Source organism: Mesocricetus auratus, unplaced genomic scaffold (assembly GCF_017639785.1).
Source record: "Mesocricetus auratus isolate SY011 unplaced genomic scaffold, BCM_Maur_2.0 Super-Scaffold_100008, whole genome shotgun sequence".
NCBI lineage: Eukaryota > Metazoa > Chordata > Mammalia > Rodentia > Cricetidae > Mesocricetus > Mesocricetus auratus.
The window spans coordinates 39,162,478-39,450,835 of NW_024429192.1; positions in this window are offsets into that span (position 1 = coordinate 39,162,478).

Genomic DNA, 288,358 nt, shown 5'->3' on the forward strand with positions numbered 1-288,358 from the left:
ATGACCCTGGTGATACCCTAAGGGAGTGAGGTTTAAAGAGGGAAATGTCAGAGCACTGTCCAAAGAGTACTAATTTGTTGTGGTGTCTGGAAGCATACTGCTATGCATACTGCTCAATGAAGAAAAAAGAGAAAACTAATACTACAGCAAAATAGCACCATTGCAAAATAAAATCAAGTAATAAAAAATAGAGAAGTGAATAACCCACCAAATTATATTTAGCTAATTTGTTTAAGAACAATAATGAAAATTATTAAGGATGTCAATTAACTGACATAGCATTCTGTGAGAGCAGTATTTGTCAAGTTGTCTATTGGATATTCTTGCTATATTCTTCTAATTGTTAAGTTTCTACTACATCAACCATTTGCCTCCAGTGAAAGACAAATAACTTGGGAAGCAATGAAGATTATTTCCATTCTGAATTCTCTTTCTCTAGACCTGGGAAGCTGCTGAGAACATCAAAGGCTCTGTAGGGAGAAGCCTGGTTTTCATATCAGTTATCTCATGAGATTTTTGATGAATAATATCCAAATGTGAAGTATGAAGACTTGCTAAGCTTTAGAGGAGGTATTAACCAGTGTAAAAAGTTGTTTCTTTATTTCCAACTGAGGTGCAGAGAAACAGAAACCTAAGTTGTGATCAATCAGCTCTTTATACCCACTCAGAGAAAATGCCATGATATTCAATACATGTAGTTGCAAAATATAATGCCCTGTATGGAGTTAAGAAATACATTAAGTGCATGATACCTGAAAAAATTAGGTGTAATAAAGGAAATTTGGGAAACATCACCATCCCTGACTTCAGATCTGTAGTAATGAAAACATCTTGGTATTGGCACAAAAAGCAGACAGGTGGACCAATGTAATGGAATTGAAGACCCTGATATTAATCCAAACACCTATGAACATCTAATTTTTGAGAAAGGAGCTAAAATTATACAATGAAAAATGGAAAGCATCTTCTTAAATGGTACTGGCATAACTGGATGCTGACATGTAGAAGATTGTAAATAGATCTTGCTGAGGTTCTTTTCAGGTTGGTTCAGCAACCACCTCTACCCTAAATAAAAGCGTGGATGCTGTTAGCTTGTGTCTTGGGCTTCTTATTGGATAGTTCTGTCTTAATTATTAACCCATTTCTATTAATCTCTGTGTTTCCACATGATCTTGGCTTACCAGAGAACACTTGGTGTGTCCTCCCTTCCCAGACTCTATAAATTGACTCCTGTGGTGGGCCCTCTCTGCCTACCTTTCCCAGACTACTCCTTGTCTTCTAATCCCACCTATCTTCCTGCCTCATTGGCCTACCACTGTCTTATTCATTAACCAATAAGAGAAGCATCAACCAATAAGACAATCACTATCAGATAGATCCATATCTATCTCCATGCACAAAACTTAAGTATGAATGTATGAAAGATTTCCACATAAGTTCAGCCACATTGAACCTCTTAGAAGACAAAGTGAGAAGTAGCCTTAAGCGAATTGACACAGAAGACCACTTCCTGAACATAACACTAGTAGCAAAGATAATACTATGAGATGAACTATTAATAAATATGACCTCCTGAAATTAAGAAGTTTCTGTAAAGCAAAGGACACAGTCAACAAAACAAAGGGGTAGCCACAGAATGGGAAAAGATCTTCACCAAACCCACATCTGACACAGGACTCATTTCCAAGATATACAAAGAACTCAAGAAGCTTGTCACCAAAAGACCAAATACTCTTATTAAAAAAGTAAGTGCAGATTTAAGAGAATTATCAATACAGTGATCTCAAATGGCTGAAAGACATCTATGAAATGGCTCAACATCCTTAGCCATCAGGGAAATGCAAATCAAAACAACTCTGAGATACCATCCTGTCAGAATGGCTAAAATAAAAACCACCAATGACAGTTTCTGCTGGAGAGAATGTGGAGAAAGTAGAACACTCCTCCACTGCTGGTGGAAGTGCAAGCTAGTGCAGTCATTTTGCTAATTAATATGGTAGTATCTCAGAAAAATTTGAGTCAGTCTACCTCAAGATCCAACAATTCCACTCTTAGGCATATACCCAAATAATGCACATTCATACCACAATAACATCTGTTCAACTACATACTTAGCATCATGATTTATAATATCCAGAACCTGGAAGCAACCTAGATGCCTCTCAAATGAAGAATGAATACACAAAATGTGGTACAGTTACAGAATGGAGTACTACTCAGTGGCAAAAAAGAACATCTTGAAATTCACAGGCAAATGTATTGAACTAGAAGAAACCAACCTGAGTGAGTTAACCTAGACACTGAGAGAAAAACATGATACATGCTCACTCATATGTAGATATTAGACATGGAGCAAGGGATAACCAAGGTACAGTCCACAACCCCTGGGAACCTAGAAAACAAGGAAGACCCTAGGAGAGACATACACAGACCTCCGACAAAGGAAAAGGGACAAGATCTCCTGAGTAAATTGGGAGACTGTGGGATGGGAAAGAAGGTGGGAGAAATACAAGGGAAAAAAGGGGAGTGGGGAGAAGAACATGTGGGATCAGAGGAGTCAAGTGCAGGAGGAATGGAGAGGAACTGCAAAGAAAAAGATACCTTAATAGAGAACCGTTATGGGCAGCGTGAGAAATCTGGTGCTAGGGAAATCTTCAGGGATCCACAAGGATGACCTCATCTATGAATCTGAGCAAAGATGGAGATGATACCTTTAAATGCCCTTTCCCTAATATGGGATTAATGTCTTCCTTGAATGCCATCTTTAGAGGCTTCATCCAGTGGTTGATGGAGGTGGAGGTGGAAGCAGAGATTCACACCTAAGTACTGAGCTGAACTGCTGGAATCCAGCTGTGGAGGGGTCAGGACCATGCTGACGAAACCCATGGAGATAGCTGAGTTGAGCAAGTTGGAGCTCAAGGACACCAGACTGACAGCTGGGGAACCAGCATAAGACTGAACCAGGCCTGGTCAGTCTGTGGGGTCTCTAACAGTGGAACCAGTATTTGTCCCAAGTACAAGAATGGGCTTTGCCAGCTCATTCCCTATAGGAGGATAGGCTCTCAGCCTAAATACATGGAGGAGGGCCTAGGTCCTGCCCCAAACTGTGACATATTTTGGTTATCACTGTGGAGAAGATGGGGAATGGGATGGGGATTGGTGGGGGGAAGAGGAAGGACAGGAGGGAGAGGCAATCTGGATTGGAATGTAAAATAAGATTTTTTAATTTAAATAAAAATCGATATGAAAAAGAAATACATTAATTTAAGGTATCTCTATATCTCTAAGTCAACTAGGGTAAAAGAATGAGAGAATGACAACTTTAAAAATATTAAAGAAAAGGAATGGAAATGATATGAAAATCAAATTGCTAAAAATAAAAGCATTCTAATGGGTGAATATTAAATGACAAAAAATTCAAGGAAGATGGATAAATATAAATTAATATTTCTTTTTGGAATAACTATAACTGCCTAGTTTCTCCTATGGATATTTGTCAGTTCAGTTTTTTTTTGGATATCACAGTGCAGAGGTGATAACAACATTTGACCAAGAATACGTTCAGCAAAATCCATGTATTTCATAAGAGGGACCCTTGTGACATAATCATCCAAAATTACTGCAATACAAGGTCAAAGAAAGTCCATGTAGAACATCCTGTTCAATTAACTGTTTCTGAATGATTAACATGTAAAATTTGCATGATGACATTAATTTCTTCCAATTGTACTCCTTTTACATTCTACTTCAGCATAGGCTTCAAATTTCTAACAAATGTTAGAAAAGCTAAATATATCAGACTATGATTTTTAAAATTACATTCTTATTGCTGCTAAGTAAAATATGATCTGAGCAATGTTCTACAATCTCCTCTAAGCATGTCTCAAAGAATCAGAATATTGTATATATTTTACTTTGTAAAATTTTCTCTTTTTTTGAGATTCATGAAATTGCTATTGAAATCAAATTCCCTCAGTAGCTGAAGATATCTTTGAACTTCTAATCACCAGATCTCTACCTACAGGCTTATATCTAAATTCCAGGTTTTGCCTAGCTTCTGTCCTGTTGGCAAATCAAACACAGGGTACTTGAGTGCTACATAAGTAGGATTGATTTTTGCTACATTTAATTATATGCATCTGTACTTTAGTGCAGGTGAATGTGATAGTCAGTGATATTGGAATCCCCAGAGGTGGAAGTGTAGACATATTAAATTTGAAATATGGCTTTCCTAAAAAGGAATGCATTTTTAGCGATTGAGCCATCTTTAAAGTCCTTATTCTGTACTTTCTAAAGAAAAAAACCATTGTAATATTATTATTTTATAACTTTTAGAATCTTATTTTATTGTTTTTATTTATATTATAAACAAGCTAGCTTCACATATCAATCCAAGCTCCCTATCACTACCCTCCTCTTCTGTCCCCCAAAACTCCTAACCCTACCCTAGTTTTAATAGCCTTGTAGAAAAGATACCAATACCCTTTTAACTATGGCCACAAACTTCTCCCTATCAGGAAGTATTCCTAGAGCAATCATGGTCTTAGATTAATCAGATAACAATTCCATCAATGTCATGGTTCTTTTCACTACTGTAAAGAGGAGACAGGCAAGAAGTTATTGTCCCTCCCCAGGGAGTGTGAGACAGCCATGGGGATCTCCAAAGTCTGTTATATCATCAAGGGCAGGGTCTAGGCCATCCTCCATGTGTCCAGGCTAAGAGAGCATCCCTCTATGTGGAATGGGCTCCCAAAGTCCATTCGTATGCCAGGAATAAATACTGATCTACTACCAGAGTCCCCATAGATTGTGAGTTCTCACTGACACCCATGTTCATACTGGCCTCTCAGCCATCAGTCTGGGGTCCAAGAGGTCCTCCTTGTTCAGGTCAGCTGTCTCTGTGTGTTTTACCAGCTCAGTCTTAACCCCTTTTCTCATCACTCCTCCCTCTCTGCAACTGTGTTCCAGGAGTCCAGTTCAGTGTTTAGCTGTGGGAGTCTGCTTCTGCTTCCATCAGCAACTGGATTAAGCCTCTAAGAATACTGGCAAAACAACTACTAGATGGAAGCTGTATCTGCAGAAATAGATTGCCTCACTAGAAATGCAGTGATAAGAAGAGATGGGAATGTTGCAGAACCAGAAGCTAATTACATGTCATGAACTAGCTTTACGACCCCTGTATTAACATACTACAACAAATTTGTTTATAATATGTTAATTTAGCAGACAATGACCTTTTACCAATCAAAAGCTACAAAAGTTATCAGAAGGCATTTGAGCCCTAGAATCAATATTCCCAGTCATCTAGACCCACTTCGTTCATGTACCCACCAATAATCTTAAACTTGCCTTGTTTTGTGATTTCTTTTGTTCTGTAAAACTATAAATTTTATGAAACGGCCTCTACATTAGTGTGGGGATCACAGACTCTGGCTGGAAACCCACCCCTCCATCAGCCTGGGAGCAGGCAGCTGCAAGATAATGTTTACTGAAAACAATTCAGTGCCATAAAGCTCTTGATAGAGCTCCAATAAGGGCTGGCTCACTGAAACACCATGACTTTGATCCCCCCTATGGCTAGATGCTTCTCCCTGCTCCCTGCTGTTTCTCCCCAATTCTGGTACCCAGAGATTTTAACGACCAGTCAGGAGGGTGAGAAGTCTGGGAGAGCTCTGAGAGGTGTGTAAGAGCTCGGTTGGAGAATTGTGTGTGTATGGATGGCAGAAGTCTTTTAAAAGGGAAGCGATTTTTCTTGGGGAGTTCTCCTAAGCTGACTTGGGGAGCATAAAGTCTTCTTAAAGCAACTGACCCGTCTCTGTGTCATCTATCCCGACCACCTCGCTACATTCTCAGATGCAGGCTGCTCAGAGGTTGCCACGCATTAGTACTTGGGTAGCAGATTCTCTGAATTGCCCATGGGCCAGGTTAATACAAGATTAGCTCTAGAATGAAGGGTTTTATTTGTTTTAATGGGAGGGCTGTTTTCTTTTAAAATCTTTTCTTCTTTAATTCTTTCTTTTATTAAGTTATTTATTTGTCTTTTGTATCAACAATGTCAAATTTATGACTTGTTTTTATTTCCTCCACTTACTCAATTACCCTCAAAGGAAAATAATAGAAGACATGTAACTTACAACATTCTTTATGAAAATCTGCAGCCACTTCTCCATAATTGCCAACATTTATGGTCAGCATACACTGTGCTCTGACCTGATGTAGGCAGATCCCTTTGTTTTTATTCTAGAGATCCCATCTACTGTGACTTAAGTGTCAAAACACACTTTTAAAGAAAAATAAGCAAGAGCTAAAACATTCTTAAGAAAAAAGGGTCAAGATTACACTGACATTGATAAGTGGATAATTACGTTAATGTTCTGTATCCTTCAAATCCAAATTATAATTTCAATGAAACATTCAATTTAACAATATTTATGTGGTACCTGTTCTATGCTAAAAATGTTTAACATGCTGTGGTGGATAAAAAGATAATCAAGAAATATTTTTTGCTGACCTGATTCAGGTGAAAATGACTATTTAGAAATCCTGAATTATGTTCATGTCTCAAACACTTTTTTTTATTATTCAGCTTTGAAATTATTAACATATTTTTTAGTTAGTAGTTGGAATGAAATGCTTGTGATAATTCCTTGTGGTCCAAGGTCTCTCACTCTTTTCCCATTATTTGGCTGTAGGTTTCTGTATTTATTCCCATTTGATTAAGGAAGGAACTTCCCTGCTGATGACTGAGAAAGACATCAATCTATTAATATAGAAGAAAGTCACTATAAGTCATTGTATGTACAACAGTAGCATTTGGTTAATTGACCAGTAAGGCATAGTCCATGCATATCTGATTTTAGGTTCTTGGCCACCAAAACAGAGTCAGGAATAGGTTCCATGTGACATAGTAGGACATAAATCCAATCAGATATTCGTTAGTTGGTTCTACCAAATTTGTGCCACTATTGCACTAGTGCAACTTTTAGGTAGGTCATCATTGTACATTGAGGAGTTTGTAGTTGAGTTGATGCTTGCTTTTCCTCTTTGACAGCATGGAGAGTATCCTCAAGTATCATGGACACACAAAGGTCATTTGTATGCCAGGGATAAATACTGATCTACTGACCAGGGCCCCATAGGTTGCCCAGGCGCCCTCACTGACTCTCACACTCACAGGGTCTGGATCAGTCACATGTTGGCCTCCCAGCTGTTGGTCTGGGATCCAAGAGCTCCTCCTTGTTCAGATCACCTGTCTCTGCTTGTTTTGCCATCCCATTCATTGCCCATTTGCTCATTGCTCCTCTCTTTCTGTCACTCAGTGACATGGGTTCAGTTCAGTGTTTATCTGAGGGTGTTTGTCTCTGTTTCTATCAGTCACTGGATAAAGGTTCTGGGATGGCATATAAGATAGACGTCAAGTTCATTGTCAGGAATGGGCATTTAAGTTAATCTCTCCACTATTGCTTAGCTTGCTAGTTGGTGTCATCCTTTTAGATCACTAGAGGTCTCACTGGTGCAAGATCTCTCTTCAAACCTATGACTCCCTCTATTATGGTATTTCTCATCCTGTTCTCCCCTAATTCTACCCCCAACTAATCCTTCCTGTTCCCCCATGACCGATTCTCTCCTCCTCTTCTCCCCCTCTCTTCTTCCCAGCTCCTACACCCCCCCAAACACCTCCTACCATGATCAGGAGATCTTGCTTCATTCCTCTTCTCTGGGGTTACCATGCATATTTCTGTTAGGTTCTTTCCTGTTTCCCAGACTCTCTGTCAGTGGAATTGCAGACTGGATCTATCCTGATCCATGTATAAAATCCATATATAAGTGAGTACATACCATGTTTGTCTTTTTGTGACTGGGTTACCTCACTCAGGATAGTTTCTTGTAGTGTCATCCATTTGCCTGCAAATTTCAAGATTCCATTGTTTTTTTCTGGTGAGTTGTACTCCATTGTGTAAGTGTATCATAGTTTCTCTATCCACTCTTCAGTTGAGGGGCATCTAGGTTTCTTCCAGGTTCTGGCTATTACAAATAATGCTGCTATGAATATAGTGGAACAGATGTCCTTGTTGTATGAATTTGCATCTTTTGGATATATGCCTAAGAGTGGAATTGCTAGGTCTTGTGGTAGATTGTTTTCCATTTTCCTGAGGAATCTCCATACTGATTTCCAAAGTGGATGTATCAGTTGGCACTCCCACCAGCAGTGGAGGAGTGTTCCCCTCTCTCCACATGCTCTCCAGCATAAATTGTGTTTGATTTTAGCCATTCTGACAGGAGTAAGATGGTATCTCAGAGTTGTTTTGAGTTGCATTTCCCTGATGGCACTTTCTTAAGTGTCTCTTGGCCATTTTAGCTTCCTCTATTGAGAATTCTCTATTTAGTTCTGTACCCCACCTTTTAATTGGATCCTTTGGTGTTTTGAAGATGTGTTCTTTGATTTCTTTGAAAATTTTGGAGACCAGCCTTCTGTCAGTGGTGGGGTTAGTGAAGATCTTTTCCCATTCTGTGGGCTGCCTGTTTGTCTTGTTGACTGTGTCCTTTGCCTCACAGAAGCTTCTTAGTTTCAGGAGGTCAGATTTGTTAATTGTCTATCTCACTGTCTGTGCTACTGGTGTTATGTTCAGGAATCAGTCTCCTGTACCAATTGGTTGAAGAGTATCTCCCACTTTCTCTTCTAAGAGTTTCAGTGTGGTTGGATTTATGTAGAGGTCTTTGATCCATTTGGACTTACGTTTTGTGCAAGGCGACACACTTGGATCTATCTGCAGTCTTCAGCATAGGGAAATCCTAGAGCTAAAAAACACCTTCAGCAAAGTGGCAGGATACAAGGTTAACTCAAAAAAATCAGTAGCCCTATTATAAACAGATGATAAAGTGGCTTAGAAAGAAATCAGAGAAACATCACCCTTTACAATAGCCATAAACAGCAACAAATATCTGGGGATAATGTTAACCAAAGAAGTGAAAGATCTGTATATCAAGAACTTAGAGCCTCTAAAGAAAGAAATCAAAGAGGATACCAGAAAATTGAAAGATCTCCTATTCTCTTGTATTGGTAGGATCAACATAATAAAAATGGCAATCTTGCCAAAAGCAATCTACAGTTTCATTGCAATCCCTATCAAAATTGCAGCACAACTTTTCACAGACCTTGAAAGAACAATAATCAACTTTGTATGGAAAAACAAAAGTCCCAGGTTAGCCAAAACAACCCTATACAATAAAGAAACTTCAGGAGGCATCACCCTACTTGACTTCAAGCTTTATTACAGAGCTATAGTCCTGAAAACATCTTGGTATTGGCACAAAAATAGACAGGTAGACTAATGGAATTGAATTGAAAACCTTGATTTTAACCCACATACCAATGAACATTTTAATTTTGACAAAGAAGCTAAAATTACACAAAGGAAAAGAAGAAAGCTTCTTCAACAAATGGTGCCGGCATAACTGGATATTGGCATATTAGGCTTTTTATAGTTGTGAAGAGACATGACCACAGCAGCTTGTAACAAGAAAATATTTAACTGGGGTGGCATGCTTATGATTTCAGAGATTCAGTCCATTATCATCATGACTGAGAGCATGGCAATCTGCAGTTAGAGGAAATGTTGGAGCAGCTGAGAGTCACATATCTTGCAGGAAAAAAGAAGTCCACTGAGAGTATAGGCAGGATCCTGAGCAAAGGAAACCTCAAAGTCCACCCATCAGATATCCACTTCCCCCGAAAAGGCCATATACACTGCAACAAAGCCACACCCCTAAGAGTGCCACTCTCTATGGGATTATGGGGGCCAATAAAACTACCACAGGATGGCATAGTCAGATCTTTTGTTGAAAGATAAAATTGTAGATTGGATGATGAATTAATAAATTTTATAAATGCCATAACCAAATCTATAAAATTAAGGAAGAAAAGAACAGATAGTACCAGTTTTCCTATAGAAAACCATCAGTTTTTTTTGTTCTGTGGCAATTTGTACAAGACTCCATCATACCCTGGCCTATTTAAATTGTAGTGTTTAATGACAATTTCCATTTTTTACTTTGTCTTGGAATATTTCATGGCAACTAAAGTTCTGATATTACAAATAAAATTAAACACAAATTCTCCTGATAATATACCATCATATAGTATTTCCAATTCAATGAAATTTGAAAAATATAAGTGGATCTGTCTGTTCCAAGTTCAGGCATATTTAAGTCCATGGTTGGAACTTTCATCAAGACTGTCAGATCTCCGGTAATGACATGGAGACTAATTGTACAGATTTGTTTCTAACTAGGTCTTGTAAGTTAAATTAACCCATTTCTATTAATTTACCTCATCCTCATAGTGTTCATACTGCTTGCTCTGTTTCTCATAGCATTTCCTCATGACCCCACCATTCTTCTTCCCAGTGTTCTCGCTCTCTTGAAAATTCTTCCTAGTAATTGGTCATTTAGTTTTTTTTGTTAAACCAATCACATAAGCATATCTTCCCACATTGTAAAGGAATATTCCACACCAAAATCTTGCCTGATCAATCTATGGATTGCTATAGTCAATCTATAAATATAATTATATTTGGTTTAGCTATAGATGGATTGCATAGAAACACAATATTAAAGAGGTTATCTGAAAACATGAAATACAATTGATATTACAAAATTTTCACCAGCTTCAAACTCCTATGCATAAAATGCTAATTTTATGATCATTTTCTCCCTAACCAACAGTATGTTGGGATTCTCAGACAAATATTTTATATAAGAAATTTGTTTTTTCTGTTTCAGGCTTAGTAATTTTACTGTATAGTATTATTAATTTATGCTATCCTAAGTAATGGGAAATATGCTCCAAACAATTTTATAACCAGTAAATTCTAAAACAAAAGAAGGCAAGATGTTCTGTTTCATGTAGCAATACAAGCAAAGAAGGATGTTTAATGTGGGAAGTATACTGACAGATATGAGGATATTTCAAAAGACATTTGTGTTCCCCACTATGGTAACAAGCTATTGAAACAATGAAGCTGAAGAAATTACAATTCAGTAATCTCCTATAAGAGAAGTGCAAACCTATCCAGCTAAAGGAGGAGCTTGGCCCCAGGAAAGAAGTTTATAGCTTGTCAGACTCCTTTGAAAATGAGAGAAAGATGAGATATGATGGCTCAATGGTGTTTGGGTTTTACCTAAAGTGGGAATGTTAGCTGTGTACAACACTGGCCAATTATTTAAAGCTACTTATTATCCTAGGGTACCCAGATAGGCTGTGGCCAAGTCACTGAATCTCTTTGTTTCACTTTCCAATATGGTTACATTGAATAAATATTATACTGCTCTGAAATGTTATTTTTTCTACTTTAACAGACTTAACTGTTGGTGACATATCCTGTTTTGTTAGGGCTGCCAAAGGTCTGACCTTTATGACTCCAGTAAAATGTTAAAAAGAATAAAATATGGCCCATGAATATATGTTTATTATTCTGGAGCTCCTCATGCTACTGGTGAAACCAAGATAATATAAATTCTCCCTCACCAAATTGTAATGGTGAAATATACAATGTTCTAAAATAACAATCAATAAATCAATGAGAAAAGGAGCCATACACTTGTGAATGAACATTCTGTTTACACTTCTTAGAATCTTGAAAAACCTAAGTACAGTAAATTATAGGTTTTTGTCCTACCAACTTGAAACATAAATGTACACACACAATGGAGATTTCATTAAAGTACATATACCCTCTTATAAAAAATTTGATAATACCTTTTGAATTTATAATGCACTTAAATATACCATTTAATTTAGAGGGACTACCTATTCTTCAACTGAGAACCAGAAGGGTTACTGCATAGTTCTTTGCTACACTACGTACTTGGCAAACATCCACGTGTCTATTGTAAAATTAACCTCAGTTTTAGTTCGATCATACTAAGTAAATAGGTCATTGATGCACTCACCTTTGTGGGTGTTCATTTAGAAGTTTCCATATGGTTGAATATAGAGACAAGACTTGCATTGAATGTGGCTGCTACCATCCAGTAAGTCAGGATCAGTACAGAATAAAAGGATGAAAGAAAGACTCCCAGAGAACATAAATATCCTATCGCTTTGCTTCCAAATTGCCACCATGTGCCCTGTTCTTTAACTTGTTGAGCAGAAAATCATTAAAATCATGAGCTAAATTTAATCTATTGCCCCCTTAAACATTTTATTGCAGATATTCACCACAACAATGAAAACATGGAAACCACCTATCAATACTCAGTGACAAAGGCCTGAATATCACAGTTATGAAGCAATTGTAAGGGCTAATACTAAAAGAATGTCATTTTTATGTAATTTTTGACACAAGTACCAAATTTCTGTATCAGTTCTGTTCTTGTAAGAGAAATGAAAGTGGGCTTATATATGTTTGTGTGTAAGCAGAATATTTATTAATTACATTCATGAAACTATATAAACAGGAAATGTGTACTAGAAAATTGGTTTTGGGAGAAACAATGAAGGACTTTAGTATTTATGGTTTAAAATCATGCTCATTGGGATTTTGTGTTTTGTGTCTGAATTTCTTTTTCTAAACACATGTTACATCATAATGTTTATGAAAACACCAAAGAATAATAAGCACTGTCTCTTTGACTTCCTTATAAATGGAATTGCTACAATAAAATGGTCTGTAATTGTCATCAGATTCTCAAAGAATGTTTTAGAAACATTACTCTTCATTGTCTTCAAACATTATGGATGCCTTGAATTACATCTGTATCTGAAAATTCAAGAGTTTTTCTTTTGTTTTAAATTGCCAGCCATAGACAAGTTTTTACATCTAGTATGGTGAATACCCAATACATACTTCCTTTGCTGAAAAGTAGGCACAGGGATTCCCTTCCTGTGTAAAACTTAATGTCTGAATGGCACTCAGTTCAATCTATGGCAAATAGTACATCTTTGATAAATTCAAAAGTTGTGCATAGTGTAGTCAAGAATTTCTGAAACAAGAGTGTTTTATAATGTAAATAATAACTATACTATCACTATTTCCCTAACCATTTGTTTTCTTAGAATTCTCAGAGATCTACAGAAAGAAATGGAGATCAGCAGAAAGTAAATAACAATTCAATTAAAATTGACTTGCAGTATTATTTGCTATTTTTAAATAAAATTGTATTTAAATTAAATAAATCTTACTTTAAATACCAATCCCAGTTGCTTCTCACTCCAATGGCCCCCCACTAGCCCCCATCCCACTCACCATCCACTTCCCAGGGAAGTTGAGGCTTGCCATGAGGTATCATGAAAGTCTGACACATCATTTGGGGCAGTACCTAGACCATCCCTGAGGTATCTAGGCTGATAGAGTATCTCTCTGCAGAGAATGGGCTCCCAAAGCCCATTTGTGTACTAGGAATAAATACTGATTCCACTGCAAGAGATCTTATAGACTGTCTAGGTCTCCCAACTGATACCTGCCTTTAGGGGTCCTTGTTCGGTCCTATACTGGGTCCCCAGCTGTTAGACTGTGGTCTATGAACTTACTCTGACTCAGGCCAGCTGCTTCTGTGAGTTTACTCAGCATTATCTTGACCACTTTGCTCATCACTCCTCCCTCTCTACAACTGAATTCCAAGACTTCAGCTCAGTGCTTAGCTGTGAATCTCTGCTTCTACTTCCATCAACTACTGGACAAAGGCTTATGATGACATTTAAGGTATTTATCAATCTCATTACAGGGGAAGGGAATTTAAGGTAACCTCTCCACTGTTGTTTAGATTCTGAGTTGGGGTCATCGTTGTAGATCCCTGGGCATTTTCCTAGTGCCAGATTTCTCTATAAACCTATAATGGCTCCCTCTATTAATGTATCTCTTTTCTTTCTCTCTTTCTTTATTCTTCCCAGTTTCTCTTGGGGAGATTTTAGGTCAGTTATTCTTTGCTCTATGTCTAATACCCACTTATATTCCAGTTCTTTTTTAATTCAATACTATGCTTCCGTTGTATCATACAATATTTGTTTATTTAGAAAGGTGCACAATGATTATGAAGCAACAAGGAAAATTTAGTAAGAAGCAAAGTGATAGTAGCAATTTGATACTTTGCAAGTGATGAGTTGACTCCTTGAGTTAGAGTACTCATGTGTCAAAATTTATTATTTAAATATGAAAATTATCTACAAGAGTCATGCCTGGTGGTTCAGGCCATAATACTACTACTGTGGGTTAATGATATTTTTTATTTTTTATTATTTATTTTTAAGTTTAAATTTAGATTAGAAACAAGGTTGCTTCACAAGTCAGTTCCAGGTCCCTCTCCATTTCCCAGCCCTCCTCCCGTGCCCTCCCCCCAACCCCCCAATATACCCTCATTTCTGCAGGGAGAGTGAGGCCCTCCATGGGGGTGTCCACAGTTTGTCATTTCATCCAGGGCAGGGCACAGACCCTCCCCCAAGAGTTCAGGATAAGAGTGCATCTCACATTGTTGGATGGGAGTCCAAAGTCCATGTGTATACTCGGGATGAATACTGATCTACTGCCCAAGGCTCAATAGATTATCTATGCCTCCTCACTGACACCCTTAATGCTCTTAACTGTAATTATTTATTTCTTGTATTGGTTTTAAAAATTGCTGATTGTCCAGTAGCTAGACAGAAAGTAAATGTCAGGTGACCAAGACTAGGAAAATTCTGGGAAGAGGAAAGGGAGATACACAGTCATTAACCAGACACAGAGGAAGCAAAATGATAGTGCCTTACTATGTACCAAGCTAATTATGGGTGAATTTACGTTGTAAGAGCTAGTTAGTAATAAGCCTGAACAATATGCCTAACAGTTTATAACTAATATAAGTCTCTGTGTGTCTATTTGGGACTGAAGGCCTGTGGAATTGGGTGAGACAGAAACTTCTGTCTATATGCTATCACTCTTTTTTATCCAGTAACATTTTGGGCAGAATTTTATACTTACTTACACACATACATGTCAATAAAAGATAAAAGTTAAATGTCTAGTTCACAAAATTTAATTTAACATATCTTTTTTGTGTGCTTAGATAGCACAAATAATTAGTTTAAGGTTCTCTCGGGTTACATAGCAAGTTTGAGATGAATCTGGGCAATGAGTCCCTCTGTACTTAAAAAGTCTTATACACAGTCCTGGATTGTTTACCTGTATTTATGTTTAGGGACAACTACATTAAATTCCAGCTGTTTTTGTCCTTTTGTAGGTTGTTTAGGTGATCATATTGTTGAAATTTCCTTCCTTGTCATATGTAGAAGACTATCTCACAGAAGACATACTGATCCCTTGGATACTATAGTCTTTCTGCTCCCTCTTCTGGGTTGTCCCCTAAACCTTAGGATTAGTGGCTGCACTGTATGTATATCAGTTGTAACTAGCCAATTCAATTTAACCTGTTCTTGCTATTTGACCAGTTGTAGATATCTGTTATAGTTAGAATCTGCTAAAACATATGCTTCTTTGTGTTGTCTCACAATGGGGTCAATGTACTACTGATTCATCATTTTTTACTTCACTCAGTCATGGTCACCATCCTTAACTGATGATATAATTTTGATTAATTCAATCTTCTGTAGATGTTATCTAGGCAAGTCTTCCTTGTCAGATTGCAATTCAGTACTTGCACATTTAATTCCTTTCCCTTTGGCACTTACATTAAAAGATTAGTCCTACACACTTAGTGTATGTGCTGTATTACAATTGTGAAATACTTGAGTGCAATATGTCATGCAAAAACTAAGCAAGTTTCAAATGTTCAAAGAATTAAATCTGTGAGTAGAATCAGCTGAAAATTTATGTGATTTTTTGCTGCTTCTAAAAATGGGAAAATAGGTCAAGAAATTAATTTATACAAATCATGACTGAGGTTGGAAAAGCACTGAAAAATTAGCCATCTATTCCTGCACATCTGCTAAGTTCTATAAATTAGTAAAATGCTTGCTAATAAAAAACAAGTAATTGTTCTAGCAGTATGAGCAGCATAAGTAATCCTAATAATGCCTGAGTCTTCATTATGAAAATTTAAAATTGTAATTCTTCAATTAGGTTTTTGTGTACTACTTAGATGTATTAGACCATATTTTCAAGGACTTTGCACTTGATATTAAGTTTTCATCAGGTAAGAGATGGATACTAAGTGTAAATATTTATTTTAAGCACAGATGATCTCTTTTTGTAGGTTCAATTCATCTTTTCTTTATCATAACTTTGGCTTGTCTTCCTGTTGTAAATGATGGATGGTGAATAAATTAGCCACAGTGTTTAAATGAATAAGCCTATCAAAAGCATAAAGAGACTTCAATTAAACTTCAGAATACTCACAATTAACTTGAATTTTGCTATTAGGTCAATATACAGATTAATATATTATAAAACAAACTTTCATAGAGATACATTAATCTCAACTAGAGGAAAAGATTCAATTTTCCCCAATATGTCATTCTACTAAGGAACTATATCTATATTACACAACAGCATTTCAAATTAGGAAATACACACACACACATACACACATACACACACACACACACAAAGCATGTGTTTCGACATATAAACATAATAGCAAAAAGATGCCATTAATTCAAGATAGATTGAGGTGTGGGAATAAGAGAAGTCAGAGGTATGAGGACATAGTAGAGCCTGGAGGACATATGGGAAAGGGAAAGGGATGATCTAAAATTATCTGTTAATTAAACAATTAGGAACAAATATTGAAAATCATAGATAAAAAAGTAGCCTAGAAAATTTAATTGAAAAAGTGTAAAATTCCTCAACTTTCCATAAAACTTTTAAAGATGAAAGCTAAAGAAAAAATTCAGTACAAATTAATAGACACATAAATTGATAGTTATCAACTTTAAGAGAATTCATTCACAAGAAAGACATAAAAATGAATAGTTATTTCAAAGTTTTGCTTGCAATTACATCATAATAATTGTATTGCATTACTCTTTTCATGAAAAATGTCCAACTCTATCTTAAAATTAATTTCATATTGCATACTGAAAGTAAGAAGGCATGAAGACTATAGAAACATAATTTGAAAATCCATAAAGTGAACAAAAATATTTTCTTCTTTAATATTTAATATGTGATTAGTCAAATGCATGAGTTTAAACAACATTAGTAGGCCTATATTCCTATGCATTTATCTTCCAGCTATTAGTGGGTAATTAATTTAAATAGTTCACCTATAAAATTAAGCTGATAAGTCTTGGAGAAGGAAAATAACAATTCCACAATAATTAAGCATATATAATGAGTAATTCAAAGGAGTGTTATAAACTTCACTAGAAATATATAAAATTCAGTATTGAATGAGGAACTTTTTCATCGGGGTATTTTATAAAGTTTTGAGATTTCTTTTATTGTAAAATATTTGTGTAGATAGAGGGCAAAAATACAGAAGTTTCTGTTCAATACTGGAAAATGGTATGTTTATGCATATGTTTTTTATAAGAGTATATAAATATACATATATTTATGTTTGTAAGGAAGTATATTTGTATGTGTTTTTGTCTCTGTGTATATGGTTGTGCATATGTGTGTTCTGAAATTATAAGAGGGTGAAGAACAGCAGGAAAGAATTCAAGAGGGACAAAATACCCACATATTAAAATAGTCATCTGAGGTATGGTCACAAACTTATTCCCCATTTACTGTGAATTATAATGTTGTGAGCATTATGCCAGATTTTATTTCAGTATCAATGGATCTGATGGAGGTAAGGAAAATTATATTTTAATACAATAGATAAAGGCACATGTTTTTCAGAAACCTATGAAAACACTTATAATATATAAGTATTATTTACTGATTAGAAATCTAATCTTTAAATGTATACTATGAAAAGTTAAGTTATAATTGTCAATAAATTGTATGTACCTTTGGTGGGTAAAATAGTGGAAAAATTTCAGTTCTCTTAGCTAAGCTTACAGTAAAGCATGTTACCTTCACTGATGACTATGATATGCAAAACTCTGTAAGACAGTCTCTCTACATTTTGTGTTTTTGTAAACCAGTGCTCCTTTATCAGAGTGCAAACTTTGGAAGTAAGACCTATTTAGTTCATTTTACATGGAACATCCCTTCTAAATCACATAGATCAATGAATAAATTTGGCTGGGAAAACATTGTTATTTAGAGAATATATTTCATAAGTTTTACCTAACAGAGTGAGTAAAGCCAGGAATAGATGCAGTCCTAGCCAAATTGAAAACATGCTGAAAGTGTTCACTCTTCTCAAAGCCTCTAAAAGTATTCGGGATTCATAGGAGGAAGTCACAATACTACCTTTATAAAGAGTTTGGAAGAACTTGATTCCAGCTGGTGTGGATAATATTTAGAGGTAAAAATTTCAATGCAATAATTAAAGACAGATGTGAGAGAAAGTGTTGGATTCAGCAGGGGAGCTTGGATATGACTGAATTTCTTAGCCCTGTGATTTAACTTGAATACACGGAATACTTCTCATACATAAGCAAAGAAAGACATCTTTTTTTTTTTTTTTTTTTTTTTTGGTTTTTCGAGACAGGGTTTCTCTGTGTTGTTTCGGAGGCTATCGGTCCAGCCCGGCCTCGAACTCACAGAGATCCGACTGCCTCTGCCTCCCGAGTGCTGGGATTAAAGGCGTGGGCCACCACCGCCCGGCACAGAAAGACATCTTTAATGTTAAATCCATTCCTTGTGACAATGTGATTATTTGAATTCTGAACAAATGATTTAGATCACTAATTAAGTTTAGTCAAACTCTGTCGATAATGGAGATTTGAAAGGAAGGAGTCCAATTTTGAGAGAAGTTCATGTGTAGGTACAGTGTTCCCAATGATACAGAACACTGCCAAATAAACAATAGTGAAATTAAGTCAATCAAATTTCAAACTTTATTGGTCATTCATAGTAAGAGTTACCTGAGTCATGTCCACTGACAGCAACTTTTGCCCTGAATGGACAATAGCCATCCACACTGAGTGAAGAGCTCCAACAGTCAAGTAATTGTGACTCAACCTGTATATTTTATCTTTTTAGACCTAATGCTACTGGAAGCCTGATAGATGGTAGTATAAATAAGATTTCTGTATATAACTGAAACATCACTGCAAATCTATGATCATTTTATTGGATATTTACTCCATTGACATGTTCTGAAACTGAAATTGCAGTATCACTAAGGAATTCCTGCACTTAGACAGTTATATGGATATAAAAAAAGGTAGAGTTACATTGTCTGTATGTCAAAAATTTTTCCTTCATCTAATAGTAGATGTGAGTTGTCAGATGTTAATTCAGGTCATTCTTTTGAAAGTCACTTGCTTTACTGAGTTTTTAAAGGCTTCACTATATGGTACAATGCTTTCAAATACTACCATATTAATACACATGGTGATTTTCTCATGTAATCACTGTGAATCCCACATTGTGCATGCAAGTGAAAAAACTACTAGTGTCAGATTATCTTCTAGATGTCAGAATAGGTGCACCTGAGATTTTTTGAATTTTTTTATTTTTTGAACCTGAGATTTCAAAGGAAGAGTTTAATTTCTCTGACTAGACTCCTATTTTAGTTCCACTATACAGTTTTCTTGGTTTAATATTAAAATTTTTCAAAGTTCTATAAATAATAAAGCAATTGCAGAAATTTTATGATTATGTTTACTTGTATCATTAATTTATTCTTTCATTGACTCTGTATCATTACTTATACTAAAGAAGGATGAAACATTATTTGACAATAGATTAATGTAAATTTTATTTTAAAATTGTAGCCATGTGTTCTGACTTGAATGATAAGATAGCATACCCGATGAAAGAATTTTCTATCATTATCTTTCTAGGTAACTTCAATTTCTCTTTTGTCATTAGTTGAGATATTTCGCTTTATGGTACCATTTGGGATACAGGAATTTAAACTATTTCTTGTTGTTCATTATTTTAATTTTTGTAATGATAATTATATCATTTCCTCATTTCTAACATCCATATACTCATGTATACCCTATCCTGCTGGCTTTCAAATTCATAATCTCTTTTGCTTTAATTGGTATCACACACATGTTTATATATTCCTAAATATTATAAATACATGCTACTCATTTCAAATAATGTTACCTGTATGTAAATATTTTCAGGGTTAACCATGTGTTATTGAATAAATAAAAATGATGTGCTCCTCCATGGGAAGACCATTTCTCTCAATCTCAGAATTTCTTAGTTGTCTTTAGTTCTTTGTCTAATTGAGGTCTCATGTAATTTCTACCTGCAATGTTTGTATTTACATTGTATTTACAAGGGCTTGTCCTTGTTCAGGTGATGTGTAGGTACCCATAATGATAACACTTCTCTGACATTTCTAGGAGATATAACATCATAGCAACCTTATTGTTCTTCTGGCTGTTAAAATTTTTGTGCACCATTACTACAATGTTCCCTGAGCCTTAATTACAGGACTTGAGTTGTTCATACATAATTTGAGAGTGGGGTCTACTCTCCACTCTACATTTTAATTGGTGGTGGTTTTCTTTTATGACCTCTGTCTATTGCAAAGTAGGTTTGCTGAATGAATTGTGAGAACTATACCTATCTGAGAGTGTAAGGATAAATATTTAGAATCAAATTATCAAAAGGTGCTATGCAAGCTTCTAAAAGACCAAAGCAAACAGTAGTTTTATGCAGCTATGACACTCATGACCCATAGAAATCAACAGCATTAGGAGATAACCCTAAGGCTGAAATAGTGGAACATGTACTTTGGCAGTAACCCTCTGATCTCTAATTGGACTTAAACCCAGCACAGCAAAAGGAAAATCACACCTACTGCTGGAAACCTAGTCAATTATCCAGAGCTAGTGAAGTCACAGACTTGAAGAGAACCTACAACTACCACTTCATTAAACCAGTGTAATTCCTAATGATAGTCTTAACTCTTCTTAAGAAACAACCTAAAATTCTATTAGAAAAAAACTTATTTCTATGTCAGTGGAAACATAATGTGTTAGAATCCATATGTAATAAAACTTGTGGTTTAGTTTTCTTGAGGGATACAGCTAATATGCCATGGTGCTGACTATAAATGAAAAACAACATTCCCTGACATATATGGTCTAGGTTGCCAAGCACATGATGCTTGATGTGCATTCTTTTAAGTGTTTATATTAATAGGGAGATACATTCAAGCATTAAAATCATTGATAGTAATATCAAGCAGCTACTAGCATTTGTGTGGATCATATTTTTCCTCTGTTACATATTAGTCAGGATGCCACCTCCAACTCCAGGAGGCAAAACGATGTCATACACAGTGCAGAAATGAGGCACTGCCCACAGGAAGGTCTGCAGTGTTTGGCCAGCCTGCAGTCATGTAATTGGATCTCAGGGCTGACAGCACTAATAGGCACAATGACAGGAGGTGATGGAGGCCCATCTGTGCTGGCCTGCTGAGTTGATCAGATCAAGAGAATTGCTGGTCAGTCTTCTAAAAGTGACTCAGAGCCAAAATTAGAATACTGGAAGTTTCCAGCCATCTGATGAGAAGATAGAGAGAAGTCTGTTGCTGTATGAAAAGGAGCAGATAAATTAATCAGATTATGAAGCTCTTTAATTTTTCATATGATTTTAACTCATTTGTGTTCCAGAAAACAACATGTCCTCTTTCTAAAATGTTTAAATTTTATGTTGTCTACAGGTCCATGTCTCATATTTTCATCCTAATGTTGTTGCTGTGTCTTTTTCCATAAAAAGAACAGCAATGTCAAGCTGTAGCCTAATAGTCTGATCAAGATTTGTATCACACATATCAGCACCAGTTTCCTACTGGCACATGTTTACCTACCTTTTCATCACTACGTATTTCACAGAAATTTCACACTACTCAGTTCACAGGAATGCACACATCATTAATTTCATAGTATAGGAACAAATATTTGACAATGGATTTCATCGTATTTAATTCTGTCCTGTATTTTATGGAGGTATGTAAAGAAGTATTGATTGGGCCAGACTTTGTTTTTTCAAATGCATGAGCCCATTTTCAGCCTTGTGTTACTGGGTTTGTAAGGGATGGCTAGCCCTGTCTGGCAAATGGCTCTTATGCTGCTGTTTAAGTAATTTCTATTAGCTTTGATCTTTACTTTCTTTCTTCCCAGGAAAATTTATCCAAGAACTTTGAATCACTCTAAGTTACATAACACCAATAATGGTTCCAATGTGCTCCAGTATTACTGGTCCTTAAAACTCTAAGGGCTTCAAAGTGCAAAGATGAAACTGAGAGCATTCTAATCAGGAGAGAGTGGGGGTGGAGTCAGAGCTCTCTCTACTGCCTTTGCATATCTGGCCTGCTGCTATTACTGGTCTCACTATTTTGGTACCATTGATTGTGTGAGCAGTTTAATAGCTCATTAATTGCTAAGGTGTGGATAGTTGGCTAACTTGCAAGAAAAATACAAGACAAGGTATAAGGAATGTTGCCATTTATTTGCCTTTTTAGTTACGTGCCTTTCCTGATTCCCTCAAAAAACATTTTTGATATTTATAATTTTTTTCATTTTTCAAGACAGGGTTTCTCTGTATTGTTTTGGAGGCTGTCCTGGAATTCTCTCTGTAGACATTTTAAACTCACTTCTTATTATGCTTTTGTCATTATCATCTTCATGTACACTGGCTATGCAAACCGTGGACTTCATTAACTTCTACACTCTATTTTAACATTCAGCCATCCCTCAGAAGCACTTGACAAGTTACCCTGCTTTAGAACTCCTCTTTTCCAGTCTATCACTGAATATGGATTCCTCAATAAGTGGGAAAAGGTGCCTGTGATGTGTAGGTCCATCAAAATATTCTTTGAAAATCATGAACTAAGGTCTGATGACAGCATAAGTACCTTGCCATGCTCAGGCTTTCTGGTGGAAGCTGTATCCAAAACTTAAGCTTTCCTGCAATATCTGTGTCATATGATTACTAGACATGGATGTTTCTTAATGTTGCCAAACTCTAGAAATTTCATTTTTTCAGCCCAAACTTATAATCATTTATTTATTCTTCTCTCACACTACACATCCCAACCATAATTTCTCTATTCTTCTCCCTATTCTTCCCTACCCAGAAATCTTTTTTGTGAATTAATACCAATATTTGTGACCACCTATGTATTATAAAATACAGACAGATGTCTCACATCTAGTTGTGCTTAAAAACAAAAGACAATTAGGTTTCAGTTAGCTCTTTTATCAGTCATTGTCTCCAAAACTTTATCAACTGGACTAATTAAAGTGGAAACTTTTAGAAATAAAATTTCCTTTACTTTCAGCCAAAAAGGAAAAGATTTTAAAAGTGTGTTCAGGAGTAGGGTCATGAATTTCCATGTAGAATGACAAAAGCTTTAAAGGAATTTTAGAAACAAAAGAATGGAGAAAAGTATGGGTTCTTGGTAGCAGCATTTTTCTCAGGTGAGCTCTGTATTGCTATCTACAAGCAGAGATTCATGGGGATCACTTAAGTGAGTCTTCCTGACTCAGCCTAAGGAAAAAAAAACAAAACAAATCATCAAGGTTCTTTTAAGAGGCTGTGCTAACAATTGAAAAGTTGTACACACAGCTGAAAGTGGCAGTGACCACATCTCCAAGCCGGTAGCTTTTGCTGGATGTCAGCATAGACTGAGACAGTAAGCTGGAATCAGGCTTATGGCCGCCATCCTGGAAAAAACTGCAGTTTAAACAGCCGCGGTTTTAACAGGTAAGACACGTGGCCAGAAAAATATAAAGATTTACAGTAAAGTCAGACTTGGATGAAGAAAAACCTCTAAAGGTTTACAGTGTGTTTAAAAATGTACATAGGATTGAGAGTGAAAAAGAAACAGCAAGTGATAAATAAATAGAGAAGCCGGCTGTGGTGGCACACACCGGTAGGACCTACTCCATAGGCAGAGGCAGGCAGTTTTCCAAAGAGGAACCCTGTCTCAGACAAAAATAAATAAATCAAAGTAAAAGAAATAGAGTAATAATAGATAAATAAATAAGCCACGTACAGATGGAAAATACACAGAAAGTCTGGATACTGTACGCTATTGTGTTTTTCAGTTTTTTTGATTGCTAAGGAAGGAACAAGTACTAAAGTACACTTGATTATAAATGCTGCGGAATTAATTCGACTTATATCTTTTGAAAATGCCTTGACTTCCAAATTTAAGTATAAGGATATGTTACTTTGGAAAAGAGTTTTTGTTTATGTTTCTACAGAAAATGAAAAGCTGAGGATTCCTTCCAGGCTTCTGTGGTTTGATGAACCAAGACCCCCGGAAGCAGTGGCCCAAGTGATTCAACATCTAAAACAGCTAAGATGGTACAGCTTTACAGACCACGAAAATAAGGACTTATAAGGTTTCTGAGTTTTGTCATGATGCCCATGGTGTGAACAGTGCCTCCTTCCAGCACAAAGCAGTTTGGAATGAGTGATGTCCAAATCCCCATATTGTTTATAAATCTTTGTTTTCATTTGAATGGTGTTGTTTATAGTTGGTTAATGATCACAACCAATCTCTTTTTAAAGGAAAAAGGGGATTATGGTATGGAAATGAATACTTTGTATTATTATGGTTTTTCATTTATTGATACAAATACAAGGCCAATTTTGTGATATGTGATTCTCCTCTTGGTTAAGTATTGTGTTTATACTAATCTTTTAAAACATAATGCATAAATAAATACAGATTATAGATAGTTACTTATAATAGTCAGAACTTATAGTTAGGTAAGTTAGGTTTCTATATATACAGAAATATATTTGAGATAGATAGACAGTCTTCAAACCTTTCAAAGGCCTTTGGAAAATGGCATTTAAAATGTTTTAGGGTTTTCTTGACAATGAGAAATGTCTGCTCCTGGCACTACCAATTACTTTGAGAGGAAGATGGGCATCAAAGAAATTCATTATGGAGTTTGCTTTCAACATGGCAAGATTAGCCATTTGGGCAAGCAACTGCTCTTGCCTGGACTGCTTGACTATTGTATAATGTGGGCATGCAGGACCCACAGGAAAGTGACTACTGAACTCAAACAGTCCTTCAGGGCTCCTGATTCGTGGAAGAGTCTGCTATGCAGGACACAGAAAAAAAATGACTAACAGACTGCCAGTGCAGGTGGACAGTTTGAAATTTTCAGCTTTACTGAGAAGTGTTCCGAACACAGTGTGGCCTATGGGCTGAAGATGGATGCCCCAACATTACAGAAAAACTTCAGGTGACTGCCCAGGCAGCAAGATGTCTCTGTCACTCCTAGTGTTTATATATTTTTCTTCTGTGGTCGTTGATAGAGTTGGAAACAGATAGTTATAATTATAGATTTCCTTAGTTATGATAAAAGATAAGCTACATAAAGAAATTTGGACTCACAAGGATGCCATGAATGATTTTTTAAAAATCTTGCTACATGCTGATAGACAGAATATTGTAACTGTGTTCTTACTTGATAACTGTTCTGTTATATATAATTTGACTAAGTTAAAGTTAAGACCTTTCTTTTTGTTTAGACAGAAAAGAGGAGATGATGGGGAAGTCCTGTGTATATGTCAATAAACGACTGTTGGCCAATAGGGAAGCAAGACAAATGGGACTAGGAGGACAGGAGGACTCTGGGTAGGAGAAACACGGAGTCACAGTGTAGCCTGCCAGAGAAGTTAGATGTACAGAACTTTTCTCCAGTAAGAGAAATACTTAGAATAACAATTATGGGGTTAATACTTAAGTCAGAGCTAGCCAATATGAAACAAGCAAGGCCAACAGCTTCATAATTAATACAGCCTCTTGTGTGATTTTGGGGACTACAACGCAGCAGACCCCAGGTGACTTGTGGGGAAAAACCAAAGCGGCTGGCCAGGAAAAGGCTTCTTTCTACAGTGCGTATAACAATAGAGTAATAAGTGAATATAACTAATGTGCTTCTATTACATTCCCTTAGCATAGATTATCTCTACCATTTTGATTATTTTATTTTAGTAAATGCATTCATCTTCTCCCTAATAGTTTCATTAGAAAAAAAAATTGGTTGATTTCACTTGTATACAAGAGCCAATTATATCGTTAGTCTAGTCAGATCATTCCTTCCCAGACAATCCAATATCAAATTAGGTTAGGTGCCTAATAATTGGATATAATTAGCTTTCCAGAAATTGTTAATTCCTTCACCTGAAGCTAAGGGAAACCATGCTCTGCAGTGTTACCTAAAGAGAAATAATGGACTCTGACATTATAATGTATAAATGCTCAAGCAAATTAAAACATGTCACACAAATTTGACCCCTACTTATAATAACACAGATGTATGTGAATATCTTTGAAATATATTTTTGTTTCAAAAACAATGCATCAAAATAAAAGCTTGAATGTTTTGTTAGCAATAATATTTTCCCCCAGATCTGACAGTTATGTTCAGTGTAAAATGTGGTATAGCTTATAAGTGATATAAATAAGACCATAGTTTCTGTGGGACAGATTTCCTGTAAAAATGAATCTGTAAGAAATGAATCTGGGAATTGGGTGTTGACAAAACTCAAGGTATTATTCTACTGGTAGGAGAAACTTTCTCAGTTGGATTGAAACAAATAGAAAGGATTATAGGAGATATGGAGCTGTTCTATTTTGAGTGTCTTTATTTACTGACATAAAATAAAGGCTTTCAATCAATCATAACTTATTTGACTTCAATTTTCTTTCATAACACTTTTCATAAACTAAAAATTCTTACTCAATTTTAGGAAGAATCAACTTTGTATACAAAGAAAGCAAAGTTGTGATAAACTATACCAATGAAAATCTATGTCACGACCTAAGAATGTTTTAATGGTGTCAAGAGCTCTTGAAGAGATTCCATTTATATGTTCTGGCTATATTTATTAATGAGAGGAAAAGCCACAACTTGAAATAGAGACTAGATAATTGAAATAATTACAAAACTAATTATTGTTCACCACATTTATGCAGATTTCAGACAAAATCTTACTGTTCTTTCATGTAGACCCCAGTTATATGATTCAACCTTGTTTCAAATATGTCACAAAACATGTCACAACATACATGCTTCAATTTGAGATTATGTTCTTAACTAATTTTAAGAAATGATAAAATAGTCATAGCAAAAATCAGTAGTTTCAAACTATAGAAATGATCCCTGAAAGTACGTTGGTGGCGCACGCCTTTAATCCCAGTACTCGGGAGGCAGAGGCAGGCGGATCTCTGTGAGTTCAAGGCCAGCCTGGTCTAGAGAGCGAGTTCCAGGACAGCCTCCAAAGCCACAGAGAAACCCTGTCTCAAAAAACCAAAAAAAAAAAAATCAGTAGTTTCAATATTTTAGCACAACTGAGAGAGACAATTATAAATGTCTCAATCAGGTTTGTAAATTTAGGTAATCTTGGTATCACTTGCAAATGTTTCTTATTTTGGAAATCTGGATTAAGAAAACTGATTCTGTTAAGCACATTTAATGACAGTCTAAGAAGCACCACTATGTTTCAGAGCCTCACTGATGGAACGAAGATAACTAGCTTCCGGGAAGTAAGCTGACTAAGAGTGAGCCCAAGTTTGAATTCTTAATTTTGCTTTCTTTGATTCCTCTCTATTTGCTTGTAATGTCCAATTTTTGACTTTTCTGTAGCATGCTTGTTGTGTGTTTATTGAACAGCACATGTACTATCTTCAGAGGTTTGCAAGGAATTAAGTTATTTACTCAAGCTGATCTCAACTGATCTCAAACAACTAAATTCAAACATAGGCTACTAAGCAACAGAATATGTATGTTGCTTCCAATATATACTAGAAAATTGACCTGTTGTATTTTTTCATCAAATGTTTACCAATACACATATACACCTATATTCTATATTCATGCCAAGGAAAAGTACATGATTTAATATTAAAACTCTGCATTAGGTTAGGGTGTAAAAGTTGATTATTTGGTAAATCCAGTGCAAGTGAGGTAGGTTCTTAAGTTTTTTTCTTTTAAAAGCAGGTTAAACAAACACTTTGAGTGAACCACAGGAGTACGAGACTGAGTCACAACTGCCCTCAGGTATATTATTAAATGCTTTGTGAGGTCCAGAGAAAGGACCAATCCCTTAGAATGTACGAGTACTGTAATATACATGTAATAAGAGCCTCTCATTATGTAGTGTAAAATGTTAAAAGGTCAAATTTGGGACCATCTTTAGCACTCCAGGAAACTGATTATACCTATATGCACTATTGGACAAAACCAGCACTATATATCAGATTAAATCATTAGGAGAGTTTTACATTTTGAATGTATGCTTCCTCTAAAACATGTTGAAGTGGATTTCCTTTGGAATTTGTTTTTTTTAATGGCGCTTTTTTAGAGAGAATATTTTCGGTGGGATTGATCTCATAAAAGGTAGGCTTTTGCCTTTGTTGAGTTTGCTTATACTCTGGCTCTCTCTGCTATGTGGATGAAGTAACAAGATTACTACATGTCTGCCTCCATATCTTGAGCCAATAGATATCTGTGCATTTTAGTACACTGAAGTTTCCGGTGTTCTTTCAGAGATATGGAATATGGAATGTAAACCAAGGTAGGCAGGGAGGCAGTTGTTCTCAAATAACTCAACATGAGAGTGAGCAGAAACATGAAATCATCAAGTAAAAAGATACTCTGAAAGAAAAGTGAAGTAAATGCAATAAACTGCAGTGTGTTTACCATGCAACACACTTTAAATGACAAGTATCTCAAAGGTGTTTAAAGCTGAGACAAAATGACAATTAATTCTGAAAAATTTATTCTGAGTTAGGAAAGCTTCCTTCATCAAAGTATAATGAAATGTTGCTCATGCAGGCAGTATCAGTAAAGGGCTGATGGTTCACTTTTTTGTCTTCAAAATGAATGAGGTTCAGTCACTCACACTCTGGTAAAATACTTGCTTGCTTTAAAAGACACTGTGACCCAGTGTCACCTACAACATGAATGTGTTGCTTGGCCATATTAGTTACTTTCTGCTACTGTGATAAAATATCATGAACAAGGAAATTTATATGAATAAAGTTTAGTTTGGTAAAAGCTCTCAGAGGAATAAGTGTCCACCAAAGCACAACGCAACTGCATGATTGCAGGAACAGTAAGTTAGCTCCCACATCTTCAAATGCATGCAGTAAGCAGAGACAGAAAACTGGATGCAGAGCAAGAATGCGATCTCTTAAAGTGTCCCCCATCCTCTGCAATGCCAGGCTGTGGTGCTCATGCCTTTAATCCAAGCACTCAGGTGATAAAGGCAGAGGCAGCTACATCTCTGTGAGTTGAAGGCCAGTCTGGTCTACAAAGCAAGTTCCCCCACAGGCTCCAAATCCACACTTGCTCCATCAAAGTCGCATATCCAAACCTTCCCAAACATTGCCAACCTGAAAAAAAAATGTTCAAAAAAATCTAAGCCCACATTCTCTCGCAAAGAACTACAAATGACTCCCCTATTACTGAAATAAAATGTGTTTATACATTATTGATAATTTTCATTGCAAGGATACTTAGAAGAACTTGCTTGCAATGCCAGTAATAGTTCCTTGTTTTGAATATTTGATGTGCTTTTCTTATTAATCATTCTATGATTAGTTTTCTGTTCTACCTTCCTATTCAAATTCTGCTAAAGCATCCTAGGCTAGAATAGTATTCTATCGCTACAATATGAATTTTATTGTATTTCCTAATTTATCACTTTGGTATATTTATTATTAATATTTTCTATTCTTAATATTATGCTGTTTTAATTATCTCATTAATTTTATATTTATTATTAACAGATTAGCAGACATTGTAATTCACAAGACGAATTTCTGGTGATATTTTGTTTGTGATCTAACAAATAAAGCTTGCCTGAAGATCCAAGTCCAGAACTAAGCCACTACTTCGTCCAAGAGAGAAAGCTGTGGTGGAAAACACCTTTAATCCCATTACTCGGGAGGTAGAGGCAGACATATCTCTGTGAGTTCAAGGGCACCCTGGGCTACATGAGATTGATACAGTCTAAAAGAGAAACAGAGCTCAAACCCTTAATCCCACACTTGGAAGGTGGAGACAAAAGTGATATGGCGGAGCAGAGAAAGGAGCATAAGGCTGGAGGAGACAGACACTTGGTGCATTCAGTCATGGTTCCTAGAGACGTGATTGGCCATTTGGTCTGAGTAATTGCTAGAGGTAAGACCTAGTGATTGGCTGCTTTGCTTCTCTTATCTTTCAGCATTTACCCCTATATCTGACTCAGGGTTTTTATTATTAAGACCAATTAGTGTCTATATGCACATATTTATGGTGTCATCCGCTGGGACATGATAAACCTAGCACTGTCCAGCCCCCATTAAACATGGCTATCCCTACCCCAGATGTCAATAGTTTCTCATTTATGGATAGTGATTTTTTTTAACTAACTGGTTACCTGAGAAGGGTAATGAAAACTGAAAGAAGTGGGAAGTAATGGGATAGTACTCTCAAATGTCATATGGTCATGGCATAGTTATATATATATAAACTTATAGCAGGAATGATTACCTAGTTAAAACCTTCAAGACAGGAAGCCAGTTTAAATTAAATAAAATAAAATTTAGACCAACACACAACATGAATGAAAACACTAATAATTTGGGGTAGCTTGACTGGTTTTTCTGGGTGAGATCTTTATTTTTCTACAAGGAAGGATATACAACACTAATTTTTCTAAATCATTTGTGTTTAATCTGTTTTTAGCACAAAGATAATGGCATGATCTGCATTAAACTATTGAGATAAGAGGGCTACTAAGTTAGTGGATGTTTCAGCTGACACATCAGAACAAACAAGAATATCAAATGTGTAATATAGATTAGAGGATAGAGAAGAGAAAATTAGAAACCTTACAAACAAATCATGAAATTTACAACCATGTGGTAGAATCTGAATTAATATTTTAAATATTATCCTGCAATATCTTCTATCTGGGTTAGGATAAATTTCAAGCTGATATATTTTAACAGAGGTCCAGTCACAGTTCTCCATCCTGGGTAATACAGAGATCTTCTTTCATTCGGAGTTCAGACCAATTCAGAACCCTCACTTCTCTGCATCAGACTTTCTGCACCATTGAGGGGGTTACACATGTGTTCTCTGAAAGGGATTAAGAGCCAAGTTTCTGATATTTATTAAGACTTGACTCTGTTTCTTTGACAATTAGATGTTCTTTTCCACTTATACAGAGGCATCCTGCATCATAGGCACACTTTAGATACCCCAAACTTAAAATGTCATCATATTCCTCAACATATTTTATTTATTTCAGTAAAGATGAACAGGCTGCTACTCATGCTATAACTTACAGGTAATCCTGCCTGTATCCTGACTTTTCTGTATCCATCTGAGCATCCAGCTCTCATAACAATAAAAAGCTGTTCCCTTATATGTGAATATTGGACTGATCTGATTCAATGAAATAAATCATGAATAGAAGGAAAAGGCCCTATATTTCGATCCCATCTGTAGATTTTCCATCATTATTTCACTTAAAAATACTCATTACTTTTTTAGATATACCCATTGAAATAATTGCATGAAATTTCTGTACACCTAGCAAGGGTATAAACTGGGTTTTTGGATGATGAACCCCACCTTTTTAAAAGTCTTCAGTTCTAGTCATATGTTAATGTCACCTTCAAGGTGATGATGCACCAATGACTTGTGAGAAAGTCAGGCCTAGACATGAGAATAAAATAATGTCATTTGCCTTTTGAAACTTTTGAACCTTGAGATAGAGGCATAGATTTAAATGTCCTCTGTTTCTAGTTTGGGGCTTAGAAATATTGCAATTATTTATTGCTTCACATTTTACTTTAAGAGATATTCTAACACAATCACCTTGCTTTAGGATGTTCTTCTCATATTAACCCATGACTGTAGAGAGGGTTAGGCAATTAATCACACTTGCTCTCTTTACAGAGACTGGGATTTGGTTCTTATAACCTGCATTAGGCAGCTCAAAACTGTCTGCAACTATAGCTCCAGGGAACCTGACAACGTTTTCCGGCTTACACAGGCACCTATACACAAGAGTGTATACACACAGACACACACACAAACACACACACACACACACACAAATGAATTAGCAACATAATTAAATAAGATATACTAACACTAATAATTATTAATTCTTAAACTAGTTTTCATTAATAAACATACAAAGGAGTGTGGAGAGCATCACTATTCCTAACTGCAGACATAAATACCTTACAGTATAATGAAATTATAGGAATTAAGAGCTTATGTCGTTTAATTGTTATATAGTATAGAGAGATTCTTCTTTTTATTTTTTCTCTAGTAATTGGCATAGATATTAATATGTGTTGCTAAGGAAGCTAATTTATGCAGTTTACTAATATGAAAGCAGAATATCAAAAACATTTTTCTATGCCAAAAGTTTACTTAAAAAAACATTTAAGAATTTGAGAATTACTAAAATATATATCAAGTACAGCTTATATGGAGAATATATAGTCAGTATTTGGCTCTATTTTATTCCATGTGGAAAGGTCAGGTATTCCACAAAATACTTAACTATATACATTTTATATATATTTAAAATGGGAGAAAGTTTACTAAAACACAGATAATGTTTCTTTGAGGTTGTTATCTTTCTTCATGTTTCTCTATCGTTTTTTGGGCTCTCCACTACTGAAATCCCAACTATATGTTACTTATACATTTCAACCCTAAATATATCAATTCCCCATTATAGATATTAAAGGCATAGGACTAAAGATTTATGTTGTTCTTCTTTTGTTTATGAGTGTACACATGGTATTTGGTAAAATTAAAAATTACAGTTTATGCATTTATTGCCTTCCTGACATTCTTCTTTGTGAATAATACTTTATGTTTTTACTAAGTGTGTTTATAAATACCTACTTTTTGTTTAGCAGTGCAATCATATTTGCTTTTCCTCTAGATCCATGGCCTCTGTAGTATCAGGTTCTTGGCCACTCAGGCAATGTTGGCATGAGTTCCAGCTCATGTAATGAACTTTAATTCTAATCAACTAGTAGTTGCTTACTCCCACAACTTTTATTCCACTATGGCACCAATTATTTTGCAGTCAGATCACTATGGTTGATTCAACGTTTGTAGCTGGGTTGGTGCTTACTTTCCTCATCCGGTAGTGCATAGAGTACCTTTCAGTACTATGAATGATGATCAGTATGTATCAGTTATAGGTAGACTCCAGATTGAATGTTCCTTGAATTATGTAGGTGTTCTCTTCAGCAAAAGTGCCTTGACTATAGCTTGATTTGTTTGGGTTTTCAGTGGAGTCTCTTTGACCAACAACTTAATTGGTTGGTCAAGACTGGAGGTGTCATTTGCGGCAAGATATGTCTAGCTGGGACTTGGTATTCCCTGTTTTTTGGTGAGTTCACTTCAGATTTCTTTCATATATTTACATATTTTAGGAAGCTTCTACTACAGTAAGATTCCATGTGATCTATCAGATGACCCTTAGTTTTAGGTGTTCCCTCATGTGATGCTTCTCACACTCTACCATACCCTCTCCCTCCACATTTCATCCTCTTATTCTGTCCCCCCAGTTGAATATAATATTCTTATGAGATTTCAACCAAATTAGTTTCTGAGGTTAACACACCTGGTTTAAAAAAAAAAGTGGTAGTCAAACTTGAGTGCAATTCGCAGTTTCCTGTGCATGTTTGATGTAAAATAGCTTATGTAGTTTTTTTTATTATTATTTGATACCTCTGTAAGAGAATATCAAAGAGAAGTTTGTGCCACAGAAAGTAGCATTTTCTGTTTGTGAACAATGCTCTGAATTTCACTTTTCTTCATTCTGTTTTTCTTGTTGGATGTCACAAATAGGTTCATTTTCCCAGCGGTTTATGGACACTACCATGCTGAGCTCAGGATACATTCTTGGCACATCAATAGGTCAGCTTTTATCTAAACATATGGAATGTTGGCAAGCAACTACAAATTGGGACTTTATTAATTGTACCTGTGTATAGAAGACAACTCTGTGGTGCAGCCAGGAAAATATTTGAACATATTCATTGTTACCTTATTTTTTGATCAAAAGTAAAAAAAAATAAACTTTTGGTGGTATATTTTAAAGGTTTAGGGTCTTTGCTTTAAATACCCCCAAAATAGAAACACTATTACATTTTTTCCATTGAGTTTTATTTTAAAAGTTTTCCATGATCCTAACTCTCCAATGTGGATGAGTATATGGAAGTAAACTCTTATTGTTAATCATTCTGAAATTAATATGCAATTCACATTTTAAAGCTAGAGCAAATATAGTTGTTAAAACTATATTTCACCATTATAATCTATATCTTAATTAATGAGTTTTAGGAACCATTTGTAGTCATAAACCACATGGAGTATGTTTTCTCAGAATTTTAAAATAAATTTCTCTGCATAAATGTTTATTTCTAAAAAACACAGAAGTATTCTTAAACTTGGCAATATTCAATGTATGCATGAATCCTGAAAACGCAATTTTAATAAAGCAATTATTTAGAGACATTATATTTCTGAATTATCCAGATTCCTTTTTTCCTAAAAATAAATTGTTGCCAGGTGGTTGTGGTGCACACCTTTAATCCCAGCACTTGCAAGGCACAGGCAGGTGGATCTCTGTGAGTTATACGCCAGCCTGGTCTACAGAGCAAGTTCCAGGACTGCCAATGCAAAACTGAGAAACCCTGACTTGAAAAACCAGAGAGAGAGAGAAAAAGAGAGAGAGAGAGAAGTAGAGAGAGAGAGAGAGAGAGAGAGAGAGAGAGAGAAATAGAGAGAGAGAGAAGAAAAGGAAATTGTTGTGAGGTATCCACCAGAGATTATTACAGAGACAGATTTTTAAGACAATAGAAATTCTTTATTAACCTGCTGGTGACTACACTGCATGTTTTGGGATCCCAGTGGACTATGCAGCCTTGCCTGGGGTGAGTTTTTAAGCACAAAAACCATGTTTTGAGTTAGCATACTTCAGGTAACAGGAATAGTTATCCAGAAGAAAAGCCAAAAAATACGGTTAGTACATTTACACATCTCCTAGAAATAAGGACTTTGCTGGATCAGGTCTTTGTTTTCATTTTTGCAGGTGGTGTTATCTACACGCTGAATTTTATGGCTTGAATGGTATTTCCATCATGGAGCCCATTGTATTAAGATCTAGGAGTTTACAAAGTTTGGGGTCCTATTACAGAAACTTCATCTACAATGTTTTCCATCACCTTTAATCAAAGGGACACAGTGAAGACAGTTTAAATGCCCTGGTTTTATTCTTTGTGAATGAAGTCTTGCTGATGTTGTTTTATATGGGTTTCTAAATTTTGTTCTTTATGCATAAATGTTCTCCAAATAAAATTGGAATAAACTTTCTCTCAACTACTGCCTGTAAAATAAATAAAACTTGACAGTTCAGTTGTAAATAAATTTGTTTCTTTAAAAAAATAGTTGATCATTTTCACATTACTCAATAATTTCTTCTCTCCCCCCCATTCAAATTATTCGTATACCTTGGGGTCATGCTAACTATTATGAATTCTTTCCAAGTGGAATCATGTCATACTGTCATATATGACCATCATTCTCGTAATGTGAATTACATGTGTGAATAGTTTGACAAGGTTCAAACTTCAATGGCACTGTCATTTCTTATATTTATGTTTCTGAATGTAGTTTAATAACATAAAGATGATGTTCATAATTATGTCTTAATTTTACAGTTAGATATGACACCAAAGAAAAATACATTTTTATTTCTGTTAATTTTATTATATACCAAGGATATGATATTTCAAAAATACTGATAAGTAAATGATTATGATAAATAAATCATTATGAAAAATGAACAGCCACAGTTGAAGTATTAATACCACAATTATCTAAGTTATTTTGAATTAGTTTTACCTACGTAATATAGTTTAAGCTATGTACATTGCAAAATTTCCTTTGTCTCATGTTATATTTTTCTATGCATATTCATTTACTCACACACTTGTATGACAGTACAAAAACAGAACATTATTGTAAATATATGCTTAGTGACTAAATTGGCCTCAAGAACAGTGTGTTTTCCATGGTATAATATTTTAATGTACTCAATATTTGAGCAACATCATATTCACAGCAAATTTTAAACACAAATCTGAATTTAAAAACCTAACTAAGAATTTTCAAATAGATTCTTTTACATAAGATTTAAGGGGGTTCTAAAGGTTTGTAAACTTCTATTTCTATTTTCCTTACTTATTAGGGATAATGACAATGCAGAAAAGATGCATGTATTATCTTAAAGGATAATTTTTTCAAAATGTGATCCTTTCAATAGTCATACACATGACCACATAAAGGGACATATGAGATCTTTCATCTCTCTCCTTACTAATCACATTATAATTTCTCAGCAGGAAACAGAAAAAAAGTCACTCATCATCTTTATTTTGTAGAAATGAGTTCAATGTTCTTATTATGCCAATGAAAGATAAGGCAGTTTAGTCATTGATTTGCAACATATGTGGCTCTTTTAAATTTCTTCATGCTATTTCCATATGCCACCAGATGGGCTTGCTGACAATACATAATCCATCAAAAGAAAACCTCTTAATGTGAAGTAGGACTATGCATCCATTCAAAGTTCAGTCCAATTGTGTACTTGAATCTGATTTAAAATATGAGCACTAGACCTTGAGAAGAAACAGCAGGGCAATGCTTTACAAAATGGCATTCCTTGATTTTTTTGATCCTTCTTAATTTAAGAAAGAGGACATCCATCAACTCCTCCTGAGGGGGAAAATGAGTACATGGGATTTAACTTACATAACTGGCAGGCAGTTAAAATAATTGTTTTCTCTTACCCAGATGGGTTCTTTCCTAAATGGTCGTATAACGTTTTCAACCTCAGAGGATAGTCAATAAAATGATCAGGTGACTTTCTTTAGCATAAATTATATGCCAAGTGTATGATATGGAAACACAAATGTATTTTCAGACCACTGCCTTTTTTTCAAAGTAGTTCAAGAATGAGTTTTGTTTGTGTGGGCTTATCTCAATCTAAAGATTTGACATTACAATGCATGCTGAGCAAATTAATGTGGAAAGACTTCTAGATCCCATTTAACAAGGCTCTGAGAAACACTGATAATTAGATAGTGTCTTATTTATACTTACAATGCTGTGATAAAACACCATGACAAAAACAAGGAAGGAAGGGATTTCTTTCAGTTTATAATTGAGTACAAGGTTTGAACTTGCAGGAAGAAACTGAAGCAGAAGCTAGGGAGAGCTTCTAACTGTCTTGCTTCTCAGGGCTTGCTCAGGATCATTTTTTACATACTCGTTGATCATCTGGTGCCCAGGAGTACACCACACAGATTCGGTTGGTACCTCCAACATCCATCACTAATTATGAACATGTTCCCATTGTCTTGCTTACAGACCAGGCTTATGGAGACATTTCCTGAATTGTGGTCCCCTCTTTAAAGATACATCTAGGTTTATGCCACATAGATAAAAACCAACTAGCATAAAAAGCTATTTTCCGAGATTAACAGGTTTATAAGAATTTTGTTTGATGTTTAAGCTTGGTCCTGGAAATTCTCAAACTCTTGCGCAGACTTACGTTCTGAAATATATCAGAACATGATACAATATATGTTGCTTTAAAAATAAGGACAAAGCCGGGCGGTGGTGGCACACGCCTTTAATCCCAGCACTCGGGAGGATGAGGCAGGCAGATCTCTGTGAGTTCAAGGCTGGGTTGGACAGACAGCCTCCAAAACAATACAGAGAAACAATGTCTCGTAAAATCAAAAATAAATAAATAAAAAAATAAGGACAATTCTTTACTTTTTCTTATTTTTGGATTTTTTATTTGTGTATCATGTAGTTTGTTATTATTTTTTTCTTTTTTTATTTTTTTTTATCATTTTTTATTTTAATTTTAAATAGCTTGTTTTACATGTCAATCCCAGTTCCCTCTCCCTCCCCTCTTCCCGCACTCCCCTTCCCCCCTCCCTCCCACCCTATTGCCAAATCCTTCCACATAGGGGATATCTAGAGTCTGTCATTTTACTCTTGGTAGGGACAAGGCACTCCCCTAAGAGTCCAGGCTGAGAGAGCATCTCTCTTTGTGCTATAGGCACATGAAGACAGTTTGTATACCAGAGATAGACACTGATCCACAGCTCAGGGCCCCATAGGTTACCCAGGCCTTCTCACTGACACTCACACTTGGGGGGTCCAGATCAGTCCCATGCTGGCCTCCCCACTGTAGTCTGGGGTCCAAGAGCACTCCCCTGTTCAGATCAGCTGTCTCTGCTGGTTTTGCCAGCCCATTCTTTGCCAATTTGCTCATCACTCCTCTGTCACTGGGTTCCTTGGGTTCAGTTCAGTGATTAGTTGTGTGTTTGCCTCTGCTTCCATCAGTCACAGGATGAAGGCTCCCGGATGGTTATAGACATCAAGTTCATTATCAGGAATGGGCATTCGAGGTGGTCTCTCCACTATTGCTTAGCTTGCCAATTGATGTTATACCTTTAGATCACTCGAGGTCACTCTGGTACCTGATCTGTCTTCGATCCTATGATTCCCTCTTCCCCCTATTCTACCCCCACCCCCTCAACTTCCTGTTCCCCCATGACCAACTCCCTTCCTCTTTACCTCCTCTATTCTTCCCAGGTCCCACTCCCCCCCTCCCCTCGCCCTGTTCCCCATCCATTCAGAGGATCTTGTCTCCATCCTCTTCTCTTGGGTACTATGCATATATGCATATGTTTTAGGTTCTTTCCTGTTTCCCAGACTCTCTATCTGTGGAAGTGCAGACTGGCACTATCCTGATCCATATCTAAAATCCATATATGAGTGAGTACATACCATGTTTGTCTTTTTGCGACTGGGTTACCTCACTCAGGATGGTTTCTTCCAGTGCTATCCATTTCCCTGCGAATTTCAAGATTCCATTGTTTTTTCTGCTGAGTAATACTCCATTGTGTAAATGTACCACATTTTCTCTATCCACTCTTCAGTTGAGGGGCATCTAGGTTGCTTCCAGGTTCTGGCTATTACAAACAATGCTGCTATGAACATAGTGGAGCAGATGCCCTTGTTGTATGAACCTGCCTCATTTGGATAAATGCCTAAGAGTGGAATTGCTGGGTCTAGTGGTAGATTAATTCCCATTTTCCTGAGGAATCTCCATACTGATTTCCAAAGAGGCTGTATGAGTCGGCATTCCCACCAGCAGTGGAGGAGTGTTCCTCTCTCTCCACATCCTCTCCAGCATAAATTGTCTTCGGTGTTTTTGATTCTAGCCATTCTGACAGGAGTAAGATGGTATCTCAGAGTTGTTTTGATTTGCATTTCCCTGATGGCTAAGGATGTTGAGCACTTTCTTAAGTGTCTCTTGGCCATTTTAGCCTCCTCTACTGAGAATTCTCTATTTAGCTCTGTACCCCACCTTTCAAGTGGATCCTTTGGTGTTTTGGAGACTTGTTTCTTGAGTTCTTTGTAAATTTTGGAGATTAGCCCTCTGTCAGATGTAGGGTTAGTGAATATCTTTTCCCATTCTGTGGCCTGCCTTTTTGTCTTTTTGACTGTGTCCTTTGCCTTACAGAAGCTTTTTAGTTTCAGAAGGTCCCATTTGTTAATTGTTGATCTCAGTGCCTGTGCCACTGGTGTTATGTTTAGGAAGTGGTCTCCTGTACCAACTCGTTGAAGAGTATCTCCCACTTTCTCTTCTAAAAGTTTCAGTGTGGCTGGATGTATGTTGAGATCTTTGATCCATTTGGACTTAAGTTTTGTACAAGGCGATAAACATGGATCTATCTGCAGTCTTCTGCATACCAGTACCCAGTTATGCCAGCACCATTTGTTGAAGATGCTTTCTTTTTCCACTGTACAGTTTTAGCTTCTTTGTCAAAAATCAGGTGTTCATAGGTGTGTAGGTTAAAATTAGGGCTTTCGATTCGGTTCCATTGGTCTACCTGCCTATTTTTGTGCCAATACCAAGCTGTTTTCAGGACTATAGCTCTATAATAGAGCTTGAAGTCAGGTATGGTGATGCCTCCTGAAGTTCCTCTATTGTATAGGGATGTTTTGGCTATCCTGGGCCTTTTGTTTTTCCATATAAAGTTGATTAATGTTCTTTCCAGGTCCTTGAAGAATTGTGATGGAATTTTGATAGGGATTGCATTGAATCTGTAGACTGCTTTGGCAAGATTGCCATTTTTATTATGTTGATCCTACCAATCCAAGAGCATGGGAGATCTTTCCATTTTCTGGTATCTTCTTTGATTTCTTTCTTCAAAGACACAAAGTTCTTGATATACAGGTCCTTCACTTCCTTGGTTAACATTATCCCCAGATATTTGATGCTGTTTTTGTCTATTGTAAAAGGTGATGTTTCTCTCATTTCTTTCTCAGTCACTTCATCTTCTGTATATAATAGGGCCACTGATTTTTTGAGTTTACCTTGTATCCTGCCACACTGCTGAAGGTGTTTATCAGCTCTAGGTGTAACCTTGCGGAGTTTTTTGGGTCACTTATGTAAACTATCATATCATCTGCAAATAGTGAAAGTTTGACTTCTTCTTCTCCTATTTGTATCCCCTTTATCTCCTTTTGTTGTCTTATTGCTGTAGCTAGAACTTCCAGTACAATATTGAAGAGATATGGAGAGAGTGGACAGCCTTGTCTTGTTCCTGATTTTAGAGGAATTGCTTTGAGTTTCTCTCCATTTTGTTTGATGTTAGCTGTTGGTTTACTGTATATTGCTTTTATTATATTCAGGTACGTTCCTGTTATCCCTGATCTCTCTAGGACCTTTATCATGAAGGGGTGGTGGATTTTATCAAAGGCTTTTTCAGCATCTAGTGAGATGATCATGTGGTTTTTCTTTCGCAGATTGTTAATATGGTGGATTACATTGATAGATTTTCTAATGTTGAACCATCCCTGCATTCGTGGAATGAAGCCTACTTGATCATGGTGGATGATTTTTCTGATGTGTTCTTGAATCCGGTTTGCAAGTATTTTATTGAGTATTTTTGCATCAATGTTCATGAGGGAAATTGGTCTATAGTTCTCTTTCTTAGTTGTGTCTTTGTGTGGCTTGGGTATCAAGGTAATTGTAGCCTCGTAGAAAGAGTTTGGCAGTGAGCCTCCTGCTTCTATTGTGTGGAATACTTTGACGAGTATTGGAATGAGCTCTTCTTTGAACTTCTGGTAGAATTCTGCACTGAAGCCATCTGGGCCTGGGCTTTTTTTGTTTGGGAGACTTTTGATGACTGCTTCTATTTCATTAGGGGTTATAGGTCTGTTTAGATTATTTATCTGTTCTTGATTTAGTTTTGGCAAGTGATATCTATCCAGGAAATTGTCCATTTCCTTTAAATTTTCAAATTTTGTGGAGTACAGATTTTCAAAGTATGCCCTGATGATTCTCTTGATTTCCTCAGAGTCCGTTGTTATGTCCCCTTTTTCATCCCTGATTTTGTTAATTAGCATGTTCTCTCTCTGTCTTTTGGTTAGTTTGGACAGAGGTTTGTCTATTTTGTTGATTTTCTCAAAGAACCAACTCTTTGTTTCATTGATTCTTCTCAGTGTTTTCCTGGTTTCTACTTGATTGATTTCAGCCCTCAATTTGATTATTTCCTGGCGTCTGCTCCTCCTGGGGGAGTTTGCTTCTTTTTGTTCTAGAACATTCAGCTGTGCTATTAATTCTCTAGTATGACTCTTCTCCAGTTTTTTCATGTGGGCACTTAGTGCTATAAACTTTCCTCTCAGCACTGCTTTCAAAGTGTCCCATAAGTTTGTGTATGTTGTGTGTTCATTCTCATTGAAATCGAGGAAGTCTTTAATTTCTTTTTTTATTTGTTCCTTTACCCAGGGATGGTACAATTGTGCATTGTTCAATCTCCATGAGTTTGTAGGGTTTCTGCGATTTGTGTTATTGTTGAATTCTAATGTTAATGCATGGTGGTCTGATAAGATGCAGGGGGTTATTCCAATTTTTTTGTATCTGTGGAGATTTGCTATGTTTCCTATTATGTGGTCAATTTTAGAGAAGGTTCCATGTGGTGCCGAGAAGAAGGTATATCCCTTTGTATTTGGGTGGAGTGTTCTATAGATGTCTGTTAAACCCAGTTGGGTCATAACTTCTATTAATTCTTTTGTTTCTTTGTTAAGTTTCTGTCTGGAGGTCCTGTCTAGTGGTGAGAGCAGAGTGTTGAAGTCTCCTACTGTTAGTGTGTGAGATTTTATGTGCATTTTGAGCTTTAGTAACGTTTCTTTTACAAATGTAGGTGCCTTTGTATTTGGGGCGTAGATGTTTAAAATCCAGATTTCGTGTTGATGTATTTTTCCTTTGATGAATATGAAGTGTCCTTCTTCATCTCTTTTGATTGATTTTAATTTGAAGTCTAATTTGTTAGATATTAGGATTGCTACGCCCGCTTGTTTCTTGGGGCCGTTTGATTGGAAGATCTTTTCCCAACCCTTTACTCTGAGATAACGTCTGTCTTTGGTGTTGAGATGTGTTTCTTGTATGCAGCAGAAGGAAGGGTTCTGTCTTCGTATCCATTCTGCTAGTCTGTGTCTTTTTATAGGCAAGTTGAGGCCGTTGACATTGAGGGATATTAATGACCATTGATTGGTGATCCTTGTTTGGGCTTGATTTATTGTTAGTGAGGTTATTTTGTGTAGTTTCTCCTCCCTTTTTCTTTTGGTGTTTTGTAAAGTATGATTATATATTGCCTGTGTCTTTGTGAATGTAGTTATCTTCCTTGGCTCTAGGTTTTCCTTCTAGCATTTTCTGTAGAGCTGGATTCATGGCTACGTATTGTTTAAATCTGGCTTTGACATGGAATATTTTGTTTTCTCCATCTATGGTAATTGAGAGCTTTGCTGGATATAGTAGTCTGGGCTGGCATCCTTGTTCCCTTAGCGTTTGTAGGACATCTGACCAGGATCTTCTGGCTTTTATCGTTTCCATTGAGAAGTCAGGTGTAATTCGGATAGGTCTGCCTTTGTATGTCACTTGGCCTTTTTCTTTAGCTGCTCTTAATATTTTCTCTTTACTCTGTAGGTTTGATGTTTTGATTATTATATGGCGAGGTGACTTCTTTTTCTGGTCAAGCCTATTTGGTGTTCTGTAAGTTTCTTGTACTTTCATAGGCATATCTTTCTTTAGGTTAGGGAAGTTTTCTTCTATGATTTTGTTGAATATGTTTTCTGTACCTTTAAGTTGAAGTTCTTCACCTTCTTCTATACCTATTATTCTCAGGTTTGGCTTCTTCACGGTGTCCCATATTTCCTGGATATTTTGTGTTAAGGATTTGTTGGTTTTGAGATTTTCTTTGGTTGACGACTCCATATCCTCTAATGAGTCTTCAACACCTGAGATTCTCTCTTCTATCTCTTGTATTCTATTGGTGATACTTGCATCTGTAGTTCCAGACCGTTTACCGAGCTTTTCCATTTCCAGCATCCCTTCATTCTGTGTTTTCTTTATCGTTTCTATTTCAGCTTTCAATCCTTCAACTGTTTGAGCTGTTTCCTTAATTTTCTTGGTTGTTTTTTCTTGGTGCTCTTTAGATTCTTCGAGAGATTTGTTTATTTCTTGATTTTTTCCCCCATTTCATGGATTTTTTTGTTTGTTTTTTCTTCTATTTCTTTAAGGGATTTCCTTGTTTCTTCTTTGAGGGTCTCCATCATCTTCATGAAATAATTTTTAAGGTCTGTCTCCTCTTCTTCATCTATGTAGTGCTTTTCGGGTCTTGCTGGTGTTGGATCCCTGGATTCTGGTGGGGTCATGTTGGTGTTTCTATTGCTGAGTGATCTCTTATTCTGTCTTCTTCCCATCTCTTCTTCCAGTGGGTGCTGGTGGGGTCTTTCCGTCTCCACTGGTCTCCTTCCTTACTGCAGCTGAAGCTGGGGTTGCTGAAGCTGGACTCGCTGGGGTTGGGTCTTGGAGGGGCTGATGTCTTTCCTGAAGCTGGGCTCCTTGGGTTGGGGTCTTGGAGGGGCTGATCTCTTTCCTGTATGGGCGGCTCTTCTGGAAGCCGGAGCGGCCCCGAAGATGGAGGGGGGAAGGGTGATGGGCGGGCGGTCCCCGCTGGAAACCAAATCTCACCTGAAGCTGGACTCCCTCTATTTTTTTCTTTTTTAATTTATTTTTCAGTTTAAATTTAGATAAGAAACAAGGTTGCTTCACAAGTCAGTTCCAGGGCCCTCTCCCTTTCCCTCCCCTCCTCCCATGCCCTCCCCCCAACCCCCCCTATTATCCCCTCATTTCCCCAGGGAGGGTGAGGCTCTCCATGGGAGTGTCCATAGTCTGTTATTTCATATAGGGCAGGGCCCAGACCCCTCCCCAAGAGCTCAGAGTGAGAGTGCAGCCCACATTGTTGGATGGGAGTCCAAAGTCCGTGTGTATACTCGGGATGGGTACTGATCTGCTGCCCAAGGCTCAATAGATTATCTAGGTCTCCTCACTGACACTCACATTCAGGGGGTCATGAACAGTCACATGCTGGATTCCCAGGCTGATGCCTGGGATTCAAGAGTTAACCTTTGTCATGTCAACTGTTTCTGGGGTTTAAACCAGCCCAGTCTTAATCCCTTTGGTCATCAGTCCTCCCTCTCTTTTACTGGCTTTCTTGAGTTCAGCTCAGTACTTAACCGAGGGAGTCTGCCTCTTCTTCGATCAGCCACTAAATGAAGTTTCTGTTTCCCAGACTCTCTGGCGATGGGATTGTAGGCTGGCACTCCCCAGATATTATGTCTAAAATACGTATATGAGAGAGTACATGCCATGTTTCTCTTTTTTGTGACTGGGTTACCTCACTCAGGATGGTTTCTTCTAGTGTCATCCATTTGCCTGCGAATCTCAGGATTCCATTATTTTTTTCTGCTGAATAGTACTCCATTGTGTAAATGTACCCCTATTTTCTCTATCCACTCTTCGGTTGAGGGGCATCTAGGTTGCTTCCAAGTTCTGGCTATTACAAATAATGCTGCTATGAACATAGTGGAACAGACATCTTTGTTGTATGAATGGGCATCTTTTGGATATATGCCTAAGAGTGGAGTTGCTGGGTCTTGTGGTAGGTTTATTCCTATTTTTCTGAGGAATATCCATACTGATTTCCAAAGTGGCTGAACCAGTTGGCACTCCCACCAGCAATGGAGGAGTGTCCCCCTTTCACCACATCCTTTCCAGCATAAATTGTCATTGGTGTTTTTGATTTTAGCCATTCTGACAGGAGTGAGATGGTATCTCAGAGTTGTTTTGATTTGCATTTCCCGGATGGCTAAGGATGTTGAGCACTTTCTCAAGTGCCTCTGAGCCATTTTAGACTCCTCTATTGAAAACTCTCTATTTAGTTCTGCAGCCCACTTTTTAATTGGGTCCTTTGATGTTTTGGAGAATTGCTTCTTGAATTCTTTGTAAATTATGGGGATCAACCCTCTGACAGATGTGGGATTAGTGAATATTTTTTCCCATTCTGTGGGCTGCCTTTTTGTCTTGCTGACTGTGTCCTTTACCTTACAGAAGCTTCTCAGTTTCAGGAGGTCCCATTTATTAATTGTTGATCTTACTGTCTGTGCTACTGGTGTTATGTTCAGGAAGCTGTCTCCTGTACCAATTCGTTCAAGGGTACCACCCACTTTGTCTTCTAAGAGGTTCAGTGTGGCTGGATTTATTTTGAGGTCTTTGATCCATTTGGACTTAAGTTTTGTGCATGGAGATAAACATGGATCGATCCGCATTCTTCTACATGCCAGCCTCCAGTTATGCCAGCACCATTTGTTGAAGATGCTTTTTTAAATTCCATTGTATATTTTTAGCTTCTTAGTCAAAGATCAGATGTTCCTACGTGTGTGGGTTAATATCCTGGTTTTCAATTCAATTCCATTGGTCTACCTGTCTATTTTTGTGCCAATACCAAGCTGTTTTCAGGACTATAGCTCTATAATAGAGCTTGAGGTCAAGGATGGTGATGCCTCCAGACGTTGCCTTGTTGAACAGGGTTGTTTTGCCTATCCTGGGTCTTTTGTTTTTCCATACAAAATTGATTATTGTTCTTTCAAGGTCTGTGAAGAATTGTGCTGGGATTTTAATGGGGATTACATTGAATCTGTAGATTGATTTTGGCAGGATTGCCATTTTTACTACATTGATCCTACCTATCCAAGAGCATGGGAGATCTTTCCATTTTCTGAGGCCTTCTTTAATTTCTTTCTTTAAAAAGTCAAAGTTCTTGCAATACAGGCCTTTCACTTCTTTGGTTAGCGTTACCCCAAGGCATTTTATGTTGTTTGTGGCAATTGTAAAGGGTGATGTTTCTCTGATTTCTTTTTCAGCCCTTTTATCATCTGTATGTAGTAGGGCTACTGATTTTCTTGAGTTGATCTTTTAGCCTGCCACTTTGCTAAAGGTGTTAATCAGCTGTAAGAGTTCCTTAGTAAAGTTCTTTGGGTCATTGATGTAAACTATCATATCATCTGCAAACAGTGAAAGTTTGACCTCTTCCTTCCCAATTTGTATCCCCTTGATCCCCCTTTGTTGTCATATGGCAATAGCTAGAACTTCAAGTACCATGTTGAAAAGGTATGGAGAGAGTGGACAGCCTTGTTTTGTTCCTGATTTTAGAGGACTTGCGTTGAGAGTCTGTCCATTTAGTTTGATGTTGGCTGTTGGTTTACTGTATATAGATTTTATTATGTTTAAGTATGTCCCTGTAATCCCACATCTCTCCAAGACCTTTATCATGAAGGGGTGTTGGATTTTGTCAAAGGCTTTTTCAGCATCTAGTGAGATGATCATGTGATTTTTGTTTTTCAGCTTGTTTATATGGTGGATTACATTGATGGATTTTCGTATGTTGAACCATCCCTGCATCCCTGGGATGAAACCTACTTGATCGTGGTAAATGATTGTTTTGATGTGTTCTTGGATCCGATTTGCCAGTATTTTATTGAGTATTTTTGCATCATTGTACATGAGGGATATTAGTCTGAAGTTCTCTTTCTTAGTTGTATCTTTGTGTGGCTTGGCAATCAAGGTTATTGAAGCCTCATAGAAAGAGTTTGGCAAAGACGCTTCTGCTTCTATTGTGTGGAATATTTTGAGAAGAATTGGTAAAAGCTGTTCTTTGAATTTCTGGTAGAATTCTGCACTGAGGCCATCTGGACCTGGCCTTTTTTTGGATAGGAGACTTTTGATGACTGCTTCTATTTCCATAGGAGTTATAGGTCTATTTAAATTGCTTATCTGTTCTTGATTTAGTTTTGGCAAGTGATAGCTATCCAGGAAGTCGTCCATTTCCTTTAAATTTAAGAATTTTGTGGAGTACAGGTTTTCAAAGTATGACCTAATGATTCTCTGGATTTCCTCAGAGTCTGTTGTTATGCTCCCTTTTCATTTCTGATTTTGTTAATTTGCATGTTCACTCTCTGCTGTTTGGTAAGTTTGGACAAAGGTTTGTCTATCTTGTTGATTTTCTCAAAGAACCAACTCTTCGTTGCATTGATTCTTTGTATTGTTTTCCTAGTGTCTACTTTATTGATTTCAGCCCTCAATTTGATTATTTCCTGGTGTCTACTCCTCCTGGGGGAATTTGCTTCTTTGTGTTCTACAGCTTTCAGCTGTGCTGTTAATTCTCTAGTATAACTGTTCTCCAGTTTCTTCATGTGGCCACTTAGTGCTATGAACTTCCCCCATAGCACTGCTTTCAAAGTGTTCCATAGGTTTGGGTATATTGTACCTTCATTCTCATTGAATTCGAGGAAGTCTTTAATTTCTTTTTTTATTTCCTCTTTGACCCAGGGATGGTGCAGTTGAGCATTATTCAATTTCCATGAGTTTGTAGGTTTTCTGCAATTTGTGTTGTTGTTGAATTCTAATTTTAAAGCATGGTGGTCTGATAAGATGCATGGAGTTATTGCAATTTTTTTGTAGCTGCCAAGGTTTGATATGTTGCCAAGTATGTGGTCGATTTTTGAGAAGGTTCCATGTGGTGGTGAGAAGAAGGTATATTCTTTTTTATGTGGATGAAATGGTCAATAGATATCTGTTAATCCCAGTTGGGTCATTACTTCTATTAGACCCTGTGCTTCTTTGTTGAGTTTCTGTCTGGTATTCCTGTCTAGTGGTGAGAGTGGTGTGTTGAAATCTCCCACTATAACTGTGTGGGGCTTTAGATGAGATTTAAATTCTAATAATGTTTCATTTACAAATGTGGATGCCTTTGTATTTGGGGCATAGATGTTCAGGATAGACACTTCATCTTGATGGGTTTTACCTGTGATGAGTATGTAATGACCTCCTTCATCTCCTTTGATTGATTTTATTTTAAAGACTAGTTTGTTAGATATTAGGATTGCTACCCCTGCTTGTTTCTTGGGTCCATTTGATTGAAAAAATGTTTCCCAACCTTTAACTCTCAGGTAATTTCTGTCTTTGAGGGTGAGGTATGTTTCTTGTATGCAGCAGAAGGAAGGGTTCTGTCTTCAAATCCATTCTGCTAGTCTGTGTCTTTTTATGGGTGAGTTAAGGCCGTTAATATTGAGGGATATTAATGACCATTGATTATGCATCCTTCTTCGATTTGCAATGGTTGTTGTTGGTGGAATTATGTGTGGAATTTCACCGCTTTGTTCTTTTGGCTATTGGTAGAGTTGGATTCTCTAATGCCTATGTTTTTCTGGTTGTAGTTAGCTTCCTTGGGTTGGAGTTTTTCTTCCAAAATTTTCTGTAGTGCTGGGTTAGTGGATACGTATTGCTTGTATCTAGTTTTGTCATGGAATATCTTGTTTTCTCCGTCTATAGTGATTGAGAGCTTTGCCGGGTATAGTAGTCTGGGCTGGCATCCATGGTCTCTTAGTGTAGGTAGAATATCTATCCAGGACCTTCTGGCTTTCAGAGTTTCCATGGAGAAGTCAGGTGTAGTTCTGATAGGTCTGTCTTTATATGTTACTTGACGTTTTTCCTTAGCTGCTTTTAATATTCTTTCTTTATTCTGTATGTTTGGGGTCTTGATTATTATGTGTCGAGGGGATTTTTTTTTGTGATCCACTCTATTTGGTGTTCTGTAGGCTTCTTGTACCTTCATTGGCACATTTTTCTTAAGGTTGGGAAAGTTTTCTTCTATGATTTTGTTGAATATGTTTTCTGCCCATTTGAGGTGGATTTCTTCTCCTTCTTCTATACCTATTATTCTTAGGTTTGGTCTTTTCATGGTGTCCCATATTTCCTGGATGTTTTGTGTTAAGGATTTGGTGGACTTAAGGTTTTCTTTGGTTGATGAATCCATTTCTCCTAGTGTATCTTCAACACTTGAGATTCTCTCTTTCATCTCTACTATTCTGTTGGTAATGCATGTATCAGTAGCACCTGTTTGCCCAGCTTTTCTATTTTCTGCCTTTCTTCAGATTGTGTTTTTTTTTATTGTCTCTATTTCAGTTTTCAACCCTTGCAGTGTTTGCATTGCTTCTTGCAATTTACTGTTTATCTTTTCGTCCATTTGTTGCCTTTTATGAAGTTTTTGGTTTGTTCTTTCTTCCATTTCTTGCATTTTTTGGTTTTCTTTATGTTCCATTTCTTGCATTTTTTCTTTGTTTCTTCTTCTACTTCCTGCCTTTTTTGCTTTGTTTCTTCTTCCATTTCTTTCTTTCTTTTTTTTTTTGCTTTGTTTTTTCTACCATTTCTTGCATTTTTTGCTTTGTTTCTTCTTCCATTTCCTGCCTTTTTTGGTATGTTTCTTCTTCCAATTCTTGCATTTTTTGCTTTGTTTTTTTCTTCCATTTCTTGCATTTTTGCTTCGTTTCTTCTTCCATTTCCTGCCTTTTTTGGTTTGTTTTTTTCTTCCAATTCTTGCATTTTTTGGTTTGTTTTTTCTTCCATTTCTCTGAGGGATTTTCCTATATCCTCTTTTAGGGCCTCTATCATTTTCATGAAAGTTGTTTTAAGGTCATTCTCTTCTGCTTCGTTCGCACTGGAATGTTGGAGTCTTGCTGGTGTGGAGTCTCTAGAATCTGGCGGTGTCATATTTGTTTTTCTGTTGCTGAGTGTGTTTTTGTATTGTCTCTTTCGCATCTCTTCTTCTAGTGGTTGCAGAAAGAGCCCCTTACTGGTCTGGGGACCAGAGTTCCCTTTTGATGGTTGCTAGCAAGTCCAATAATCTGGTGGTTCTTCTATTCCTTGTCCTCGTTCTGGTCCCGTGGGTGGAAAAGAACAGGAATCTGGGGCGCTTAGCCTCCTACCTGGTCCCCTGAACCCTATGCTGGGTCCTGTTGTACCTGATCGGAACAGCTACTCCCCTGGTCTCCCTGGCTCCTCTGGTTTCCTGGTCTCGTTGGGGGGGAGAGAAGACCTGGAGTCTGGGGTGCTTGGTTCCTGTCAGGATTTGAAACTCTGTGGAGTTCCCAGGTGATCTGCAGGGACTGGAAGACAGGCCGGGAAGCTGGCCTGTATACCTGATGCTGCTGCAGGAACAGGTGCTTCCCTGGACTCCCTGCCTCCTCTCAGTTTGTTATTCTTTTATTGTATTATTGTTTATCATTATGTGTTATGTAATATTCCAGACAAAATTTTCATTGATTAGGTGTTCTGTGTCCTATATTTAGTCTTCGCAGTGTTCTCATTAATTTCTACTACACGTTAGGATCAGGATGGGCTGTTATTAATGGTTTTGAATACTTTCTTAATGTTTTCTTTTATTTCAATAGCATTTTAAACCAACTTATTTCACACGTCAATCTCAGCTCCCTCTCCCTCTCCACCTCCCCTCCCCAGCCAACTCCCCCAAAACCTCACCCAGTTCCCTCTCCACTCTCCAAGTAGGGTGAGTGAGGCCCTCTCTAAAGTCTGTCATATCATCCCCAGCAGGGCCTAGGCCCTCCCCCATGTGTCCAGGGTGAGACAGCATCCCTCCACATGAAATGGCCTCCCAAAGTCCATCTGGATTACAGGTATAAATGCTCAACCGTTGCCCAAGGCCCCAAAAAATACTGAAGCCTCCTCACTGATGCCCATCTTCAGGAGTTCTGAATCAGTCCCACGCTGGCCTCTCAGGTATCAGTCTGAGGTCCATGTGCTCCACCTTGTTCAGGTCAGCTGTTTGTGGGTTTCATCCACCAAGTCTTAAGACCTTTGCTCATCACTCCTCCCTCTCTGTGAGTAGTTTCCAGGAGTTCAGTTCAGTGTTTAGCTGTGGGTGTTTGCTTCTGCTTTCTTCAGCCAATGGAATAAGGCTCTAGGATGGCATACAAGGAAGTCGTCAATCATGTTATCAGGGAAGGGCATTTAAGGTAGCCTCTCCACTATTGGTTAGATTGCCAGTTGGTGTTATACTTGTAGGTCTCTGGACATCTTATTAGTGCCAGATCTCTCCTCAAACCTATAATGATTCTTTCTATTATGGTATCTCTCATACTGCTCTCCTTTATTCTTCCCCCGACTCAACTTTCCTGCTCCCCCATGCCCACTTCTCCCCTCATCTTCACCCCCTCTCTTTCTCTTGGCTTCCTCACCCCTCTCTAATGTTCCCAATCCCCTCAGAAGAATCTGTCCTGTTCCCCATCTCTAGGTTACCATTCAATCCTCCCTATTTCCCAGACTCTCTGGCTGTAGGATTGTAGGCTGCCATGTTTCATGCCTAAAATCCATATATGAGTGCATACATACCACGTTTGTCTTTTTGTGACTGGGTTACCACACTAAGGATGCTTTCTTGTAGTGCCATCTCTTTGCTGGAAAATTTCAAGAGTCCTTTGTTTTTCTCCACTGAGTAGTACTCCATTGTGTAAATGTACCACATTTTCTCTTTCCACTCTTCAGTTGATGGGCATCTAGGTTGCCTTCCAGGTTATAGCTTTTACAAATAATGCTGCTATGTACATAATGGAACTGATGTCCTTGTTGTATGAATGTGCATCTTTTGGGTATATGCCTAAGAGTGAAATTGCTGGATCCTGTGGAATCTCCATACTGATTTCCAAAGTGGCTCTATGAGTTGTCACTCCCACCAGCAGTGGATGAGTGCTCTCCTTTCTCCACATCCTCTCCAGCATAAATTTTCATTGATGTTTTTGATTTTAGTCATTCTAACAGGAGTAAGATGGAATCTCAGAGTTGTTTTGATTTCCATTTTCCTGATTGCTAGGTATATGGAACACTTTCTTTAGTGTCTCTCAGCCATATTAGACTCTTCTCCTGAGAATTCTATATTTAATTCTGTGCCCCACTTTTTAATTGGATCATTTGGTATTTTGGAGACTTGCTTCTCTTTCTTAATATTTTTAACAATGGTTTAACTACAATTTGTTAAATTGTGTGTGTGTGTGTGTGTGTGTGTTTGCACACATGTTCATAAATGTGAGCTTACACATATATGCTTGATGTTAGTTTTCTCTTTCAGATTTGTAGGTCCTGAGTTCATATTTAGATCATTAAGCTGGTTTGCAAGTTCCTTTGCCTGCTAAACAATTGTTCAGGACAAATTTACTCTAGGTTTGAATCTATTTGATTGCTACAGGGAGGTATGTCATAGACATATTAGTTTTTCCTCACAGGAAATGTGAGAGTTCAGATCACATGTTTAAAGTAGTGTCCCACTGGTCCTTCTCCACTATTGACTATCTGCTTCTTCCTCTTATAAATCATTCCAGTAATTAAGTTATTTTAGATTATATGATTATTTACAAAAAATAGTCTTTGTAAATTTTATTAACTTTCTATTCTCATTTTCAGATTCATCTATATTTGTATTTGCCATTTTCATTCTAAATATGGGTTTTCATTTCTACTGCATTCCTCTGTTTTACTTTTAGCTCATCAATTCCAGTTACTTAGTCTATCAACCTCATCAGCATCCTAATTTTGATGTGAAAATTGACCCAGCATGTCCTGTGAACACTCTTTAGACAATGTTATGCTCCTTATTTTTGAAATAGTTTAATGTCCTTTGAGATGGCTATGATCTTTTTAATTGTGACCCTAGAATCTATTGAGAAGGTACTCTGCACGCTATGGAAAGAAAAACCTGGACAGTAACACACACAAAACCCTCAACCTACAATTTGTCCTCGCTGCCTGCAAGATGTTCTGGGACAATAATGACAAAGAATTTATGAGAGTAGTTAATCAATGTTTGGTTCAACTTGAGATCTGCTTCATGAGAGAAAATCAATGCTCTCCACTTCCTTGAGGGTCAGAATCCACAGAAAGGATATTCCAGGAATCTAGAGTAGAACCAAACACAACTGAGGGAAAATTAGTACATGGGATTTAACTTATACATCTGGCAGGCAGTTAATCATTTTATTTTAACCAGTGGGGATCTTTCCATTTACTGTTTTCAGCTTCAGAAGACAGTCAATAAAATGGTCAGGTGACTTTCTTTAGCATGAGGATGTTTGTCTGGTCTTATTTCATAGTGTTTTCTCCCATTTGGCCACTGTCTCTTGGAGGTCTGATCCTTTCTGAAAGGAAACAGAGCTGGAGTGTGTCTGGGGAAGAGGGGAGGTGGAGGGAAGCTGGGAGGATTGGAGGCAAGGGAAACTGTGGTCAGGATGTACTGTATGTGACAAGTATCTACTTTCAATAAAAGTAAAACTAAAATAAAAGATGGATATAGTCTAGTGTCACCATGTTTGTTCCAAGAGAAAGTATAGGGTGTTATATTCTCATTGATGAGTACTAGTTCATTGAAATTGGGAATTCCATTTTCACTGTTATATTTCAATGCTAAACTGTTTTCTCCCTTGGAAGTACAGCTGTCTTGGAGTCTGCATATAAAAAGGAGCTAAAGAATATCAGAATTTTAGATATACTGTTGACTTTGTGCATTCATTAGTTGTCCCTTGTTCTTCCTACTTCTCCATTTTCTCTGTTGTTCAATCTCTCTGTCACTGTTTCCCACTGTTTCTGTTTTTATCTTCTCCTGGTCTTCTTGTAATAAAATTTTACAAAGTATGCCATCTTTCTTTCTTTTTTGTTGTTTTGACTCATCTTAATTAACTGAGAGACCTCCCTGCAAAATCAGGAAAATACTCCTTCCTTGGCTCTACATGTAGTATAATGACAGGAAAGTCAACATTGCTAACAAAGACTAGTGAAGAAAGTTATAATGATACATTTCAGTTGTTAAGTTGATTATCTCAACTCATCTTGAAAACTGGTCTCCTGGCATACTCTTGGAAGAGCCTCTTTATTATTTAATTGAAATGTTAAGCCTGCATTTTGTGAATGGAACTGTGCCCCTGGTCTGAGATTCTGGATAACAGTTTAAGCAAAGTATGGAGAGAGCCAGGCGGTGGTGGCACACACCTTTAATCCCAGCACTAGGGAGGCAGAGGCAGGCAGATCTCTGTGAGTTTGAGGCCAGGCTGGACCGACAGCCTCCAAAACAATACAGAGAAACCCTGTCTCGTAAAACTAAAAAAAAAAAAAAAAAAAAAAAAAGAAAGTATGGAGAGTACAGTGTTTTTGGGTTTCAGCTTGACGGTAGACACTGACCCAAGACTCTGCTGTTTTGACTTCCCCATTATGATAGACTGAGCCCAAATAAACACTTTTCTTAAAATTTTCTTCTATTGGGTATTTTATCACAGCCCGAGAAAAGAAAGTAAGATAGGGGCAAACATAATAACTAATGTCAACCTTTGTTTACAGTTCTGTTTTTGATATAACACAATACATTATGTCTGAAATATTAAGTAAATAATTTGATTAGTAGTCAATAAAATATAATACACATACAAAATATACATACAACAGGACTCATATTTCCATAATGACAGAAATTACTCAAGTTCTCATTTTATAAGTTCTATAATTCTCAAAGTTAAACTACACTTCAAATCTTGTTAACTGCTCCCTATAACAATTTTTATTCTTTCTTGTTTTCCACATCTAAAGTTATTATCTTTATTAAACTTCTTTGAATAAAGTGTTCAAAATCTATACAATTAAAACACAAAAGATAAAATTACATATAACATTGGAATTCTAACTATTGCTAAAATGAATTACTAAAAACCATAAATTATGAATTCACTACTTTATTCATATTGAACATAAGTCATAGGGATATTTTATAGAAGTGACAGTTTACCTCAACTTATAAGCCATCATTCTCCCTACTAGTCAATATTACCCATAAAAATCATAGTTTTGGTGAAGTGTTTCTATTATAGGAATGAAAGTTATTGAATAGTCTAAAGATATAATACAATTTTTATAAATCATGAACATTCATGATATCATATATGTATATATATATACATACATATATATATATAATCAAATCATGAAATTTTATAGTATGAATTAGTTGTGGATGTTTATTTCCTAAAGTTTATATTTCTGACCTGGTATAATTACCTCAGGTGAGATTCTATGATCAAAAAGGTAGTTTACAAAGGGTGTGGCTTATCATTGCTCTTTCTTATTTTTCCCATAAGAAACTAAGTACTTACAGTAGTAGGGGACTGTATTTGCACTCTCCTTTGTAAAATGTAAAATGATGTGATATATATAATATAGAGAATATGGGTTATCTTCCCAGGGTATTATGAGGCTGTATTTAAAATGTTTTATCTGGAAGCATTAGGAAAATCTCTCTGCTTCCAACTGAAATTCACTAGCAAAATTTAGCAGTTTTCATCTTATGACCTGAGGTTTCCATTCCCTATCCTTTCTCTGCAGTCAGCTTCAAATGAAGCTAAAGGCCTAAAGACTCATCTAGTATTGCATCTCCTATCTTCAATAACCATTGAATCCTTCTCATGATTTCCACACTAATTTCATCTACCTTTGATTTCTACACTGGAAGATCTCAAATTACAAGTTTGGGCTGACCCATATACCTCTAAAAAATAAAGCTAATTGTTTTCAGAGTTTACTTGCTTCAAAGCTCCCTATAATACCACCTACCTTAAGGTTTGGTCGAATATGTACATAGAGTTTGTGAAGCTTGGAGTCATACATCAAAATACTACCTATCTCAAAATATATTTGATCATTTCACTCTTATATCTGTTGGAAATACCACATTATTTCTTCTTCCTTATTTGTTTAATAAAGGCAGAATATATAAATATTAAAATGATTGATTTTTCACATATTAAAGTAACATTGAATTCCAATGATAAAGGAAGCATAGTTTTCAAAAGATATTTTTGTTTCTTCTCCTATCCTTGTATGTTTTTGTGCTCAATTTTCAATCAAACAAATTATTTTTTCCTTCTTTACACTAGGTCTCAGCTAGAGGGCTGAAAATCAATGTTTTTCTTTTAGATAAAACATTGGTTTCTGCATAAAAAATAAAAGAGATGCTGAGAATAGATCATTCTGTTATTAGACTGTTCATTCCTTTTTATTCCATTTCGCAGGATACTGGAGGAAGAGAAGTATATATTGAACATTATTTCATATTTGAAGTGTTGGCAGAATTACCAGTGAAGTTATATATATTTGAAAAGGCATAGTTTCTGATAGGTATCTTTTAGTAGTGAATATAGTTTCTGAAGTAGATTAAAATGTTTAATTTTTATTTTATCTTTAAATCAATTTTTTAGAGATGTCATATGTGGATAATATTTTACATTAAATTGTCTATTAATACTTTTGTCTAGTGTTCTATAATGGGTTTATCAGCAAACCAAAATCAAGAAGATATCAAAATCTAAATTTATCTGACTTCTGTATTCTGTTGGTTTTAGGAAGTAACTCATGCAACTGTGCTTTTCAGTAAGTCTAAAATGTGTGGGCAAGTTGTTCACTTGGAGATCCATGTGACAGTCAATGTTGTAGTAGAAACATGTGAACATTAGATAGATCCAAGTGGCAGATCTCTGGCAGTATCTACACTGCAGTACTGAGGCAGGATTGGTTTGCTTTAGAAATACTAAGTCTTTGCCCCCATCCTTTCAACCAACTGCATAAAGATGATCAATATTATGAAGAGTGGTCCACTTAACATAAAGTCTTTATCCAGTTGAAGAGAATGCCTGGGTATACCTTAAGCAAATATAAGCTTTTTTTTTCTTTTTCCTTTGAGACAATCAGGAAGTCCAAGTTTACCTCAGACTCACTATGTGTTTAAATATGTTCTTGATTTCCAGATGCTAATTTTCTATCTCTGCATGCTTAAATGACAAGTGTACTTCTGCATAAAACATTTAAAAGTATTTCAAATTTATTTATTTACTCTTTGTATTTTTGTAAATGTGGCTTCATCAATCTCTCTCCCTCCACCCCACTCCCTCCCTCCTTCATTCCCTCATATTTTTTTTCTGGGAGAGACAGAGTGCGTGTGTGTGTGTGTGTGTGTGTGTGTGTGTGTGTGTGTGTGTATCTGTGGAAGTCAGAGAACAACATAAAAGACAACTTCTGTTCAAAGTGTGAGTTTCAGAGTTTGGACTCATATTGTTAGACTTGACAGAAAGTGCTTTTAAATGTTGAGATATCTTACAGGCCTTTCCCATGTACATTTGAACACCACATGGTTTCCTGCTGCCTGTTGAGATCAGAAGTGTGTGTCAGACCCAAGAACTGAAGTTATGAGTAGTTATGAGTCATCATGCTGGTAATCAAACCTTGGTCTTCTGCAAGAAAAATAAGTGTTCTTAATTGTTGAGTCATCTCATCAGTCCAAATTAACAAGCTTTCTAATCTGGGTATCTAGTGATATTTTGACTGGAAGTAGCAATACTATGATATTGATAGTTATTTTGATGTATTTGTTGTCCTCATTTTTGCAGTTTCACATTTCAACATATATGCATCAGAGAAATTGTTTACCAAACAAATTTACCTTGCTTATAACCTATAATACTTAGAAAGGAAATAATAGAACTTCTTTATTTACCAAAATCAAAAGATAATCATATCACTATTTACATTACTATTCCTTTTACTCTTCAGTTTCATGTTACCAGTGTCTTCTCTGCCTCCTAGAATTGGCAAGTGGCCTATAAGAGCCTTTAATTATTATTGCACTTTTACTTACCTTACTTCTGTTACTGACAGTTATTTTCAATTTAAAATTTTAACAGTGTTAATTGTTTCTGTTTTGTTTTGTTTAATGTTTGTATATATTGACTTGCTTATTGTTGCAAAGAAAACTACTTTTTATTGATTTACATATGTATAAATTATCGAATATACATTCAAAAGCCTAATATTATGTTATGACGATATAGCAGTATGATGCACAGTTCTCTAAATACCACCTCTAATAATTAGTACAGATAATAGACCTTAGTGGAGAAGTTGATTAGTGCAGTGGTTGATGGTTACCAGAGAAACCCATAGCTTGTAGAAGTTTACAAAGTGACTATGGAATTCTCAGCTACCAGTGAGGCATCTATATCATTGCCCAAACCTATATACTCTTATACAAAGATGAAGGACCATAATGGAAGAAGGGAATGATGGAAAGGCAAATGTTGGAGAGTACTGGAGACAAACAGTTTCCTCTAGACATGTATGAATAACTGTATTTATGAACTCACAGAACCTATTTCCTTGTAAAAGATCTGGCATGATCAAATAAATCAGCATTCTTGTATGGGATGAGAAAGGGTTATGGACAAGCAGAACTGTCTGCAACTCTACCTTCTTATACTCTATTCAGGCCTCTTCACGGGCATGCACTTAAAAAGTTAAAAATGAATGAAATAATATTTTTAAATCATGAGTTGAATGGAAATTAATTTCACTTAGCCAAAAGAAGAAGGTTAGAATTTCAAGTCAAATCAAATAAATGAATTTTTTGGTTACATGACTGGGCTTGTTCAGAGCATATATATTTATTGTTTAGCTTTACAAAAGACATATGTCAATCAATATTTTATATCTTCCACTTGAATACTTTCAGCATAATGATAATATGCTATTGCCAAGGGTTATACCTGCCCTTGAAATAAGACATGTAGCTATTTTGCTGTAACTTATCTCTGTTTAAAGTACAGTACTAAGAGAGAAATCTCTAGCTGTTTTAAAGGCCACTAATGTAGTTTGCAGTTAATTCTTTTGAAGCATAAAGGTTATGAAAAATTGTAGTTCCCAGCAAGTTATTCGTGAAAACATGTTTAGGACTTTGTAAGGGAATTCTAGCAATCATGATCCTGCTGAAACTCATAAAGCTCAGTGTCTTTCAAAACATGGAATATACTTTCTAAATCTTCTGCAACACACGTATCTTTATACTCCTTGGAATTCTTCAGAACAGATGGGATAAATTTTTGCAGTGTGGTACATTCCATTTTGCTATTATGCAAAAACTATGTAATATATGTTTCTGTAACCAATGTAAAGAGAATCTATTACAGAAGTAGCATAATACTGGTATAAAATGCTTACTGTTACATCTCAGTATCAAGAATTGGGCTATTTCCACTATATTTTATGCTGGTGTCTGGAATAAGGTGCAAGACAAGATTTCCCTGTAAGACACATTCTATAGCCTGGGGTTGCCAGTCTTCTTGCCATTTTGACTCCTACAGCTGAAAAGTACAATTGGCAAGGCCTACATGCCTACACACTAATATATTCACATGAATAATGTGCCATAGTTCAGTCTACAAAAATCTGATTTTATATTGTATTTCTTTGTTCCATAATTTATTTATACTCAAGAAATCTGAGACATCAGGCCAGCTTCCTGTTAATAACGTGACATCATCTCTACCCTTGCTTATTTGTCCTAGTTCTTTCCCAGTTTGAATTTCTCATACTTTCAGTTTACCTGTGCAAATTATTACATTTCCAATTTTTTTTATTTTCTTTTGAGACAATTCCCATGTATTCTTTTGTAAGGAAAAAGCTGTTAAATCTACCTAGGAAAACAAATCACAATTTATTTTAAAGGTTACTAGACAAGAAGATGAGTGTTCTATTATCAAATCATTGCTATCTTTTCTGAGTCATCTAACAAAACATAGATAACTCCCAATATTCCTAGTGACTGTGTCTGTCCATTAGTCCTGTCCTCATCTGGCATGGTGATTCCAATATGCACTACCATCTTTTGTGGTCAGATTCTTGACTTGCTTTCTTCTTGTGTCTTCCACTACTCTGTCCCAACTTTCTCTATTTCAGTCTTGCTGAGATCTTTTGGACATGAGACTCAAGATATGCTCACACAGTAGCAAAAATTTCTGTCTGAAAAGTTTCCCAGAGATGCAAATGGCTTCTGACTCCTGCTTTAATCTTTGTTTACCAGCCAAATTCTAAGTGAGTCATTTTTATTCTGTAAAAATGAAAGGTAACTAATTCTCATATTCATATCTTCCATATTTATTTCAAGATTTTATTTAATAGAATGCAATATATATTATTTTATTCATTTAGTTTATTCATTGATATTATTCATAAAGTTATACCCACGTTAAAAATACCTTCTCCAATGTAATATCCTAATTCTTTTACTGTCAATTGATGGTGTCTAGCAGAGCTCCTGACCTGATTTTAAAAGAGTTACAGATATGTTATTTATATATTATAATCCGTAAAATGGATATTTAACTAATGTAATACTTGATTTGTAAATTAATAAATATGATGATTAAATGCATATCTATTTTGATTTCTGAATAATACAGTCATGAATATAAATATTGGAAAGTTTTGAAAGCAAAGATATAATAATTTGAATCTAATGTTATATTAGTATAACTACAAAGTGATTAAGGTTTATAACTGAGGAAATTGAACATCTGGAAATGAAGAAAAAGGAACATCTCTTTCAAAAATAAGTGACAAAAACTAAACAAGTTAAATATAATTTCATATTATGTCCTTCATTTTTTAACACATTATGGAAATTTACATTCAAAATGAAAAAAGTATAAAGTTTTTTTGATGATGCTCACATAGATTAGTTCCTTATAAACCATCATTTAATTAAAAAACTTATTTTGATTTAACTTGGCAATACAAATGGTTACAGAAAGATTAGTAGTATTATGAAAGTATTCAATCAACAGATAAATATTAAGACTAAATGGGTCCTTACACTTTACTCTTCCCTCCGTGATTCCTGATCACATCTATACTATGGATGACCTCATTCTGGCACCATGTAGCCTTGGACTTAGTTCTGTAAGAATTAGCAAATAAAATCAGAAATTTTTGTAAAACTGAATTTCAGATAAGAAATTATATTTATTTTGTCAATTGAAACTTATTATACTAAAATTAATTTGTCTGTTTTCCTAAAATTTATATTTATCTGGTCACCATCTTATTTTATAGCTGGTTAGACTTTATTATACTGCTCAAATATTAATAGTTTACAAAACACATGTAAATGAATATTCTAAATGACCTTTATTAGTTCACTTCCTATCAAATTAGAAAAAAAAACAAGACTAAATATTCAGGTGACATGGCTTATGCCTATAATCTCAATGTAGGAACCTGAGGCAGGGAAATTATCTGGAATTCAAGGCCAGCATGTTCTAGACTTTGAGACCCTATCCTAATAAACCTAATAAACTGTACAAAGGGTAACATAGAAACAGCCTGTTTTGTTTCTGCAGAAACCATTGGACTGTTAAAAGATGTTAAGACAGTTAATGCAAATAAGCATCAACTTTATTTTATAACTTTGTAGTTATCTTACTTAGGTAAAAGTGAGAGATGCATTTAACTGGGTACCTAAAATTTTTTAGAGATTTTCCTCTCTTAGCTCTGTTAATCTTATTGACACTTTTGTGTTTATACATATGTTATATAAACCAATGACTAAATAAATTCAGATTCCTTTTACAATTTCAGTTTTGCTACTGAAAAACAAAAGTACTTGAATGTATGCAGGTGTGCAAACAGAGCTACATTTTGAACCTGAATAGGCATCTAATAATTATGCCAGAATGAAGAATAAAAATTCAAAATTCCTCCCAATAATGCGTAATAAGTGTAAAAGGAAAGAAATTCATTTTATTTCTACCTATTTTTATTGAACTCACATTTGAGGTATAATATTTCAGTCATTTTCTCACCTTCTGCTAAGAACTGCATCATTGTTTTCTGAAATTGAAGTTTTTATCTGTTGTAAACTATGGAACATAAAAGACCTAAGAACTATGAATTTGTGGCGGTATTTTATTCCACTTCAAATAGTAAAGATAACAACCAAACATCACTGACACTTTATACATATGCAAACAAGCTTCTGTATCTCTGTGTCATGCAAGGACTACTCAGTGACCTGGAGAAGCACCCAGCCTCAGAACACTCAGATATACTTGCTCTATATTGTGGATGAATAGACTCCAGGGAAGACAGGAGGTAAGTGCTAGGCTCTCAGTATGATAGAAATGATGAAGATTTCAAAGCATTTGTCACTTCTCTAGAAACACTGCCTTAGCTGTAACTCACAGAATTCTCTGCATCGATCAGCTTAACTTGAAAAACTATATTTCTTACAACAAAAGAGCCAAGTTATTATTTTTGTTTTTGCAATTACTAGTGACCTCCATTTTTGTCCCCTCTAAGAGGTATCTTTTTACTGGCATGATGGGAGCCATTGTTAGTTAGAAACCCACTCTGAGGATGCACTCCACAGCTCAGGCCCAGATGACACCTCTGAAACTCCATTTGCAGCATGATGATTCATATGTCTCTCAACATGAAGTGAGCACTCAAAATTGAACTCAAAACTAAGAGCTTCAGCTGTTGTCTGGAGCCTAGCTTTTAAATCAGATACTTGAGTTTTCAGTTACAAAACTATCAAGAATCTTACCAGGTTCGGATATCAAATCAATTTGATATTGGTACAATCAACTGAAACCTGTGCCATCAATGTCAATATCTCTTCTGGTTACAACTATATTGGAGAGCTTTGTTAAATTCTACTGTATTATTTAATGTGTCTCCACACAATGTATAAAGTGTAATTACTTTTTAATAAATATTTTTAAATTTTTTGAATTTATAATTGCATCATTTGCCCTTTCGTTCCTTCAAACGCTCTCATGTGCTTCTCTTAATCTTTTTCAATTTAATGGCCTCTTTTCATTAATTGTTGTAACATACATATGTGCATCTATGTTTGTAGATAAAGCATATATATGCATGTAAAAATGTACATATTTATGTAAAAATTTACTTGGATGTGTGTATATATTCCCTAAATACATAAATAAGATCCTGCTCGGTACGTATAATGTTACTGAGGTTTTAGGGCTGATCACCTGGTATTGGATAACCAATTGGCATGCTGCTCCCTGAGGAAAACTATTTTCCTATTTTCATCCATTCCTTAGTTGTTTGTAGTTCTTTGTGTGTGAACTTCTGCTAAAGCGGTAGTGAGGCTCTCTAATGCACTGTTTCTCTGTGAAAATAGTATGCATTCTTTACCACAAGGCTATCTCCTGTAACCCTATAACAAGGATATATCTTAAATACACTGCTTAGCACACAGGTTTAGCTTAAGTTTATGGTCAGGAGAAAATATTTGGTTATGACAGGAATGTCTGAGCATCAAAATATCCCTTAGAAATGAGTCCCATTCTACTATTGCTGTGGCAAATTAAATTTAGACAAGGTTTTGTTTCTTCATGAATATCAGAAGGAAAGCTTTAAAAAAAGATGTTTGTGAAAATCCCCAGATACTAAGAAGGAATCTATTGATCTTTTTGTTGTTTTTTTAAAGAAAGAAATCCAGGATGTGGTACATTCAGTCTAGCAAACTGAGTAAACAATACCTACAGAGATAGAAGATAATGATTGAGAAAATTAAATTACATAACAATGATATTTGAATTCACAGGGACTTCTTATTCTTAGATCATGCCATATTATAGCTATGAAATACAGAAATCCCTTGATATAAGGTGGTTAAGATAAAAGAGCTACAAAAGATGGTAAGAGCCCTTCATATCATATGAAAAGGTATTAAACATTACTGAAGAAAATTAAGTCATTATGAAATCTTCATGTGTCTAAATGGCCAGAATTCATGTTGTGTATGAATAATATAGCCAAAAGAAATCCTGACATCATAAGGATTGATAGAACATACATTTGACATAAAAATACAATAACTTAAATTTTGAAGGTAATAAAATGTACTAATGGTACTATAACATAATGATATATGACTGTCTTTGAGAATGAAATTTAGGACTTCACAGATATAGAAACACATGGTTATGACTGGTAATTAGTAGTTCTATTCATCCAACAGTATTTATCAATTCCTTTTGTTTCAATATTATCTGTGGCATACATAGTTCAGTCAGAAAAACTGTTTTCTGATAGTCAAGCTCTGTTTATGCAGTCTATGGAGACTACATAGCTTTTCAGGCTCTTTGTCTCGCCTTTGCCATAATAAAGATAATTGAGCAGAGCTTGACATCTCTGCAGCATATTAAGTTCCTGTTCCTTAATAGCATAGATCCATGGATTTAACCTCTGTCCAAGCACACAAAGTTATACTTGTCTATTTAAAACATGATGTTTATAGTTCTGCAAAGTATCTTCACTTTGAAAGATTTCTATGCTTTGTTTCCAATTGAAACCTCTTGTCTGAAAATTGACAAAAATAATATAGTGGAGCTATTGGGCCTGTTAGATTTTAAGGACATCACTATAAAATGGTAATTACTAGTTTAAACACTCATTTATTCTAATGAAATATAGGACTCCATTTACTTCCAATTTCCAAATGTGAAATACATGGGGTTTACTTAGCAGTGAGGTTTAGACACACCTTTTAGGATTGTATATAAATATGCAATTCAAATAGGAGAAGTATTTGAGTTCAAAAATCAATGATGCTATATTCTGAGCATACACATGAAAGAATGGCATCCCTTTTATTATTTCAGCTCCCAATGAGCCTGGTAATGGAGGACAGTGGAGAGGATGCTAATGAAAGGGAGAGTTGAGAAACAGAAACAAGAAACTGAAACCAAGTCTCAGTGTGAAATGTAGAATAATAATGCCTTAGCAAACTCTAGAACAGTTGTCCCTGTGGGGTGATCAGAGACTTAAAAAGAGATTTATCCTCTTTAAAACTTAATGATATTTCAAACAATAGAGTTACTCTGAATGAAATGTACACTTCCATATAATGAATTTAACTCAGGATTCTCCTGTGGGATTGCACAAGGGAAATTTGTAAACATGCTACACTCAGTTATGTGACAAACCACCTGATTTGCATGCAAATGCTACTCAAATATTAGACATCATTAATTTATCTTCTCCATTGTGTTATATCACTACAATTTGACCTACAGATTTATGAAATGATAACTTTCTATTACTTTGGCTAGCATAGTTGCTATATTTTTATGAAACTTTATTATTATATAAGAAAATTATGCATTTCAAGTTATAGAAAGGTATATTTGAGGATGAAATTATTATTTTCTATCTATATATGCACATTCAAAGCTTATAAATTCTTATGTATCTTTATAAACAAAACTCCTCAGGAAAATGTACTATTATTATTATACAATATATTGCTGTTTTCTTACTCAGAAAGTAAACTAGTGAATTGTTTTCAATTTTTTAAAAATCTATGACTGTTTATTACTGAAATCATTCATTATATTTCTGAAGTATGCTGGAAACATCACATATCACATGCTGTTTACAGATCAAGTATATGTTGATGTATGATTCGCTAGAATTGTTACCTCCTTCTGCCTAACCCCTTAGTTTTCACTCAAATCATGTTGAATAACTTCTATAAGCATCAAATGGGAAAGAAAAGAGCTCAGAATCTCTGCTCTTTAATATATGAGTACCTTAAATGAGGACAAATAGCAGATAACCCTGTATATTACTGCAATTAGAGAACAGAAAAAATAATACATTGCCGGATAGAATTTATTCAACACCTAGTATCATGGTAAAGTAAGTCATTGAATTCTGGCATATATTTCTCATATTTATAAGTATCTTTTATTATTAATGAAAAAATGGTGAAAATCATTTTAAGATCTCTATGACCAGGTGTCAAAATATCAGCAGGAATACAGGTTAGTGGTAAAGGTATTTTATTAGCATTGCTGCCACTTCTCATCAGGAGTATATATGATGCAGTGAAACTCCATTATACTAAAACAACAGCAACAAATGGAAAGGAGGAATGGCTGGATATAATGTGTTTACTCTTATTCCTTTCCTAACAGAGATTTCGAATAGCTTAGGCATCAGTAACTAGTATCCTAAACCAAAATGAAATATTGTAACACAGCAAAGGGAGTTCTAGAGTATTTTGATCTTGTAACATAGAAAACATAGTTATGCCTATCATGGGAAACATTTTATCTGAATGATCCGGAGAAAACAAGGGCACAAAAATATATGGGAGTCAACAGCCATGGCATCCACAGGCAGTAGGGTTTTCACCCCATATAAATTTTGTTTCTACTGTATCAGAAGTAACTTCAGAGGAAGTATTCAAAATCAATAGTGAAACCCCAACTTAATGAAAGAGTTAATTTTTTAAATGCCTAGAAAATAGTAAAGGAAATTATGCATACAAACAATGTTGGCTAGAATCTAGCTAAAAGCAAACATATGATACCACTAGCAGTTTAAGTTTTCTCTGTCATGAAATAATAGTTCATTCTTAATTTTCAGTAGTATAATGTAAGAAGTAGGTTGGATCAGAGGTGTCTAGATTACCTTTGGAAAAATACTGAATCCGACAGGGAAGTCCAGAAAAGCTTAGTCCCTTTAGAAAAGTCAGCCATCATCCTGGAACTGAAACAATACAGCCTCTCTGTCTTGGTAGATTGTCTATGGCTGGAAAAGGCATAACCAGTGAAATGCTTTGTGCTAACCACCCGCATCCTCCACACTGCACACACAGCTACTCTGACACTCTGCTTAGACAGAGCCAATGTTCTATATATCAGCACAAAATGAGTACAGACATCATTGGCAGGGAACAGGCCTACAAAGCACTACTCTGGCTGAGGATAAGATAACTTATACCAAGTTGTGTGATGCACATCATCAGCTATGGATTAGATGGAATCTGCCAAGAAGAGAGAGCCTAATTGGAAGATGGATCCATATCAGGGAGTTAGGGATGCAACTGGCACGCAGTATGTTGGTGTCAGAACAGATTCCAAATTTTGCCATCTAAAGTTGTGAGCAGCAGATTGACGATAACCAGGTAAAAGACCTCAAATTATCACTAAGAGAATTGGAATTTCAATGGCAGCTACACTGTGAAGATGTAACCTTGAGTCAGCAGATAATCTCTGCAGGACAATGCATAAAGATACAAACCTTCAGCCAAAGGTGAAAGTACCTAAATCAAATTTTTCTCTCATCTTCTAAACTTTCCTAGGCCTTCTTTTGGAATTCCAAATGGAATCCATAGGAACTGGTAATGGACATTTTAAACTGCATGCATTCAATATTCAAATGCAAAGGATAAGCGGAAAGGAGAAGAAATCCCGAGTTGTTGCTGTCAATTACATTGTGCTTGCTTTTAATTTTTTATTGTGTTTCATGGCATCAACAGGCATGCTTGCTGTGGATGTGCCAAGATCCTTAAAAGAAGTGTATAGAAGATAATTGTATTATAATCTTGTTATACTAGATTTGGTAAGATCCTAGAGAAAATGAGAGAGACAATTCAGAATGTCCTTTGTATTTTGGTGATGTATTTTCCTAGTAAGGAGCCTTGGGATGAGGAAACTATGTGGGCATGTAGCTAACTGGGTGAATACATGACAGGAGGGGTTATTAGGAGAAACGACAGACAGAACATGAATATACAAGTTATTTATATGTTATATTTTTATTATAACTCTTCATGCTAAGATCCTCAAAAGGACTTTAACAACATTGGCACAGAGAGTGAGTGTCTTTGTAAAACAGACATGTAAATTGTCTTAATAAAATGAAACAACACATGGGTAGATGAGACTGGGGATAATATGACAGAATATGAAAGGACAAATTCTTAAGCATGGAAGATCTCATATCACAAAGAAACTTGAAAATACACCAACTCTCATTTTGGGAGCTGATTAAAATATGTGAGGTATTATATCAGATATTCAAACATACTTCTAACCAAAATTTCACTATGCTTTTCTTCACTGCAATTCTATAAGTATAGATCTTATAGTTGTGTACACTGATGCTGAAAAGTGTTAAGTGACTTCACCAAGGTAGTTCAGTTACTAAATCGTTGAATTAAATGAGGTCAACCTGACCCTGAAGCCCATAAAGAATAGATTCTTTAAAAGCAACAATTCCTCACTAATTGTTACTTCTGAACAAAATATTGCAATTAATGGAATGTAAGAATAAGTCCAAAAATAGGAAATAATTGTTCAAACTAAGGAACAGCTTGATTTTAAGTAACAAAGATGTCACCATGCACTAAGTGGAATTAATGAAAAACATAAATCCCTGAGACATAATTCAGATAAGTTTCTGCTGTAAACTATGAAAACATGAATTGGATAATTCTATTTTATATATTCATAGAAAAATGAATGTGCTAAATTATCAGGATTCTTCATACTACAAACCTCCAGAAAAAATGTGGATACACTCTTATAACTACTAAGTGGAGAATTATAACGTCAGGATGTGGTTGGCGTGAAGAATGCATTTTACGTCTCCATGTATAACCCTCTGTGTTGACAATAACAAAATCCCTTCTCAGATAGTGAGCATTGAAAGTCAACTTAATCTGAGCTTAACCAGGTTCAACGCAACACGGTAATCTGCAGTAGGCAAGCAGGAAGGTCGTCACTTATGTGCTTTGAGAAATGTAATTGCTGTTGTTTGAGAAAACCTCCCTACATTTCCCTGTGTGTGTTGTTTAAGCTTTTAATTGTATTTTTTTAGATTCAGTAAATAACTGAACATTTAGTGAAATAAAGACTAATGAAGCCTAAAAGCCAAGAGATTTATGCTTACTGAATCCCTGACAGTACACAGGAGGCCAACAGTCACCAGACCTAGAGAAAAGGAAATACCATTATTCTTCTAAAGGAATATAGCAATAAAATAACATTTCGCCTTACACATATACCAGTGTCTTTTGCAACCATGATCAGAGAAGCTTTTCCTCCTGCTGTAGATGGGAACTAATACAGAGACCCACACCTGGACAATGTGCAGATTGTGAGAGTCTGGATCACTATGTCCTAAACGAAATGCCTTCATCAAACCATTTCATTCATTCACTCAGAAAGCTATGGAAGAGGAGAAAGAAGGCATATAAAAGCAAGAGGAATGGGAGACACAAATGAAACATGGCATTCCAGAGGAAAAAGAACTGACATGCATATGTACTCACCAGACTGTAACAAGGTCTGCTCAGGGTGCTAACACCGAAAGTGGTAAACAGAAGTCCCCATCCATAAGCCAATGGATTTCCAGTAATGACTACTTGCAAAAGAAAACAATCAGTTTCTCAAATAAAGTCTCATTGAGTATACAGACCCTTAAGGGAAGCCCCATGCCCAGCAATAGACGGCCATCATAAAGCCAACCGCATGCCATTTTTTAAAACATTTTAGCTACTAATTCAGCCTGTGGATCATGACCTCTTTGGAAAACCACTATCTCCAAAAGTATTTACATTATGGTTCCAGTAGTTATTAATTATCAGCAAAAGTAATGTTATGGTTGGGGGTCACTTGATGAACTGTTTTAAAGGGTAACAAATTTAAGGGGATTAAGGAATACTATGTCCTAATACTATATGTGGACATTTAATATCCTACTTGTTTTTGTGTATTTATTATGGTTTCCAAGTTTCTGTTCCTAGGATGCATGTGTGTGTCTCTGTATGTGTGTGTCCATTTGTGTATTTGTGTGTATTTGCTTGTTTGTTTTTTGTTTTGTTTTGTTATTCATGTCCTGTTTGACTTTGATTTCTAAAGAGAATGAGAAAGTGTGGAAATTGATGCCTGAAAGGATCTGGAGGATCTGGGAGGAGATGTGGGAGGGAGAAACTGAGATGAGGATATGCTGTATGAAAATAAAAACATCATCTATAAACAAAGACAAGTGTCACTTAAAAATAATATATTGTATAAAATTAGCAAGATTCAATATTTAACATTGGGAACTTATTAACAAATGTTAACATGAGAATTTATTAACAAATGTTAACATCATAGGGAAATCATTGACAAATTTTTGACAATACGATTTAAAACATTTGATACTGAAAGCCTATAAACATTAAGCCACACTACACTATCTCAGCTGGTTGCCTTTAGATATTTATTAACTTATATATGTAACAATAATATTAAAGAACAAGAGATAAGCTGCATAAAAGGAGAAATACAATATGTTTTAATTTAGAGTCAAAAAATCTTTTAATAAGTCTTGATTTAAAATAAAAAACATATTTGTGAAGGCTAAACTTAGTTGTCAACTTGAAATGCCTGAAAACAGGGAACGTTAATTAAAAAGCTACCATCATGGGATTAGCTTGAAAGCATATATACGAAGAGGATCTGGTGTTGACCATGATGGCCCTGCTCTTCGAGCTTTTGTCTCTGCTCTCATTATGTCTTGCTTGCTTGATTCAGAAAGCCTTATTCTTCTAATGTCCTAGATGCACTCTGTCTCTAACAATGTTTCTATCTCCTCTTCCATGGAATTCCTTAAGCTCTAAGGGAAGAGATTTGATGGAGATCTCCAATTTAGACTCTTTCTTCACGTTCTGTCTGACTGTGGCTCTTTGCAGCTGACCTGTTCTCATCTGCTACTCGAAAGAAACCTTTCTTTCAATGACCAGATAAAGCATTGATCTATTAGTTTATCAAAGTATCATTATTAAAAATGATTTACTAGGAATCACTTCATTAACCTTTAATTTTTTTGATCAGTATTGTTTGGTTCTGTGTTATCTAGTCTGTTTCTTGATTACCCAAATAGTACCAAGTGTGGGTTCCTTCTCGTGGCATGGGCCCTAGGTCAAATCAGACAATGGTTGGATACTCCCACAAGTTCCATGCCACCATTTCCCTAGCCTGTTTTACAGGCAGGACAGATTATTGGTTAAATGCTTTATTGGTGAGCTGCTGTCCACATCTTTCTTTCAGTCGCATGCAAAGTACCTACCCACAGCAAAGAAATTAGAACTTAGGTTTGAGGGCTCCATGTAGGTACCAGCTCAATCTCTCCATTTTCCAAGAATCATGTGGGTGTTGCTCTCAGCAATGGGGCTCTTGCTATCAGTTTGCTGAGAGTAAGACTTTGTCTTACTTACAGCCTGGGTTACTTGGTGATTTCAATCAGACCCCTTGGCCAATAACTTAATCAAATGAAACCTTGTCCTTTCCCTAAAATCCACTTGCCTGGGTACAAGAGATGGTCAATTCAGACACAGTTCCCAATTACTAGGAGTCCTCATTAGGATCACCTTCATATATTACTTAATTTTGTGCTTTAACTACTTACACGAAACAATTTTTGTTACCATATTTTGTAGATAGTTTTATTGAAAGATAGTGAAATTAAATCATTGTCTTAAGATAATGTTAAGCACACTTTTAAAATAAATTTCTGAACTTTAGTATTTACCTCCAGAAATGTAATAATGAATCATTTCAACTTAGTTTGAAATCAATATAAAATTAAATTGCTTTCTTTACCTGAAGCTCCAATATACTCACATTAACATAAACACACTCCCATACAAACTTTTGTAATTCAATAGTTCTCTAAAATTCATATTTGGAATTAAGAAGTAATTGACAAGTTACGTTTAATATCTGGTAATATACCTGTGTTCTTACACTCCATACAAGGTATAATCATGGACAGGAATGTGTTCAAGGGTAAAAACTGAGAAAATGTATGATATACTAATTATAATTTCATATGGATTCACAGAGGTCTGAGCATTATATTCCATAAGTGAGGTATCTTCTATGGATTAGCAGGAAGTAGCAAGTACTCATTTTTCATGTATGGTCGGTTAGAGGAGTATGTGGCAATTTTAGTGAGTTCATATGTGCAAATATCTTGCGGCATCCATAGGATAATGCAGTCATCTTTGTACTCACCTTTGTAGTCATCTACCACATCTGGCTCTTGCCTTCTTTTTGTCTCAGGGATTCAAAGATTTCTGAAACTTGGGAATAGGGAGTGGTATATATGATAAAATATGTAATCTTTTTTCCCAAAACTAGTCCAATTGTGGGTTAAGTAAGTTTCTTTAATAATAATAAATATTGAGGGCAATATTAGTCCATTACCATAATGATGACTCATTAGGAGTTTTCATACTATGTGTAGTCCAGAATAATATCAGGTTATTTTGCAGAGCTTATGACCTATCTTGATATAGGTTCTTGGTTCTAAACTTATCTGAAGTATAAATTACATCTTATATATCAGATTATATACCTGATCCGGAAGTGATTGTTAATCCCCATAAAGATTGTGCTGCTACTGCAAATGAACATGGCTTGCAAAGTCAGCAATTAATGTAACTTACCATGCCCACTATTGGATAGGATTGATTATTGATTTTCTTCCCAGGTAGACGCATAGCGAAGTACCAATAGGTATAAAGTTTTCAGGTTTTTCAGCTTGAATTTTTTAATGTCGAAAACTCCTCTATTCCAACTTTTAAGAAAATTCAGTTTATTAATATTGTCTGCACTTTGAATTAACACTGTGTTGATTATTTTGGAAACATTTCTAGTGTATTAATCACTGGATATGAGGGATCCTAACCAAATAGATTTGGAGTTGGATGGATTTTCTATGAGCTTATGTTGTAGATATCTAATTAAAGAGAAAATGTTTTCACCATTCACCTTTAAACTAGAAAGTGTTGACCTAATGTTGTTCACGTTACTAGTATAGGAATTTTTCTATATAAATGTTAAGATTCTTATGTGATTTCATAAGGAATTTATTCACAAATATCAAATGCAGAGCTTTAATGTTACTACTGATTAAACATAATGTTATGAAATTATAAATTACAAACATATTGTACAATTAATATTAAGTGCCTATTGAGAGAAATCCGGTTCATAGTTATAACATAACATTCTCATGAATAACTTAGTAAGTAGTAAGAAATTGACTAATGAAATTTAAACAGCTACATGTTTTAGATGGAATGTTGACTAGCAGATAAATAGATGGTTGGGATTCATCTAAAAATTAGAGACTTTGATACGATGTAACACTTTTAAATAAAACTTTTCAAAACATTCTGCATGGCTATAGACATGGATCTATCTGCAGTTTTCTACATGCCAGCATCCAATTATTCCAGCACCATTTATTGAAGACGCTTTCTTTTTTCCATTTTATAATTTTAGCTTCTTTGTAAAAAATCAGGTGTTCTTAGGTGTGTGGGCTAATATCAGGGTATTCATTTCAATTCCATTGGTCTACCTGTCTATTTTTGTGCTTATAACAAGCTGCTTTCAGGACTATAGCTGTTTAAAAGAGCTTCAAGTCAGGGATGGTGATGCCTCCAGATGTTGCTTTGTTGAACAGGGTTGTTTTGGTTCTCCTGGGTCTTTTGTTTTTCCATATAAAGTTGAGAATTGTTCTTTCATGGTCTTTGAAGAATTGTGCTTGGATTTTGATGGGTACTGCATTGAATCATTGAATCTGTAACTGCTTTTGGCAAGATTGCCTTTTTAACTACATTGATCCTACCTATCCAAGACTATGGGAGATGTTTCAATTTTCTGGTATCTTCTTTAATTTCTTTCTTTAAAGACTCAAAGTCCTTGCAATGTAGGTATTTCACTTGATTGGTTAACGTTACCCCAAGGTATTTTATGTTGTTTGTGGCAATTGTAATGGGTGATGTTTCTCTGATTTATATCTCAGCCTTTTTATCGTCTGTATATAGTAGGGCTACTGACTTTATTTTACTTAGTCTTGTATTCTGCAACTTTGCTGAAGGTGTTTGTCAGCTGTAGGAGTTCCCTGGTAGAGTTTTTTGGGTCACCTTTGTAAACTATAATATCATCTGCAAATAGTGAAAGTTCGACTTCTTCTTTTCCAATTTGTATTCCCTTAATCTTCTTTTGTTGTCTTATTGCTCTAACTAGAACTTCAAGTACAATATTCAAAAGGTATGGAGAGAGGGGACGGCTTTGTCTTTTTCCTGATTTTAGAGGAATAATATTGAGTTTCTCTCCATTTAGTTTGTTGTTGGCTCTTGGTTTTTAGTATATCAGAATAAAAAATAGTGATCACTAGTTAAGTCAGGCCACTGGCATTGCCAATCTAAGATGTGCATGAAACAAAAAGTGGCCAGCTGCCCAGGGTTTCAAGTAGTAACCTATGTTTATTAAAAGTGACTTCTCAATAAATAGAAAATGTGATGGCACAAATATTTTCACAAATGACAGAATATTGAAGTGGCCATGGCATGTGAAATACTTCACAAAGGATTGTATCATAATGCCAGTTCCACAGCACCCAAGTATTGGCAGCATAGTCATGTTCCATCTTTAAACTTCAAAGGCTTAAACATATCGACAGTGAGATGATCATTTGACATCGATGTGAGATCTTTGATGGACAGACTACTCCAAAACAATGGATGTGTTTACTAGAAGTGTTTGTCAATCCAATTCACACAGAAATGCTGGTCTGGGTCTACAACTGAAAAGACTGAAGCCAGTGTAAAATTCTCATGTTCTTTTGTTTTCATTAATTCTTATGTATACATTGTTTGGAAGGAAAACCATATGCAAAATAATCTTCAAATAGAATAAAATGTCAATAATGCATAACTTCTTTATTAGCTCTATTATTAATGTAATCTGTATATATCTATTTTGTATGACTAGTTACTTAAGATTAGTGCTATTTTATGGTATTCATAGCGTGGTACCACTAGGTGAAAATTTCAGAATAGGTCATTCAGAGAGAATTTGTTAACTAGTAGTCAAATTGATGTTTGAAACGGAAGACGTTATATAACATTTTGAGTAATCTCAATAAATTTATCCCATTCCAAGGAAGGGAGATAATTTCTACATATCCCAGGGCAAAGCACCACAGATTCTGGAGGCTATATCAAAATCACTGCATCATGAAAACTTGGGCCTATCCTCTGTACAGGCTTCAATCTTACTCAATAGTCTATATCTTCAGCTTATGCTGGAATTCACCCTCTGACACACTTGTTGGAGGATCACAGGCGCTGAGGTTAGTCATCACTCACTATTACATTGCCCAGATGCTCCTACTTGTCCTATATTAGATCTGATGACCACAGTCACAATACTCTTACAAATTACATACTGCATTGTTCAGTGAAGGTGACATTTCTGAGAGGGGAAAATAAAGGATAACGAAAGCATATCAGTTGCAGCTGTGATTAAGCTTTCCATATAGGAAGGAGACTAGTGAAAGGAATCACTTTAATGATGTTAAAAGAATGACATCTTTGTGGTGAAGAAACTTCTATATTTTTATTATTAAACGTGTACAAGAAGTAAAATGAAATATAGCTATCAACATTTTGCAATTGACAGTGGTGTAATTTGATACCATATGATTATGTAATTGATGACAGTTTGGGGTATATGAGACTGCTCTGCCAAGTTTCAAATAATGATGAAAATGTGACTTCAAAATAAAGAGCACTAAATAAGCAAAAATTTCTTACAGACATCATTAGATTTTCTACCACCATCCAATAGCAACTAAAACCTTGTCACTGGAGATATTAATGATATTCAATTATAGCAGCTTCTAGAATCAAAATTTTCCCAATCCAAGGAAGAGCTATGGGTAATATGAAGAAAATGAAAAAAATAATTAATAATTGAAAATATAAAATAAAATAATTCTTATGTGTATCAACCAAATTAATTGAAAATATAGTACTAAAACAGATTTAATTAATTCACCTAATAAAATGTCAATAGTACTTATGGTCCTAAAGTTTTAATGTATAAACAACCAAGTTACTTACTTAATATTAAGACAAAAATTATACTAATCCTTAAACAATGTTTTACCGCATAACACGTGACCCATGTTAAGTTAATGGTTGAAACAAAATACAAGAATTCTAATAATTTTAATAATTTTCTAACTTTAATATTTCTTGTTTTACAGTATGCAATTAAGTTTTATAGAGTTTAATTAGGTCAAGTGCCTTGATGTTGGATTTCATGGATTAAAAACATATAGTTATATAACTAACTGCCAAGAAAATAACTTTAATCCTAAATTCACAAATAAAGCAAGTTAGTCTTCCAAAAACGATCTGGAACACAATTTTATTTCACTATGTTAAATCTATTACTTTCTAAATTATCTTTCATGAGGGTAACGCCTATACAAACAAATTCACAGAAGAATGGAATAGGGGCCAGCATTTTTCTTTATCAACATCTTATGTGGATTTTTGTTATAACAGATTTACATCTGAATTATATGATGAATATCATATTTCATGAAACAGAAGTAAAAACTGTGAATGAAATTGCCTTTCCTAAGAGCAGGCTATCACATTTTATGAATCAGGGCTGTGTTTAGTAGAAACACATTTCACCAAGGAGGGACAGTTTGCTGCTAGTTTGCATTATAAAGTGTTGAAATTTGTCAAGGATTTTCTGCACATGAGTAGAAAAATACGTTTGATTTCTTCTTTGGTATATTGAAATAGAATTTTATAATTAACATATTGGGTATATTATATGCTTTACTAAGCATTTGACCAGGCTATGCAATTTCTAGATATTCTTCTTAGATAAATGAAAAATTATAAGCATACAAAAACCATCCAATCAAGCATTTGTTGATTACTGTCCAAAAATGTAACTTTAAAAATCCTTTAGTGGTGAATAGGTTGACAGAGCCTTTCCTTTCATTAAATTTTTATTCAGATTCTTCTTAGTATGTCTCCTAGCTAATCCCAAGCTTTGGCTCTGTCTAGCATCAATGGTTATGAATCTGTTCATTTAGTCTTGGTTTAGACTAAAATGCCTTATTATGTCATATATCATAGCCATAGAAGCCATTCAACATTCTTCTTTGATAATCCTTTTTCCATAACAAGTCTTTGAAGTTTTGACTTCTATAACTAATGCTTCCAGATTTTTATAGTAGAATTAAAATTTTGTGTTTATTTTGATATATGTATGTGCATGTGTGAGTCTCTTTTTGTCTCTCTCTCTCTCTCTCTCTCTCTCTCTCTCTCCGTCTCTCTCTCTCTCTATCATGTGTGTGTGATTGATTGTATATAGGTATATTTGTGGTTGCATAACTGTACCAGGAAGACAACAAAGATAATTCTGTAGAGTTGGTTCATTCCTTCCACATTTATATGAATTTATGTTATCAAACTCAGATTGTTATGTCCTCATGGCAAACATCATTACTCACTGTGCCATTCAATTGTCCCTGTTTATCATGAATTTTATTTATTGTTTGTAGAAATAGATCTTACATATGGTTAACACTGACCATACCCGTGTGGTTATGGTTACAGATATGTAGAACGTACGGAAGATAAGAAACCTGGAAGGACAGAGATGCTCTTTCTTTGGGTTCCAGTTGCATCCCAGAGAGCAGCATGCAGACCTTTGGTTCTTCACTTCCTTCGCTTCTCATATAAGTGACATCTCCCTCAATAAAATGTCATAGGACATTCCTACTTTGTGTAGCTTAATATTTCTATGATATCTAGTGTCAGAAATTGATACGAACCCATGCCTCCAAGGGAGACTGCTATGGATAGATAGTCTTCAAAACTTTCAAATACCTACAGAATATAGGGTATTTAAATGGTTTAGGGTTTTTTATTATAGTGAGACACAACTACTCCTGACACTCCAATTATGTCTGAGAGGAAGGTGGGCATCAAAGAAACTTGTTATGGATTTTGCTTTCAACATTGAAAAATTAGTCATTTGGGCAAGAAACTGCCCTTGCCTGGACTGTTTGACTGTTTCTGTATAAACTGGACATATAGGATAAGGACAGCGTAACTTCCAAAACAAGATGGACAGTCCTGAAGAGTTCATGTTTCATAGAAGAGTATGCCAAACATTCTGCAGAAACCAGAAAAAATGACTGACAAACTGCCAAAACAGATGTACAGTTTAAAATTCCCTGCTTTGCAGAGAAGTGTGCCATACACATTATGGCCTATGGGATGAAGATAGACGCCCCAACATTAGAGAGGAAATTCGGGTAACTGTCCAGGTATCAAGATGTCTCTGTCAATTATAGTGTTTATATATTATCCTTCTGTGGTCGTTGATGGAGTTGAAAACACAAAGTTATAATTATAGTTTCCCATAGTTATGATAAAAGATAAGTTACATATAAGACTTTAGACTCACAAAGATATGAAAGATGATATATTTTTTAGATTTTTTATTTTTTAAATTAAATTTAAATTAGAAACAAGGTTGCATCACATGTCAAATCCAGGTCACTCACCGTTTCCCTCCTCTCCTCCCGTGCCCTCCCACCAACACCCCCAATATCCCCTCATTTCCCCAGGGAGGGTGAGGCTGTCCATGGGGGAGTCCATAGTCTGTCATCTCATCCAGGAGAGGGCCTGGAACCTCCCTCAAGAGTTCAGGGTGAGAGTGCATCTCTCATTGTTGGATGGGAGTCCAAAGAACATTTGTATACCCTGGATAAATATTGATCTACTGCCCAAGGCTCAATAGATTACCTAGGCCTCCTCACTGACACCCACATTCAGGGGTCTTGCTCAGTCCCATGCTGGATACGCAGGCATCAGTCTGGGATTCAAGATGTAACCTTTGTTAGGTCAGCTGGTTCTGGGGGTTAAACCAACACAGCCTTAATCCTTTTGGTCATCAGTCCTCCATCTCTTTCACTGGCTTTCTTGAGTTCAGCTCAGTGCTTAGCCGTGGGAGTCTGCCTCTTCTTCCATCAGCCATTGAATGAAGATTCTGTTTCCCAGACTCACTGGCCATGGGATTGTAGGCTGGCACTCTGCAAATCTATGTATAAAATCCATTTATGAGAGAATACATACCATGTTTCTCTTTTTGTGACTGGGTTACCTTGCTCAGGATGGATTCTTTTACTGCCATCCATTTGCCTGCAAATTTCTGGATTCCACTGTTTTTTTTCTGCTGAATAGTACTCCATAGTGTAATGCACCATATTTTCTCTATCAAATCTTCAGCTGAGGGGCATCTAGTTGCTTCCAAGTTCTGGCTATAACAAATAATGCTGCTATGAACATAGTGGAACAGACATTCTTGTTGTATGAATCGGCATCTTTTGGATATACGCCTAAGAGTGGAGTTGCTGTGTCTTGTGGTAAGTTTATTCCCATTTTTCTGAGGAATCCCCATACTGATTTGCAAAGTGGCTGAACGAGTTGGCACTCCCACCAGCAATGGAGGAATGTTCTCCTTTTACCACATCCTCTCCAGCATAAATTGTCGTTGGTGTTTTTGATTTTAGCCATTCTGGCAGGAGTGAGAATGGTATCTCAGAGTTGTTTTGATTTGCATTTCCTGGATGGCTAAGGATGTTGAGCACTTTCTCAAGGGCCTGTCAGCTATTTTAGATTCCTCTATTGAAATTTCTCTATTTAGTTCTATAGACCATGTTTTAATTGGATCCTTTGGAGTTTTGGAGACTTGCTTCTTGAGTTCTTTTTAAATTTTGGAGATTAGCCCTCTGTCAGATGTGGGGTTAGTGAATATATTTTCCCATTCTGTGGGCTGCCTTTTTGTCTTGATGACTGTGTCCTTTGCCTTACAGAAGCTTCTCAGTTTCAGGAGGTCCCTTTCATTAATTGTTGATCTTACTGTCTGTGCTACTGGTGATATGTTCAGGAAGCTGTCTCCTGTACCAATTGGTTCAAGGGCACCACCCACTTTCTCTTCTAAGAGCTTCAGTTTGGCTGGATTTATGTTGAGGTCTTTGATCCATTTGGACTTAAGTTTTGTGTGTGGCAATAGACATGGATTGATCCACATTCTTCTACATGCCAGCATCCAGTTATGCCAGCACCATTTGTTGAAGATGTTTTCTTTTTTCCAATGTATATTTTTTAGCTTCTTTGTCAAAAATCAAGTGTTTATACATGTGTGGGTTAATATCAGGGTTTTCAATTTGATTCCATTGGTCTACCTGTCTATTTTTGTGCCAATATCAAGCTGTTTTCAGGACTATAGCTCTATAATAGAGATCAGGGATGGTGATGCCTCTGGACGTCGCCTTGTTGAACAGGGTTGCTTTGGCCATTATGAGTCTTTTGTTTTTCCATACAAAACTGATTATTGTTCTTTCAAGGTCTGTGAAGAATTGTGCTGGTATTTTAATGGGGATTGCATTGAATGTGTAGACTGCTTCTGGCAGGATTGTCACTTTTACTACATTGATATTACCTATCCAACAGCATGGGAGGTCTTTCCGTTTTCTGAGGGCTTCTTTAATTTCCTTCTTTAAAGAGTCAAAGTTCTTGTGATACAGGTCTTTCACTTGTTTCATTAGCATTACCCCAAGTTATTTTATGTCGTTTGTGGCAATTGTAAATGGTGATGTTTCTCTGATTTCTTTCTAAACCCTTTTATCATCTGTATATAATAGGGCTACTGATTTTCTTGAGTTGATCTTTTAGCCTGCCATTTTGCTGAAGGTGTTATTCAGCTGTAAGAGTTCCCTCGTAAAGTTCTTTGGGTCATTTATGTAAACTATCATATCATCTGCAAATAGTGAAAGTTTGACCTCTTCCTTTCCAATTTGTATCCCCTTGATCTCCTTTTGTTGTCATATGGCTCTGGCTAGAACCTCAAGTACAATATTGAAACGTTAAGGAGAGAGTGATATTTTCTTTAAATATTGCTAAATGACAGTGGAATAAATATTATATTTATAGTCTTGCTTAATAAATGCCTTGTTATATATTTGATTATGCTAAAGTTAAAGCCTTTCTTTCTATTTAGACAGAAAAGAGGAGATGATGGGGGAAATCCTTCTGTGCATATGCTTGTCTGATTGGTTGATAAATAAAACACTGTTTGCCAATAGGGAAGCGAACTGGGTAGGACTAGGAGTCCAAGAGGATTCTGGGAAATATAGTCAAGAGTAGAGAGTAAAAAATGTGATCCCTGGAAGAGATTAAGCACCAGGAGGGCATCCTCTGAAAGATAAGCCCTTATAAAAATATATATTAGTAATTATGGGTTAATAATTAAGTCAGAGCTCGCCATTAAGAAACCATAGTAAACAGCCAACAGCTTTATAATTAATATAGCGTCCTGCATGTTCATTTGGGACTGATGCAGCTCAGGGACCAGGATGGTGGGGAGAATGCATGTTAAAATTGTTTTCTAATTTCTTTTCAAGACAGGTCTCATTATGTTTTTCTCGTTGTCCACGAATTGATTATGTGGATCATGCTGCCCTGGATCTCACATAAATTGACTTTTTTATTGGTTTTTTGAGACAGGGTTTCTCGGTATTGTTTTGTAGGCTGTCCTAGAACTTGCTCTGTAGACCATGCTGGCTTCGAACTCAGAGCTCCACATGCCTATGCCTCCTGAAAGCTGGGCAATAGACTTTTTCTTCCTCCTGCGTATAGGGATTAAAGGCATGTGCCACTGTTAACATAAGTGTTTAAGCAGCCTATTAATGAAAGAAATTCAAAATAAGGACTTGATTGACATAAATTTTAGTTTTTGAATAATTAAGCCTTTACTGATTAGTTTAAATATCTAGTTTCTACCAGCCAGCTAATTGGGAATCTTTTGTACAAAGAAATAGATACAATGTACTTAAGATAGATGACTTTTGTTTTCATTTCTCTGGTGCTTTTGCCCTTAGATCCTTTGGGAGTCATTAGTTGTCTCCATAAGAGGACCACTGCCTCCATTCCTATTGTTGTGCTGCCACCAGGAAGACAGTAGCTGCTGCTGTCCTCGTCACTCTTATAGCTCTCTTGTTTCTTATATCTCCTATAAGTGTTTCTTGCTCAGCATGCTCTTCTAAAAATAAAACTAAAAGCATATAAAAGGCCACTTGAGAGAAACTTCATAATGATCTGAATGTTACACCATGAGCTCAGTTCAGGAGGATGTTTCCCAGAAGATTTGAAGACACTGTGGCTTAGTTATGTAGCCAAAGAGAGGTGTGACATTGATATGGTGTACAAATGTGGTGATTGTAACTTACACTACAATCACAGACCTCACATAGAAACAGATAATGACAAACCTCTTCTAAAAATGAAGTATCATAGTCAGTTTCAGTCACTCCTTCTATTGAGTGATGGTAGGAAAGACTTTTCTAAGAAGGAAGAAAATAGACACAGAGTCATCTAAATACGAGTCTTATTTAGAGTGCTCTTTTGCAGGGTCAGTACTAGCTAAGTATTCATAACTGAAGCAGATCTTTTGTTGTGATCATAAGGATTCCTGGAGCTGCTAAGAGGGTCCTCAACAGCTTTACAATGATTGAAATGTGTTCACAGCAGCAGGCCTGCAGTTAAGAGAGTTCAACTGGCTTCTAAAGGGTTTGCTTGGCTAACAGTTCCCTGCTCCAGGTCACCAGACATAAAAAAGGGGGCTTATCAAAGTGATCACTCTTGACACATATTACTCAAAGAAAGCATTAAAATTATGTTCATTAAAGGTTTCATGAAACCTCAATGGGAAACTAACAATCCTAATGGCATTTAACAGTACTTAATAACATCTGACAGTGCTTAACAGTGACTATTGCTAACCCAGTGCCCCAAGAAGGACAGCATCCTTCTGAACTTGCTCGCAACAGACTCAGAGCATTCCCCTCTCCTTCTCCATGGATAGCATTAGGGCAGAAACATTTATGTGAGTCTTTCAAAAGACCATTATTCATGGAGGTCAACTAATGAATAATGTTTGCCTTTTACATTTTGATTCACTGAAAAACTATCCAGGTGCCCATTGCTATGCAAAGAAATGGATGAACCCAGTGCAAAATACTGTTGTGATATCAGAGCTTTTGTTAGATACATTTGAGAGAGAGAGAGAGAATTAGAGGATCATGACCTACGTGCATGTAGAAATTATTTCTTTTTCTTTGAAAAAAGAATAGTGTAGGTTACAAAAGCCAGTGCCTTGATTAGATGTGAAGTTTTCTAACATAATCTCTTCTTCTTTGTTTTTTAAAACAAGTCTTTTTATAAATTGGAATGGAAATGCTCTATTGGGTGAGGAAGTAGCTGAAACCTTTGATTTAATTCTTTCCTTTAGCAAGTGCAAAGTTAGAAAATTCTACAGAAGTGTCTCAAAAGAATTACGTAAGTCTGTGTGCTCTGAAGTGATGCACAGGATCAAGTAGATGAGAGAAATACATTAATACTACCTTTACCAGCAGTGGGGTTTCATAAAAAGAGTAGCAAGCCTTTAGATTAAGCCCCAAACAAGAATGTTCACAAGCAATATAATTGTTAGCTGTTGGGCCCCAGCCCCACAGGGTCTCTGTGAGTTGCTGGTTAGCCTAGAAGTGCAACATGTTTTGTAGTCCAAGTGCTTCCTGTTTTCTAGTCCTGGCTTACTGCACCGGCCTTGACACTCTGACATCAACATCTAGCAGGAAGAAAACACACTCTCTTCCACCTGGGGTTTTTCCACTGTGCTGTAAGACTGTATATAAGACTACTCCCTTCTGCAAGAGAGAGACCTCTCAGGACTTGCAATAAAGACACACAAACACACACACACACACATACACACACACACACACACACACACACATACACACACACTCCTGGCAATAAAGGCAGCACATGCATTCTCTTAGTACAAACATCTCTGGCTAGAACTTCAAGTGCAATGTTGAAAAGGTATGGAGAGAGTGGACAGCCTTATCTTGTTCTTGATTTTAGAGGAATTGAGTTGAGTTTCTGTCCATTTAGTTTGATATTGGCAGTTGGATTACTGTATATAGAATTTATTATGTTTAGGTATGTTCTTGTTATGCCAGTTCTCTCCAAGACCTTTATCATGAAGGGGTGTTGGATTTTGTCACAGGCTTTTTCAGCATCTAGTGAGATTATCATGTGATTTTTGTTTTTCAGCTTGTTTATATGGTGGATTACATTGATGGATTTTCATATGTTGAACCATCCCTGCATCCCTGGATGAAACCTACTTTATCATTGTGAATGATTGTTAGATATGTTCTTGGATCTGATTTGCCAGTAATTTATTGAGTATTTTTGCATCAATGTTCATGAGGGATGTTGATCTGAAGTTCTCTTTCTCAGTTGTGTCTTTGTGTGGCTTTGGGATCAAGGTTATTGAAGTCGCATAGAAAGAGTTTGGCAAAGACCCTTCTGCTTATATTTCATGGAATATTGTGAGAAGAATTGGTATAAGCTGTTCTTTGAATTTCTGATAGAATTCCGCAGTGAGGTCATCTGGACATGGGCTTTTTTTGTTGGGAGATTTTGATGACTGCTTCCATTTCCTTGGGGGTTATAATTCTATTTACATTTCTTATCTGTTCTTGATTTAATTTTGGCAAGTGATAGCTATCGAGGAAGTCGTTCATTTCCTTAAAATTTTCAAATTTTGTGGATTACATCTTTTCAAAATATGACCTAATGATTCTCTCAATTTCCTCAGAGTCAGTTGTTATGTGCCCCTTTTCATTTCTGATTTTGTTAACATGCATGTTCACACTCTGCTGTTTGGTAAGTTTAGACAAAGGTTTGTCTATCTTGCTGATTTTCTCAAAGAACCAACTCTTCGTTGCATTGATTCTTTGTATTGTTTTCCTAGTTTCTACTTTATTGATTTCAGCCCTCAATTTGATTATTTCCTGGCATCTACTCCTCCTGGGGGAGTTTGCTTCTTTGTGTTCTAGAGCTTTCAGCTGTGTTGTTAATTCTCTAGTATAACTATTCTCCAGTTTTTTCATGTGTGCACTTAGTGCTATGAACTTCCCCCTAGCACTGCTTTCTAAGTGTCCCATAGGTTTGGGTATGTTGTGTCTTCATTCTCATTGAGCTTCAAGGAAGTCTTTAATTTCTTTTTTTATTTCTTCTTTGACCCAGGAATGGTGCACTTGTGCATTATTCAATTTCCATGAGTTTGTAGGTTTTCTGAAATTTGTGTTATTGTTGAATTCTAATTTTAAAGCATGATGGTCTGATAAGATGCATGGAGTTTTTTTGTAGCTGCTGAGGTTTGATATGTTGCCAATATGTGGCCAATTATTGAGACAGTTCCATGTGGTGTTGAGAAGAAGGTATATACTTTTTTATGTGGATGAAATGTTTTATAGATGTCTGTTATTCCCAGATGGGTCATTACTTCTATTAGACCCTTCGCTTATTTGTTGAGTATCTGTCATGTATTCCTGTCTAGTGGTGACAGTGGTATGTTGAAATCTCCCACTATAAGTGTGTGGGGATTTATATGTGATTTAGGTTTTAGTAATGTTTCTTTTACGAATGTGGATGCCTTTGTATTTGGGGCATATATATTCAGGATAGACACTTCATTTTGGTGGATTTCACCTGTGATGAGTATGTAATGACCTCCTTCATCTCTTTTGATTGATTTTATTTTAAAGTCTAATTTGTTAGATATTAGGATTGCTACCCTTGCTTGTTTCTTGTGTCCATTTGATTGGAAAACATTTTCCCCACCTTTAACTCTCAGGTATTGTCTGTCTTTGAGGGTTAGTTGTATTTCTTATATGCAGCAGAAAGATGGGTTCTGTCTTTGAATCCATTCTGCTAGCCTGTGTCTTCTCATGGGTGAGTCAAGGCCCCTAATGATGAGGGATATTAATGACCATTGATTGCTCATTGTTCTTTGATTTGGAATGGTTGTTGTTGGTGAAATTATGTATGGAATTTCACCCCTTTGTTTTTTTCGCTGTTGGTAGAGAGAGATTCTCTAATGCCTATTGTTTTCTGGTTGTAATTAACTTCCTTGGGTTGGACTTTTCCTTCCAAAATTTTCTGTAGTGCTGAGTTAGTGGATATGTATCGCTTAAATCTACTTTTGTCATGGAATATCTTGTTTTTTTCCACTATAGTGATTGAGACCTTTGTGGGGTATAGTAGTCTGGGCTGGCATCCATGGTCTCTTAGTGTTGGTAGACTATCTATCCAGGACCTTCTGGCTTTCAGAATTTCCATGGAGAAGTCAGGTGTAATTCTGATAGGTTTGTCTTTATATGTTACTTGGCCTTTTTCCTTAGCTGCTCTTAATATTCTTTCTTTATTTTGTATATTTGGGGTCTTGATTATTATGTGGCGAGGGGACTTTTTTTGTGATCCACTTTATTTGGTGTTCTGTAAGCTTTTTGTACCTTCGTTGGCATGTCTTTCTTTAGGTTGGGAAAGTTTTCTTCTATGATTTTGTTGAATATGTTTTCTGCCCTTTGAGGTGGTTTTCTTCACCTTCCTTTATACCTATTATTTTTAGGTTTGGTCTTGTCATGGTATTCCACATTTCCTGGATGTTTTGTGTTAAGGATTTGTTGAACTTAAGATTTTCTTTGGTTGATGAATCCATTTCTCCTAGTGTATATTCAACACCTGAGATTCTCTCTTCCATCTCTTGTATTCTGTTGGTAATGCTTGTATCTGTAGTACCTGATGATTTGCCCATCTTTTCTATTTCCAGCCTTTCTTCTGATTGTGTTTTTTATTGTCTCTATTTCAGTTTTCAACCCTTGCACTGTTTGCATTTTTCTTGCAACTTTCAGTTTATCTTTTGTCCATTTGTTGCATTTTATGAATTTTTTGGTTTGTTCTTTCTTCCATTTCTTGCTTTTTTTGGTTTTCTTTTTCTTCCATTTCTTGTATTTTTTGATTTGTTTATTCATCCATTTGCTATATCCTCTTTTAGGGCTTCTATAAATTTCATGAAGGTGGTTTAAAGTCATTCTCTTCTGTTTCATTTGCATTGGACTTTTGGAGTCTTGCTGGTGTGGAGTGTCTAGAATCTGATGGTGTCATATTTGTTTTTCTGTTGCTGAGTGTGTTTTTGTATTGTCTCTTTCCCATCTCTTCTTCTAGTTGGTGTAGAAAGAGCCTCTTACTGGTCTAGTGGTTAGGGGACCAGAGTTCCCTTTTGGTGGGTGCTAGCAACTCTAATAATCTGGTAGTTCTTCTATTCCTTATCCTCATTCTAGCCCCGTGGGTGGCAAAGAAGACCAGGAATCTGTGGTTCTTAGCCTCCCACCTGGTCCACTGCTCTCTTTGCTGGATCTGCTGGATTCCTGTTCTCATTGGTGGAAGAGAAGACCTGGAATCTGGGGTGCTTGGCTCCTGCCGGGATTGGAAGCTCTGTGCAGTTCCCAGGCAATCCCCAGGTACTAGAATGTAGGCTCAGATGCAGGGCCTGTTGTACCTGGTTTTGCAGGAACAGCTGGTCCCCAGTTTCCCTGGATCTGCTGGTTTCCTGGTCTCGTTGGTGGGAAAGAAGACCTGGAATCTGGGGTATGTGGCTCCTGCCAGGATTGGAAGCTCTTTGCAGTTCCCAGGCAATCCCCAGGCACTGGAACACAGGCCCAGATGCAGCAAAGGGTGTGTTTTTTAATCCTTGTGAAACTGTGTTTTTCAATGTATCATCATTGTATTAATTTACAATAATTTTGAAATAAATAATCTGTGACCATTGAACCAAGAGCATCATGAAGAACCACGAAAAACAAAACACCAAAAACATCTTTTCTCATTGTCTCCATTCTTCCGGCTTTGTTTAAAAGAGGATATTACCAAATGACATGTAAAAATTTACAAATAATACTCTTGCAATAATGTTTTAAAACTTCGCTTTATTTCTAAGCAGTGTTGCATAACTGTACATTTCCTAATACCATATCCTGCATGAAAATATTGAATACTTTTAACTGGTTTTATGTATCATATTTCATTGTCTTGGCATACAATTATCTGATATGTGAAGGAGTACAGTGTTTCTTCCTTTACTGTAAATGAGTAGAGCATTGGGGCTAGAGAAGTGAAAGGAGCAGTACAATATCTATGAACAGTATAGGTCTCATGCTGACCTCTTAGCGGGAGATCAGTATAAAATTAGGAATATTGTCAGCCTGTAATTTACCCCTTTATTTTTTTCATTTCTCTAGCTACACAATCACACATATATCCTTCTGGGAAAATATAAAACAATCTGAGTCAAACATAATTTCTAGGAGACTTTATTCCATTTTGTCATTATAGCATCAGGTGTTTACAGAAGTCAGTAGATCTTACTTTTATAAAGAATGTGGTTGCTGTCACATTTTCACTATCACATGTCCTCCTGAAATTTGAAACCAAAACTGTTACTCTTCTTATCCTAACATTTGAAATAGTAACAAGTAACAATTCTCTCACCCAGAAATAACCATTGTAAATATGAAGTGTCAACCAGAAGTTCAAAATGAATTTTTGATGATCATTTTATATCAAAAAATTCTGTGAAGTAAAATTCAATTTAAGAATCATTTTGGTCATTTATATATTAAATTATTTATAAAAGGACCTATGACCTTTTTGATATATGTTATGGTTATTTCTGAGTACTAAGAAATCTGAATCAAATCAAATACATGTCATCAAGTTGACATCACCTTTCTCTTTTATTTATGTTCTTCAGGGTAATCCTTCAAATGAAACAAAACAATCTCTACATTTAAGAGTAAACATTTAAAATATAATTATGTAAAATAAAGAAAATAGTATTTATTGAGGCTAATTCCATGCTCACTCCAACTTTCAAAAATTAATGTTAAGAAGCCAGGCACTCAGGAGCAGCCAGATCTCTGTGAGTTCTAGGCCAGCCTGGTCTACATAGTGAGTTGCCGGATAGCCTCCAAAACAATACAGAGAAACCCTGTCTTGAAGCCCCTACCCATAATTTATGTTAAGTTTTCTAGATTACTTCTTCCAGTTGTTATCATTGTAAGTTCCAAAGGGGAATTAGTACTTCTACTTACAATTGCTGGTTCTGGAAATCACTGACAACCCCAAAGTTCAAAAGCATAGAAAAGTATATTTATATTATCTCCTGTTTCTTCGGCACTCTTCCCAACTCCAAGTTTTAAATACTTATTTTATTGATTTTTCTTCTCCATGTTCTCATTTGACTTCATTATGCTTTTGCATTATCATGATTTATAAACTTGCATTAACTTTTATTATTAGCATATATACATAGCACTCCATTTAATTATTTGACATATGCTGTGGTTTTCCAGCCTTCTAAACACTACTCTGCCATCTGGAAGTTCACACATATCTTTCTTGGTAAATTCCTGTGTGTGCTGAAAGCCTAATAGTTTGAATGTATCCACTTCTTTTTTCATTAGCATTTCTTGCTGACACCTGGTACCCAATTGTCTTTTAGCAAAGGGTCTACTCAGGAAGGAAGGAAAGCAGCCAGTTGCTAGGTTATCTAAACTTGTCACTTATTTAAATGTGATAAGAGCTTTTTAAAACAATTCCAAATGTATGTACTTATTAGAGACGTACAATCTATGACATTATCTTGACTTAAAGGGAGGAAGATTAGGGATCTGTTCAGATTACATGTATTGACAATAACACAGACATAGATAGTATTGTGACATTTGAATATGAAATCACAAAGAATCCTTCCAATTCATTCACTCTCAATGGCTGTGATCTTCCCATGTTTTACTAATAGAAACAGTACTTGGAGTGTTTCTTTACCATTTTCCTTTTGCATAGCTGTTTTTTCTACAATATTAGTGTTTGGGGGTGGAAAGGAATGATTTGGTTTGCGTAAATACATTCCAAAACATTTCTGAAGTAGCAGGGATTTCTCCCAGGCCTCAGTGTCCTCAGTACACATGAATTTAGCTGGAAGCTCATTACAACACTTGCCACTGTGAAATAAGCTGTAGCTTTGTAGACTGAGATTTTGGTTTCTGTTATAGGTGATCTTGCAAAGGGCTTCTTTCTTTACTGGATACATGTTTTAAGACCTATTTGATTAAGTTATCTAAAATTCCACTGAGGAAATGTGTACTTTTCAATTATTAATCATTTTAATTTTATGTATACATTTTGGAGAGAGAAGGTATACAAATGAACATTGACTATTCTGAAATGTACAAACAAATACAGAAATCCATAAAGGAAGAAAGTTCAAAGCTTTTTTGGAGGCTGTTTCAAATCCCATAGGCATCCCTTTCTCTTTCTCTCCTATAAGTGCTTGTCTAAAAATTGTTCTGTATTTTTAAGTATATAATTACAAATAAAATTTTCCCATGTTTTCAGTTTTTGAAGCTTTCCATGATCCTTGATTTTTACATGTGAATTTCTTTACAGACTTAACAAACCTCATATCTATTAAGCAATTTATTTCCTGATTGAAATCAACTTTTATTTTAAACACTTTGGGAGACATTTCAATTATAAACTTTCACAAACAATAATTAAATTTGCTATCATAACTTTTCTTAATATAGAACAAATAATTTCTTTGGATGCTAAAAGTCATTATTCTGTTATTTTAACTGTAGATATAGTAGAAGCCTCATCACCAGACTGTGAAAGCACAGGCCTTCAATTTGTGCATTTGGGCTACTGAGAAAGCAAAATAGAAAGATGGAATCCAATCTGGTCTATATCAAGATTAGTCTCAAACACACACAATACAGACATTCACACAGATATGCAGACATACATATGTACATACACGAGTTCTTTACTATATTAGTTGTTTCTTTCTTTAGTACTTTGCTGAGATATGACAAACATAAGAAAGATACTCACATTTAACATTGATACGCAACTTTTGAGCTTGAAGTTAGGTAAACACCCATGGGGAAGTCTTCACTAAAAAAAATGTTAAAAAGTTACATAAAGTATCCTTTCCTCCTTTAATTTTTTATGTCAGTATTCAGTACCTTTTATTTTAACCAATTCTCTGACATCTGATTTTTTTCTACTTTTTATTTAATTTAGAAACAAGCTTGCTTCACATGTCAATCCCAGCTCCCTATCCCTCCAATTTTTCCCCACCCCCCAACTAGGACCCCCAGCTCCCCACACAATTTCTACTCTGATCCCCAGGGAAAGTGAGGCCCTCCATGGAGGATCTCAAGAGCCTGTGATTTCATCCAGGGCAGGGCCTAGGCCTACCCACAAGAGTCCAGACTGAGAGAGCATCCCTCATTGTGAAATGGGCAGCCAAAATCCATTTGTATGACAGGGATGAATACTACCCAAGGCCCCATAGATTACCTATGCCTTCTCACTGACACCCACATTCAGGTAATCTGGATCAGTCCCATGCTGTCTACCCAGTCTGTGGTTAAAGAGCTCCCCCTTGTTCAGGTCAACTGTTTCTGTGGGTTAAACCAATGCAGTCTTATTCCCTTGGCTCATCACTGGATGCAAGAATTCAGTTCAGTGTTCAGCTGAGGGTGTCTGCCTCTGCTTCTATCAGTCAATGGATGAAGGTTGTTTCCAATCCTCTCTGGCAATGGAATTGTATAATGGCACTCCCATGATTCATGTCTAAAATCCATATATGAGTGAGTACATACCATGTTTCTCTTTTTGTTACCTCACTCAGGATGGTTTCTAAAATTATATAATGGAAAAAAGAAAGCATCTTCAATAAATGGTGCTGGAATAACTGGATGCTGGCATGTAGAAGACTGCAGATAGATCCATGTCTATTGTCATGCACAAAACTTAAGTCCAAATGGATCAAAGAGCTCAACATTAATCCAGCAACACTGAATGTCTTAGAAGAGAAAGTGGGAGGTACAGGAGAACACTTCCTGAACATAAGTCCAGTTGCACAGACACTAAGATCCACAATTAATAAATGGAACCTCCTAAAACTGAGGCAAAGGACACAGTCATCAAGACAAAAAGGCAATCCACAGATTGGGAAAAGATATTCAGTAACCCAACATCTGACAGAGGGCTGATCTCCAAAATTTAAAAAGAACTCAAGAAGCAAGTCTCCAAAACACTAAAGGAGCCAATTGATAGGTGGGCTACAGTACTAAATAGAGTATTCTCAATAGAGGAGTCTAAAATGGCTGAGAGACACTTGGGAAAGTGCTCAACATCCTTAGCCATCTGGGAAATGTATATCAAAACAACTCTGAGATACCATCTTACTCCTATCAGAATGGCTAAAATATAAATCATCAATGACAGTTTATGTGGATAAAGGGGAACACTCCTTCACTGCAGGTGGGAGTGCCGACTCATACAGCCACTTTGGAAATCAGTATGGAGATTCTTCAGGAAAATTGGAACTAGTCTATCACAAGATCCAGCAATTCCACTCTTAGGCATATACCCAAAAGATGCAAATTCATACAACAAGGACAACTGTTCCACTATGTTCATAGCAGCATTATTTGTATTAGCCAGAACCTGGAAGCAACCTAGATGCCCCTCAACTGAAAAGTGGATAGAGAAAATGTGGTACATTTACACAATGGAGTACTATTCAGCAGATAAAAAACAATGGAACATTGAAATTTGCAGGCAAATGGATGTCACAAGAAGAAACCTTTTCTCCTCTATTGTTGCTCTGTATGGTAAGAACTTTTATTAACATACCTGACATTTTAATAAAATTATATATACACTGCACTACTGATAAATCTGGGCCGATCTCCAGGACTTAATAATTTGGAAACATATAATTGACCTTTGTCTAGGACCTCATATCTTTCCCCCATAAGTCCGGTGGCAACTTCAACTCTCTTGCTTCTTCTATTCATATGACAACCCAGATGCATCATGTATGTAGTGTCTCAGAACACTAATACATCTGTACCTGTGTTATTTTGTTTACCGTGATACAAGCTTTTTTCCCACTTTGTTTTATCTCGGCATGCAAGTTGACATTGATGCACACTGCTGACCTCACTCTCCTTTTGGTCTTGCTGTCATCCTACTAAAGTTTGGAGTCTTCTCTAACAGCATTTGTATTTTTCTGTATAAGGGAAAACATAAAAATACCTAAATAATTTGGTAATTCAACATCAAATATATTTGGGATGTGTGTATGGAATATATTAATAGAATATCTTATATCATATGATCCATATGCACATGCAATAACAGGCTAAGCAAGGTTCCATTATCCAGCAGACCTACATAGAAAATCTCTGAAATCACCATTTGGAGTTTTGCTTTTATCATATATTCCAAGTAAGGCTTCTTCTCTTTCCCAAGAAGACATTATAAATAAATTATAAAAGAACCAACTATCTTGTAATGCTATGCAAGCAAATTTGTTTGGTTGCTCATTTTAATGAAAACAAGCATTTTTGACTTAGATATTTATATGAGATTTACAATTGTGTAAGTTTTTAATTTTCTGGTTTTTTTCATATTCATTAAGAATTTCTATGCATGGCATCATTCCCCCTTTTTCTCCCATCTCTTCTAATGACAAATTTCACAACTGATATCATTCTAATTTTGACTGGAAAGTATTTAGTACCCAGTTATTAAATACATCATAGACTTTTAATATGCATCTGTGTCTTTCCACAGATGTAGAAATATATTTTTCTAATACTATAACACATAGATATCATTCTACTTTGGTAATATGTTATGTACACGTCATTGTAAAACTGACCAGTTTTATATCTTTATTACATATATGACTGAAATAAACTTCAACAAGGTAAGGCATATATCCTGTAAGTTTGACCGAAGCGTAAACTTGTGAATTATTTGAATCAGGATACTAAAATTCACCACTGAAGATTCTTGGTCACACACTGGAAAATCTTTTACTGTATTCTTTCCTGTTTCCTTTTCTCAAAGCCCTGTCCAGTGAGCCAAACTGACCTACTTTCTATTTCCATGAATTAGCAAAATTATTTTGAGTTCTATTTATATTGTACCTACTAAAAATACTTCCTGTACAATATTATGAAAATTTCCATAATGACATTTAAATGGTTTATCCTCTCAAAAAAACAACACTTTGACATTAGATAATAAATGTCATTGTAAACACAAATATAATATTAAAATCACATATCTTGTCTTGAATTTATAAAAATTCACAACCAAAGACATATAATCAGAACTGGAACATATTATGCATGATATACTTTTTTACCACCATTTTTGTTAGTATTATAAGAATTTTATATAGCATGTTTGATGAATACCGATATTGCTAGATGATCTCCATGTCTCTGTTCATTTCTTCTATTCTCATCTCTACAGTTTTGCAGTATATAACCCTAAGACAGTAAATACAAACAAATTTTTAAGAATCACTATATTCTGTGATATCACCTGTCATTTTCATGTCCAATTAAGAAACTTAATTTCTTGAATTTTATTGATTTATGGCTCTTGATGAGCCTTTTAAGTTCATTCTTTCATAATTTAGTACTAATTTTTATTTTATTATTTCATCAGATCATTAGCTTCAAGCATATTCCTTTTTAAATTATGTTGAATTCATTAAATATATTTTATCATATTTTCTTTCTGTCTTAATTCTTTTCAGGTCCTTCTACCCACTGATTCAATTCATTATTTCTAGTTGGTATATTTCACTTTGTTAAGCTGCTTTTATAAATGTGTGTATTTTAGGAAACATTTATTGTAGTTGGCTTCCATATGACTTTTCAATGAGCTTTAAGTGTTAATTATTTGATAGGCATAAATAAGACTAGGAATAGAATATTATGAGTGTAGGTGTAGGGGAGGTTGGCTATAGAAAATGCATAGCCTTGGAATTTTTAAGGTCGTAAGAGGATGTCTACTTTTTTTTATGGTGTCCTAATATTCTGAACATCTGGAACTCCATGACTGATCACAAATGTGCAACAAAACTCCTTAATAGATACTCTGTCTTAATTCCTTGAGGTTTTTACATATTAGCATATACCATGGTATAAGAACCTAACTCATGTATGGATTTGCATGTGTGTCTTGTTTTTCTATGATCTTGTCTTCTTTTGCGACAGCCTCATTCTCCCAGGTGCTTCTCCAGATATTTGGTTTGTTAGATTTTTCTAAAATGTGATGATTTATGGCTTTTATTTCATTTTCTGTGCCACTAAACCAAAACTTCATTGTAGACCAGTTCAAGACATTATCTGAGAGTTACAGTGATCTCTTAATTTAGTTGCCTAAAGAATCAAAATTCAAATTATATACTTCCAATATGTAATGCATAGATTCATAGAATATACATTTCCATTCTAATAGGGGGAAATGAGGCCATAGTGAGGAAATATTGAATCATATCAAGACAAAAACACAGCAGGAATAAAAGACTTATCTCTATGTCTGCTACCAAAGGGCTTGGATGATTCTGCCTTTTCAGCTTTGCTGCTTCAAACACAGTTTCATCCTCTAAGTTGGTTCCATTCCCATGCACAGCTCTCTTTTCCCCAGATACCTAAGAGCTCAGGAATACGCAATTGATTGGGATCTCCAAAGTAACACAGGTTTCACTTCCACTGCTTTAAGCAATGGGTTTTCAGGGCCTCCAGGCATGAATTCCCCTGCCATATATTGCCCAGCCTCAGCTAGTCTCTGAAAAATGGAGGAAGATGCTTTAACATATTTATGCTTGTATGCTTTTCATGTGAGTGACACTGCCAAGTGTTCCTGACAGTTTGGGATGGTCCTTGGCTACTTGATCCTCATTTCAGTAGCTTCTATTTGTCATTGCTTTTTAGGAGCTAGACAGTACTTTTCAATTTACAAATCCCAACAGAATCCAGGTTCTCTCCAAGAACAGTAAGTGGTTTTCAGTACGAGGTCATCTTTTCAGTTCCTTGGCTTTCAAACTTAAGCAGAGGACTTAACCTTGATTTTAAACAAAATGAAAACTTTTTACTTATAATTACATAGCATCTATTGCCAATAAATTATATTTGATAGTCATTATATTAGTTGAAATACTAATTCAAATGTATCTCTGCATTCTCAGCTAATCTAACAAATTATCAGACCAAATTACCACATCTGATGAGGTGTCATGAAAACACCAAGTTGATCAAAAGTGTCAAAGGTCTGGACAGAAAACTAGTGTCTCAAGGATGATATTTCTTCTAGAATTATATCCTTGACCATTAGCATTTGGATCCTAACATCAACTCTGTGTAGCCATAGGCAGAAGCGAGCAGAGTCATTGCACAGCGGTTTCAAAGAGTTCTAGAATTGGATGGTAGAAAGAAAAAAAAAACAAAGCTTGGCATCACAAGTGTTGTAAATAGAAAAGAACTGTAATAATGGTAGCTTTGCAAGAGTATAATTTTCTAGACCAGAGAAACCTGTAGTATATAATGAGAAAATATTAATATCCAACACAGATAAGAAGTATTTACTCCTGGATGGTGTCCTAGTCACCTAGATTACAAACATCACACCTTCTGCATTCAGTTTATAAAGGTAAAAGTGATGTATTAATCTTAGAAATGCTGGTAACTCCTAAAACAATTGCTCATTGTCTGTGTATCTGGTTACAAAATAGTAAGAGGCCTGTTAACTTCAAAACTTTCATTATAGGTGATGCAATTATATGGAAGGAAAAGAAAGTGTCGGGATGAACCTTGAAAAGATTTTTGTCTGTGTAAGATATCTCTGATGAATAACCTCAAACTACTCACAAAGGGAAAATTCCATTCCAAGAGTGGCTAAACTAACTTTATTAATTATTATTAATCAAAATATAGTCAGTGTGAAAGAAAGGCCACACTCCAAACTACCAAAACCACTGTTACATGTGAAAAGGAAGTCTTATTTTCTGGGTTTTGGTATCTTCAAATTCCTTAAGAATTTTTCTAAAACTAGAAAATATCTTAACAAAAAAGTTGATTTTCATTTCTACCCACTATAAGGTCATGTCTGAGTTGGCAAGGATCTTATAGTTCCTTATTGAATGATAGTAGACTGTATTAATATTGTTTTATATTTACAGATTATTCAAGCAAAGGTAGTTAAAGGAATGTATTAATAATGTAAAATATGTGTTACTATTGCATGCTGTCTAACTCCTTGTAGAAGAAGTAGCTAAAGGGCTCAGGTACAAGGCAGTTATGATTCCCAATCTTCACAGGCTCTGTCAGAAAGACTATGAGTTCCATTTAAATGGGGCTACACAAGAAGATCATGCCTTAACCTGTCTCCATGGGTAAGTAGTTAATAAGCAAGTAAGAGACACAAGGATAAGTCAAGAACACTAGTAGGCTAAATTCTTTTAGGAGATTAATTATAATAGTACAATGTCAGTAAATATAACTATAGTTAAAAATGAAGAACTATGAAAAGTCTATTGAATCAATGGGACCTTTTTATGGTTCCTTAATATGAAAGGTCTCCAAGGCAAGTCACTATGTCTCAGCTTGGAGGAATTAAAAGGAGGAGCAAAATACAAATGAAGTCCAAAGTCAATGGGTAGGATCTAAACTTTGTGTAAGTCCAAAGATATGAGACTTTGTGTGGTAAATTTGTTTTAAGTCAGGGAATAAGAAATGATTTTTCTCTTTAAAGCAGTATGTAGTATGTATGCACCGTAGTTTCTAGAACCTGTTCTTTTTTCTATTACATGCCATTTATTTACATAATTAGTTAATTTCTCTATCTGTGATGAATTCTTAATGTTGACTAATGTTATGTTGAGATGGTGTAGAGTCATATGGTAGTGAGATATCTTACAGATACCAATGTTTTGTTCGCTGTAGAGGACGTAAACATTAATAACAACACAGAAATTTCAACTTTTATAGGTATGTATACCAGGAAAAGCAATAATAAAGAAGAAAACAAATATGAGGGAAATTAGGCTTTCAGACAAAGAACTGAGTTTAGACAAATGACAGTCCCTAGATTTTGGTTTCTTCTGTCTTATACCAATTGGCTTCTTGATTTAATACAGAAACGCTGAGTTTTATTTTAACAACATGCTTGGATGTAGAGGAGGAAAACCCAATCTGACCCCAAAGCCAGACTTGGTTTAAGTGAATTAGGACTAAAAGAGTACTAGGAAGTAAAGAGAAATAAATGTGTGTATAGAAATAATTTAGTAGAAGACTAAAAACTAATCTTTGTTGTTATTTACTGCTAGGATCATTTCTTTCTTTCTTTTCTTGATATTTAAATCTCTGCATTCTTTGTATATTTTCTGTCAGATAAATAGCTGGCAGAGTTCTTCATAATAATGATAAAACTTTCTATATAAGCAAAATGATCCTTACACCATTAGCAATGAATCTAAGAATTATCATTGCCAGTCAATCCAAATACTAAATATCTTATTGGGTGATGTTAGAACAAGTATACAGTGAGTATTGATGAAATAGGAAACTGACAAATGTATGCTTTATGAATATTCAGCTAATAGCTTGGGACTTAGTAGAGTTTAAAGAAAATTAAAATGTCATTTCAAGATTCTTATTTCAAAACTACTAAAAATATTAAAAGAAATTCTACAAAAGCCAACACATAATATTTCTCTCTTTATTTAAACTTATGGGACCTCAATTTCCCACTCTATAGTGTAGGTTCCTGGGGTTCAAATGAGGTCGTTATGCTCAGTGGTAAGTGTCTTCTCTGCTAGGACCACAATAATAACTCCTTAGAATAATTCTTATTTCAAAGCCATGCCCCTCTGTTGGGGAAGTCCTGTGCATTTGTCAATAAAGCACTGTCTGGCAAATAGGGAATCAAGATAGGTGGGACTAGGAGTCCAGAGGACTCTGGGAAGGAGAAACACAAGAGTCGAAATGTAACGCCATGGGATAGGAAGCCCGGAACTATTCTCCGGTAAAAGATATACTTAGATTAACAATTATGGGGTAATTACTTAAGTCAGAGCTAGCCAGTAAGAAATAAGCAAGGCCAACAGCTTTATAATTAATATAGCCTCCTGTGTGTTTATTTGAGACTGATGCGGAACTAGAACCAGGCTGTCGGGAAGGCTCCTCTCAAAGATAAAGCTTCTCTTTACAGAATGGTGTCAGGGCGGGATTGAATTTCCACTTAGAATGACAAAAGCTTTAAAGGAATTTTAGAAACAGAAGAACGGAGAGAAGCACAGATTTTTGATAGCAGCATTTTTCTCAGGTGTTTTGCTAGCGACAAGCCAAGATTCATGCGGCTCGCTTACAGGAGTCTTCCTGACTCGGCATAAAAAGAAAAAAAAAAACAGCAAGGTTGTTTTAAGAGACTCTGCTAACGATTAAAAGGTGTGTACATACAGCTGGAAGTGGCAGCTTTTGCTGCATGTCAGCATGGACTGAGGCGGTAAGCTGGAATCATGCTTATGCCCGCCATCTTGGAAATGGCAGTTTAAACAGCCACAGTTTTAACAGATAAGACACGTGGCCAGAAAAACATAAAGATTTACAGTAAAGTCAGACTTGGATAAAGAAAAACCTCTAAAGGTTTACAATGTGTTTAAAAATATACGTAAGATTGAGAGAGAAAATAAAGAAGCCGGCTGTGGTGGCACACACCGGTAGGAATTGCTCCAGAGGCAGAGGCAGGAAAATTTCCAAAGAGAAACCTTGTCTCAGAGAAAAATAAATAAAAGTGAAAGAAATAGAGTAATAATAATAATAGATAAATAAATAAGCCACGTAAAGATGGAAAATACACAGAGAGTCTGGATACTGTATGCTATTGTGATTTTCAGTTTTTTGATTGCTCAGGAAGGAACAGCTACTAAATAACATTTGATTATAAATGCTGCTGAATTAATTCAACTTACATCTTTTAAAAATGCCTTGACTTCAAAATTTAAGTATAAGGATATGTTACTTGGAAAAGGAGTTTTTATTTATGTTTCTACAGAAAATGAAAAACTGAGGATTCCTTCCAGGCTTCTGTGGTTTGACGAACCAAGACCCCCAGAAGCAGTGGATCAGATGTTCCAACAACTGAAACAGCTAAGATGATGCAGCTTTACAGACCACGAAAATAAGGACTTACACAGGATTCTGAGTTTTGTCATGATCCCCATGGTATAAACAGCTACCCCTTCCAGCACGAAGCAGTTTGGAATGAGCAACGTCCTAATTCCCATCTTGTTTATAAATCTTTGTTTTCATTTAAATGGGGTTGTTTATAATTGGTTAATGATCACAGCTGATCTCTTGTTAATGGTAAAAAGGGGAATTATGTTATGGGTATTGTTTTTCATTTATTGATACAAATTCAAGGTCCATTTTGTGATGTGTATATTTCTCCTCTTGATTAAGTATTGTGCTTACATTGATTTTTTAAAACGTAATGCATAATTGAATACAGACTATAGATAGTTACTTATAATAGAATTTATATTTAGGTAAGTTATGTTTTCTAGATATACAGAAATATATTTGAGATAGATAGTCTTCAAACCTTTCAAAGACCTTCAGAAAATGGCATTTAAAATGGTTTAGGGTTTTTCTTGACAATGAGAAAAGTCTACTCCTGGCAGCACCAATTACGTCTGAGATGGGCATCGAAGAAATTCGGTATGGAGTTTGCTTTCAACATGGCAAGATTAGCCATTTGGGCAAGAAACTGCTCTTGCCTAGACTGTTTGACTGTTGTTGTGTAATCTGGACATGCAGGACCCACAGGAAAGTGACTGCTGAACTCAGTCTTACAGGGTTCCTGCTTCATGGAAGAGTCTAGGGGACATTCTGCAGGAGACAGAAAAATGACTGACAGACTGCTGATGCAGATGGACAGTTTTGAAATTTCCTGCTTGGCTGAGAAATCTTCTGGATACATTGTGGCCTATGGGCTGAAGATGGATGCCCCAACGTTACAGTGGAACTTCGGTGACTGTCCAGACAGTAAGATGTCTCTATCAATCCTAGTGTTTATATATTATCCTTCTGTGGTCTTTGATGGAGTTGAAGACAGTTATAATTATAGTTTTCCTTAGTTATGATAAAAGATAAGCTACATATAGGACTTTGGACTCACAAGAATGAGATAGATGATACTTTCTTTAAATCTTGATGAATGTTGATAGACAAAATGTTGTAACTGTGTTCTTACTTGATAACTGTTATGTTATATATAATTTGACTATGCTAAAGTTAAGACCTTTCTTTTTGTTTAAACAGGAAAGAGGAGATGTTGGGGAAATCCTATGCATTTGTCAATAAAGCACTGTCTGGCAAATAGGGAATCTAGATAGGTGGGACTAGGAGTCCAGGGGGATTCTGGGAAGGAGAAACACAAGAGTCGAAATGTAACACCATGGTGTAGGAAGCCCGGAACTATTCTCCGGTAAAAGAAATACTTAGATTAACAATTATGGGGTAATTAATTAAGACAGAGCTAGCCAGTAAGAAATAAGCAAGGCCAACAGCTTCATAATTAATATAGCCCCCTGTGTGTTTATTTGGGACTGATGCGGCACTAGAACCAGGCTGGCAGGAAGGCATTCTCTCAAGGAAATAGCTTTTCTTTACACCTCTCAATGTATTTTCTGAGTGTGTTATGGTGTTTAACCATTTTCTTTGTGAATGCAAATATTAACATATCTTAAAGTCATTTGTTTAGTCCTGGTTGTAAAATATTTTTACAGCTAAAATACCCTAATGTGAAACAACACATTATCTCCTTCCTGCTGGTTATGTGACTGAAAAAGAAACAAAGCAATCCATCTCATAAGCAATTTTACCCATCAACCCTTTTCAGGAAGTAACAATGGGGAAAACAGAACCTGAGTTTCTGCTGGTAGAATCTCATTGTTTTTAGTCTTTCTTTATAAACCATTTTAAAAAATGAAAGTGCAATTTTCAGTATCACAAATGGTACTACTGAGATGAGGAAACATTTTGAAGATTCTGTTCAGCTTGGAGTAATGATGTGTTTGGATTTCTCTTTTCTTTATTCCTCATGTATAAAATTTTGAGTATGACCAACTTGTTTTACACAAACTATTTTTCTAAAGAAGTACATGTTTTGACTATTCATAATTCTTTGAAAAGTTTCAGAGTTTTCTTTGAAGGAAGTCTTAAATTATTTAATATTTCATGGTCATGATGGAAACTATCTTAAAATGTTATTTTCTGAATCCTTCATTAAAATTCAGTAGCACATATTCACATATTTTTGAGAGATCCTCAGAATAGGACTATTATGCAAGGAAGAGAAAGCTGGATCATTCTTAGATGGTCAGTTCACGAAACCTATCACTGTATTTATTCCTGGTCCTTGTATCAACTCTGAACAATTTGTCTGCCACTAAATACAGTATTGCTTCTATCTACCAGGGAGCAATCAGAACATTTTGCCTTCTAGAGACAAAGCATTGACAACCAAAATACTAGCACAAAAGGAAATGAATCAACTATGGGAATGAGAGAATCAAATTGGAATCACTTCAACACATTAAGCTTGGGTAGCAGACTGTTACTGGATCTCAGAACATCAAGCTATCCTGAATTTATAAATATGACAAAGAACACTATGCTGTGATATTCAAGTGCAGTTTGCTTATCCTATTTGGAAAAAGATTACACTATATGTCTTGTCTTTTCTATAAATACACAGATGACATATTTTATGCCTTTTCTAAATGTGTACAAATGAGTGTATGAAAATAAGTATCAGTGATATTTAACATGTTAATTAAGGTTACATTTTCTTGCCTTTATTGCGATTTCAATACTTGTTTGATTCACTTATTGTCCTTAGGAAAAAAATATGCAAGAAATGGAAATTGTATAGCTTAACAATAAGAAATCCATCCAAGTACTTTCACTAAAGGAACATTCTCCTTTTGTTAAAGTGAGTTTACATGAAGATTACAGCAGTAACTTGCATTGAATTTTCTTGGTTTCAATAATAATGGATGTTAACTTGAAAAAGTTATGAACTTTAAAAATATGTGAATATACATTTTCATAACATAAACATGGATGAAAAGTATGTAATTTGTGACTGAAATGTTACTATAGCTAACATGGCTATAGTGTTAAATGCTCTGTACAGTTAACAATTTCAACAAGTAATTGCCCAGCTTAAACTTACAGAAGCCCTAGCTGTTTAGAGGGTAAGAGAAACAGGAAAAAATAGAGAATTTAGGTATTTGATGATTATATTTAATATTTGATTTTCATTTCATGCTCAATTAACTAGGCTCTGTATTACAACATCCTCTAATACTTTATCATGATCATATTGTCTTTTAGAACAGTATGAAAAGGCAGCTGATAAAATCCTTAAGATAGTTAAGGGAATCCTGTAAATATGTTTTCCTTAGTATAGAACAATTATTATAAGCATTTGTCTTGCTTAATGTATGCTGTTAGACAGTTAAAGCAGGCAAACATGTTTCTAACCTCACTGAATAATAGTTACTCTTAAAGAAAAATAGATTTTTAAAATACGAGTTATAATAGAATGAAGGAAAGGAAGTAGGAGCCGGAGGAAGGAAGAAAGGTACTGGAAAGATGTCTCAGTGGTAAAAACTTGTTCTTATTTCAGAGTATCTGAGTGTGATTCCCAGCATCTACACACTGGCTCACAACAATATGTGATTCCAGTTCCAGGAATTAAAATAGCCTCTTCTGGCCTCCTAAGGCACCAGGTATACACAGGATACATATACATCCTTTCAGGAAATGCACTCATACTCTAACAATAAAAACAAACCTCAATAAAATAAAAATAAAAGCTGGTGGTATATCCCATTGTAAACATATATTCACACACATGCATCTGATCACCAATGTAAATAGCAGAAGAGGACTTGGAATGATAATGAAATTATTTTCATATAATTGGAGTACACTACCTCTGAATTATATATTGAGAAGAGTCAGTCATAAACATTAGTGCAAATACTAACAAAAGTAAAAATAAGAAAAATTGTAATTGCATTATTTTTTTAAAAATTATAATGGGATCATATACCTAAACATAATAAAAGCTATATACAGCAAACCAACAGCCGACATCAAACTAAATAGACAGAAACTCAACACAATTCCACTAAAATCAGGAACAAGAAAAGGCTGCCCACTCTCTGCATAGCTTTTCAATATTGTACTTCAAGTTCTAGCTAGAGCCATATGACTATAATAGGAGATCAAGGGGATAAAAATTGGAAAGGAAGAGGTCAAACTTTCACTCTTTGCAGATGATATGATAGTTTACATAAGTGATCCAAAGAACTCTACCAGGGAACACTTACAGCTGATTAATACCTTCAGCAAAGTGGCAGGATACAAGATCAATGCAAGAAAATCAGTAGCCCTAATATATACAGAAGATAAGAGGGCTAAGAACGAAATCAGAGAAACATCACCCCTTACAATTGCCATTCACAATATAAAATACCTTGGGGTAATGCTAACCAAACAAGTGAAAGACCTGTATTGCAAGAACTTTGACTCTTTAAAGAAAGAAACTAAAGAAGACACCAGAAAATGGAAAGACCGCCCATGCTCTTGGATAGGTAGGATCAATGTAGTAAAAATGGCAATCCTTCCAAAATCAATCTACAGACTTAATGCAATCCCCATTAAAATCCCACCACAATTCTTCACAGACCTTGAAAGAACAATTCTCAACTTTATATGGAAAAACAAGAAACCCAGGATATCCAAAACAACCTTACTCAACAAAGCAACATCTGGAGGCATCACCATCCCTGACTTCAATTTCTATTATAGAGCCGTAGTCCTGAAAACAGTTCAGTGTTGGCACAAAAACAGACAGGTAGACGAATTGAATCAAATTGAAAACCCTGATATTAACCCGCACATGTATGAACATCTGATCTTTGACAAATAATCTAAAAATATACAATGGAAAAAAGAAAGAATCTTCAAAAAATGGTGATGGCATGTAGAAGAATGCGAAATGATGCATGTCAATCGCCATGCACAAAACTTAAGTCCAAATGGATCAAAGATTTCAACGTAAGTCCAGCCACACTGAACCTCTTAGAAGAGAAAGTGGCTGGTACCTTTGGTACAGGAGTCAGCTTCCTGAACATAACACCAGTAGCACAGACAGTGAGATCAACAATTAATAAATGGGACCTCCTGAAACTGAGAAGCTTCTGTAAGGCAAACAAGTAAAGACCTGTATCGTAAGAACTTTGAATCTTTAAAGAAAGAAATTAAAGAAGCCCTCAGAAAATGGAAAGATCTCCCATGCTCTTGGATAGGTAGGATCAATGTAGTAAAAATGGCAATCCTGCCAAAAGCAATCTACAGATTCAATGCAATCCCCATTAAAATCCCAGCACAATTCTTCACAGACCTTGAAAGAACAATAATCAATTTTGTATGGAAAAACAAAAGACCCAGGATAGCCAAAACAACCCTGTTCAACAAGGCAACATCCGGAGGCCTCAACATCCCTGACCTCAAGCTCTATTATAGAGCTATAGTCCTGAAAACAGCTTGGTATTGGCACAAAAATAGACAGGTAGACCAATGGAATCGAATTGATAACCTGGGCATTAACCCACACACGTACGAACATCTGATCTTTTACAAAGAAGCTAAAAATATACAATGGAATAAAGAAAACATCTTCAACAAATGGTGCTGGCATAACTGGAGACTGGCATGTAGAAGAATGCGGATCGATCCATGTTTATCTCCATGCACAAAACTTAAGTCCAAATGGGTCAAAGACCTCAACATAAATCCAGCCACACTGAACTTCTTAGAAGACAAAGTGGGTGGTACCCTTGAACCAAATGGTACAGGAGACAGCTTCCTGAACATAACACCAGTAGCACAGACACTGAGATCAACAATTAATAAATGGGACCTACTGAAACTGAGAAGCTTCTGTAAGGCAAAGGACACAGTCAGCAAGACAAAAAGGCAGCCCACAGAATGGGAAAAAATATTCACTAATCCCACATCCGACAGAGGGTTGATCTCCAAAATTTACAAAGAACTCAAGAAGCAATTCTCCAAAACATCAAAGGACCCAATTAAAATGTGGTCTGCAGAACTAAATAGAGAGTTTTCAATAGAGGAGTCTAAAATGGCTGAGAGGCACTTGAGAAAGTGCTCAACATCCTTAGCCATCCAGGAAATGCAAATCAAAACAACTCTGAGATACCATCTCACTCCTGTCAGAATGGCTAAAATCAAAAACACCAATGACAATTTATGCTGGAGAGGATGTGGTGAAAGGGGGACACTCCTCCATTGCTAGTGGGAGTGCAAACTGGTTCAGCCACTTTGGAAATCAGTATGGAGATTCCTCAGAAAAATGGGAATAAACCTACCACAAGACCCAGCAACTCCACTCTTAGGCATATATCCAAAAGATGCCCATTCATACAACAAAGATGTCTGTTCCACTATGTTCATAGCAGCTTTATTTGTAATAGCCAGAACTTGGAAACAACCTAAATGTCCCTCAACCGAAGAGTGGATAGAGAAAATGTGGTACATCTACACAATGGAGTACTATTCAGCAGAAAAAAATAATGGAGTCATGAGATTCGCAGGCAAATGGATGACACTAGAAGAAACCACCCTGAATGAGGTAACCCAGTCACAAAAAGAGAAACATGGCATGAACTCTCTCATATATGGATTTTAGACATAGATCTGGGGAGTGTCAGCCTACAATCCTATGGCCAGAGAGTCTGGGAAACAGAAACTTCATTTAGTGGCTGATTGAAGAAGAGGCAGACTTCCTAGGTTAAGTACTGAGCCGAACTCAAGAAAGCCAGTAACAGAGAGGGAGGACTGATGATCAAAGGGATTAAGACTGGGCTGGTTTAACCTCCAGAAACAGCTGACCAGACAAAGGTTAACTCTTGAATCCCAGGCATCAGCCTGGGAATCCAGCATGGGACTGATCAAGACCCCCTGAATCTGGGTGTCAGTGAGGAGGCCTAGGGATTCTATTGAGCCTTGGGCAGCAGATCAGTACCCATCCCAAGTATACTCACGGACTTTGGACTCCCATAGAACAATGTGAGTTGCACTCTCACCCTGAACTCTTGGGGAAGGGTCTAGGCCCTGCCCTATATGAAATGACAGACTATGGACACCCCCATGGAGGGCCTCACCCTCCCTGGGGAATGAGGGGATAACGGGGGGGGAGGGGTTGGGGGAGGACATGGGAGGAGGGGAGGGAAAGGGAGAGGCACCTGGAACTGACTTGTGAAGCAACTTGTTTCTTATCTAAATTTAAACTGGAAAATAAAAAAAGAATAAAGAATATAATAATTAAAGCAAATATTACTTCAACCATATCAACTCATTATGTAGTTTAGGCTTGCCATGAATTTGGGACAAAATTTTTGTCTCAGCCACCCAAGTTCAGGGATTACAGGTGTTACTGACAACTCCGAGTACATAGGAGAATTTACTGCGCAAAATTAGAAGTGAGATAGTAGTTAATAACCTATTGCATTATTTACTAAGAGAAAATGGAAATTGTGAACCTCATATCAGTAATATATGTGAGAAAATGGATGACTAGTGAACATCAAAGCTGAGAGGAGTGAAGAAGTACTCCAAGAACTGTTGACTAAGAATCTGTGAAGCCCTTGTTATTTCTGGAGATAACCAAAAGTTAGTGAAGCACAGTTTTCCTGTCTATCAATTATTTTTAAATGATAATGCCTAAAACCCTACTATTAGCAGTAGTCAGATTACAATGTTCAGTGGATTTGTGTAACATGGATATCACTTCAGGAAAAGTTGTGTTCCGATATACTAAAACCTAAAGTATACAAGATATTAAAGGATTGAATTAGAAATCAAATAATCATTGAAAATCTGTTTTTTTAAAATTAACTTTTGTCTCATTTAACATTCCATCACCAATTCCTCCTCCATCCCCTTCTGCTACCCCCCATCTGGTCCCTTCCCACCTCTAGGAACTTCTCAATAGTGGTTGGGCCTTCCTTGGAGGAGTCAACAAAGTGTGACATACCAAGTTAAGGGAGGTCCAAATCCCTCCCCCATGTATCAAGGCTGAGTAAAGTATCCCACCATAGGGAAACGACTCCAAAAAGCCAGTTCATGCCCCTAAGGTAGGTCCTGGTAACAATCCCAGTGGCCCCCTCAACAGATCAAGCCATACATTTGTCACCCACCTTCCAAGTGTCTAGTTCGTGCCCAAATAGGTTCCCCAACTATCACTCCATAGTCAGTGAGCTCCCACTAGCTTGGTTCAGCTGTCTCTGTGGTTTTTACATCATGCTCTTGAACCCCATTGTACATATGATCCCTCCTACATCTCTTCAACAGAACTACAGGAGGTCAGTGAATGTCCTTCTATAGAGAGGGATTTATGTTAAAAGAAAAGAAAGAAACAGAATGATGTATCAGATTCAAATGAAACCTTTTCCAAAAAAATCAATAACTCACTATAGGAAATACTTTTACCAAAACTAGTAAGGTTAGAAGTTTTTCATTGAGTTAATTATGAAGAAAACTATGGTTGATATATGATGTTTTCAGTACTCTATTCTTAACAAAATTTTCATTGTAGTAACATTAAAGGTGGTAGTAGAGATAGAGCAGACACAATTGGTTTATTCTGTGTCATAGTGACTCTAAATCCAGATAAAAAACCAATTCATGGAGGAAAGGCTGGTTTTGTCTCATAGCTTTGTAGAGTTTGGATCAATCATGGAAATAAAGACAGGGAAAAATCAATCATCTTAGCTCATGACTGTAGAACCCTGTGCCAGATATTTCTCATAACATTGTAGATGAAAAAACACATCAGGCAAAGAACCAAGGGCTCAAATTAACCTACACAAATTCCATTTTAGGATGTTTCTTCTGCCATGTAGGCCTCACTTCCTCAAGATTTCCACAGTCACCTCAAATATCATCACTAGATGAAAATTAATCCTTCAAACATACCCTATGAATGATAGCTTCAATTTAACCAAAACAGCAGACAAATGCATTGGAGAGCTACATAGCAAAATAAAGTAGAATGACCCATTTTTATGTGAAGGTAGTTAAGTGTTTTAAGGGGCATTTTACATTAAAATACGAGATGTTTATTCACTATTTATATTGGTAAAAATGAGCAGAGAGGAAATTTTGATAACAAAGATGGTAAGCTCACATTAGAAAGGAAATAGTTCTAGAATAATTAGAAAAGTCAATTTCATCAGAGCACCTAACTACCAAAATTTACTATGAAGTTTGAAGCAAGAATGTAAGGGTTAAAGGCTTTGTTTGAAGAGAAAATCAAGTTTTACTTGCAACAACTTCTGGTTTCTTTCAACAACAAGAACAAGTAGATAAAAGTTTTAGGTATGAATTGCAAGGAGGGAAAAGAGTGTGAAAGTTTGAAGTATTCTAACCCATCATAGTAGTCTGGCTTTCATTCCATTCTGTTTGCTTCTGAAACATCAAAAAATTCAACAGACTTTTTTGTTAAGCAAAGTAAAATACCTAGAAAACCTTTGAGATTGATGATTACCTTGTATGCTATTCAGTATCTTCATTCAGGGGCTAATGATAGCAGAGGCAGACACACACAGAAAAACACTGAACTGAACTCTTGGAACCCAGTTGCAAAGAGAGAGGAGTGATGAGCAAAGGGTGTCATGACTGGGTGGGTGAAACCCAGAGAAACAGCTGAGCTAAACAAGGTGGAGCTCATGGATTCCAGAATGAGGGCTAAGAGGCCAACATGGGACTGATTCAAACTCCCTGAATATGGGTGTCAGTGAGGAGGCCTCGGCAATCTTTGGGGCTTTGGGTACTGGATCAGTATTTATCCATGGCATACAAATGGACTTGGGAAGCCCATTCCACAAGGAAAGATGCTCTCTCAGCCTGGACACATAAGGGAGGTCCTAGGCCCTGCCCTGGATGATATGACAAACTTTGGAGATCACCCATGAAGGGCCTCACCTTCCCTGGAAAGTAGAGTAAGTATGGGATGGAAAATTGGGGGAACTGGGATTGACATGTGAAATAAGCTTGTTTCTAATTTAAATAAATATAAAAGTGAAAAAGAAAATCTTTTTAAATGAGCTGTTGCTGCAGCAGGTATAGACTCAGCTTGGTAGCTTCAGATTTACTTCATATCATATTATGGAGTAATATAGTTTTAATCATTGTTAACCAAAACTAAGAGCTTAAAGAAATTGAATATTTTGTGTGACTTTTGCCAGCTGTAAGAATACTTGGGTCTCTGCACTTGTGTTTACCATCGTCAAAATCCCAGAACAGTCACCCAGAAATTATTCTTTATTTGTTCTGAGTGAACTGTAAATAAGTAACTTTAAAAACGCTGATATTTACAAGTAATCTCTATGCCTTCATCACAAAAAACAAATTTTCCCTGTGTTTTTGGTTGACTTTGTTTTGGTGTTTTGTTCATAGGTATTGTTGCTATTCACCTTCATCATAGACAGAGGCACAAACCACTGGGTGAACCCTGAGTGCTGAGGTTAGACTGTCTGGTTTCTGGTCTCAGCCTAGCTTATCTGATATAGATTCCTTTAATAATATTTAATTATCTGCCAGACTGAGGAAACATTTGGAAAATATGATGGGCATACTGCATTACTTCAATTTGATTTCAGCTGGTGGCCCTTTGGTATCATTTTATTAACTAGAAAACTACTTAGCTGGATAAATCTCAATAATGTCACTGATAAACACACCCACTTACTTTATTTCACTACTTGATGGACAGAAAATAATAGTGAAGATTCTAGGTATGAATAATGCATTAGGAGAGGCCTTAAAATAACTGTGACTGTTTTATGAGCACCACATGAGCTTCCACACAATAGATAAAATAGTAAAAGTAACCTAGCAGAGGCCTTCTGTGGGAGGTGATAAAAGTCTTAATGTGAAATTTTTCTGAGATTGAGAGTTGACTTGCTAACCTGCACTAACTTCTATAGTCAGATATTCAAGACACTTCTACGGATAAGCTTTTTCAATAAAAGGAAAGCTCTAATCAAAATATCTGGAAGAAAGAAAATATCACCAATTCTTTGTCACTCTGCCTAAACTGATTTCCATCTCCAGTTTCTGTGAGGTCATGACACAATGCTCATATAGCTCACATTTAGACTGGCTTGGATTGATATTTCCATAGGCACAGTTCTTGTGTCTAGAGCTACAGCTCTAATGGTCAAAAATCACAGGACTGCAAGGAATGGTGACCAGCTAGTAATGTCAGCACCTAGAGGCTGAGAAAAAAGAGCAGGAGTTTAAGGCCAACATGACCCTCATATAAATATGATAGCAGCTGCTGGGTTGTGTGAGACCCTCATTCTAAAAAAAAAAACATAAAAATAAAGTAAAATGTAAAACCATAGCATCTATGTTTTTGTTTTTGCGTTTCTGTGTATTTATCTAAAATTTGTATGTCAAATTTGCATTTATATATACATAAATATTTTTGTTACTTTAAAAGGTTTAATGTAGAGAAATATCTCTCACATAGAGTAACACTTCCAAATGATAAGACATCATTAAAACTTTCACCAATTTCCATAAATAGTGAAAAAGAAGCATAAGACTAGAAATATAAATAGTATTAATTATATAATGATTCACAGAACATAGCTTAAAGTATAATTATAACTCGAGGTGTTATTTCTCTTTAAAAATGACATCATAATTTATAAAACATCACATTTATTGATGAATGTGGGTTGTTTTAAGTACAATAGACAGGTGAACTTTTCAAAAAGTAGAAAAGAGAGAAAATATTGAGGTTAAATTGAACTTTTTCTGAAATCAAGAGAATTATGATTAATAATTAATATGAATAGACCATGAGAGGTGTGAATTGTCAAATGACAACCAACTTGACTTTAGTTTTTGAAAATAAAACAATATTTTTGAAGTCATGTATTTAAACTTTTTTGATAAAAACATCCAATAACACTTAAAATTACCATTTGAATAATGTGTCTTTGATGTAGAAAATAATTGAACTTGCTTTTTAGGATACCAATTATTCCAGCAGCACCCATTTAACTGTGGTCCTAGACTCAAAGGTAGACCACTAGGTGATCATGGACTAAAATGGATACAGCTGTGTCATAAACACCCTTTTCTGAAGAATATTAAGTCGGGAACCTGAACGTTACTAAGCATACAAAGCATTTTCCTATCAGGATAACTTAGTCTATTTCTACCATGGAAAATGTGCCTTAGGCTGCTTTATCCCAACTTATCCTGTTTGAAGACAACACTTTCTGAAGTTTACAATGACTGCTTCTCACAGGTCGCTACCTTGCAATCTTAGTCACTGTCATCTCCTTTCATCTTTTGTCTATATTTAAGTGGAAGCAGCAAACAAGAGACTCTGCATTTCTGCTTTCAAACTCACCACATTCTGTTGTCCCTTCTTTCTTCCTTTCTTTCCTTCTTTCTTTCTTTCTGTCTTCCTTTTTTTCGTCTTTCTTCTCTCATGCAATATTGGTCACCTTGTCTAGGTTCTGTTTTTTTGTTTGTGTGTTTGTCTGTTTACTTAAAAGAATAACCATAAAGTAACACATTCCAGAACAAAATATTTCCAGACACATTTTGTATCAACCAGCATATCTTATTTTCTTCTGTATATAAGATATATAGAAAAGAGGGTACAATTTTCAGAGAAACTATCCAAAAATATCTTTGAAAAAATAAGGGTGTTCTCTGAGCTTTAAATATTTGAACATCAAACGAAGTGACTTAAAAAATATTGGAAAAAGGTAACCAGAAAAAAGTACAAAGTTGGTAGTTATAAACTTTACCAAATAAAAATTAAACAGAAAAAACTGAAAATTAAATAATATATGTGGAGTACAAATTCATCAACTTCACTAATTTGTTAATTATTTTATGTAATTTAAATTCTGTCATTGGTGCTCAGTCTATTATAAGATCACTGTATCCTGGATTAAAAACAAATACATAAAAAGCTACTCTCTGACTTCTGAATTGAGAATACATTCCCAGTATCCTGGCCATCACTGACAAATACCTGATCTGCGGTAGCCAATACTTTTCAGGGATGATACCAGAAAGAGCACAATCCTGTACATAAATTATGTTACCCGTAAACAGCTTCTAGCTCTTTAGTCTCTCCAGCATGTCTGTAAACTTATAATTGGAGGGTCTATACTTCAGAGTGAAACGCGATCCTTATTAGTCTGAATATCAAAACCTGGAGTCAAATATCAGGGTAAAAGCTAAAAGATCAGAGGAAAAAAAAAAGAACAGCCACACTTCCCTCTTACTTCTGAGACTCCTCAGACTGACAGGGCCAAGATCCTGTCTATGAACTGCCTTAAAACATTCTCTCTCCACCCTGCCAGCCACCTCACTTCCTGTCTCCTGTCTGTAAAGACCTTCCTTGCCTTTCCTGCCTATTTTTCTCTTCCTTCACTGGTGCTATGTATCTTTACTTGGTAATATTTTCCCTTACAAATTTCATTTTCTTCTACCAACAAAACTTTGCTAGCCTAGATCAAAGATCAAATTACCAAATAATTAACTGTTGAAAGTAATACTTTTGTAATAAAACAGGTTATTGGAGTTCCATAGAACTACCTGAAGATAAAATTCTGTTGTCTATATATGAGAGATACAGGAACTAAATGTATTATTTCATTAATTAATAGCCAAAGATGACACAGTATCCTAATTAGTCTTAATAATAAAAACCCAGAGTCAGATAGCAGGATAAAAGCAGAAAGATTTGAGAAGCAAAGTAACAGCCACAGTCAGGTGACCTGGATTTTTCTAAGATATTCAAATTAATGGTTAGCATTCTTGTAAAATGAACTTTTATTTTGCATTATAGGGTATAAACAGAAAAATGACTCAAATATTGAGGGTCAATGAAAAGATACCTGGGAACAGGTTATTTTTTGACTGCATTATAATGACTTACTATCAAAATTGAACACTATATTGGAGCAAGAGAAGTGGTACAAACACATGAATACTTACTAGCAGAAACTTTTGCAAAAGGGTGAATTAATACTGTTAGAGGAAAGCAAAAGAGGAAGAAGATAAAAATGCTATTTCAGGCAATAAAGTTCATAGAGAATTAATAAAATGTAAAATTAAGGGCCTTAAAAATACATGAATAATCACTACTATAAAGTGGATATTATTCCAAATATCTGAGCAACCCATATAAAAACAGCAAAGACATAATATCAAATATAAAACAGATATTATGACAAAATTAAAGTCAAATATACAATATTTAAAATGCAAAGAGGCTTAGCTTCTGCTGAAAGTTATTTTCATGTCATGCCATAAACAAATTGCGATTCTAGTTTTATGAATAGTTCCAATCTGAATGTTAAAACTGTAATATTGAAGAAAAATAAAACTTTATAACAGCAAGATAAAAATTAAAGCAAAGGAGAGCAAAGATGTTGAAACACGTGAAAGCCCTTTAAATGTCAAGAGGCTTCATTCATAAGATAAAGAAGTTGTGACTATCCATGCATGAATTATTCTAAGAGCAACACTCAGTCATAAGGTAGAAATTTCATGAGGTATAAAGAGAAATATGCAGAAGTCATAGAGACTAATCACTCTCTTTTAGGTAATCAGAAATACAGTAGTAAACAAACAAGCAAATAAGCAAGCCTAAGAGAGTTTAAGTCATAAATAAGCACTATGTTTGAAATAGCTAATTATGTAAATGAAATATTTGTTTTATTCATGATATTTTAGTAGTAGGTACAGATGTGTATCTATTGCAACATAACTAAACTAATACATTCTATGTTCTGCTTAGTATTTCCTTAATTATTAAACTTTTTGTCTTTTTGTTTCATTCATTTTTCCCTGTTAATATATAGTTTCTTGAATCTAAGTATCCCTTTAAATCTCTCCACCCAATTTATACCTAATTAAGTTATGTCTAAGCTTTGACTATAAATTCCCTGAGATTGCTGCACTCTAATGTAGCAGAGTGATCCCAGAATTCTGTTGCCAATATCTAATTCTTTTATGGTCTCTTTTTGTAATAATATTTTAGCCTCCTTTATTTCTATCTAAATTATACACAGATTTCTCCATATACCTTACAAATATCTCTAAAGTTTATGGACTTACCCATTTTCCAGTGTTATCCTCTAATTCTTGCACTTATTTTTACCCTATTATGGTATGAATTTATTCCATTTGCATGTATTTGTACCCAAATTCTTACATTTATTTTTAATTCTGTTTTTAATTTTCTATGGCTAACAACTAGTAGATAGTCACTTAAATGTTACTGGTTGTAAATCATGACATATCTTTAAAGGAGGGAACGAATCCCTTCATTGCAATTTCTAGATTATGCTCCTTTCCTCCGCATAGTTCCTATCTTCCTGAAATATGGATTAAACCACTTTCAGCCTTATGCCTTATCCACTGTAAGTATTTTTCAGAGAGTATGAAATTAATTGAACATCTGCTTTTATCCATGGAGGCATAATAGTGTAGCTTATGTACATGTAGAAGCAGTGGAAAAATATATCAATTTGGAGAGATTTATGATTAAGTATTGGTATTATTTCATAATTGGTTAGGTATGTTTAGCTTTTAGTCTGCAATCATTCTCCATTTATTTCTGTTAAGATTATGGTTTACTTTGTTGTCAAAGATAGTTATGACAAATCTGCAATACTTGGTGATTCATTTCAAAGATAAAATGATCAATGACCACAATTTAAAATCCAATGTTTGTCATCCTTTTTATAGGTTATCAAACTTGCCCTGTGATAGGTAGTCTTGTCACCTTGTTGTGATTAAAATCACTATGGAAACAATTGTGAAGGACTTTCCTGGTTGGATTTATAGAGATGGGAAACTCCCTCTTTTATGGTGCTAGCATTTCTCAGACTATGATTCTGAACTGAATAAAAGAATATTTATGAAAAATTAAAGAGAAAAAGGCCATAAATTTGAAACACATCAATGGAAATGGGACACATGGGAGTGTTTGAAGAAAGGAAAACGAATGGGGAGAATTATGTAATTATACTATAATCTTTGAAATGGTTTAAAACAGAGAAGAGAGAGAATGCTGGAAACCATTATTCATCAATTTAACCTTCTCTACTTCCTGATTGCAGATGTAATGTGGTCTGCTGCCTCAGCCTCCTGCCAACATGCCTTCTCTGCCATTGATGGAGGTTACCCTTGATATGTGAGCCAAAATAAACTCTTCTTCACTGAATTGTTTTGCAACTGTTCTGCTGCAGCAAAGAAGCAAGTATCTAAACTATAATTGTGGCTTTGTGAGTCACACATGTTGTTAGGCATCTCAATGTTGCCCTTTGAATTTTAGGACAACTGTTCTACACAGTGAGATGATGACAATCATTGCCCATTCTCTCATAATCAGAAGTTTATATGTGTTTTCTTTCATATGCAATAAAATAAAGAAGTTGTGAATATTTGTGCAATATTTCTCAATCCACTTAAAACTAACTTGGCTATAATCCAAAAGTGGAATTGCTGAGAAATATGATAAATTAATGTTCATATTTTTAAAAGATTGGAAGAGTTTTCCAACTGATAGTATTATCTTCTACTTCACCAATAGTTTAAGTAAAATCCAGTTACATGATACACACTAGCAATTATTTCTTGTTACTAATATTTAAATTTTGATCATCGAAATGGGTTTGAAATTGTCATCATTGTGGCTTATTTTGTTTTATTTGATGTTATATATTCAAGTCTAGTGAGAGTGTATTTAATTAGTGAGAACTTATTTTAAACATTTTGTGTTGGGGCCTAGCCTCCACAGGGTCTGTGAGTTGTTTGTCAGCTGATAGCCACAGGTGCATCCTGTTTTCTAGTCCTGGCTTATTGTCCCCACATTGCTCTACTGACATCAACATCTAGCACGAGGAAAATATGCTCTCTTCTGCCTGGGGTTTTTCTACTGTGTTGTAAGCCTATATATAAGACTGTTCCCTCCTACAAGAGAGAGAACTCTTGGCACTTGCAAAATAAGGACACTTCTTAGTACAAACAGCTGGACATCTGGTCTTTCTTTTCCTGATACCTCGGAGTTGCTTGTGGTATGGGTGCCACAATTGGAGGTCCCACTGAGATCCAGAGAGACTTGGGAAGACTGGGAAAGATTGGCCAGAAAGACAACACAGGAGAGGAGAGACTCCAGAAAGAAAATAATTAAAAACAGGTACCTCAACTTCTACCAGTAAAATTGAATGGTCAAATCCCCAGGCTTTCTCTTGAGAGATCACCTTCTAAGGAGAAGGTATATTAAATTAATCTCCAGCCTTTCACCTGATCCATTGAGGTCAGGAAAGTAAAGGGGAACTAAGAGATCTCCCTCAAAGGCTGGCCAGCTAGCAAATAAGGCTTTTAGGGTATATTGGAAAGGGGTACCAAGTTGGGGTACCAGGATAAATCTCCAGGCCTTTGCCTGAAATGTCAGGAAAGAAAGGGGAACCTGAGAGATTGCCCTCAGTTGGAGGGTGGACTGAGAAAATCTTAAGGCTTTTTCCTGAAAGATCATGTGCAGTTGGAGAATGGATTGACAATGGATATGTATTGCTTGATTCTATTTTTGTCATGGAACATCTTGTTTCCTCCATCTACAGTGATTGAGAGCCTTGCCGGTTATAGTAGTCTGGGCTGGCATCCATTGTCTCTTAGTGTTACTATCTATCCAGGACCTTCTGGCTTTCACAGTTTCCATGGAGAAGTCAAGTGTAATTCTGATAGGTTTACTTTTATATGTTACTTGGTCTTTTTCCTTAGTTGCTCTTAATATTCTTTCTTTACTCTGTATAATTGGGGTCTTGATTGTTATGTGGCCAGGGGACTTTTTTTGTGGTCCACTCTATTTTGTGTTCTGTAATCTTTTTGTACCTTCATTGTCATGTCTTTCCTTAGGTTGGGAAAGTTTTCTTCTATGATTTTGTTGAATATGTTTCCTGCCCCTTTGAGGTGGTTTTCATCACCTTCTTCTATACCTATTATTCTTAGGTTTGGTCTTTTCATGGTGTCCTATATTTCCTAGATGTTTTATGTTAGGGATTTGTTGGACTTAAGATTTTCTTTGATTGACGAATCAGTTTCTCCTAGTGTATCTTCAACACCTGAGATTCTCTCTCCATCTCCTGTATTCTGCTGGTAATGTTTGTATCGGTAGTATCTGACCGTTTGCCCAGCTTTTCTATTTCCAGCCTTCCAAAAGAATATGTTTTTTTATTGTCTATTTCAGTTTCAGTTTTCAACCCTTGAACTATTTGAATTGTTTCTAGAAATTTTCGGTTTATCTTCGGTTTATCTTTTTGTATATTTGTTGCATTTTATGAATTTTTTGGTTTGTTTTTTTCTTCCATTTATTGCATTTTTTGGTTTGTTTTTTTCTCCCATTTCTTGGTTTTTCCTTCCATTTCTTTGAGGGATTTTCCTATATCCTCTTTTAGTGCCTCTATCATTTTCATCAAGTTGTTTTTAAGTTCATTCTCTTCTGCTTCATTTGCATTGGAATGTTGGAGTCTTCCTGGTGTGGAGTCTCTAGAATCTAGCAGTGTCACATTTGATTTTCTGTTGCTGAGTGTGTTTTTGTATTGTCTTCTTCCCATCTCTTCTTCTAGTGGGTGCAGAAAGAGCCCCTTACTGGTCTGGTGGCTAGGGGACCAGAGTTCCCTTTTGTTGGGTGCTAGCAAGTCCAATACTCTGGTAGTTCTTCTCTTCCTGGTCCTAGTTATGGTCCTGTGGTTTTAGAAGCAGCCTAGGAATCTGGGGTGCATAGTCTCCCACCTAGTCCCCTGGTGCCTTTGGTGGAAGAGAAGACCTGGGATCTGGGGTGCTTGGCTGCTGGGATGGGAGGCCCTGTGGGAGTCCCCAGGCACTGGAAGTCACATCCAGATGCAGGGGCTTTGTTTACCTGGACCAGCTGGTCCCCTGGTCTCATTGGTGGAAGATAGTACCTGGGATCTGGGGCACGTGGCTCCTGCGGGGATGGGAAGTTCTGTGGCAGTCCCTCGGCAATCCCCAGGCCAACACATTTGTTTAAGTCTTTAAATATATATAGTTATATGCTCATTACAATTAAAGAGATAAATAATTCTAGATAAAACAAATGATTATATTTTCCTTGAAGGGTTTTGCAGCTGAATTTGGACAGAAAATCCAGCATATGACTCATAGAACATCAGTCAACAGGAACATACTTAGAGAAACAATAACTTACTGAATGATAGGTATAGAAGAAGGTGAAGAAATACAGCTCAAAAGTACAGAAAACAAATCGAACCAAATCATAGAAAACTTCCCCATCCTAAAGAAGAATATGCCTTTGAAAGTACAAGAAACTTACAGAACACCACATTGATTGGACCACAAAAAGAAGTTCCCTCACACATAATAATCAAAACACCCAATTTACAGAAATGAAAAAATATTAAGAGCAGCAAAAGAAAGAGGCAAAGTAACATATAAAAACTCAGACCTATCTGAATTACACCCAACTCCTCAATGGAAACTTTGAAAACCAGAAGGTCCTAGATAGATGTTCAACAAATGCTAAGCGAACATATATGCCAGACTAGACTACTATACCCAGCAAAGATTTCAATCACTAAAGATGGAGAAAAAAAGATATTCCATGACAAAACAAGATTTAGAGAATACATATCTAAAAATTCATTCCATTAGAAAACAGCAACCCAATGAAGATAACTATACTTACAAAAGCATAAACAATAGGCAAACCCACTTTACTAATCACCAAAAAATGGGGATCTATGCACAATAACAACACAAACACCAAATCCAAAACAAACAAGTATCAACAATCAATAGTCATTAATATCACGCAATGTCAGCGATCTTCACATGCCTATAAAAAAACACAGGCTATCATAATGGATATGAAGTCAGAATTCATCCTTCTGATGAATACAAGAAACACATTTCAACATCAAAGACAGACATTACCTCAGGGTAAAGGATTGGGAAAATATTTTTCTCTCAAATGGACCAAAGAAACAAACTGGAGAAGCTGGTGTAGCAATCCTAACATTTAACAAATTAGACTTCAAATTAAAATCAATAAAAAGAGATGAAGAACAGGAAATAGACAGTTAGATGGAATTGATTGTAGAGACTTATATTAACCCACACAACTATGAACACCTGAGTTTTGACCAAGAAGCTAAAATTATAAAATGGAAAAAAGAAAGTACCTTTAACAAATGTTTATGGCATAACTGAAAGCTGCCATGTAGAAGAATGCAGATAGATCCTTTCTATCACCATGCACAAAAGTTAAGTCTAAATGGATCAAAGACCTCAAAATATATCCAGCCACAATGAATATCTGAGAAGAGAAAACAGAAAGTACCCTTGAACCAATTGGTACAGGAGAAAACTTCCTGAACATAGCACCAGTAGCACAGAAACTGAGATCTACAATTAATAAATGGGACCTCCTGAAACTGAGAAGCTTCTGTAAGGCAAAGGATATAGTCAACAAGGCAAAACCACAGCCCACAGAATGGGAAAACATATGCACCAACCCCAAATCTACAAAGAACTTAAGAAGCCAATCTCAAAACACCAAATTATCCAATTAAAAAGTGGAGTACAGAACTAAATAGAGAATTCTCAATAGAGGAGTACAAAGAGGCTGATAGACATTTAAGAAAGGATTCAACTTCCTTAGTCATCAGGGAATTGCAACCAAAACAACTATGAGATGCCATCTTATTCCTGTCAGAATGGCTAAAATCAGCAACACCAATGACAGCTTATGCTGGAGAGGATGTGGAGAAAGGGGAACACTCCTTCACTGCTAGTGGGAGTGCCAACTTGTTCAGTCACTTTGGAAATCAGTATGGAAATTCCTCAGGAAAATGGGAATCAGTCTACCACAAGATCTACCAATTCCACTCTAATGAGGTAACCTAGTTATAAAAAGACAAACATGGTTTGTACTCACTCATATGTAGATTTTAGACATGTAGCAGGGGACTGTGAGTCAACATTCCTACTGCCCGAGATTCTGTGTAACATGGAGGACCCTAAGAGAGACATGCATGGTACCCTGGAGAAGGGGAATGGGACAGGATCTCCTGAGGGGATTGGGATCATATGTGGAAGGGAGGGGGAGCTAGAAGAAAGAGAGGGGGGAAAATGGGAGAGAAGGACATGGGAGAGAAGGATGGTTGAGTTGGGCAAAGAATAGCGGAGAACAAGATGAGAGATACCATAATAGATTGACCCATTATAGGTTTGAGGAGAGATTTGGCACTAGGGAGATTTCCAGTGATCTACAAGAATGACACCAACTGGAAATCTTTGGAGAGGCTACCTTAAATGCCCTTTCCAGGTAATGTTATTGATGACTCCCTTGTATGCCATCCTAGAGACTTCATCCATGGCTGCTGGAAGCAAAGACAGGCAGCCACAGGTAAATACTGGACTGAACTCCTGGAACCCAGTGACAAAGAAGGAGGATTGATGAGCAAATGGGTCAATACCAGACTGGTGAAACCCACAGAAAGAACTAACCTGAACTAGGGTGAGCTAGTGGACCCCAGGCTGATGTCTGAGAGGTCAGCAGGGGACTAATCAAGAACCCCTGAACATCGGAGTTAGTGTGGTGGTCTCGACATACCTTGAGGACTTGGATAGTAGATCAGTATGTATCCCTGTTTTATGAATGGAATTTAGGAACCCATTCCACATGGAAGCATACTCTCTCAGCCTGGAAACATTGGGGAAGGCCTACGCCTTTCCCAAGATGATATGACAGTCTTTGGGGATCCTCCATGGAGGGCCTCACCCTGCCTGGGGAGCAAAGGGAGGATGGAGTGTGTGGCTGGGTGGTGGTGCGTGGCAGGGGAGGATGTGATAGAGAAGGAGCTGGGATTGACATGTTGCATATCCTTGTTTCTAATTTAAATTAAAGTAACATAAATTAAAAAGAGAACACTAACAATCTCATCTGTAGCAACTTATACACTCATAATAGGTTAAAAAAAAGCTCTATTCCAACTTAATATTCTAGAACAATGACAATTTTCCTATTCTGCAACATTTTATATGAGAAGACTGAAGTGGGAGGGTACATATATGTCCTTACTGGTGATTATTTCTTCACCAAGAGTGAATTAACTGATATCTTTACAATTAATATTGATGTCCTTTAAGTTCTGTAGATTAAGAAAAGTGGCTGTCAAGGTTCTCAAGTGTAATGAATTCAGCCACACAGAACCTCTTAGAAGATAAAGTGGAAGGTATGCTTGAAAGAATTGTCACAGAAGACTGCTTCCTGAACATAACACCAGTAGCACAGACACTGAGCTCAACAATTAATACATGGGACCTTCTGAAGCTTCTGTAAGGCAAAGGACACAGTCAACAAGACAAAAAGGCATTCCAAAAGAATGGGAAAAGATATTCACTAACCCCACATCTGACAGAGGGCTGATCTCCAAAAATTTACAAAGAATATAAGAAGCAAGTCTTCAAAACACCAAAGGGTCCTATTAAAAGTTAGGCTACAGAACTAAATAGAGAATTCTCAATAGAGGAGTCTAAAATGGCTCAGAGACACTTAAGAAAGTGCTAAACATCCCTAGCCATCAGGGATATGCAAATCAAAACAACTCTGTGATACCATCTTACTCCTGTCAGAATGGCTAAAATCAAAAACACCAATGACAGTTTATGTTAGAGAGGATATGGAGAAAGGGGAACACTCCTTCACTATTGATGAGAGTGCCAACTTTTACAGCCACTTTGCAAATCAGTATGGAGATTCCACAGGAAAATGGTAATAAGTCTACCATATGACCCAGAAATTCCACTTTTGGGCATTTACCCAAAAATGCACATTCATACAACAAGGACATCTATTCCACCATATTCATAGCAGCATTATTTGTAATAGCTAGAACCTGGAAGCAACCTAGATGTCCCTCAACTTAAGAGTGGATAGAGAAAATATGGTACATTTACACAATGGAATTCTATTCAGCATAAAAAAACAATGGAATCTTGTAATTTGCAAGCAAATGGATGGCACTAGAAGAAACCATCATGACTGATGTAACCCAGTCACAAAAAGAGATAAATGGTATGTACTCACTCATACATGGATATAGACATAGATCAGGAGAGTGCCAACCTACAATCCCACTTCCAGAGAGTCTAGGAAACAGGTAGCATCCTAAGAGAATTATGCATTGTACCCCAGAGAAGGGGAATTAGGCAAGATCTCCTAAGCAGATTGGGAGCATTGTGGGACAGGAGATGGAAGAGGGTGAGGACAAGAGAGGAGGAAAAGAGGAGGGGAGGACATGAGGGAGCAGAAAGGTTGTGTCTGGGGAAGAACAGAGGAGAGCAGAATGAGAGATAGCATAATAGAGGGAGTCACTATAGGTTTGAGAAGAGACCTGTTGCTAGTGAGATTTCCAGATAAATACAAGGATGACACTAACTGGCAAACTAAGCAATAGTGGGGAGACTAATTTAAATGACCCTCCCTGTTAAGGAGTTCGACTACTTCCTTATATGCCATCCTAGAACCTTCAACCAATGACTAATGGAAACAGAGGAAGACACACACAGCTAAACCTTGATCTGAAATCCTGGAACACAATGACAGAGAGGGAGGACTGATGAGCAAAGGGGTCAAGACTAGGCTTTTTTAACCCACAGAAACAGTTGACTTCAACAAGGGGGAGCTTTTGAACCTCAGTCTGATGGTTGGGAGGCCAGCATAGGACTGATCCAGACCACCTAAACGTCTGTGTCAGTGAGGAGGCCTAGGCAATCTATGGGGCGTTAGGTAGTATATCACTATTCATCCCTGTCATACAAATGGATTTTGGGTGCCCATCCCACAATGAGAGATGTTCTTTCAGCCAGGACTCTTGCAGGAGGGCCTAGGCCCTGCCCTGAATGAAATAACAGCCTCTGGATATCCCTAATGGTGGGCCTCACCCTCCCTGGGGTATGGAGTGGAGATTGGGTTGGGAGCTGTGGTGTTTGGTATGGGAGTGTGGGAGGAGAGGAGGGAGAAGGAGCTGGGATTGACATGTGAAGCAACCTTGTTTCTAATATAAATTTTTAAAAAAAGGTTCTCAAGTGTATTAACTTACACAGTATTTCAGCTCCCACTGGCTTCTTGGTATATGTGATTCAACCATCACTGGGTTTGTTATTCTTTGATGAATCCATTTTAAGCTCTCAACTTCTCTGCTCTCTAGATGAAAATGACATTTTCTTTTTACCTTACCAGGTAATTCCCACTGAGTTTAACACATAATTTTAATTTCTGGTTAATTACTCCCTGTCATTTATTGACTTTCATTAAAGCATCTATTGCCCTTAGTAACTATGAACTCATTCTGTAGACATTATAATTTTTCCTTAAATTTCTTAATTAATGATATATTTTTACTTCCTAGATACCTTTTTTTACTTTTTATAGCAAGCTATATCAACTTAAAATTTGTAAAACCAATTGCATTGCTATATGTGACTAGGAGACATTTTAGTTCCAAAGGAAATATTTCAGAGTATTCTTCTTGAAACCATTTATGGCACCAATAGTTTACAGGATACACACTGTGAAAGGAAGTGTGTTTTACTGTACTCAATGCAGGGCATCCTCTAAGACAACATCTTCATTGAAATAAAAGTAACAACATAAAGCAGGAAGGAGTTGTACTGAGACAGAAATTTAAGATAAAGAATGAACCTGTCTCATGAATCAGTCATTGAATGTGCCTGTCTCCTAGGAAAAGCACCTCTTTGAATAGCAGACACTTTATAGGTTCCTAGTGGGACACCTATTTCCCTTACTATCTCTTTATAATGAGTACTTTTCTTGTAATATGATGGTCTGATTAATGCGCTAAAAACATATTGGATTAAAATATGTGTCATCCTGCGTCAAGATTTGGTTCAGAAGCCTGTGTCTTCCAATATTAAGATTGGGATCACGAGTGTGCCCTCCATTTCCAGATTATAGTTCATTCCATATAATCGAGGTGACAATGAAGAATAGCATCACAAGTATTGGTTAGCTGCAGTTTTCCATCTAGGAATGGGACAGTGTGAAATTTCCACTTTCTTGTCATATCGAAAGCTCATGTTTCTCAGGTGACATTATTGAGTGGTCATAGGTGCTGCTTCTCTGTTAAATATAGAAATAACTATCTCACAGTAGATGCCTAGGGCTTGGGTCTCTGACAATATTTTTGTTCCATTTCCATGATTTTTCCTCAGCCTTAGATGTCAGGGTTGTGGTTGGAAATAAATTGATATTGGTTGCTTCTCAAAACATGAAGATAAGTTCTCATTGATGGAGGGAACACATACTCCAGAAACAGAACTAGGTGTCAAACTGCAAATGATATGGAAGTCTCTTCCCTGAGGACTAATTTTCACAGTATCAGAAGGTGGTGTGCAAGCTGTCAAGAAAAAGAAGCAATGGGTGGGTCTGCACTTCCACAGATAGAGAGTCTGGGAAACAGGAAAGAACCTAAAAGATATGCATATATGCATAGTACCCAAGAGAAGAGGATGGAGACAAGATCCTCTGAATGGATGGGGAACAGGGCGAGGGGGGGTAGTGGGACCTGGGAAGAATAGAGGGGGTAAAGATGAAGGGAGTTGGTCATGGGGGAACAGGAAGTTGAGGGGGTGGGGGTAGAATAGGGGGAAGAGGGAATCATAGGATCGAAGACAGATCAGGCACCAGAGTGACCTCGAGTGATCTAAAGGTATAACATCAATTGGCAAGCTAAGCAATAGTGGAGGGACCACCTCGAATGCCCATTCCTGATAATGAACTTGATGTCTATAACTATCCGGGAGCCTTCATCCTGGGACTGATGGAAGCAGAGACAAACACACAACTAAGCACTGAACTGAACCCAAGGAACCCAGTGACAGAGAGAGAGGAATGATGAGCAAATTGGCAAAGAATGGGCTGGCAAAACCAGCAGAGACAGCTGATCTGAACAGGGGAGTGCTCTTGGACCCCAGACCGACAGTGGGGAGGCCAGAATGGGACTGATCTGGACCCTCCCAAATGTGAGTGTCAGTGAGAAGGCCTGGACAACCTATGGGGCTCTGAGCTGTGGATCAGTGTCTATCCCTGGTATACAATCTGTCTTCATGTGCCTATAGCACAAAGAGAGATGCTCTCTCAGCCTGGACTCTTAGGGGAGTGCCTTGACCCTACCAAGAGTAAAATGATAGACTCTAGACATCCCCTATGTGGAAGGATTTGGCAATAGGGTGGGAGGGAGGGTGGAAGGGGAGTGCGGGAGGAGGGGAGGGAGAGGGAACTGGGATTGACATGTAAAACAAGCTATTTAAAATTAAAAAAAATACACGGCAAAAAAATACTCTAATAGAATGTCTCTTCAACGTTAAGGTAATCATGCCTGGTAATGTAAACCTAGACAAGTAACCATGTCTGCAAGGTCATAGACATAAAAGGAAAATCCTCTCCTTTCATTTTCTTAAGTCAATGAAACATGTGACTATCTTCTAAATACTTATCTTTGTGTGAACAGGTAAGTATGTTTCTTATCCCTGATCAAAGACTTATTTTTAAATAGTTTCTCATTCTTAATCCAAAAGAAGCACTTGATAATTTAGAAACACTTTATAATTATACATGGAGTAATACTCTAGATAGTTTACTGTTAAAGAGGTCATTCAATTCATGTGCTTCATATATTATTTTATTAGATTAACAACAAAGTATATGGATGAAATACTGGGTTGGTAGTGGTGATGTTGGTGATGGTGGTGGTAGTGGTGGTCTTGGTGTTAGTGGTGGTGGTGGTATGTGTGTGTGTGCATGTGTATGTATGTATTTAAGTGTATATGTCTGAATATGAAAATCTAAAATATCATTTGTGATTTGAACATACTAAGACTTTTAAACTTTAGGGAACTCATTGAGAAATGCAGAACCACCCAAGCTTTGGTACTTGACTCTAGGCATCTCTGGTATAAAAATCTCTGAAGAGCTTCCAGCTGAAAATAGGGATATATATCAGGCAACTGACAAACATGCCACATTTCAGGCATAGTCACAAAGATACAACTCCTGTCATTTATGAATACATCACACACAGAAGAAGGTGGAATAACATTTTTCTTCATAGGAAGCACTGAAAAACCAACAACAAAAGCAAACAATGTACTAAGATCTAACAAAATGTAACCTCTAAAAGTGTGTATTCACAGCTTAATTCCTCAGACAAAGGTAAACAAAACAAGAACAAACAAACATACAAAAACACACATTCCACTAAATAATTAGGTTTCATCAATATAAACATAACATGATATAACCTAGATGAGATTTTTCACATTATTTGTTTATAGAAAGTTTATTTGGAGATGCTTAGATCATATCAACTCAGATTGTTGTCTTTTGTTTCCTGTGAAGGAGCCAATATAACTTTCTTGTTACTGTGGGTGTAACTTAGGATGAACAGTAACTTCATCCTAAGTCCAATGACATTTCAAGAGTCTCAATATTTTCATTACATATGACATATAAACTTTGTACTGTTTGTTGAATTATTGTTAGAAAGTATTTAAGTTTCTTTGGAAAAATAAAATTATAACCATGCACAATACAAAAGAGTGAGTTAAAAGGGAATGTATGCCAAGTATTTCTTTGACAAGAAAACTTTAGTTTCTTTTTAGTTTTGGATCCAAAGGCTTAGTAAATTAAAAAGAAAGTACTAGTCAACATGTGAAGATTTCAGAGGAATTTCCATGCTGATAACACTGTCACTTTTACCAAAATTAATTCAGGATAAAAATATATGGGAGTCAATAGCAGGTACCAAACTTGAAACAAAGTGATTGCTTTAAACGATTTCCAATACATCATATCTTATTATATTAGGATATGACAGGTTATGCTGTGCTTCATTGAGTTACATGAATATAACTTCAAATCTATCTAATATAAGATGATGAATCAGGAAATAAAACAGCAAAGACTCATTTACTTCTAAATCCTAAATTAGATTTCTCTGTCCACACAGAAGGAAGCAAGGAAGTAAAAATGACTTCAAAGAGGGCAGCTTCATTTATGCCAAAAAAAAACCAACCAAACATTCTCTGGAGTTCTTTCTAAAGTCCACAAAAGTCCCCTGACTCTGTAACAACAGAAATAAATGAGATAGCACCTCCATATATATCTTACATACAGGTATTTAGACAGCAAGGGATAATGCTGTCAAAAGCATTGTCTCAAATATAGAAAAATCAGAAATCAATTGTAGATAAAAATCATTACATAATCTCACAACATCAAGGAAATGTACTGTGATCCCATTGTAATAATTTAAGCAAATAAATACATTTAATGATCACATATAAGAAAATTCCAATAATAAAATCAGTAAATAAAATGTGGTTTGATACATAAACACAGAAAACAAATATTATGAAGTAATACTTCTTTTTAATTAAGGTAAGAAGAACGTATTTTCGTCTAATTTAAAACAGACTCTGGTTTGATGACTAATGAGTATCAAACTAATTTTCAATATGACAAAAGTTTCCATATTAGGTAAAAAACCTGTTCCTTTTATATTGTAAATGAGTGCAGTTACTGTAAACCAAAAATATGGCTCCCTGGTGTGTGGATTATTTTTAGAGATAGATAAGTAGAAATAGTACTAGACAACATTGTCCTCCAATATTTCCTTGCCTGCTTTAATTCTGGATGCCCAGGCATGGAGACCATTACCTTTCGTCCTTCCTCTAAGTTTCTGTGCATCAACATGAAGGAGAATAAATTATTTCTGTGTAAACTAATACTTGCTTATATAGCTCACACATCAGTATCAAAGAGAATCTTATTCAAACCATGGCTTGGATTTTTGGAAACAAAGTCTTTGCCCTAGAATTCAGTTAAGAAAGTTGAGTTCACTTGGAAATAATTTGCCATATCTCAAAATTTTGTGCATTCTGCATTCTTGCTATTTACTGATAGGAGAGTACAAGTATTATTTCTGAATAATTTTGTTTCACAATGTATTTTTTATACCATTAATATTTAGGTTAGCTTTTCTATTTAAAATTTTCTTGTTGTCGCCGGGCGGTGGTGGCGCATGCCTTTAATCCCAGCACTCGGGAGGCAGAGGCAGGCGGATCTCTGTGAGTTCGAGGCCGGGCTGGACCGATAGCCTCCGAAACAATACAGAGAAACCCTGTCTCGTAAAAACCAAAAAAAAATTTCTTGTTGTCTTATTACAGACAATTATCAGTGGACAGGAGCAAAAATTTATTTTCATTCCTAATATTGCCTAGGTATGAGAGAGATACTTTCAAATTGAGCATGTCAAACATTTTTTATGTAACTGTACAAAGATATCACTGGTGCCAGGACAATGAATCAGTGGGTAAAAAGTTCTTGCTCTCCACCTTAAGACAATGTTTTCTTAGTTCAAAATTTGAAAGCCATATATGCACTGTGGCAGACAGACCTCCCCAACATACATCATAAGTGTGTGTTTTGATATGTTGTTTATGATTTCGTAAAGCATGCCTGAAGGATCAGAATGCAAAGCTAGCCACAGCCATAGAAGTTGGGCAGTGGTGGCACACAACTTTAATCTCAGGATCAGGAGGCAGAAGCAGATGGATCTCTGTCAGTTCAAGGCCATCCAGGACTACATGAGAGTGAATCAGTCTAAAAGAGAAATAGAACACTTACATTTAATCCCAGCACTACAGATTAGAGAAGGGATTCAGTATTCAGTTTTGGGCAATTAGTCTGCAGCCACACTGCATTGAGGACAGGAAGAAATTGAGTTCCAGTCACAAGGAAGAGAGGGGACAGGGTCTCCTATTCAGCCTCCATAGAGGTAAGACCTACTGGCTGGCTTCTTTACTTCTCTCATCTTTTAGCTTGAACTGTAATAGCTGTATCTGGGTTTTTACTATTTGTGTTACATGAGTTCATACAATAAATATGATTTAAATATTTATGTATATATATATATATGCTTACATGACTGCGTAGGTAGGTACCAGTGCCTATGGAGGCCAGTAAAAGAGGTCAGATCATCTGAAGCAAGATTTATAAACAATTGTGACATACCCCACATGATGGCTGGAAAACAATGTTAGTTCTTCTACAATATCATCAAGAGATCATAGGGCTAATATTATCTATCTATCTCTCTCTATCTATCCATCTATCTATCTATCTATCTATCTATCTATCTATCTGTCCAAAATCTAAAACATTTTTAAATCACTTGATTGCTAGTCGGAAACATGAAATTCATATAAATGGAACAGTCATTAAATAATAGTAGCATTGTTGATAATATATTTTTGATATATCAAGGTTTTTTCTATTTATAAGTGTAAGAAAAATTGACAGAACTTATAATGAGCTCAACAAAATATTTCTTATAGAAACACTAGTTAATACTGACAAAATTTCTAAACCTTGTATCATCTTCTCATTAGTGCAGTACAGAACTTTAATGATGAACTTTTAGTCGCTGTCACTAATAAACAGGAAGAAATTAAAACATTTTCTATGAGTTTGTGATATAAATTAGAATGTATAACTGTAAGAAAATTACTTACAAATACACTTGTCAATATTTTAATTGTATTTAAACATAAAAAAAGACCAGAAGACACAGGTGCATCACGTGTAACAGTAAGCATACAGCTATACCTCTCCTCTAGTTGGAGAATAATACTTTTGCAATATTATAAGTTTTGGTGATCATTAACAAATTTTTGTTCTTACTCTTTTATCCTAATATATTAGTATTACTTTCAACATCTACAACTGTTTTGCCCAAGTTCTGGTTACATTCCATGGCAGATGATTATATTCTGTGCAGGTAGAGTTCTGTTGTTCAGAAAGTGGTGATGTACTGAAATACAATTGGCAGAGAACATTCCATTGTCCAAAGAAGGATAATTACATTTGAGGATCAGAACAGAAAATGCCATCACTTTGACAAAATGGCTGTTGAAGCATTTTGAGAGAAGACACCAGAAAAAATTTCAGGTTAAAATGTCTTAACAAAATGTGTGTGTAAATGCATAATTATGACATAGAAAATCAGCCAGCAATTATCTTCAAATTTATTGTCACATGAACTATACCTTCACTTCTCAATAACATTTTGCTTTCTCGAATACTTCGAAATTTTTGCGAATATCAGGTAATTATCAGGTCCTCTTGCATGTTTTAAGTTACTTTGAGTTTTGGAATAAATGTTTACAGCTTGCTTATTTAAGATAGATAATTTATCAGCTGCACAAAGGCATTATATAGGATTTTAACCAGCCATATGCACCATGTTGAAAATGAGAGAATTCCCATTAAGCAGTGTCTCTTGTTTACTCTTAGGCTACCTGAACAGAAACAAGAAGCAACTGCTCTACTGTATATCAAAAATAAACAGCAAAACAAACAAACAAACAAACAAAAAACCCAGGATATTTGCTCTTTCTTGGTTTCAAGTGAGATTTTCTAATGAGACTTTTCATCATAAATACTCTAATTTCATTTTACTTTCAAATTCTATAGGGATATTTGATTTTACTTTTCTTCCTTTTCAGGTATATTCATTTCCTCACTTTTTTCATTTTTTTTGTTTAAATTAGAAACATGAATGCTTCACATGTCAATCCCAGCTCCCTTTCCCACCGCTCCTCACTTGTCCCTCCACCAGCACCCCAGCTCCCCACCCAATCCCCTCATCATTCCCCAGGGAGGGTGAAGCCCTCCTTGGAGGGATCTCCAGAGTCTGTCATTTCACCAAGGGCAGGACCTAGGCCCTTCCCCATGTGTCCAGGCTGAGAAAACATCCCTCTATTTGGAATGGGCTCCCAAAGATCATTTATAAACCATGATAAACATTGATCTACTACCCAAGGCCCCAGTGATTTCTGTGGCCTCCTCACTGAGACTACATTCATAGAGTCTGGATCAGTCCCCTGTTGGCCTCTCAGTCTGGGATTCAAGAGCTCCCCTTATCTATCTGTCTGACCATACATCTATCTCTTTCTTTTCAGCCTGTATTTGTCTCCATCCTTACTCACTTCTGTTGAAGTCACTAAAGAGCCCCAAACTAATTATTTGCATAAACCATATTTGTCTTTTTAATAGTAAGCAGATAAGGCTTGCAAAAAGGCCTAAGAGTCATGGTAATTATGTTTAAGGCTCCAGAATAAGTCCATAGAGAATAATTCCTGTGACTGATATCATTTAGGTCATTATAAACAGGCACACATAAACTGAAATTCACAAACTTGCAACCAGGAAAATAAAGTAAATCAGAATGTATGAGGCATAATAAGGAGAAAATATTCATTGTGAGGTAAACAAAACATTTCACATTAGAGTGACAACAAAATATTTTTACAAATATCATTAAAAACCAACAGTAAGTTATGCAGAACTATAAAAAACAAATGCAACATTTAAATGAAAACAATGCTCTATTCAAGAGTTGCTAATGTCTTATTAGATTATAAAAATTATAGGCTAATTAACTTTTCATATTTTTATACCACAAGATAGCTTCATTTGTAAAACCAGGCATCTTAGAAGTAGGTTAGTGATACATTTAATTATGTATATATTTGTATATGTATTCATACATATAATCCTACTTTTTGTAATGTGAGCTATAAATGAAGATGTACACACCATTAAACCATTTAAGAAACACTTAAGGTTTAAGAGATTAAACATGGAATCATTTTTTAAAATTCATCAGAAGTTCTTCTGAAGTATATTATTTGAAACACATCTGCAAATATACAGCAAAAACTAGCAGAATTTTAAAAAATAAAAATTAATGTCGTTTTGTAGCATGAAGAAAATCATTAAATGAATATCTTGTTAGTAACAATGCTGTCCATGTATGTGTAATTTCTGTGAGCTTTATGTTAACTCAAAGTATTTGAATTCAAAATAGCATGGTTTGTTTTTACCACAGACAAAATTTACTGAAGATGACAAGATCTATATAGATATTATCTTTGACATAAACTATTATTTCCTACTAAATTCAAATAATAGAAAGATCAGAAGCATTAGAGGGAGGCTTGCAGGACAGAGTGATAAGGAAATAGTACTACATATGGGAAAGTTATTTTCATACATATTATTATGCTAATTTAAAAACATCTGCCCTGTTTAAATCAGCAGTTACTCCTATCTGATATTAAATTATAACTGACAACCAAACAATACCGTGTTTTATTAATGCATTTGTACTAGTTTATAAATTCAGCAATAAGACCAAATATTAATATATAACAAAAATGGCATGGTCAGTACTCGTTCTCTGATGCTGAAACTCTTTAAATTTTGTGATAATAATGATCATTATATTATAAATATGCATTTACAAAATATATATTATAGAATGTAGCATGAATAATAACACCCTTACTAATATTGGGGTTCAAAATGAAGATCAGAAAAGATATGCAACCATGCCACTAGCTCTTATCTCTATTTCAGAACAAAATGGGTGATGCTGTCTCCACAAACACTGACATACAATGGTCTCCACCAAACCTCCAACTGCAATCCTCCAAGTTACTGTTTCCTCCCACTTTATAGTCCTTATAACCCAACCATGTCATTGCTGCATCTTCCTTAGTGCTGAAATTAAAGGCATGTGACCCAAGTGCTGAGACCACCATGGTGTGAGCTGTTTCTCTTTGAGACTGGAACCATTTCATGCAGCTCGTGGTGGCCTTGAATTAAGAGAGATCAGTATGCCTTTCTCTCCTGAGTCTTGGGAATAAGGTGTGCACCACCACTGCCAGGCTCAATGGTTGACTAGTATGACTGCTGCAATTAAAGGTTTGTATTATCACTGCCTGAATCTATGGTTGTAGCTAGCTTTGCCTTTCCAGATTCAGTTGCCTTATTGACTCATAAACAATATATCATGACATACAACACATATAGCATAGCTAATGAAAGTAGGGCGAACAGGAAGAACACAGGTAAACAGTGATCTATAGTCCACAACATCTAATAGAGGATTTTAATACATTTTTGTTAGGAAGGAAGTGCTAATTCAATTGCTGAGGTTCCAGTGGCTGCTACAAGAAGTACTTGCTATAAATGTTTACAGGAGACCCAACATGATATATACCTGTATGCAATAGTGATAACTGGGTAATTCCATGTCCAGCATGTCAGTATTTACAATCAATACTATGTACATGATGAAGCTTCTCTTTGAGAAATTTACCATTAACCAAGTAATTATAAAAGTAAACTTGGAGATGATTCAAGGGAAATAACTTCCCTTCCTATAAATGATAACTTTCTTGTACTATTTGTGAATCATACACAGAAAAGTATAAACAGAGTATAAACATCTTAAAATACCAAGAGGTAACTTCTTTAACTAAGAAAAATTCTATTTTTCACATTTACTTTTTAAATTTTTATTAAAATAAATTATGTCTTAGAAACATGCATGCTTCACATGTGAGTCCCAGCTCCCTCTTCCATCCTTCCTCCCTTGTCCCTCCACCAGCCCTCCCCAAGCTCCCTACACAATCCCCACATCATTCCCCAGGGAGGGTGAGGTCCTCCTTGGGGGAATCTCCAGTCTGTCATTTCATCCAGGGCAAGACCTAGGCCCTTCCCCATGTGTCCAGGCTGAGAGAGCATCCCTCCATTTGGAATGGGCTCCCATATTTCATTCATATTATGAGAAAGGAGAATTGATACCCACATAGCAGTTGTTATACTATAATACAAGTTAGTACATCTTGCCTAGCATATCAATTTCATAGCCCACATCTTTTAGATAGCTCTGCTATTTAAAGTAAAATGCAAGTGCCCAGTAAGTGGATAGATTCAGCATATTATGCTACAATACAGTATCATAGGACACACAACTGGGTGTATTGCAATACTGTGTATTGTTCTGTGTGTCTATGGTACATTCTTCACTCATAAATTCTTATCTTACAAGTGGGCATTGGGCTTTTGTTTAATTTTGAGTGGAAACATATATAGCTGTGTGAGTTACCGTCTTTCCTTCTTTCCAACCTTTTAATTTTCGTTCACAATTGTAGCAGTACATAGAGACTTTTCATTCTGCCTTCATTTGGTTTGACCCTCTGCCTGATATCTCTTTATATGACATGTGAGTATGAAGTTTAGTTAGGGTCATTTCTATGCTCAGCCTTTCATCTTGCACTTTAGGCTTTGTGAGATGAAACTTGCTATCAGCTTTCATTTTGGTAGGGCATTGTATTGTGGAAAATTGAGATTTGCTTATTCTGGATGTAGCCTTTCTGTATAAATAGTTGTTCTCTCTCTTCTCAGATAACACATGCTGTTATGCATGAATACTTGACTTTCTCTGATGTTTTAAAGAAGGAGATGTAGCAGTCACTCTTGCTTTCCTTACTTGTAGTGCCTGGTATGACTCTAATGAACTCTTTGGTGTCCTTGTTTATTCCTTTCTCTTTTTTCATGGTGTCTATCAAATATATTATTGAATATAACTTTTTCACATCAGAGACAGTAGTACATTTCAAGTGATATATCTGTGAGACAAACTCAGCACATAATCAGAAGTTCTTATATGTTTTTTGTTATTCATCTTTGCAAACTGTAATAGTGCATAACTCATTTTCCAATAACAAAACTAACCAAGGAAGATTATTTTGTTAAAATGAGTGTTACTGTTTTATGTCAGCTAAGAAATTAGGGCCCATAGGTGCCTAAGACCACCAATCATTTATATAATTTATAATTAAGATCCTTGTGTCTACTCTCTGTCAGGACATGCCACATAATAAAGAAAGAAAGGAATTTTTAAGACTGATATTCAGAATAACTGTATGTCATTCATGTTCAACATTTACTTACAAACTAGCCAGTGCAAGAGACACTGAGGAAAAAGCCTTTCTATGATTACCAGAAGATGGCAGTTATGTGATGAATTTTGAGATAGCTTGAGCTTCAAAATGAGACCCTGCCTCAAATCAAAACAAAACATTACTACAATTTAAAAAGTAACTCTGTAATTATAGTAAGATCATTGAATTGGTCTTTTTCTGTCTCTGATAGATAAATTATTTCAGTTTTTATTCACATGATTTTTGATTTCCAAGTCAATACCATTTAACACTTATTTAAGGAAAAATATTTTGTTTTTTATTAATTTTGATTTGTTAGATGTGACATTCTAAGGATAATTCAAATATTGATGTTTGTAATATTCATTATCATGTTGTCATATAGACTGTAAATATTCTAAAAGAACAAAACAGAAACAAATGTCCAGACAGGTTGAGCACTCTCTTAAGGTAATGTGTCTTCCCCATTGTGAAATCTGCTCTAGAAAAGGCTGTCCTAGTTGAAAGTTGTTACTATTAAAATTTTTACATGCTTTAAACTATGAATGCAGATGTTCAAATACAAAAGTAAATTTTAATAAATTATTTTATGGTTGCAGGAAATGCAAATAAGAAATTGAGTCCCATTGTAATTTCCCCATTATATCAATAATATAAGTAAAATTGATTTGAAATAAAATGGTATTGAGTTGAGGTCTAAGTAAATGTGAGTGCTTGTTCACTATGTACAAAGACTAGAAATGGATCTACCACAGAAGAATAATTAGAGTTCAGTATAACAAGCAGCACAAAGACAGAAACATAAAGGCAATTAGTGTAATGTCCAATCTCTAGAAATTCAAATAAAAAAATACTGGGTCTTTGTGGTAGTATCGGAATCTCATCCTCTGTTTAACAATCCCAAATGCCAAACAAATTCTTTAAGAACTGGAAAAATGACAGATCTTTTATGTACTTAAGTGGTTTTAGCATTTTATTTTTATTAACACTGCAGTGCAGACTGTCATTACCTCCTACAAACCAACAAAGCATCAGATGTGTTAAATAAGCATATCCATATTCCAAAGGCATGATGTGATAAGAGCATGCTTAAATACTGCAAGTTCCTGCTTCCTTAGATGATGCTTTTAAGATCCATTAATTCTCACATGTTATTCCAAGAACCAGCATTCCCATGATGATCAGGGCAGACAAGTACATAGTTTGCTATTGTGTAATGTAGCAACTGATGCAGTATGAATGATGAACAATCCCCTTATACTCATAGGCCAAGGTGAAGAATGGAGAGTGCTTTTAAAGAAGGATCATTCTGAAATCTGTCAATGGCATGAGAAGAGCAGTTTCTTATGGCAAGCCATGACTTCAAAATTAAAGCTGTTAGATATGTGGAATAAAAGGCAAGAAAATTTTAAATCTGCAGGCCATTTATTTCCTCTCATGTATTTTCTTTGTTTCCTTATCTCTACATTACATTGTATGTGTGTGTTTATACATGTTCATATTCATGTTTGGAAAACAGATCATAAATATTCAGGGAAAAGGTTTGGTCAGCAGTCTTTACCAATGATCTTTTTAATTGGTGTTGGAATTCAGCCTAACTGGATTGGAGTTTTTAAAACTTGGTGACAATAACAGACAGTTTTTTGAAAGAAAATATCAATTAATATTTAAAAAACAATAAAATACCAATGCAGCAATGATCTTGAATTATATTCCCCCTTAATAAAAAGTTTAAACAAAGAATCATCCCACATAACTTCATTATTATTAGCATCAAGTCAATTGTTCTTATTTGACCACAAGAAAGAAAGTGGAAGGTATTTAATTAAACATTCATATCAAATTAGTCTTTATTTTCTCATCTTGAGTGGAATCAAATGCTTTTTGTAAAATTTCAGTTCCTTTTGAACCCAAACATTTAATTAAATCCAGTGATTTTTGGTATTAATATGCTGACCTGGAACACCCTGATGCACACACTCAATGAAATCCATATGCGTTGATTGTCTTTGGAGGTGATGAGTATTTTTGTACTTGTGAAATCAAGGGACTGTTATTGAAACTCAAGCTCTAAAGTTTCTGTTTTCTCACAGTGGGAGTCCTTGGGTCATGGGGAGCATTAAGCACATGCTTGGTTGTCGGCATTTCCTAGTGGAATTTCAGAGGCTTTGAAAAGCTCCATCCTCACAACCTCATCAATGGCCAGACATGTGAAATCCATACCATTTTATGTCCTGATAGTAAAGCATAAACATATATGAGTAAAAATGAGCACAGGTACACCTGTTGAATGCTATCTTTCCACTTGGCCTTGCAATATGAATTCTGGCATTCTCAAAATGGAAGGTCAATTCATAAAAGTACTGAAATATTAAGAAAATATACAAAAGAAGTTACAGAGCAATAAGTTCATTAAAATTTTTTTAGAGATGAGGCAGAGCAGGCAAATCTCTGTGAGTTCGATACCAGCCTGGTGTACAAGAGCTAGGTCCAGGAAAGTCTCCAAAGCCACAGAGAAATGCTGTCTAGAAAAACCGAAAAAATTTAGAGATGAATAAATCATTTCATTAATAATAACCTAAAAATATAAAACACAGTGAAGAAAAGACTGTTCATATACTGAATAAAATTAAACAGAGGGGAAATAGGAACTACTAGAATAGTAACACATTGTTAATTAAATATTTGAATTCTACAAAAACAACAGCAACAAAAAAAGGTGTTCAAAGATTTCTTCTTGGGAGCCGGGTGTTGGTGGCACATGCCTTTAATCCCAGCACTCAGAAGGCAGAGACAGGTGGATTTCTGTGAGTTCAAGACCAGCCTGCTCTACAGAGCGAGTTCGAGGACAGCCTCCAAAGCAATACAGAGAAACCCTTTCTTGAAAAACAAAACAAAAAAGAATGTGACTGACAAGAAATTTCAATGCACTGCCTTTGATTAGTATGAACAAAACCTCATTATCAGGGAAAAGCATTTAACTATTGCTTACATGGTTAGTTGTGTCATCCTTGTAGATATGCCATCCTAGAATCTTCATCCAGTGGCTGATGGAAACAGAAGCAGACACACAGCTAAACACTGAACTGAACTCCTGGAATTCAATTGCAGAGAGGGAGGAGTGACAAGTAAAGGGTCAAGACCAGGCTGGTATAACCTATAGAAACAGCTGACCTGAACAAGGGGGAGTTCATGGACCCCAGACTGACAGATGGGAAACCACCATAGGACTGACCCAGACCCCTGAATATGGGTGTCAGTGAGTACACCTCGGAAATCTATGTGGGCTCGGGCAGTAGATCAATATTTATCCCTAGCATACAAATGGACTATGGGATCCCATTCCACAAAGAGGGATATTCTATCAGCCTAGACACATGGGGGAGGGCCTATGACCTGCTTCAAATGATATGACAGACTTTAAAAATCCCCCATGGATAGGGAGTTAGTGGGGGGCAGTGGAGGAGGGGAGGGAGAGGGAACTGGAATTGACATGTAAAACAAGCTTGTTTCTAATTTAAATTAAAAAAAATAGAAATAAAGTGGATAAAAATCTTTGCATCTTCAGCTTTGTGCACGATAAATCACAACACAGGCTCTTCAAGGTAGGAACAATGCCTTGTTTGAAAGTGGTTTTAGTTTGTATTTTGCTGCTGTTTATAAACTCAGCTCTTGATTTCCACTTGATTCTTACTGATAAAATATAAGAACAGTAAAAGATTTTTCGAAATTGTTTTGTCCTTTCCAAGTCTCCATTACTTTACTCAGGGAAGATTTAGATGTTAAGAGAAGCTTTTTCCTTGAGAGAAAGACTTCCTGCCAGCCTGGTTCTAGAGCCGCATCAGTCCCAAATAAACACACAGGAGGCTATATTAGTTATGATGCTGTTGGCCTTGCTTGTTTCTTACTGGCTAGCTCTGACTTAAGTAATTACCCCATAATTGTTAATCTAAGTATGTCTCTTACCGGAAGATCTCCTATGATGGTGTCACATTCCCTGGGGAGCAGAAATGGGATGAGATAGGGAGTTGGTGAGGGGCCGAGGAGGTGGGGTGGGGGAGCAAACTGGCATTGACACATAAAACAAGATTATTTCTAATTTAAATGTAAAAATTAGGTAAAATAAACCTGGTTATATAGAGTACTTGTATTTTAGAAGAGTACATGGTTGGATTTCTGTGAATTTGAGGCTAGCCTGGTTTGTGGAGCTAGTTCCAGGACAGCCCCGGTTACACGAAGAACCCTTTATTGAAAAACCATAGGTAGATAGATACATAGATAGATAGATAGACAGACAGACAGACAGACAGACAGACAGACAGACAGACAGATAGATAGATAGATAGATAGATAGATAGATAGATGAGATTCCATGGTATGAAGAAATCGCGAGCCTTTTTTACTAATATAAATTCTAAGAAATTTAATTTAGCTTTTTCTTTGTTTCCAAAAGTAACTTTAACAGTTCAGTTACTCCTGGTATCTTTCTCCCATGAGCTGCTTTTTTAAAAAATTACAACAGCAAGCATGAGTACTAGTGATATTTCTAGATAGTGGAACAACTTAAATATTTCTTGATCCTCCTGCCTCTGCCTCCTTCAGCAAATCCTACCGGCGTGCGCCACCACAACTGGCGATATTTCTTAAAATATATTTTCCTTGATTTTTAACTTCATTTAGCTATATTGATTATTATTTTCTCATTTAGAAATGTATTTCTGTTGTAACATGAAGTAGGACAGATGAATTTATATTATTCTGAGTTTGTATCGATAATATAATTTGCTTCAATTTGATCACAAAAAAAGATAACTTTTGGAAATATTATCTCATTGTATTTTAACTTATAGCCCCAAAACTGCTACGCTTTAAGATAAGCAACTGTTTGCAAATGGGATGGGTCGTCACCTCACAGTCTATCATAGAACTTCTCCTGTATTTCTATGATTATGGTCAATGAAGCTTTACTCACTCAAAGTAAAATTTAGAACTTTTAATTCTGCTTTATCTGTTTATGCATTTGAAAAGTGATCATTGGTATGGGCACGATTGTCCAAATTGTTCTGTGCTACTTACTTGTGTACCTAATGACATTCATTTTAAATATTATAACTAAGAATTAGAGAAATATGTTTATTGACTGTAATGTGTTTTACAACTTCAGTGGCATAGTACTTAGCCATTACTTAGGGTTATCTCTTGTCTCAATATAAAACTTTATAAAACCATAAATATTTAATAGTGCAATTTCAGACATTTAATTATTTAATATTTTGAATTGAATTCAGATGACATTTTCATATACACTTATGTGAGTGACTTGCATATTTCCTATATATTTAATTACTGTATATGGTTAGTCAATTTTTAACTAAAACATAAAGTATTCTAGCTTGTTATATCCATAATAAGAAGTTAATTAAAATTAGTTGCTAAAAACAGTACCGCCTTTTTATTGCCCAGGAAAAACACTTCAAATATAAGATTTGATTACAATATTCTGAGCAATTCTGAGAAAATCACTGGTACTGTTTGATTCATGTTCTGGTGGTTTTTATATTTTTTCTACAATAGGATAGGACAATTCAGGTCTACATTCTTCATCTCTGGGCCTTTGTGCATTAATATCCTGTGGAAGTGAATAAATGTAGTTTTGTCTGAAATATGCCTAGGTTCATACATGATTAAGGTATAGAAAAGAAATAACATATATCCTGGTTTGCATTCTGCAGACATATACATAAATCCATATCTATTTGTCTCTCTATACACACATACACACACACACATATATATATATGTATATACATATATATATATATGCACAAACACATGCCTATATGAGGAGTTATGCTTGAAGGGACAGAAGAGGTGCAAAGATATAAGAATTCAAGAATAATTCTGCTTAGTTCATGACCCACTATTCATTGTTCCATGCATACCCAATCTTGTATTTATTCCCTAAATAGAGTTTTTATTCCAGACATTTATCAAATAGTCATGAATGTGTGAGTGAATGGCAATGTGTCATCCATCAAGAAAAATAAGTAGAGTGATTAAGGGTAAAAAAGTGTGTGCAGCAAAGTAGAAATAAGGACAAAGTACTGCTGAAATAAATCCAACCAGGCAAACATTCGGAATAAGTCAATATGAAGTATGGCCAGATTTGTTTCATTCCAGTAGTTGTAAGCATGCAGCTTCATTAACACATAATATCTGCCTTAGTTTTAATTTGTATATACATATATGCATATATATGTGTGTATGTATATATAGTTAGATGATAGATATAGTTATATAAGATAGATAGATAGACAGATAGATATAATTATTATCCTTAACATTGTTAACTGATGCACTTTGATGTTAAGTAAATAAAGGGTTTGGACAATTGTTTGATAAACAAGTCAGTTAATGTCAAAAATGGCTTCTATGTAAGTTGACATGATTTGCTTTCAGTAGGCAAAAGGTGAAGAATGACAAATAATACCAAAGAAAACAATCAATGGATACACATTCCTTGAGTGAATATTACTTACAGAAATGAACAAAGTGTTCTTAGGTTTTAGGTAGAAGGCACATGCTTCAGGTCTCTTATTTCATGGATTAACCATTACAATTTTTAGGATTTCATCTTATCTTTACCATTCTATGGAATATCCTTATCATGTTTTATTTCTTCTTTACAGATGTTTTGAAAGCATTCTATGTGATCAGTAGGGGATATATCTTATTTTTATGTTGCTTGAGAAGAATTTAACTACCTGCTCCTACTTCCATACCTCTATTCAAAATGAATTATAAGGAAAATTAGGAAATTTCATACTATATGATCTTAATTTGTTCTTAATTTACTGTATTTTTCTTTTTTCTTTTAAAGATTTATTTATTATGCATAGTGTCCTGCTTGCATGTAAGCCTGCACACCAGAAGGGGGCAACAGATCTCATTACAGATGGTTGTGAGCCATCATGTGGTTGCTGGGAATTGAACTCAGAACCTGTGGAAAAGCAGCCAGTGCTCTTAACCACTGACCCATCTCTCCAGCCCCTTTACTGTATTTTTCTAATGATTGAATATACGTCAGTATTTAGAAAAAATAATATGTAGGAAAATATTGAAAGAAAATTAATGGAAATGCATCAAAAGAGATTTAGAAATATATTGTTGACATTTGTAACTGAAACTGTAACTGAAAACACAAAATTCAGGTTCATAAGCAACCTGGAAAGGCAGCTCTAAAGATGTCTTATTCATTTAGAAAATTGTGATTTACAAGTAGATTGGAGTTGCTATTATGTTTCTCTCCAAGCCATAATACAATCTACCATTTTACTAATTATTTTTATATATAAATTTCTTATAACAAAATTACCTACAAAGTAACTACCACTACTTCTAGAGCAGTGTACCCTTAGAAATTTTCTCATAAAGTGTGAATGAATAAGAATGATAAAGTTACTTAAATAAGATGATCTAAACAATTACCTAAATTAATTCAGACAGTAGTGGATGTCAATAAAACACAGAGGCCCCTCCTGGTGGTTGTAGCATGCTTTCTTGAACTGACAACCCCAAATCATCACACAAATACTAATTATTAGTTATAAATGCTCAGCCATATTTTAGGCATGTCTCACTAGCTGTTATACCTTAATTAACCTGTTTCTCTCCATTTACATATGTTGGCATAGGAATTTTTATCTTTCCTTTATTCTGTATGTCTTACTGTCCTGCTTTCCCCATGTCTGTCTCTCTGGTGACTATGTGGCCTTGGGCATCTCCCATCTTTTTCTACCTAGTTCTCTCTCAAGCCTTGATTTCTCTTCCAACTTTTTTCTCTGCCCACCAGCCCCACCTATGCCTCTACTGTCTAGCTATTGGCCATTCAGCATTTTATGAGACCAATTAGGTGCCTTAGGCAGGCAAGGTTAAACAATAGAGCATCTTTACATATTTAAACAAATACACCAAAAACCAATGCAACACATCTTTACATAAATAAATAATTATTCTGTAACACACAAAAGTTTAACACATCTCTACTTAGTTAAATAGATATTCTATTCTAAAACAGTTGGTATTTTCTTTAATAACTTGGTCAGTGTCAGTGTTACTATTATGTTCTCTCAATGTTTCCCTGTACAGAGCATAAGCAAAATCAATTCCCAGTTGTGGTAGCAAAAGGGCTATAAGAAAATGGAAGACTTTGTGCCAAACTGTTTATCTTCCCTTTCTATTTACAGCTACTATTCCCAATAATAGTCAATTAAAGCAATGATCCCATAATATTGTTAAATATTTTTAATATTTTCCTAATTAACATTAATGCTTCATGATATACATGTATAAGTGTAATCATTTTGCTTTCAGTTGTGTTCTAACAATGAATTAAATGATTCTCTGATTTTCTAGATGGTATGTTATTTGGTATTTTTGAATAATCCTAAAGGTACAATATTTTTTACTATGAGGTTCAATTACTATATTTTTACTTTAACAGTATTAAGTTTTGTATGTATCTTACTGCACCTGAAGAGACTTACATAAACCAGAAATAATTCCAGCATATTTGACCTTCCATAGGTCATTTGGCTGTGAGGGTACACTGGCTCACCAAGACGTCAGAAAGGCAGAAGGATAAAGAATTGTGGTGTTTAGTGATAACTGTAAGCTTCCAGTATGAGAATCTCCAATGTGATGGGCCTTGGAACAGAGTTGAAATAGATTATCTTGATTACAACAACTGAAATGGGAACACCTGCCCATTACAGGGCACAGGAAAAATGAGCATTAAACACACATTCGTTACTCTCAGCTTCCTGACTGTGGATGCAATGTGTCAAGCCACTACAAACTCATGCCACTTGCCCATTATGACTGGCTGTTCCTTGACATGTAAAACAGATAAACAAACAAACAAAACCAAAAAACTCATACTCTAATGGGTCATTTAAGTCCAGGTGTTTTATGTACAGGAAGAGTTTTCACCTATTGTACAACTGTGCATCCAGAACTGATTCATTTCTTGAGAAAAATAACACAATGTGAGAATAACACTGCCATGGTTTTCTTCTGTGGATAAATACCAGTAGGGGAAAAAAAGGTGTCATGAGACTGAATCTATTATTGTTATGAGTAAAACGAACTGAAATTGTAATGTGGGGGAAAGGCAAATTTCCACCAAAAAGATTCTATATAGAAAACTTCTAGAAATGTAATACTATATCTGTCAACAATTACAGCACAGCCTACACTAGGACAAGATAGCAGATGGTTAAGCATGAAACTGCAACTAGTGGTACTTGAGTCAACCAGGACTGCTAGAAGTCAAATTAAGTCTGACCTGGTCATAGAGAATTTCTAAATTAGTAAGTATCATTTGGATGATACAAGCATGTGAATCATGAACACTAATCCATTCCTAATTGCAGATATGCCTTAAGATAGCTGAAAAACATTAACACAAAAAGACTTCAGTAAAGCAGATGGAAAATAATAACTGTGATGCTTATTGCCATTTGTCAGCTTGACAGAGTCCAGAATCTCCAGCTTGAAGGGTCTTGGGACATACCTAACATAGATATACAATAACCAATAAAGTATCACCTAATTTAAGCATTGTGAAAATGTTGTTGATCTAGAACTGACTACTATTGATTAATTTAACAGTCAGTCCTTAAGGATTATCTCTTGTTATTTGAAAGACAAAGCTTTGATGTGTAGGTAAAAATTTCATCTTCAACCCCCTTCCACATGAGATACTACTCTAAAATTTTAGTTTAAATATACATCCTGTGAGTTCAATGAATCTTACGTCAACATTTCTCACCTATTTGGCTCAGAGAATATTCATATGGTGAAATAAAACATATGTTGGAAAAATATCACATTCCACTTCTACTGAGTAGAAAGCCCTATTCATGCCTACATTTTTTATTCTGTATGACATTCTGTATAATGATAAGTAAATGAAACACAGTTACCTGGGTTTTCTGATCCAATATACAAAATTAACTAATGGCAGAATATGATTGTGTGAGGATTAGAATTGTAGCCACGCCAGATAGATTGCCTATACCCTTGGTATAAAATAGCTGAAACTCGTATCTGAATTACACAAACTCTTGCATGACTGATCTTGTATGATATAAGCCTCAAACTACTTAGGGTCCACTAGCATAAAAATTTAATTTGTGTCTACAAAATATTAGAGATTTCTTTAGTATAAAAGACATCTCACATTTGACTTTAGGAAGGTTTGATGGTACCAAGCATTTGATAAAAAATATCTCATAGTTTATAAAATAAAACAACCTTTATATCAATATTATATGAATTGAGGAAGTTAACATTGATATATTCAAAATAAAGCATGCAACAATCAAGCTATTTAAATAAACAACTGAGAATTTTTTTATAATCTGCTTTTATGTTATGTTAGAGAATGGAAGACATTACCCATTTTTGGAAAAATTAAACCATATTTTATTAATATCAACAGAAACTGTTAACAAATGAGAATTAAGTAACTAGGATGCTTCAGAATACCAGTAAGCATATGAGATCGCCAGGACTGCTAAGTCTCAGTTTTGAAGAATGGGGTTCCACATATGGAATATTAGGAAAGAGGACTAGTCCTCACATTTTATGTTGGTAGTTTGACATTTGATGAATTAGACTATATGTTTGTGATATCCCAAGAGACAGCCTTGCCAAAATGAGATAACCCCTTGCCATTTAAGCATAATTATGTAATTGAAGACACCTTTTTCCTGGGAGACTTATTGATTTCAAAGGCTAATTCACAGAACATGAAATAAGCCTAAAGAATTGTTTTTTCTCTTATTTTTTTTAAGTTAGAAACAAGCTTGTTTCACATGTCAATTGCAGCTCCCTCTCCCTTCCCTTCCCTCCCTCCTTGTCCTCCCCACCAGGTCCCCCAGTCCCCAACCCAATCTCCACTCTGATCCCCAGGGAGAGTGAGGATCTCAAGAGTCTGTCATTTCATTCAGGGCAGGGCATAGGCCCTCCCAAAAGAGTCCAGGTTGAGAGAGCATCCCTCATTGTGGGATGGGCACTCAAAGTCTATTTGTATGCCAGGGATAAATACTACCAAATGCCCCATAGTTTACCTAGGCATCTTCACTGACACCCATATTCAGGGGGCTTGGGTCAGTCCCATGCTTTCCACACAGCCATCAATCTGGGGTCCAAGAGCTCCCGCTTGTTCAAGGCAACTGTTTCTGTGGATTAAACCAGCCCAGTCTTAACTCATTTGCTTGTCAGTTCTCCCTTTCTGTGACTGGATTCCAGGAGTTCAGTTCAGTGTTGAGTTGTGGGTGTCTGCCTCTGAAGAAGCTTAACGACATGTTGTGTATAAGTTGAAATGACACAGAAATCAGTTTGTGAGTGTTTCATCAATCAAAGATAGTTAAAACTTAGTGAATCAAAATTAATGATAATGTGCTTTGAATAAGATATGAAATTTTTACTTGACATTTATGTAAGCAAAACAAACATTCATTACAACTGGATAACTGATTATCATTGGTGCAATAAATTTATCAACAAGTGATATAACTTTCCCAATATGTAATTTTAGCTACCTTGTAATATAGAAATCTGGACATACCATCCTGGCCTTAGGTTATCAAGAGACATGATCTCTACAAAGACATATCAGAATAATTCTGTGTTCCCTACTGTATGTTAAAAGGGTTGGAAAAGGATGCCAGAAGGAAATAACAAACACGAAAAGGTAGAAGTAAAGGCCTGTTCCACAGACGTGCAATGTGATGAAACAAAGACATAGAGGCCCTTCTTCATGTGAAAGGAAACTAAAAACTACTAGACTGAAATGAGTGTGTTATTCTGGGTCAGACACTAATGTTACTTTGAATGAAAAATATCCCACAATGACTCAGATACTTGAACACTCAATGATGTTATAGAAGGTTCAGCCTTGCTATATAAGTAACACTCTAGTATGGCTTTGAGAGTGTATAGCCTGTCGCCATCCAGTTACCTCTCTCTCTGGTTGTGCCTGTGATAAATGATATGGTCTTTAAGCATCTGCCTTCTGACAAATGCCCTCCACTTGCTGTTATGCTGCCTGCCACAATGGACTCTTTCCCATATGGAACCTGGAGCCAAAATAAACTCAATAAGCTACCTGGAAACAAAATATGAGCCAAAGCAGAGAATTTTCTTCTATGAGCCATCTATGTCATAGTATTTATCATAGCAGCAGAAAATTAAATTATACAATCCAGTAATTGACAAGAAAGATAAGCCAACCTAAACTAATTTATGTTGATGACTGATGAAATTTGAATATGGGTCATGAGCTAAATAACTTTATCATATCTAAGATAATTTGGCTTGAATTTCTTTTTGATAATACAGTTACATCACAGGATCATCTTGCCTATTTCAAAAAGAATTTATACATCATTGGACTTCATAGCAGAGAAGACTGGGGCAGGAGGATTGCAAGCGTGAGACCATACATGTAAGGCAGCTAAAATAAATAGTCTGGAAAACAATTATTGTAAACTTTATGTCACTTAAAATCTTCACATAGGAAACTTAGAACAGACAAGGAATTTTAGGAATTTTATTGATTTTTCCCTTGGAAATTTTATACATGTGTATAATCATTCTATTATTGCTACAGACACCTTCTCTTACACCTTTTGTATCCCTATTATTCCATTTCCTGATTAAAGTCCTGTTCTCTCATTCATGCATCAATTTTTAACCAATGGCATCCAGGTAAACATGGATTGAAACTATTCATTGGACCCCTGTGGACTTATTAGTGGGTACACAACAGAAGACAATGTTTTCCCCACCCCTTGAGTTCATCAGAATTAAATACTTCACAAGAAATTATAAGGCCCCCCCACGAGCTGTTCGACAAACCATGGTTACCTACTGACAAACTCAGTCTTGTGCAACTTGGAAGTTACCACAATTCATTTCAGAAGGAAGTTTCTCTGATTCAGTAAGAAAGTAGTTGCAACATTTTCATCTGATGCATACATACATACATACATACGGAGGTTGATACTATATCAGTTTAGCAAAACAGCAATAGTAAGTTTCCCCCAAGTACCATTTCATCAGCCACAGGTTTAGACCAGGTTGACAGTACTGAATATGACATTCCTTTTACAGAACACACCTCAGATGTAGGCAGAGGTGGTTATTCCCATACCAACAGTTCAGTATTTCACCAATGAGCACAGCTTGCCTAACAAGTTTTTATTATAGCCCTGAGATCACTTATCTGCTTAAACCTAGGTATGCCTTTTTCCTCCCAGTACCCTAGAGGTCACTTTCTAACTCTATAGTAGCAGGCTAGCAGAGAGGGATATTCCAGATCCATTCCAGGTTGATTTGATATATCTCGCAACCAACATGTGAGTGTCTTCAGAAAAACCATTATGAAAAAGTTTGGTGGGATTTTGATCAAATCCTGTTGTTTTCTTGCCTAGATATAGCTCTTCTCTAAAGAGATTCAAATCAATTCTGCACAGTTACAGCTGCATAGTTGTGTCTAATGTTATACAGCTTTCTTTTTTCCAACCAGCTCTTCCTCATTTCACATATTGACCCTAAATGCAAATTGAAGTGTATGCACTAATCATTTGTGTCATTGTGTGAAAATTAAAGAGACTCTTACAAAATTTAGGGAAAACAGGATACATCTGTATATATCTGCTCTGCTTTATTGTCTAACACTTTTAGGGGTTAATATAAAATTGAGAGATAAAACCAAACAGGAGATATATGCATGTTATAACTTATATGATCTGCATTAGTTTTGCTTGTTCCTAGACAAAGAAGTTTCACTCTTTCTAAAATAAACTTTAATTTGGTTGAAATGGAATTATTCACCCACTGACATTATCTGGTGCTCTCTTCTTTTCTAGGTATAGTTGAATATTTCCTTAATATTGCAAAATAAACAGAAAGTAAAAATATCCAGTAAAATAAGAGAGTACAAACTATGGCAAGTGCCTTTGGTTCCTACCACAGATGGTCCCATCCTTTGGTATGTGGAATATAACAAGTATAAATACTCATCTGTCTACCTCTCTTACTAATGTATTTTACTTTATTTGAATAAGATTTAGGAAACAGCTTTGAAGTTCAGACTTGAAAAAAAATCTATGAGATTCATTCTACCAAATAATACTGACTGCAAACTACTTATTGTAGATTTTATTAAAACGAAAAGAAAACATAAACAGCCCTATGTATGGTACTATATCTTGTCTCTTTGAACAAATATTCCTGTTTCCTATGAGTAACAATGCAAATTCTCTCAAAGAGGAGCAAATATAAATAATATAAATTTCTTAAAACATTATTTGAACTTCAAAATTATTTTTTATTATATTAATTCATATTATCTATTCCACCATAAAAAGTAAAAATAAGACATTTTCCTAGCTAAGATGGGATATAATTTATGGAGACTAAATTTTTGCTCAGCATCCCTCTCACATAATTTTCATAAGTTATTTTTTTCTACATTGTTCCTCTTAATTATGCTATCATTTCTTCTGGGAAAAATTATCAAGTTGCCCTCTTCCTATAAATGGTTTTCCTGCTAGTATTTATTTGTATTAATTTTTTTAAAAAAATATATTCCTAAGTGTATATCTCTACTAATCCTCTCAATAATAAAATTAAAATAATCCACTAAGGGCATTTTGGCTTCTTCAATTTTACTAATCATTTATTCAACAGTTATCACTGTCTTCTTTTTGTATTTAGGCATAGTTTGTATTACTTTTAAGATAAAATTAAGACTATAAAATTGTTTATATGCTGAACTTTTATTTTTAGTTGGAAGTGTCTACATGTGCCTACTTAGTTGCTAGTATAACATGTGAGTGAAGTTATACATGGAGACCAGAAGAAGTTGGATATCCTGGACCCTGAGCTACAGATAATTTTGTTCCTCCTGATATTTGTCTGGGAATAGAACTTAGATACTATGTAAGAGCAGTAGATGCTTTTTATCACTAGATGTTCTTTACACCCTCTTTAATATTAGTTTAATTATTGAATTAGCTCAACTTTTCATTTATAATTATTTTCCTTAAAAATTCATGTCATATTGAGTGTAGGCTTAGGCCTATAATCCCAGCTAAACAGAGGTAGGAGGATCTCTATGAATTTGAGGCCAGCCTGGACTACATAGTGAGTTACAGGCCAGTCAGAGTTACAGAATGACATCCTGTCTCACACTCCTCCCCCACACCAAAAATTATTTCACACCTCAAAGGAGCTTGTTTTCATAAACATTACATGTCCTCCATCATCTGAAGCTTCTAGCTTCAGATATTCATCTGTGAATATATAAACGGAAGTAACTACAGAAACCAGAAATTATGAAGTAACAACTGTGAAAGAGGGTGGGGGGAAATAAGGAAGAAAAGAGCTGTACAAGTGACCTGATCCAGGAAATATGATAAGAAAGGAGGGCCACTAATTAAAAAAGGAAAAGGTGATAAATACAGAAGAAGGAGGGAGGAGGGTAAAATGACAGTAAGAATGTCTGGAAAAGTCATAAGGAATCATGACATTAACTATTTAGCCTTTAACAAATGCCAGTTTGTATAAAAATACACATACATAGTTCAAATGAAAATTTCTCATCTAGGCTGATGACTCTCAATCCAAGAGCTAAAGATTGTATAACAAACCCTATTTTGAGTTGTGGCTCAGGGTTGTCCAAGACACCTATAATATACATAATTATCATTGTCCTTTGTTGCACCCTAGAGGTAGAAGATAAGCACCTATTGTGTAAGATATCATGCACTTCAGATACAGCACACAGAGGACTCAGAACTGTAATTGACCCGAATATCTCCTCCCTGAGGATTTTCTTTCATGATGCCAGAAGGCACAATGGAAACTTCCAAAGGAGGGAAGCAAATAACCATCCTAACCAGCTGTTTTGCCTACACACCACAAAAATAAGTAACATAGCACAATAACCCTAAGGAGACAATAAGTGACACCCAGGCCTTCATGATAATCCAACAACTCTCTAATTGGACACATTTAGGTGCATTCAGCAGGAGAAAAAATTCCCTCATATGATAAACCAAGCCAACTACTCAGGGCTAGTGCAACCATGGATCTTGGAGAATTTACAAACACCACTATACTAAACCAGCATAAGACCTAAAGATTTTTCTAACTACATGTCCTTATTCTCATAGATAAGTAGAGTTTTGACTTCTTATGGAACTTCTCTTTGCAACACATAGAGACAATAACAGAAAACTGTTATGGCAATTCTTGACCCATGGGTCAAATTCATAAAGCAGTTCCAGAACTTAAGGGTCAGGGAAAACCAGTAAGATTTGACATGAGGCTGTGTGTCCTTTTCATGTAAGAAACTACACTCAAAAGCTCTACAATATGACTGCCTTAACAAAAACTGAGGAAAAACAACAACAAACAATCTTTATCTCAGTTCCAATAAAATTGTTTCTAATTTAAATAAAAATATAAAAAATAAATAATCTTAAATGGATGGGGGGATACCTCACTAACCTCAGCCCTACATAAAGAATTACAGACAATTAAGGAATGCTAAGAGTGCAAGAAAAGCCCATCAAGTAGTTTTACATTTTTAAATATTCTGTTCTGAAAAAATGTATACATGTAATACATGTATATACATACATGTACATGTGTCACAACAAGTATTTTAAAAAGTAGCCATGAATTTGAGAGAGAGAGAGACGTGGATTGTTTAGGAAGAAAAGGAAGTGGGGAATGATTTATTACAATCTCTAAAAATAAAAGATAATCTGCTCAACTATTTTCACAGCAAACTGGAAGCAAACTAGATGCCCCTCAAATGAAGAGTGGATAGAGAAAATGTGGTACATTTACACAATGGAGTACTACTCAGCAGGAAAAAATGGAAACCTGAAATTCACAGGAGAAAGGATGACACTAGAAGAAACCATCCTGAGTGAGGTAACCCAATCACAAAAAGGCAAACATGGTATGTATTCAGTCATATATAGATTTTAGACATGGACAGGGGACTGCCAGCCTACAATCCCATTGCCTGAAAGTCTGGGAAACAGGGAGGACCCTAAGAAAGATATACATGATAACCTGGAGAAGGGGAATGGGACAAGATCTCCTGAGAGAATTGGGAGCATGGGGGGGAGGGGAGGGGGAGGGATGTGGGAAGCATGAGGGAGAAGAGGAAGGGAGAGGAGGACATGGGGAAGCAGGAAGGTTGAGTGTGGGTAAGAATAGAGGAGAGAAGGATGAGAGATACCATAATAGAGGGAGCCATTATAGGTTCAAGGACAGATCTGGCACTATTGAAATTTTCAGAGATCTTCATGAATGACACAAACTTGCATTAAGGCTACTGGATGGGGATTCTAGGATGGCATATAAGGCAGTCATCAATCTCATTATCAAGGCAGGCACCATAGCTAAGCACTGAACTGAACTCCTGGAACCCAGTTGCAAAGAGGAGTGATGAGCAAAGGAATCAAGGGTTGGTTGATGAAACCCACAGAGGTAGCTGACTTGAACAAGGGGGAACTCATGAACTCCATACAGACAGCTGAGAGGCCAGCATGGGACTGATCCAGAACCCCCCCAAAACTGGGTGTCAGAGAGGAGGACTCGGGAATGTATGGGATAGTAAATTAGTATGTATCCCTGGCATACAAATTAATTTTGGGAGCCCATTTAACTTAGAGGAATGCTCTCTCACCTGGACACATCAGGGAGGTCCTAGTCCCTGCCTGGGATGATATGACAGACTTCGAAAATCTCCCATGGAGGGCCTTACCTTCCCTGGGGAACAGAGTGGGAATAGAGTGGGGAATTGGAGTGATTGGGGGGTGGGGGAGGAGTGGAGGGAGAGGGAGCTGGGAGTACCATGTATAAAAAGTTAAATTAAAAAAGTTTTCTTTATTTATATATAATTTATTATTTCATACTGTTTTCTTTTATAATCAAGCTCTGCTAATGTTTATCATTTAAAATTCTAAAACATAAAAACAATAACTAAAGGAAAACACTTCATCTTCCTTAACTTGTACATTGAAATATCACTATAAGATATTCAGAAATTATTGTGCAAAGGCTAAAAATAATTTTCCTTTACAAAATATGTTAATTTTCTATTTTAGTGTGTGTTTCTTTGTGTATCCCTGTGTGTGTGTGCATGTGCATAAGAAGGAAGGTGCCTTTGTAATCTAGAAGTTAGACACTTTGGAGCTGAAGTTTCAAACAGGTTCAAGCAGTACAAAATAAGGTATGAACTTGGGTATTCTGCAAGAAAAAAAAGCACTCTTTAGCCTTGATCTATCACTTTAGGGCAGTGATTCTCAACCTGTAGGTTGGCTCTAGAGCCTAAAAGACAATTTAACAGGGGTCACAGATCACTTATACTGAATATAAAATATTGATCTTATGACTTATAACAGAAGCAAAAATACAGTTATGAAGCAACAATGAAATTTTATAGTTTGGCTCACCACAACATGGGGAAGTATGTAAAAAGGTTACAGCATTAGAAGGTTGAAAATCATTTCTCTAAAAACAACTTTATACTCTTAAAAGTCAAATGCAGAGTTATTTGAAGAGCAGTTGTCATTGCGTTTTCAAATTGATAGTTACTGTCATTAATGCTGGTGTGATTATTTAACAGCCTCATGTAAATTTTATGTAGTTGGTATGATAATCACTAAAACCCACTGAAATAATGCACTACTCAAACGCCATTGGTGATTGCATGTTTGTTATATTTGCTACTCTACTTAATTTTCTAAGTACACAAAATGCAAGAAATTATGTGTTTTGTGGTTAATTTATGAGTTCAAATGCCTGTGTGTTATTTAATGTCTCATCATTACTTACTTGTCAAAAATACCATTACTTTGGGCAATCCCTCTTTACAGCTCTAACCATTTTCAATATTATAGTTGAACCTATTATTTGAAAAACCTCATTACATTCATCACCCGTTTAAATAAAATCTAAAAACCGGAAAAAGAAGTTTACTATTTCATTTATTGTGAGGAAGTTTTCTTTTAAGCATGACATTAACTATTGGAAAAGATGAGGTGTTGCATCAGTCAACATTCTAACGCTATAACCAATAGCTAAAATGATGAAATTTAAAAGAATTTTGGCTCATATTTTTAATGATTTAAGTCAAGTTGAATTATTCACATTATTTTGAACTGGTGATGAGATAGCCAATCATGGCAGATAGTTCATGGTGGAAGGTACCCAGAGACCTCTTAGCAGAGACAAAAACAAGAGAAAAGTTTTCTTGCTACAGTAACACCTCCCTGCAGTACTTTAGATCAGTATTTATGCCGAGTATACAAATGGACTTTGAACTCCTATCCAACAATGTGAGATGCACTCTCACCCTGAACTCTTGGGGGAGGGTCTAGGCCCTGCCCTGGATGAAATTACAGACTATGGACACCTCCATGGAGGGCCTCAACCTCCCTGGGGAAATGAGGGGATATTGGGGGTGGTTGGGGGAAGGCACGGGAGGAGGGGAGGGAAACGGAGAGGGAGCTGGAACTGACATGTGAAGCAACCTTGTTTCTAATTTAAATTTAAAAATAAATAATAAAAATAAAAATAAAAAGGACTTATTGTGAACGCTTGCTTTGTATACATGTTGATTTTATTTTATTTATTTTTTAAATCTTTTTAGTTTTTCGAGACAGGGTCTTTCTGTGTAGCTTTGTAGACCAGGCTAACCTGGAACTCACAGAGATCCACCTGTCTCTGCCTCACAAGTGCTGGAATTAAAGGACTGTGCCACCACCGCAGGCACATGTTGTTTATTTTAAATTAATTTTTATTTAAATTAAAAAATCTTATTTTACATACCGATCCCAGTTCCCTCTCCCTCCCATCATTTTCTCTACTAATCAGCCATCCCACCCCCCATACACTCTTCAGGGAAGTGAAGCCTCCCATTGAGGATCATCAAAGTGTGTCATATCATTTGGGACAGGACCTAAGTACTTCCAAGTGAATGTAAGCTGAAAGTGTATCCCTCCTTAGGGACTGGGCTCCCAAAGCCCATTGGTGCACTAGAAATAAATACTGGTTCCAATGCCAGAGGCCCCATTGACTGCCCAGGCCTCCCAACTGACACCACATTCAGGGTGCTGTCAAACTGCGGTCCTTGAGCTCCCACTTGCATGTTTTATTTTTAGGAGAGTGAAATGAGAGGCTGTGAGGTTAGGGAAAAAGGTAGGTCATATGGGTCATGCCCATGACGGAATGATAAAATTAAGGCCCCTACATTTCTCATTCATCTTCTAAGATACCATGAGGTGAGCAACTTCCTAGCTTTCCGCGAATGAGGGTAAGTGCCCTGGAACTGAGGTTACAAATGGTTGTTAGTCCATATGGGACATGGGACTAGAAATTAGTTCCTTTGACAGAGAATCATATGTTGTTAACTGCTGAGTTACCCCCTAGAGTTTTCACTTTTTTTCTTCTTTCCAGTCATTTATTAAAACAAACGAACAAAAAAGAACAAAAAACGAAACAAAAAACAAAACCGTAACATTTCACTGATTTGCATGTTTCCACATTCCAATTTATTAACTCTATCATTTTTTAAAGTGTTGCTTGTCCTTTTTAGATACTATCTTGGCTTGGGCATTTACTTTTCTCTTAAGCTCATCATTCACCATTGATATTTTGCCTTTCTTTTTCAAAATTGTCTATATTTCTTCTCTAGCTATATTCAGCATATTTAATTTGATTGTACATGGCAATATTTTCAAATGAGAAAGTATGCTGTATGTTTGTGATAGTGAAAGATTTTATTCATCAAAATGGCAGTATTTTTAAGAATGTTATATTCAGCTCTCTCAAGAAATTTATTTTTATTATTCACAACTAAATTAACCCCTATACTGACGTAGAAAACACACGATAGTAGTCACTCAAAATATTATTTTCTAACATTCCCATGAACACTACTTGCAAACATATAACACTATATGAAAAGCAAAATGTTAATAAAATTACATTCCTAAAGCTGCTAAAACAATGATAGAAACTCTTCTATACAATTTCCAATAACAATGCAGTCAGTCAGCAGGAAGATTCCAGGTCACCCAAACCATTTAGATTTCCAATCTTTAGAATTTTGAATAGAAAATTTATTATGGATTAAGCCAAAAATAATGGGGTTTAACTTACAAGACTTTTATGAGGTATAGTCCTCCAAGAAATTGGTTTTTCCTCCATAACAATTATCTACATCCCAATTATTTTTCAAAGAAAAGTAGATCTATATAATGTAAATTTGAATGTTTGAAGCAGGAAGCAAATTTGCCTAAGTAATACTAGTAGTGTAAGTGTAGAGAATGAATGAAGTACATTCCTCAGAGGTACTTTGAAAATAGATAGGAATTTTATTACATAGCTATAGACTGACACATTAATGTTAGTTAGCCAGAGTCAAAATAAGCTTAGTAACCAAACTTAAATATAGCAACCACAATCAAAATATTGGAAGTTAGATATCCTTAAATGATGCATAAGTTTATATTTTTGTATAATAAAGTATAATTTCATGAATGTAATTTTGAAAATTTACTTTAGAAGGAAATATAGCATTCATCTTTCTTTTCAACTTATATTCATATACTTTAAGACCATCTCCAAAATATATTTTATAAACAAAAATAAAATATATAGTAAATATACATTAACTTATCATCTGGCTTTAAATGTGCATTATTTTAGTAAAATAGTATGGCTAATTTATTATGAAATCACCTATAACTTTTAGCATATATATAAAATCTGAGTTTTATTTTATTTTGATTGACTTTGGTATAAAGAAAAATGTTTAACCCTGATGTTCTTAATGCAATATTAATGTACTTTCTGCTACAACTGAATATCCAATCATAAAGGATATAAATATGCTTTATGCAATAATTAAGTCCTTAACCTTAGGAAATAAGTTCAATGCCAAATAAATTTATCATGGTGGCAAAAAGACAATATTGCATGAATGAACATGCACTGGGACGTTGTGCAGTTTTCCAAACTATAATTATGGCTTGGGAAATTCTCTTCCCACAGGTAATAACAATTCTATTTTCACTTAGTATTCTTTAAATATTTTACCAGATATGAGGATGGAGAAACATAAGTTAAAACAAAAAGATAATCCAGGGCAAAGTTCATAAGACTACACTGTTTATGACCTCCCATTATTTCGAACCACACTAATCTACATTGTTGCACATGCCCTTTAAGGGTCAACATTTCTATAATCCATTCCCTGAACTGTTAGTAATAAATTGAATGAATTGCTGCTAGTGTGAAATGGGCTAACTATGATGTAACAAATGAACAGCTTGGAAACATTAACCAATTCCCATGATGGATATGAAGACAAATAGGTAGAATTAATGCCATTTTCTTTACATATAAGTAATCAATGATATGTGACAGGAAACTATCCACTTTCAGCCAAAATTAATATGAAAAGGGAGAAAAAAAGAATACTATGTTAGTCACAGGGGACAGTGTGAAAGCATTAGTTGATTAAAAAATTTGAAATCCTTTTAAATCAATTAGTTAACAATTAGTATGAAAGGTCAAACACAGATAAGTGTTTAATTAATAGTTTTATTTTCTTCTCATCTTTTTAAATTGAAAATTGACTGTCTCATACAATAAATTCCAAACACAGTCTCTCTTCCCTCAATTCGTACAACCCCCCTCTCCCAGATCCTCTTTCCCTTCATTTACCTTCAGAAAGGAGCAAGCCTGTCATCTTTAGCTAAGTCTCTATCATTCTTAAAGACTTGGGACTCAGATGATATGGAAGGAATCCTGTTAGAACAGAGAAATTGAGAAGAAACCAGCTGAACTTCCTCTTTGGTTCGTGACCCACGTGTCCTAAACCCAAAAGACCTGTTAATCTCTAATTCCCTCCCTACTACTTCCTGTGTGTCTGTCTATTCACATATGAGGCTCCTCTATAATCTTTTGCTAATTCCTGTCAGCTAGTCACTAGCTCAGTACTCAGATCCAAGGTTGATTTTATTAAAACAGTCTTGTTTGTTCACAGGTAATCAAATATTCTTCAATATTTTCCCCTTTTGTCTAAAAAACAGGAAAGCTTTTAACTCTACCATAGTAACACCATACGAACAAATTATCAGGTAAGAATTACATTTACAATGTCCAGCCTATTTGTATTTGTCAAATTCAGAGAAAATACTCCAATATATATCCTATTTTTTTTAGTCCAAAGTTTTATACCAAAACCACTTTCTATCACAACTTATATTACTAGCCTAAAAATATCCTTTTGGATTGTAAAACATTACTTAGATAAACAACTGAAGTTTTTATGCCTGAATCTAACCTCCTTTGCATAGTTTTCTCCCTTTCCATGACCAAAACAACTTGCAACCATACCCCTTAATGATTGACAAACATCCATAATCTGCTTAATGACCAAAATAACACCCATTCCACCTCTTGGGAATGTGGATGTCATGTTCTTAAATTTTCTTCCTGCTGTATGGGAGCAATGGCATCTTTAGGGGACCCTGAAAAAAACTGGGATAATGGCCAATTACTGAATTACTTGAGACTAGCTGTATTTCTTGTTCAGTTTCTGTGATGGGAAAGTTCAGGGCTTAACTGAAATCCTGGCTGGAGGAGTCTGTGAGGCTGAACCCTTGGGAGGCTGATTTGAAATTGTTCCGCATGTATATTTTTAAGGAAACTACAACAGAGTAATTCTGAAAGACTGGATCACCTGCGTTACTTGTCTTCGCCTGGGCTATTCTGAAAACACATTTAACTTTGAAAGGTAACCTACCCATCTACATTAACACAATAATGGAATGTTTGGTGTGAGATGATTCTCTGTTGTCTGTTTGAGCATATAAAAGGCATCTATCAACTTTATAAGTCTGTTGGCACTGCATAACCAAACTGTAGTATAAATCTCTATCCATGCTGTATGGCAGGATGGCATATAATAATTCATGACAGCTCTGTAGCCAACAAGATTTTCAGGAGGTGTCTCCTGGTCAAATTGGATCTTTATTAATTTTTTAAAAAGTCCATGTTCTAGCTCTACCCTAATGCAAAACATTTCCTAAATTTCATTCTGAAGTTAAGACATCCTTAAAATATATAGGATTGTTTATATTTTGTAAGTTTTTTTCTACTATTCAGTACCTCTGAATTTCTTATATATATATATATATATATATACATATATATATATATATACATAGTAGCATTAAAAATTTAAAGTTAATAGGAAACAGACATGTTGTATTTTGGTACTTTCCACCCTTATGTGACTTAGTTTTTTATATTACTTTATAAGCTCTTCAAAGACGTTAACATTTTAAGGTATTTATTTTTCTATGACTATCTGTACACATTTCCTTTTCTTTCTTCCACATCAAGCATACTGTACCTGTTCAGATGTTTTTCTTAGTCTAAATCTGGCTTTCTGTGTATCTTAACTCCAGGTAAACATTGAAAAGCTATTTTGTACAACTCCAGGTTCTTTTTATGGCTCTGGTTAGCATGGCATTTCTAGCTGGCTCCTCTTCATTGAATCTGTGAGAGCAGAGTCTTATGCCAGTTGTTCCTCCAATCTCAAACTCTGAGAAGTTACTAGCGTTCTTTCAGAGTCCCCATGAGTAGCTGCCAACCACTGGGACTGCTTACAGAGAGGCCCAGGCAGCCATCACAGTTGCACCAGCTGGCCTGACTTCTTTGTCCTCAAGGCCGTGCTCTACATTGTGCACAAAATGTTTTTTTAACTATGTTGTTCAATTTACCAATAAAGAATCAGGAGTCAGGAGAGCCTGCAGATCGCCTGGGAACTGCACAGAGCTCCCAATCCCGGCGGGAGCATCAGGTAAACAGGCCAGCTTCCCGGCCTGTGTTCCAGAGCCTGCAGATCGCCTGGGAACTGCACAGAGCTCCCAATCCCGGCGGGAGCATCAGGTAAACAGGCCAGCTTGCCGGCCTGTGTTCCAGAGCCTGCAGATCGCCTGGGAACTGCACAGAGCTCCCAATCCCGGCGGGAGCATCAGGTAAACAGGCCAGCTTCCCGGCCTGTGTTCCAGAGCCTGCAGATCGCCTGGGAACTGCACAGAGCTCCCAATCCCGGCGGGAGCATCAGGTAAACAGGCCAGCTTCCCGGCCTGTGTTCCAGACCCTGCAGATCGCCTGGGAACTGCACAGAGCTCCCAATCCCGGCGGGAGCAAAGCACCCCAGACTCCAGATCTTCTCTCCCACCAACGATTCCAGGAAAGGAGAGGAGGCTGGGAGTACAGGGAAGTAGCTGTCCCTCTGGCATCATCAGGTAAACAGGCCAGCTTCCCGGCCTGAGTTCCAGAGCCTGCAGATCGCCTGGGAACTGCACAGAGCTCCCAATCCCGGCGGGAGCATCAGGTAAACAGGCCAGCTTCCCGGCCTGTGTTCCAGAGCCTGCAGATCACCTGGGAACTGCACAGAGCTCCCAATCCCGGCGGGAGCATCAGGTAAACAGGCCAGCTTCCCGGCCTGTGTTCCAGAGCCTGCAGATCGCCTGGGAACTGCACAGAGCTCCCAATCCCGGCGGGAGCATCAGGTAAACAGGCCAGCTTCCTGGCCTGTGTTCCAGACCCTGCAGATCGCCTGGGAACTGCACAGAGCTCCCAATACCGGCGGGAGCAAAGCACCCCAGACTCCAGATCTTCTCTCCCACCAACGATTCCAGGAAAGGAGAGGAGGCTGGGAGTACAGGGAAGTAGCTGTCCCTCTGGCATCATCAGGTAAACAGGCCAGCTTCCCAGCCTGAGTTCCAGAGCCTGCAGATCGCCTGGGAACTGCACAGAGCTCCCAATCCCGGCGGGAGCCAAGCACCCCAGACTCCAGATCTTCTCTCCCACCAAAGAGACCAGGAAACTACAGGAACCAGGGAGACCAGGGGAGTAGCTGTTCCGGATCAGGTACAACAGGACCCAGCATAGGGTCCAGGGGACCAGGTAGGAGGCTAAGCGCCCCAGATTCCTGTTCTTCTTCTCTACCCACGGACCAGCATTTGGACAAGGCATAGAAGAACCACCAGATTACTGGACTTACTAGCACCCACCAAAGGGAACTCTGGTCCCCAGACCAGGAAGGGGCTCTTTCTGCACCCACTAAAAGAAGAGATGGGAAAGAGACAATACAAAAACACAGTCAGCAACAGAAAAACAAATATGACACCGCCAGATTCTAGAGACTCCACACCAGCAAGACCCCAATATTCAAACGCGAAGGAAGCAGAAGAGAACGATCTTAAAAGCACTTTCATGAAAATGATAGAGGCCCTAAAAGAGGATATTGGAAAATCCCTCAAAGAAATGGAAGAAAAAACAAACCAAAAAATGCAAGAAATGGAAGAAAAAACAAACCAAAAAATGCAAGAATTGGAAGAAAAAACAAACCAAAAACGGCACGAAATGGAAGAAGAAATGAAGCAAAAAATGCAAGAAATGGAAGAAAAAGCAAAGCAAAAAATGCAAGAATTAGAAGAAGAAACATACCAAATAAGGCAGGAAATGGAAGAAGCAACAAAGCAAAAAATGCAAGAAATGGTAGAAAAAACAAAGCAAAAAATGAAAAAAATGGAGGAAGAAACAAACCAAAAAAGGCAGGAAAGGGAAGAAGAAACAAAGCACAAAATCCAAGAAATGGAACAAAAAGCAAACCAAAAAATGCAAGAAATGGAAGAAAGAACAAACCAAAAAATTCATAAAAGGCAACAAACGGACGAACAGATAAACAGAAAATTGCAAGAAGCAATGCAAATGCTGCAAGGGTTGAAAACTGAAATAGAGACACTAAAAAAAACACAATCTGAAGAAAGGCAGAAAATAGAAAAGCTGGACAAACAGTCAGGCACTACCAATACAAGCATTACCAACAGAATAGAAGAGATGGAAGAGAGAATCTCAAGTGTTGAAGATACATTAGGAGAAATGGATTTATCAACCAAAGAAAACCTTAAATCCAACAAATCCTTAACACAAAACATCCAGGAATTATGGGACACCATGAAAAGACCAAACCTAAGAATAATAGGTATAGAAGAAGGAGAAGAAATCCACCTCAAAGGGGCAGAAGGCATATTCAACAAAATCATAGAAGAAAACTTTCCCAACCTTAAGAAAGACATGCCAATGAAGGTACAAGAAGCCTACAGAACACCAAATAGAGTGGACCACAAAAAAAATCCCCTCGCCACATAATAATCAAGACCCCAAACATACAGAATAAAGAAAGAATATTAAGAGCAGCTAAGGAAAAAGGTCAAGTAACATATAAAGGCAGACCTATCAGAATTACACCTGATTTCTCCATGGAAACTCTGAAAGCCAGAAGGTCCTGGATAGATATTCTACCTACACTAAGAGACCATGGATGCCAGCCCAGACTACTATACCCGGCAAAGCTCTCAATCACTATAGACGGAGAAAACAAGATATTCCATGACAAAACTAGATTCAACCAATATGTGTCCACTAACCCAGCCCTACAGAAAATTTTGGAAGGAAAACTCCAACCCAAGGAAGCTAACTACAACCAGAAAAACATAAGCATTAGAGAATCCCTCTCTACCAACAGCCAAAAGAACAAAGGGGCGAAATTCCACCCATAATTCCACCAACAACAACCATCGCAAATCGAAGAAGGATGAGCAATCAATGGTCATTAATATCCCTCAATATTAATGGCCTTAACTCACCCATAAAAAGACACAGACTAGCAGAATGGATTCGAAGACAGAACCCTTCCTTCTGCTGCATACAAGAAACACACCTCACCCTCAAAGACAGACATTACTTGAGAGTTAAAGGTTGGGAAAAAATTTTTCAATCAAATGGACCCAAGAAACAAGCAGGGGTAGCAATCCTAATATCTAACAAACTAGACTTTAAAATAAAATCAATCAAAAGAGATGAAGGAGGTCATTACATACTCATCACAGGTGAAACCCACCAAGACGAAGTGTCTATCCTGAACATCTATGCCCCCAATACAAAGGCATCCACATTCGTTAAAGAAACATTATTAGAACTTAAATCTCATCTAAAGCCCCACACAGTTATAGTGGGAGATTTCAACACACCACTCTCACCACTAGACAAGAATACCAGACAGGAACTCAACAAAGAAGCAAAGGGTCTAATAGAAGTAATGACCCAACTGGGATTAACAGATATCTATAGAACATTTCATCCACATAAAAAAGAATATACCTTCTTCTCACCACCACATGGAACCTTCTCAAAAATCGACCACATACTTGGCAACATATCAAACCTCAGCAGCTACAAAAAAATTGGAATAACTCCATGCATCTTATCAGACCACCATGCCTTAAAATTAGAATTCAACAACAACACAAAGTGCAGAAAACCTACAAACTCATGGAAATTGAATAATGCTCAACTGCACCATCCCTGGGTCAAAGAGGAAATAAAAAAAGAAATTAAAGACTTCCTCGAACTCAATGAGAATGAAGACACAACATACCCAAACCTATGGGACACTTTGAAAGCAGTGCTACGGGGAAGTTCATAGCACTAAGTGCTCACATGAAGAAACAGGAAAACAGTTATACCAGAGAATTAACATCACAGCTAAAAGCTCTAGAACACAAAGAAGCAAACTCCCCCAGGAGGAGTAGACGCCAAGAAATAATCAAATTGAGGGCTGAAATCAACAAAGTAGAAACCAGGAAAACAATACAAAGAATCAATGCAACGAAGAGTTGGTTCTTTGAGAAAATCAACAAGATAGACAAACCTTTGTCCAAACTTACCAAACAGCAGAGAGTGAACACGCAAATTAACAAAATCAGAAATGAAAAGGGGGACATAACAACAGACTCTGAGGAAATCCAGAGAATCATTAGGTCATACTTTGAAAACCTGTACTCCACAAAATTCGAAAATTTAAAGGAAATGGATGACTTCCTGGACAGCTATCATTTGCCAAAACTAAATCAAGAACAGATAAGCAATTTAAATAGACCTATAACCCCTATGGAAATAGAAGCTGTCATCAAAAGTCTCCCAACCAAAAAAAGTCCAGGTCCAGATGGCCTCAGTGCAGAATTCTACCACAAATTCAAAGAACAGCTTATACCAATTCTTCTCAAAGTGTTCCACACAATAGAAGCAGAAGGGTCTTTGCCAAACTCTTTCTATGAGGCTTCAATAACCTTGATCCCCAAGCCACACAAAGATACAACCAAGAAAGAGAACTTCAGACCAATATCCCTCATGAACATTGATGCAAAAATACTCAATAAAATACTGGCAAATCGGATCCAAGAACACATCAAAACAATCATTCACCACGATCAAGTAGGTTTCATCCCAGGGATGCAGGGATGGTTCAACATACGAAAATCCATCAACGTAATCCACCATATAAACAAGCTGAAAAACAAAAATCACATGATCATCTCACTAGATGCTGAAAAAGCCTTTGACAAAATCCAACATCCCTTCATGATAAAGGTCTTGGAGAGATCTGGGATAACAGGGACATACTTAAACATAATAAAAGCCATATACAGTAAACCAACAGCCAACATCAAACTAAATGGACAGAAACTCAACGCAATTCCTCTAAAATCAGGAACAAAACAAGGCTGTCCACTCTCTCCATACCTTTTCAACATGGTACTTGAAGTTCTAGCTATAGCCATACGACAACAAAGGGGGATCAAGGGGATACAAATTGGGAAGGAAGAAGTCAAACTTTCACTGTTTGCAGACGATATGATAGTTTATATCAGTGACCCAAAGAACTCTACCAGGGAACTCTTACAGCTGATTAACACCTTCAGCAAAGTGGCAGGTTACAAGATCAACTCAAGAAAGTCAGTAGCCCTACTATATACAGATGATAAAAGGGCTGAAAGAGAAATCAGAGAAACATCACCCTTTACAATTGCCACAAACAACATAAAATACCTTGGGGTAACGCTAACCAAACAAGTGAAAGACCTGTATCGTAAGAACTTTGAATCTTTAAAGAAAGAAATTAAAGAAGCCCTCAGAAAATGGAAAGATCTCCCATGCTCATGGATAGGTAGGATCAATGTAGTAAAAATGGCAATCCTGCCAAAAGCAATCTACAGATTCAATGCTATCCCCATTAAAATCCCAGCACAATTCTTCACAGACCTTGAAAGAACAATAATCAATTTTGTATGGAAAAACAAAAGACCCAGGATAGCCAAAACAACCCTGTTCAACAAGGCAACGTCCGGAGGCATCAATATCCCTGACCTCAAGCTCTATTATAGAGCTATAGTCCTGAAAACAGCTTGGTATTGGCACAAAAATAGACAGGCAGACCAATGGAATCGAATTGAAAATCCGGGTATTAACCCACACACGTACGAACATCTGATCTTCGACAAAGAAGCTAAAAATATACAATGGAATAAAGAAAGCATCTTCAACAAATGGTGCTGGCATAATTGGAGACTGGCATGTAGAAAAATGCGGATCGATCCATGTTTATCGCCATGCACAAAACTTAAGTCCAAATGGATCAAAGACCTCAACATAAATCCAGCCACACTGAACCTCTTAGAAGAGAAAGTGGGTGGTACCCTTGAAAGAATTGGTACAGGAGACAGCTTCCTGAACATAACACCAGTAGCACAGACAGTGAGCTCAACAATTAATAAATGGGACCTACTGAAACTGAGAAGCTTCTGTAAGGCAAAGGACACAGTCAGCAAGACAAAAAGGCAGCCCACAGAATGGGAAAAAATATTCACTAATCCCACATCTGACAGAGGGTTGATCTCCAAAATTTACAAAGAACTCAAGAAGCAAGTCTCCAAAACAGCAAAGGACCCAATTAAGAAGTGGGCTGCAGAACTAAATAGAGAGTTTTCAATAGAGGAGTCTAAAATGGCTGAGAGGCACTTGAGAAAGTGCTCAACATCCTTAGCCATCCGGGAAATGCAAATCAAAGCAACTCTGAGATACCATCTCACTCCTGTCAGAATGGCTAAAATCAAAAACACCAATGACAATTTATGCTGGAGAGGATGTGGTGAAAGGGGGACACTCCTCCATTGCTGGTGGGAGTGCCAACTGGTTCAGCCACTTTGGAAAGCAGTATGGAGATTCCTCAGAAAAATGGGAATAAACCTACCACAAGACCCAGCAACTGCACTCTTAGGCATATATCCAAAAGATGCCCATTCATATAACAAAGATGTCTGTTCCACTATGTTCATAGCAGCTTTATTTGTAATAGCCAGAACTTGGAAGCAACCTAGATGTCCCTCACCCGAAGAATGGATAGAGAAAATGTGGTACATCTACACAATGGAGTACTATTCAGCAGAAAAAAATAATGGAATCATGAGATTCGCAGGCAAATGGATGACACTAGAAGAAACCATCCTGAGTGAGGTAACCCAGTCACAAAAAGAGAAACATGGCATGTACTCTCTCATATATGGATTTTAGACATAGATCTGGGGAGTGCCAGCCTACAATCCTATTGCCAGAGAGTCTGGGAAACAGAAACTTCATTTACTGGCTGGTTAAGTACTGAGCTGAACTCAAGAAAGCCAGTATCAGAGAGGGAGGACTGATGATCAAAGGGATTAAGACTGGGCTGGTTGAACCCCCAGAAACAGCTGACCAGACAAAGGTTAACTCTTGAATCCCAGGCATCAGCCTGGGAATCCAGCATGGGACTGATCAAGACCCCCTGAATCTGGGTGTCAGTGAGGAGGCCTAGGTAATCTATTGAGCCTTGGACAGCAGATCAGTACCCATCCCAAGTATACACACGGTCTCTGGACTCCCATAGAACAATGTGAGGTGCACTCTCACCCTGAACTCTTGGGGAAGGGTCTAGGCCCTGCCCTATATGAAATGACAGACTATGGACACCCCCATGGAGGGCCTCACCCTCCCTGGGGGAATGAGGGGATAACGGGGGGGGGATGGGGGGAGGGCACGGGAGGAGGGGAGGGAAAGGGAGAGGGACCTCGTACTGACTTGTGAAGCAACCTTGTTTCTTATCTAAATTTAAAATGGAAAATAAAAAAATATTAATAAAAAAAAATAAAAAAAAAAAAAAAAAAAAATCAGGAGTCAGATGTTGAGTGGTAGCCTATTAGATCAAAGAAGATGAGAAGCAACCCTCTGACCTTGCTGTTTGGCTGGCAATCTGGTTCTATGCTATATTTCTGGGCTATTTAGTCTCAGATTTCTGGTCATCCAGGCAATGTAGTATATAGTCTCTCTCTCAAGTTAAACTAGAAATCGGTTGGCCATTCTCAACATTCTGTGTAACCAATACCTCAGCCCATTTGCAGGTAGGACAGATTGTTGGTCAAATTTTCTTGTTGTTGTCCAGGTTTTTCTTTCTGTAGCCTGCAAAGAACGTTTACACACAAAAGAGACTAGCACATAGGGGTAATGGTATCATTTGGGCACCCATTCCACATCTTTGTGTTAAATGAGTGTTATAGATATTGTTCTTGCAATCATCCCCCTCAGTCAATTTTTTGGAGAGTAACCCTCCATCTTAGCATTAGCCTGGGTTATTTGGGAATCTCCGCAAACGCCCTAGGCCAATTACTCCAAGGTATGTAATCCATTCTACCACTGGAAAACTTGTCTTGCCAGCCAGTTCTGACTCCATGTCCTCTAAAACAGGAGTCCTCACGAGGGTCATCCTGATAAATTGCATTGAACTAAGTATTACAACCTAGCTTCTACATTGGTGTCTTGAATATTTACTTTCACATAATAACTCTTTCTTTCTGTAGCTGAATATTATAAATTTAGCAATTAACTGATACAATTGTAGTTATTAAAGTTTGTTTCATTACTAAACAATTAACCTACTGATGTCTATTTGTAATGAGTGACCCATTTAATATTTCATTTTTAACACTTGGGAAGATTAATCCCTTATAATATCTGCATAAAATATACATGTATATATAAAATATATATTTAAACATATTGAAACAATCAGTTTTCATGTGATATTGTGGAGTTCTAAGTAAAGAAACATGGATGTAAATGAACTAAATGAATAAATTCAATTGTGCAGACCCTTATGAAGATAAGATAGGTGACCTATAAATTCATTATAGACACAGTATGAATTAGGAGAAAAGTGACAAGTGATTAAGGCACCAAAGTATGAAATATGATGCAAGAAGGAGGTTGGTATGCATATGGATTTGTAAGTGACGTTGACAGACTTTACATATATCATCTCTTTAAAAATCAATGAATGCTTTCATAAGTGACTGTGAAAACTGATATAAGGATATATGATACATTATCACATAAAAAGAATGAAAATATGAAAGTTAATCCTCTACCAAACGTAAACGGAATACTGAAAACTTAAGGATGCAGCTACCACCATAAACATGACTGTAGAGTGTGGATATTTGATATGTCATTTACTTGTAGAGCTTGGAATAATGGTATTCAAATCAACCCAATACTAACATCCCACTTGCACTTTCATAGGTTTGGTTCAAACAAATCTAATGAGAGATTTAAAAAATAAAAAAGAAGCCATTTGTAATTTTAGGATTCACTTTTTTTTCTCATTAGCTACACTGTGTTTCTATCATCTATCTATCTATCTATCTATCTATCTATCTATCTATCTATCTATTTGTTCCTCAATCTCTTACTTGTATTTCTCTAGCTTCAAGGTATTTTTAATCACATACTTATTTACCTTTTCAAGAACTTTATATTATGTCATCAGTGCATCTCACTACTGTCAAATCTGTACTTGTAAAATACATAAAAATTGAATAAAGAAAATGTCCCAGTTGATCATTTGGGTCAAGGTGAAGCTGAATATCTCCTTCACAGTCACCAACTGTCAGAAACTATTGATGTAGGAGATGAATACATACTTCTACATTCTGAGAGAAACGCTGGGCCATCACAGTTGCTGAAAATATAATGCATGAGAAGTGGAAGATTTAGCTGGCCAAATTAGTGGTGGGAATTACAAAGGTTTCCCATGAAGCAAGTTATCTTAACCCACCCACCAGAAGAGTGTACATGCTGTTGAGTAAGGGACATTTCTGTTATATACATGGAAAACTTAAACATTGGCTTTTACCTCACAGAGGTAAAATGACCTTCCCTGGCTCTACATCTAAGGTTTGGCCATATTACTTGATTTGCCTATAGCAGAGGCTCTCAACCTGAGGGTCATGACCACTTTGGCGGTCATATATTAAATATTCTACCCATAAGATATTTACATCACAATTCATAACAGTAGCAAAATTACAATTATGAAGTAACAATGAAATAATTTTATGGCTGGGGTCACCAAAGCATGTATTAATGGGTCACAAATTAGAAAGGTTGAGAACCACTGATGTATAGGTTACAGTCATGCATAATGGTATAGCCCTTTGAAATAGTTCTCTATAAGCCCTTGTGGCTCTGTGTAACCTTTGATGCTTTTGACATTTACAAGTGAAGAATACCCTAATGGCAGTTGACACAGGAATGATGGCATGTGTGAGAAAAAGTCCCATGAAAACGAGGAGCAGAACTTAGCCTAAAGCAGATAAATCTGTGATGACTTTCAAAATCCAAATCAGGAATGCTATCTTGCAACTTCTTCCTTTGTCCTCTAGCTTGCAGGTAACATTCCTTCTCATGGAACCTCAGATTCTCAACAAAAACTTTTATTATTTTTTCATTTAACAATAATTATCTAATAGGACTATTCAGTTTTCTTTGATGTCTCATATGTATGCGGTTTGTTGTGTTTTTCTAAAATTATTAAATAAAGCTAAATATCTCAATAAGTCACTAAATTGGGCTGTGGAAATTCACCTGGAGGAAGCAAAGGTACATATTTAAGAACATGAGACTAAGGTATAACCACATATGATTCTCAGATATTTGCAAACATGAGCATTAGAATATGTTTATGTCTCTGTGGTGACCCAGCTTTCTTTCAAGCCTAGCTGTTGAAAATCTTTCTTGTTCCTTTTCAATTTTTCAATCTTTCAATTTTAGGGTCTTATGATCTTCAAAGTCACCTAAGCTAATCCCCAAGGTTTGCATTGTCTTAAACTTTAAACAAATGCTTCAATAGATATTTATTGTGATAAGATCTATCTGGAAACATGTTCATAATTGTTTATTGTTCTAAAGACATTTGTAACTCATTACTATTATACTTAGTTTTACCTACTTCATACTTTTCATCTTAAATTTAAGGCTTGACAGTTACCTTCCATAAGAGATAGAAATACTTTTTCACTGCAATCTCTATAAAATCTCCACTCTTCCTTACTATGTGATAGCAAACATATCTGAAATGATTGTTGTTACTGTTTAATATACATGATAATAAATAACTCAACAAGGGTAGGGTGTCACCACCATGGCTCTATATAGAGCCCCCTTTGGTAGAATATTATTTTCAGGTGTGTGACTTTTGTTTATCCTGCATTTGTTTAACTCTGTGAAGCTATGTTACTGTGCCTTTCTAAAACAACTGATGGTCTAATAAAGAGATGAATGGCTGATAGCAAGGCAGCAGCACGGACAGGCAGGACTGGCAGTGAGAAAGTATAAACAGAAGGAGAAAAATAGGAGCATCAAGAGAACAAGGAAAGGAGGATGTCCGGATCCAGGAGGATGTCTCAGTCACCCAGTAATAAGTAAATTAACATATACGGAAATAAGATAAAAGCCCAGAGGGAAAAGGTAGAATGGCTAACTTAAGATAAGAAAAGCTTGCTAGAAACAAGCCAAGAGAGAGACTTGCACTCATTTAAGAGAAAGTCTCCATGTGTGAACTATTTAGGGGCTGGGTCTTGGGGCCCTCAAAAAGCCAAGCAGTAATCCATTACAAAAATACACTTTAATCACTCAAATGAGAAAAATCTATATCCCTATGACAGAACACACTAAAATCCACCAAGATCAAGGGTTATCTAATGGAAAGGCCATATGAATGTTAAGTAAGATAGGAAGTCAGATATAAACTTAGACTCAAAACAAGTCTAAAGATGATTTCTCCAACACTGTTAAATTGACTTAATCAAAATGCACGGAATTCAAGATGGCAGAACCACCATGAGCTGTCATTGTGATTAATCAAATTGATAAGATTTAGACAAGTTTCTGGGAGGATAAACTTAAAATAGAAACTCATTAATAGTATTTTTATTTTACAAGTAGGCTATAGAAAATCTAATCAGGTATATTGATTTCAAATACTTAGAGCTTCAAGTATCTTTATAGAAAAATTCTTTACAAATAGAACTGAAAATAGTCAATAGTAAAGAAGGAAACATAAAAGACAATTAGCTAAATGAGTGGCATATAAACAAATATTCATGTTTATGATATATATACATATTACATATAATTACATAGATAATTCTAAGAACAGTAAGAATTATATTATGAATTATTTATACCAAGTGAGGAAAATAATCTGAGCATTTAAAGCCTTTATTTTTCTCTTCTGACAGGCTAGCAATGATATTTAATACTGGATCAAAATGTCCCACTGAGATGAAATTGAGTAATCTTAGCTGGCAAATGTTTTCCTGGGGAATGAATGTATGATTATTAGATGAGTGAATTATTATTTCCCTTTCAGTCAGGCATGACATAGCATGGAATCCATTATTTGCAAATGTCAATTTCATTTTAAATCTCAATGGAAAGAAGTGAAACCTACAAAATAAATGTGGAAACAATGAATGACACATATAATGAATTATGGTAAAGGAAGCATCTCTTTTAAATGAGTATCCAATATATGGGATATCTAGAGGATTTTGAAGGTTATAAATATAAAATAATTTTTGAATTAATAAAAACATGCAGATTATTCTTATTATTTTCTCTGGAAATACACTGATCTTCATGATGTTCTATAGAATATTTGGTTTGCAAGATCTTGAAGTGTCAATAATATGAATGAAACAAAACATTAAAATTTCTTGGCTCTGTGCACTCAGTTTTGTACACTTTCTTTTTTATCATTTTTTTAATTTAAATTTAAATTAGAAACAAGGTTGCTTCACATGTCAATTTCAGGTCCCTCTTCGTTTCCCTCTCCTCCTCCAGTGCCCTGCCACCAACCCCTCCCCCAATATCCCCTCATTTCTCCAGGGAGGGTGAGTCCCTCCATGGGGTTGTCCATAGTCTGCCATTTCATCCAGGGCAGGGCCTAGACCCTTCCCCAAGAGTTCAGGGTGAGAGTGCATCTCTCATTGTTGGATGGGAGTCCAAATTCCATTTGTACACCCAGAATAAATACTGATGTACTACCCAAGGCTCAATAGATTACCTAGGCCTCGTCACTGACACCCGCATTCAGGGGGTCTTGATCAGTTCCATGCTGGATTCCCAGGCATCAGTCTGGGATTCAAGAGCTAACCCTTGTCAGGTCAGCTTTTTCTGGGGGTTAAACTAGCCCAGTCTTAATCCCTTTGGTCATCGGTCCTCCCTCTCTGTCACTGGATTTCTTGAGTTCAGCTCAAGACTCATGGGAGTCTGCCTCTTATCTGCTGTTTTTCAAATTAGGAGAAGAAAAATAATTCTTTTATAAATTACTTCCAAAATAAACTTAATTGCTAAAAATATTTGGCTTTGTTCCCTTGTAAAATTGAACCATTGAGGACTCTACCTTGTGAAACAAGTATAAGTTTCAGATGCAAAATAGATCGTTGGAATTAGTAGCATGGTAAAGATTTTAGACTAGCTAATGCTCTGGAAGAATGCAAACGAAATAGTGAATGGCCTTCACAATCAATGAAAGAAGTAAGGATTCTGCAATCTCCTGCCAATTCTTTCGTTTGCTAGATGCATCTATTTCTTTATTTACATAGTTTTTAATCCATTTTCTAATATTTAATTGTTTTCAAATTCACGGTCTTGAGATCTTTTTACATTACCATTTACCTTACAATTTTTAAAAATTTCATATCGATGATTAATATGTGAAGTAACTAATATAGATAAAGACGAATATGATGACAAATGAGACGTATCTCTTCATGATGGGAAAGGTGAATCATTTCATCCTTATACAAAGAATAATTACAAGCCTTTCAGTGCTAATATAGAGATAAATTTCTCTAAGGAAATTAAAATATTTTATAAAGGTACTTATGGAAACTGCTACCCATATAGTCTGTGACTGTTATGAATTAACTGACTTTATCTGATGATCATTCTATTATTAATGAATATAAGAAAAATTTAGCATTAGTACATGATCGCTGGATTGATATTGGAGGACTCTCTTTAAAACAGCTTAGATGAAACCATTGAAAAAATGTACCTACGCCTAGGTATTATGCATGAATGATGAGAATAAGACTGAGCCATCTTCAGGTCAATTCCAGTTTTCATTAATCTTGTGTGAATGCCTTAATTTGTTAGAACATAAAAAAGCATGCAAAATGTTCCCTAGGAATCAGCTTATCTCTTATTATTATCAGCCATAATTCCTTAACAAATATGTGATGTAATCCTCAGAAATTTTTAGCTTTAAATAATGCTACTATTTTATAAGGCCTCACAAAATATTTTCAAGGGTCTTTGAACCTATGATTTACCATAGTCCAATACTAACAAACCCTGAACAGATACAATTTTAAAGTTCTCATGTATGTTGATTTTATTCTTGGTTAAAGCTGTCTTCCCCTGTTAACTTAGGTCCTTGAAAGTATCACTTCATCATGTGGTATTGATTTAAAATTACCAAGAGAAAGTATAGAAGAGAGATAAACAAACTAGTTAACTGCAAAAAGAAATGATGTCCTGTTCTGAAAACACCAGTTTTGCATTGGAACAGGATGTCTGCTAGTGTTCATTCCAATGATTTCAAGAACCAGCCATGAACGTCAGGAAAATCCAAATACTCAGGTAACTTTCAAAGTTCTGTAATGGCTACTGTTGTGACACACCCACCTTCCATAACTCTGAGAAAATTTATCTATCACCCAGAAGAAAAGAAGGAACACTCATATTCCGCAGGAAATCTACTAACCAAAATCAGCCTGAGTTCTCTAGAGTATCTCTTCTGTTTTAACAATACATCAATCCCAATTTCCAGGTCTACTTTTTCTTAATTACTTTTCTATTGCTGTGGAAGAGTACCATGACCTAAGAAACATATAAAATAACAGGTTTTATTAGATACTTAATGTTTTAGAGGTTGATTTTATTACAACCATGACTGAGAACAAGGCAGGAGGCAGACCTGAGCTGGAGCAGTAGCTGATGCTCATATCTTAAGACAAGGACTACTATGCAAAAAGATAGAGGTAACTGGGAATGGAGCAGGCTTTGGAAACCCTAAATCTCACTTCAAGTGGCATACCTACTCCAACAAGTCTGTAACTGCTAAGTTTTCCAAACATTTCTACCAACTGGGGATCCATATTCAAATATATGAGCATTCAGGGGCCAATCTCTTCAAACCAAAAACCCATATTAAAAATTCCTATGGTTCTTATTCAAAGCCACTCACAATTTCAGATAACATCATAAAGTCTTTGTCCCATTAATAACTGATCATATTTTAAGTTAATAGATCTTTCTTATGGCTTCTTATTTTTAAATTGTAACACATAAATAGGTCAACAATATCATATATATAATATATATGAGATAATTCAATGTTTCTAATATAGTTTTAGGACTGACCTGTAGGGACTAACTAATTCTGTGGCTTGTCTTGGAGAAGACATATTTTAACATACACACCCAAAATCATCAGTTGCCTCTAGTTCCTTCTCTAGGATTGAAGCCCTTATGTAATTTTCCCATCTGTTCTGCATGTCAATTGGTGTTGTACTTCTTTGGGTCTATACTGTTGAGATTCATTGGTTCAGCTAACTTATCACACGTAGAATAAACTGTTTTACAGCAGAAGTTGAGTCCTGGTTCTTGGGTACATACAATCTTCTGAATTCCCTTTCCACAATGTATCTGAGCCTAAAGTATAGGGGTTGTGTTGTATGTGTATCAGTTGGAACTGGGAGTCCCATAATTTATGCACTCTACATTTTGTCAAGATGAGGCTTTCCTTAAAAGTCTCTATCTGCTGCAAAGCAAACTTCTTTGGTGAGAGGTGAGAGATACAGTTATCTGTGGGAATAAGTAAAATACTCGTTCTAAATTTCATGTTAAATTATTGAGTGTTTCTGCTGTCTGACTTGACACAAAGTCCCCTTGATTCTTATTCCACATTGTTCTATACCTTGATATTTGTTTCCTTTTATTATTATCCAATGCATTTATTGTTTTCAAGATTAAATTAAACTTTTCGAGGCAAAGAATTTTGTAATAACTACATAATTTTAAATGAGGAGAAATCAAGTATTGGCATTTTTCTCTAAAGGAAATATGATGTTTAGAAATTAGCTGCATTTATTTGCTAGTATGAAGCAGAAGCTAATGTTCAACTTCGAAGTGCCCATGTACTTTGTGACTGTCACATCATTAAATCCAATGACCATTTTGCCTCATGTACATACTATTTTAGAATGGTTTAAGAATAGAACTATGAAAACATTAGTTCATATATTTAAAAATAAAAGAGGTCAGAATGAAAAATCATATCTTTTTGAACTAGGGAAGAAGAAGGAACAAACTAGTATATAAAGGAGAGATTAGTTCATATTTGTCTTAATATTGTCTCCAATGTCACCACATACATCACAAATAACAAGGTCTCTAGGGATTGGATACCTATACAATTATGAAGACTAGAGTTGGGATCACAGCACTTATACAATAGCAATTGTTGTACCAATACTTGCAACTCTAGCTCCAAAAGGTTCTGACAACCCCTTTGGACATCTGTGCATGTACCCACATATACATAGGAATATATTCTCATAGACACACACACACACTCATGCATGCACACACGCACAAATGCACACAGACAAATATAGATAGATGCATGTGCACACAGGCACATATGCATGAAGACATACACTCATAGCCACATAAACATAGAAGAAATAAATCATTAAAAATAGGTACAGATAATAAACCTAGTAATTTAAATGTTTAAGTTAATTTCCAAAAGATAAGATTGCTATAATTAATTACTACCTTTCAATATTCATTTTGTGCACATGTGGCTTTTGTTTTGGTTTATATTACTTTTTCTGGTTGTCTGTTGTCCATTTCTCACTTCATTTACCATATAGGTCAAACAGCCAAAAGTAGAGAAATGTCAAAACAGAATGAGGGAGATAAAAAATACATCAATTGAACACAAAAGTCTATTTAAGGGCCTGAAGGAGAGTTATAATTTTACTGTCAATTCTTTCACAAACTGGTAAGAGATATTAGACAAAATTGATATCTCCTAACAACCATAATACAAATTATGTTAGAAATATTAGCCAGGCAGCGGTGGCACATGTTTTGATCCCAGCACTCAGGAGGCAGAGGTAGGCAGATCTCTGTGAGTTCCAGGTCAGCCTTGTCTACAGAGCTAGTGCCAGGATAGGCTCCAAAGCTACGAAGAGAAACCCTGTCTTGAAAAAATAAAAATATTATATTTATCAAATGTTCCAGAATGTTATTTATGTCTTATATCATCATAGGACATGTTGAATTCAATTTTAAAATAATCTTACTAGTATTTTCTCCATTAATATTTCAATCACATTGAATATCTTTGTCTTAGAGCTTCTCTTGCTGTGAAGCGATATCATGACCATTAACTCTTATAAAGGAAAACAATTAACTGGGTAACTCAGAGTTTCATGTGTTTAGTCTATTATCATCAAGGCAGAACATGAAAGCATGCAGGTAGACACGATGCTAAAGGAGCTGAGAGTAAAGGAGCTACATCTTGATCCCACAGGCAACAGGAAGTTCTCTGAGACATTGGGAAGGGTTTGAGCATATGTGATACCTCAAATCCCAAATCAACAGTGACACACTTCCTCCAACATGGCCATACATATTCAAACAAAGTCACATCTTCTAATAATGCCACTTACTATGAGTTTATAGGGGACCATTGCATTCAAATTACCACAGTGTTTAATTCTCTTCTCCACAGGGGTATTGAATCTAGAACAGATGGAAGGTGAGGGGGAGCAGGGAGGATTATATGGAGAAGAAAGTGAAAGTGTGTATGGGATATATTGTTTGAGAGAAAAATCCATTTTCAATAGAAATAATGAACAAATTAAAAATAAATCTATATTTCAATCAGAGTGAATATGTTTAATACACATCTCATTTTCTACATTTGTTTTTAGATTACACCTATATCTTCCAAGATGAAGATATTTTACTTTCCTTGGACACAAATGAATGAAGACCTGTAGAACAGGTGAAGGGCCAGGTAGGACTGATGCCTTATGGAAAAATCTGTACAAGAATCTGTAAATATTCTAATTCAGCAATCCAGGTGGTGTCCACATGAGGCTGCACAGGCTTTCCTGTCAAATTTGAAAAAGTATTCTGTAAATATCTATCTGTCATGTTTTAAATGTTTCTTTAAAAATAACAAAATAATTAGGCCGAAGGATCATCTGGAGATAATGTCCATGGAAAGTACATAGTATGTCTTTTCTTTTCATAATATATCTTAACAAGAACCTTCAGGCAAAAATGCATATGCTTTATATTATGAACATATGTGTCTCTAGGGTGAAAAATTGGAGATCTCTATTAAAATTAATTTTCTCAGTTTCTTATGATTATGAACAGACTTTTATAAATGACTTTGTGATGACAGGCATCAAAAATTATGGTCTTAGAATATTCTTTTTCATGTCTTGGATTTTACTTAGACACAGAAAATATAAGTTGATAATATAAAAAAAGCAACAAATTCACAAGAAGTAAAATTTTCTTTTTTAACTTAAATTAGAAACAAGCTTGCTTTACATGTCAATCCCAGTTCCCTCTCCCTCCCTTCCTCCCCTGTCCCCCACCAACTCCCTATCCAATCTGCTTTATGCTGCTTAAGGAGGGTGAGACATTCCATGGGGGATCTTCAAAGCCTGTCATATTATTTGGAGCAGGGCCTAGACTCTCCTCCTTGTGTCTAGGCTGAGAGAGTACCCCTCTGTGAGGAATGGGATCCAAAGGCCATTTGTGTGCTAGGGATAATACTGATCCACTACTGATCCACTGAGACCCCATAGATTAACCAGACCTCCAAACTGACATCTTCATTCAGGTGTTATGAAACAGTCATACATTGGTTTCCAAGCTTTCAGTCTGAGGTCCATGAGCTCCCCCTTGTTCAGGCCAGCTGTTTCTGTGGGTTTCTCCAGCCTGGTCTTGACCCTTTTGCTCATCACTCCTCCCTCTATGCACCTGGATTCCAGATTTCAGCTCAGTGTTTAGCTGTGGGGGTCTGCTTCTGCTTCCATCACCTACTGGATGAAGGCTCTAGGATGGCATATAAGTTAGTCATCAATCTCATTATTAGAAAATGGCATTTAAGGTAACCTCTTCAGTATTGTTTAGATTGCTATATTGGGTCAACCTTTTAGATCTCTGGATATTTTCCTAGTGCCAGATTTCTCTTTAAACCTATAATGGCTCCCTCTATTACAGTATCTCTTTTCTTGTTCTCCTCTATTCTTCCCCTGACTCGATCATCCTGCTCTCTCATGTCCTCCTCTCCCCTGTTCTTCTCCCTTTCAAGAAGTAAAATTTCTAACATCAGTGAAAACTTAAAACTTCAGACTTTTCTGATTGATTTTTCCACCAAATTTCCTTTTGTTTGAAAACAATCTTAGCTCTGAAACTTATTTTATTTGTAAACAATCTTTCTTATGGCTGTGTTTGATAATAATACAACTAAAATTATTTAGTGCTCCATACATAGTTATGAGAATATATAACTGTCTGACTCCATAATTGCTTTTACAGTTTCACAATATTGAAATAAAACTTAGTATTAATCCCCATTTATATAAAAGTAAAATAGTAAAACGCACTCAAACATTCAAGGCAAATTATGAAAATAACAATGCTTAGATTTCAAATAACAGTTTTGAAGAAATAGATTAGTTGTTTGCTGACAAAACGTAATTTGATAATTTCCATTTCAACTTAAAGATAAAACTGTTGGATGATATTGGAAAATGACAAGTAGATACTGAGTTGTGAACTCTTAACTCTCTCCTTTTGTATTTTAATTTTGAGAATTATGATTATAAAATATATCTCTTCCTTTTATTCCATCCAAACCCTCCCATATATCTCACCATTTTCTCTTTAAAATTCAGGGTCTGTTTTATTGTTAATACATGCCTATATGTACATATGTTTATGTTCTAAATCTCTCTCTCTTCCTCTCTATGTATGTATGTATGTATGTATGTATGTATGTATAATGTTACTTGTTACTGACACTTTGGCTTTGGACACCCAATTGCTGTGCTCTTCTAAGGGAAGACAACTCTTCTTGTCCCAACCTTTCTCTGGTTGCCTATAGCTCTTTGTATAGGGTTGATATCCTGTGGATATTTCTCTGTCCATTTATGCATATCCATTGGTGTAGTCCTTGTTCAGTGCATATTTAGACAGTCATGTTGGTGAGAGTTTATGAGTGTAGCTTCTGATATTAGTAGGAGACGCAGTCTCAGTAAACTCCCTAATTCTTTGACTCTTACAGACTTTCGTATTTTGAGTCTACAAATATCTGCTGATATTTTGATATTTGTCCTCCTGATTTGTGTGTCTGCCTTGAGGATTCCTTGCCTTGTTAATATCAATTTTGGTCACACTTGAACACAAATGGTCCCTGAAATCGATACCTATATCATTTTATTCCGCCATTGAATATAACTTTTAAGATAAATAACCAGTCTTCTTAATGTAAGTTAAAATTTTCTATCAAGTATATTTGATATTTATGTTTGTGTGTAAGAGAGAGAGAGAGAGAGAGAGAGAGAGAGAGAGAGAGAGAGAGAGAGAAAATTGTGAACTATGCCCAGGATAGCTAAATTCGTGTTAGTATACTGAATTAATAACTATATTACTATTAAAAATATTGCTTTATTCACTGTTTCCAGGCAGATTTCTTCTTCTGATTCATCCAACATTCCACATTTTATGCTGTTTCCATGTAATTTGTCACAGTGTGTTTTCCCTTCTCATACTTGTAATATTTTAATATACCACCCCATTTTTAATTGTGCCTCACATTTACAATGTATTCCTATAACCTAACTACATATTCATAGAATTCCTAAAGTTTTATATTGCTCTTTGTATGTACTTCTCACTAACATCAACTATATAATCTGTGAAATTGGTAATTAATGTCTAATGCTAACTGCTTAGAGCCAAAATTAAGGATTAGTTGTCTCTAAAAGTATAGAAGAGGCTTAAAGTATGTCTTTACACTGTAGAGAACCTTATGTTAAACTTGGTTAGAATGGTTGTAGTATGGGGCTGGACCAACAGCCTCCAAAACAATACAGAGAAACCCTGTCTCGTAAAACCAAAAAAAAAAAAAGAATGGTTGTAGTATGTATCATCATTTTATTACATTTAAGCATGTGCATTCTTTTGAATTATATCTCCTAGAAGTTTAGAAGATGATCAGAGCCAAAAACAAACAAACAAACAAAAAAACAAATCAACTGTTGAATATGTGAAGGACTAGCAAGTTTTCAGTTACATGTACAGCAGTCCAAAAATTACTGTCTTTATACAATTAAAACTAGGTTCATATTTTCTTTAAATTAAATATATCATGTTATTAGAAATTCACTTAAAATGTTTTGAATTTAATAGAAAGTGTCACATACAATGAAAATGCTATATCTGCAAAACATCTTAGTGTGGGGTCACTATAAGAAAGAAAACAAAAATACTTTTCATCATTCTAGAATTTAAATTTAGAAGAGGGAATACTGTGGATATAAGATGGGCATAAGGGAGACATGGGCTCTGGGTTCTCTGGGCATGTGGACTTCAACCAGCTCGACTCTCCCCGGGAGGATTGAGCCACCAGGAGCCTGCTGTGACAGTAGGTCTACTTCTGCCCCAACTCAATGAAGAGGGTAGAGGTGAGTTCCAGGCCTCCATCTTGGTCCCAAATTCCTTTCATTTGCCCTCTCTGGGTTCTATGGGTCTGTGTACTGCAGCCAGCTCGGCTTGCCTCAGGAGGACCTAGCAAGCAGGAGCCTGCTGAGACAGCAGGTCTATTCTTGCCCCCACTTAAGAAAGAATGTAGAGGTGAACTCCAGGCCTCCATCTTGGTTCGGACTTCTGCTCACCCTCTCTGGGATCTCCCCCACTTTCAGACTGAAGCCGGCTGGACTCCGCCCTGGAGGACCAAGTGACCAAGAGCCTGCTGAGAGATCAGGTATACTCCAGCCCCCACTCAGAGCAGAGGGCAGAGGACAGAGTGCAGGGGGCAGAGCTCCCACCCACAATGACAGGGAGTGCCTCAGACCTGCCTGCACCCACTGTGAAATTCCACAGAGTACTGGGCCTGCTTGCACCCACCTGAAGAGAATCCTGAACCCATACCCACCAGGAAAGAAAGAGAACCCTCCTGTACCCACTGAAAGAAGGTATGGGAAGACAACAATATAAGAACAAATTCAACAACAGAAAAACCAATGTGAACCCACCAGAGTCTAGGGACTCTACACCAGCAAGATCTGAATGTCACAACACAGATGAAGCAGAAGAAAATGACCTTCCGAGCAACTCGATGAAATTGATAGAGCCCCTAAAAGAAGAAATGAGAGAATCGTTTAAAGAAATGGGAGAAAAAAAACAAAAAACAAAAAAAATCAAGAAATGGAGGAAAAGACAAAAGAAAAAATTGAAGAAATAAACAAACCTTTTAAAGAATCTAAAGAAAGCCAAGAAAAAACAACAAACAAGTGAAGGAAACAATTCAAACAGTTCAAGACATAAAAGCTGAAATAGAAGTAATAAAATATACATAGAATGAGTGTATGCTGGAAATGGAAAAACTGGGTAAAAGATCAGGAACTATAGATATAAGTCTAATAATAATAATCAAGACACAAAACTTATGGATAAATAAAAATATGAAGAGTAGCACAAGACCAAATAACATATAAAGACAGGCCTATCTGAATTACACCTGATTTTTTAATGGAAACTTTGAAAGCCAGAAGATCCATGATACATGTTCTACAAAAAATAAGGGAACATGGATGGCTGTTAACTGGAGAACAGTCAGACTAGAGATTTAACAGCATAACTGAAAACTCTAGAACAAATGGTAGCAAACTCAGCCCCAAGGAGTAGACACCAGGAAATAATCAAATTGAGGACTGAAATCAGTAAGGTAGAAACTAGGAAAACAATACAAAAGAATCAATGAAACAAAGAGAAAATCAACAAGGTAGACAAACCTTTATACAAAGTAACCAAAAGGCAGAAAGAAAGCATGCTAATTAACAAAATCAGAAATGAAAAGGGAGACACAACAAGTGACACTTAGGAAATCCAGAGAATTTTCAGGTCATACTTTGAAATACTCCACAAAATTTGATAATCTAAAAAAATGGACAATTTTCTCGATAGATATCACTTACAAAAATTAAAACAAGAGCATATAAGCAATTTCAATAGGCCTATAATCTTTAATGGAATAGAAGCATTCATCAAAAATCTCCCAATGAGGAAAACGCCAAGGGCCAGATTGTTTCAGAGCAGAATTTACCAGAAATTCAAAGAAGAGCTAATACCAGTACTCCTCAAATTGTCCCACACAGAAAAGCAGAAGGGACATTGCCAAACTCTTTTTACTAGGCTACAATTACTTTGGTAGTCAAATCACAAAAAGACACAACTAAGAAAGAGAAATAGAGACCAATATCCCTCATGAACATTGATGGGAAAATACTCAAAAAAAAAAAATACTGGCAAATTGAATCCAAGAACACATCAAAAAAAATCATCCAACATGATCAAGTAGGCTTCATCACAGGAATGCAGGGATAGTTCCACATATTAAAATCCATCAATGTAATCCAGCATATAAACAAACTGAAAAAGAAAAACCACATGAAAATCTCACTTGATGCTGAAAAGTCATTGACACAGTCCAACATTCCTTCATGATAAAGGTCTTGGAGAGATCAGAAATAACTGGAACATACTTAAACATAATAAAAACAATATACAGAAAATCAACAGCCAGCATAAAACTAAATGGATAGAAATTCAATGTGAATCCTCTAAAATCAGGGACAAGAAATGGCTATCTACTATCTCCATATCTCTTCAATATTGTACTTGAAATTCTAACTAAAGCAATAAGACAACAAAAGGAGCTAAAGGTGATACAAATTGGAAAGGAAGAAGTCAAAATTTCACTATCTGCAGATGATTTGATGCAACCCAAAAGATTCTACCTGGGAACTCTTACAGCTATTAAACACCTTAAGCAAAGTGGCAGAATACAAAATAAACTAAAAAGAAAATCAGTAGCCCTAATATACGGATGATAAATGGGCTGAAAAAGAAATCAGGGAAACATCACCCATTACAAAAACTACAAACAACATAAAATATCTTAGGGTAATGCTAACCAAACAAGTGAAATACCTGTATACTAAGAAATCTGCATATTTAAAGAAAGAAATTGAAGAAGATACCAGAAAATGGAAAAATCTCCATTTTAGATAGTTAGATTTAAAAATCTCTTTTTGATAGTTAGGATCAACATACTAAATATGGCAATCTTGACAAAAGCCATTTACAGATTTAATGCAATCCCCATTAAAATCACAACACAATTCTTCAAAGACTTTGAAAGAATAATACTCAACTTAATATGGAAAAACAAAAAACCCAAGATAGCCAAAACAACCCTGTACAAGAAAGTAGCTTCTGGAGACATCACTTTCCCTGACTTCAAGTTATATTACAGAGTCATAGTCCTGAAAACAGCTTGATATTGGTAATAATATAGATAGTTAAATAAATGGGATAGAATTGAAAACCCTGATATTAACCCACACACCTATGAACCCCTTGTTTCTAAAAAAGAAGCTAAACTTATACAATGGAAAAAAGAAAGCATCTTCTGCAAATTGTGCTGACACAACTGGAGGCTAACATGTAGAAGACTGCCGTCTGATCCATATCTATTGCCATGCACAAAACTTAAATCTATATGGATCAAAGACCTCAACATAAATCCAGCCACACTGAACCTCTTGGAAAAGAAAGTGGGAGGTACCCTTGAAGGAATTGGCACACTATACTGCTACCTGAGCATAGCACCAGTAGCACAGACATTGAGATCAGCAATGGGACCTCCTGAAACTGAGTAGCTTATGTAAGGCAAAGGACACAGTCAACAAGACAAAACGGCATTCCATAGAAAGGGAGAAGATATTCACTAACCACACATCTGACAGAGAGCTGATTTCCAAAATGTTCAATGAAATCAAGAAGCTGGCCATCAAAACACCAAGCAATTCAATTAAAAAGGAGGTGCAGAACTAAATAGAGAATTCTCAATGGAGGGTTCTAAAATGGCTGAAAGGCACTTAAGAAAGTGCTCAACATCCTTAGACATCAGGGAAATGGAAATCAAAACATTCTGAGATACCAAGTTACTATTTCAGAATGACTAAAATCAAAAATCCCAACGACAGCTTATGCTGGAGAGGATGTGGAGAAAGGAGAACACTCCTCCATTGCTGATGGGAGTGCAAACCTGTGCAATCACTTTGGAAACCAGTATGACTGTTTTTCAGGAAAATGGGAATCAGGCTACACCAAGATCCAGCAATTTCTCCCTTGTGCATATACCAAAGTATGCACATTCATACAACAAGGACATATGTTCAACTATGTTCACATCATGATTGTTTTTAAGAGTCATAACCTGGAAGCAACCTAGATGCCCCTCAACCAAAGAATGGATGGAGAAAATGTGGTACATTTACACAATGGAGTATGACCCACTGGAAAACAAATGAAATCTTGAAATTTGCTGGCAAATGAATGGAACTGGAAGAAAACATCCTGAGCGGGTTAACCCAATCACAGAAAGACAAGCAGGTTATGTGAATATTAGACATAGACTCCCTCCCTACAATCCACACCACCAGAGAAACTAGGAAACAAGGATAACCCCAAGAGAAGAAGTATGGTCCCCCAAAGAATTAGAGGGGGACAAGAGCCCATGAGCAAATTGGGAGCACAGGAGAAGAGTTGATTGAGGTGGGAAGGGGATAGGGAAAGAAGGGGAGGTGGGAGATGAACAGGAGAGAACAGGAGGACTGAGACAGGGGACGAAAGAAAGGAGATGCCTTGATCGAGGGGGCCAGTAAACATTTGGAGAGAGGTCTGACACAGGGGAATTGTTAGGGAATCTACGGGGAGGATCCCAACTAAGCATGTAGTTAGTGCTGAGGAGGCTGCCTCTGATGTTCTTCCCCTATGTTGAGACTGATGACTATGGTTGCCTTTCCTAGATCTTTCATCCAGTAGCTGATCGAAGCATAAACGGGCACCCACAGCTAAACACTGATCCATATTTCTGGAATACCTTTGTGTGGAGGGAGGAGGGATGAGCAAAGGAGCCAAGACTGTGCTAGAGAAACCTACAGAACAATTGACCTGACCATTGAGAGCACAGAGACCCTAGTTGTAAAGCTGGTGAACCAACATTGAACCGAACCAAGCCCTCTGAATGTGGGTTCCAGCTAGGTCGCCAGTGCAGTCTATGGGAACTCTAACAATTTAGCCAGTGTTTATCCCTAGATCACAAATAGATTTGGAGAGTCCATTTCCTATGGAGGGATACTATTACAGCACAGATATGGGAAGGAGGGCCTGTGCTCTCCCCCAAATGATGTGATGAACTTTGATGATCCCACCTAGAGGGTCTCACTGTCTCTGGGGAGTGGGTGGGGGATGGGTTGGGGTTTGGGTGGGGAGAATGGCAGAATACAAGGGCTAGGAAATGTGGGGACTGATATGTGAATAAGAATGCTTCTTAAGTAAAATTAAAAAAAAAGAAAAATATGAATAGTTCCTGGTTTAAAAATGTAAGACCATGCAAATTAGAACCAAATAGAAGAGGAGGAAGTTTTAGATATATAGTGCAGTTATTTCTTTTTTTTCTGCATGCTAACAGAAAGGAAATCAGGGTAATGGGTTTATTTTATCTCTCATGTTAAAGTCCATCATCTCATATACAGAGGTTAAACAAGGAGATTTATGCAGTACTCAGAAAATAACACTGGTTACTATTTTGTTCCAAACCTCAAGCTCAGCTCTTTTTCTTACAAAACAAAGACCCACATGCCTTTGACTGATACAATCCATAGTGGGATGGATTCTGTTATCTCATTAAGTAACTAAGAAAATTGTATGTCAAAGGACAAATAAAGTCATTCCAAAGGGGGAAAACAAGAGGAAGAGGAAGAAGCATCATATAAAAGGAGTTTAATTAATAATAATACACAAATTGTGTTTTGCCAAAAATTATAAAATTATAGAATTCTTTTTTCTGAATTATACTATCATGAATAATGATGTTGGTGATGAATAATTATTAGCTGGAACACTGAATCCTTATACAAATATAATAAGGATTTTAGGAAGGGATAAAAATAAATACAGATTTGTTGATGTGATCAAAATCCCATCTATAATTTTATTATATGAATATTAAGTTCAATAATCTTCATTTTTGTTTCACTGTGGCCTTATAATGCCTTCAAGTAGATGGATGATTTGGTGGGTGTAGGAGCTTTCATTGGGTATTGTATAGCCCATTGGGCTACAAGGTTTCTGATGAGAAATCACATAATGCATAATATCTCAAATTTGAAAGTGATGCTATGATTCTCTCAAGCTTTTAATAATTGATTTTCTTCATCCTTGTAAGCACATTTTCCTCCAACTATATCACTTTATTGAAATATGTATAAGGGGATTTTTAAAATCTATACTAAAAGTCAACATTCTGAGCAATTAACAATACAAAAACAATTTCTGATTACTTTTTCCCATTTCCAGTGTCTTTGCAAGTATAGTGATGTTTATGACGTTGAATATTGTCTGTATTTTTTACCATACAGCCTCTGTGGCAACCTAGTTTTATTGTTTGCTTGTGTAATCTCTCCCAACAAGTCATGCAGTAGTTGATGTCCCTGATGTTCTTTCTTATTGTCTAAGCTTGTTAATGTGAAGTGCTCCAGTGTCTCTGTGGATTAGTCCTGGTTTCAGGACTTTTATTGTGATTCCATGCTTCTAATTTACTCCAAAATAACATAAACATGTGGCCAGGACTCCTCCATATTCTTGAGGTCTTAAGTCTTCATCTTAAGATCTCCCAAACCAGCCAGGTCCATGTAGAAAGTGAACCCAGTGGCCCATGAGAACTTTAAATATTTATTTTATTCCCTTTATGTTTGGTGGTGGTGTGGAATTTTGCCTATTTTATTTCAAGACATAAGCACTTCTGTTCTATTGTGTACTCACTCGTAATGTTGAAATATGAGGCATCATTGTCATATGTGATTTGTAACTCAGGATAATGCAAGTATATTTAAGCAATATTTGTATATCCCAGGATTGTCAGTAAGTAATATGTCATCTTACTACCAAATGCCAGGCGGGTTGATCAAAGCAACATGATTAGGTTGGGCTAGCCAGAGACAATTAAAATAAAGCTTGTTTTGAACACTAGCTGGTTAGCATATTTGATATATGAAAATCATCTCAGTTTCAGTGTAACTTTCCACATACTAGTGATATATAAAGCCTGATTTCTATGTTGTTAGTGAAATTTACCAAAAAAGTAATATTTGATTTCCCAAAACAGAGCAGACAAAACAATCCCCTTCTCTTATTTTTACTTTATCGTGTGCAATCATAAGATAATAGATATATCTTTTTTTATCATTTTTTATTTTAATTTTAAATAGCTTGTTTTACATGTCAATCCCAGTTCCCTCTCCCTCCCCCTTCCCGCACTCCCCTTCCCCCCTCCCTCCCACCCTATTGCCAAATCCTTCCACATAGGGGATATCTAGAGTCTGTCATTTTACTCTTGGTAGGGTCAAGGCACTCCCCTAAGAGTCCAGGCTGAGAGAGTATCTCTCTTTGTGCTATAGGCACATGAAGACAGTTTGTATACCAGGGATAGACACTGATCCACAGCTCAGGGCCCCATAGGTTGCCCAGGCCTTCTCACTGACACTCACATTTGGGGGGTCCAGATCAGTCCCATGCTGGCCTCCCCACTGTCGGTCTGGGGTCCAAGAGCACTCCCCTGTTCAGATCAACTGTCTCTGCTGGTTTTGCCAGCCCATTCTTTGCCAATTTGCTCATCACTCCTCTCTGTCACTGGGTTCCTTGGGTTCAGTTCAGTGATTAGTTGTGTGTTTGCCTCTGCTTCCATCAGTCACAGGATGAAGGCTCCCGGATGGTTATAGACATCAAGTTCATTATCAGGAATGGGCATTCGAGGTGGTCCCTCCACTATTGCTTAGCTTGCCAATTGATGTTATACCTTTAGATCACTCGAGGTCACTCTGGTGCCTGATCTGTCTTCGATCCTATGATTCCCTCTTCCCCGATTCTACCCCCACCCCTCAAATTCCTGTTCCCCCATGACCAACTCCCTTCCTCTTTACCCCCTCTATTCTTCCCAGGTCCCACTCCCCCCCTCCCCTCGCCGTGTTCCCCATCCATTCAGAGGATCTTGTCTCCATCCTCTTCTCTTGGGTACTATGCATATATGCATATCTTTTAGGTTCTTTCCTGTTTCCCAGACTCTCTATCTGTGGAAGTGCAGACTGGCACTATCCTGATCCATATCTAAAATCCATATATGAGTGAGTACATACCAAGTTTGTCTTTTTGCGACTGGGTTACCTCACTCAGAATGGTTTCTTCCAGTGCTTTCCATTTCCCTGCGAATTTCAAGATTCCATTGTTTTTTTCTGCTGAGTAATACTCCATTGTGTAAATGTACCACATTTTCTCTATCCACTCTTCAGTTGAGGGGTATCTAGGTTGCTTCCAGGTTCTGGCTATTACAAACAATGCTGCTATGAACATAGTGGAGCAGATGCCCTTGTTGTATGAACCTGCCTCATTTGGATAAATGCCTAAGAGTGGAATTGCTGGGTCTAGTGGTAGATTAATTCCCATTTTCCTGAAGAATCTCCATACTGATTTCCAAAGAGGCTGTATGAGTCGCCATTCCCACCAGCAGTGGAGGAGTGTTCCTCTCTCTCCACATCCTCTCCAGCATAAATTGTCTTCGGTGTTTTTGATTCTAGCCATTCTGACAGGAGTAAGATGGTATCTCAGAGTTGTTTTGATTTGCATTTCCCTGATGGCTAAGGATGTTGAGCACTTTCTTAAGTGTCTCTTGGCCATTTTAGCCTCCTCTACTGAGAATTCTCTATTTAGCTCTGTACCCCACCTTTCAAGTGGATCCTTTGGTGTTTTGGAGACTTGTTTCTTGAGTTCTTTGTAAATTTTGGAGATTAGCCCTCTGTCAGATGTAGGGTTAGTGAATATCTTTTCCCATTCTGTGGCCTGCCTTTTTGTCTTTTTGACTGTGTCCTTTGCCTTACAGAAGCTTTTTAGTTTCAGAAGGTCCCATTTGTTAATTGTCCATCTCAGTCCCTGTGCCATTGGTGTTATGTTTAGGAAGTGGTCTCCTGTACCAACTCGTTGAAGAGTATCTCCCACTTTCTCTTTTAAAAGTTTCAGTGTGGCTGGATTTTTGTTGAGATCTTTGATCCATTTGGACTTAAGTTTTGTACAAGGCGATAAACATGGATCTATCTGCAGTCTTCTGCATACCAGTACCCAGTTATGCCAGCACCATTTGTTGAAGATGCTTTCTTTTTTCCACTGTACAGTTTTAGCTTCTTTGTCAAAAATCAGGTGTTCATAGGTGTGTGGGTTAAAATTAGGGCTTTCGATTCGGTTCCATTGGTCTACCTGCCTATTTTTGTGCCAATACCAAGCTGTTTTCAGGACTATAACTCTATAATAGAGCTTGAAGTCAGGTATGGTGATGCCTCCTGAAGTTCCTCTATTGTATAGGGATGTTTTGGCTATCCTGGGCCTTTTGTTTTTCCATATAAAGTTGATTAATGTTCTTTCCAGGTCCTTGAAGAATTGTGATGGAATTTTGATAGGGATTGCATTGAATCTGTAGACTGCTTTTGGCAAGATTGCCATTTTTATTTTGTTGATCCTACCAATCCAAGAGCATGGGAGATCTTTCCATTTTCTGGTATCTTCTTTGATTTCTTTCTTCAAAGTCACAGTGGCCCTATTATATACAGAAGATGAAGTGACTGAGAAAGAAATCAGAGAAACATCACCTTTTACAATAGCCAAAAAAAGCATCAAATATCTGGGGATAATGTTAACCAAGGAAGTGAAGGACCTGTATATCAAGAACTTTGTGTCTTTGAAGAATAGATATATCTTATTATCAAAATCTAAATGTTCTTGATACTTTGTTCAAATCCATCTCAATAAGGCTGGAAAAAGTCTTGTTGTTAAGGTTCATTTCAGCCTTTCCCTTAAGAGTTTTTTTTCTTCTGATACAGATGTAACAAAATATTGTAGGCTTCTTACCCATTTCCTGAAAACAACAAATATCAATATGAAACATGCTATCCTGAGAAACAATCTGTTTGTGCTGCTGATTAGAAAAACTATGTTCACTTTGCTGTTGGTGATTCACTTCTGCCATTAGGCTGCTGCTACTCCAGGAGGACATTAAGCTTTTCACACTTAATTCAGCAAATGTACAACAACATCTTCAACTGTAACATTTGGCATATGAAGAACACCATTGACAAAACTCTTAAAAATGTTGGTATCTCTTGCAGAATTTTGTATCTTATACCACTAGTGAAGAGCATGTTTTCCTGGCTTTCCCACTATGAAGAATTCACATAGTTTACCAACTATGGCCTTGCAATTTCCATGATCCCTTCATCAGCATTTAGCCAAGAGACATCGGGCATCTACAACTCCTTTTCAGTGAGTCATTTATTTCAGATACTTCAGACAACCAGTAAAACCAACTTTTGATACTTTTTAAAATCTGTGCAAGTTTCCATATTAAACCTAGAATCCTTACTCAGCAGGCCCATATCCATTCACTAAACCTAATCCAGTATGATGTTCATTCCACAATTATTCTTCACCCTCAAAATTCACTCGCATATATATTATCCAGACTTCTACTTGAATGAATTAGCAAACACATTAAGCTCTTCAGGGTTGTAGTATGTCTTCTCATAGAATATATTTTTTTTTTGTTTTCTCTCTTGCAGTCTGTTTAGACTTAAGACTTGATATATGTAGATCTAGGGGCAATAAATTGTGGGAACTGAAGGATATCAGTATTATCTTTTCGTTCATGGAAGATCATTGCAGATTAGGAAGATAATGTAGGAATTTTTCTTCCAGACAGGGTGAAACGGTAATACTTCAGAAAACAAAGAGAAGTGATGCATTCTATGCAAGGAATGAAGAGATTTCTTCCTCATATGAGATCAACATTTCAGAATGTGAGGGCCCAAAGTCCTCAGGCTAATTGAATCCTTTGCAAGACCAGTTAGGTTCTCCTACAGGCTGCAGCTTCTATCTAGTCTCTGTGTCATAATTTAGTTCAAAGGTGCCACGCCTCCTGCGTAGCCTATATCCGAGAATGTAGCGAGGTGGTCGGGATAGATGACACAGAGACCAGTTGCTTGTGTTAAGAAAACTTTATGCTCCCCAAATCGGCTTAGAACTTCCCAAGAAAAACGCTTCCCTTCAGAAAAACTTCTGCCATCCATACATGCACAAATCTCCAACAGCCCTCTCACACACCTCTCATAGACCTCTCCTCCCTCCTGGCTGGTGGTTAAATCTCTGGCACCAGAATCTGGAACAGCAGGGAGTAGCTAGCCACCAGGAAGATCAAAGTCAAGGTGTTTCAGTGAGCAAGCCCTTATGAGGAGCTTATGGCATTGAATTGTTTTCAGTAAACATTGTCTTGCAGCTACCTGCTCCCAGGCTGATGGAGGGGTGGGTTTCCAGCCAGGGTCTGTGATCTCCACACAAAGGGATGCTGATCATCTGCATTTTCTTCAAAATATCACAAACTTCCACTACATTGAGGACATTGTGCTGCTTGAACAAAGTGAACAGGAAGTAACAACCACATTGTGCTTGTTGGGAAGACACAGGTGCATAAGAGGATAGAAAATCAACCTTACCAAAATTTCAATGTCCTTTGATCTGAGTGAGATTTTTTTCAAGTTTTATAGAACATAAAGAGATACTCCTTTAAAGGTTATGGGTAAGTTGTGGCAATTTGCCTCTCCCACCACCAAGAAACCCAATGTTTAGTAGGCTTGTAGTGTGGCCAGGAACAAGAGAAGGAGGCCCTTCCATAAGTACACACTGGTGTGAAGGCTGCTTAGCACTCAGACCACACCATCCAGCACAATTTGCAGTACCTGAGGTATCAGTGGCAGATAGGAATTCATCCTGGAGACTTTAGCAGGCCTATTTTGGTGAATAACAGCATGTATCCTTCAGATCAACATTCTACCATAGTCTACAGACAACTATTTTTTGAGAGACAGCTCTTGGCCTGCTGTTGGAACTTAATGGAAGTTTAATATTTGACAATTGTCTACCAAATGACCATGTGAGCTGAGTCACTCATCATGACCTGCGTATTATCTGACATAACATCCCAGAAATGAGGACTTGCACTGCAACAATGTAGTATCAAATGAAACTGGTATATACGTGATCAGACCCAAGCCAATCTTGAGTACACAAGTAACATGATAAAGCCCATAGTTTCTGCTACTGTTACAATGCATTCTGTTCCCAGGCATGTACATATGACTCAATTGGGTGTGCCCTAGGAACAATTGACTGTGGAAATTAAGCCTAGGCCCTCATTTATTCATGGTTCTACAAAATACATGACCAGAAATTGACAACTGCAGCATTCTCATCCTTTTCTGAGAAACTACAAAAGACACAAATAAAGGGTAATCTTCATAATGGGTAGAACTTCTGGTATTATACATACTTATACATTTGGTTTGGAAGGCAACATTGCCAGATGTGCCTCATATTAATTTGTTCATTTGCTGTAGTCAGTGGTTTGGCTGAATGGTCATAGACTTAGAAAAAAATTGATTATATAACCTGTGAGCAGAGACACTTGGAGAAATATGTAGATAGATCTCCCCAAATGAGCAAGTTATGTAAATATTTTGTGCCTCACATAAGTGATCATCTAAAGGTAAGTTCAGCAGAGGAGGAGGTCAATAATAAAGTAGATAGAAGTCCTGTTCTGTTGATTATCAGTCTCTTTCCCTAGGCATTCATTTCAATTCCCTATAAGCCCATGAGCAAAGTAGCCATTATGGCAGAGATAGACTTTATTGGGGTCTCCACAAAACAGACTTTTTCTCAGCAAGGCTGACCTGGATACAGCTTCTATGATTCCTGGATCTACAAACAGCAGAAAGGAACACGATGAAATTAGAAATATTCTTAGCTATTCGCACCTAAAAATTCTCCCAAGAATTACTAACATTTTTCTATATTATCTCTATTTAGCTTGGTCTTGACCTCTATAGTTCATGAGTGACACCTATCCAAAGAGATTTAGGCTTATTTTGGATCTCTTTTTGTTTTCCTTCTTTTTTTTAATTTAAATTAGAAACAAGCTTATTTTACATGTCAATCCAAGTTGCCTCTCCCTCCATTCCTCCACTGCCCCCACCAACCCCCTAACCCATCCCCTTTCTGCTCCCCAGAAATAGTTTAGAGGCTACCATAAATGTCCTTCTCTGATAATGAGATTGATGACTACCTTATATGCCATCCTAGAACCTTCATCTAGTAGCTGATGGAAACAAAAGCAGATAGCCTCAGCTAAACAGTGAGCTGAACCATGGAATTCAGCTGCAGAGAGGGAGGAGTGATGAGCAAAGGGATTAAGACCAGACTGGAGAAACTTACAAAATCAGCTGACCTGAACAAGGGGGAGCTCATGGACCCCAGACTGATAGCTGGGAAACCAGCATATTACTGTTTCAGAATCCCTGAATGAGGATGTCAGTTTGGAGGTATGGACAATCTATGGGACCTTTGGTAGTAGATCATTATTTATCCAAAGTACATGAATGGACTTTGAGCCCAATCCACATAGAGGAATACTCTCTCAGCTTAGACACACGGGGAGCTTCTAGGCCCTACTCCAAATGATATGACAGTCTTTTTGGATCTCTTTTGAGATAAGCACTGAACTATAGTTATTATTTCTGGAGGTCAAACCACACATCTCTTTTACATGATATTGGTTGTTTTTCTATAGTTTATAGACAGTTTTTGTTTCAGAAATTTGATATATAATTATTTCCATTGTTTTGTCATTTTACCTGCGTTACTTTTTTCCTGATAATTAGGTGAAGGAGGATTTCTATTGAAGCCAGAATTAAAATATCACTTCTGTTCTATCTTGATAGCTTGCTGAAACTGCTTTTGAAAAATTTATGCTCATACTAACACTTATGTTGTTCCTAGCAGTTTCTTAGAATATACTTACTAGTAAGCTCTAGAACTTTTTCCTGTTGAGTTTTGACACTGAGGGGTTATGGAAGAAAAAGAATAAGCATCTAAACAAAAACAATGATTTGTCTCAACCAAATTTACCCATGTGGCAATAGTTCTACAGAAACCTCATATCACATTTCACTGTATTTTATAAATTTTATATGATTAATAATATTATTTCTTAAGATATACCTTGCTGAAAAAATTAATAAAAACAAAAGAAAAATGTCTTCTGGTGTTAAAAACAAACTTTAGGCTAATATGATTTGAAAAGCTGTTGTGTAAAGATTAATAAAGCAACCATTTAGAGATATTGCCAAGGAAGTATGTTCCATGGTAGTATGGTAGGTGATAACTGTAACAGAGTATGAATTCAGCATTTGTTCATAGTGAAAGTTGTTATTTTAAACATTGAAACACACCCTGTAAACAATATTAAATGATAGAGAGCTTGTATTTGTGCAAAGCCAGTAGCATATAGACAGATTACTGAAAAGGGAAGAATATTGTACTTTATGCATAGATCAGTTTTCATAGATATTATGACAAATATACTTAAAACATATATATACATATATATAGATGACATCATATTCACATATGACAATGCACACATAAGACTATATGACATGTATGAAAATATCTTTTATCAATTTGTAATTTAGCATATGTGAAATTCTGAAATTGTGCCAAGGCATAAATTCAACAAGTTGTATACATTAGTATTTCAATTGCAATCCCTTTCAATGCAGAATATAATAGTTAATCAACAAGTTATATTTTTACATTATTGGTCTGACAAAAATAATAGTGGCAAAAGTCAGTAACCAAGGGCACAGATTGGAATCCACAAAGTCAGGTTTCTAATTTTGCTTCAACATTTGCTTCCTACTGAGTTCCTATTGCCCCTGTGTTTGAAAGGTTAGCAGGAGGTATTGTGCTTTCTTTTATTTAGCACTCAATGGTATGCAGTTTTGCTTTGTCCTAGATAGAGTTTCCCCATGGTATGTTGGTCTTTGTTAATTCCCAGTTGGATAGGTAGTACACATAACGCTTTTCTTGAAAAGTCTCCAGATATTTCATACTGTGCAAAACACAACAGCTTGGTTCCAAGCCTAGTGAGCTACTTTGACATTTGCAGAGTGAGGACACTGATCAACACTGGACATCTGGCTACAGAAGGATTTCCAGTTATTCTTCTCAATTGTTTCCAAAGAGAGAATGTTCCTTTCTGCATTATTACTTTGAGCTTCCTTTCTTCTGGCCACAAGTTGTAGATACAACCTTGCTGTCAAATGGAGGTCAGTGACTATTTCAGGCATTAGAGGAGTTGCATTCAAGTTTTAGTTCTGTCATATTGACATATTCATTTAATCAATATCTCCGTTCTCCACAAATGACCTAGTTTCATGCATATTTGTTAAAGCAGTACTGCACATACAGAAGAATTGCTTAAACATTCTTATCAGTAGTGAGTTGCTTAGTGGTGGTGTCTTATTTCTCTTTCAACTTAAAACAATTAGGACAAGGTTCTCCATTAGAAATTTAGTTCATTGATTTTCACATGATTTTTATGCAAAATTTAAGACAAGTTAATTTTCTTATTTATTACCTGATAAATTTGCTTCTTAATTTTTTACTCTTTAACTATGATTATCTAAATATTTTTCTAGGAATTACCATGAGTTCATTTAACTATTGAAATACTTATAAATTATTTTTTGATTAAGTTATCATAGCACTAAGGATATCTTGTAATTTTTCCTTATCTACCACTTAGCTCTAAAAAAGAGAAAATGTTTGTTAAGAAGTTTCCATTTCTCAAATTTTGTGAATGAATTACCATCTAAGATACTGAGATGATTTGAAAAAATATTCACGCTATACAGTTTTGTTATTAGAGGAAATATTTTATAGAAAATTAAAAATACTAGTATTGTATTAAGTTGTGTTATGCTTTAGAACATTACAAAGGGTAGTTAGATCTTGAAGTAAAATAAGTAAATGTTTAGAAATCAAGATTGGATATCATTCCATGTGGTGAAATAAGACAAAAATCAAGGAACATGTAAAGATACAGTTTTCTTGAGAAGAGATCAGGTTTGATGAAATTGAAATAAGAATACTTTTTAGAATATTTGGAAGTCAAGAAGCACTATATTTGTCTTAGGGGATACTGACATGTTATTGAAAGTCATTGCTTTGGTGTTCATTACGTTTCAATTGGCATGGGAAAAAATAAGGGAGATGGGACCTAAGATGGGAATATGGCAACAATGTAAGTTTCTATCTACATTAACATTAGAACATGTCTAGATATCCCCTATGTGGAAGAAAGTGGCGATAGGGTGGGAGGCTAGGGGGAATGGTGGGGGGGGTGCGGGAGGAGGGGGGTAGAGGGAACTGGGATTGACATGTGAAGCAAGCTATTTAAAATTAAAATAATAAAAAAAGTAAGATAAAAAAGAAAATTACTTAAAATACAGATTAGGTACATTCTTGCCGGGCGGTGGTGGCACACGCCTTTAATCCCAGCACTTGGGAGGCAGAGGCAGGTGGATCTCTGTGAGTTCGAGGCTGGGCTGGACTGACAGCCTCCAAAACAATACAGAGAAACCCTATCTAGTAAAATCAAACAAACAAACAAACAAACAAACAAAAAAACAGATTAGGTACTTTCCAAACATTCCTGCTGGAAATTGATTGAAAAGTAAACTTTTATATTAAGTAAAATAAATCAGCTACAGAAAGATAAATATTTTAAATGTAACCTGTATTAAAAATATAAATGTTGCCGGGGGTGGTGGCACACGCCTTTAATCCCAGCACACGGGAGGTAGAGGCAGGCGGATCTCTGTGATTTCGAGGCTAGGCTGGACCGATAGCCTCCAAAACAATACAGAGAAACCCTGTCTCGTAAAACCAAAAAATATATATCTATATATATATATATCTATATATATAAATGTTAATAAATAATTTTACATTACATTTCATATGATATAACATATACAATATAAATAAATGTATAATTATATATGTATATGTGATTCTCTGCTTAATTAACATATTTTAGCTTTAATGTAGGTTTAGATTTTGAATTCTCCTTCTTCTGGTGATAGTACTAATATTATCATGAGAAAACAACTCCAGGATCTCATCTAAGCCTATCTGTTTTCAAAAGATCTCCTCTTTAAATACTTCCACATTATGGCTCACTGTCAATGTATTCCAATATATCTGTAAGATAAAGTATGAGATAAATAATGGATCAGATGTATTAGTTGACAGGACCATAAAATTATTGTATGTATGTATATGTATCAATGGTCATAACCAGCTGTGATCACTTTCTTCCACAATAATAGCCAGCAAGTTAAGACTTTTCCATCAGTGTGGTATTATCACAAATGTTCCAGAGGTAAGCAACAGTCTTCTGAGGGTATATAAGGGTGACCTCACAGAAGGGAATTGTATATAGTACTGTAAACCTCTCCAAATTCTCATGTCTATTGATGTCATATACCGTAATGGAGAATCTACTTGTTTGTTATTGTTTTGTTTTGTTTTACCTAAAAACGCATAGCAAATTATCTTCTAAATACTTAGTACCAAATTGGTATATTAGTGCAACTCTCACATCTCATCAGAGAAATATCAATGTAAGGCAGTCAACACATAGACACCCAACTACTTCGAAGAGCCAGGAACAGGAAGCTTTGCAGAAGAGGGGACAGAAACATTTTTTTCTGGTTAAACTTTTTAATAATATTTTTAAAAATAGTGTACGAATAGACAAGGCAATAAAAATCTTGTTCCAGAAGAAATTATTTATAGCAACAGGTGACAGAAGCACTCTGTAGATGCCATTTTTTACATTAAATAATGCAAATTATTCTCACCTTGCCAACCAAGACAGAGATATCTTAGTCTACAACTCTTATTTACTTCAATTTTTAAAATTAAAGGGTTTCCCTTTATATTCAGACTGTAGGATGGATGTTATTCTGTGGTAGGTAAGGCTGTTGCTCATTGCTGAACTCATAACTTGGGGAAATCATTAACATTAGGTTGAAAAATCTCCTACCCAGTAAAAGTGAATACTGCTACATAAAGGATTTGAAAACCTACAGCACTCTTTAAAACAACTGCAGAGCAGCAGTGTGAGGTTTATGTGGACCAGCAGGGCTGCAGCTTCAAGAGCTGATTGTGACCTCCATGGAGCTTGGGCACCAAAGCACAAGGGATGTGTCCACGAGAAACTTACTATGGTTGGAAAATGACTCTGTGTGCCAACAGAAATCAAACAAAGCAGAAACGGCTCTCATCAGCAGGATTCAGGATCCTTGCAGGCTCATAGAGGTAGCCACCTCTCCTCTGACATGCCATGGGCACATTGGATACAGGGGAAGGCATACCGATCACAGATGATAGGCTGCCTGCCCAACTACACACTTCAAAATGAACCAGAGACAACGAAGGGAGCAGGGTGCTACAGGAGTTCCATACTTTATTGTGGGAGGTCTGAAGGAGCATGGTTGGCCAGCAGGAATTGTGCCTTGCACATATATGCTCCTGGCCACAAAGTTCTCAACCACTATACATGAATAGGGACAGACTCTGTACAGGTGACCCCTTCAGCCATGCACTGAGCAGGAGCCGACTGGGTAAGGGGTGGCATGCTCAGCATGGTAATAAATCAGACCTTTTGATGCTGGTCATAAGCGTCTCCAAAACGGCCAGGCAGCGTTTAAGTCCACCTCAATTTAGATGTTGTCTTCCTCACTGTCCCCCTAGTCATGCTCTGAGGAGAGCATGAGCCTGCTCAGCAGGTTCCCAAGCCAGCCTCCATTGGATGATGTCTGCTTTGGCAGCTCCAAAAAAAGCTTCCAGTCCTGTTGAGGTACTCTTTATAAGTGGAGTTCCTCTGTAGGCAAGGCTGATACTGAAAATAGCCAGCTTGTCACAGTCCACAGCTAGCAGCAGAAAACAGAGGAAACCGAATGGGCATTAAACCAAAGGTGACCCATCCTGGATGGGTACTTCTTTGGATACATTGTAAAGATTACCAGTGAATTGTTTTCCTTTTTCAAACTGAGAAACTGTAGCTCAGTTTGGGCTACATACATGTAACCACACTTAAGAAGTCTTGAATGTTGGAGAACTCCCAAGCATGTTGCTGCAGCCCTTGCAAACAGTGGAGTGCAGAAGTAACCCTGAGACTTATAGTAGTTTTGTGCTTCACATGGAGTGAGGGCCTGAGCTGGTAGAGGCAAGGATGGCTGGGGTGCTCAGGTACTCTACTAGACCTCTCCAGGGCTCTGTACAAAAATGGCTACTTACTTGGGAGAATTTGTTCCATGACACTGAACACTTTTGCCAGATTTTCGAACAACTCCTCAGCTTTATCCAACTCTGCTTTCTCCAGGGACTCAGGATTAATACTGACAGGTGGGCTGCACTCTTCTTTTGGCCATGACTAAAGTAGAGCAATAGTACTGAGTACATGAACTCTGGGCCCTCTCTGTGCTTGTTTATGGCTATCTATCTGAAGACTATCAGGTAAATCTGGTGTGCCTCAGAGAAGTCACCCTGTTGGATGCTCACACACAGCTTGCCCGCATGTGGCAGAGGCACATTTGTGAGGACCTACTGCTCTGCCATCACCAAGACCAATAATTTGGGTCTCACTCTCTTGAGAACAGATGCTGTGGCAGGTGATGTTGGCAAGCCTCCTTTTCTCCTTCCCTTTGGCTCCTACAAGCATTCTGCCAACAATGATTTCTTTTTAGCAGAAGCTACAATTTATGCCTACTCCCCCACCCCCATCTGCCCATTTCAGTATGAGAAACACTATTTTCCCAAATAATAAGAAATACTGAGCCTCACCCTCTACCTGTAGCTCAGAAGTGTGTTAGTTTGACAGAAATATTTTACAAGCCATACATGATAGCCTGTTGTACTCATAAACTCAACACAGATGTGAAAACTTGTACAAGGCCTGAACAATATCCAGTCAGTTAATTTTCCAGCCTGAATGGAGGAGGGGCTTATAAGACCCCAATCCTAGCCAAAACCTGGTGTCCAATGATGGCTACTGAGAAAAGGCTTGTCAGCTCTCTGCAAGGATGTCACCCCTCTTAGGGTGACATCTGCTGAAGTGGATAGCCCTAATTGGATTTAGCTGGCTATACTTTTTTAAGAGACTATGAACTTTGGAATTGGGTATCAGTGATCAATGATAAGTTGCAGAAGATGAAGAGGTATAGATATGATCAAAATACATTAAATATATACATATACATAAAATTCTCAAAGAATAGATAATGCAAATAAAGAAATTTGGTATTATCATATGATCATAGGTATCGATTTGGATGATGGGAAAATAGACGTATCAATTAGTATTTTAAATAAAGATACCTTCACTCTCAGTGTAAGTTTAACATTTAGAAAAACATACTAAATATGTTTGATGATTGAAAATATATACTCTAAAAATAAGAAATTTCTATGAAATGATAGTAATAGATGACCCAATTTTTTCCTCTTATTTCTAAATTCCTGTGGCCAACTTCATGCGGAAAATTCACACATATAAATATGTTATGTGGATAAAAAACGAGTTCAATGTACACAACTAGCTTGCAAAGAGAAATGGTGTGTCTATTAATGCGTGACGAAACTGGTACAACACATTCTAATGTAAAGTCAGACACTTCTCCAGTGGCACCTTCACTTTTCAGATGAAATTTCAACGTAAGTTACAACCACAGATGAATGAGATCAAAGCAGTTTCTGTTGATTAGGTACAGCCAGATCTCCTTTAATTAGATCCTCTTGTTACATTCTAAAACTTCATCACCTGCTAAACTCTAGCAAACAAAGCTTTAAATGTGAAAATATTAGTCATTTTAACCATCATCAATGTACATTCCCTTTGAATTTGGAAAAATGATACCTCCGATCCATTTGCAATACATAATTTGTAGACAATGATGTCGAAAACCTCTTTTAAATATCACTTTCACATTCTGATAGAGAAAATGACTACTCTAGTTAGTGCTTTGATTGGATCAGATTCATTTACACCTCGTAATTTCTTACACAAAGGTTGCTACCCATGAAGCACTACCACAAGAAGTAATTTGCCCTTCTAGTTTATGTTCATATTTCTTTTAACAGTCTAAATATACAGGAAATCAATGCTAAGAATTGAAAGAATGACTATACTTGTAAATGTTTAAGCATCATGAAACTCACAATTACTCATCTGGATGACATTTCATACCTGAAACTTCTTATAGATGAAAATGACAATTGTATTATATTATAATTATATTTTATGTTCTTGACAAAATGGGAATTTTATGATCTCCTAATGTGTAGAATGAGAACAGCTTCTATATTATATCTTCAGTTTTAATGTTAGCCTTATCAGGTAAATCAAAAAAGAAGTTAAATTATTAATTTCTGTTTCAGCAAACTAATACCATTCAAGTCAATTTAAGTATTTATCATTGGTTATTAAAACCACCATATGCTCCAAGAAAGTATAAGAAATCTTAACTTTATTCTAATGTTCTTTACATATACACTTTTCCCTTGCCTATGAAAATATAACACGTAGGAAAAGATAGTACAAAATATTTTCAGATATTTTGAACATGTTAATAGAACTGTTATACGCTGTGGTTTAGCCCATAGGTATCAATGTCCAAACTGCAAATTTTCCTTGTTTTCTGCTTAATGACTTCTGGCTATCTTAGAAGTTAAAACATTTAGAGAAGGGATGTAGACAATTCTTAAAATCAGTATACTGACTTGGACCAGAGTACCTCATGTATGATAGATTGCAAATTAGAAGGGATATGTATGGTATAGTCATGAAAACTTTGAGATCTGCAGAATTAGTGACAACCTTCACATCTCAGCGAAGTTTAGCTTTCTATGTAAAACAGATTCTGATGTGGAAAAATAACAGAACCCAAGATATGACTGTTCTTTGTATTTGTGGGTCACCATATATTAATCCTGGCACTTGGGAGTCAGAGAGAGGCCGCCCATTTCTTAGTTCTAGACAAAAGTAGTTTACATAAGGTTGAACCAGGCAAGGCTGACAAGGGAGACCCCCTATTTCAAAATAAAGTAAATAAGTAATAAAAATAAATAAATATTTGAAAATAAGCAACTTGGAAAAAGAACCTAAGTAATAATGAGATTACTTGAGCACACAGTTCAAGAGTAATGCACACCATGGTAGCAGCATAATGTATTTTGTTGAGTTTTCATTCAAGAATCAAAATGGATGAATGCTAGTATTCATCTTTCCCCTTTTAATTTGATCCAAAAGTTACTGTAGCTCTCTTCACTTCTATTAACCCTATAGGTATTCCCTCACAGGCATGCTTGGGAGCTTGTTTAATAGGTAATACAAGATCCTGTCCATTTGGCAACATTAACCATTGCAACATCTCAATCCCCAGACCACATGAACATATTCATTACCTTGTGAGATTGCTACAGATTCTAAAGAGGAAATTATCTTGAATTATTTGTTGGGGTCAATAGACTCACAATATTCATTTTATGTACAAAACAGGAAGGGGAAGAATTACAGAGTTAGAATTGAATATATGAAAATAAAAATACAATTTAGAATGAAAGAAAATACCTTGCTGAAAGATATAGTGAACAGGTGTGAGGAGTGTGAGTGACCTCTCAGAAATGAGACAGGAAACCAATTGGTCTTAAGATATTCAAGAAGAAAATGCAATAATCCCAGCTTCTTCATTTTATCTTATAAGACTACTTTTCTACATCTGACCTTAAGAACTGTAAGATAATAAATTTAGACACCACAAGACTAAAAGCAATTTTTTATCAGCAGCAATTGGAAGCTAATGCACTTCCCAGTGAAAGACATTATGAGGATTGCATTTTCCCAGGTCATGTTAAGTTTTTGAGAAACTTTAGTTTTGGTTTGTGTTTTGTTTTATATTTTGAAGGAAGGAAAGGGTATTTCAGGACAGTTTTGCTGGAAAAAACCTCTGAGGAGATGCTTCTTTAATTAAATGTCTTTAATTTTAGGGAAGGATCCATGTAAGGACTCAGGAGAAATAATAAAAACTGTGGATTTTTTATCATAGCATTGGTATGAGCTGTCCAGTGTTGCCTGGGTTTGAAAGTATAGTGATATTTTCTTGTGTGGTGAATACTAGATCACTGCTTCACTCACTCTGTGCCACTAGCACATTATCAACTGTGTGTTTTTCTCTCTAGCCTGTGGAGTTCAATCACAGGTTAGATGTTTCAATTGTTTTATGCCTTCAAGACACATTTAGGCTCTTTAGAGTTGATCAAAAAAAATCTAACTTGACAGGATGAAAAACAAACACGTCTGCCTCTTGGAATGTGTATGAATATGTGTTACTGGTTAGAAATGCATTCACTGAATCAGGCTCTCTGAATGTGATTTCCAGCTAGGAGGCCAAGGAAGTCTATGGAACCTCTAACAGTGGAGCCAGTGTTTACTCCTAGGTCACTAATGGACTTTGGAAGACCATTCTCTAAGGAGGGTCACTATCGCAGCCCAGATATGGAAAGGAGAGCCTGGACCCTCTCCCAAATGATGTTATGAACGTTGATGGTCCCACCTAGAGGGTCTCACAGTCCCTGAGGAGTGAGTGTGGGTTAGGTTGGGTGTCGGTGGGAAGCAAGTGAGGATGGGAGGGTGAGGGAATGAGGGGATGCATATGTATATAAGAGTGTCTCTAAAGTAAAAAAAATGTAAAATAAGATATATTCAATAAATCATGCTCAATGAATAAAAAAGCATTAATAAATACAAAACCAAGTTTTAAATTATTAAATAATCATAATTTTCATTTTAAATATTATTTCTGAAAACTTTGCCCTGTGTAGAAAGTAAAATCATGTTGAAAGATATTATTATAGTTTTGAAATTTTCATCCCTGGAATATATTTATTGGAGGAATTACAAGAAATTTAAAACTGAAAATTTGCAATGTTATATTATATAAAATGATCATGTTCTTTGGTAAGAAAAATGTTAACACATAAACAATAACCAGAATAAATAAGCTTCTAGTTAATGTATTTGATCTAATAAGTAATGGGATAGCAATAAATGTAATTGATAAGCAAATAATTAAGAATTGGAATCTAACTCCAAATAGGGACATATTATTTTAGTCCCTATGGTTGCTATTCATTTAATGAAAATAATCATTGTCAACAGAAACACATAAAAGCAGGTGTAAATGATTCAAAATCCTCTGTGTTAACAGCAGTACCCAAAAGTTTGAGAGAGAACCAGTTCATCCACCTTCACCAAAAGTCCAGCTGATTTTCTAACAGGTCTTCCTCAAAGCTGCTCAACCAATCAGATTCTAGACCCCAGTTAACCTAAGAAATTTTGATATAATGTTTCACAGTGTGAATTCGAATACTTCCATAATATAGGAGAATTTGGATTGTTGCGCTGTGTCGCGTAAAGAACAGCTACCAAGAACAGAATAGTTGATAGTGAATGACCCCAAGAAGTCTAAGGACACAGCATTATAAAAGGTACATTCACCTGGTTTCTATGGTCTCCCTCAATCAGGCAAAATTGACTCCATAAACGAAGAATTAGAAGGCAAAATGTTTAAAGGACCCTAACATTCTCACATCACTTTCCTTTTTTTCATTTATACACACTTGAATGAGGAATCACTAATATGAGAATTCTAAAGCTTGTAACAACAACAACAAAAAAACCCTCTTTTATACAATTCTTTTAAGAAAACAGTTTCAATGAGGGTTTTTTATTTTATTTTTTTGAAAGTCTAACTGCCAGACCACGACTAATAAATGAAGGGGAAAAAAGGGGTTTGGGAACCGTACAAAGCTATGGAAAAACAGAGTAAAGTCAAAGATAAAAGAGCCAAAGTTTGTGGCTCCTCACTTCCATTACTTCCTGGCACTCATCCAGTTAGAAGCATCTCTCTTTAAAAGCAATAACCACTTGAATAGTAGGGGAAATAGTCTCTAAAATGGTTAAAGTCAGGGAAAAAGCAAAAATAAAATGAGATGAGGATTTACTATAAGGGTTAAGCTATCATCGTTTTCATTGCTAAATATTTGTGATACTGAGTTAAGATCTCTCTTGCTTCTTTCCACTCACAGATCTGCTGACCAAAGCATACCTTCTATTGGTCATTGAATCATGAAAGAGCAGTCTTAATATTCCCAAATTTGTTGCATCAGGGATCCAACAGTTGTAATAGCAATATAATGTCTGAATATTATCCATTCTAGTACTATTTATTATTTTTAATCAATAAATATAAATATAAATATAAATTGATAAGGCAATCCAAATCTTACTACATAGTTAAGCACAGTGTTTAGATAATAAAACTATCTTTAATTGTACAACATATTTTAACTCTTAAAAAAGTAAACAATGTAGAAAAAGGATTGAAAGTACTTAACAGATAAATCAGTGTTCAAAATATGCTCTGGATGGAAAAGAGGTAGACCAGGAAAACAAGAAGATGATCTTCAGATCTCCACTCTCCCTCCTGTCCTCAAAATGTAATTTCACAATTCAATATCCTGTTCTGTCACACACTGCTTGCTGTTTCTCCCCTGACTGTTTGCTCCATCGCCACTAGGTCATATATATTCTCCTACAGACTTCCTTAACATGTCATCTCTTTGTCTCAGCCACCAACTCTCAGAGTCATTCATTTGGAACCTACTGGCCAAGTCATCCAGGGATATTGGTAGACGATTTTCAGATTTTCACTTTCGCTCCTCTCTTCCAGTTCCAATTCAACAGTCTCAGACCCAGCTCTGCACCAGAACACCTGTTGTGGGCCTCTTCATCCTAACTGTCCAAATTCTTAGGAGACAAAAGGATTCAAGTTGGCACTCCCTACATTCCTCCCTGTTGTAGACTCTCTCAGTCACTCACTTATTGTCTCATCTCTATGCCTAACTGTCACTTCCCAATTTCAAGAAATACAATTGATCCATATGACGCCATGACAACATTTGCCAGGATCCCAGAAGCTTTCCCATCCAAGAAAACCACTCACACCATACTCTTCTATGAATAGAGAGGGAAGCAGAAACCAAAGAAAAAATACCCTCCCTATAAAGTGAAGACCAGATATTAGTGCTTAGAATGATTAATATCCCAAACCTACTAAAGTAAATAGTTAGAGGTTCTTAAATAGTAAATTAATAACTTAAAGGAATCTATGAAAACAAAGTGGAATTAAATGAAGAAAACAATTGAAGATGTGTACACTGAAATAGAATCACTCAATGACAAAAATAGGGATACCTGGAAATTAATATATATATGTATGAAATTTAATATATATCTTGGATAGGTAGGATAAATGTAGTAAAAATGGCAATCCTGCCAAAAGCAATCTACAGACTCAATGCAATCAAAATTCCAGCACAATTCTTCAAAGATCTTGAAAGAACAATTCTCAACTTTATATAGAAAAACAAAAAACCCAGGATAGTTCAGACAACCCTGCTCAACAAAGAAATATCTGGAGGCATCACTATTCCTGACTTCAAGCTCTATTATAGAGCTATAGTCCTGAAAACAGCTTGGTATTGTCACATAAATAGATAGGTAGACCAATGGAATAGAATTGAACACCTTGAGATTACCCACAAACCTATGAACAGATGATTTTCAACAAAAAAGATAACATTATACAATGGAAAAAAGATAGCATCTTCAACAAATGGTGCTGGCATAACTGGATATTGGCATGTAGAAGACTACAGATAGATCCATGTGTATCACCATGCACAAAACTGAAGTTCAAATGGATCAATGACCTCAACATAAATCCAGCCACACTGAACCTCTTAGAAGAGAAAGTGGGAGGTACCCTTGAATGAATTGGTACAGGAGACAGCTTCCAGAACATAACACCAGTAGCACAAAAACTGAGATCGACAATTAGTAAATGAGACCTCCTGAAACTGAGTAGCTTCTGTAAGGCAAACGTCACAGTCAGCTAGACAAAAAGGCAACCTACAGACTGGGAAAAGATATTCACTAAACCCACATCTAACAGAGGTCTGATCTCCAAAATTTACAAAAAACTCAAGAAGCTACTCTTCAAAACACCAAAGGACTCAGTTAAAAAATGGGGGACTGCACTAAATACAGAATTCTCAATAAAAGAGCATAAAATTGCTGAAAGACTCTTGAGAAAGTGCTCAGCATCCTTAGCCATCCAGGAAATATAAATCAAAACAACCCTGAGATACCATCTTACTCCTTTCAGAATGGCTAAAATCAAAAACACCAATGACAGCTTATTCTGGAGAGGATGTGGTGAAAGCAGAAAACTCGTCCATTGCTGGTGGGAGTGCAAACATGTACAGCCACTTTGGAAATCAGTATGCAGATTCTTCAGAAAAATGAGAATCAGTCAACCACAAGACCCAGCAATTCCACTCTTAGTCATATACCCAAAAGATGCCCATTCATAAACAAGTAATCTGTTCTACTATGTTTATAGCAGCATTATATGTAATAGCTAGATCCTGGAGGCAACCTAGATGCCCCACAACTGAAGAGTGCATAGAGAAAATGTGGTTCATTTACACAATGGAGTACTACTCAGCAGGAAAGAAAATGGAATCTTGAAATTTGAAGGAAAACGGATGGCAGTAGAAGAAACCATCCTGAGTGAGGTAACCCAGTCACAGAAAGACAGACATGGTATGGACTCACTCATATATAGATTTTAGACATGGGTCAGGGGAGTGTCAGCCTACAATCCCAGGGCCAGTGATTCTGGGAAACAGGGAGTTTCCCAAGAGATATGCATTATACCCAAGAGAAGTGGAATGAGGCAAGATCTCCTAGGCAGATTGGGAACATCGGGGGAGAGGGAACCAGGAATAAGAGAGGGGGATAAGAGGAGGGGAGAAGAGACATGGGGGAGCAGGAAGGTTGAGTCAGGGTAACAATAGAGAGCAGGATGAGGGATACCGTAATAGATGGAGTCATTATAGCTTTGAAGAGAGAGTTAACATTCGTGAGATTTCCAGAGATCTACAAGGATAACACCAACTGGCAAGCTAAGCAATAGTGGAGAGACTAACATTACTAGTCCCTACCTGATGATAAGGTTGATGACTACCTTTTGACATGCTAGAACTTTCATCCAATGACTGGTGGAAACAGAGACAGATACTTCCAGCTAAACACTGAACAGACCCCTTGGAACCCAGTGACAGAAATGGATGAGCAAAGGGTTCAAGACCGTGCTGGTGAAACCCACAAAGACAGCTGACTGGACAAGGGGGAACTCTTGAACCCCAGACTGATGGATGAGAAGCCAACAGGGGACTGATCAGACTCCATGAATGTGGTGTCAGTGAGGAGGCCTCAGAAAGCTCTGGGGCCTTGGATAGTAGATTAGTGTTCACCATGGCATACCAATGAACGTTGAGAGCCCACTCCACATGGAGCGATGCGCTCTCAGCCTGGAAACATGGGGAAGGACCTAGATCCTGCCCTGGATGAAAAGACAGACTCTGGAAATCCCCCCAACTAGGGCCTCTCCCTCCCTGTGGAATGATTTGGGGACTGGGCTGGGGGAGGGCGAGTGACTGGTGGAAGGACAAGGAGGGAGGGGTGGGAGAGGGAGCTGGGACTGACATTTGAAGCATGCATGTTTCTAATTTAAATAAAAGCATATTTTATGAAAAAGAACTTCTTTTAACCTCAAAACAATCCTCATCAGTAGTGATAGAAGAAATAATCTCAGGTAAGACAAGATAGATGAAGTCAAAGAAAATGTTAAATTATACATCATTGTAATCTGGGAATATATGCAAAGTACAAATCTAAAGGGCATAAGAATGGAGAAAGACTAAGAAAGTGAGGTCAAAGGCACAAAAAATAATTTCAACAAAATCATACAAGAAAGTCCTAATCAAAGAAGGAGTCTAAAGAAATTTCTGAACACAAAATATATTGATCTAGAAAAAAATTATAAATGGCATATATTAATAAAAAACAAAACATAAAGGCAATGAAATAATATTATTATAAGATGCAGGGAAAAAAGATCAAACACCAAAAAATCAAAACAAAAACAAAAACAGACCTATTGTGCCAGGTGGTGTTGGAGCACGTCTTTAATCCCAGCACTCTGGAGGAAGGAGCAAGCAGATCTTTGAGAGTTCGAGGCCACCCTGGTTTACAGAGTGAGTTCCAGGACAGCCTCCAAAACAATACAGAGAAACCCTGAATAAAAACCTGAAACAAATAAAAGCCAGAAGAGCCTAGGCAGATGTTCTACAGACTTTAAGAGAACATAGATGCCAAACCAGGCTACAATACCTAGCAAAACTTTTAATCACAATAGATGGAGAACGACATTACATGATAAAGCCAATTCCAAGCAGTATCTATCTACAAATGCAGGCCTACATAAAGTCCCTACAAGGAAAACTTCAGTGTGAAGAGGTTAACCACATCCAAGAACACACAATTAATAAGTAATATTAGGTCAGCAAATCAAAAGACAAAGGTAAATCCCACAAAAAAATGACAAAAAAACCCCACACTGCTCATTGATGACTCTCAAAATCATCAATGATCTCAATTCCCCAATAAACAGATACAAATTAACAAGAGTATGAAAGACCAGGACCTGTCCTTCTCTGGTATCCAAGAAACACACCTTAACATCAAGGATAGATCTTACCCCAGAGAATTAAAAAAAAATGTATTTCAAGCAAATGGATCTAAGAAAATGCTAATGTAGCCATTTTAATTTCTGCCAAAATAAACTTAAAACCAAAACTAATTAGAAGTGATAGGGAATGAGACTACAAACTCATCAAAGGAAAAATCCACAGAGAATATAAAAGTTCTGAACCTCTATGTACCACACACCAGGGCACCCAAATTCATAGAAGCAGTACTGCAGCTTAAATTGAAAATGACCTCCACACACTGATGGTGGTAGACTGTAAAACCCTATTCTCACTGATAAACAGGTCACCCAGACCAAAATAAACAGAGAAATACTGAAGCTAACAGACATCATAAACAAAATTAACCTAAGATATTTACAGAACATTTCACCCCAAAACAAAATAATATATTCTCAATAGATCATGGAACTTTCTCCAAAATTGATTGCATACTCTGCCACAAAGCAAGCTGCAACAGATACAAGAAAATAGAAATAGCACCCTGTATATTATCTGAGGACTGCACATATCAAAAACAGAAACAAAACTGAAAGTTTACATATTTATGGAAACTAAAAAATTCACTACTGGTAGAAAAATTGGTCAAGACAGAAATAAAAACAGAACAAAATAAACCAAAGAGAACAATTAAAGACTTTCTAGAACTTAATGAAGATGAAAAGACCACATGTCTGAAATTATGGGACACAACAAAGGCAGTTCTTAGAGTCAAGTCCATAGCTCTAAACACCTGCAGGGAAACAATAAAGACATCTCATGTTAGCAACTTAACGGCATCCCTAGAAGCTCAGGAGCAAAAAGAAGAAAGAAACACAAAGGAAGTGAAGAGCAAAAAATCATCAAACTCAGGGCTGAAATTTTTAAAAAATGAAGAAAAAAATACAGAAAATCAATATACTAGAGTTTTTTATTTGAAAAAATTCAGTAAGACTTAAAAACCCTTATTGAAATTAAAAATCAGAGAGAAAAATCTAAATTAACAAAATTATAAATGAAATAGGGGAAACAACAAACACTGAGGAAATCCAGAGAATCATAAGTACATCTTTAAAAACATATATCCTACCAAATTGGAGAATCTCAAATAAATGGATTTTTTTCAATACATACCACTTATGAAAATCATGTACAGCAACTATGCAAATCAGTGTGTCAGTTCCTCAGAAAGCTGTCTTATGTCTGCCTCAAAACCCAGCTATGCTATTCTCAGGCATGTATATAATCAATGTTTCATCCTGCCAGAGAAAATCTTGCTCAGCTATGCTCATTGATTTATTATAGACAGAAAATGAAAACAACCTAGGTATTCTTCAATGAATGGATAAAGAAAATGTAGTAAAATTACCCAATAGAATATCACTCAGCCATTAAAAAATAAAATGTGATACATTTACACAGCCATTAAAAAAAATCAAATCGTGAAATTCACAGTTCAATGGACGTCACTCAAAAAAAATCAGTGTGGGTGAGGTAACTTCAACCCAGAAAGACAAACATGGTATTTATCTGCTTTTGTGTGGATTTTAATATTAAGTCATCAATAAGGAAGCTAGAGCCGTTAGAAACACAGAGGATACATATAGAGTATGGAACTGGGTTTGGGGTGAATTTCCCTAAAAAGAAGAAATGAGATGGCTATAGATGGAAAGGGTAGGAGAATTGGAATGAGAGGAGCAAATAGTGAGGGGGAGGGTGAAGGAAGTAAAGAAGAGGGAAAACTAAACTTCAGAGCCATTTTATGGTTTCTTCAGAAACAAAACAGTGTAAAGGTTTCAATAAGGTTTTCTCATATATATGCAATTTAAATAAAATATACAAATATTTGCGGAGTTCCAACTGGATGCCTAACTATGTTTCCAGTACTGGAAACGGGATATATCTAATTAAATTGAACAGCCCATGATATTGATTGCACTATCAATGAAGACAACACTTACACAACTAAATGAAAACAGAGAAGTAGAGCAGGTACCTGTCTCAAGGCTTCAGCTCTACAGAGTAGCATTCCTGGTACAAGAAGGTACTTTACGTGCTACCAACAGAGCATGGCAAATACCAATACTTATTAACTAAAAAGGCAGCCTGCATTCAAGATACTCTACAATAGTGGCACCAAATCTTTAGAGGTTATCAACCAGTATTTGATTATATTTAATACCTATTCCATAACCAGTGTTGCTTAGGAGGCAACCTAGAAATACATACAAAGAGGTATCTATCAGAAAAATACATAAGGCAATTCTGCTAAAGGAATGCAACAGTAGACTATCTTCCTATGTCATTCAACTATACTTTTAAATCTCTGCCTTAATCATTCATCATCCAAGAAGCTTTCTTCTACAACCAGAAAATATTTAACGTGACAGATCTTGGAACACTCTGCTCTAAATGGGATGCCTCTATGAGATCCCACTTCTCAGGTATCAGGAAACCCTGTGGAAGAGTTGGCAAAAAAATGTCTAAGATCCCGGGATTGGTGGTGCATGCCTTCAATCTCACCAATCACGTAGGAAAAGCAGATGAACTTCTGTAATATCGAGGTAAGCCTTGTCTACAGAGAGAGTTCCACATCAACCTCCAAAGCTATGGAGAAAGCCTGTTTCAAAAATTAAAAAAAATGTCTAAATCTCTGAAAGAATGGAGGACACCAAGAAAACAAGACCTTCTAAACAGCACTGCCCAACTACATATGAACTCATGAAGATTTGGAAATTGTGGTAACATGTACAGGATCTACATGGGTCTACACCAGATCGGGTAGTAGAGCTGAAAGAAGAGGTGGACAGAGCTATCTCTAATTGACAACTATTTGAAAATTTAAAATTAGAATACTCCAAAGAAGTTTTACTGAGAAAATAAACCACGGTAAAGAGTGGGTGCTGCTCTGGCGATCCCAGCTTCCAGTGAGCCTGGGTCTCCCGGGGGCCACTCCCCATCAGCTGCCCAACAACCATCCCCTCGATCTTCCGGGGGCCCAATCCTTGTATCCAGAAGACCTGCCCACCCAGGAAAGGCATCAGCCCTTCCAGGCCTCAACCTCCGGCGACCCCAGCTTCAGCTTCAGTGTCAGCATGCCCAGATTCAGGTTCAGCAAGGAAGAAGACCAGAGGAAATGGAAAGACCCCACCTGCACACACTGGAAGAAGAGATGGGAAGAAGACAGAATAAGACCTCACTTAGCAATAGAAACACCAACATGACTCCACCAGAATCTGGAGAACCAATGCCAGTAAAACCTGAAAAGCATTACATAGATGAAGCAGAGGAGACAGACATTAAAAATTATTTTATGAAGATGATAAAGACCCTCAAAGAGGAAACAAGGAAATCCCTTAAAGAAATAGAAAAACAAACCAAAAATCCATTAAATAGGGGAAAAATTCAAGAAATAAGCAAATCTCTTAAAGAATCTAAAGAGTACCAAGAAAAAAACAACCAAACAAATGAAGAAAACAACTCAAACAGATGAAGGACTGAAAGCTGAAATAGAAACAATAAAGAAAACACAGAACCAGGAGATGCTGGAAATAGAATATCTGAGTAAACGATAAGGAAATACAACTCCAAGTATCGCCAATAGAATACAAGAGATAAAAGAGAGAATCTCAGGTGTTGAACACTCATGAGAGGATATACAGTCGTCAACCAAAGAAAATCTCAAAACCAACAATCCTTAACACAAAATATCCAGGAAATATGGAACACCATTAAGAAGCAAAATCTGAGAATAATGGGTATAGAAGAAGGCAAAGAAATTCAGCTCACAGGCACAGAAAGCATATTCGACAAAATCATAGAAGAAAACTTCCCTAACCTAAAGAAGAATATGCGTATGACTATACAAGAATCTTACAGAACACCAAATAGTCTGGACCAGAAAAAGAATTCACCTCGCCATATAGTAATCAAAACATCAAACCTACAGAATAAAGAGAAAATATTAAGAGCAGCTAAAGTAAAAGGCCAAGTAACATATGAAGGCAGACCTATCCGAATTACACCTGACTTCTCAATGGAAACAATGAAAACCAGAAGACCCTGGACAGATGTCCTACAAACGCTAAGGGAACAAGGATGCCAGCCCAGACTACTATATCCAGCAAAGCTTTCAATTACCATAGATGGAGGAAAAAATATTCCATGACAAAGCCACATTTAAACAATACGTATCAATGAATCCAGCTCTACAGAAAGTGCTAGAAGGAAAACCTAGATCCAAACAAGATAACTACACTCACAAAGACACAGGCAATATATAATCCCACTTTACAAAACACCAAAAGAAAAAGGGAGGAGAAACTACACAAAATAACTTCATTACCAATAAATCAAGAACAAACAAGAATAATGAATCAATGGTCATTGATATCCCTCAATGTCAACAGCCTCAAATTGCCTATAAAAAGACACAGACTAGTAGAATGGATATGAAGACAGAACCCATCCTTCTGCTGCATACAAGAAACACATCTCAACATCAAATTCAGATGGTATCTAAAAGTAAAGTGCTGGGAAAAGATTTTCCAATCAAACGGACCCAAGAAACAAGCAGGTGTAGCAATCCTATCTGACAAACTAGACTTCAAATTAAAATTAATCAAAAGAGATGAAGAAGGACATTTCATATTCATCAAAGGAAAATTCCATCAAGATGAAGTCTCAATTTTAAACATCTATGCACCAAATACAAAGGCACCAACATTTGTGAAAGAAACATTACTAAAGCTCAAATTGCACATAAAATTTCACTCACTAATAGTAGGAGACTTCAACACTCTGCTCTCACCACTAGACAGGACCTCCAGACAGAAACTTAACAAAGAAACAAAAGAACTAATAGAAGTTATGACACAACTAGGTTTAACAGACATCTATAGAACATTCCACCCAAACACAAAAGGATATACCTTCTTCTCGGCACCACATGGAACCTTCTCTGAAATTGACCACATAATAGGAAACATTGCAAATCTCCACAGATACAAAAAAATTGGAATAACCCCCTGTATCTTATCAGACCACCATGCATTAAAATTAGAATTCAACAATAACATGAATTGCCGAAACCCTACAAACTCATGGAAATTGAACAATGCACAATTGCACCATCCCTGGGTAAAGGAAGAAATAAAAAAAGGAATTAAATACTTCCTGGAATTCAATGAGAATGAAGACACAACATACGCAAACTTATGGGACACACTGAACGCAGTGTTGAGAGGAAAGTTCATAGCCCTAAGTGCCCACATGAAGAAACTGGAGAACTGTCATACTAGAGAATTAATAGCACAGCTGAACGTACTAGAACAAAAAGAAGCAAACTCACCCAGGAGGAGACACAAGGAAATAATCAAATTGAGGGCTGAAATCAATCAAGTAGAAACCAGGAAAACATTAAGAAGAATCAATGAAAAAAATAGTTGGTTCTTTGAGAAAATCAACAAAATAGACAAACCTCTGTCCAAACTAAACAAAAGACAGAGAAAGCATGCTAATTAACAAAATCAGAAATGAAAAAGGGGACATAACAACAGACTTTGAGGAAATCAAGAGAATCATCAGGGCATACTTTGAAAATCTCTACTCCACAAAATTTGAAAACTTAAAGGAAATGGACAATTTCCTGGATAGATATCACTTGGCAAAACTAAATCAAGAGCAGATAAACAATCTAAACAGAACAATAACCCTTAATGAAATAGAAGCAGTCATCAAAATTTCCCAAACAAATAAAGCCCAGGCATAGATGGCTTCAGTGCAGAATTCTACCAGAAATTCAAAGAAGACCTAATTCCAATACCTCTCAAAGTATTCCACACAATAGAAGCAGGAGGCTCACTGCCAAACTCTTTTTATAGGCTACAATTACCTTGATACCCAAGCCACGCAAAGACACAACTAAGAAAGAGAACTATAGACCAATTTCCCTCATGAACATCGATGCAAAAATACTCAATAAAATACTCGCAAACCGGATTCAAGAACACATCAGAAAAATCATCCACCATGATCAAGTAGGCTTCATCCCAGGAATGCAGGGATGGCTCAACATTAGAAAATCTATCAATGTAATCCACCATATAAACAAACTGCAAAAGAAAAACCACATGATCATCTCACTAGATGCTGAAAAAGCCTTTGACAAAATCCAGCACCCCTTCATGATAAAGGTCCTAGAGAAATCAGGAATAACAGGAACATACCTGATTATAAGAAAAGCAATATACAGTAAACCAACAGCTAACATCAAACTAAATGGAGAGAAACTCAACGCAATTCCTCTAAAATCAGGAACAAGACAAGGCTGTCCACTCTCTTCATATCTCTTCAATATTGTACTTGAAGTTCTAGCTACAGCAATAAGACAACAAAAGGAGATCAAGGGGATACAAATAGGCAAAGAAGAAGTCAAGCTTTCACTATTTGCTGATGATATGATAGTTTATATAAGTGACCCAAAAAACTCTGCAAGGGAACTCCTAGAGCAGATAAACACCTTCAGCAAAGTGGCAGGATACAAGGTAAACTCAAAAAAATCAGTGGCCTTATAATATACAGACGATGAAGTGACTGAGAAAGAAATCAGAGAAACCTCACCCTTTACAATAGCCATAAACAGCATCACATATCTGGGGATAATGTTAACCAAGGAGGTGAAAGACCTGTATATCAAGAACTTTGAGTCTTTAAAGAAATCAAAGAGGATACCAGAAAATGAAAGAGCTCCATGCTCTTGGATTGGTAGGATCAACAAAATAAAAATGGCAACAGCTTGGTATTGGCACAAAAATAGGCAGGTTGATCAATGGAACCGAATTGAAAACCCTGATTTTAACCCACACTCCTATGAACACTTGATTTTTGACAAAGAAGCTAAAACTATACAATCGAAAAAAGAAAGCATCTTCAACAAATGGTGCTGGCATAACTGGGTACTGGTATGCAGAAGACTGCAGATAGATCCATGTTTATTGCCTTGTACAAAACTTATGTCCAAATGGATCAAAGATCTCAACATAAATCCGGCCACACTGAAACTTTTAGAAGAGAAAGTGGGAGATATTCTGTGAGCAGTTTCTTGATTAATGATGGACATGGCTGTCCCAGATAACTATGGATGGTACCACTTATGGGCAGAATGTCTTAAGAAATAGAGGAAATCAAGTTATGTAAGAAATGGAGAGCAAATTATTCAGCGGCATTCCTTCATGGCCTGTTTCAGCTCCTGCCCTGATTTTCTTCAAAAAGTAGACTGTAGTTGGCCATTGTAAGATGAAGAAAAAAACCCTTTCCTCCCAAACTCCTTCTGTCATACTTTTTGTGCTAGTGATAGAAATCAAAACTAGGACAAGGTCATTGGTGTACAACAGAAGAAAGCTCTAGAAGAGGGGATCAAGACACCAATTCTATGAAAAAAAGGAGAAAAGTACATGTGGAGTACTCATATACTTGAGATTATGCATCAAGATAGTAAGAACTGCTGATGCAGGGATAACACTGAAGATCTTTGAAAAGGCAATAAGGAAATCTACTATTTTATTGGGGCAGATAATGCTACTCCAAAAACAACAGACCATTAAACAAAAAGCACAATACCAAACATTTCTGGGGTGAGTGTACAGAAGTTTGTTGAGCACAATGTAATCTACTGCCATTGCACTTAGTTGCCTATAGGACATTAATGAAAATCCCTATTGCAGAAGACCCCACATGTTTTGGTCACAGACATGATAAGCCTTGCATCACAGCAAAGCAGTATCCTGATGGACCTCAACTGAACACTTTTCAGATGAATCCAAGTGATCTAGGAATCATTTCATAAAATATGTTTTTACTTTTTGTACTTTCTTTCCTTATACACTTGTTGTGTTTCAGAACCTCATTTCCCATCTATTAAGCACCCTCTTATTATTAAGAAGATATAGTATATAATTTTATTTTGAACAAATCTGTTTTATCTTCAACTCCTGATCTTTAATTCATGCCTAAATCAAAATTTTATATTCACAAATTAGGTTTAAGATAGATATATAGATACACATTAAAGTGAGTTGCACTTACACCCATATTTCTATATAATTATAATGCAAATAACTGTACTCCATGGAAAACTGAATGATACCTTATTAACTTATGTATCCATACTTTCCATATGTGAAATACTTTACTTGAATATAATTACAGATTATTACATTGCATTAAGTTGAAATTAATTTGGATTTCCAGAATGCTATTAGGTTATACAAATAAGAACCAATTTAAAATTATATAATCAAAATTTAATTTGTACAGTTATGGTAATTTTCTAATGCTATGAAAGAACAGGTGTGAAAATTAAACATTATAAATATTTTTATCTACTTGACATATTATTGCAGGTAATGAACCAATGAAACAAATTGCTATCTCCACATTATTCATAAATTTAATTTGAAAATTCAATATATTTAAAACATTTAAGTTTCTGCCCTCCTATTGATTTAATTTCTTTGTTATCTTCTATAAGAATGTGTGGCAATTTTTGAGAGCATTATTTTCTCAATTCTTAATTTTAAAGTCAAATAAATAACTTTCCCACATTTAGAACGCTAGTTGTTGGTAGGTTTTAACTTCAATTTTAAAATCTTTATGTCTTAACATTTCACACATTCATACAATGTTTTTTGGAGCATATTTCTTACAATATTTTTGGAACATATTTTCCACCATTAGACTCTTTCTTTGAAGTCAGTACCATTCCTGTAGATAACCTCCTTGTATTTCTCAAATGTTTCTTCTGATTACTTTAAGCCTTTTTCTGCTTGTGACCCACTGCATTTAATTGGGAGTATTTTGTGTATGTATAGACAAGAGATTTTTTACTGGAGTGTGGACAGCTTACAATTCCTGAGGACTGACCTTTTATCTTACCCAGTGCTTGCTAGCTATTATCAATCACCCTGTTCTCTGGTTAACTTGCCAAAGAGGAGACAGAATATAGAACATAGTTTCTCAAATAGTTTTTACGATTATGCAAATAAATGCATAATCATGCAAAATCAGAGTTCAGTCTATAGTAATTGTCAATCTATAAGGCAAATTGCAATTCAAACCATAGACAACTTCAAATATTTTTACATATCTTGATGAAAAGGAGTTATCTTCTTTCACAATTCTTATTGCTAAGTGGAACTCATGATACAGATCAGCAGCTTTCATGTGGCTTTTAAATAAGTTAATTATAACACTGAACATTTCTATTACTATGCCCTGACTTTGATGAAAATCTGATTTCTTTTTGAAGCTTCCCAAGAGGTTTTTAAGACATAATCAGAGTTAGATGCCATTTCTTTGGTTAGCGGGCAGAACAAAACAAAGTGGATGCTCTCAAACATGGCTGCACAATGGAACTACCTTGGGAGCTCTTTAAAGTTCCCATGGGCAGATTTTATCCCACAGCAATTAAGTCAGAATCCTTATTCTTAGAATCAGCCATCTGTGGTTTTAATTTTTTCCTGGTGTTATCACTGTGTCTCTCTGTTTGTACTGGAGATCACTGGGATTTCATTAATTTACCTACCACTATGCTAAGATTTCAAAATAAATAATGTGATTTGCTTCAAAATAGTCTTCAACACTGAGCAAAATAAGTAGACCTGTGAAGTGGAGTGGATCTTCTATGGTTATTCTTGTTTTGAAGAATGCTCAAATTATCTTCTGTTTATTAGTTCTATATGGCTTGTCATCTATTGTGGCTTCCTTCAAGACATGTTTTCTATCTTCCTTGCTCCATGGGACTCTGCCAAGACATTGCTAGCACTGACTAATTAATTAGCACAGTGGGACCTGTGACACTACAAGCTGCCACTCCATTTACCTTTAGTGCTGCTTATCCAGAATGAGCAGTTGTTCTCATTCTAGTATGTCATAAGAAATGCTGTTGCTAATGATGACCACATCTAGCACTCACAACAATGCAATGTACTGCCATTCCAACCTATCATTCTTCTGCATTGTGAGGGTATCCATTTATTAGAGCAATCCCTGCGTGACATAGAACAATTACTTTTACAAAGGACAAACTGCAAGCACGTCTTGTAATTGCATGCTAGTCAACCAGTCATGTCTGCAAACAAAATCACTCACTCTTTTATTACCTATTTTACCTTCATGGATAACTCACTGCCTGTAGACTGGAGGTCTTTCCTTCTATTTTATTTCCTTTTTTTAAAATTCATCAATAGCGCTACACTTTCAGCCAATGTCCTAAAACCTTCACAAATGTCTGGGATGTTTCCATACCTCATGCTTGCTTGGTTGTACTGAGAGTTAATGTAGGAAAGTCATTACAGGGGCAATGAACATCAGAGCCGAATTATGTTGCTAATTAGTAGGCTCAGATGCTGCTAAGAGAGTCAGTCTTTAACTTTACAACTGTAATGACTGGGAAGGAAGGAATTAGAGCAGTTATTCCCAACAGTACCACATCTTTCTTTTATTATTCTCACAATTTGTTTCTTTTGGCTGGTACTCTGCATTCTTACTTCACATATAGCATATTATTTATGGCAATGCACGTTGACTCTACAACCTAAAATTTTGACTTTCAATGAACTGTGGTGATCCATGTTTGTTACTTTCTCTCCTGAAATAACCCCGTGGCCATTGTATATGATCTGCACTTTAAAATAGGTGCCTTGGTTTCTGAACAGTATTTATTTATCTGGCCTAACACTAGCCTTTATTCTGACTTTGCATATATTTCATACATTTCATGAGGCATTCAAAAGGAGTTATGTGCCACTCTTTAGCTGAGCCTAAGGAAGCTGACTTTCTTACTCAAGTGTGAAGTCTTCCAAACATAACTGACGAAACAGACTGAACATTGATTCCAGAATCACAGAGACTTTTTTAAAACAAATTCTCCACAGAAAAGGGACAAGTAAACAAAAATGACAAAACCATCAATTTGAAGACTCTTCTGCTCCTCCGTCCTCTAGTGTTCTATTCGATAACAAAATCAAGCAGCCCTGCTGTGGAAAGTTTGAAGCACAACTCAACCCTATGAGTCACATGCTGATTGCTGGTCTTTGGCCTTTAAAATTAGCTATCAAAGAAGAGAAATAGCCTCTGACTAAGATTCATGACTAAGATGTCCACAGTTTGGGGAAGAAAATACATGAATCTTCAGGGTCAGATTTGAGTAACAGTCTTTGTTGGAAGGCATTCCTTATTTCGAGTTAGTCTTCATCACTGTTATTCCTGTCTACAATTTTCAGATACTCTAAAACAGACAAGTAGTGAGGACTTATTGAATTTTGTTTTTATAACACTTAATTTGGCTTTTGTCAGAGAATACTCATTAAGCAGGCTAAATCATTTGTATTTGTTGGATTTATGTATTGTATAAAATGGCTATTTTAAAGAAGCATGTACAAATGGTAAATGTTTTAGGATTTTCTAATCTAAGCACAATAATTATACTATATCTTTGTAATGAAAGAAATGTGTGTTTCCTTTGTTTTTGTATACAAATGGAATAATAGGTGTTTAATGTTCTATATCCTCTAGATTCATTATGGAAAGCCTTTCCTTTTGTGGTGATTTTCTTTATTACTATTATATTTTAGAAATTATAATTAGAACATTTATCTCTTCCCTTTCCTCTTTCCAAACCATCTTATAGAACCATGTTTGCTCTCTTTCTAATTCTTTGCCCCTTCTTTCATTAGTTGTTATTACATGTATGCTACATGTATGTGAATTTTCAGAATTGACCATTGGATATATGACAACCAGTTGCTATGATCTGCCCTAGGGAAGACTATTTCTCCTTTTCTCAGCATTCCTCTGTTTCCTATAGTAACTTGTGCAGGGCTGAGGTCTGGAAAGATGTTATCTTTAAAAGGTTCATTGTATCATTCTTGTTGGTGTCAGTCTTGTCCAGCTCACAATTGTGCAGTAATATTGTTGAGAATTATGGCATCTAACTTCTGATATTGCTGGGGACACAGTCTGACAGAAAACTATCTGATTTTCTGGTTCTTACAACCATCCTGCCTCTTCTTCCACAACATTCCTTGAAACAGGTATTCAAGATATTTTGTAAATGTACATTTTGGGACTAGGCTCAACAATTCTGCACTTGGATTGGTTATGATTTTTATGTAATTGTCTCTGAAAGATAAATTTCCTAGATGAGGGGTGATTACTATATATTTATAGGTACAATGACAAATATAATATATGTAGGGGACATGTTGGTTTAGTGAAATAGTAGTTGTAGGTTATCTTCCAATAATCATGTCTTCACTATCACAGAGTAGTTGGCTAACTTTTTAGTAGCAGACATGGTTTCCTTATTATTGGTGGGGTCTCAAGTCTAATTAGAAAGATGTTGATTACCACCAAGTTATGTATACCACTACTGATCCCTAGGGTTATCTTGTCTATGTTGATTATTGATTTGACTAATAGGCATCATAAAGGTGTAGGACTGTTGAATGACTCCCTACTTTGGAAGTTTTCATGGTGTCTTCTGGTACCATGAAAGTTGTTCAACAGGAAGGTGACAATTGGGCCAATTCTTGATCAAGGGTCTCTGGGCCCCTGTTTGTGAAGTGAACAGTGTCTGATAGTCTCAGTGTCACTTGAGGGAGACATTTTACCCCCCTTGATTACGTGGTAATCTTTTACCAGAATACTTACAAGTTTGCAATGATTTGAAATGTTTTCATGGCGACTATATGGGTTGAGGTGAGTGGTCTGTGGTTTAGTACATGTTGGAACCAAGATGACAAAAGACTGCATTCTTGGTTCAATTTCAAGTCATTTTGTGCAGTTGTTATTGCCCTGTGCAGAATTTATCATTATATTTTCACAGCATGCTTTTTACTATTAGCAGTTACTCTCCATGAGTGTCATGTCAGTTTGGGAATGGTCTGTATTCTCATTCTTGGAGAGAAGTTATCCAGTAGAAACACATTTCAGGAAGCAGGCACTTTTTCATTTATTGTTAAAATGTCACCTTTACCCTGAAGGGACAGATTGTGTTTATTTTCTTAAAGTACTGCCTTGTAGCAAATTACTGACAGTTATTGTCATCAGAGAAAAGGTCAGCAAATTTAGAAATGCATAATTCATCACAGCCTAAATAACTATTTTAAAAATTTTGCACACAAACACCAAATGCCACACTACAAACACTACTCACATTAGGCACCTTCTTTACTTCAGAATATTCTGACTTATGACACATTATAATGCCTTCTGTTATAAAGTGCTCTGAACTACCATACTATCTTGTGTATATATGAGACCTGATATACTATCAATATAAATAACAGTTTGTATTTTTTCTCCTTCTTTTGAAAAAAGAAACTTTCTTAAATTCTGTATGTTCAGTGTTCCCAAGTTTTTTTTGCTATTCTTGAACTAATTTTAATTAGGGTTTTGATCCTACAAATACATTTTGGCTGTTTTCTTTTAATGTGATAAATAACCTTACAAAACCTATAACCATATATAATTTTAGCTAAAATTTAAATAAAATTGGTTAACATCTTGTTTCCTTTTGTTTTACTAAATGTGTTCTTTAATGACTTTACACATATGTGTGTATATATACATATATGTTTGTGTTTATATACATGTATATACACACATACACACATATATGAATACACACACACATATCACATATATATATATATACATAAAATGTATGATAGTTGCTATCTCCTTCCAATATTTTTCATCCCTTTATTTTACCTCTGGATCAGTTGTACACTTTTCTTCCATAACTCTAAATACTAAAATCCCTTAGTGCTTTGTTCTTGTGCTTTGCTGGTGGCTGTTCGTTGCACGTATTTGTCGCCAATTTATTCATTTATGTTCTGCCTTCAGGCTTTATACTTTTCTTTTGTATGTCCTACTTCCTTGCTTCTTTTATGTCTGGCTCAATGGCTGCTGACACACCCTGTTGTCTCTTTCTCTTTCATCTTGAGCCAATATCCTCCCCCCCCAACTTTCTCTCCATTTAAGGAAGTTCCACCTCTACCCTCCTTACTATTGGTTGTTCAGCTTTCTATTAGACCAGGTGCCTCAGACAGCCAATATAAAACAGCAACACATCTTTATGTATTTAAAAAAGTGGAACACCTCTTTGCAGCATTAAACAAATATTCTGCAATAGACAGTTCAATGTATAACTTGGCTTTCCTAAGATTTTGATAAACACGCACACACGTATTATTCAATGTCTACCTTATTAAATAGAAGAAATATCCAAATCAAATGCTCTAACTGAAAAATTTGTTTTGCTGAACAGAAGCTACTACACAAACTGGTACTTCCTTAATGTATATCAACTGTATTATTTCACCTACTAAAGGCAAAACCTTTGAATAATGTCTTTTTCCTCCCTATTTTCTTCTTCAATACCTCCACCTTACTATTCTTGAAAATTATGAACTCCCTACTGTCAAATCCATCCATATTGTTGTTTAATGTGTACAATGCTTTAGTTTTAGAGTATGCAAAGGTACCTCGACAGACTGCCCGATGACTTGATTGTAGAAAACATCACTGTTACATTCTGCAAGTGAAAAAATACACATTTATATGTATTTCATTGAGAACAAAAATACTACAAAGGGCAAATACATAAGAAGATCATGCCTTACATCTCCCATTTTAAATACTACTATCCAAGCAATATGTCATTGTACGTGGCAAGGAATCTTACAAGGGAGAGACAGTTTAATGGTACAAATCTGCCTTATTGCTTCTCAAGTTTTTTTTCTGACCACAGCTGAAATGATGCTGTTAAGAAAGAATCAGATAAAATCTTCTCTCTAATTGGGTCTCTTCAGCCACAGTAGAAGTTAGTTATTGGTTTGACATATCAGTACATATTATTCAAGTATTATATTATTCCATTTTATTCACTTTCTGAGAATAATCTATTTCCTCTGGCCTCCATGCAAGTTATAGGAATCTCATACACAAGCTCTCCATTATTATGTTTCTGCTTGTCTAGAATTAATAAGCACAACTCTGTCAATTTCTTATGTCTTTACTTAAAAATACTCATCTCCTCATACTGGGTAACCTTGCCAAGCCTTAATAGATTGGGAGGTGCTTAGTGTTATAGCAACTTGACATTTCATGTTTGTTGATATTTATGGGAGACCTCCAAAAAAAATGGAGGAGTAGTGGAATAAAGGGTGTTAACAGATGCATAGGGGACAAGTGGAAAGAGAGAAGGGAGAGAAAACACCAGCAGCTATGTAAAATAAATAAATTTATTTAAAAAATATCATCTCACAGGAACGTCCACTCCAGTCTCCATAATGTTTGAAATTCAACTGTGTCTTAACACACCTGCCTTGACTGTAACTCCTGAAGGATGCCTGGACTTCTGTTTTCATTCTCTTCTCTAAACATTCTCTTTAGGATTTATGTATGTAATTCAATTAGGCCAACTATTGCCATAAAACAAAACAAACCCCAAAATCAAAGCCTAATGGTGACTCACCTCAGTAAACAATCAATAAAGCAATACATATCAGTAATAAATGTAAGTCATGACACATCTTTCCAATTTTGTTATCAGAATTCAGCAAGGAATAGAAAAGCATTTTCCAGCATGGTCCTGATCATTGAATTTTCCGATCCCATAAACCTCTTGTAATGTGATGCTAGCCTTCTGACACTGAGAGGTGAATGCAAGTCCTTGTCCCTTGAATTAGGGAATGCTTTTGTTGTTGCTGTTGTTAGTAAGGTGGTAATTTGTTGAGACCTTACCAGTTAGGTCTGTTTTTCTTAAGATGTTCTCACAGTTATGCTATGAAGACTGCTCATGTCACAGCCAGTATTTTCCCAACACTGAGTAAAGGAGTCACAGTGTACTGAGCTCTCAGCTATAGCCTTCACAGTCACTAAGCATCACTGCCTAAGCACATAGGTACTTAAAACTGAAAGTAATCCAACCCTCATGTTTAGTGCACATTTTCCGTTTATGGACATTATGATGTGATAAAATCATTGATTCAGAATACTGCCTCTGTAGTATTATTTTTGATATTATAATTTAATTATAATATTTGTACATTCCATTTCCTCCCCTTCAAGCCCTATCATATAACCCTCCCCATTCCCTTTCAAATTAATGGCCTCCTTTTCACAAATTATTTTTGCATGCTTACATGTATTTGGATAGACCTATATAAAATCCTAAACATGACCTGCTAAGTCTATATAATGTTATTTGTATACATATTGTCAGGGCAGACCATTTGGCACTGAACAAACTTGGAGTAGATTTTTTTGTATGTAATACAAGAGAATTTACAGAAGACATATTTACTTTTTGCCATTGCCATTTCAACTAAAACTACATACATTTTGTTTTGATTTTCCTTTTATATGGAATCAGTCACTTGATCAGATTTAACTGTTGTTACTCCTGTTATAATGAAACTGGAAGTGTAGCCATAGATGTGGTTTGGGATATGCAAATATATCCATTACGTACTATGCTTTGGCATAGCCCTTAACTGTCTAGACTTTAATTATCTTCATTGTCTGAATTCCAGGCTAGAAAATAGACCAGGCAGTCATACTTTAGGAGTCTGATGAAGTGATTTTGATGCAATTTATATTCTTCACTTTTGAGGGACTCTATTTCTAGTTGTCTTATTTTCTGTAAGTTTATGCCCGAATCCTCTTCGTATTTTATTAAAAATAATCACATATATGGCTAGACAATTTTACATAAATACTATATTTATTTAAAATATTTACTCTAAGTTCAAATCAATTCTTTTTCATCTTCCCTTTAATAATGAGAGAAAAACATCTTCGTGTTTCATTTTAAAAAATCGAGCAAATACCATAAACTAAGGAATGTTTTAAACAATATAATCAAACTCACATAAGACATAATTTGATGATATTTCTTAGAAAATTCTGCAACATTTTGATGGACTTTTATGTTGTTTCTTATTTTTGTTTTTGTTGTTGCTTGTTTGTTTTTTGAGACAGGCTTTCTCTGTGGCATTGTAGGATGTCCTGAAACTAGCTCTTGTAGACCAGGCTGGTCTTGAACTCACAGAGATCACCCTGCCTCTGCCTCTGCCTCTGCCTCCCAAGTACTGGGATTAAAGTTGCGCACTACCACTGCCTGGCCTTGATGGACTTTTTAACAAGAGTTGTTTATTTATTTATTTTTTGACACTGTTTTGAAGGATACTTTATTTTTTAAATTTTTATTTTTAAATTTAAATTAGAAACAGGGTTGCTTCACATATCAATTCCAGGATCCTCTCTCTTTCCCTCTCCTCCTCCCATACCCTCCCACCAACCCCTTCAATATCCCCTCATTTACCCCAGGGAAGGTGAGGCCCTCCATGGGTGTGTCCATAGTCTGTCATTTCATCCAGGGCAGGGCCTAGACCCTCCCCTGGGAGTCCAGGGTGAGAGTGCATCTCTTGTTGTTGGATGGGCGCTCAAAGTCCATTTGTATACCTGGGATAAATACTGATCTACTACCCAAGGCCCAATAGATTACCTAGGTAATTTATTTATTTTTTAAATGCCTTTTAGTCTTATAATTTTCTGTTGATGTACTTTTTAAATGTCTTCATTGTGTACTTGGCTAATGCTTCAAGAACAACATACAAGTTTAGAGAAGTTTGTCATTAATAAATATATGTGGATTTACTGTAGGATGCTTAAGTGTATTCCAATAGTCCACTTGAATTTTATAATTTTTATCAGATAGAATTGGAGTACAGTTATTTTCAACTTGTGTGTTTTAGCCAACAATAATTTTAAATGATTTTAATTTCATCTTCCATTAACAATTCTATCTTTAACTCAATTATTTGCATAAGATTACTTTAGTGGAAGTTTCCCTTTAAATCAGCATTAATAGAATAGATAATATAACTGCTTTTTCTTTGTGGTACATACATCAAACTAGACTACTACCATAATGCTTGACTCTTAAGAAGCCATTCACCATTCATCCTGAAATGATACATTCCTGCCTGCAAAGATTCTGTATGTTCTATATATGTTAAAACTTCGGATAATGTTTCTTATCCTGTGGTTTGCAGCGCCTTTGGTGATCACAGGGGCACCTAAGAACATCAGAGTTGTGTGTTACCCTGCTCAGACACCCCTTAAGGGAGGGTGTGAGAAGACATAACACCAATGACTCAGGCACTGGGAGTCAGTGACAAGCAGAACTTGGCTGCAGACTCATTTATTCAGTATGTTAATGCTGCCTGTATTTCATCTTCCAAGGTCCTATTGGCTCAGACAGCTGACTCTGCTATGTTGTCTTTTCCTCATTGGTGTCTCTTTGTCAGAAGTCTCTGGGCATAGAAGTAAGTTTGGCTCAGGGAGGAAGTGCCTACCGCATATGGCATGTATACATTTTTATGCAGGCAAAATTGCAGTTATAAAGTAGCAACAAAATTAATTTTATTGTTGGTGTTCACCACTGCTTGAGAAACTGTGCTAAAGGGTCACAGAGTTAGGAAAGTTAAGGACCACTGTCATAGGAGGTAGAGAGAATAATGATGAACAACCTTTAATGGGGCATCTATATGACACTCCTTCTTCCCTAGGCATAGGGATAATTGGGGAAGAAGCAGAAACATTCCATGAGCCAATGATGGTAATGGCTACAAGGAAATATGCTTCCAATCACAGCAAGGTAACTATGTATAAACTCAAACCTAATGTGGCAGCATGCAAAAGACCTCTGCTAGCTCTAGAAAGAGCAAATCAAAATAAGGAGCAAAGAAGTGGGCATAGTGTTCCTTCTATAACCAAGGTAGTATTGAAAACTGATAGCTGCTGGTAGAGAGAGAATAAGCTTGTGATAAGAGAAGAGTACAGTCCCTCATGAGTCAACCACATTCATGTGGAAGGTCACACAATATAAACACATTAATTGGACCCAATTTCTGAGAGAGAGAGAGAGAGAGAGAGAGAGAGAGAGAGAGATAAGGATAGATAAGTAGGATGGATAAGGTAAGGTCTGAAATGAGCAGATGAAGCTGTGCGTATGTTCAAAATATATAGTGCAAATCTCAGAGAACTAATTAAAACCCAAAATTCCTCAGGGAATAAAAACTCAAAAGCCTCATATATTCCCTGAATTAACTAAATACATTGGCCTGTCCCCACTTCCCCAAGTTTCTGTAAGTGGTAAGGACAGTCAACAACCAAGAGAAGCTGTCAGAGCAGAAGGCTGTTAGAAGACACAGGGGAATATATGAGCAGCCTTAAGGAGGCTCAGATCAACTGAGCTACACATGAGATACTCTTCAACCTGTTGAGCTATGTCTGAGTTGTGCAGTGAGCATCACATTACCAGATTTTATTAGCTTGACCCATGGTGGAGTGGGCTTTCTGTGATACAGTTGCCTGTATGTCATTTCTCCTCATGTAAGTACCACGGAGTCATAGCCTCTAAATAACCTAATGATACTGCCTCATCCAAGTAGACTTTTGTGGCCTTACTTTGATCTGGTATTAGTTCCCTACTGGGGGAAGTATTTTTTCTTGTCTACCCAGTAAGTGTAACAAAACATCCTATAATATGATTGGATGCATTGTTAATATATTGAATGTTTCCACTTACCTTTTCAAGAATAGCTTGTATTCTTTAAGGATACACTCAAGTAGGTAGTACTAACTTGAATAATTTGTCTACTTTTCGTTAGCTTTTCATCAGTTTAATCATAAAAATGAAATATCATCCTATGGCATGTTGTACCAACATCCATGTGACTCAGTCTAGGTGTTCTCTTTTAACCCATCAGCACACAAAATACATGTCTTCTCCTTGGTTGTTTCTTAAAGAATTATATTTGTATGTATAAGTATTAAAATGTGTGTGTGTGTGTGTGTGTGTGTGTGTGTGTGTGTGTACTACTGTCCCAACACTGAAATCAAAATTGAATTACTTGTTGTCAATATAGGTTCACTTTACAAAAGAAAAATAAGGGCTAAAAGCCCAGGACCAAACTAAGGGTTTTTCTGTTTAAAAAGAATTTGATTTAGATGGTCATAGAGAAAAACACCATGCACCATTTCTTGAGGTGTGATTATTAGACATAAATTAAAAGTAAATTAAATAAATCTAATTTTAAACTTTTTTCCATGTTTAGTTTTTTATTTCATTTAACATTCCAATCACAGTTCTGCCTCCCACCTTACCTCCCACACCTCTTGATTCCCACTTCTACCAGAACTTCAAAGAAGAGCTAATACCTATACTCCTCAAACTGTTCCACACATTAGAAACAACAGGGACATCACCAACTCATTTAATGAGGCTAAAAACCCTGATACTCAAACTACAGAACGATGAAATCAAGAAAGAGAACTACAAACCAATTTCCACCATGAGAATTGATGAAAATATACTCAATAAATTACTGACAAACCAAATCCAAGAACATATCAAAACAATCATCCACCATGACCAAGCAGGTGTCATCCCAAAATGCAGGGTTGGTTAAACACATGGAAATCTGTTCATATAATCTACCATATAAACAAACTAAAAGAACAAAAACACATGATTATCTTATCAGATGCTGAGAAAGCCTTCAACAAAATCCAACATTCCTTCACGATAAAGGTCCTGGAAAGATCAAAGATTACAAGGAACATACATAGACATAATAAAGGCAATATGTAGTAAGCTGACAGCCAACAACCAAATAAATGGAGAGACACTCAAAGCAATTCCACTAAAATCAGGACCAATACAAGGCTGTCTACTGTATCCTTATTTATTACATATAGTACCTGAAGTTCTGACTAGAGCAACAAGACAACAAAGGAGATCAAGAGGATACAAATTGGAAAAGATGAACTTAAACTATTACTATTCACTGATGATATGACAATATCATAAGTGATCCAAAAACCTCTACCCTGGATTTCCTATAGCTAATAACCACCTTCAATAATGTGTCAGGTTACATGAAATCAGTGAAACACCACCCTTTACCATAACCACGGATATGAAATATCTTGGAGTAACACTAACCAAACAAATGAAAGACTTTTCAATGAGAACATTAAGTTTTTAAAGAAAGAAATGGAAGCCGGGCGTTGGTGGTGCAAGCCTTTAATCCCAGCACTCGGGAGGCAGAGGCAGGCGGATCTCTGTGAGATCGAGATCAGCCTGGACTATCAAGTGAGTTCCAGGACAGCCTCCAAAGCCACAGAGAAACCCTGTCTCGAAAAACAAAAAAAAAGAAAGAAAGAAATGGAAGAAGATATCAGAAAATGGAAAGCTCTCCCATGATCTTGGATAGGTGGGACCAACACAAAAAAATGACAATCCTACCAAAAGCAAGATACAGATTCAGGGCAATATCAATCAAAATCCCAACAAAATTCTTCATAGACCTTTATAGAACAATACTTAAATTCATATGAAAAAACAAAACATAAAAAACCCAGAATAATTAAAACAAGCCTGTACAATAAAGGAACTTCCTGACGCATCACCATCCCTGACTTCAAACTCTACTATAGAGCTATAGTAATAAAAAAATGGACTTGAATCAAAGCCCCTAATGTCAATCCACACACCTATGAATACCCAATTTTTGACAAAGAAGTAAAACTGGTACAATGGAAAAAGGAAAAACTCTTTAACAAAAGATGCTGGATAAACTGAATGCTACTAAAAATAATTTTTAAATAAATAGTTCCCAATATTGTACAAAATACATCAAATATCCCAGTTACCATAACTAAGGCTAAGTTAATTTCATGAGCATACTACCTAAAGTATGAGTAAATTTCTTGATCTTTAAAAAGTACTTGTATTTGTTTGCTTGATTTAAAATTTTTCATAGCAACCTATCTTAATTTTTACCCTACATCATTCTTGCAGTTTATATCATAACTCTAGTAGTTTTAAAATTGTTTCATCTGGCAAATATGATTATTATTTTTAAATTAAGTAAAAATGATTAACTTGACTACCTTATACCCCATCCTAGAACCTTTATCCAGTGACTGATGGAACCAAAGACAGATACCCACAGCTAAACACTGAGATGACTCCTGGAACCCAGTGACAGAGAAGGAGGAGCGATGAGCAAAGTGGTCAAGACTGTGCTGGTGAAAACCACAAATACAGCTGACCACACAAGGCAGAGCTCTTTAACCCCAGACTGATGGCTGAGAGGCCAGCAGGGGAATGATACAGACTACATGAATGTAGTGTCAGTGAAGAGGCCTCAGCAATCTCTGGGGCCTTGGGTAGTAGATCAGTGTTTACTATGATGTACAAATGAACTTTGGGAGCCGATTCCATATGGAGGGCTGCTCTCTCAGCCTGGACACATGGGGAAGTACCTAGGTCCTGCCCTGAATGAAATGACAGACTTCAGAGATGCCCCCATGGAGGGCCTCAACCTTCATGGGGAATTCTGTGGGGATTGGGTGGGGATTTTTGGAGATTGGTGGAGGGACAAGGGAGGAGGGGTAGAAGAGGGAGCTGGGATTGACATGTGAAGCATGCATGTTTCTAATTTAAATAAAAACATATATTGAGGGAAAAAATAAAATTGTTTCATCTGGCAAATATTATTATTATTTTTAAATTACGTAAAAACTACTAACTTCCAACATCATATATTAACCCAATGACACTTTCCCTATTAATTTGAATGGTTATCTACTAAGTGACAGTATTCCTTGATGCTGCAATGATAAATAGCTCACTTACTGAAAGTAAAAATAAGTATTTATTGTAGAAATTACTCACAAGAGACAAACAAGTAACCCAAATGAGCCGAGTAGTTTTTATGCCACCGAACTGGAAGCCAGAAAGCCGGAAAAAGAGAGCGAGACTTCCATTGTTCAGTCTTTTATACCTTCCTCTGCAACGCCCCTATACATGCCCAAAAGTGGGCCTGGCTAGTGACGTAGTTCAACACCTACGTCTGCATACATCTTTAGTCATGCCTAAAGTGGGTGTGGTTAGTGGTGCGGTAAACCATGCTTTTATTACCTCATCTGTATGTGCCTCTAATAAGTCACAAGGCTAATGGCAGAGTTCTGTTTTCCTCCTATAATTCCTAATGAAAAAATTATACTTATCCCCTTCTCTCAAATTTTCAAAATACCCCTCTATGGAATAAAGAAGAAAATGAGATTATTTCTACCTTTGAAACCATATTCTCCCTTCACTTATATCTTGGGCTATTTCAATAGAGTCATCATTCAAATTCCCTATGTTTTTATTTCTTCTCCAGGAGAATGTAAGTTCCTTTATGATAAGGTTATGATTGTTTATTAACCAATACAGTGTAATACAGCAAAGCTTTGGAATCAAATAAACCTAAGCTGAAATTATACCAGTATTAATTTTGAGACTTAAAATGCAAAGCTATTTTTCCTCTACTAACACTAGTTTTTCACTTTAAAAATCAGAATAGCTGTATTCTATCAGAAAGAATGAGACATTATACATATTGATAAGAAGAAATTTTCACTTGTTTTATTTCTTTTAACTAACCCTCTTTCTTTTTTCCTTTTTAAATTTAAATTACAATCTTAATTTATATATCATTCTGAGTTGCCTCTCCCTCCCATTCTTCCATGCCCCACATCAACCCCCATTCCATCCCTCTTCTGCTCTGTAGAAAAGATAAGGTCTTCTTTGGGGATCATCAAAGTCTGTCTCATCATTTGGGGCAGGGAGTAGGCTCATAGAGTATGCCTCTATGGGGACTAGGCTGCCAATGTTCACTCATACACTAGGTATAAATTCTGTTCCATTATCAGGGGTCCCATAGACTGCCTAGGCCTCCTAACTGTCACCCACGTGCACCAGACCTGGTTATGTCCTATGTGGGTTTCCAAGCTGTCGGTCTGGTGTCCATTAGCTTCCCCCTAGTTCAGGTCAGCTGTTTCTATGGGTTTCCCCAGCATGGCCTTGACCCATTTGCTCATCACTCCTCTGTCTGTACAACTGGATTCCAGGAATTCTGCTCAGTGCTTAGCTGTGGGTCTCTGCCTCTGTTTCCATCAGCTACTGGATGAAGACTGTATAAGAGCATGTAAGGTAGTCATCAACATCATTATAGAGAAAGGGCATTTAAGATAGCCTCTCCCCTACTGCTTAGATTGTTAGCTCGGGTCATCCTAGTATACCTCTGGACATTTTCCTAGTGCCAGATTTCTCTAACCTATACTGGCTCCCTCTATTAAGGTATCTCTTTTCTTGCTCTCCTTTATTCTTCCCTCAACTCAAACTTCTTGGTTCCTCGTGTCTTCCTCCCCTCTGCTCTTCTCCCCTTATCTTTCTCCTATCTCCCTCTCCACTCCTCCTTTACCCCCAGTTTGCTCAGGGGATTTTGTCCCTTTCCCTTTCTCTGGGGTAACCCTCTATCTTTTAGTTAAAGGTTCTACCTTCAATTTAATGAGAATCAAATAATTTCCAATAGCATGAATAAATATTAAATGCAATATAATTATTTAATACCTCTTATGCTTATAATTTTTTAAGGTAATTTGGAGAATACCATGATAATTTCACTATTTCCTTTATAAACTGACCAAAATGTACTTTGTTTTTTTTCATTATTGAAACCAGTAAATAAGCAGACATGATATTGGATGTGGATGTGATGAAAGATTTTTTGAGACCAAGTCTGTTTTTGAAGATTCTCTGTTCCCCTCATCTCCCAATACGCATGTAAATCCTATTCTCACTTGTAATATCCCCTGGTTAGTGAAACTTTATTGTTTCAAAGCTGAGCCTAAAGATATTTCTGGGAAAAAACATTAATATATACAGAGGTTTGTCAAAATAATATTTTCAAGAGAATATTTCTACTAAGATTTTCGAATGTCATATTTTCAAAGTGCAGAGGTAGTTGCTAAACTTTGGAATGTTTCAAGTTCTTGGCCATGTTTCAGAAACATTCATATCCCTTCTAGCAAATAACAATGTTGCCTTTATAAAATTTGCAAAGGATAGAGAATCTTCCTCTATCAAATTGTTCATAATTTTGCTCAGTCATAGGAACTAATTTTTGGGCACATAATTATTACATTACTCAAGGTCTTTTACTGAATAAGTAAGCTAGGTAGTGCTGTGATATCTAAAACTTAAAAGGGTACAACAAAGACTTTTCAGGACTTTTAACCAAAAAAATAAAATATCCCTTCTCTGTAAGTATGAAGACTATTAAAGTTATGCTATTATAAAGAAAGTGAATTGTGCTTAATATTTTATGGATAAAGTCAATTGTAGTTAAAAATCATTTCAAAAAACAAGAAAGTGGAAAACAATGATGTCTTTACTTTTGAATTATGTTCATAAAAATTAGTGCTTGTAATTAAATTTTTAAATTATCAAGCATGGCATGTTAATCTAGATGAATATATAAAATAAGATTGTTTGAAACATGATAAAATTTCCATTGCTTTCTCATGTGCCTCAAATGTGTTTCATATGCCTACTGGCATGTAAAAGATTCTGATCACTATTTGAGTACTGTAGTGACGGCTAGGTAGACTTTTTTTTACCAGTGGCTATTTCTCTGTTCATTTTTAGACAATCATTTAAGATGAGTCAAAATAAAATGATCTAGCTAATATGCTAGATTATCTACAGTCTTCATTTTCATTTATTCTTATCTAGGCTCTTCTCCAGGAGCAGCTTAGACTTCCCCATAGCACAGTGGCTTAAAGCAATGCTTCTCAACCTACAGGTCAGGATTTCCCTTTGTGAATCAGATGAGACATTTGCAAGGGTTGCATATCAGATACTGCAAACCAGACATTTGCATTATGGTTCATACCTGTAGCAAAATTACCGTTATGAAGTGGCAACAAAAGGAATTTTATTGTTGGGGTCACCACAACATGAAGAATGGTATTAAAGTGTTGCAATATTTAGGGAGGTTGAGAACCACTGCCTTAGAGTAATCATGTATGGTACCTGTTAGCTAAAGGACTAAAGGAAAACAAAAGAACTATCAATTTTGGTAAATCTTGGTTCAGAATTGGCATAGTTCTGTAACAACTTCATTAGAGGATAGACAAGATTCAGAAAAGATGTGTTTGGAAGGATAAATGATGTTCCATGATTCTCTGAATCTTTCCCAAATTGACTATTCTTGCCAGACCTCAGTCACAGTCACCAAGAAAACAAGTACTGAACAACCAAACATCCCTTGAAAAAGTCCAGCATAATTATTATGAAAAGAAAATACCTGCACTAAATACCTGTTTTTCTACTATTATATGTGTGTACACATTGTCATGCTGTCAGAACCGTCATTGGCAGCAAAATGAAATGCTGATTTTTAAGACAACAACAAAAATAAAGTTTTAGGACAAAAAAAGAGAATGAGAATTTCAAATAAATTTGTGAGGAAACAAAGGTAACTGCTGAGACAGCAAGCTGGGCCCCACTGGCCTTGCCTAAGGGTTTCATATAGCCTTTCTTCTGAAGTTTCAACACTGCATAACCTCATGCCCCTTCCTGCTGTACAGTGGTTTTGGTTTTCTCCCATTATTTCCCCATCTATTACTAAAGGTTAAAAAGTACCAGACCATGAAGAATGCTACATTGTGACAGTTGGTAGTAACAATTTCTCTTTTGCTTTCTTTCTCTTACTGGCATTCTTTATTTTCTTCTAAGTAAAGTCTGATTCAGGTATTGATACATAAAGGGTGCATCACTGACAGGAACATGGAGCAAAGTAATAAGTCATTGAACTATGTTGACACTATTCCTTACAACCTCCTGGAACATTAGTCATCCTCCTACTTTCCCATTGGGGTGATAAACTGATCAGATCTCTGTTTCACAGAATCAAAATTCAACAAATTGGCAACATGATCAGTCAACAATTGTCAAATATCCTGAAGGACAAAATTAAATAATCCATAATATCACAGGAATATTTTCTACAATTTTACCAGAGATCATATTTAGTAACAGATTGTGAGTGGTGAAAAGGTCAGAAAAACACACAATACTATTTTCTGTACTTTGGCATGAATATCGTTAAGAAAATCCTGATTTAGTTTACAGAAGTCAATACCTTCTTACTTACATTATTTTGCATATTTTTACAAGCAACACTGGCTAGCCACACATGCCAAAACTATCTCCCTATAATAGCTGTGCTGACCACGTATTCTAATCCCCCTCCTCATATGAAAGAAGAAATTCTGATATAAGGAGCTAAGTTTAAGGGACAAATATAATCATGTCTGTCATTTACAGCAGTTGACAGTAAATATTATAAACACATAAAGGATCCGTGATATCCTTCTTGTTAATTTGGGTGATTCTAAGTTGCTTCGTATTTCTTTGTATTTCTTCCCTTGTATTTAAGGCCTTTTGTTAAAGGACATGGAGAACACACCTTCATTTGAACAACACAGTATGCTGTTTACTGATTTGAATGAAAAAAATAACGAAGCTTCTCTAATTAAGTTATTATACTGCTTAATCTTTCCTTTAGGTGACAAAATACTATGACTTAATGAAGCAGTTTATAAAAGTTACAAATCATTTTGGCTTATAATTCCAGTGATCAAGAGTCCATAACAATGAGGAAGACATAGCATGCTTCTACAGGATTAGGAAATTAGCTGATTACATTCCATGCAAGTACCGAAGATGAGGGGACAGCATGTAGAGAAGAATGCAAACAAAGAAACACTTTTCCCAATAATATACTTCCTCCAGCAAGCTTCCACTTCAGAGCACACATTTCATGTGAAAAAAACACAGTCTAGAAGGAGTCTAAAAACTAAAAAACATAGATTACATAGTATTGTAAACTACAGTGTCTCTTCTATTGAAATCTGAAAAAATTAGTCAACAAGTGAGAAAAAAATTTACTTATCATGTTTGCAACTGTTTTTTATTTCTCTGATTGAGGGAAATAAAAATAAGTTTGAATATGTAAAAATATCCTGAGAATAAACAATCATTTTGAATGAGGGAAGAAAACTACAAATTCTGTTGGAGGATACAGCATGAGTCAGAAAGATGTTTGCATTGAGCTTTCTTGTAGGAATTTGTTCTTGTTCTATTGTGCTAAGCGGGGCAACAACAATAAATCAGAGCTTTAAGCACAAAAGTAAATAATAAGTGATATTGGCGCCCATTTTCCCTCGTGCACCTACTCACTGTGCTGGCATACTATAATGAAAGTAAATGGTTCTTTATAAGGAGTGATATAGTGAAGGATCAAGAATGAACTGTGAAGATGTTTTAGAATTAGGACCACTGATAGGACAGATAGCAGGCACCTATTGCTTTTTCTGAGTATCTTACACACACACACATACACAGTAATACTTATTAGGATATATTTTTCCAGAGTACTGAATAGGCTTTATAGTTTAGGAATTTATAATTTATAACTTGCAAATGAATTCTAAGCAGGAAAGCAATAGTGATTATCAACTTCACAATAATCTATTTAAACAGTAAAATACAGAAATATACTAAATCATTGAAACAAATAAGGATATATCAGGGAGGGGAAATACAGACAACACTAAACAAAGATAAACTCAGGAAACTGAGTTGAAAGTGTTAGAGTCAAAACAGACTAAAAATAAAAGGGCTGAAAAAGAAATCAAAGAAACATCACCCTTTACAATTGCCACAAACAACAAAAAACACCTTGGGGTAACGCTAACTAAACAAGTGAAAGACCTGTATCACAAGAACTTTGAATCTTTAAATAAAGAAATTAAAGAAGCCCACAGAAAATGGAAAGACCTCCCATGCTCTTGGATAGGTAGGATCACTGTAGTAAAAATGGCAATACTGCCAAAAGCAATCTACAGATACAATGCAATCCCCATTAAAATCTCAGCACAATACTTCACAGACCTTGAAAGAACAATAATCAATTTTGTATGGAAAAACAAAAGACCCAGGATAGCCAAAACAACCCTGTTCAACAAGGCAACGTCCAGAGGCATCACCATCCCTGACCTCAAGCTCTATTATAGAGCTATAGTCCTGAAAACAGTTTGGTATTAGCACAAAAATAGACAGGTAGACCAATGGAATTGAATTGAAAACCCAGATATTAACCCACACACATATGAACATCTGGTCTTTGACAAAGAAGCTAAAAATATACAATGGAATAAAGAAAGCATCTTCAACAAATGGTGCTGGCATAACTGGAGGCTGGCATGTAGAAGAATGCGGATCGATCCATGTTTATCGCCATGCACAAAACTTAAGTCCAAATGGATCAAAGACCTCAACATAAATACAGCCACACTGAACCTCTTAGAAGAGAAAGTGGGTGGTACCCTTGAACGAATTGGTAGAGGAGACAGCTTCCTGAACATAACACCACTAGCACAGACAGTGAGATCAACAATTAATAAATGGACTTCCTGAAACTGAGAAGCTTCTGTAAGACAAAAGACACAGTCAGCAAGACAAAAAGGCAGCCCACAGAATGGGAAAAATATTCACTAACCCACATATGACAGAGGGTTAATCTCCAAAATTTACAAACAACTCAAGAAGCAAGTCTCCAAAACACCAAAGGATCCAATTAAAAAGTGGGCTGCAGAACTAAATAGAGAATTTTCAATAGAGGAGTCTAAAATGGCTGAGAGGCACTTGAGAAAGTGCTCAACATCCTTAGCATTCCGGGAAATGCAAATAAAAACAACTCTGAGATACCATCTCACTCCTGTCAGAATGGCTAAAATCAAAAACACCAATGACAATTTATGCTGGAGAGGATGTGGTGAAAGGGGGACACTCCTCCATTGCTGGTGGGAGTGCCAACTGGTTCAGCCACTTTGGAAATCAGTATGGAGATTCCTCAGAAAAATGGGAATAAACCTACCACAAGACCCAGCAACTCCACTCTTAGGCATATATCCAAAAGATGCCCATTCATACAACGAAGATGTCTGTTCCACTATGTTCATAGCAGCATTATTTGTAATAGCCAGAACTTGGAAGCAACCTAGATGTCCCTCAACCGAAGAGTGGATAGAGAAAATGTGGTACATTTACACAATGGAGTACTATTCAGCAGAAAAAAATAATGGAATCTTGAGATTCGCAGGCAAATGGATGACACTAGAAGAAACCATCCTGAGTGAGGTAACCCAGTCACAAAAAGAGAAACATGGCATGTACTCTCTCATATATGGATTTTAGACATAGATCTGGGGAGGGCCAGCCTACAATCCCATGGCCAGAGAGTCTGGGAAACAGAAACGTCATTCAGTGGCTGATCAAAGAAGAGGCAGACTCCCCTCGGTTAAGTACTGAGCTGAACTCAAGAAAGCCAGTAACAGAGAGGGAGGACTGATGATCAAAGGCATTAAGACTGGGCTGGTTTAACCCCCAGAAACAGCTGACCAGACAAAGGTTAACTCTTGAATCCCAGGCATCAGCATGGGAATCCAGCATGGGACTGATCAAGACCCCCCTGAATCTGGGTGTCAGTGAGGAGGTCTAGGGAATCTATTGAGCCTTGGGCAGCAGATCAGTACCCATCCCAAGTATACACACGGACTTTGGACTCCCATCAAACAATGTGAGGTGCACTCTCACCCTGAACTCTTGGGGAAAGGTTTAGGCCCTGCCTGTATGAAATGACAGACTATGGACAAACCCATGGAGGGCCTCACCCTCCCTAGGGAAGTGAGGGGATAATGGGGGGGTTGGGGGAGGGTAAGGGAGGAGGGGAGGGAAAGGGAGAGGGACCTGGAACTGACTTGTGAAGCAACCTTGTTTCTTATCTAAATTTAAACTGAAAAATAAATTTAAAAAAAAAAACAGACTAAGAGCAGATGAAGTGGGCAGGTCAATTATAGAAACTCTTTAAAGGATTTATAGAACTAAGAGTAAAGAACCTGAAAGTAGAAGAAGAAGCTTCCAAATGATTAAAGTGAGTGGGTCAATAGAAATGGGCATAAAACGGCCATAAAATCACAATCTCAAAGAAACAAAGGACATCCATGAACATAAAGGGAGAGTGTATGAAAAACACTGAAAATTCATATATTGTACTAATGGATTTCAGACTGAAAAATCAATATTATATAAATGGAACAAAATCTGCATCTACATATATCCAAGAAAAGTTTTCAGTATTAAAAGGTATCGATTTATAATTTATCAGTAGATACTTTAGATGTTTAGGAAGAAAGTAAGTGGCTGATTTTAATATAGAGAATTTAGACAGCAATCATCTGGCTCCTGTCCATCCTCTGTTTAAGAGGAAGAGAGAGAGAGAGAGAGAGAGAGAGAGAGAGAGAGAGAGAGAGAGAGAGAGAGAGAGAGAGAGAGAGAGAGAGACATAAACGGAAACGGAGTGATGGAGAAAGAACGATTTCTTGCAAAGGAAATCTTAAAAGATACAGAAACTGATGAAACTGATTTGTAAATTAAAAGAAAATGTATCACACTAATTAATATGTCCATTTCAATGAGGTCTGTGTTTACTGAAGGAATTAAACAGCTACAAATTATTTTTATCATGTTTATAATATTATAGGCCTTTTTACTGGTGTTGATCTCTTATCAGAAAAGCACAATGTTTCAAGTGCATACTCTCACAAAATAAAAATAAAGTTACTGATTCTTGGATAAATAATGCACAAATAGAATAACTTGGAAAGTATTAATATTATGATATCGACTTTACAAAGGAGTGTGCTTTTCATACAGCATTTGCAAGGACTGTCTCTTAATTGACCTACATTATCTGATTCCCACAGTTTGTGTTACAAGATGATTACATGAATGCTTTGGGATGTTTTAATTAGATTTGAGAAGAGTTTCAGCCATACCAGATTTCCACTGTGAGATTAGCAGAAGACCAAACTTCCAATTGTCTCACACTTTCTTAACCCCGTTGACCATTATTTTTTTTCATTTTTTTTAGATGAAGATTGCCATCTCTGATCATATGGATGAATTCAAGAGATTAGGGTTAAAAAAAAGCTGTTCATTTACTGAGCTCCAGTCACAATGGCTGTTGTTGGACAGACAGAGGGAACTCAGAGCCCTTTTCAAATTTTGACATTTAAAAGGTCCTGACACTATTCAGAACCCCAAACTCAGCCCCAGGCCAGGGAAGTTCATTCTTACAAGGGAGTTATTATGCTGCTGCCCATCACGTATTCCAGATGGTTTCCTCTTTCTTATGACAGAATGTCTGCAAAGGTTTAGGGTTCACTTTTTGAGTTTCACTCTGCACTTTTAAACTATTTATTATGACTATTCATTAGACATGCTTTATATTATTGTAAAGATTTGCCTCTTGATTAAAGATTTAGTGAGACACTAGTAAATGATGTGACTATTCGATTTCATGCTATTTTATTAATTTTAACAGTGTATATCTCTCTTAACATTTGCATAATTTATCATTTTAAATTGAGGTCTCAACTAGTGCTAACCATCAAGAAAACAATTGAATTTACTCAAATTTGCATCAAAAGTGTATAGGTTTTCTTTTGTTGTTATAAAACACTATGACTAAGAACATCTTAGGGAGGAAAGGGTTTATTTAATATTACAGATTATAATCTACCATTAAAGGAAGTCAGAACAGGAACTCAAGTCATCAACATGAAGATAGGAACTGAATCAGGGGCGATGAGTTCGATAGTAGGACTGCTGTGCCCTCCCACATCAAGCAATCAACAATGTGTTTTCCCAATTACAATGAATAGCACTCTCTCAAAATAAACCAGTCCTTGAAGAAAAAAAGAGAAATAAAAATAATCTGTCCTACAGACTTGCCTAGGCATTCTGAAGGCAGCAATTTCTTAATCAAAGTTGCATTCACAGGAAGCACTAACTTGTATCAAACTGAATAAAACTTAGGACAACAAGTAAGTAGTCACTGACACAGCTTGATTTAAATAAAATATCTCTTGATAATTCAATTCCTCATAGGAAACCAGATGAAGCATGTATGTGCCTTTAAGAAACACATACACCAGCCTGCCATGGTGGCACATGCCTTTAATCCAAGCACTCAGGAGACAGAAATATAGGCATAGGAATCAGGATGCTTGACCAATAAGATGACATGGAGTCTATTAGGAAAAAATAATGTACACAGGAAACAAGTGACTATCATGTTGCTTCAGCCCCAAGGATGCATACCTTGCCAACCTGATGCTCTCCACGAACTGAAGGGACTTCCAACCACAATTCAATCCTTTCCCGGTCACATCTGTACCTGTAACTAAAAGGACATGGTCAGTGCTACATGTGTGGAGGATGATTATATCTAGGAGAAGGAAAGGTAAAATCACACACAGTTTAATTCCAACTGCAAAAGAAGCAACATATAGCAACTGGCAAGACGTATATGTCCAGTCCTAGGGCAAAGACATAACAGAGATTACAATGAAGTTGTCCTAAACTGGAAAGTTTAAGTCTTGTACCTAATCTAGGAAGAGAGAACAATAATTGTTACAGTCTAATCTTCAACCTCATCAAAGACCTGAGAAGGAAGATAACGATACTTGGGTAGGTGGGAATTGTAAATGAGTGACTTCCAACAGGTGCAAGTGTAGACAGAAACTGCAGGCTACCTGGAACGTTACACAGCAGTGTAGGGGCAACCAGCTTTGGCTGGCTTTGGCTAAGGCCTAATATAACTGATTGACTAACACAGATGTAGGGAGGTTGAAAGACTGTCTTACCCTGACTTGGCAGGGTTCAGCAGTCTCTAAGTATATTTTAGCAAGCAGAGTAGGACAGCAAAAGGTATGCAGATCTCTGTGAGTTCAAGCCCATCCATGTCTACAAAGCTAGTTCATATACAGCTAAAACTGTTACACAAATAAACCCTGTCTCAAAATACAAAAATAAAAAAATCAAAAGAGAGAGAGAGAGAAACGGAGAGAGAAAGAAAGGAACACACATACCATACTATGCAAAAAGACAATTATAGTATCTCTCTTAGGTCACAGCATCAAGATCATAGCTCTGAATAACCAGTGCTATAGATTCATGATGAGTCATTTGTTATCAGGTCTTTTTCAGCATTATGTTTCGTAATTGTGATGATGAACAAGTCTTTCGTTAGAAGAAGTATACCTGGCTTCTTTTATTTTAACAAAATGTCATTTTTTATCCTAATAAATGAAATTTCTGTTGGATTTCTCCAGTGATAGGGTTCATGCTTTTCTTTGCAACACTTTTTTTTTTTTTTTGGTTTTTCGAGACAGGGTTTCTCTGTATTGTTTTGGAGCTTGTCCTGGAACTCGCTCAGTAGACCAGGCTTGGTCTCAAACTCACAGAGATCCACTTGCCTCTGCCTCCTGAGTGCTGGGAATAAAGGCATGCGCTACCACTGCCCGGCTTCTTTGCAACACTTTATATAGAAATGTAAATGTATTATCACTAAATATAGGGTCTTTAAATATTTCCAAAGTTTTGGAGGAATGGATGTTATTTCATGCATTACTTCTTTTGATAAGCAATCCATAACAATAGAGATGAACAAGAACATAAAATATAGTATGTCATTATGTTACAATACTAGGGATATGCTCATGTCTTCCGCACTGAAATATCATCTGACTTTTTTTAATATAACTGCCCTATGCGTATGATTCATACATTCTGTGTTAATCTGCAATGATAACTACCATTAGAATTTTTAAGATCAAGGATGATACTCGGTTGTTTATGTAGCTACTGCATAGGTGAATCATACTGGATCCTTAGCAAATGGCAGTGTTGGAGGTTTTTAGGATCAGCACCCATATTTCCACTATTACAGAAGGAGGTAAGGAATAGTAAAATCAAGTGTAACTACCACTTTCCCCAGAACTCAGAGATTTCAAAATTGTGGCCCTAGGTTCTGCTATATTCTAAAGTTGAGCAAATTTTGTATAGGCCCGAAAGGGGCTATGGAAGCAATTTTTCAAAGATTTTGTTCTTTTGAGAAAAATTACTTACTTGGAAAGGAAAAAATAAGCAAACAAGTGTGTACTATGAGTAATACTAAGTAAATATTCATGAGTTAACAATAACTTCATATTCAATTGCAATTATTTCATACCTGAAAGTCCGTAACAAAATTTTAGATAATGAGTAGTTCCCAGACACTGACAACATATATGAAGTAGAACACTAATTAAAAAGAATAAAATAATACATTCTAAGAACTCCTAAAATTACTTTAAGAAGACTTCAGTTAGTTATAGCTAAGAAAATGATGCAAATAGTCCAGTGAGTTCCGTCTAAGCTGCACTTACAACCTATCTCATATGCACTTACTTTTCTCCCTGTAGAGTCAATTTTCTTCTTGTTTAGAAATAGAGTTGGCTAAAGGAACAGAGAATTGCAGAAATACAGGAAGTATTGAAACTGAGATTATTAACTTCACATTTTCTCACTAGAAAATCTCTGTACTGTGGTGAAAAGAATAAAATTCAATACATAACTCTGAAAGCATTTTATATATCTCCACCATGAGCCCTCATACATATCAGGAGAAAACTAAATATTGTACTAGAAAAACATACCAGAATGTCTTCAGTTTTTATATTTTATGTAATGTATTCACTAAGTCTAGCAATCAGCCATATTTACTTGCTTAAAATTTGATGTCCCTTTGCTATATAATTTCATACACATGAATCATAAAATAGCATGTAGAAGGAAAAGAAGCCACAAAAGTAGTCTCAAACAGAAGTTCATCTAACTTAGAATAAGGTTAACTCTCTTCACATGCATTCAGAGATGCCAGTGTCCATTTCAACTGTGAGATATTAGGTTTAGTGAACTTATGTATTTCCACCAGGTGACACATTGGCTGTGTGTAACTACTGCAGAAGGGCCGACATGAAAGACCTAGATTCTGTGATGCTCAAGCCCATTGACTACAGAGAATTATGTTTTATAATGTATGACCGAGAATTATTTTAGACATTAAAATCTGAAAGTATAAAAGCATTAAAAATCGTCACAGATATACTACTAAATAGATGCTAAATCCAACCAAAATATGAGCAGATTTATAAGGACTTTTTTATATGTCTCATTGTGTCTTCTCCTTTACCGGAATTTACCTGAAATAAATAAATAGATGTTTTAGATTCTCTGTCTTGCCATTTCTTTTAGCTCTAACCCAGAATTAATTTTGCAGAATTATTTAAGGGATTCACAATTAATGAACCTATTATTTTCATAATATAACCATTTAAAATTGATTAATTATTATTCTTACTCATTTACCATATTTTGTTCACAAGCAGATAATACTTTATTGTGTTTCTAATAACTCCATAAGATCTATATGATCTCAAATTTTTTAAGGACGCTTTAATTTGCATTGATATTTTATAGCTCTTTCTGACCTTTCCTTCTACAGATTAGCTTCCCTTCAAGGCTATCCCAATCAACATAAAGACATGTCATCTGTACATTTGGGCATTAATTCTCAACTTACACTTAATAGAAATATACTTATTTCACAATCAGTTTTCAAGAAAATATTTCATGTCAAACTGAATTTTTTCAGCAGGTTAAATAATTAATTGGTCATTTGGCTTCCAATGTTTCTCTCAAATCCATTAGCTAATATGCTTATAGGTTTTCCTCTTCTGTTTGTTTCCTTTCACTTATACCTCTGTGTGTGTGTTTGTTATATTGTTTAACATTAACATGGATATTCTGATTTCAAGAAGTTTTTAAGGTGATATCTTACAACCATTTGGGAAATTTTCCTTCTGGAATCCCAGTTACATTAGACTTCATATTTCTGTGTTTCCTCATAACTCAGTTCCAATGATTTAGGCTAGTGTTTGCTTTTCATTCTTTCTGTTGGCTTTAATTCATATATTTGGTTATCTTATTTATTCTTTTAGAGCTTGTGTTTGAATCTTTCACATAACTGTTCATTTTACTTTAAATACAGTTCATGCATTTCTTGTCTATATTCCTCAATGTTGTTAGTTTATTTTAATTCTTATTTATTCATTTTGCATCATAACTGCAGTTTCTCCACCTCTCTTCACATTTCCTCCTTCTTTCCCACATATCCCCCCCTCTTCCATCAATCCGTTTCTGTTCAGCAAAGTGCAGGGCTTCCATGGATATCAACAAAGATGGAAATCAAGTTGCTGTAAGACAAAGCTTCTTCTCTTGTATTTAGACTGGGTAAGACACTCCCCTATGAGGAATAGCTTCCCATGATGCTGAATCTTATATAGTTTTTTTGTTTTATATAGGATCTTGCTAACTAATTCCAGTAGTGTGTCATGTATGGCATCCACTTAACTGACATAAATCCTTCATTTTTCATATGATTTGAAATATAATTCATCATTTTTATTTGAGTGGTACTTCTTTTTTCATAGATTTATGTCATAGAGAACTCATGAAGTAGCTTGAATTAACTGATATTTGTCATAGAGTGTCTTGTTCTGGAAGAGAGTAAAAATAATGCTAGGTCAACCTGAAAGTTTATTTTTTTAATTTTAAACATCTTTTCAGAATCTCTCTGTCTCTGTCTCTGTCGGTCTCTCTGTCTGTCTGTCTCACTCTCTCTGTCTGTCTCTGTCTCTGTCTCTGTCTCTCTCTTTCTCTCTTTCTCTTATATGTGCTATCCCCCATTTGTGTGATCATGCGATATAAGTGTTCTTTATTATTTTTCTGGTTAATGATAACTAAAATTTTAAATATTAAAACCTAAAATAAACCTAAATTAAACTCAATCTTTGGCTTTTCTGAACTAATGGAACATAAACTATTTAGATATTTATTTATCTATTTATTTGTCTATCCAATTGTTTTTGTATGTGTGTACTTGTATAGGCTTATGTGCACCTTGTGTTTTCTGAAACTCATTGAGATCAGAAGAGTTTAATGGAATACAGAAACTGAAGGTGCAGGTATTAATGTACCTTCATGTGTGTGGGGAACAGAACCTGGCTCCTTAACAAGAGCAGGCAAATCTTTTATTCACTGAACCATTTCTCTATTCAGAATATTTTTTTACATTATAGAAATCACATGGGATGCTACCAAGATCCCTGGAAACGTTCTCCAAACATTCCCACAGGAAAACTCACCTCAGTTGTTTAGGCCCCACAAGAACTGATTTCCTCCACATTTTCTTCACAGTCAGTGTTAAAAATAGAACGTTGTAGGGGAGAAGGGCTCCCTAAATGAAAATCTATAAACATTGACAGTTTTTGGGCAAGGATTGGTAAACTTTCTTTAAGGCTGTGGTGCTGGCATATTTACCAGGTTGTTTACAAACCCAATGAAGCACAAGTTGGCCTTCATAGAGTATTGAGTAATAAATAAAAATTGGGAAGAATGGAGGTGGAGTGAATCAATTTATGGGGGGAAAGGGATATGGGATGGATTTTATCAAATTCATTCTGAGAAATTCTCAAAGACTTAGTAATAATATATTAGTAATAGAAAAAGCATAATTTTGTACTTAAATAAACCAAAGCTCTACTCAATTTAACATACGTTTCTTTGATAGCAAGTATTCATAAGCTATAAACCATTTTATTCCTTTTTTAGAATTTTGAATAGACATTGTTATGATTGGAACTTTTACCTCAACCATTTCTTTTTTCATGTACACTACCAAGGATCCTTTCCTAAGTTGAACATATTTCATGTCACACATCTTTATGCACTCTCATAGATGAATTGTTACATGAGTCTTTCAGGCCACTTTTCCTCCAGGTCCTTTAATAATTACAAAACACTGATCTGTTTGTGCCACTTATTCCATTATGTGTTTCTGAATAAGAATGTATTGGATTGCAAACTCCACTCTTTTTGTTTTACAGATTTCAAGAGTTATTTACAAGAGTAGTTTACAAGGAATCAGTAGTACAACTTCAACAGCACAGCAACAGAACAACGTGCTTTCAAGGTAGGAGGACAAGATCTATGAAGTAACAAAGGATCTAAAACTTCATTTCAGCATCACATTTTCACCTTGTGTTTCTTCTTTCTTTATTTTCTGTAGAGCTCTGTTATGACACAGGTAACATAAGTATTCAAAACACTACGATTAGGTAGTCATCAAAGTTAAGAAGTGTCGTATGAAAGGGTTAATAGCTAAGAGCAACAGTTTTCCTAAGTAACATAAGAATACTGTTCCACACCACTTTTCACATTCAAGTTTTTCATTTCTTATACATCAGAAATATCGAACATATCTAATACAGTGTTATACCATCTTGACTCTAATTCTCTCTGATAGTAAATATTTACTTCTATTTATATAAAAAAGCAGTAGAGGTTTAAGACTGGAGTCATTCTAAATGCAGACTATCAAAGAAATGAAGAATAGTGTCATATACATATTAATTTATATGTACATTATATATATGTATATATATAACTTAATTTTATGGTTCAGTCTTGGTACATCATGACATGCTTCTCAAAACGTATGCTGTATATACTTCTGTGGACTCTTGAACTTAAAATAATTTTCATGTTAGAATGATTTTTATCTCTTTTTATGTTTATGACACTTGCAGCCAAGTTCCTAAAGCAAACACAAAGTGCTGGCACAAATCACAGCAATGTCACTGTACTGTAATTGCAGTGGCTTTCAGAAAAATAAAATGTCATCTTTACACACAAAATAGCAAAACATCTTCATTTGATTAAATAGGATTGTACATACATATTTAAAGACATAGATTTTAAAATATGTTATTGGGGCTGGAGATGTAGCCCTGCTATAAAAAACAATGCTGGTTCAATTCCCAGTACACTTGTGACACTTGGCGAACATTACCAACTCCAGTTTTACAGAATTTGCTGGCATCTTCTGTCATCTATGGGCACTAAGCATGCACATAGTGCACTGACATAAATGCAGACAAAAACCTATACACAAAAAAAATAAATGAGTAAAATAGGTTCAGGGTGACAATTAAGTATGAAGAAAATAATCATTCTTCAGCCTAGCATTTAGTAAACAATTGCTTTTCCTTTCATCAGAATTAACAATGTGAATATTTTACTTTTAGTAAAACAAATGGTATACTTATACCTGGCAAGTTTCAAGCTTTTAAAGAGAATTGAGAATTTTAGAAAATGTAAACACTTCACCATGAGCTGACAGATTCGGAAAAACATTTCCAAAGGGACCAACGCATTAATATTGCTTAGATAATTTCAAATTAAAGTGATTTTACTAATATATGATAAAATGAATCAGTATTTTTCAAATTACTATTCTATGCTGTTACAGAGACTACTAATAAATGTCTTTAAAACACACTGATTAGACTAATAGATTTTGTTACAAGAGATAACTAAAGTTTGATATTAAGTTTCTATGTTATCATTTTAAAAGAAATTATCACATGTTTTAGTTTGGCCTAGTATGAAAACTATCTACTATTCATTATAAAAATTGCTAAAATACTATCCCTGCTGTTAAACATATCATAATTATGAAGACATATTCAATCACTACCCTCTACTAACAATTAAAGAGACATATATATGTATATATATACACACATTATTAATTTTATCTTATTGAATTGTTTGTGTATTTATGGTATTTTGTTATAATTTTAAAATCATAATTTGGGTTGAATCATAGTGGCACATTGAAAGCACATATTTGTAATTATAGCAGTAGTGAGGCAGACACAACAGGGCTATTAATTATAACCAAGACTGCATGGTAAGATACATTATAGATTTGACTCTATCTCATGAATACTCCCAATAAAACATTTGTTTTAATTCTCTTTAATGCAGTTCATATATCTCCATTTGTTCAATGTCATTTAAAGAGTAATCATTTTGTTTTTGCTGGTATTTTGGCTTCATAAATTTTCAGATTTTGCCATATTTGATATCTGTACACTTGCACAAGTAAGGGCTTATTCTACTTTTCACATTGTTTTTACTAGGAAGACCATTCATATTCTAGAATGTCTCCTTAGCATGGTCTGTGGTTGCAAATGTTGCCTAAATATGATGTTTGGGTTAGTAGTTCAATAAGCCTGTGGCCTTTTGATCTGATTTTACTTCAATCAAAATTAAAAAAAGAAAGTACCTTATAACCCATCATGAATATGCTAAGTCAAAAGCCAACATTAACCTTTCCTTGTCAATCATAGTTTTCTAGTACCAGAGGATGAATAGAGAGATTCCCTTGAGAACAAGAACTGTCTCTCTCTGCTGCATATATAACCAGAGAGGGATCTTTCTGTGTGTCATTTCTGAAACTTGTATTTGTAGAAGTCAAATAATGGGTTTAATGTTTAAAACAAGCAATAAATTCCTCAAGACAAGTAGTCTTTTACTATAGAGGAAATATATTGCTTGTATAATACTCACCTTGTCATCATGTCTTTCATGCCTCATGTGATAAGTAATATGGAGAGAGAATGGTCATATCATGGACATTATACTCACTATGCCATAAGTGGTGTATTTTGTCTTTAACTTTGAAATATGAGGCCATCTGAAAGAATAAACAAAAGAGTAACAGTAACTTATTTGTTTTTTGAAGGAGAATAAATAAAGTCTTATCTGAACTGTTAATTTGGATTGTCTGTGGTAGAACCATATTTACACCTAAAATATATACTTAATAGCTTTTAATCCAGAAAAAGAAGAGTTTGGTAAAATTTATCTATATATTTTTTTACATTAGGTCTTAATTCCTGGAAATTTTAAATACATGAAGCTGTCAATCTGTTGATAAACACCTCTATATCCTAGTCTGTTATCTAATCTACCATCCCATTGTCTAATGGCTCAGACACATCATACATAAAATGCTTCAAATGTCTCCTGGGTCCAACTTCCCAAAATTTTCACTGAGTATATTTATTTAAAAATATAAGATGAAGATGGTGGAAACATTTTCCCATTGTTTCACTGTTCTAAATAAAAATTTCTATCTAGATAGCAATTTGATATTGATGAAGAATATACACATAGAGTATCATTTTATCTTTTAAAAATTCTTAACACTAAAGATTCATTTTAAATGAGTGTATACATCAATTATCCACTATTTCCTTTCAATTCAGACTTCCCCTCTCCATTACACCATTTTACCATATTCCCTTGTGCAAAATAAATCATTCATCCCTTCCTTTGAGGTCTATGCTCTGCCAGTAACACTTTCTTAACAGTTCCTTATCTGTCTTTGCTCAGATATCATTTAGCTCATGTTCTCATATTTCTTCATGATCAATTTCAAAGATGTATTTTATAATCTTTTGGGAATTCTTGAAAGTTATTCTAATACATTTTGAGCGGAGGATTCTCAGAAGTGAAATAAACTTTTCTATGTTCAATGAAAAATCAATACAGAGTTGTCTAAAAGGGGACCTGAGGGTTTTTTTAATTGTCAGCATGTTGGTTATGCCACTGTTCACAAAACTATGTCCATTTGACAAAATTCATACAACTTAAGAGTAAAAATATAAAATTTCCTCCATATATTTTAAGATAAGCAAAAATAATTTGAAGTGAAAAGAGAATCTATGGAACCTATCTTGTGATAACATAAATATGTATTTGTAGTTGCTTGTTTGTTTTATTCCTTACCCTACAGTCTTTTGCTGTTGGGGGGATGCCACTTAGCTCCCAAATAAATCACACTACATGAAGGCTTATTATTAATTTGAAATGGCCAGCCTTAGCTTAACATGTTTCTGACTAGCTCTTATCTTAAATTATCCCATCTATCTTTTGTCTCTGGGACTTTATTTTATTTCTGTATAACTTTTCTTTTCTTCTTACTCCATTGCTGGTTGTGTAGCTAAGTAGCTGGCCCCTTCATTTCTTGCTCCTTCTTCCTTTCCTTCCAGATTTTTCCTTCTATTTATCCTTTCTGCCTGCCAGAACCACATATCCTTCCTCCTGCCTTGCTATTAGCCATTTAGCTCTTTGTCATGCCATCAAGTGATTGAGAAGAGTAAAGAATCACAGCTACATAGAGTTAAACAAATGCAGCATAAAAATGGAGCATATCTTTGCATCATTAAAACAAATGTTCCAAAGTCTAAACAAATGGAACACATATTAAAATAATATTCCACAACATACATTGTCATGAACACTAGTATTCTTATAAGTATTTCATGGTATGATGCCAAGAAATATATGTAATGATGTATTTAGCATCATGGAAGACTCAATATTCTGTGGTATCTGATGGGATCCCTTTGGTATCTGGAGTTTTTAGAGTATATGGTATGATTGAGAATCCCCATACTGGAATGCAGACACTAAAATTCATCGTGGTATTTTTGAATGAGAAAAGTTCCTTAAAGATTAACATATTCAAATATTTTGTCCATCATTAGCACTGCTGTTTGGTACAGTTATTGAACATTCAGGAGGTGAAGGACATCCTTGTTCATAGAAATATGTCACTGAGTGTGGGTTATGAGGTTATATAGCTTGGCATCATTTTATGTTCTTTCTTTCTACACCCTGTGTATGAAGAGAATGCAACAAGCCAACTTCCTGCTTCTGATGTCAATACTGTCTGTAGTCATGTTACTCTGCCAGGGTGGACTATATCCCTCTAGTACTACAAGTCAAAATAGAACTTTCTACCTTTTTCATTGCTTTTGTTTGGTCATGACATTTTATCACAGTAACAGAAAAGTAAGAAATTCATTTGCTAAACCAAATAAATTATAACTTTAGTGTTGTAGAATATTCCTCTACACTGTGTGAAGATAGGTCAATGTGATTGTTTTAGGAGTTGATGTGTTGTGGGCAGTTAGCAGGTCATAGGGCACATGCTCTGAAGAGCAGCAGAAGAGAGATAGGCTTTCCCTCTTCCTCTCTTCCAGTACCTCCAGTGAATGAAAAGATTTTTCTTGTCAGCAGCATCTTTGCTTTTTTCTTCATTAGCCATACCATAAACGTCAATTTGGCACATGATCTATTGAGGAAGACTCCAAAAACTGTTAGCAAAATATGTACTGTAGAAGGTTGATCTCACATTATTACAGTGAAAGAAACCTAACCAAAACACGATGCATATATAGATTCCAGTCACTATAGTATGTATTTAATAATGGAAATGTTTGCAAGTATGTACTTTTATTAATGAGAATATATTGGCTTAAATTTTCTAATGAAGCCTATATACTGAAAATAGAGGTGAGTTTAAAGAAAACCAAAAGTAAATAATTTCTGTCTTATACCTTTTTTCCTGTTGCTGTGATAAAATAACATTACCAAAGCAACTTGAGAGAGGAAGACTTTCTATTAGTTTACAATTCCAGTACATTACAGGTGGAAACTAGAGAAATAGGAGCATGGGGGTGTTGGCAACATTGCAGTGGGAGGAAAAGGAACTGGAATTGGTATGTAAAATAGAAAAGATGGTTTTAAATAAAAATAAAATAAAAAATATTGTTTCAAAAAAGAATTGGCAGAGACATTTTCCATGCCTCCTAAATTATATTGAAACATTAAAAAAAGAAACAATCAGAGATAAGTGAACACATTTTTACCAACTTGTTTTTTCCATTGTCTATTGTCCTGAATCTTTGATCATGGAGTGTCCAAAGCTAGGATGTTTCTCCCTACACCATTTGACTTAGCCAAGGCAATCCTTCACAGACATGTCTAAAGTGCTATATTCCAGGGCATTCTAGAGCCTTTAAAATTGACAATTAGCAATAATCATCGTAACTGCCTGTAGTGATATCTTATTTATACTCTAACCAATAAAGCTTGCCTGAAGACAAGAGGGCAAGACTAGGCACTAGTTAACGATAGAGGTCTGGGGGTGTGTATAGACAGACAGAAAGTGATATGAATGGATGGAGAAATGAACTGGTAAGGTAGCAGGAGACAGGAGTTTGGGTTCTTTTCAGATGACAAGATAAAGAGCTAAGGTGTGGCTGCGGCTTCCTTGCTCCTTCATCTTTCTGATCTTTCCGTTTTCACAACTTAATATCTGACTCTGTGTTTTTATTATTCAGAGCAATTAGAACCCATGCTACAATTGCCTATAACTGAAAAATATAATATTGTAATTTTATTACATATAATTTTACCCTTAATAAAGGATCAAAATATAGTATCTCAACAGTACACTGATTTATCTTTAATCTGACATCTTATAAGGAATTTATTTCAAATATATCATTACTTGCAAACTAAATGTTTAATTTACTTATATTTGTGGATAATATATTGTTAGAGACAAGAGTCTCCTTTTCATGAATTTCATTTCACTTTTAAAATACTGAATACTTCTTGAGAATCAGCAAAGTAAAAAGTCTTTCATTTCATTTCTTCATCATGCATAGTTTATATTCTTTAGCATATTTTAATCTTTCTTTTTAATTCTTCAGTTTAATCAATAGGGCACAATCTAAAATGTTTCTTACAATGAGCTCCAATTTCAGTTGCTATATGAAAAAATCTAATTGCAGTTACTTTATTATTATCTATCTACTAGTAAAGTAACAAATCTCAAAATAGTAGGACATCTGAAAAATTCTTTTGCTAACGATTAGTTTTCTGTAAAAGGTTCAGCGTTTTAAGCAAATATACAAATTAACATTTGTAGTAGGAATATTCTTGATAGATGAGTTTCTTTCTTTTTGAAGCTATATAGAAGTGCTTATCAAGAATACTCATAATATGTTTGCCAATATTAAAATTTCATCTATTGAAACAAGTGCTGAGAGGTTAAAGATTATGCTGGATTTTGGTGCTATCAGAGTCAGTAAGAAATGGGACTGGTATTTTATATTACTTTAATACAGGCCTGGCAGATCCTGGCCTGGGTGAAGGCACTTTTTGCTGAGTAGTCAGACTTAATCAAGTTAAGACACTGAACTTCCTGACTCTCTTGACCACACATATTTCTGTATATAACTTCCCTAATAAAATTCTTACTGTGCAATCTTAGATATGATGGAGCAGTATCCAGTAGCTAGAGAGAAATAGGGCATTTTTTCACACTGAAACTGTTTTTTTTTTCCGAGAAATTGGTGAGATGGTCAGATATCTGAAGAAGTGAGTGAGAAGAAGAAACTTTTTAATGAGGGAAATCCCAAATTAGCTGCCTAAGTTTATGTGGGAAAGGACAACCAATAGGTGAGAAGTTTTTGTGGCCACTGACTTCAGAGATACCAAAAGGAAATGCAGTTTGAGAATGTATCTGCTGAATTTGCTTATGCTACTAAGATATTGATAGATGCTGTATGCAGGTTGTTAGGTTATCCATTGTTTGTTTGACTGTGGTAAAGAAATTAGAATAAAATATAAACTTAAATATACACGACTCTCATCTGATTTGTCTCTAGTCTTTCTGAGAAAGTAGAAACCTGGAGGTCCAAACCCCAAACTCTAGCTTGTTTTGTATGGACACAGCAAGTTAGAGATAGCTCAGGTATTAACTACCATCTTGCTAGAAAGATTGGATTGCAAAACCCAAAATAACTACAAAGAAGGGTGTGGCAAAGATGAAGACTTAACTGATAGAGGGAGAAAACCCCACCGTCACATGCACAGCCTTAATACATACAAAACTTAAATACATAACAAAATACAAAGCAGTGCTAACATGTGAGGAGGGTATATCAGTAGGACCCTCCTGCTAAAGAAACTGAAATAATTCAGAAATATAATATGGTTATGCTGCTAATACTTCAACAAGTATCAATAAACTGTGTTATGAGGACTTGAGTGCCCATGAGTTGAGAATCTGGGACACAAAGCATGACATTTCTTTGGTGAAAAATGGACGAGAAAAAAAAGAGTAGCATTCCTCTCTGCTTGAATGTAGACAATTCCTACACCATGTCTGCCAGAATAAAAAAAATCAGTTTGTTGCAGAATAGATCAGTGTAGACTAACAAGGGGAATTTCCCAATTAGGAAGACTTGCCAACATGGGCAACCATGGAAAAGCATGGACAAAGTTCAGAGTATTCTATCTGTGTTGGATATGCAACAGCCCATTGTGTTCAGGTATTTCAAATATCTTATAAAGTTATTTTCTAACCAAATAGAAAACAAGCTGTTACAAGCATGCTCAGATAGTACTGAGTCTACCTCTCTGTTTTCACCCAATTTTCAGGAAGAATGCTGAAATGCTACTTTTCAATAAATATTATCTAGTTATGATATACTTTGTTAAAAGTTTAATCTGTAAAGGAGATAAACATAAAGATGAAAAATAGAAATTAGAAAATTATTAAATTAACTGCATAACAGATATGATCTGTCTGATTCATGCCATATCATTCTCAGAGAAAGGAGAGATAAGCAAACTGTCTTAATGTCATTCTCTTTATGGAAGGAACTTATGTCCAAATAACAGTTCTAACATTTTCTTCATGTTCCTCTTGATGATAAGTGTAGGACTTTTCCATGTTCTAACGTTACTCACTCTCCATGTTTGAGGACAGGGCTAATGTCTCTGCAGAAGGAAGCCATGCACAGAGTTCTTATATGGAACTCAACACTTACTCTTCTTTTGAGAGAAAGGAAGAGACCATCAATTTGTTAGGCATGAGCACTAATAGTAAAATAGCCTACGGATATTCAGAATATGTTTGACTCATAAGAAAGTTACTGATTATTATTAAAGTAAATTCAATAGGCAACACAAATATTATTTTGCCTAGAGAGTTCCCCTACTCCATATGTGTCACTAATATCACCAGTTCTTAAGGATATATTATGGATGAATATTCTATTAAGAAACACAATACATAACCTCTGTTGGAAATTAACTCAAAATTTAGGTAGTGAAAACAGTACCTAAGAAGATTCTTGTTGGGCTGGGAGAGATGGCACAGAGGTTAAGAACACTGGCTGTTCTTTCAGAGGTTATGAGTTCAATTCCCAGCAACCACATAGTAGTTGAAAACCATCTGTAATGATATGTGGTGCCCTTTTCTGGCATGTAGGTAAATGTGCAGGCAGAACACTGTACATATAATAAATAAATTAAAAAAAAGAAGGCTCTTGTCCTCCCCAACCTGTAAAGTAGAAAATATAAAGGTTTACTCTTCAGGACAGACATATCAGCATAAAATAAATCATTAGAGTAAGCTCAAGCTTTTGTTAGCATGGAAAAACATCTCATTATTTCTAAAGACAGTTTTAATTAATATAAGAGGAATTGCAACTACAAAAATTGGGAAAAACATTGGCATTCAATAAAGAAAAATTTGAGCTCAAGGCTGATCAGGAATGTATGTATTTGCATTGCTCTGATAGAAGAAGGATGTATGCTCGTCTTCTTAATCAGAAAGTTTTGTAACCTGCTTATAGTGGCTACAGTACTTTAATTTTTCTGTTGAAAGATCTGAGTGAAGCCTGCAGAGTAAGTATTGACAATAAGGAGTTACACAAAGCAATGACTTCCATTTTTACTGCGATGCAAATACCACTCATTGGAAAAAACCTTAACCTTTCTTAATTCTGACCATCTTTTTCAGGATATACTACTGTTTTTTTTTCCAGCATTCACTTACATGTTGACTCATACAGCTGTTTCCCTTCTTGCTAGGAGGAAACCAATGCAAAAATGAGCAATGTATATTCTGCTTCAGAGTTACTGTATGGTGATTCTCCCCTATGTCACCAAACAATAGCTCAGGACTTTTGTCTACCTTTCTTTCATACTGGTATTGTAAAGTTCCCTTATACTAATGATATTGTACTGACCTGTGAAAATATGTTCTCTTAGAAGACACATAGAAACTCTGCACACTCTCAGAATAAGAGAAGGCACAACAAGATTCAGGACTCCAGAGATCCCATGAGTTTACAAGGCCTAGTGTGGTTGGAAAAGACCCATTTGATTCCAGAATTGGGTAAGATAAAGTAGATCCTATCCATCCTTTTAGTAAAGACTGTGCATATCCTTGAGGAACTGATAAATTATTAGTGGGTTAGATTCATTTCTCTGTTCTTGGCCATGCACACTATATCAACTGTTTTAAAAGGGATACACAGGGTACTAGGAAATTCTCAGCAGGAAACATTTGAAAAGGGATAAAGTAATTGTTAGTCTAGGCAGGGAATTTGATCACTCTTAAGCACAACTGTCCTAAGGCAGCCTGATATTGTCAGGATAATAGCTAATTTCTCTAAACAGAACAAGAGCAAAAGAATCTCTAAGTTCTGTCTTAGGCTCAAGAAGGGAATTAGAACTAGATACACCTGTTCAAGAGAGTAGTTTTGGCAGTATCCAATGCCACACCAGAATTGGAGCCACTGACTCTGTCATTATAAACTGCAATCCCAATAATAGAGTCAGTGGACAGTTTGTTTCAGAGCATCAATCCATGGAAACACTGACCTCAAAATAAGTGGCATGCATATTTTCAGCACAGCAATGTCATTTACAGTTGGTTATTGAATACATGTTATTGATATTATAGGTACTGGTTATTTCTTATGTGAGTCCATAGATTCGGTTATTCTATGAATCAGTCATCACAACTGATGTCTTGAGGATACTCAATGTACTCAGGACACCCTCTGCAATAGTATTCTACTTTGTCATTTGTTACATTAATAAATCACAATGCTATTTACTTTGTCAGTTTATAACATGTAGTGCTATTTTAGGGCCCCAGATGTTGCTGTTGTATAATTTAACAGGCATGATGTAAACATTATTTCCAGAAGGTTGAACTTACATCTAGTCGTCAATATTAAATATGCATGTTTTCATGAGCATCATATGTATTTTGATAATTCTTTTGAATTTCTGTTTTTTGGTAGAGAATATTAGGTAAAACAAGAGGAAACAGGTGCTCTGTACACATCTAATTTCCAAGCAGGTTTTTAAACACCTGGTTATCAATGTGCCAGCCTCTTCTTTAAGAAATTGTATGGTTAGTAATTTCCCTATAGATAGAATATTTTTAAAATTAAAAAGAAGACTCTGGGGACCCATTCCACGTGGAGGGATGCTCTCTCAGCTTGGAAACATGGGGGAGGACCTAGGCCCTGCCCAGGATGATGTGATCTGAAAATCCATCATGGAATCCCTTGCCCTCCCTGGGGAGCAGAGCGGGGATGGACTGGGGGTGAGGGGTTGGGAGGATTGCTGGGTCATTGGGGAGGAGAGGAGGGAGAGGGAACTGAGAGTGGTATGTGTAAAAAGTTAAATAAAAAATATGAAAAATGTAATAACAGAAAACCTCCAGTTTTATTTTTAAATTTCATTTTAAGGACTGAATTTCTGTTTTGAAATTAAAATAACACTAGCCTTTCAACAAATGATAAAGACCCACAGAATCCTTGCAATAAGTTTTCTGATGATGAGCCAATGACAGGGCTTTTAAGCTGCCCCAAAGCAAGAAGAAAAATTGGCATCAATTTATGTTGTTCGATGTGCCTCTCTAGATGAATCTTGTGTTGTAGGTCACTCAGAGTTACTCTTAGCTGACTACAATGTTCAACAAAATAATCTTAGTGCTAAATATTTTCTCTTTAGTTAGTATGAAGAATGCTGCTTAACACTTCAGAAATAGTCACTCCATCTCAAGAGGAGAATAATTTTGTGCCTTCTTCAGTCAATGTTTATGAGGATCAAAGTCCCTGAGAAGTTGGGTCTAGAAGTACTCAATTTATCCTCCAAGATATAACTTTTTTCCATATATATTTTTCCTATTTAAAATGTATTGTTAATTGTATCCCTCTTCTTGGCAGATGCTAAGATCTACAGCAAGCTTGAAATGTCATTGTCTAATATGACTCAAGCACATTGTCCCTGAGTCTACTTGTTAGGCCATTTTTTATATTATTTTATTTATGGGCTCAAAATATTTAAAGGAGATTCTTTGTGCCCAGTGACACTGCTATCAAAACAAGGTGTTATGTGTGTATCCAACATGTGACACACGAAGATCTGAATTGATGCCCTTTTTGACATTAAGCAACCCTTGTGAGATTGTTGTTTTTGACTACTGTGCCTGCTAATGTGGTTTGCATAATGATCCTTTGACCTTTTAACTGTGTGTTCTTATTGATCATGTGGATCACGATTACAAATCAGATAAATTATTGTGCATCTGACCTACTCCACTGTATTGAAATTTTGCAGGACCAGTGTATATTATGAAGGAAGACCAGCAGTTGACATAACAAATGATAGATATAAGAGTGGGTAGAGGCCTGGCAGAGCCTACATACCCCAATTTTCTGGTCTTCTTTTCCACCAATGGGACCAGGTAAACCAGGCCCTGTGTCTGTGTCTGCCCTCCAGTGCGTGGGGACTGCCTGGGGACTGCCACAGAGCCTCCCCTCCTGGAAGGAGCCTAAAAACCCTAGTGGTCTTCTTCTCCACCCATGGGACCAGGCAATTCGGGATCCGTTTCTGGGCCCGTGCTCCACTGCCTGGAAACTGCCACTTTGTCTCCCCTCCCGGTGGAAGACTAGACACCCCAGATATCCGGTCCTCTTCTCCACACATGGGCCCAGGACTAGGACCAGGAAGAGGAGAACTACCAGAGGATTGGACTTGCTTGGACCTACCGAAAGGGAACTCTCGTCCCCTAACCACCAGGTCAGTAAGAGGTTCTTTCTGCACCCACTGGAAGAAGGCAGGTGAAGGAGACATTGCAAAAACACACTCAGCAACAGAAAAACAAATGACACTGCCAGATTCTAGAGAATCCACACCAACAAAACTCCAACATTCCAATGCAAATGAAGCAAAAGAGAATGACCTTAAAGACAACTTCATGAAAATGATAGAGGCAAACCAAATAATTCAAGAAATGGAAAAAAAAAACACACCGAACAATGCAAGAAATGGAAGAAAAAAACAAAACAAAATGTGTAAGAAATTGAAGAAAAAGCAAACCAAAAAATTCAATAAATGCAACAAATGGACAAAAAGACAAAGCAAAAATTACAAGAAACAATTATATCAGTACAAGGGATGAAAACTGAAATTGAGAAAATAAAAAAACACAATCTGAAGAAAGTTTAGAAATAGAAAAGCTGGGCAAATGGTCAGGTACTACAGATGCAAACACAACCAACAGAATACAAGAGAAAGAAGACAGAATCTCAGGTGTTTAAGACACACTAGGAGAAATTGATTAATCAACCAAAGAAAATCTTAAGTCCAACAATTCCCTAACACAAAATATCTAGGAAGTATGGGACACCATGAAAAGACCAAAACTAAGGATAATAGGTATAGAATAAGGTGAAGAAAACCACTTCAGTGGGGCAGAAAATATATTCAACAAAATCATACAAGAAAACTTTCCCAACTTAAAGAAAGACATGCCAATGAAGGTATAAGAAGCTTACAGAACACCAAATAGAGTGGACCACAAAAAAAGTCCCCTTGCCACATAATAATCAAGATCCCAAATATACAGAATAAAGAAAGAATATTAAGAGCAGCTGAGGAAAAAGGTCAAATAACATATAAAGGCAAACCTATCAGAATTACACCTGACTTCTCCCTGGAAACTCTGAAAGCCAGGAGGTCCTAGATAGATATTCTATCAACACTAACAGACCATGGATGCCAGCCCAGACTACTATACCCGGCAAAGCTCTCAATCACTATAGATGGAGAGAACAAGATATTCCATGACAAATCTAGATTCAAACAATACATGTCCACTAACCCACCCCTACAGAAAATTCTGGAAGGAAAACTCCAACCTAAGTTATTGATGTCTAGCCCCTACAGGGTCTCAGAGTTGTTTCTCAGCTTAGAGCCATAGGTTCATCCTGTTTTCTAGTCCTGGCTTACTGTCCCCACATTGCCCCCCTAACATCAACCTCTAGAATGAGGAAAACATACTCTCTTCCCCCAAGGGTTTTTCCACTATGCTGTAAGCCTGTATATATAAGACTGCTCCCTCCTACAAAAGAGAGATCTCTTAGCACTTGCAATAAAGACACACACACACATACTCTCTCCTTGCAATAAAGACAGCACATGCATACAAACAGCTGGACGTCTTGTCTTTCTTTTCCTGATACCTTGGAGTTGCATGTGGCATGGGGACCCCAATTGGAGCTTCCACCAAGATCCAGAGAGACTTGGAAAGACTGGGAAAGATCAGCCAAAAAGAACTCTCAGGAGAGGAGAGACTCAAGAAAGAAAAGGTTTAAAAACAGATACCTCAATTTCTAACAGTAAAATTGAATGGTCAAATTTCCAGGCTTTTGCCTGAGAGATCACCTTCTAAGGAGAAGGTGTACTGAATTAATCTCCAGTCTTTGCCCAATCCACTGATGTCGGGAAAGTAAGGAGAAAACTGAGAGATTGCTCTCAGTTGAAGGGTGTATTGAATGAATCTCCAGCCTTTCGCCTAATCCACTGAGGTCAGGAAAGTAAAGGAGGACTGACAGATCGCCCTCAAAGGCTGGCCAGCAAGTAAGTCTATGAGGGTGTATTGGAAAGGGGTACCAAGTTAGGGGTACCAGATTAAATCTGCAGGCCTTCGCCTGACACCAACGTTGGGAAAGAGAGGGGTATCTGAGATATCACCCTCAGTTTGAGGGTGGTTTGAGTAAATTTTAAGGCTTTTGCCTAAGGGATCATCCTCGGTTGGAGGGTAGATTGAAAACGGGTGAATTGAAAATTGGTAACAGTTACTAAATGAGGTACTGGTATTAAGTGAAAGAAAAGGAAAAAATAAAAGTATATGGAATGGAAAATACTTGGAGAGTCTGAATACTGTGTGCTGTTGCGATGTCTTTAAACTGTTCAATTGATAAGGAAAAAACTACTAAAAGACATTTGAATATCAATGCTGCTGAAATAATCCTCCTCACATATTTTGAAAATGCTTTGACTTCTAAATTTAAATATAAGGACAGGTTACTTGGGAAAATAATTTCTGCTTTTGTTTCCACAGAAAATTAAAAGCTGTGAATTCCTTCCTGATAAGTATGGTTTGATGAAGCAAGACCACCTGAAGCAGTGGCCCAGGTGATCCAGCATCTAAAACAGCTGAGATGATGCAGCCTTGCATACCACAAAAACAAGGACTTCAACAGGTTTCTGTTTTGTTTTTGTCATGATCACCCTGGTATTTCAGCGTCCCTTAACAGCAGGAAGTAGTTTGGAAAGAATGATGCCCACATTCCCAAATATTGTTTATAAATGTTTCTTTGCATTTATGCAGGGTTGGTTATTGCTACAAATTTAAGATCAAAAGATGCACATTCTTACAACAAGGATATCTGTTCCACTCCATTCACAGGAGCATTATTTGTAATAGCCAGAACTTGGAACCACCTAGAAGAGTGGATAAAGAAAAAGTGGTACATGTACACAATAGAGTACTATTCAGCAGAAAAAAACAATGGAATCCTGAAATTTGCAGGCAAATGGATAGCTTTAAAAGAAATCACTTTGAGTGAGGTAACCCAGTCACAAAAAAACAAACATGAGAGATTTTAGACATAGAACTGGGGAGTTCCAGCCTACAATCTCATGGCCAGAGAGTCTGGGAAACAGAACCTTAACCCAATGACTTATGGAAGCAGAGGCAGACTCCCACAGCTAAACACTGAGCTGAACTTAAGGAACACAGTGACAGAAAGGGAGGACTGATGAGCAAAGTGGTTAAGACTGGGCTGGTTTAACCTTCAGAAACAGCTGACCTAAACAAGGGGTAGCTCTTGAATCCCAGACTGATGGCTGGGAATCCATCATGGGACTGATCAAGACCCCCTGAATGTGGGTGTCAGTGAGGAGGCTTAGGCAATCTATGGGGCCTTGAGTAGTAGATCAGTATCTATCCTTGGCATACAAATGGACTTTGGTTGCCCATCCCACAATGAGAGATGCACTCTCACCCAGGAGACTTGGGGGACGGTCGAGGTCCTGCCCTGGATGAAATGACAGACTATGGACACCCCCATGAGGGCCTCACCCTCCCTGGGGAAAGGAGGAGGTATAGAGGGTTTGGTGGGAGGGCTTAGGAAGAAGGATTGACATGTGAAGCAACCTTTTTTGTAATTTAAATTTAAATTTAAAAATAAAAGTAAAAATGAAGTGGGTAGAGATACTAAGCTTCACCTAACTGAGCTATTTTGAGTTATAATTGTGATGTTTGTTTGCTTCTTTCTTAAATTATCTCACTATACACCAATTTCACAAAGCCATTAGAATGAAATGTCAAGCTCCCCAATGGATGTTGATTCAATTAGTGTCAGGTTGTGCCTGATATCCTTGATACTAGTTTAACCTTCTTGCATAAAGGTACATTTTATAATAACTCTCATATAAAATCACTTCACTTTTCCTAATGTCATTGGGACCAACTCGTCTTGTTGCCAGATATGGCATTCTTTTGCATTCACCCACCAGTGAATTGAACTTTTTATAATTCTGTATCTGACATTTATACATTTCTATGATATAGGAATTGAAAGAAATTATCATGGCAATGATTAAATACTATTTGAAACACATTCCTGACAATCAACCTGATTCAGGTGTACCATCTTTGAGATAACTTTGGGCTCTTCTTCCCATTTTCTACATATTGGTATTAACCAAATTCAAATCCAATTTTTCAACCTAAGTGTAAAAGGTCCATTAAGTCACTAAGTTTCACATTAAAAAAGCAAGCATGCTTGTTAAGTCAGATTACAAAAAACTTTATTTAGCTCTTTCACATTTTAGATTTAAAGAAACTCTAGAATAATTCTTTCAAGTCAATTAATTTTTCTACTCATTTTCTACAGTTTTCATTTTCATAAGCATGTTAAGATGTCAAGTAGGAATTAAAATAATGATTTTAGTTTTTAATTGTCCTTCTTAGTTATATTCTAGATCTTTTATTAGATATATTTTAGGAAACATTTAATATGTTTGATAGGCAAGACATCCTTTTTTCTGAGATAGATGTCTGGAGATTTATAGAAGGATAAAGCAAGATTAGATTTTGAGAAATTTTTTGAGAATCAAGGACTGCACAGAAATACTGTTAGGAGAGAGAAAGAGGAGAGGAGCACAGGAGAGGAGGAAGGTTGAGTCAGGGGAAGAATAGAGGAGAGCAAGAAAAGAGATACCATAATAAAGAGAACCATTAGAGGTTTAAAGAGAAATCTGGCACTAGTGAAATGTCCAGAGACAAATGTCCAACTAACAATCTAAGCAATGCCCTTCTCTGATAATGAGATTGATGACTACCTTATATGCTATCCTAGAGTATTCACCCAGTAGCTGATAGAAGCAGAAGCCGACATTCACAGAGAGACAGGAATCCAGTTGCAGAGAGGGAAGAATGATGAACAAAGGGGTCAACACCAGGCTGGAGAAACCCACAGAAACAGCTGACCTGATCAAGTGGGAGCTCATGGACCCCAGAATGATACCTGGGAAACTAGCACAAAACTATTCTAGACCCCCTGATTGGGGGTGTCAGTCAGGAGGCCAGAGAAATCTATGGGGCCTCTTGCAGTGGATCAGTATTTATCCCTAGTATACGAATGGACTTTGAGAGCCCACTCCACATAGAGGGATACTCTCTCAGTCTAGACACACATGGGAAGGTCTAAGCCCTGCTCCTAATGATGTGACTGACTTTGAAGATTCCCCCAAGAAAGACCTCACCCTCTCTGGGGAGCAGAAAGAAGATGGGATAGGGGGTTGGTGAAGGGAAAGGAAGGAGGGAAGGGAGAGGGAACTGGGATTGACATGTAAAAACAAGCTTGTTTCTAATTTAAATAAAAATTCTGAGAATAAAAAATGAAATTCTATTTAAAAATGTTTTATTGCACTTAACTCCACAGCTGTTGACTGTATGCACTCTGTACTCTAGGCTATGTTCTGATTATTAGGATTGGGGAAGTAAAAATGTGTATGCCTTCTGGAAACTGACAATCAAGGAGTTAGAATTAGTATAGTGTCAAGGGATTTGCCTAACATGCATGAGGCTCTGAGTTTAACACACACACACACACACACACACACACACACACACACACACACACACGCCTTGCATTCAGATACTGAGCTCCCATGAAGGCTACACTTAGGGCAATGGTGAACTGCACAGGAAGGTGCCTATAGGAGACCGCTAGCAGAGTGATACCCAAGAAGTGACAGAGACAGCGGGCAGATAACAAGGATTCATGAAGAGGTGTGTGTGTGTGTGTGTATCTGTCTGTCTGTATGTATGTATCTGTCTATGTTTACAGTCTCTTAGGCACAGATTGTCTTTTGGCTTCCACACTTATGTACACATGCTTTCATAGACACACACACACACACACACACACACACACACAAATCAAAATATGCTCACAAACAGATATACATATTCATGCCATAGAAAATCATTAAAGTAACGTTTCATTAAAGCTACTTTAGTGACATCTGTATTTAATGGAAAAAATTTTCAATTAATATTGACTATATAAATGGTATATGTAGAAGAGAAGATTTACCAAAGACCTGTAGACAGAAGCAAGCAGGACTTTGGGTAGCTTCAGGTCCAAAAACAAGATACCTTAGAAATATAAGGTTCTTTAAGCTTCTGGTATAAGTGATAAATAAAAGAGAGCAGTACCACAAAATTTCAGAGATTGTCATGGCCCAGGCCAGAGTGACCATGGACAGGCATTAGAGTTGGCACAGAGGTAATGAGGAGACAATGCTGACCATTTAAAAGACTAACAGAGACACTGAATAATTGCATGAATTTAGACAATGGCGCCCCAGATTATTTAACTAGGATCTAGAAAAATCAGGCATGAGGCATTCCAAAACAAAAAGCAAACAAACAAACAAAAAACAAGCATAATGGCTATGCCTTATGTAATAATGCTGAAGAAGCAGGGTGATGTCTGGTAGACATTTAGGTTAAAGTCAACATAGATAAAAACATGGCAGCATATCTTAGAAAAAATATACAAATTGATAAAAAGTTTATTCTGGAAGGATAACTTAAATACTGGGAATGATACACTTAAAAATACATATGCAATGCTTAGTCTTCTTCGAAAATTGTTTGCTTTCACTTACATGTTTAAAGTCACAGTTATAGCGTTACTGAAATTCACTATCTGCAGTACCCTGAGGAATTTATTTTTTATTCGTCACAAAGTAATCCACAATATTTTTATTGTATAAAAGTTCAAAACGTCCACACATTTACAAGTTTTATGAGCATTACTAATGCAGTGCATATCTAAACTTTAGTTTAATGAAACAATCTTGCAAGAGGAGTTTATTTCCTACACCTCTTTGAAATCATTTCCCACAGCCTGTCTATACCACATAATCGCATCCCTCCTTTTTATAATGGCTTCTGCTGGTATAAATAGACAAACAGGCATGGAGTTCCAGTCAGTGATAATAAGCTAACTGAATATGGTACATGCTCTTATTGTTACGCAAAATGAGTGAGGTATTGTTTTATTCTTCTAGACTGAAAGCTTTTAAGATTACATGTGTATATCAGAGGACCGTTATACCCTCTAAAATTATTATTTAGGATTTTCAAAAAGAGCTAACCACGTGGGAGCTCAAGGACCCCAGACTGATAACTGGGAAACCAGCATAGGACTATTCCAGACCCCCTGAACTTGGATGTCAGTTTGGAGATCTCAAATGGACTTTGGGATCCCAATCGATATAAAGGGATACGCTCTCATTCTAGACACACACAGGAGGGTATAGACCCTACTCCAAATGATATGAAAGACTTTGAAGGTCCCCCATGAAAGACCTCATCCTCTCTGTAGAACAGAAAGGGGATGAGATAGGGGGTGATTGGGGGGCAGGGAAGGAGGGAAGGGAGAGGGATTGACATATAAAAAAGCTTGCTTCTAATTTAAATAAAAAAGAAAAACATATAAAACAAACTAAAAATATGCCTATATTTTTCACTTAATTTATGAAATAAGAGAATGTTATTTTCCTATTATTTCATAAGTAGGTGATGTACATATATTTCCAATCAGACATATTCTTTAGTGTTCTAATTATTAGGTAATAAGAGGCATTTAGACTGTAAAGCCTGTTATAAGAGAGCATATATTATTTTAAAAATGATATTATTTCTGTATAAAATGATTCATTTCAGATGACTTGTGCTACTATTATTAATGTGATATGCTCCCATTCTGACTCTCATGCTTTACTCTGTGAAGACAGAACGAAGCTTAGTATATATTTGAACTCGTATAATCATTTATTAGCAAATACTCCTGTGAGTTATCTAGTCTCTAAGCTCCTGAAATTGCTCTAATGAGAAAGAAAATCTGCTAGGCAAACAGTCTCTTGAAAACTCATTAAATAGTCACTACTTCTTGGGTAGTGCCAGCTCTGCCAAGGTTCTTCAGGCACAATGAACAAATTATAGTTAAAATAATACTCAGGCATCAGTCCCTGGTCACTAAGATTCCTTTCAATAATGATTTTGATCATTGCAATCTCCTGCTGTCCCTTCCATCAGATTTACAGGCTCAGGTATTATGTTTCTGTGATAGTCTTACATTCTTCACTGGGAAAGAGTTGGAAAGGTGTTTCTTGAGATCTCCTTTCCTGTTTTCTAAGAGAGAGATTTCATCAGCCATATATGAAGCAGAATCATGATTAATTATGTGGCAGATATTTTGATACATTTCTGTATGTACAGAATCTACCCTCAAGATTTAAACATTATTGGTAATTTATGGATAAATAACACAGAATCTATATATCCTTATACAACAGAATACAAGTTACATCTAATACGTGAGTAGGAACATCTAGTCTATATTGTTATAATTACAAATTATTTTCACCAATGCATTGTGAGAGGACTAGGGATTAGCACAAAATCTTTTTCTAGTATAGTGAATATGGTCTCTATTTTTTCTGCATAATTATTGCATGGATATACATATGGTTTTCAAAATTAATCACTCTGAATATTTAAAAGACTCTACATTACATATAAACATATAAAGATTTTTTTTGAGACATAGTCTCACTGTTTGCCTAGACTGGCCACCAAATCCTGGGACTGACTGTCTTGAATTTTTAAATAAAATGTCATCATATTCATTTTATATCTTTTTACAATTTTAATTATCATGTAATTACATAACTCTCATCTTTCCCTTTTCTTCCATTAACTACCTCCATGCCACCCCCAACATTCCCATTCAAATTGATGACTTTTGTTTCTCTGATTCAATTTGAAAGTAAAAAGGAAGTGTCTACTTCATATGTAGGCAGTAACTGCATTGAATTTTAACATTAATGAGTTTCATCAAATAGTGTTTTAGGAGCAAATGAGGCAAGTCCCAATTTTATTTATAAATTTGGACAGTGAGTTTAGTTGCAAATACTTAAAAGGACAAAGTTTATGTTAAGAATCATGACAGTAAGCTGGGCGGTGGTGGCACACGCCTTTAATCCCAGCACTCGGGAGGCAGAGTCAGGCGGATCTCTGTGAGTTCAAGGCCAGGCTGGATCTACAGCCTCCAAAACAATACAGAGAAACCCTGTCTCGTAAAAACAAAAAAAAAAAAAACAAAAAACAAAAAAAAAAGAATCATGACAGTAGACACTAACTTGAAAATTAAACTGAAGTCATAAAGGTCTCTGTGACCAATTTTGTGATCTGTTCAAGATTTATTCCTTCTCTAACTCCTACTGTGGAGGTTTGGAGTTTTTCAACTTGAGATAAAAGTGCAATAATATGGAATTTAAGCACTGTCCTGTACTTGTCTACATCAAGGTCTTCCTAAAGGTGGAAATCAGTATCCTGTTCACTCTCCCCTATATTTTTAAGGCCTCTTCACTGACTGAAACTGGGTCTTGCCATTGGCTTGACTAACTAGCCAGCCACAGGAACTCACTTGTCTCTGCCTCCCAAGGACTGAGATTATAAACCCAATGACCAGTACTTGGATACATTCCTAGGGACCTCAACTATTCGCACTTGCCTAGACAACATAAGGCATGGAGCTCTCTCTAAAGCTCCTTTCTCTCATTCTCCCCATTTTTTTCTGATCATATCCCATAATATGTTTCATTTATCTGTTCAGTACTATATTGACATATGAATTATCTCGCCATTTCTCTATTATGTATAGTTTTGTGTAAGCATATGCTTCATTATTTTGGAATTCAATTGTTGATTTACACAGCAATTCTTAATTAAACCACTTGAAATTCTGCCAAAATATGTTCCAAAGAAGCTGCACAATTTTGATTCTCCAAAGACTTGTCAATTATACTTTTCTTATATAATCTTTGAGTGCTCATGTATGTTATCCAAGATCTCATCTAGAGAACTGAGCATGATAGGGTATGAGACTCTGTCTTGTGTTCTTGTGTTGACTTGCATTTTTCTGATGACAAATAGTGTTCAGTTGATGTGCATTTCCTCAATGACTGCTGGGATGTCCTTTTTTGAAAAGGTTGGAAAGTTGTCTATTTAGACCTTAGTCATTTCCTAAAGTCTTTGAATAATTAGAATTTATGCAATCTACCAGACATATGTTCTACAAAACTTTATTTCATTCTCTGGGTAATTCTTCATGGTTAATACTATTATTTAATTATTAATTTAGACAGTGTCTTACAACTAAGTAATCCAGGCTATGTGGTAATTAATTTCCTTCTGGACTCCATATTCAAAGTAATGGCATGCTGGAATATAGGCATATATAATCCTGCTAAGCTTTTATATGATATGCCTATAAAAACAAAGAAAAGTGAAAACAAGTCTTATTCAATATTTTCCCTTAGGTTTTCTATTAGAGAACTTTTTATGTCAAATATAAAGAAATCTGTCTAATTTAATTTGGGATTGGTTATACTTATATTTATTTTTGGTATTTTATAGATTGACACTTACAATTACAAATTTTATCTTTTTATATTTGATATTATTTTATATATTATGTGGTGTGAGGTTCCAGTTTGAGTTTTTCACGTGCTAACATCTATTTTTTAAGAACTATTTGTTGAAAAGACTACTTAACCCAGTTAATCATATTGGGTGTATGTACCAATGAAAAATTACTAATACTTCATATATTATGATTCATTTTAGAGTTTAGTTTTTTACCTATGTTTTTACTTCTGTATAATTGTACTACATAATGTGATTCTGTATAATTTTATTATGTGTGTGTGTGCATAGAAATTTATGTTTTTCTTTTGTTTTCATTCAGCAAGTTGACCCAAGACCACCTGTGTCATAACAGGTATGGCATTATTCACTGAACTTGATGGGTTCACCAATGAGCACACAGCTAAAGATAAAGATATCCTCCTTCCTAGGATCTTCTAGTAGTTAACAGTTCATCAGGGAGAACTAGGACCCTAATACCTTTATGCCCACCACCATCCATAAATGATTATTGACAGAACCAATCACATGCAGACATCTTTATATTACTGAGCCTTCTGACCCTTCAGTGTTAGATATTTATACTGAGGAGCTGGATCCTTTTGGCTTCTTTCAGTACTATTTACAGGGTAAGCTAAGTGTGGTAGTATATACCTGTAATCTGGTACTCTAAATATTAAGGCTGGATGACTATGAGTTTTATGCAGTCTGGTCTAAACAGAAAATACTGTCTCAGAAAAGTAATTTTCAATGAACAAATATTTAACACACAATTATATCTTTTCATATTATTAAAAAGCAAAGTTTCTCCTACAAAATATTCAATTAATGTTTGGATTATTTATTACTCACATATTGAAATTTTTACTAAGCCAGTAATTGTCAAAAAATTAAAAGGGATCACTATGGTTTTCTAAATATTACATTATCTTAGATAAATAGAGACAATTTTATAGGTAAACAGCACAGCACATTTTATGATAGTCATTAACTATACATGGTCTAAATACCAGCAGATGATATGTAACTATTTTGCTGAGTGAATTATGTAACACAAATTATATAAGCCCAGAGACAGATATTGGGGTTCAAGCTGAATATCAGAAAAGCAAAGCATCCAAGCCACTAAAGAACTCTTACATTGACCAAGGCTTGGCCGATCCTGTCCTCAATGTGACTGGACACTAATTGCCCAAGACTGAAAACTATCTCTGAGACCCAGATTTTAGACCCTGCCCTTGTCTTGTATACCTCTCTAATGTTGGTATTAAAGGCATGAGCCACCATCTCCTAGCTCTATGACTAACTAATGTGGCTACTGGGATTAAAGGTATGTACCATCCCTGACTGGCCTCTATGGATTTGGCAAGCTTTGCATTCTGATCTCCAGTGAAGCTTTATTAGATCACAAACAATGTATCACCACATATTATTCCGTGCTTTATTGTAATATGTATATAATTATATTACTATCTATGCAATGAATATGTACATTATATTTTAATAACAAGATATTTATACTTATAGAGAGACACTAATCCTGAAAATGCCATTGGCATTCTAAACTCTAACCTGAAGAATGAAATAGAAAATTAGCTAAAATAAAGAGCACATAGAGACGGAGGTTTAAAACGATATCCTATTTTGACAAAAATTCTACTATATAGGAATGGGAAGAGTTTAATGTTCTCATTTTTAAAGTATTTCAATTGTAATTAATCTTTTAAAAAGGAAATAAAAATACAAGGAAAATGTGTCATTATTGATTTGTAAAAAAGCCTACTGTGACAATACATGTAGAACACAGGAATGTTACCAAATTTCTGTATTATCCAAAAAGAAAAATAATGATAATACACACATAACAGATGTACAGAGTTTATTTTTTTCTCAGAATACCCCAAGGATGAATTTCAAACTGAAATTAATGTGGGCTTAGAAGAGACTAAAATTGGAAGAAGGCTTAATCTGACACTGTAGAAAAGATCTAGAGGTCTGTTCATGGGAGATTGCAAAGCCTTTTTTTCAGCAGATACAAGCTCCATGAAGCATTGTAGTTCCAGTAATGAGGTTCCAAGGGCAATTATAAAACAGTAGTTTGAATATGTTGGACGCTTAAAAAAAGGCTCATTAAATAAGACCTCATGATCAAGGATGTTATGATCACACGTTTTATGCTTTACTAGACGGCAACAAGTCTCAAATAATATTCCATAATCAGGCAACACTTACATAAATCAGCCTCCTCCCCAGCTTTCTGAAACATACTTGCATAATTAACCTACATTCATTGCTTCAGTCCAGACTGTATTCACAAATTATGGACCTTGGACACTTGCAGATGACTGGTGCATTGGCAAAGCTGAAACCCAGATGTTCTCTCACACCCTCTCCCACTCTCAGGCACCACATGACTTGTGCTATCATCTTTGGCAACACTAAATAGGGATTCTGGAAATCAAATTTTGACTAGGTAACTGCACTAATACTTAAGATTTGACTTTTTGTTTTGTTTTATTTTGTTTTGTTGTTTTTCCTTAATTCTGAATAATGAGTAAATTTTGAAATAGATTGTTCTGTTTTATTAATTCTGGGTTGACTGAAATGGGAAATGATTTCAGAAGTTTATCATCAGATTTATGCAATTCCTAGAAGTTAGTTTTCATTCTAGTGAGGCAGGGATAGTTTTACTGTTGAAGAAATTACATCTCCACCAGCCTGCAGAATGATAACATTATTCATAAAATTGTTTATGAGATTAATTTGGAAACTAAGTTCCTAATGTGGAATAGGAGCTCATTGAGCAAGAAAAAAAATCAACAAAGTGGGTGCTCCCTACATCTCCCATCCCAAGTGCAACAAGTGAACTTCTAATTAATCAATGAAATACATGTTCAACTCACCACATATTTAATCAAATATTTCAACATAAACTTTTACTTAAAAACAATTATTGTTCAGTTTTCTGCTAATATAATTTTAAACTACACCATAGATATTATTTTTTTCTCTTAACTACGACAGTTGTCTTGTTAACTTTCAACAAAGTGACTGTAAGATTCACAAGTAGTGTAATATATTTAATTCTAAGAAAATTAATATTACTAAAATATCTTTATTAATTTTACCTATACATATCTTTTTTTTCAATTAAGATTATTTAAGACAGCAATCAGCACACAAACTCTCAGGTGTTTTTTTTAATCAGTTGTCTTATTCTCTCTTGATTTAAAAATTATTGTAACATGCTTACATAAATATGTATACACACATATATGTATATGTGTATTTGGCAGGTTATATATGTGTATATAGATAATAATTTGCACACACACATATATATATATATGTACATATATATGTATATTCTGCAAATTAATTCAGTGTTGCCAATCAATATATATTTATTTTTAACGTCTGACAGCTGCTATTATGTAGCCAAATAAGGTGCCTACCCCTGGGGAAAATTGATTCCTTTCCAGTAGTCATTGATTGCCTGTAGTTATTTACCTAGTAATGGAGAATTGCCAGATTCCCTTCGTCTATGTTGGCATGCCATCTGATGTCATTGTTCAGGACTTTCTTAGATGACCATATTGTTGAGACTTTGTGAATGAAGCTCTCCTATTATTTGTTAAATACACTATTAAAAAGTAGAAGTACTGGTCCTTGCTTCTTGCAATCTTTCTATTCCCTCTTCTTTCATTTTCGTTAGAGATATATAGATGTTGTATTTATATGGTCTAATTAGTGTAGGGTGCTGCACTATCAGTTGGTCTCTGAACGTTGACTATGTGGCTCCTGTTATGCTCTTTATTTGTTGCAGAAAGAAAGGGAGAAAGTAAGGAAAGAAGGAAGGGAGCAAGGAAGAAAGGAAGGAAGGAAGGAATTAAGTGCTTTCATTAGAAGTTATACTTCTCTGGGGAGAGTAGAGAGATGTCACTACAGAAAGAAGAGATGGATGAGGAGCAAATACCACAAGGGTTATATTATTATTATTATAAAGACTCAAAGAACAATACTATTTTTATTTACCTAAATGTATAAACAACAGACACACGCAATGCACATGTTATGCTATTTAGTTTGGCAATGTTTCCTATAAGAAATATGCACTAACAAAAACTAACTACCAGGCACAAGAAACCTTCTTTCCAGAGGTTGGCCAGAAAAGTTCAAGCGACATTCAAAATAATATAAGCTATTGCTTTCACCTTGGTTTCCTTTCAGAACTTGAAGGCAAGCTACTATTGAAGGAAACAGCAGGCACTTTGGACAAAGGCTCACATGATTTGAGCTGGATCTAAGACTGAAATTTTTGGTCTAGCTTCCATAATACTCGATATTAGTATGAAGACTGCCAGGGAAAGGAAGTAATTAATAATCCTACTCATTGGTTGCACATATGAGCCACCACAATAATGGAGTATTTTGAATTTCAAACTTAAAATATTTGACATATTCAAATCATAGCAGCTTGGTATACTTGGATTATATGTTCATTTCTGTGACTTTTTTAAAAATGATAATACCTATTCATTGTCAATGGCTATCAAGCACGGGAAAAATGTAGTGTATTATTGTATTACATGTATTCCTGGGGCATAAATAATTCCTGATTGAAATATCCATTATCTTGACCTAGTGATATAATAAAATAATTGTCAGAGTAATTATGTGCAATCATGATTAATGAAATAGAAGGGAAACAATAGTACATCTTTAGAAATGAAACAAATACAACAGATGAAAATGTCCTAATTCCTTTCCTTATTTTATTTTTCATTATTGCAAAATAATTATTGCACAACACTAGATTTTTTAAAAGAAAACAAATATAGTTCTTGATGTTACAGACACTGGGAACATGGGCGTGAAAGCCCTGATGTGCTCTGTAAAGCCCATTTGTGTTTCTAGATCATTCCTATGTATAACATCCTGACATAGTAGATGATGGTGAGTGGGTCAAGAGTCTAAAAATAATTCTCATGAAGACTTATTGTAAGGTATTAATCCACCTACCCACACTCATTTCCCCAAATGATCTGTATCCTGATGCAACTAAAATGGAGACTAAATTTCAGCTTTAATTTTGGAGGGCATGCTTTCAAATCATATCACACTTTCATTATTTTATATGCTTGTCCTGCCTTGTTTTCTTGATTTTTACTGTTTGATAATTCACTGCACTGTGATAATGCTACGTTACAAGTTAATGACCCATACCTGAGTGGATAGGAACAAATCTGTGGTCAAATAAAGTAAGTTTAAGTGCTTATTATATAATCATATTTTTACGTTATTTTGTATTTCTGGATGCTGATGCCAGAGTTGCACTCATAGCGTGCTCTCCTTTAACATGGGTTTTCCATATTTGTATTTAGTTTCTTTCTGGTTGTTTTGGAGCATGGTAGTGCACTGCAATAAAATAAAACTTAGTTTATTTTACTTATTTATACTTTTTCCTTGCTGAACCCTGGAAATTGTTACCACTGCATTTAATCAGTGTTACTTTAGAAACACAATGAAAACTTTCTGTATTCTACAATTCATGAAGCATTCAAAGACCCCCACAGAACATACCTGAGTGATGCTTGATATGTCTCAGAAACAGCACTGAAGTTCATATTATATTTATTAAACAGAAAAATATGTGTAGATGCTAATCACTATCAATGAATCCCTTGACATTTATTTTTTTTAGAAAAACAAATCACGTTTTATTCGATTTTTATACACCTATGCCCAAATGCCTAAAAACTGTAAGTACATTTGGAAATTCTACCATATTTTTGAATTAAGTGTACTACCAGATATTTATGATTTCAAATTTTGTCTTTTTAGAAAAAGTGAAATATCATTGCAAAGGGCTTGCAGATCTGCAGACTCTAGTCTCCTGTCACTTTCTCTTATTGTCTAAGATGAAGAGAGGAAGCAGACCCTTCTGACTGTGCTGCATGTGGGCTAGAATTTAGAGCAGCTTTCATCTGATATCATACAAGGAATACAGATGAGCAGAGATACACAGTAAACTCTTAATGTGGCCAAACGTATTTCAGAGAAAAGGTTTTAAAACCAGAAGCCTAAATCTAGAAACATCTCCCCAAGTGAGTTATTCGTGTAAATAATGCCCGTAAGACTAAACACATGATATGATGAGAGGCATAGTGTTGTTGTGTGACTGAGGAACCTAATTAGAAAACTGAGGGGCACGGAAATTGATGAAGGATGCCCTCAATGCAGACAATTGTTTTAAAATCATCTTGTTCTTTTAGATCATATATGCCTTTTTTCAAAGTACACACATAGAGGTGGACCTCATTAAGACAGTTGGATAACAATATCATTAATACTAAGATATACAATAGGGGTAGTTGGCAAAGAGAACACTATAAACATATCTGTAGGTAGAAATCCAATGAAGACTAGTGATGGCTTTCTGGCCAGCACAGAGAAAATTAATTTTTATAAATAAAGAGTAAGAAAGAAAGTTCTGAATTCTAGGGAGACAAGATGCATTCCCTTTGCTTGGCAGAATTACAAAAACTATTTGATGCAAAGCCACAAGTTGAGATCTGCCTCAGGAGTCTGTGATGACTTTATGGCCCATAAATCCTCTGAAGGCAGAGACTAAAGCAGATCACGGTATGCACACCAGGCCAATAGGTGGGTGGCACTGGAGCAAGAGACGATCTTTTGGAACGTGATAGAGAGTAGTTTTCAGCCCATTTCTAAGATCCATTGCCTGCTGTGTGGGCAGAAAAGGAAGAAGAGCGTTCATGGATAAAAAATTACCTGGACTCAGCTCAGCGAAGTTCAGGTTCAGTTCAGATATTGTAATATTAAACAGAGGGTGATTATGGCATCCGAACCAGGGTCAACTGAAACTGAAAGGTCCCACTTGTGAGTGAGAGGATTTGGTACTGCAGAGCATGAACAACCAAAGAAATTGGGGCATCTTCCCCTGCATACAGTTTCACTGTCTGTACTCAGAGGGAATGTTATGCAACTCAATAAATATCTTATTAAAATATCTTTTCACTCTTTGTGTCTTGTATTCCAGCCATCCAAAGCTATGTGTGAAGAGAAAATAACTCTGCAGGCTCCACAACTTCAAGAATTCTGTTTCCTGGTATAATTCATTAAAGTGTAATTAAATGCTTCCTACGAAGAAATGTCTTTCTACGGAGTATAGTTTCACAGTCGTTGAGAGGTTGACTTGGTGGAGAGTAATTTCACACTTGTATTGTGAAAAGCCAGTGTTTCCTTTCCTATTGTCAGCAGCAAAACAATGCGATCTTAGAGGAAATGTCCCAGATGCATAATAGGGATGGGCATGATAGCCAATTTGCCATGCAAGAACATCTAGCTCAATTCAATCCCATAACACACACACAAAATTGGAAGTGATACATCACTGACAGAAGCCCAACTTTCTTTTCTGGAAATGGAGGTGGAAATAGGAGGATCCTATGAGTCACAGCTAGCATATAATATACTGAACTGATGAAGAAAAGAGACTGAACCCGAATCAGTAACGGGAAAAAGAGAGTCTGCTTTGGAAAATGTTCCTCTGATATCTTAAAACTTGCCATGGGTGCATAGCTCACTCCCATACTTTGTATATTCCCTAATGCAGACTACATGAATAATAAGTATTTAAGGCATAACATTACAAATTTGATGAAGAACAAATGCGTGAATGACTGACATGTGTAGAAGACTCGGGGACATGAATTAAAAATGATAGAGAGGAGCCAGGCAGTTGTGGCATGCCCCTTTAATCTAAGCACTTGGGAGACAGAAACAGGCAGATCTCTATGAGTTCAAGACCAGCCACTGCTCTACAAAGCGAGTTTCCGAACAGGCTACAAAACTACACAAATAAACCTGGTCTAAGGGGGCCTAGAGAGATGGTGCCTCTTACAGAGGAACTTAAATTAAAACCTTGCAATTAAGATTAGATATTTGTGCACAGTATTTTTTATTTTAATTTTAAATAGCTTGTTATACATGTCAATCCCAGTTCCCTCTCCCTCCCCTCCTCCCGCACTCCCCTTCCCCCCCAGCCTCCCACCCTATTGCCAATTCCTTCCACATAGGGGATATCTAGAGTCTGTCATTTCACTCCGGGTAGGGTCCAGGCATTCCCCTAAGAGTCCAGGCTGAGAGAGCATCCCTCTTTGTGCTATGGGCACAAAATGACTGTTTGTATTCCAGGGATAGACACTGATCCACTGCTCAAGGCCCCATAGGTTGCCCAGGCCTTCTCACTGACACTCACATTTGGGGGGGGTCCAGATCAGTCCCATGTTAGCCTCCCCGCTTTCAGTCTGGGGTCCAAGAGCTCTCCCCTGTTCAGATCAGCTGTCTCTGCTGGTTTTGCCAGCCCATTCTTTGCCAATTTGCTCATCACTCCTCTGTCTCTGCCACTGGGTTCCTTGGGTTCAGTTCAGTGCTTAATTGTGTGTTTGCCTCTGCTTCCACCAGTCACTGGATGAAGGCTCCCGGATGGTTATAGACATCAAGTTCATTATCAGGAATGTGCATTCGAGGTGGTCTCTCCACTATTGCTTAGCTTGCCAATTGGTGTCATCCCTTTAGATCACTAGGGGTAACTCTGGTGCCTGATCTGTCTTCTAACCTATGATTCCTTCACAGTATAGTGCTTTGGGTCAGTGATGAGGCAGCACACCTCTGCAAGGGTGCTTAATGGCACAAATCTGCTCAACAGAAAATAAGAAAGCTAAAAGGAGTCATGGAGACAGTGGTAATACATAATTCCCTTAAGGTCATTTTGAAGAGATAAAAAGTCCTTTTCCTTAGCCTCTCTTCTTCTTCTTCTTCTTCTTCTTCTTCTTCTTCTTCTTCTTCTTCTTCTTCTTCTTCTTCTTCTTCTTCTTCTTTCCTCCTCCTCCTCCTCCTCCTTCTTCTCCATTTTTTGTGTGTATGTGTGTGGTAGTAAAGTTTTTATTTCTTTTCATTTTTTTTAACATACTAATCCCAGTTCCCCCTCTCTCTCCTCCTCTGGCCCCACCACCTTCCTTTCTCGCCATCCTCCCTTTTACTCCTCAGAGAGGGTAAGGCTTCACATGCAGAATCAGCAAAGTCTGTCCTATCTGTAGGTAAAAGGGACCAGCCAAAGAAACACACCCTGAGCACAGCCAAAGAAACACACTTTGGCCCTGCAACCAGAACCAAAACCAAAGAAATATACCCTGACCCTGAAACCAGTGTCAAAGAAATACACTTTGCCCTGGAATCAGAGCCAGTGAAAGAAACACACCCTGGCCCTGAAACTAAAGCCAAAAGGCTAAAAAGGACCAGAGAAAGAAACACACTTTGGCCCTGAAACCAGAGCCAAATCGGACCCTAACCCTGTGTAGAAAAGTAACCAATCTTTGAGCAGGAGCTCTAGACAATCTGAGCTCAGCATTGAAATCTGACCAATCCCCACCCTGGAAGCCCTATATAAACCCTGTGTCTGTTCAGTTTGTGGATGTTTGTGCTACCTGGCAGCCACTCTCCTGGATTCTTCCCTCCCAATAAGCCCATTTAATGAGCTTTGGGTGAAGACCTTCTTTTGCAGCAGAGCAGAGGCAATCCTGCGCAGAACAGAGCAAAAAGGGCTGAAAATTTTTGGGGAAACCTTTTCCTGGCACAGAGGAGTTGATACACTGGGCTCTCCACTCCCAGGAGCAGAGCTGAACTGCAGCGACTTCCCCAGGAAAACTTCTCCTGCCAGAGCAAAACTGCTACACTGGGCAAACACCCCCAGCTGGAAGACCCTCTCCTGCCAGAGTAGAGCCAATGCATTGGGAAAGCCTTTCCCTGAGGCAGGGCTGTAAACTACTATGCTTACTGTGGCTTGTGGCAGTCCTTGGCTTCCGAGCTGCAGGATACCTTTCCATCTGAGCTGTGTAAAATTCAGTATATTAGTATTCTGTGACTCCTGAGTGCCAGAATACCTGTCCCAGCATATCTGCCTGAAATGGCTACACTATCATCACATTTAGGCAGGACCAAGGGCGTTCCTCCTGTGTAGGAAATGGGCTCCATAAAAGCTACTTCATGTGATAGGGATAGATCCTGGTCCCACTGTCAGTGGCCCCACAAACTGCCCAAGCTACCCACTGTGACCTGGATTCAGGAGGTCTAGTGAAGACCTATACAGGTTCCCTAGCTGTCAGTCCAGAGTCAGTAATCTCCCACTATCTCTGATCAGCTGTTTCTGTGTGAATCCCCATCCTGGTCTTGACCACTTTGCTCTTATTATCACTCCAACCTCTCTTGAATTGGACTCCAAGAGCTCAGCCAGTGGTTAGTTGTGGAGCTCTGCTTTTGCTTCCATCAATTACAGGATGAAGGTTTCATGATGACTATTATGGTAGTCCTCAATCTGTTTCAGGGAAAGGTCAATTAAGGTACCCTCTCCACTATTGCTTAGAGTTTTATTGGGGGTCATCGTTGTATATTCCTGGGCATTTCCCTAGTGCCTGGTTTTTCCCTAATCACATAATTAACCTCATTTCTGAAAATTTCCAATAGTGCCATTCTGGGGATCACATCTTTCAACAATAGGTCTTTTAGGGGACACTTAATAACACTGTTATTAATAGAAAAGAGTGAGTTTTTTGACAATGGCCACATTCCATTCATCTGAAGCCTTGTGATATTCCGTGTCAGCAAAGTTCCAGCAGCTACTAGGAAACTGCTTGGGAAGAAGCATGATTTTTCTTGGAGCTTCTTCTGTATTGTTAAGATCTCTAATAGGCATGAAGTCTTTCCACGTTGATAAAATGTCTGCTCTTTTTAACCTAGTGCCTTCTATTCCTTATTTTTTTCCCAACTTTTCTTGTAGCCTTTGGGCCAACCCAAAGTTTATCATCCCTACCTTTTCTTAGCTGGAATGGGAGTTTTTTGAGTTGTTTGTACATACATTTAACTATGGTCATTATTTCAGAGAAAAGAAATTGAAATATTGGCTTGTTCTGCACAAGAAAGTGGCTTCTACTTCATCTTGTAGAGAAGGAATTTGTTTGTTATTCCTAAGAGCCAAGGTCAGCACACCACTTCTATTACAAACTTGCAAATTCAAAGGAATGCAAGAGGTTTATAGAGTTTTGTAGAAGAACGCAGATGTTTCCTCTCAGAGACTTCAGTTACATTCCTTCCCAGTAAGAGTTCTGACCTTGACAAGGGGAAACTGCCCCAATTGGAATTGAAACATTCTTTGAAGTTCTGCATGCAGAAGCTCAATTCTGAGCCTGATCATCATGTTCCTCTGCCCTCTAGCTGCAGGAGACAAGATATTTATGAGGTCCAAAGAAGGCTTTGTAGCTTTCATATGAGGTCTTTAATTATTTATTAATTACCCTTAACCTTGCATTATATTTTCCTAAAAAGTTCAAGAAACAGCTCTAAGGAAAGAAAGGCCACACAATTCTGAAGCCATCAGCCTACTATTCTTAATGCTTTTGAATGGAAATGTCACACTTGCCACTTTTTGTTTTCTACATTTTTTCCATCCAAGTTCTCTATGGGTGGAAAGTAGAAGAATTGTAATGTCATACAGGGCTGTCTGTGTTCAACAATCACCAGGTAAAATCCTCTTACCATCTGGGCAGTGCATGAGCCAGCTTCAAAATCTCAGCATGATGCCTGCATTCCCTGTCATTATCATTATCAACAATTACACATTGCTATCTGGAAAACAGACATTTGGATAAAACTGACCTGTTGCAAATGTATTCAGGAATACCTGCCAGTAAAGGAAGGAAAAAAATTAGGTTTGGAGTGAAGGAAAATGTACCTTGGATCCAGTAACAAGGAAGCTTTCTGAACCTGGAATGTCTCCTCCATTTTCTCAGAAAGTTATAAAGAAACATGGTCTCACATTGCCCAACCACTAAGTTCAGGTCCACTGCAGAAAGTGTGAATGATCTTGTCATCTATATATGAAAACTTGTACCCACTGAAGTCTCTCAGTCAACAACTCTCAGATTATGGTATGAAATTTGCATGGCAAACTATGATATTCATTTCGATAAGATTATCATTAACTTTGCCTCATTTTTGATTAATTAACAGAGATATTTGGTACAGTTAATGTAATTATTATAAAATACCATTTGATTTTTATCCTCACTCTAATCACTGTACTTTTTTGCATACAGCTTGTTCATTTTTTCTCTAAACTTTCTTTTAAAATTATTTCTGTAGGGAAAAGTGATCAGGCAAAGAAACACACCCTGAGCAGAGCCAAAGAAACACACTTTGGCCCTGCAACCAGAACTAAAGAAATGTACCCTTGACCCTGAAACCAGTGCCAAAAGAACACACTTTGTCCCTGGAATGAGAGTCAGTGAAAAAAATACACCCTCACCCTAAAATTTAAGCCAGAATTCTAAAAAGAACCAGAGAAAGAAACACACTTTGGCCCTGAAACCAGAGCCAAATCTGACCCTCATCCTGTACAGAAAACTAACCATTCCTCTAGCAGAGCTCCAGCCAATCTGAGCTCTCTCTTAAATCTGACCAATCCCCACCCTGTAAGCCCTATATAAACCCTGTGGCTGGTCAGCTTGTGGCTGTTGATGATACCCCGCTGTCCTCTGCCACTCTGGCAGAGGGCAGCCACTTTCCTGGATTCTTCCCTCCTAATAAATGCCTTGGATGAGCTTTGGGTAAAGATCATCTTTTGCAGAGGCAGAGCAGAGGCAACCCTGGGCAGAGCAGAGTGAGGGGGGCTGTAACCCTTTGCAGGGGAAACCTTCCCTTGGCAGAGTAGATTTGTTATACTCTGCTCTCAGCTCTCGACTCTTGACTCTCTCGACTCTCGACTCTCGACTCTCGACTCTCCACTCTCCACTCTCCACTCTCCACTCTCCACTCTCCCTGAGCAGAGCTGAACTTAGCAACCTTGCTGGAGAAACCTCCTGCCTAGCAAAACTGCTACACTGGGTGAACATCACTCAGGAGAAGACTCTGTCCTGCCTGAGAAGTGCCAATACACAGGGGAAGCCTTTTCCTGAGGAAGGGCTGTAAGTTGCTAAGCTTACTACAACCTGTGGTAGTCCTTGGCTCCAGAGTTCCAGGATACATTTACACCTGAGCTGTGTAACACTCAGTATTCTGTGGCTCCCGAGTGCCACAATACCTGTCCCACCACGATCAACTGAAATGCCTACAATCTCTGCTTTTCTTGTCTTATACATCAGCTTTATGTTGAGAATTCCATAAATAATTTATCCCCAGTACATATTTTCTCTAGACTGCTTGGTCACATACTTGCTTATTTATCAGAAAATTCTACTTTATCATATTAAAGGTAATTCATAATTAGTTCAAGAATACCAGGAACAAATCAGAAATTTATTAATTATCTGAATCCACATCATTTTTAACTTCACCAACACTCAGAAAATATATTAATGATCCAGTCTAGTGACCAAAGATTATAAGTCACCTCCACTGTCCCTCACTTATTTGAATCATCTTTGAATCAACAGTGGAGAACCATGCTGTACAGTTTCTATTACAACTATTTTTTTTAAAAATGGCATGCATTTTTAATTCAAATAGAATTATATAAATTCCTCTCATTTCTTTTGCTCTCAAGTCTTCATAAGGACCCTCCATTTCTTCCCTTACAAACTCAAAACTAATAATCTTTTTTATTTTTGATTATTATTATTATTACATATATGCATTAAAATATAAATACAATCTTCTGAGTCTGTTTTTGTTAGACTTCAGGATTGACCACTTTGCACTGGATAACCAATGAGAGGTTTCTTCTCCATCATCCAGCAGTTATTATATGCCTATAATTTCTTGCCTATGGGTGGCATTTCATGATTTTTTTTCCTCTTAGTTTTAGCATGTCTATTGAGATTGCCATTTTAATGGACTTTTTATGCAGCTGTTTCTAGAAGAGATTGCCTTTACAGAAGACTTCCTGGTCTACTGGTTCTTAAAGTTGTTTTGTTTACTCTCCCTTGATAGTCTATGAGAAACACATTCTGGAGCTTATCTCTGTATTTCATCAGGTTGTGTTTTTTTTTCTGTGATAATTCACATTTGATATACATAGGAGCCTCCCTAACAAGAGGTAGTAACTCTCATGTCCACTCACTTGAAGAGCATTGCCTGTAGGCATCAGAATGCTGATCATGACATTATCTTACAAATTCTGCTTCTAACTAGAATTTTATACAATCAATGTTTAATGTTCTTATTGACATAGCTAAGTTTAAAATCCATCAATTGCATGTTTTTCCCTTTGCTTGGGATTGAAGATAAACAAATATATTGCATGTTTGTGATCTGTCTGCATTATTCACTAACTAGAAGCACACTTTATTTTGTTCAGATTGATTTATGTTGAGTCAGATCACCTGTAGCCTATAAAAACTGCCTTCAATATGATCATCCAACTGCCAATTCAGATACAATGTTTATACTAGTGTGTAATAATTACAAATTTCAAACATTGTTAAATGTTGCTACATATTTTATTCTATCTAAAATGTATCTTACTATTTTTATTTATCCAATCAATCATATTAAAGTTATGAATAAAGAAAATTAAGTTTGTATTTAAATTTTAACAATTTTCTTGATTTTTATTTGTAGTTTAAATTCATTTTGCTTTCCCCATTATATTATTATATAGTTTCCATAAATATTTTTCTTAAGGGAAAAATATTACAAATAAGTTACAATATTTCATTTACTTTTAATTTACAGAGATATTTTATGTAAGTTTATAAAATACATTTTATTTATGAATTCTTAATCTTGTTGTTCCCATTGGCAACAGAATTAAAGATTTTCACTATTCTATGCAATATTTTTTCTTTGATTTTATAATTTCTCTTTTTTTCTCTTATATGTTTTCCACACCTACAGCACAACAGATATTTGATTTTTATTTTGCTGTCTTTTTGGTGTTACTTGTATTTTTCTTAGTTCTATACTCAGAATTTCTTTGAAATCGGGTCTTATTTTAAAATCTTCAATCAGTATTGGGTAACTAAGTGTTTAAGTGGTTCTTGTTGTAATTTCTATTACTAGCATTTCAGTTAAAGGTGTTGGAGAGATGGCTCATCAGTAATGAGTATTGCTTACCTTCCCAGTGGATTGGAGTTCACTCCCTGCATCTACATTGCA